At 41.9% G+C, this 266,369-nt stretch overlaps 1 protein-coding gene and 1 long non-coding RNA gene across 10 annotated transcripts; both read left to right on the top strand.

The window, feature by feature from the left end:
- The first annotated feature begins 30,885 nt into the window (after positions 1–30,885).
- On the top strand, positions 30,886–209,034 carry Akap7 (A-kinase anchoring protein 7). 8 transcript variants are annotated; one of them, XM_038338391.1, is made up of 10 exons: positions 31,799–31,929; positions 42,248–42,379; positions 48,651–48,790; positions 56,197–56,333; positions 59,862–60,022; positions 87,709–87,821; positions 112,098–112,245; positions 134,545–134,613; positions 208,526–208,596; positions 208,812–209,034. In XM_038338391.1, the coding sequence occupies exons 1-10, from the start codon at positions 31,800–31,802 to the stop codon at positions 208,896–208,898; spliced, it is 1,188 nt and encodes a 395-aa protein (XP_038194319.1). In that variant the 5' UTR covers position 31,799; the 3' UTR covers positions 208,899–209,034. The 8 variants fall into 8 exon arrangements, with proteins under 8 accessions (XP_038194323.1, XP_038194319.1, XP_038194317.1 ...); XM_038338395.2 differs by lacking the exons at positions 31,799–31,929; positions 208,526–208,596; positions 208,812–209,034 and adding exons at positions 30,886–30,998; positions 162,570–163,730; XM_038338389.2 differs by lacking the exons at positions 208,526–208,596; positions 208,812–209,034 and adding an exon at positions 162,570–163,730.
- LOC119820270 lies at positions 167,183–185,868 on the top strand. 2 transcript variants are annotated; one of them, XR_005286454.1, is made up of 4 exons: positions 167,183–176,479; positions 177,170–177,348; positions 181,900–182,010; positions 184,518–185,868. It is a non-coding gene; the product is annotated as an uncharacterized LOC119820270 (long non-coding RNA). The 2 variants fall into 2 exon arrangements; XR_005286455.1 differs by lacking the exon at positions 177,170–177,348.
- Positions 209,035–266,369: the final 57,335 nt, after the last annotated feature.

Genomic DNA, 266,369 nt, shown 5'->3' with positions numbered 1-266,369 from the left:
TATCAATGGGAAGTAATTTTGTCATCCTTTCTTTTTCATTTCCTTTATAGCCTTATACAAATGTCTATAATCCCATATTTGTTATGAGAGTATGTAAACATGCAAACCACTTTGAAGTTATGACTTCAAAAAGTTTTCAACATTGCAAGGTCTAACATAGAGACAAGATTTACTTTATCGTAAGTCCTATTCAATCAACAAAGAACTCCAATAATTTCCAAACTCTCAAAGCAAAATTATCTGAACATCTGGAATCTATTAAAGAACTAAGGAAGCGTTGCCACAGTTATGCTTGGAAAGGCATTTTTATTATAAATTCCCTCCAAGCAGATCTCTGGAAAGGAAAACTAAATTGCCATTACCATTTTACTCCAGTTTCTCTCACTAATGAAACACTGTAATCCAAATATAAGATTACTTTGGGGAGAACCTGGGCTTAGCGCTTATCTGGAAAAGTGGACACTTGGAGATTATGAGATATTGCATGTATAGTTGTTGACTTGGATACCATTTAGCGACGTTTTGGTTTGCATTTAATGTATTAAAGTATGATTGGCTTCCAAAGCAGTCGGAGCTTTCAGTTCTGCTTTGCAGGAAGGAGTTTAATTGAGGAGAGCCACCAGCTCAGAGCCCTGGTGTTCTTTCTGTAGCACAGAGATACCTTTACAGCGCAAAACAGGGACGCGAGAGACAAGCAGAGCATCACTCATCGGAACGCTTATAACCAAAAGGTGTTCCAGACTTGGGAGGTTTAAAAATTTGGGGACATTTGCACATATTAAGTGTATTCACCCTGTGTCTGTTGGTCAAAAATGTCCCAGGATAGCTGTGAATGCATCCCTACACACCTGCAGATGACATCATATTGTAATGCCCAGAGATTAGAACTTATGCATAATCAGTAGCTTTGAGATGGGATCAGAGGCCTAACATGAAATTCGCTGGTGTTGCATATATTCCTTATATAAGTAAAAGACAATGAAATTTTTTTCATTTGTTTATTTTCTTTGTGTTCATGTTACCACACACACACACACACACACACACACACACACACACACACACGGAGGGTAGAGGACAATCTGTGGGAGCCCCTACACTTTTTCTGCAATGCAAGCTCTGAAATATGAATTCAGGTCCTCAGATTTGGCAGTGAGTAGCTTTAGCAAATGAACCATCTCACTGCGCCTGGAGGTAACCTTACCTGGCATTCTTACTGTGTCTGTAACTCATCACACAAGATTACATGTGGAATTTTCCACAGTTCCTATTGTGTTTGTACAAAAAAAAAAAAAAACTTTCGGATTTCAGACCTTAATTTATTTACTTACTTACTATTTAATTTTGGTGTTAGAGATTAATCCAGGGCAATTCCCATACCAGTCATGTGCTCTACATTAAGCTGTGACACTAGACCTCTTTTACTTTGAGACAAAATCTCTCTAAGAAGCACAGACAAACCTGAAGCTTGATATCCTCCTGCCTCAGCCACCCAAGTAGCTGGGATTATGATTGATTGTTCAGATTAGAGCATCGAAAGCTTAATACCATGAAGTGACTAGCAGTGTCCAGTTATTATTATGCCCAATAAATGGTGCCTTCCTCCTTTATGTCCTCCTCCCCTTTAACACTGGTATCAACATGCTACGCTGGCCTTTCATTTTAGGGCCCATGCGGATGTCACTTGAGAGTCTGTGATAACTTCCTGTATACTTTCCCATCATTGCTGGTAGTGTGAAATGCTAGACATCCTCAAGAAGGCTATGTGTGCTGGGTGGTGGCAGCTCTCGCCTTTAATCCCAGCACTTGGGAGGCAGAGGCAGACCAATCTCTCTGAGTTCGAGGCCAGCCTGATCTACAAGAGCTAGTTCCAGGACATGTTCCAAAGCTACAGAGAAACCCTGTCTCGATAAACAAAAAGAAACAAACAAACAAAAAAAAAAAGAATAAGAAGGCGATGTGCACATTTCTGAGCCAGGACGCAGGAGGAAAACTGTCAATACACTTTGTTCACCTGCTGCTCAGAGACAAAGGAAGAGAATGCTTTGTCTTGAGCCCTGCTCTGAGTCATACATCAGGTTTAAAATATTCACTCATGTCTAACCTTACTGCTCAGGGATGCTGACTATAAAGCTCATATTCTTTTTTTTTAAATATTTACTTATTTATTATGTATACAATATTCTGTCTGTGTGTATGCCTGCAGGCCAGAAGAGGGCACCAGACCCCATTACAGATGGTTGTGAGCCACCATGTGGTTGCTGGGAATTGAACTCAGGACCTTTGGAAGAGCAGACAATGCTCTTAACCTCTGAGCCATCTCTCCAGCCCGCTCATATTCTTTTTTGTTCAAAACCTGTCGCTGGCTTCTGCCGTGCCCACAGCTGCGATAGTGGAAAAGTGCATACGTCAGAATTTTCAACTGTTGAGCTCAAAATGGATACGGAAAGCCAGGACAGATGTGGGTGGTGGTGGTAGCTATTTAAAAACAAAAAAACAAACAAAAAAAAATGAAAGGGAAGGACCTAGGCATATAAATAGATCGACAGCGGTGTCGCCTGAGAAACTGCTCACTGATCCCCTGAATGGTGGAGAAGAGATGGACACAATGGGTGAGAATCGGAGCAAGGCCGGCAGCCAAAGCGTACAAAACACACGGCGGCGAACTGGGTGAACTTTCGCTGAGCTGCAAGTGGAGGGTGCCCTGAAAGGAGGCTGAAAACGCATCAAAGACTAGCTTCCAGGATGAATAAAACCAGGTGACGCATGAGTTATACCCTCAGAATACAACCAACCTCCCCATATGTGGGCAGCTCCCTAGTATCCATTATTAGTCTGGCTGTACAAATTAGCCCAGAAAGAAGGCTCCCTCACAGCCCTCGTCAGCTCCCAGCCTGCTCACTTTCTGTAAGGGGTTGTCCTGCTCTAGGGAGGCATAGCTGCCTGTCGTTCCCACTTGGGTGCACAGCACGTTAGTTTAGCGAATGATGGGAGTGAGGCCAAAGGAGTAGTTTTCTTTCTCTTTCTTTCTTTTTTTTCTTTTCTTTTCTTTAAGGCTTCATTCTTTAGCTGTTACTGTCCTGCCACTCATTGTGTAGCCCAGACTTGCCTTGAATGTACATAAGTCAGTCCACCTGCCTCAGTCTCCAGACTGCTGAGACTATAGGCATGTACCACCCCTGACTGAAGGGATAGATTTTATTATTCTGTAGATGTACCTTTCTTTCTTATTTGGATTTGCCTTTACAATAGCCTAAAAACAAAGTTCAACTAAATTATTATATTTTGCATCTGTCTTGGAAAGCTTGTTATTAAGTAATGATAATTCAAGTTCTGGTCCCTGTTTGATTCTGACTAGCTAGGTTTGGAAATAAACCTTGGTTTCTCCTTTTATAAACACACGATGTGAATGTAAGTAAACCTAACTTGTCTGAGCTTAGATTTCCTCTTCTGAAAATGTAGGCATTACTGCTGTTATCTGTTAACTAGACAGAGACTGAGAAATTGAGAGAGCGTTGTTATTGAACATTACAGTCCAGCCAGATGACCTCAACACCTCACTCATAAGCTCCACAGACATTGGCCTACTGAGGACACTTACCCAACATTTCGAGGTATGTGTCCTTTCATCATCTTAACTGTGCTCTGGTCATGGCCTAAACTGCCACCATCTTTCACCTGGGTTATTGCAACAGCCTCCTAAGTAGTCCCAACAATTTTGAAGCCATCACAGTTCCATCAGCACTGTAAGCCAGCACGAGCTTTCAAGCAAGTGTCAAATCCTGACAAAGGGGAGTCGTGTGGCCCACGTGTGCTTCCTGTCTCCCGGAGCGATGTTCTCCCACCCTCTGTATTCCACCCACACTGCTCTTTCTTCTGGAGCACATGCACGATGAACTCAGCTGGATCCTTCCCATGTATAGAAGCCTCTGCTGCCTGGAGCATCCTTTTCCCTCAAACACGTCTAAGACTTGGTTTCTCTCCTCCTTCAGGTCTTTCTTAAAACATGTCCTTAGAGGAACCTTCCCTCGCCCTTCTAAGACGCTGCAACTCTCTCTCTCTCTCTCTCTCTCTCTCTCTCTCTCTCTCCCCCTCCCTCTCTCCCAATCCTCTCCTTTTCTCCCTCTCTCCTTATCTCATTCTCTCCCTTACTATTTTTCTTCACTTTTATTACCATCTAACATTCCTATATATTTTCATTCTTGATTGTTTAAACTGCCCCCACTAGTACGGGCTCTGTAACAGCAAGGATTCAAGTCTATTTTATACCTAACATATAATAAAGTATATGGCATTATATAGTAGTAACTGAATCAGTAACCCAGTCAATCTGTCTATCTAGCTTTAAATAAATGAATAAATGTTGAACCAGAAGAAGAACGATGAGGGAGGTATAAAGTGGCTCAGTTGTACATGTATCCATAGCGACATTCTACATCTGCACTGTCAGATGCATCATCTTGGATGATGTTTCTTCTTGATGGGAACTCATCCTGGTGGTCAACTGCGGCCAATAAGAAAACCCTGAAATGTAGACTTGGCTATTAGGGATAATGATTCCCCAAGGCCCAAGGAAGAAGAAAAGGAAAGAAGGAAAGAGAAACTCTTAGAAGTCCTCATTGAAATTGGAGGCTAAGGAGGAAAAGTAGGATCCCAAACTCCAGAACCACAACACACACACACACACACACACGACGGGGAAAGAAGAAGGTTGATATTGGTAGATGGAGCATAAAATGAAGAAGAGGAGAGTCTTAATGTCAGTTGAGCCAATTGTTGAGGGATGGAGATGAAGGGAATATGTCCATTAAAAAGCGTCTTCATGAGAGGATGCCCAAACTGGCCTTGCCCTATAATCAGACTGATGAATATCTTAAATGTCATGATTTATCCAGAAACTGATGGAAACAGAAGCAGAGACCTGCAGCGGAGCACCGGACTGAGCTCCCAGAGTCCAGTTGAAGAGTGGGAGGAGAATATGAGCAGAGAGAGTAGTCAAGACCACGATGGGGACACCCACTGAAACAGTTTACCTGAGCTAATGGTTGCTCACCAACTCCAGCTGGACAGGGAAGGAACTAGACCATCTGAATGTGGCTGACAGTTGTATGACTGGGGCAGACTTCGGGGCCACTGACAGTGGCGCCAGGATTTATCCCTGCTGCTTGTACTGGCTTTTTGGAATCCCATTCTCTTAGGATGGATACCTTGCTCAGCCTAGATATAGTAGGGAGGGCCTTGGACCTTCCCCAAAGCAATGTGCCTTGCCCTCTCTAAGGAGTGGATGGGGAGTGGGGTGGGAAGCCGGTGAGGGGAATGGAAGGTGAGGAGGGAGTGGGAACTGGGATTGGTATGTAAAATGAAAAAAGATAGTTTGTTTTCTTTTTTTAAAAAATCCTCTTCATTTTGAAGTGAGCTGCCTTTATGTGGAATAGGGCTATAGAAGGAAACTTGCTCATAGGTGAGCAGAAAGACTCTAGCGCATTGTGGAAATGCCTTTGTGAACCTCACTAGTTGGTTCACTAATTTCTGCTTTTCTAGTTTATTTATTCAACTCTAAAGGGTGAGGTCATAGAGTATTTGTCTTTTCTGTCTTGCTTAGTATAAGACTTCAAGGTTCATCTCTGTTGTCACATGTGTCAGAATTTCCTTCCTGGGAAAGCTGAGTCAAATTCCACTATCATACATATGTTTCGCTTTTATTTTTTCCTTCCATTGAACGATGGCTTCTTGGACTATGTCTATAGCTCAGCAACGTGAAGCACAGCTCGAGCACTTGTGTGAACTACACAGAGACAGGCTCAGGAGCTGATAGCATTTACACGCACAGAAAGCAGAGAGAACAGGAAGTGAGCAAGGGTGTAAACACTCAAAGCTTGCCCCCAGTGACAAGGATGTCCCTCCTAAAGGCATCATGAACTCCCCCAAAAGGGCACCACCAACTGGTCATCAAGTGTTCAAGCGCATGGGCCTCTGAGGGACATTTCTCATTCAAACCATCACATATAAAATAGCATTTACTTCTTAAAGTAGTTCAAAGACCTTTTTACAGTATGAGTGTGTGTGTGTGTGTGTGTGTGTGTGTGTGTTACTCATGCGTGTCTCCCATGTGGAAGTCAGATAAAAACTTGCAGGATTCATCTTTCTTCTTCCACCATTTGGATTTCAGGGATTGAACTCAGGTCAGCAGGTTTGACAGCAAGTACTTTACCCACTGAGCCATTTCAAGGTTCAAATATTTTCAAATTAACAGTCATTTGGCCTCTTAGCAAGTTTATTTCAAACTGCAGTTAAAGGCTGGAGAGATGGCTCAGTGGTGAGAGGGCCAGTTACTCTTCCAAAGGACCCGAGTTTGGTTCCAAGCACCCAGGTTAAGCATCTCCCAATTGCCTGTAACTCCAGTTCTAGAGGATCTGATACCCTCTTCTAGTCTCTGAGGGCTCACACACACACACATATGTGACCCATAGACACACATAAATAAAAGCAGATCTTTAAAAAAACAAACAAACCCGTGGTTAAAAGTATTTGGCAATTTGTTCTAAAATGTTTCTGTTTATCAAGTAGGAAACTGAGACTGGGCAGGAGGAAGTTAGCAAGAGGCTCACATGGAGAAGGAGCCTGAGCCTCTGGGGCTGCCCATTAGACAGTAAATCTCCCTGCATAAAACAACTCAATCAGAAGCTCAGTGGTAGACCACTTGCTTAGCATGCATGGGCCCCAGGGTTCCATCCCTGGCACAGAAAAACAAAACAAAACAAAACAAAACAGAAAAAGCACAACAACTCAATCAGTCTTTGGACGTGGGCCCAGACATTTTTTTTCCCCAAAACCTCCCTGGATGATTCTATTATGTAGCCTGGATTAAGAATCCCTGACTCAGGGGAATCTGGTGTCATCAGAAGTGCTAGTAAGTTAACTCCTTTGGAGCCCTTGGGGGACCAAGTGGGGGTGAGGGGTATTTTCCAGGTTCTACTACACATATGCTATTATTGTGGCTAATCTACAAATAACTCAGATCTCCTAAAGATATCCTAGAGGGAATAATTCCACGAAGTATGGCTACCAACATCAGCTATGGATCAAAGTACTAAAACACGCATAGTGGTCCCTGAGGCCAGGAGAATTGGGCCAAAGAGTGGGTGAACCATGTGCAGCGGTACACACCTGCAGTCTGACTGAGCACATGACAGGTGGTGGCAGAAGAATTAGGAGTCCAAGACCACATCGAGAGGAGAGATGGCTTAGTGGTTAAGAGTTCTGGGTGCCTTTGCAGAGGGCCCAAGTTAAATTCCCTGTAACTCCAGCTCCAGTGGACTCCCTCTTCTGGCCAGTGAGGGAACTGCATGCACACGATTCATACTTACAAAGGTGACACACTTGTATACATAAAGAAAAAATAAACAAATCTTAAGTTGTATCCTGTAGTTTTTTAAAAAATTAAAGAAACAAAAACAAAGGAAAACAATCACCAATAAAACAAAGAATAAAGCCAGGCGGTGGTGGCACATGCCTTTAATTCCAGCACTTGGGAGGCCCAGGCAGGCAGATCTCTGTGAGTTTGAGCCTGGTCTACAGAGAGAGTTTCAGGACTGTCAGGGGTACACAGACAAGCCCAGTCTCAAAAGAAGAAGAAGAAGAAGAAGAAGAAGAAGAAGAAGAAGAAGAAGAAGAAGAAGAAGAGGAGTTAAAGTCTCTCTCTCTCTCTCTCTCTCTCTCTCTCTCTCTTTCTCTCTCTCTCTCCTGCACATATCACCAAGAACAAGCAACATGCACTCTGGAAGCAGAGGCAGGCAGAACAACCACTCGTGCTAAATGGGAACACAGTGGGGAGATCCCCAGTTAAGCTGATCCCAGTGCAGGGAAAAATCCTTCTCAGGGTTCTCTCCTGACACACCCTAGTGTGGACCTTCTCAGTCACCACAAGTGAGCATTTAAATTTCTCCTGCTTAAGCCTCTCTGGCTCGCGGTATGACTGACAGTGCAGATTAGGATGCTCTGGGAACCTTAGTTTGCTTTCTATTGTTAAGACACCAGGACCAAAATCAACTTGGAGCAGCAAGTGTTTATTGCAGTTTATAGCTGTAGTCCATCACAAAGGGAACTCAGGCCAGTGAGACAAGGCAGGAGCCTGGAGGCAGGACCTAATTCAGAAGCTGGGGAGGAATGCTGCTCACTGCTTTGCTTCTTGTGACTTGATCAGCTTGCTTTTTAATGAAATTTAGGACCATCTGCCCAGGAGTGGCAATACCCACAGTGTACTGGACTCTCCCACATCCGTCAATCAAGAAAATGTATCCAAAGACTTTCCTACAGACCAATATGGTAGACTGATAGGGCTATTTTCTCAATTGAGAGTCCCTCTTCTCAGACGATTCAAACTTTTGTCAAGTTCACATACACACACACACACACACACACAAACTAACCAGCACAGTAACACACACACATACACACACATACACACACATACACACACATACACACACATACACACTAACTAACTAACTAACTAACTAACTAACTAACTAACCAGCACAGTACATATTTGGGAGACCAGGGACATAGCTCAGTTGATAGAGTGCTGTGTAGCATGCATAGCATCCTAATTCTATCTTCAACTCAGAGTAAACTATGCATGGGAATGCACACCTGTAGCCCCAGAACTGGGGCTGGAGAGACAGAAGGATCAAGAGTTCAGGGCCCTTCTTGGTTACAGAATGAGTTGGAAGTTAGGCTGAGATACATGACACCGAGAGGGGGGGAAGGAAAGGGAAATGAAGGAGGGAAGGAAGGAAGGAAATAAGGAAGGGAAAGGAAAGGGGAAAAGGGAGGAAGAAAGGAAGGAAGGAAGAAGGAAGAAGGAAGGGAAAGGAAAGGAAGGAAGGGATGAAGGAAGGAAAAGGAAAGGAAAGGAAGAAGGAAGGACAAGGAAGGAAGAAGGAAGGAAGGAAGGAAGGAGGAAGCAAGGGAAAGGAAGGAAGGGAGAAATGGAGGAAGGAAGGTAAGAGGGAAGGAAGAGAGGGAGGGAGGGAAGGAGGAAGGGAGGGAGGAAGGGAGGAGGGAGGGAGAAAGAAAGGAAGGAAAGATCTGTGTCCCCGACAGAGCTTTCCAAATCCTCAGAGTCTCTTGACAATTGGTAACACATAGTAAGCTCCAGGATAACGTTAGGATGGGACTGGTTGCCAGGGGAATGAACCACATGCCCAGATGCTTAGAACTGTCTGACCCATTCTGAGCTCTGGGGAAGAGAAGGGAGTTAGAAATCAAATTCAGTCATCAATGGCCAATGATGTAACTCAGCCATGCCTATATAAAGTAGGTGTGGTAGTTCATGTCTGTAATCTTAGCGCTAGGGCTGCTGAGGCAGGAGGATTGCCATGAGTTCAAGTTCAGCCTTGGCATCCATGATACCAGTTCCAAGAGATCCAGCTGGTGGGTATGTGCTACACATACATGCATGCAGGCAAAACATTCAGACACATTGAAAAATAAATAAATCTTAAAGAACAACCCCTGCGATGTTTAAAAAAAAATGCCTGTATAATGAGCCTTCATACAAAGTCCTAAATAACAACACTAGGTAAACACCCTCATGCCAGGAAACCAGTGCCATCTCAACTCGACAGGAACAGAAACTCCTGTGCAAGGGAAACTTCTAGGTCTTCCTCTGTGCATCTCTTCATCTGACTGTTTACACATATCTCCTATAATAAGCCAACTACTGAAGTGGGGAGAGTGTCTCTCTGGGTTCTGTAAGGCTTTCCCTGGGGAAGGGAGTAGGGGAGAGAACCTTGCCTGATAGTCTGCTGGTTGACTGGTCCTTTGTGTATGCAGTAACATGTAACCCGAAATGCAGCTACCACCATCTGAGATGAGGACTGTCTTTTGAGAGTGAGTGCTTTAACCCAATGAGTGTGACACTAGCATAGTGTGGGAACTGAACTAAATCATAGGATGCCAAGTTTGTGTCAAGGGAGTTGGAGAACTTCTTGGTGGTATAGATAACCCCACCCTAAAAATTTTGGTATCAAAAATATTAGGAGTAAAAGCTACTCAGAGTATTACATTTCACCTGAAAGCAAAGCCCAAGAAAAGCATGAAGGAGAGAAAGTGGATAAAATGATGTTTTCTTGCCATCACCTCCCAAGAGGGTTCAGAGTGTTCATTCCAAAGGCAGAATCTGGGGCTGGGATGTGTTGGCTAGAGGCTCAGAATTCAAGGTTATACTTGGGTGCCTCCTACGGCTATGTGAGACCCTGTCTTAAACCAAAACAAATGACTAGTTAAAACACAGCCCACCCCCAACTTCCCTCCCACCCCAGACACACACAAGAGAATGGCAGAAGAGAGCATTTGTCTCCTTGGCTCTTGTCCCAGGCAACCACAGGTACTCCACAGCCCAGTCAGTACCTTCACGCTTCCTGAAACATCTGGCGTGCCTTTGAATGTTAGATAGGACCCCGAAGATGTCCTATGTGTTCATTCAGGGAAGCCCATGGTTTAAAAGAGAGAGACCCAAACAATACACCGGAAGCAAAGGGCTCTGCGGTGACAGTTGCATGAAGTTGTGAGTTACAATGGCTAGAGTAAAGGATGCCGAGAGGGTGTGAGACAAGACGCTGGAAGTGTTCCGTGCAGGAAGTCGGTCGGTGGAGACTCTGCAGGTCTGTGAATCCCAGTCCCGACTCCAGCTCCAATCACAGCCCTCAATCCAAGACCCGTGCTCTGTTTCAAGCCTTTGGTGGTTAGAGTGGGCTGTGCTAAGAGAGCTGACAGCTCACAAGTCATTCACCTCTTGTCTCAGGCTGTCTGCAAGGGATACATTGTTTTAGAAAAGCAAGGTCAGTTATTTTCAAAACAAAACCGAAAAAAAAAAAATGTAACCAAGTACAGAAAGCTGTGCAGAAAGGAATTCGACTACTCCAATTCATCGTTTTATTGTTTTTGCCCTATGGCAGGGTTTCATGTAGCCTAGGCTGGACTGAAATTTGTCATGAAGCAATGCTCGCATTGTATTATTGGTCCACCTGTCTCCACCCCTTGAGTGCCAGGATTATAGGCATGCTCCACTGTGCCTGGCTTTGTTCAATTTTTTTCCATCTTTAAGCGGGTAGATAATTTGCACTCTTCTCTATTAGTAGCTGAAATTGCTCATCCAAGGAGCGCTAGGTTGGTTTCATCCAGAAATGGACCACAAATAAAGTAGAATAAAATAAAAAATACCATCCACACCATGTAAGGAGTTTAAGGCCAGGCTGGTGAGACTCTAGCTCAAAACTAGTAGCAATAAGAATGTATATGTGCTGGGTTGGAGAGATGGCTTAGTGGTTAAGAGCACTGACTGCTCTTTAGAAGAACCTGGGTTTAATTCCCAGCACCCACATGACAGCTCACAACTGTCTGTAACTCCAGTTCCAGAGGACCTGACACTCATGGCAAAACACCAATGCACATAAAATTTTTAAAAAATTAATTAATAAAAACCCCAAGAATTTACATGTGCTGAGTGGTGGTGGCACAAGTTTTTAATCCCAGCACTTGGGAGGCAGCGGAAGGTAGATCTCTGTGAGTTCGAGATCATCCCAGTCTACAGAGCAAGTTTGAGGACAGCCAGGAATACACAGAGAAACCCTGTCTTAAAAAACTTTTAAAAAATTACATATATCGCTAGAATCACTTTTTTTGCTAGGCCACTCACAATCTGTGATAGGAAATGTTTTTAGTAAGTTATTTTATTTTATCATAAATCTAGTATATCATGGTATGGGTTTAATATGTATTTATCAGATAAATGACTGACTCTGGTGTGTCAGGTATTGTATGACCTCAGACAGATGCCAAGGAAGAACACATTCGTTCTACTTCATGTTTGAATGGAGCTTAGTGACGCACTTAAAGAAGCCTGTCCGTGTTTGAGATGACATGCTTTCCCATGAAGAGTTTATGCAATGGGAAGGGGAGGGGCCCCTCTTGTAGAGACCATATCGTAATGAGCAATACATTCAGAAGGGAAGTCTCATATAGCTGCTAACATGAAGCAGAATTACCCTTGAATAATTCTCAAAAGATAAGTTTACTATTTAATAGAAACAATTATCCAGAGACACCTTATGATTTCTTGTGTTAGACGGCTCAGAACATCACAGCTAAACTCTTCAAAGGTTTTCCTGATCTTTGGTTTAATCCATATATAGTGGATATAGTGGATGGGCATGTTTTTATATCTCTCTCGGTGTGTGTGTGTGTGTCTGTGTGTGTGTGTCTGTGTGTGTGTGTGTGTGTGTGTGTGTGTAGTGAGGAGCTGGGGGCAGGCCTGTTTTTCATCCCGCCCGGCTCCCGGCCGCCTGGCTAGCTTATGTCCTGAAATAACAACACACAAACTGTATTCATTTAAACACTGCCTAGCCCATTAGTTTCAGCCTCTTATTAACTAATTCTCACATCTTGCTTTAACCCATATTTAGTGATCTGTGTAGCACCATGAGGGGTGGGTTACCAGGGAGAGATCTTAACCTGCATCCGTCTTGGAGAGGAGAGGCATGGCGACTGTCTGAGCCATCTGCCTCACTTCCTTCTTTCTGTTCTGTCTACTCCACCCACCTAAGGGCTGGCCTATCAAATGGGCCAAGGCAGTTTCTTTATTAACCAATGAAATCAACACAAACAGAAGACTCTCCCACATCATTTCCCCTTTTTCTGCTTAAACAAAAAAAAGGCTTTAACTTTAACATAGCAAAATTACATATAACAAAACAGTTATCAAGTAAGAATTACAGTTACAGCCGGGCAGTGGTGGTGCACGCCTTTAATCCCAGCACTTGGGAGGCAGAGGCAGGTGGATCTCTGTGAGTTCAAGGCCAGCCTGGTCTACAAGAGCTAGTTCCAGGACAGGCTCCAAAGCTACAGAGAAACCCTGTCTTGAAAAAACCAAAAAAAAAAAAAAAAGAATTATAGTTACAATATTTATATCTATCTTTTATCATAACAAAGGAAAACAACTATAACTATCTATCTATTCTTCAACTCTATCAAAGACTCCAGAAGGATATAGTATTACCTAAGTAAATGAAAAGTAAGCAACTTACAAAACTCTAGAAATCACAGAGACATCTCGCTGCCTGGACAGTCACCCAAAGTTCCTCTGTACCGTTGAAGCATCCATCTTCGGCCTACAGGCCCATAGTTTCCAGCAGACATTTCCATGAAGCAGGAAATTTCAAAGGCAATTCAGTCAGTATCTGCTGTGTCCTGCAGAATGTCTCGCAGACTCTTTCATGAATCAGGAATCCTGAAAGACCATCTCACCTTTAGGCAAGTTCAGCAGTCCTCTTTCTGCGGGTTCTTTGTGTCCAGTTTATGCCAACAGTCCAGACAAGATGTGTGTGTGTGTGTATGTGTGTGTGCGTGTGTGTGTGTGTGCACAAGTGTGTGTGTATATGTGTATGCGTGCATGCATGTGTGTGGTGTGTGTGGAACCTACAGAAGGTTGTCAGGCATCCTTCTCTATCGCTGTCCATCTTATTCCTTTGAGATGGTTGACAGGCAGCAAGTTGCACGTTCCTCTGCAGCACTGGGGTTATAGTGATGAGCATGGCCGCACCTGACTTTTTATGTGTGTCTTGGGGATTTGAACTCCAGTTCTTATGCTTGAGCACCACGCATTCCTACCTACTGAGCTGTCCCCAGCCCAGGGCCATCTGCTCCTGAACTATGAAAACAGTCAAATCATGTGCTTCCCTAACCTTTCTTTATTTACAGCACAAATTCTCAGTCTGGGGGATCTAGTTTTCTGACGGTTGTCTTCTACTAATAAATAAAATCCACCAGGAACTCCTTACTTCCTACAAAACAATGAACCTCGCACACGGCTCCTGTGTCCGGGCTGACTAATTCCCCTGCTCTTTGTCACTGTAATAACATATAGGGATCCATGGAATTTCATAGTGGCTCATTGCATTGGTGACATCATGGTGACTAGAGCAAGTGAAAGGAATGTATAAATATTCTTCATGTTTCTGTAGACATGTCATAGAAGGTGGAAAATAATATAATAAACTTCAAGCCTGCTAACATGGTAAAATGCCTAGGACACCTATGAGTCAAGCCATGCCAAGATGGGAGCTGAGGGAAAAGCTTCATTTCTGCAGCTTGCATCCCTTACCGTCAAGGAACAAACCCAAACTGGATCTTGTATAGACTCAGAAAATTACCTGTATTTTCAGTAAATCAGAAAATAATCTGATTTGTGATAATGAGTAGCACAACATTTGTTGACAACACCATTTTTCTGGGTGGTTCCCCCTGCCCCCCCCCCCAATATTCTCCCTTCAGGTCAGGGGTTGATAAATGAGAGATTTATTTCCCGTGTCCCTTACCAGCAGGGTTCTAAATAAAGTTTAGATTCTGCCCTGAAGTGTCACATGCTAGAATGTGAAAGCAGAGGAGAGGCCGAAGCAGGTCCTCTTTCTCTGCCCACAGTGGTATATCTGTGAACTCAAGAAGGGAACTTCTAGCTGCGTGTGATGGCATTGCTGTAACTCTAGGGCATAGAAGGCTGAGTAAGGAGAATCATGAGTTCAAGGCCATCCTGCATTACTCAGCAGGATCCTGTCAAAAGACAGGACACACCGAGGAGATGGCTCAATGGGTAAGATGTTTTGTGTGTAAGCGTGAGGATCAGAGTTCAGATTCCCGCAACCCACATACATGCCGGGCAGATGCGGCATCCCATCTGTAATCTCAGCAGTAGGGAAGTAGAGGGGAAGTGGAGACGGAAACTCCAGAACAAACTAGCTGGCTTGATTAGCCATAATGCCAAACTCTGAGTTTAAGTGAGAGACCCTGCCTTAATGTGTACGGTGGAGAGCAACGGAGGAAGACACTCAATGTCAGCTGCTAGGCTGGCTCTACATGCCTGTGCATACACATGCATGTGAACCTGTACACACACTCAAGTACACAATAAATACACAGAAGTAAAAAAAGAAAGAAAAGAGGGAGGGAGGAAGGAAGAGAGAGACAGGAAAGAAAGAAAGAAAGAAAGAAAGAAAGAAAGAAAGAAAGAAAGAAAGAAAGAAAGAAAGGAAGGAAGGAAGGAAGGAAGAAAGAAAGAGGGGGGGAAGGAGAGAGGAAGGGGAAAAAGGGAAAGAAACAAGGGCGGAAGGAAAAGAAGGGAGGGAGGGTGGAAGGAATGACCCCAGGGCTTTCAAGCTTATATTAATTTTAGTCTGTTGCATATTCCTGATTTCTACATGAAAACAAATGGTTCAAATTCTTTGGACTTCAATAAACATGAAAGCTGGATGCAGCTTCTATAAGGTCACTCTTAAAGATACTTCAAAAAGATTTTTTATTGTTTTGAGGTTTTTTGTTTTGTTTTGTTTTTCGAGACAGGGTTTCTCTGTGTAGTCTTGGCTATCCTGGAACCTGCTTTGTAGACCAGGCTGTCCTTGAACTCACAGAGATCTACCTGCTTCTGTCTCTTGAGTGCTGGGATTAAAAGTGTGTACCACCACTCACTGCTAGGTGACATTTCAAAAATTTTAAGTACTGTAAATTAAATGCTATTCTGGGCATGGGGGCACTTTTCTGTGATCCCAGCACTCAGGAAATGGAAGCAGGAAAATCAAGTTTTAAGGCAGCCTGAGCTAAATAACTTTCAATCCAGACTTGGCAACATAGTGAGAACCTGGCTCAAGAAATTTTTAAAAAATTAAGTGCTTTTATCGCTAAACATTTAAGTGGATCTCCATTTTCTATGTGCAGGAACAGGATCTAATTCATGTTTCATTTACAATAGTACACAGTAGGTATTTGTGAGTAGAATACAATCAGATGAGTAAATTTCTTATATACCGTATTGTAATCATTTTACTTGGCTCATGAAGCTCTTTTTGAATCATGATGTTTTTGTTTTATTGTTTACATTTTTCTTTCTCTTTTAAAATTACATTTATCATATAACATTTGATACATATGGCATTCCTTATAACGGTCCAGATAATTATGTGTAAGAAAACTAGTCTTCCTAAAGGATTAGGGCATGGCATTATCACTCCCTGCCATCTGGCTGTCTCGTATGAAGATATAAACAAGATATTAGTTGTAGCAAACAATCCCTGTGGTTTTAATATTACACACAATTTGATCCTATGTTCTTACAATGTAACCTCAAGAGACCAGATAAAAATAAAATGCTGTAAAATAATCACAAAGTGATTTTTTTTACGAAGTGATATTTTATATATTCACGATCTTTTTTTGGAAATTATTAGCTTATTGAGATATAATTCAATGCCATGAATTCACCCATACAGATCATATACAATTCTTCTGTTTTTCATACATCTATATGATTGTGTGGCTATTGTAAAAATCTAATTACAGAACATTTTTGTCATTCCAAAAAGAACCTACAGCTGTAAGCAGTCACATTCACCTAGGCAACTGCGTATTTACTTTTTGTTTGGGGGAATTAGCTTAGACTTATGTATGTATCTGTTTACTTAGGTTTAGTAATATGTCTATATCCCTATTATTTTACAACATATTGTTACATTTAAGACGAAAATCTAAGACAAAATACATTATCTATCTATCTATCTATCTATCTATCTATCTATCTATCTATTTATTTATTTAACTTTGTGTTTGGAGACAAAATCTTTCTGTGTACAGCAGATTTGCTTCTAACTCACTGGCTCCGTCTCCCTTAGCATCCAGAGTACCGGGATAACAGGCCTGATCTCCCACACCCAGTTCCCCAAGTAACAAAGGCTCACTCTTGGGCTTATTTTCTAAAGGTTTCATAAGCACTGTTGGTTTCATTAGAACCAATTGTACATTTATAAATTTAGTTTTTTAGTAATAATCAGTGTTACTAGCCAGTTCTCCAAATCCTCGACACTTTAACCAATGGTCTAATCCATCAGGACAGCGATTGCTGCTGAAGGTGCGGGTGTGCAGAGGGAGCCTAGAAGAAACACGAGCTAAAACTGACAATGGGACTGGGAGAGAGGAGAAAGGAGTGTCCCCACAAATGCAAAACTACTAGGGGACTCTAACCCCACTTTGCAAACTGGTCTTTCTTCAAGCAGCAATAAAACTAATCCAGAGCTAATCCTACAAGGAGGAGTCACAGGTGTGGCTCCAGAAAGGGCTATTAAGACACACCAGGTGTGGGATTCTTTCAGCCTGAGTCAGGGGACAAACCGGTGATGCTAATGGCAGCTTTAGAATGGCTTTGTTCTAACAAAATTTCCCCAAGAGAGTCCCCCAGGCAGGAGGATCAGAAGTTCAAGGTTGTCCTCAGCTACACAGAGACAAGGCTAGCACCGACTGCATGATTCACTGTCTCCCTCCCTCTCCCTTCCTTCCTTCCTTCCTTCCTTCCTTCCTTCCTTCCTTCTTTCCCTCCCTCACCTCCCTTCCTCCCCCTTTCTCAATCTCTTTCTTCCTTCCTTCCTTCTTTCCCTCCCTCACCTCCCTTCCTCCCCCTTTCTCAATCTCTTTCTTCCTTCCTTCCTCCCCTTTTTCCTTCCTCCCTCCCTCCCTCCCTCCCTCCCTCCCTCCCTCCCTCCCTTCCTTCCTTCCTTCCTTCCTCCCCTTTTTTCCTTCCTTCCTTCCTTCCTTCCTTCCTTCCTTCCTTCCTTTCTTCCTATTAACTCAGGATGAGACAAAGTCTTGCACTGTGGCTCAGACTAACCTGAAGCTTACCATGTAGCCCAGACTGGCCTCAAACTTGCAGCAATCCTCCTGCCTCAGCATTCAAGTGCTGGGGCTATAGGAATGAACTTGCTAGATGCCTGGCTTATAGTACTATTTTTTCCACCCTAAAAAATAAGGTATAAAAATGGAACTTTTCTCTTAACTTCATGAATGTCCTTTCGGTATTCTGTTATGCCAAAGTTACTGGTCCCCAAATAAATTCACAGAGCCGGGGTTTCCGATGCAAATTACATGAGGGTCTTTATTTTACAAACTGAAGTTTGGACCACACCTTTCCAGCACCCCAGCACAGTGGGTGCATAAGGTGTAACAGTGGGCTGGGGGAGGGGAGAACTTTTAAAGGGAAACACCGTAATCAGTGGGAGTTCGTGTCCTGTCGTTTTGGGACTGGGTAAGGAGGGCATAGAGTAAGGTAGTTTTTGAAACCATTGGTCAGTTTTGGGGGACAAAAACCCTAACATAAAGCCATTAATAACTGACAAGGTATCTTCAAGGACAGGATGCCTCCTAGGAACATCTGGACCTCGTTTAATTTTATGGCCCTGTTCCCTAGCTCCTTAATTGACTATTTTCAGGGTATCTGTTCACATGTTCCTATCACAGCACATTTCTGGAGCTGAGATCGGCCCCGCTCATTATTTGGCTTAAGATGAAGCCCCTTTTCTAAAATGGAGTTTGCACTGGGCGGTAGTGGCACATGTCTTTAATCCCAACACTTGGGAGGCAGAGGCAGGTGGATCCCTGTGAATTTAAGGCCAGCCTGCTCTACAAGAGCTAATTAAAGGACAGCTAGGGCTGTTACACAGAGAAACCTGCTGTGGGAACTCTCCAGCGACTAGGCTCCTTTCCTGGCTGTCGGTGTTCTGTAAGTTTTACCCCTAAAATAAATACCCCTTTGAATACAAACTGGTGTGGGATGGTATCACACATTAGAAACCTTGTCTTAAAATAATAATAATAAAGAAAATGGAGCTTGCAAAGTCAGGTCCCCACAGGACATATTTCAAGAAAGTGATACAAAGGATGCAGGAGAATCCAGGTTTGCAGAGGCATTCTACCAGAAAACTAGTCATCCTCACATCTTAATGATCTGGGGACCAGTTAAACAAATGATGGTGGCAAAATGTAACTTGGGAAACCTGAGGGTCTAGCTCAGTGGAAGAACAGTGGCAGAACACTTCCCTGGAGTGTTCAAGGCCCCCAGTTTTACTCCTAGCACTGAAAAGGAAGAAGAGGAGGAGGAGAAAACAAGGAGGAGGATGAGAAGAGCAAGTGACAAATAAAACCATTATAATTTAGTATTGTTATTCTTTTGGTCCCCGCCCCTTTCCACGCCCACTCCCAGCGACCTCTGGTCTCTTGGAGTCATCCTGAATCTCTTCTCTCTCTCTCTTCTCACTGCCCCCTTTTGCGTGTACACACGCGCCCTCCCTCTCTCTCTCTCTCTCCCCCTCCCTCCCTCTCTCTCTCTCTCTTTCTCTCTATCCCCTTCTCTTTTTCCTCCCTCCCTTGACCCGCACTGTGGAGCACCCCCTTCCCTTAATAAATAATCCTCCCACGCACGTGGTCGTGTCCTGGGTCTCCCTTCCTCCGGCTCCGCGATACACCCCACGCCAGAAAAGAAGAACATCAAGTATAACTAACACTACAGGTAAAAACAAAACAATTGAAACAACTACTTGAAAAACTGCTCAATGAAAGTGATGTAAATAGTATTCTGTATTATTTCTATATACAAGTGATGTCTTTGAAATCTGCTATGATGTGATAAAGATTGAAAGAGATCAAAAGATCTTGGGTAAATACGTTTTCTGAAGGGACTATTTCAGTTTGCTTACAATTATTTTGGTCCTTATTTCACAACTGATTAAAAGACAGTGAAAGAAAGCTTTTCTTCGATTTGAAACCCTGTCATACTTAGGAAAAAATAAAAATAAAGTAATTGTAAAATACTCAAGGTCTTTAAAAGAATCCATGATCTCTAAGGAAGCCTTTTCTAGTGAATAGACTCAAGTTTCCCCCCACCCCCAACTTTCCTTCTATCTGAATCTTCTACTCTTAAATATCCCCTTTCTTCCTCATTTCTTATACCTCCTAATTCTTAATATTCAAGGAAAATCTCAAGTATACTTGTCAATTATGCCCTGTGTAGAATGCAAATGGGATTCATCTTGCCAATCCTACATGACCTCTGTTTCAGCTATTGGTCACAAAAACAAACAAAACAAACAAACAAAAAACAAGGAATACCTATGCCAAATGTCCAGTGAGGTGACTAACTGGTGAAAGAAACAAAATGTGCCAACATGACACTAACCTTCTACTAGGAGGTTAATATATTTTTGAATAAAGAACTATCATAATCTTGAAAATGGGTAATGAGAGTTTAAACACCAAGTGCATCACTTTCTGGCTTGACTGATGAAAACTACACACTACACAGCCCCGGTGATCCAGAAACAGGTAGTTGATTAAGCTCTTCAACCCTGCCCTTTTAATGTCTATAATGTCTTAGCAAACAATAATTTAGAAAATCATAAAAGGAGAATGGTCTATTGGCAAGTAAGTTAATGATGTTAACAACACTAAAAATGGCCAGAAAACATAGCATTGGGCTAGGCAATCTTGTAAGATGAACTGTTGAATGAGGAGCTAATCCCCAGCATTAAGCGCATACAAGAAACCTACTTAGAGCTGCTAAGCCTAATCTGAGAACCTGGCATTTGTTCAGAATGTGGTCAAGAAAATGAAGTACTCCGGAGAATAAAAATAAAGACTGGAAATCAAGTCTCGTCCTGGAGGGCTCCCATCCTCAGTCTTGGGAGGCTGGAGCTGGATGATGCTGAAAGTTGAAGGCCAAGCTGGGCTGTGCAATGAGTCTGGGGCAGTTTAGTGAGACCCTGTCCCAAAACAGAAAGCAAAAAGAGGGCTACAGTTGACTGGTAGAACATTTGCCTAGCACGTGCAAAGCCATGGTTCAATTTCCTGTACCACAGACATGAAAGAATGTATGCCTGGATGGAAATAAAAATAAACATAAAAACTAAATAAATAAATAAACATAGATTATTTATGTATAATAAATAATATGCAGAACAAATAATAAAGAACAAATGATGTATATAATAATATATAAAGTAAAAGTAGTCTTATTACTTTAAAGAAGTAATATAACACATCATTATCTTCTGAGTAGCAAAGCCACTAACGTAAGAAAATGCCATCTTGCCCGACCAAGAGTCCTCCTTTAGTGTCTTCTTTCTTTACCATAAGATGAATTCACTACCAATTTCCATTAAGAAACCTGACAGTTCAGGCTTGGAGATGTAGTTCAGTTGGTAGAGTGATTGCCTGCCATGTCCAAAACCTTTGGTTCAAATCCCTACTATCACAGAACCTGGATGTGGGGAACATATCTGTAATCCCAGCATTTAGGAAGTAGAAGCAGGAGAGTCAGGAATTTAAGGTTATCCTTGACTATTTAGGGAGTCCAAAACAAGTCTTGGATCACCCTGTTTCAAACAAACAAACAAACAAACAAACAACAAAAAAATAACAAACCAAACCCACTGAAACTGACATCTCTAGCAAAAAGTCCTTAGCCAGAGGTCTGTGGCATAGGCGTGTAACTGCACCTACTCAGTGGTCCAAAGCGCAACAGGATAGTTGGTCACTCTGCTGTCTATGTGGCAAGAGTCCTAGGGGCAGGAAAGAAAGCAGTGCTTTCTGGTGGCTAGCTACTGTGGAAAATCACAAAGCAAAAAACAGCCACACCACCTTCAGGGATGGAAAAGAGGATGCAAACGCTCAGACCTGGTATTAGGCCTAGGGGTGAGACCATCAGGTAAGCCTCTAGCCAGAAACTGACCCTCTTTGGAAATTTCACTTAAGACAATTTTCCCCCTTCTTTTAAAAAATGAACTGAGATAATCAAGAAAGGAAAAAGAAAAAGAAATCCTCCAGATAGAGTCTTAATAAGGATAGAAGTGGGTGGAGAAAGCCCAACCTTAAGACCAAGGGGAAAATCTAGACAGGTAAACAGACTTTTCCTTGTGCTGTTGTTACCTTAGGAACAGGCAGAATCAGAGCCATTCACTACCAGGAAAAAGAAATAAAACCCAGAAGATAAAACCAATTTTTTGGTGTTTTTCTGATGCCAAGTTGAAATTAAAGATGAGTTATAAAGGTTTGGTAAAGCAGCAGCCAATGAAACAGTAGGAGAACCATACGAGAGTCTGGGATGTGCATCACAGTCACACCGTGTTGGGGATACCAGCCTTGCCAGTGACGGAAAGAATGGGATGGGTGAACTAATATGTGTAGCACATACATTAGTAGTTATGTTAAACACAGGAATGTTAAATGTAGAGACATGACAAAAGGAATGGAAGGATCCAGGAAATCTAATCATCCCGAGGTACTACGTATATTTGAGGACCTGTGGCCACACGTTTTAGGTAGTTTTTTGTGTGGGTGACAAAATATCTGAGAAAATCAACCTAAAGGAGAAACTATTTCTTTTGGTTCATGGTTTTTCGGCTTTCTGGTTATGGTCAACTGGCTTGGTTGCTTTAAGGCTTGTAATGAGGCAGAACATACAGCCTCATGGCCAGGAGTGTGTGGTGAAGGAAGGCTGATGATGCTGTAGAAGCTGGGAGACACACACACATACACAGAAGAAAAGAAGGAGAGGAAAAGAGAGGAAGAGGGAGGGAGAGAGGGAGGGAGGGAGGGAGGGAGGGAGGGAGGGAGGGGAGGTGGACTGAGGGAAAGGGGAGGAAGGGAGGAAGGGATGAGCGTTTCTTTCGTTCTTTCTTCTCTCTTTGTTTTCTCTTTTTCTTTCTGCCTTCCCTCTTGTCTTCTTTCATACTCTCGTCTCTTTCTCTCTTTTTGCTCATGCGAGAATGAATGGGTAATTTGGGGGGGACCCATGGACCCCTTCAAAAGGTACACTCAGTGACCTCTCACTTCCATCCAGCAGACAGTACCTCCCAAGGTTAGATCCGCGATCCCTTTAGCGTCTACGTTACTACCCTTGGCATAGAATACTTCTGTGTCCGTATGGACTTTGGGGATATTTAAGACCTGTTCTTGTGTGTTCCTGGTTGAGTTACTTGGCAACCTTTGCCATATGAAGTCTCCCTGGGGTCAAATCCCAATTCTGGGGTTGGGGTTGTTGCTCAATGGTAGGTACAGGAGCAATCTCAGCACTTGTGAGGTCAGGAGTTCAAGGTCCTTCTCTGCTTCACAGTGAGTGTGAGGCCAGCCTGGGATACATGTGAGCTACTCTAAAAACAAAATAAAACAAATCAAAACCCAACCAAAATAAACAATAAATATTACACCAGATAATTAGAAACACCCCTCAAAGGAGAAAGGAAGAGAACTGGGTGAAGAGGCAGGTTCAAAGAGGCAGTACATGATGTCGAGGGGTAAGGAAGAAAGGCTCAGAGAAAATTTCCTGTAGTGATGAACGCTTGGGTTCTCCATCATGATTTCAATTTAATATTTGTTGATTAATAAAGTCACCATTGGAGGGCTAAAGACAACCTGGCTCCTCTTTGGCGGATCTGGTTTTTAGATAAGTAGACCAGTGGAGGCGCTTCCTGATGCTTGCTGCTCCCCAGGGCCTTGCCGTTGAAGTTCAAAGTAGAACATTTTCTGAGACCCAGCAAAACAATATTCATATTCGTTAACAATCGAATAAATAAGAGCCAAAATAACTGTTTGCACTTTGTAGATGAAAATAAGGGAAGAACTTCAAAGTAGTAGAATTGAATGAACTTCCAAAAGCCTGTAATTTTGGTGGGGGATGGGCAGGATCTTGCTATGGAGTTCAGGGCTAGCTTTGGACTTACTATGTAGTCTGCCCTGGTCTGAACTTGTGGCAGTCATTTTGCCTTAGTGCCTTCAGGGCTGAGCTTAAAAGTGTGGGCCACTGTATTGAGCGAGCATATACATTTGTGTGAACATTTTGGTGGTTAATTTGACAATATGGTTCAAAAAGCTTATAAATAGTCATGATCGCCGGGCGGTGGTGGCGCACGCCTTTAATCCCAGCACTCGGGAGGCAGAGGCAGGTGGATCTCTGTGAGTTCAAGACCAGCCTGGTCTACAAGAGCTAGTTCCAGGACAGGCTCCAAAGCCACAGAGAAACCCTGTCTCGAAAAACCAAAAAATAAATAAATAAATAAATAAATAAATAAATAGTCATGATCTTTTGTCTATCAAGTCACTTTGTGGAATTTAAGAAAGAAAATACTGAAGAAAAAAAGAAAAAGAAAGAAAACACTGGGGCTGGAGAGATTTTAGAAGAGTTGAGAGCGTGTATAAAGGACCTGAATTCATTTTCCAGCATCTACGTTGACTCAGATCAACAGCCTGTGACTCCAGCTCCAGGAATCCGATACCCTCTACCAGCCTCGAAGGGAAACTGCATTCATATACACACATACACAGAAACATACACATAATTAAAAATAATAAAAAAGAACCTTTTAAGCAATAAAGTATTTTCAAAGAATGACAAAATTTATCATTGAAAGGACTGAGATGTGTTGCAAGGAAGTGGGCCACTTGTTCTTCCCAGCCCCCTGGCTAGCTTACATACAAAATAATCACACAGAAACTGTATTAATTAAATCACTGCTTGGCCCATTAGTTCTAAATTCTTATTGGCTAACTCTCACATCTTAATTTAACCCATCTCCATTAATCTGTGCATCACCATGAGGTCATGACCTACCAGCAAAGTTTCAGCACTTTTATCCCTGGCGGCAGCTCCATGGCATCTCTCTGACTCCACCTTCTTCCTCCCAGCATTCAGTTCCATTTTCCCCACCTACCAAAGTTCTACCCTATCAACAGGCCAAGGCAGTTTCTTTATTCATTAATAGTAATCAAAGCACACAGAGGAGACTCCCACATCAAAGATGAAATTGAATGAGACTGAATAATTAAGTCAATAGTAAATTGAATATATAATATATTATGTATCTTATATAAGGTTGATATTGTGATATAGACTACTAAATGACATGAGAAATTGTTTCTAATATGTTGTTCAATTAGAAGTCAGGCTACAGCCGGGCGGTGGTGGCGCACACCTTTAATCCCAGCACTCGGGAAGCAGAGGCAGGCGGATCTCTGAGTTCGAGGCCAGCCTGGTCTACAAGAGCTAGTTCCAGGACAGGCTCTAGAAACTACAGGAAACCCTGTCTCGAAAAACCAAAAAAAAAAAAAAAAAAAAAAGAAGAAGTCAGGCTACAATGATGTATATATCATTTTTATGAAATGTATGCAGTCATAGTACTTGTTCACATATGTTTCTACATCAGTGCATCAATAACACTCCTGAATACTTCTGATTTATATAATGTATTGTGGTATTGAGGACTGAGGACTGAACGCAGATCCTTGCAAATGCAGGCCAAATGTTCTCTACCTCAGAGCTTCATTTCTAGGGCAGGATTAATGTTTTATTTCATTACATAAATTCTCCTGCATTTAAAGATTTTTCTATAAAACAACACAAGTGACTCACGAGAACAGGAATTCTAGATTTGTAGTTAGAGATGTTGAAAATAGTTTTAAAAATTCAAATTCTAGTCAGGCGAAGGTGGAGCACACCATTAATCCCAGCACTTAGAAGGCAGAGGCAGGTGGATCTCTGTGAGTTTGAGGCCAGCCTGGTCTACAGAGCGAGTTCCAGGACAAGCTCCAAAGCTAAAGAGAAACCCTGTCTGGAACCCACCCCTCCCCCCAAAATTCAAATTCTAATAGTTAATATTATGAGATCGTAACTGCATGGCTACTGAAAAAATAGTATTAAACAGAGATAGGAACTGGTAGTGTAGTTCAGTAGTAGAGCAGGTGATTAGGCTATGACAAGTCCTGGGTTAAATTCTCAGCAACAAGACAAACGGGGAGGGGGTGATGGTTGGAGGCATCTTAAAATTGTTATGTTAAAAAAAGAACATGTTTTATGGTTCCCTTTGACATAATGGAATGTCATTCTGAGTCACCCTTGGTTACCAAGAGACTTAGTGTAGTGTTGATATTTGACTATGTCTTGTAAAACTGTATGACTTCACCCTCCGTTGAAAGCATTTGCATCTGTCATTTATATGGAGGACAAGCAAGTTTCTAGAATAAAAATCAGAAAATCTGTTCTGGTGGATGTTCACAGGGAAAGGATGATAGCCAAAAATAGAAGTGAGGGCCTTATCTAGAGAAAGGAGTCTGGTAGAATGAATGAGCCAATTATCACCAAGTTCCAAAGGTCAACGGTGGCTCTTGCTGCAGGAACCATGTAAGAATTTAAACCCAAACCCTTCTAGTGTAGCCATCTTGACAGTGTACACTCTCCTACAGAAAGAAAAAGGCTGGGTGTGTTCCAAGGAACTTACTATCTCAACAAGTTCTGTAACTCTCAGAGATTCTAAACACCTTTGTTTCTGCCATTGTAGAACACAATGTATCACGAAGAATTGGTCTGGTTTGCAAAGGACCATCCCATGAAGACCGAGAGAGTCCATAGAGGCCCTGGGAACCAGCATGTAACAGCTTTAGTGGGAGATGTCTTTTGGGGGGGGGGGGTGAGACAGGGTTTCTCTGTAGCTTTGGGGCCTGTCCCAGAACTAGCTTGTGTAGACCAGGCTGGCCTCGAACTCACAGAGATCCACCTGCCTCTGCCTCACAAGTGCTGGTATTAAAAGCATGGGTCACCACCGCCCAGTGGTGGGAGATGTCTTTATGGAGTCAGCTGGATCAGGAGCACACACTGGGGCAAGCTCTGGGAATAGTGACAGTCTGGATTAATTCATCAGCAACACCAGACACAGCTGGGGATGGCCAGGTATAATTGGAAAGACCCAAGAAACTTTGGTCGCAAATGCCAGTGGCAGCTAATCTTTAGCTTCAGACTGGAGAAGCTTAAAAAAAATTATGGCTGCCCATGATGTCCTTTCTTTTTCCTCCCTTCTTTCCTCCCGCCTTTCTTTCTTCCCTTGCCTTTTTCCTTTCTCCCTCCCTCCCTCCCTTTTCTCTTTCTTTCTGAAGATGACCAGTAAATGCATGGTAAATAAATGCATTAAGTAAAGTCTGTTATACTGGGAAATGCACTCTGCTTTCTGGTATGGGAAAACAATAGTACCAAAACAACCCAGGGTTCCCTTTGGAGTCTTAGTTTATTTAACAGAATAATGTAGAATTAGAGTTTGTTTGCAATGAAACACCATGACCAAAAAGCAAGTTGGGGAGGAAAGGGTTTATTTGGTTTACACTTCCACATCACTGTCCATCATCAAAGGAGGTCAGGACAGGAACTCCAACAGGGCAGGAACCTGGAGGCAGGAGCTGATGCAGAGCCATGGAGCGGTGCTGCTTACTGACTTGCTCAACCTGCTTTCTTATAGAACCCAGGACCACCAGCCTAGGGGTGTCCTCACCCACAATGAGCTGGGCCCTCTCCCATCGTCCAGGAATTAAGAAAATACCTTACAGCTGAATCTTATAGAGGCATTATCTCAAGGAGGTTCCTCCATTCAGATAACTCTAGTTTGTGTGGCAAGCTGCCGTAAGACTAGCCACCAGAGTCTGAGAAAAAAACAAACAGAGCAGGGAAGCTGTAGATCCTGGCTGATGTTGGGAAGAGCGAAGTTGAGAGAAATCATGCTTTTTAAATTTGGCATGGAGGTCAGAGAAACAGTGGGAAAGGCCAAAGAGTCAGAGAGCATGCTTCGACCTTGGCCAGTAACCGAAAAATAGATAAAAGGAAAAGGAAAAGCATGCTTAGTGCCTGCCCTTGAATCCGAGTTCACAGGGCATCCTAGTCCAGGCTCTTTTTGTTTTCGTTTTTTAAGTTCTTCTCTCATACAATATACCCCAACCACAGTTTCCCCTCCCTCCACTCCTCCCAGTTTCCTTCCCCCTCTCTTAGATAGGGTTTCTGTTGCTCTGAAGAGACACTATGATCACAACAACTCTCATAAGGAAACATTTAATTGAGGCTGGCTTACAGTTCAGAGGTTTAGTCCATTACCATCAGGACATGAAGCGTGGTGGCACACAGACAGACATGGTACTGGAGGGGTAGCTGAGAGTTCTACATCCAGATTGGCAGGCAGCAGGAAAAGAGTGAGATACTGGGCCTGGCTTGAGCATCTGAGGCCTCAAAGTCCACCCCTAGTGACATACTTCTTCCAACAAAGTCACACCAACTCCAACAAGGCCACACATCCTAATAGTACCATTCCCTATGGGCCTATGGGGTCCATTTTCATTCAACACCTCCCTTTCTTTCCCAGAAGTGTTACAGTTCTGATGGGAAAGGTATTTGGGCAGTCAGGAGCCAAGGAATACCACAGAATCACAACACACAACAAGCCTCACACAAGCGATTCATTGGGAAAGACACAAGAGGCTAGCAGCCTCTGCTTGGGAGAGAAACAGCAAAGAACTGAGCAGGAGGCAGGCTTTATAAAGGGTTTCTTTGGGGGGAATGGAGCTCTCTGGGTGACCTGTGATTGGTGGGATTCTGTGGCCTGATCTTGGGCTTTTTTTTCTGTAGAGTGAACCTGGCTGCCTGGGTCTTGAGGTGCTGGAACCAGCCATTAAGACTCTTAGAATAGCCTGGGAAAGAGCATGGCCACTCACAAGCCTTGAGGGGTTTACAGCCCCCTCCACCTCCTCTCTCCCAGATCCATTCCTCTCTTTCCCATCAGAAACGAGCATGCCTCCTAGGGCTACCAACCGAACATGGTAAAACAATAAGACTAGGCACAAACTCTCCTATCAGTGCCGGGAGAGGCAACCCAGGAGAAGGAAAAGGGTCCCAAGAACAGGTGAAAGAGTCAGAGACAACCCCACTCCCACTGTAAGGAGACCCACAAAAACACCAAGCTAACAACCATAACGTATTTGCAGAGGACCTAGGATAGACCAACACAGGCTCTGTGATTGCTGCTTTAGTCTTTGTGAGTCCTATGAACACTGCTCCCGGCTTAGTTGATTCTGTGGACCATATTTTCCTCGTGTACTCAACCACTCTGCCTTCAACAAGTCTTCTCCCCTCCTCCCTCTGCCTAAGGATTGACTGCGGGTCTCTGCATCAGCTCCCACGAGATGCTTGAGGAAGCCTCTCTGATGATGATTGGGTTAGGTACCAGATCTATGAATATAGCAGAATATTGTTAAGAATCTCCCCCCCCCCCTTTTTTTTCTATCCTAGATCTCTGGGATATCCAGTCCCCAATTCCTGGTCATCCAGACAGTTTCAGACATGGTCTCCCTTTCTTGGTATGGACCTCAAATTAGACCAGTTATTGTTAGTCATTCCCACAAATTCTGACCCTCCATTGTCCCAGCACATTTTGTAGGAAGGACAGATTACAATCTATATGGCTGGGTTGGTGTCCCAATCCCACTGTTAGAAGTTATGTCACAAGTCTAAGAATTGCATCACGGATACAGGGTTAGAAATAGAAACACTGGGAAATAAAAGGCGTGGGCTTGTGAGTCGAGAAAAGAAACCCCAAAGCATCAGACCATACATGAGGTGCAGCACCCACTTCTCCCAGGTTTGTATAGCATTTTTTTTCTGGATTATGTTGTTTGTTACACAAAGCCTTGTGGCGGAGTGAGGCGGGTGCTCTAGACTTTGCAGACTGGCTTCTGGCTTCTTTGGCATGTTAATTTTGATGTTTCAGTCGGTTGCCCCACTCTCCAGTCACATAGATATACCTCTAAAATGGAAAAAAAAAAGTCCTTCCTAAGAGGAATGTATGTTCTACTTCCAGGCAGAAGAGGGAAAGGCAAAGATTCGCTTTCCTATCTGTGGCTTCTAAATAGATTTCAGCTCCAAGTGATCCTTAGGGCATAGTAACCTACCCAGCCCAGGTGATCTTGAACTCCCCATGTAGTCTAGGCTGGACTTTGAATTCAAGATCCTCCTGCCTCAACCTCCTTTACTTATTTTTGGTTCTTTCTCTATGATTAGATAACCTGCTCCTTAAAAAAAAAAAAAAAAAAAAAAAAAAAAACCTATCTTAAATGCACAAAAAGGGGCTGGCCCCTTAAACATCCAGTAAAGAACTCTTTGCATTTCTTTACCAGCTTCTTGGTGCTGCTACAGGTATGGAAAACAGACAGTTAGAGGTCATAGTAACCCCCTTTCAGGTTTTCCAGAGTGTGGTCTTCATGTCAACTTTTAATTATTGTTTTTTTTTTAAGACAGGGTCTCACTATATAGGTCAAGCGGACCTGGAATTTGCTATGCACCCCCAGGTTGGTCTCAAACTCCAGCCACAGAATTCTGGAGTGTGGTGACGAAGGGTGTCCCACTAAGAGAACTTGTGTCAGTTGCTGTAGTTAGGTGGGGGCCTTCCTTGTTTCCTTGTCCATTCTAGAATACATTCATGGTAAGTAAAGTGTTCTACAAGTGAGCTGGATCAATCTGTTCTTGACACCACAGCATCTTGTTTTCTTGAATTAAAACATACAACTCCAGTTGTTGGGGAATATTATTTCCAGGTTTATTGCTTCTGTTTATGCTGCATTTGTTTAACTCTGTGACGCTGTGATTCTCTGCCTGTCTAAAACACCTGGTGGTCTCACAAAGAACTGACAGACCAATGGGGAGGCAGGAGCAAGGATGGGTGGGGTTGGCAGGCAGAGTATAAATAAAAGGAAAAACAAAAAGGGAGGAGCAAGAGAACAAGAGCAGGACATCAGGGGTCAGCTACACTGCAAGCCAGGGAGAAAGAAGTAAAGTAAGGTATACAGAAACGGAAAGATAAAAGCCCAGAGGCAAAAGGTAATTGGGATAATATAAGTTAGAAAAGCGGGCAAGAAATAAACCAAGCTAAGGCCGGGCATTCAGAACTAAGAATAAGCCTCTATGTGTAATTTATTTGGGAGCCAGGTAGTGGGTCCCTCAAAAACACAAGAGAGGAAAACATTACACAGAACCCTGTAACGAGCATAGTTAAAAAAAAGTCCTTTAGACATGGAAGTTCACCTGATAACCAAAGTCCAGTGATATCACTGACTCAAGACCTCAAGACAACCAGACACACGCCTAGAATGCCACACTGCCCACTGGATAGTATTTAAGCAGAGACCAAGAGCCATGCTCTGCTCTGCATATTTGGAGACACCCCACCTTGATTTGCCCTGCGGCTGGAGAGTCTTCCCCAGGATCCTGACCCACGAATCAGAGACATTCTGCTAGAGATTGGACCTGACCTTCCTTCAGCTAAGACCCACAGGTGGGCAGATTTGGGGAGATAAGTTTAGGACCGTAGTTAGGAATTTGGAGTATGAACCTTGCGTGATGCCCCTCAACATGATAAAATATAAATTTTGCTATATCAACTACACATAACTGCTTGCTTGCAAAAATGCCCAGCCCCAAACCAACCAACCTCCACCACCAAAACCAAACCCCAAAACGCCACCATTTGCCCCTAGCTGGGAAAAACCAGTTGTATTCTGTAAAAAGGCAAAAAGTATTCTATCTTACTTTTTTCTTTTTTAAAGTAAATTGCTTTCTCATCTATTTTACTCAGATACGGAGGAACCTGTTGTGCAAAACTCAGTAGATGATTTCCAATTATCGAGCTATTCCAAATTTGGCTCTCTCTCTCTCTCTCTCTCTCTCTCTCTCTCTCTCTCTCTCTCTCTCTCTCTCTCTCTCTCTCTCTCTCTCTCTCTCGGTAAAGCAAACTAAATAAAGCTTCTCATTATATCGGCGTACAAGACCTTGTACATTTCGCTCTTCCCACATATTTTGCAATCAGAACTGTGTTTTCAAAGCGCCAGGCTAAACCAAACACTAGGGTTCTCAAGAGACAACAGGCCAAGGAATGCTTTCAGCCGGTCCCAATCTCGCCCCTCGAAGCGTGGGACGGGAAGGGCCGCACCGCAGGAAATCACGGAGGGCTGCCAGAGGTCGGAGCCCAGCGCGGCCCCGGGGACGGCCCCGCCTCCGAGCCGGGGCCCCAATCCGGGTTCCCGCGCCCCGCCGGGTCGGCCCCTTCCGGCTCCTCCAGAAGAGGCGGGCGCCGGGGATGCTGCGCCTTGCGGGGCTCCGCGCCTCCGCAGGCCTGGCCGCCGCGGCCAGCGCCCCCGCCGCCCCGCGCCCCCCGGGCCTCCGCCTTCGTCTCCTCCGCGCCGCGACCATGGAGCGCCCCGCTGCGGGTGAGAGCGAGCACACCGCCCTGCGCGCCCTGGGCCGCCTCTGCGGTGGGGCGGGCTCGCCACCCTGCTCCGCCTCCCAGGCCTCCCGCCGCCCCACGCCCCTCGCGTTCCTCCCCCTCCTGCGTCCGACTCTGCCCTGACCCGGCAGCCCGGTGCACTCCCGTGGTCAGGGCGATGTGCTTGCCCGGATGCGTCTGGATGTACCTTTCCACACCGTGGTGGCGAGGGGTGTGATCCCACGAGTCGTAGTTTTTTTTTTTAAATCTCTTCGTATCTTGTGACCCACGGCCCAAAGTTTTTGCAACACACCCCTTCCTACTGGGTTGGGGCAGTAAACAAAACCAAGAAAAAAAAAAACCCAAATCTCCATTTTATTTTTTATGGCAAATAGATATGTCTGAACACCATCTTGTATCATTTAGGGTTTTATTCGAGGTTTGGAAATGAGCACTTTAAAGCTAGCATCAATCTACTGGCGCCCAGACTGGACTTCAGCTTGGCTCAGCTTTTGCTATGTGCTGAATTTGGGTAGGAATTAGGGACTGGACTTGGAAAGGAACTAAAAAGTAATTGGGGGGTGGGGGAAAGGTGCTCATCAAGATCGTTATATCCTAAACGTATACAAAGCATAAGAATATTAAAATATGTTGTACAAACATGCTAAATATGTAAGTATAAATTAGGTAAATAGTGTAAATGTGTTTATAACTTTCATGTGAGTGGAAAGATCCATATGTTGTGGGGAGATGCCAAAGTATCACGGCTTGAAGTGATTTTTTTTTTAAAATGAGGTTCAGGGGCGTGGTTAATAGGGCAGATACGGAAGGAGGGAGGACTCTTCCCGCCCATTTACACAGTGTGGCTTGGCAGTTTAGGATGCTGTTAGCACGGCTTATGTCTTTTCCATATAGTAACAAAGCTTAAAGTGCTTGTTGAAGTACCTTCCTGCACGTAGTGTTGCTTTGGCAATTTCTCCTTGATAATTTAGATTGTTCCCTTTTCGTGATGAGGAAGGGGAAGCTTGAAGTTTAAACATTTCTGGAGACGTGCTATGCTGCTGCTGTTAGCTACATCGAAGTAGCTAGACCACAGTGAAAGACAGGCCCTTTCCATAGCTATTTAGCTCGGGGATTAGAAGAGAGCCTTGCTTACTGGGGCTGTGTAGCATTGTTCAGATATGAAGCCTGTTTTGTATGACTTTATGTTTTCTGTCCTCCTGACTTTGATGATCCCATTGGCTGAAGTGGACCTATGAGTTGAATAATTGAGTGTAGGTGTATGGTTTTAGGAGACATGGTTTTTCTGATAAAAGAAATATTTAATTTAAAATTTTGTACAGCAGTTGGAAAGTGTTTAGCATTCAGAAGTATCTTTCAGTCATTGGTCTTCTTTTTTCTAACTGTAAATCTTGAGAGCATGCAGTTTTCCCTCTGCTTTTTAATTAATCTTATGTTTATTTTTGTAATGCTGGGCAGCAAACCTAGGGCTTTGTGCACACTAAGTCTACAAGAGCTAGACCCTTGACCACATATTTTTTGTTTGTTTTGTAAGATTTATTTATTTATACAGTGTTCTGCCTGCATGTAGCCTGCAGGCCAGATGAGGGTACCAGGTCTCATTATAGATGGTTGTGAGCCACCATGTGGTTGCTGGGAATTGAACTCAGGACCTTTGAAAGAGCCAGCTCTGCAGCCCCCACATATGTTTTTTTTTTTTGAGTCACCTTTCCCCTGTTGTTACACTTGTCCCTCATAACTGTTACTGTTCATCACCAGAGTCTCCAGAATGAGCATGCAGTGTTTCTCTCCTTGACATTTATGTTGCCCTCTCCCGCTGTTGTCTTTTTTCTTCAAGCAAGGTTGTCAGGAGTCTTGTTTGAGTGTATATGATGGAAACCCAGATTTTCAACCCTCTTCTTGCCCCTGATCTATTGGCACATTGCTTTCTGGAAGATCTGCCTCAGTTTACAGTGCTGCAGCCAGTATGTGGCAAGGGCACAGGGCATTGTTGATTCTGGAAATTGTGGGTCATGTGACAGAGTCACTTGATCCAGATGGCAGTCCCTGAATCTACTTGCTCATGGGCAAGTTACTAAACCATCTGGCTGGTGTAAGAATAGTCTTCCCTGATAGCATAGTTGTATAAATTGAGTTACTTCCCAAAGTGCTTCTAATTGAGTGTGCCTGGCCTAAAGCACCTGTTTGAATGTTGGTTGGTATTAGTAATGCTAGTTTCCAGGTTCGATTCATGTTTGTTATTAGTGTAACATTTACCCCTGTGGTTATTTGGATTTGTGCAAAAGATAAATTTTGTTTTAATTAATGACATATTAAAATTTAGGTGACTTTTTAAAATGTTTTGTGCCATTTAGCTCAGGCTAAGGACAGCCCATCCTCCTGCCTTTGCCCCCCAAATTCTGGGATTGCGTGTGTAACTCAACATTCCTGGCCTAGGTGACTTTATTTATTTATTTGCTTTGTAGAGTTGAATCTCAGCCTGGTACATGGCAAACAAGGACTGTCCCATGGTGGTATATCCCAAGCTTCATTAACTTTTAATTTGAGACAAAAATCTCACTAAGTTAGTTGTATAGAGTTCTTTTGAATTTAAAGTCCTGTCTCAGCCCCCCAAATACCTGGGGTGTATATATATATATATATATATATATATATATATATATATATATACATATATATATACACACACACATATACATATATATGTATACATACACACACACACACACACACACACACACACACACACATATATATATATACACATACCAGGCCCAGCATATTTAAGCAACATCATAGCAGTCAAAACAATGAATTTATTATTTACATGCTTAAGGACCAACTGTTTTAAGGCAGTTTTTTTTTTCAAAGTGAAGTCTTTGCATCTATGTAAGAGGAAGTGTAGTTGTCATAGATGTGTGTAATTATGTCCCTTAACCTTTGCCCAGAACCAAGCACTTACAGCCTGGCGCAAGGCCACCTGAAATTAGTTTGAGGAATATGGTTCTGTGGAGTGATCTACACTTCTTTCGAGATGCGTGCGACAGATGAGTGACACAGACACCAACACTTGGTAGCTAAGGTGTGATATTTTCCAGTCTGAGGCCAGCCTGGGTATATAGAAAGATGGTGCTCAAAGACAAACAAAAGCTAGGAGGTGGAAAAAGATGAACCCTTATTCACTGCCTGTGGCAAGGTGAACTTGTGTTAGACTGTGGAAATCAGCATAGAGGTTCCTCAGATATCTGAAAATATAACTACTGTCTGGCCCAGCTATACCACTCCTGGATATATACATTATACTGGGTATGTACTCAAAGGATGCTTAAGTCAGTTAGCTATGGGATACCTGCACATCTATGCTTACTTCTGCACTCTTCACAGTAGTCAGATACTGGCACTAGCCTAGATGCCCATCAGTAGATGAATGGGGAAAGAAAATGTGGTACATTTAGAGTTCACAGAATTCCATAAAATAGATTTTTTTGCAGTTGGTAAAGAAAAATAAGTCATGACAGTTGCAGAAATATAGATGCAACTAGAAATTTTAGTTATCTTAAGAGAAATAAATGAGACTCAGAAAAATACCTGTATGTTTTCTCTCATGTGTGGGAGATAAATTAAAATTATATATGTAGATATATGTATGCATTTATATGTATGTGCTTGTAGGTCATGGAACCAGGGAGGGGGTTGTGATGAGGAGGAAGGGATTCTAAAGGTGGTAGACAGTAAAGACTAATGAAACCTATGTAACAGGAAAGAGAAGGAGCTAACTTGAGGAAGATGGGGAAGCAGCTGGAGGTGGGCAGGTGAACCATTATGAACAAAGGACAACAATACTTATGGATGAAGATGCCATAGTAGAACCCAATAATTTGCTAACCCCAAAATTAAAGCAAAAATTCCAGTGTCATAAAGAAGAAAGAAAAGAAAAAAATCATAGGTGACATTCTCTTTTTGGGGTTGATGAGTCTTGTCTGCAATAATTCTATTCTCTAAAAATGGAAGATAGTTTGTATTTTAAGTTTCTGACTTTTGTCAGTTCCGATATAAGATTGCTTTTGAGTTTAATGTGTTTTGTTTTAAATGATGACAAGTATGTGGGTATTGTTGTGTACCACTGTAATTCCTAAGAGGCCGGGGTAGGGAAATTCAAGTTCAAGATCATCCTTAGCTACATGGTGAGTTTGAGGCCAGCTTAGCGTTTAGGAGACCTTGTCTTAAAAACTGCAAAACCAAAATCAAGAAAGCAAATGTACACACAGATAAAAGATGGAGAATGCTATAGAGTAAATCATATTATGTCTTCATTTTTTTTCTTGTATTGGTTATTCCTAGGTTTGATTTTGGTGTGTGGGATTGACCCCAGGGCCTGGCGTGTTAGCCAAGCACTCTGGCTAAGCTGCATCCTCACCCCCCCCCCCATTTTTTAGTGTTTATTTTTGTGCCCTTTATTTATTCTGTGAAGATGAGGGAACCTGCTGTGTTCAAAGGGTGCTGTTAAATAACATTGTTTTTGGTGGGTATCGAGACGGCTGCACTACAGTGAATTAGGAACCACTCCCAGGTGTGTACTTACTTTGTGCGGTCACTCAGTAAAAATTTGTAGGGGTACCTGCGGCGAGCTGGCTCCTTGCTAGGAGTGGAAGAATCAAAGGGACACTGAAGGAGCAGTGAGGACGGGACCATGTTTGCTGATAATTGTTGGAAGTTCCCACTTTTGCCAAGTGTCCTGATTAAAGCGGTAGGTTGTTTGGTCACTTTGGTTTAGAATCTCAAGGAGAGGACAGCCAAGTGAAGAGCAGTAGAGTCATGTCTTTCTTGTGTGGCCAAAGGGATCTCTAGGTTCCTGGAAGGAGACTGGATTGCTGGCACCCTTAGTGGCCTTTTCACTTTGTGATTGATCATACTTTTTATTGAAATCCATCATTTAGAGGAGGATCAAGGGATAGGAAAAGTGAGAGTTTTGGCAGTGGCTTTCTAACTTCCCTTGCACAGTAGAATCACCCGGAAGCTTTTAAAGAATTGTGGAGGCTGACTTGGTCTTCCCCACTGTAGACCTAGTCTGATTAGCTTGTGGTGGGATCCAGATCCTGATGGGTTTGGGGCTGCTGTGAGAGTCTTCCCTTGGCTTCATCAAGTGACTCCCTTAGCACTTGCTTTGCTTGCTTGGTGGGGATGCTTAATTGATCTTACGAGATACTAAAAATTAAACTCGATCAAGGACTTCTTAAAGAATGACTTAATTCACCATGCTATTTTAATTATTCTCTTCGCCTTCAGAATGTATGACAACCCAGAAGTCAGTTTCCTCTGTTTTGTTTATTGCCAAGAATCTGTGCTGTAAGTGTTCATTGTCAAGCGGCAAATACTGTAAGGGGAAAATAGGCCTTAAAATATACCTGGCCTGCTGAACATCATTGCTTAGCAACACAGTCCACTCTAGCGTATTGAGTCTTTTATCTCAAGATCATGGGGCTACCTGGAAGCTGGGACTCCTTACAGCATGGCAAGATGGGACGATACCTCATGTCCCTAGTCTGGGAAGAGTCAACACCCCAAATTTGAACATTTCTAATGAATGTTCACTGCTTTCCTGAATAGCTGTCAGGAAGGAGAGTTGAACAGAGAAAACAAGATTCTGACCACATCCCTCAGACTCTGTGGGTTCTGGAGATGGAACCCACCCCACACCCTGCCTCCCTGTCTCAGTGATCCTGAACCCATCCCATGTCTTACCTCCTTGTCTCTGAGAGCCTGAACCCACATCATTTCCTGCTTCCTTGTCTCTGAGATCCTGAATTCACCCCACACCCTGCCTCCTTGTCTCTGCAACCCTGAACCCACCCTACACACTGCCTCCTTGTCTCTGCAATCCTGAACCCACCCTACATCCTGCCTCCTTGCCTGAGATCTTGAACCCATCCTACGCTCTGCTTCCTTGGCTCTGAGATCCTGAACCAATCCCATGCTGAGATTCTGAAGTCACTTATGCTCTGCTTCCTTGACTCTGAGAGCCTATGCCTTGCCTTCTTATCTCTGAGATCCTAAACCTACTCCACACCCGGTCTCCTTGCTTGAGAGCCTGAACCCACCCCACGCCCTGCCTCCTTGGCTCTGAGAGCCTGAACCCACCCCACGCCCTGCCTCCTTGGCTCTGAGAGCCTGAACCCACCCCACACCCTGTCTCCTTGGCTCTGAGAGCCTGAACCCATTCCATGCCCTGCCTCCTTGGCTCTGAGAGCTGCCCTTCAGTTACAGTAGTAGGAATGATGGCCAACTTTTGCACCATCATGGGGTTGAAAGGTTGTACTTGAAGCCATCGTGAGTCAGGAACCTTCCACGTGACACATGGACTGAGGAAATAGTATTGATGTGCTAGGATCATACTGGGACTATGTCCTGTCACTGAATGCTTGGATTGAGAAAAAAATTAGGAGAGTTGTAGTCGGGTTTATGTACTTCTTTCATTTTAATTTCTGTGTAGTCTTCATATGTTATGGGTAGTAGTTTATAGGTGATATGTTTAATTGTATTCTGATTTCTATGCAGTCTTCATATATGTTATGGATAATAGTGTATAGATAATATGTTTAATTGTATAAGCACTTAAAAAATTCCTTTACTATTGATATAGTTATTTTGAGTTGCAGTCTTAGTCTGTAGCCCAGGCTGGCTTTGAACTCAGTGTTCTTCTGTGTGCTCGGAGGCATGTATGTGTGTACTCCGTGCCTGTTTACAAGTGCTGCTCTTTTGTTGAAAGTTGTGTGTGTGTGTGTGTGTGTGTGTGTGTGTGTGTAAGCAGCCTGGTGGGTGATGGTCCTTTACGTGGAGCTGCCTGTGAAGATTCAAGATCTGTATTGATCTCTTCAAACTTTTGTTTTAAGTCTATACTGCATTTGTGTTCTAAAATGCTACCCTATACACAGAAAGCTAACATTCGACTTAGTCTCATGAGTTTCAAGTACTCTGAGCTTGTGAGGAGACTTATAGTAACCTAAAATTTATTGAACACTCTGTCTTAGTTAATTTTCTGTTGCTGTAAGGAGCAACTTATAAAAGAGAACATTTAATTGTGGTTTCATGGGCTGAATAATCCATGACCATCATCTCAGGGAGCATGGCAGCAGGCAGGCGTGCATGGCAGCAGGCAGGCGTACATGGCACCATCATCTCAGGGAGCATGGCAGCATGCAGCCATGCATGGCACTGCCATCTCAGGGAGCATGGCAGCAGGCAGGCATGCATGGCACCGTCATCTCAGGGAGCATGGCAGCAGGCAGCCATGCATGGCACTGTCATCTCAGGGAGCATGGCAGCAGGCAGGCGTGCATGCATGGCACTGGAGCAGTAGCTGAGAATTTATATGTTCAGACAACAACCATGAGGCAGAGAGACATAGGGAGGGAGGGAGGAAGAGAAAGAAGAAGAGCAATAGAGTGAGAGAGAGACCCTCATTGGGAATGCCATGGCATGGTTTTTGGAACCTCAAAGCCACTCCTGGTGACGCATCTCCTCCAGAAAGGCCACACTTTTAATCTTTCCCAAATAGTTCTACCAAATGGGGATAAAGCATTCAAATATATGAGCCTGTGAGGGCCATTCTCATTCAAACCTCTACACACTCATACTTCCTAAAGTCTGAATTGTATAAATAGCATTATTAAGAAAAGACTTTTAGTGTCTTTATGATATTGAACATGACTGAGAAAGGTACTATCCTTTTTTTAGAATCCAGAAAACAGGTTGGGTGTGTGTGTTTGAATAACTTTAGAAATCACTCAAATTGTGATAAAATTTCGTATTTTAGTATGCATATTAACTGTGAACTATTATGAGAATTATTATTATATTGTAAAATATAACATATACTTCTTAAAGTACTGGGGCCTTACACTTTGCTAGGAAGGCACTGTGCCACTGATCTGTTTCCAGCCTTCTTTTTTAGTTCTTTTCTGTCTGGAGGAGGAGAAGGGAGAGGAGCTAGAGTTTATGATTTGTTTGTTTGTTTGCTTACTTTTAAAGTTTATGTTTTTAAAATCAAGACTAGTAACGTTCAGGTTGGCATTGAACTCAGGCTGTGGAAGGACTTGAAGTTGAGACCATCCTGTCTTCTAATCACGAGGATTACAGCCTGGACAGTCCCAGTTTGCAGGCCATATTCTTTTTTGGTTTTATTTATTTAGATTTTTGGGTTGACAGAGATTGAAACTAGGGCCTTGTTCATATGAGGTACTATACTTCTGAACTATTTCCCTGAGTAAGTAAGTCACTTTATATATGTTTATGTATATATTATCTATGTATATCACACACATATACATGCATATACATTATATACATTTATATTGTAAAAGATTTACTTATAATGTGTGCATGTGTGTGTATATGTGCATGTTTGTACATTCACGTGTCTATGTGCACAAGTGCTCCTGAATGTATGGATGGTGCAGTATCCAGGTGCCTAAGGAGGCTAGAAGAGAGTGTGAAATTTCCAGAACTGGAGTTAACAGGCAGTGGGCGAGTTTCCAGATGTGGATGCTTGGAGCTGGACACTGGAAAATGAACCCAGGTCCTCTGGAAGAGCAACAAGTGCTGTTAACCATTGAGACATCTCCCTAGTCCTGTAAGGAGCCACCTCCTCCTCCTTCAGATTTATTATTTTATTTTGTGCGTCTGCCTCATTTGCTGTGTACTAGAAGTTTGCAGTGCCTTTGGAAGTCAGGAGAAGGTGTTGGATCTTCTGGAACTGCAATTAACAGATTGCTCTGAGCCATGTGGGTACTGAGAACTGAACCAGATCTTCTGGAAGAGCAGCCAGTTCTCTTAACCCCTGAGCCATCTCTCTAGGCATGTAAGCCATATTCTTAATGAAATGAATGAATGTGTTTTGCAATTATTGCATTTGAAAATAGAGGATTACAGCAGAAGGAAATGCATGTTTTCTTTTATAGTCTTCAGGGCAGGTTGGTCTTCACTGATTACACTGGGTGAAAATTATGTAAGTATTCCTGGGTTTTCTTCAGTCCAAATAACATTTATGTCTGTTACTAGAGGTATGGTGAATAATAGTACCGGGGAGACCAATGATGGATAAACTTGGCATTAACTTTATCAGTTGCAGTCTTCCTTTCCTTAGCCCTCCACCCACAACATTGCGGGTGTTCCACTCGTAACAGGAAGACAAAGACCAAATGTGAAGTGTGACTTAGTACATGACATGGGAGAGCTGTTACAAAACACTGTGAGGACGATTTGAGTTTCATAGCTGAATTTCAAAACATGCATTTTTAGAACCATGAGTTGAACAATCTCTTGCATATGTGGGAGGATATGTGTGCTGTGACCTATGGATGGAGGTCAGGAAACAATCAATCTGTTTTCTCTACCTTTTCATGGTTCTGGGGATCCAGCTCAGGTGGCCAGCCATTCACGGCAGGAGCCTTTAACCACTAAGCCGTTTCAAGTATTTTTAACTAGATTTCCAGTGTTAATTCTAATGGTGGAGTGGGAGAATTTATGGAAAAAAATAAAAAGACTAGAGCTTATAGAGATTAGAACACAAAATGTGAGTTAGAAGAGTTGAGAGGGCAAAGTGTGTGTGTGTGCGCGTGTGTCTATGTGTGTGCGACCGTGATCAAATACACTATGTTCATGTATGTAAATGTCATAATGAAACCTGTAATGTGTATTTAATATATGCTAATAAAAACATTAAACGATACATTTCAAAGTCCCCTATATTTACTGAAAATTACTGAAAATGAACACAAGAAGACACAATAAACAAGTGAACACTTTGTTTGTTGCCAGAAGATGTGAAAAAAATGTGGCTTTTAAAGATGGAAGATTATAGATTTTCTCTGTTGTCATCTATGCTGAATTGAACACTGCGCTTCAGAAAAGGACTAAAGCTTTAGAAAACTTACTTTTTTTTAGTTAAAGATTTATTTATTAAGTACACAGTGTTCTGCTTGCATGTACACCTCTGCATGACAGAAGAGGGTACTAGATCTCAGTACAGATGGTGTGAGCCCCCATGTGGTTGCTGGGAACTGAACTCAGGACCTCTGGAAGAGCAGCCAGTGCTCTTAACCTCTTAGCCATCTCTCCAGCCCTGAAATCTTACTGTTTAATGTCAAAATGCACCTTTAAAAACAAGCCTGTGCTAAAAGAGCAAGTCATAACCTCTCTTCATGCAGGATGCTATGTATTGTTCGCTTAGCTGAGGTGTTTTGGTTTCTGGATAGGAGTTTAACAATTGGATAATCTTTGTCTCTTTCTCTGGTTTGTTATAGGAGAAGTAAATTCCCACGAATGTGAAAGTGTGTTAAGAGAAGACAAAGTCTCAGGGGAATTAGAAACCAGAACTGTGGACTCTCTGACGGACATGCCGTTTGCTACTGTAGATATTCAAGATGATTGTGGAAGTAAGTACTGTATTATTTAAACAAATATTTAGAAGCAGTGGACAGTACATTTAGTCATGCACTTCATCTTTCCTTCATTTTAAATACTGTCATGCCTTTGAGTGCTAACAGTTATCTGATTCTTTGTTGTCAAAACTGTCATAGATCACAAAATTTTGGGCCAGGTCATTTTGTGGTTTCTTCTGCCTGGATCTGGCAGATCCTTTCATGGTTTATAATGACTCTATTTCTTTGGAGCCACCTGCAAATTCTGCAATTTCAGAAGTACCTACCCATTCATGTAATTTTTGAGTATTAATGTAAGTTTTGAGTATTAATCTTCTTATTGTGTGACTTTGGTCATGTAGACTGTATGAGACTTGAACTGTAATATGCAGATTGTAGTTCCTTCTTGCTTGCCTCATGTTGATCCCGTACAGATCAAAAGACAAAATGTGTATAAAAAAGGAGCTAAACATACAGCAGTGCACAAATGTTTCTTTATAAAGCTTTTGGCTGGGTAGTGGTGGTGCATTACTTTAATGGGAGGCAGAGGCAGGTGGATCTCTGTGAGTTCAAGGCCAGCCTGTCTCAACAAACCAAAAAGAAAAAAAAGCCGTTCTTTTCGCTGTGTGTGTGTGTGTACAGTCGTGTGTCCTGGTACACATGTGTGTTTGTGGAGGCAAGAAATTGACATTGAGTGTCTTTTTTATAATTTTTAAAATAATTTATTCAACTTTATTTTATGTGCATTGGTGTGGAGGAGTCAGATCCCCTGGAACTGGAATTACAGACAGTTGTGAGCTGCCATGTGGGTGCTGGGAATCGGACCCCATCCTCTGGAAGGGAGTGCTTTTAACTGCTGAGCCATCTCTCCAGCCCCAGTGTTTCTACCGTAATATCTCTCTCCCTCTCTCTCTCTCTCCCTCTCTCTCTCTCTCTCTCTCTCTCTCTCTCTCTCTCTCTCTCTCTCTCTCTCTCTCTCTCTCATTGATTCTGCAGCTAGCACATTCAGCTGGGCTGGCTGGGCAGGAAGCCCTAGGCTTGTCCCTGCTTCCTAGCTCTGGGGTCATAGTTATGCCCTGCTGTGCCTGGCTTTGATGTGATGCCCAGGATTAAACACAGGTCCTTATGCTTCAGCAAGAAGCACTTTCCCCACAGAACCCGTACAAAACTTTGAAAACTAACTCCCAGTTATTTGACTGCCAGTCATCTTTTCCTCTGGTGTTTTAAGACAGGGTTTCTCTGTGTAACAGCTTTGATTGTCCTGGAACTTCCGTAGACACGGCTGTCCTCGAACTCACGAAGATCAGCCTGCCTCTGCTTCCCAAGAGTTGGGATTAAAGGTGTGTGGGCCCCCATCTCTCATCTTTAATAGTAGCCTCTCACCGCTTACAATATAAAGGAACAGGTAGAAAGTTTGTTAGCTAGAAACTATTAACTAGTTTTTTTTTGGTGAAGTTTTATATAAATATATAAGAACTAGGAGGGGTTTTGTTTGTTTGTTTATTTTGTAGATTTTTTTTTAGTTTTTTGAGACAGGGTTTCTATGTATAGTCCTAGCTTCCCTGAAACTCACTCTTTGATCAGGCTGACCTCGAGCAACCTCAGAGATTCACCTGCCTCCTCCAGAGTACTGGGATTAAAGGCATGCAACCACCGCCTGGCAGAACTAGGAGATCTTAAAAATTAAATTAAACATTTGAATTATGCATATGTATATAACTGAGTGAGGGTTTGGGCTTGTGTGTGTGGTCCCTGTGGAACCTGCAGTTGGCATCAGATTCATTGGAACTGGAGTTACAGGCAGTTGCCAACCCCCTGATGTCGGTGCTGGGAAGTGAACTTGGTCCTTACTTGGCTTTCGGCTGTGTTTATGACCCTGCAGAGTTATCAGTCTTCTGGTGCTGTGCAGACAGCAGCTTAAAACTCCAGGTGGCTGGGACAAGCTGGTGGTTCTTGGTTTTCTTGGTGTGTGGGAACTGAGAGGTTACTGCTAAGAGGTTCTTGCTGTGACAGCGACTCTGAGAGAACCAGGAGGAGAACAGTGCTAAGGAGAAGATCTGGGATGTGTACCCCTTGCCAGAGGAAACATTTCTCCTGATATTTTAGATGTTGATGTCTCCTTTTAGAGATGATGTCTCTCTCAGTGTGAATGAGGACATTTTTTATGGGTCTGGTTGACTGAAATGGGTTTTGAATTTTTTTTTTTTTAGGAAGAGTTGTTTTTATTCAAGAGGACATTTTGTTAGAAATATATAGGAATATTAAATGCTTTTGAGTATTGTGATCAAATATAACAATGCAAGATATCCTTAGGTCTTGCAATAGGAAGGCCGCTAGTTAGTTCCCAACTTCTTAGCCCCGAAATAATCAAACAAAAACTGTATTAATTAAATCACTGCTTGGCCCATTAGCTCTAACTTCTTATTGGCTTTTCTTATTTTTTTTAACTTTTTTTTAATTTTTCCATTCAATTATTTACACTTCCTCCCCTCCTGCCATTCCCCTCCTGCTCCCCCATACCTCCTCTTCCCTCTCCCACCCCACTATATCCAGGCCTAGGGAGCTGTGCATCCATATAAACTAGGGTTCCAAAAAGCCAGAACATGCCGGAAAAACAAGTCCCAGTGCCTTTATCAATGGCTTCTCAGTTAGCCCCCATTGTCAGCCACAATCAGAGAGTCCGGTTTGATCACATGCTCATTCAGACCCGGTCCAGCTGGATTTGGTGAGCTCCCATTAGAACAGGCACACTGCCTCAGTTGGTGGACCAACCCCTCACGGTCCTGACTTCTTTGCTCATCTTCTCCCTCCTTCTTCCTTTCAACCGGACCTTGGGAGCTCAATTCTTACAACTTAATTTAACCCTTCTCCATTAATCTGTGTATTACCACAAAGTCGTGGCCTACCAGCAAAGTTTTAGCATGTCTATCTCCAGTGGTGGCAGCTCCATGGTGTCTCTTACTCCACCCTTCTTCCTCCCAGCATTCAGTTCTGTCTTCCTTGACTACCTGAATTCCGCCCTATCAACAGGTCAAGGCAATTTCTTTATTCATTAACCAAGAAAAGCAACACACAGACAGAAGGACCGCCTACACCATTTTATGTCTTCAAAATTCATTTTGTTCATATGTGTGTATGTTTTGAGACCGTCTCCTGGACCTCAGAGCAGTTTCACAATCATTATGTAGTTAAGACTGGCTTGAACTTCTCTGATCCTCCTGCCCTCATAAGCATTGGAACATAAGCATGTATCACCATGCCAGGCTTCTTTACACAGTTCTAATATAACTATTGGTATATTAGAGGTAGAGGAAATGACCATTTTATTATCTATTAACTAGTTAAGGCATATCTTGAAAAATTTAAAATATAAAACAATTTTTTTGTATAGAAAAGATTTATCTTAGTGTATACAGATATCAGTGATTATGCTGTGTCAGTTAAAAAGAGATAAATTATGTTCTGTGTCCTTTATATAATTAGTTGGGAAGACAAATGCTGCATACAGTAATGTGTCCTGCATAATGAATGTCTATGCTCTGAAACTAGGCTATTTATTTTTTATAATGTGATTCTTTATTGATTCTTTGGAGTTTCGCATCATGCACCCCATTCCTGCTCACCTCCCAGTCTCTCCATACCCTCCCTTCATCCTGCAGCATCTTCCCCATTCCCAAATCAATTAAAAACAACACACATATGCAACACTACCTGACCCTCCATATTTCTAACACCTTTTCGCTCCTCCTAGTGGCACTGGGTGCTGTGGTATGCCACTCAGTAGACCCTTTTGTCCAGTCGGCCCCACCCACAAAATGTTCATTGCAGTGAGTCATTGGACTGGTTCAAGTCCTCTGGCATACCATCATCACTGGACCTCTCAGATATTCTATTGTTGCCCTGAGTCTTGGACATCATGTGGTTATCGTTCTACAGGACCAGCCCCTTCAAGCACTATAGATGGGGTAGATGTCAGGGTGGGCCGACCCATTAGGCTATTATTATTTGTTTGTCTGAACATAATAGAGAATGCTACCGACTCAGATGGTTGTGGTATCACTAGGTGACTGGGGTTTTTTTCTTCTCTTTTCTTTTTTCTTTTGTAAAGATAGTGACTCTATGTGTAGCCCCGGTTGGCCTTGAACTCAGTAGCTTCCCATCTTAGCCTTTCCAAGTTCTGGACTTGCAGATAAACAGAGTTACTCCCAACCTACTTGAAAGATTTTTATCTGCTTAAGTAACAAGAAAGGAAACATCAAAACAAACTCTAATTTATTCTCAGCATTTTAATTAAGAGCAAGTGTGGAAACAATCAACCCACAATAACAGATGGAGTACTTAATTAAATTAAATTAATTTCTCTTCTAATTCACTCCTTTGTAGTTTTTGAATGAATAAATAGAATTGAGGAGAAATTAGATAATTTACATAAGATGACACGTGGTTGCTTTGGTTAAAAAAAAATCTGCGGTTGAGAAAGTAATGGTCCTTGTCACTGACATCAAGTTTATCAGTGTACAATAAAAGGCTACTAAAGTCATTATGAAAATTAACAAGTATAATAAATTAAGTTTATGGGTTTGCAAGCTGTATTTCCACGGATGACTTTTTGCTAACCAGTAAAATTACTATAAATAATCTGGTGAAAGATCCAGGGCAGACGGCCAAAGTTTTTTGCACTTTGTGACCTCAAGTCACCGATTTTATTGGTGAACTAGATGATTATATAAATATTTGCTTTTTATCTTTTCATGTGAAAGCAAGCAAATGGAATAACAGCAAATTGTACTTCGGAACACAGACCATGTTTCCAAAGTTGGGAGGAAAATGAAGTCAGGGATTGAGAAAGCAGGGAGATGCTGTATTTTGGTTCTACAGATAAACTTGGTAAATACCAAGAAGATCCTATAAACAAGAGAAAACATAACAATGGCTCACAGGTGGATTGTGTCAACAGGGCACTGGATTAAAGGCAGAAAACTCAAAACACTATATGGGTATAAAATCGTACCATGTGCACATGAGTGATTATTTTTTAGAATAATGGTTCTCTGATTTCTCCAGAGGTAACTGAATTCTGGTTTTAATTTTTTCTTTTTAGAATCATTATGAAATGATGGGTTTGATCATATCTGGTAAAATTCACACTACCAATTTTTTATTCAATTTGATGCTCACATTGTCTCCTCTTTAGCTATGGAAAGATTTGTAAATTGACATTAGAGTCTGCCTGACATGATCCACTTGCTACAATTTGGATCATGAAATTGTGGCCTGAGTACTAGGTCACCAGTTTTGCTGGGAAGTGGTAGGACATTGTGCTAGGAGGAAGTGGGCTAGCAGAAGGAAGTTAGGTCACAGGGAATGGGTGAAATAAGCAAATATAAACCAACCAACAATCCACTTTCTTAGTGGTAGAAAAACCATTATGCCAGACATAGTGGCTCATGCTCATAGTCCTGAACTTGGTGGCCTAAGAAGGGATATTGTGTTGTGGGATTGGTGGGCCACTTCCCGCCACCTGGCTAGCTTTACCCAAAATAATTTCACGGAATCTGTATTCATTTAAGCACTGCCTGGCCCATTAGTTTTAGCCTCTTATTGGCTAATTCTCGCATCTTGTTTTAACCCATATTTAGTAATCTGTGTAGCACCACGAGGTGGTCACTTACCAGGAGAGATCTTAACCTGCATCCTTCTCGGAGTGGAGAGGCATGGCGACTGCCTGAGACGTCTGCCTGACTCTGCTTTCTTTCTCCCACAATTCTGTTCTGTCTACTCCGCCTATCTAATTTTCTGTCCTATTAAAGGGCCAAAGCAGTTTCTTTATTAACTAATGAAAGTAACACATAGACAGATGACCCTCCTCCATCAGTATTGGTTTACATAGCAAGACCCTTCCTCAAAAAACAAAACAAAAACAATGATGAAAAAAACAACAACCCTTTGGCATGTAGTAGAGAATGCTTGTTAGTGTTGCCCTATCTAAGGTATAAATCTGTCTGACCTCCTTTTGCAAATAAAGTTTTATTGGGACACAGCTATATCCTCTGATTTGTTTTGTCAGAGTTAGGTAGCTGCAAGACAGACCCTTGTGGTCTGCAAAGCTCAAACCATTTACAATTTTGTTCTTTATGGAAATTCTTGCCTACTCTTGCTTTACATTTGAAAATGACAGTTATACATGATTGCTGCTTATTGTATATACTGCATGACGTCTTCCTTTTTAAACTAGGTTATCTTTGTTTAAATGTGTGAGACACATTCTCACTTTGTTTTTCTCTAGTCACTGCCGTACCTCAGACAAATTTAAAGAGAAGCAAAGAAAATGAAGGCATCAAGAATGAGCATATAAAGAAGAGGAAAAAACCCTCAAACGATTATCAACCCAACTATTTCTTGTCTGTTCCAATCATCAACAAAAAGGTGAGAGTCTCTTAAGAACCTTTCACTATGAGGTTTTATTCTAAACTATCTTTAAAGTGTACTAAATCTTTGTCAGCCCTGTTGCTTTGAGATTCTAGCAATCTTTGATAACATTTTAGTAATGCATAATTCAAATGTTTAATTTAATTTTTTAAATCTCCTAGTTCTGCCAGGTGGTGGTTGTATGCCTTTTATCCCAGTGGGGAAATTTCTCATTTAAGTTATGGAAAGTTGTTTAGATAGTAGTTGTGATTATTTAAATATTTTTTTCCAATTTAATGATAACATGGCCAGACCCTTGGTGACCAAATGGTAGACAGAAGACAGTGACTTCCCTGAAGACATGATTTGTTTCCAGAAGAGAAACCAAGTTTTTTTTTAATCATTATTTGTTGCTTAGAGATCATTTCATTAAAGCCTCACAGTGTGTTTAGATACGAGGGAGATATGAGGGTAATTAGGTTATGATACCTGTAAGCCCACTGCTTGCCAGGTTTGACTTGGTTGATCTAAAAGCCATACTCACAGGTCCCTGTCAAGATCATTTCCAAAGTCTTGCTTAGTAGAGGAGGCCCTGAGAAGCAGAGAGCAGAGAGCATGCGGGAGGAGAGAACTCTGAAACCTTTGGAAAGATAGGAATCGGGGTATCTTCCTTCCCGGGCCTTCATGTGATGGGTATCTTTACAGTGTTGTTTCTTTAAACCTTCTTCGTTGCCGAGTAGGTTGAGTATCCCTTGCTCAAAATGCCAGAGACCAGGAATGTGACATGTTTTGGACTCGTCGGGTATTTGTATGCGCATAATGAATCTTGGGGTGAGATCCAAGTCTAAACAGGGAGCATCTGTTCCTCATACTTACCTTCTTCACATATCCTGAAGGTAATTTAATACATGGTTCCCAGTGCTTCTGGGTCTTGACTACAACCAGATGATATCAGATATAAAAATTTTCCCTTGCATTGTGTTTTGGATTTGAAGCATCGTAGATTTTTAAGCTTTTGGATCAGGAATACTCAGCCTGTACTAGCTTAAGATTGCGTGTCAAACTCAGTATAAATCTATTAAAATCTGAAAAATCAATGTTATATAAAAACAATGGAACCAGTCAATGATTTCACACTGAGATTTTGTGGTTTTTTGTTTTGTTTTGTTTTTTCTGTATAGCTTTTGAAGCCTGTCTTGTCGCTTGTTCTGTAGATCAGGCTGACCTTAAACTCATAGAGATCCTTCTGTTTCTGCCTCCCAAGTGCTTGGATTAAAGGCATGTGCCACCACCACCCAGCGAGATATTCTTAAGATAGAAAAAAAATACTGTATCTAACTGGAACTAATGCTGTGATGTGGGAATGAAAACACCTGGGAAGAATACTTCCTTTACAAGACTGACTGCCTTTACATTTTAGCCTAAGGTCACGGCCAGATCCGAATCTTACTCTGACTTCACATACTCTCTTTGACTAGGCCAGTGGTTCTCAACCTAGGGTTGCAACCTCTTTGGGTGTCGAATGGAATCACATTTCACAGGAATCACCTAAGACCATTGGAAAACACAGTTATTTACATTACTATTCATAACTAGCAAAATTACAGTTATGAAGTAGCAATGAGTATAATTTTATGGTTGGGGGTCGCCACAATGTGAGGAACGGTAGTAAAGGGTTGCAGCATTAGGAAGGTCGGGGACCACCGGCCTATGCAGTCTTAGTGTTGCTGAGGATTCAATCCAGGGCTGTATATTTGCTAGGTTCGTGCTCTACCACTAAGCTATAATCTGAGACCTGCAAAGAATTTTAAGTCAAATAAATAAACACCAGAGAAAAACCAGCTAAGTTTTGTTGGCTCATTCTAAGAAGTACCCCATCTTTGAGATAGAGTTTAACTAGAGAGATGACACCTTAAGGAAAGGAAAATGACCTCAGGGTCATGTGATGGGTTTTCTAGCAGTAAGGTAGTCCTCGGAAGTGTTTAGGTGACACCCGCTGAGAGTCTGAGCTGCTGCACGTCGTCTTTAGTTGCTTGTCTGATGTTTGCTTTGGTTTCCTCTTGCTTTAGGGCTGTGTACACATGGACAGTAGGCCAGAGCAGGAAGCTCTGTTGCTTTAGTGGGCAGATGGAAGCCAGGCCGCAGGAGGAAACCAAGTGGTAGACAGCTGGAGTGACTTCCCTGAAGACACATGACTTCTGGCTAGTGGAGAAGCCAGGTTTTGTTTGGATTCGTTGCCTAGTGATCATTTCACTACAGAGTCTCCCAGTGTGTTTAGATATGAGGGTAATCAGGTTGTGATACCTGTCAGCCCATTGATCACCAGGATCGATTTGATTGATCTAGATGGCTAGGCAGGTGCCTCTTCCTCCCTCACCACCCCTACTGCATCTCTTCCTAAGCTGTGTGGTTGGTGAAAAAGAAAGATCTTCCCTAATAGGTGAGGGCCGGTCTTTGTCAAGGCTATATGTGTGGCTGCACCCCTGCTAGAACCTTCAAGTAAGCTCTCAACGTGTTTGAGTGTTTGATTTGCACTTCTTTGCCTTTAACTAGGCAGTTGATTTTATTGGTTGATTGTACCTGTGGTTGCACCATGAGGGCCTCATAATGGCAGGGATGAGCTGTGCCACTTAAACTGCATCCCCAGCTCTCTTACTTTCCTGTTGAGAGAGGGCCTCACCTCATTGTCTGTGCTGACCTTGGACCTGTAACCTCCCTGCTTCAGCTTCCTGGGAAGCTGGGATTCCATGCCTGGGCCCAGGAGGTCATTGGACTTATATTTCTCCCTTCATGCTTCTCTGTTCTTTGCATCCATCCTCGGGTGTCTCCACTCCCTCGCTGTCAGTGCTTGACTCCTCTGCTTTTCCAGTGAGGATTGATAGGGGGATGGGTGGGATACAGCGCAGGGAGAAGGGGCCAAGCGGAATAAAGCAGAGGAACTCTTCCTGTCTTCCACAGGATGTGGTCCACAGGGCAGGAGGGAGGAAGGATGATGGAGTCCCGTGTGGCTTAGAGTTCACAGACCTGGTAACCTGCCACCACTCTTACAAACTCTTCTGGTTCAGGTGACTAGATTCTGAGTTTCAGCTTGGTCAGGGAATAGATCTAACCTCAAATGCTTATTTTTCCAGGCCCCATGCTGCACACCCCACCCACCTGCTTACTTCAGGCTTTCCCCACTGACACTGGGATAGAGATGTACTCTGAACCCCCTTTAAAGATGCTGTTCTCGTCTTCTCCACTTCAGTCCCTCTTTCTCTTGAGCCTCTCGTTTTCTTGACCAGGTCGCTTCCCCTCTTCTCATTCCATTCTTAGTTAGAGGTTGTTATAGTTTCTGATTGTCAGTTGTCATTCTTGCAGTTTAATTTTTTTCCTTACAAGATGTTTTATTGTGTTCTCAGTGCCTAGATGCGTGCTTTCCAGGAAGGAGTAGGTGCTGGCATTTACTGGCATTTACACACACAGCTTCCCTCCTACTGCATTTCAGGGACCTAAGAACATTTTCACCATACCAAGCTAAAATCAGAACATTCTCTCTCTCTCTCTCTCTCTCTCTCTCTCTCTCTCTCTCTCTCTCTCTCTCTCTCTCTCTCTCTCTCTCTCTCTCAGTGTGATACTAGGGTTTGAACTCAGGTCCTCACATATACTAGACAAATGTTTCAGTTCTAGCCCCCCAAGTCTTAAAAGTAATAAATACAAATGCTGATTTTGTAATGTAATATGAATAACAACTGATTTTACGGGGGTAGAGTACCTTATAGCCACGGGCAGTGCAGCTTAATTTAATGCTGCTGTCTTGGGAGACTTACTTTCTGGAGCGATAAGATTATCATGTACATGTGAATATGGGGAGAAGATGGAAGATCTGGACGAGAGGAGGACATATGTATCAATTCTTTTGCAGAGTTTTTCATTTGTCTGTTTTAAAGTATCTAATGTTCACTTTCTTTTTAAACGACTTAGGAGGCTGGGTAGGAAGGCCTGGGAAAGAAGGCCCGTTTGTCACATTGTTTCAATGGAAGAATGTATTCCAAGTTCCAGTTTAGTGACCTGCAAACAGGCTCTTGGGAGCCAGTACATTCACAATGAGTTGCTCTACTTTTGGCCTCAGTGTCTTGGCACCCAGTTTTAAAGAAAAAAAAAAAAGAGAAAGCATTCAGAATTACATGGCTCTTTGATTTCAAACATGTTATTTAGTAGTTTAGAATTCTTTGTTGTGGAAATTTTTCATTTCATGTTTTTAAGAAGTAGGATTGGTAAATACATTAGAATTGAAGTGAGGTAATATCCTAACTGGTAGTATAGGAGTGTGTGTTTTGCGGTTAACATGTACTTATATTTTAGTTTAAGAGAAGGAAAATGTTTGATGGCTTATGATAAAGCTTGTTCTTTAATGGCTATGGCTGTATAATTATTTATCTGGCTCTTGCCCATGTGTGGTTTTATGTGCTTTCATATGAGAGGTAATATGTTGTCTCCGTAACAAAGTAGCTGAGATTACCGATGCATAAAGAGAAAGGCTATTTTGGCTCCCAGGTTTGGAAGTTGCAGCCCTTGATGGATTGGCATTACTTTGGGGCCTAAGGCAAGATAACAGCATAGCTTGGAGCTTGTGGTGGAGTGAAACTTCTTTCTTGGCAAAAGGATTGAACTTGGGTACGGAAATCCCTTCAAGAATACTCCGCCAGTGACCCACTGACCTCTTTACTAGGCTCCTAAGGAGTCACATTTCAAAAGTGCCACCCTGGGAACTAAGGATGACACATGGGCCTTTGGGGGGCGGTTATGCTCAGAACTATCGCAAACAAATCAGCATTGAAAGGCCTGCAAGAACTCATCAGGAGCTGCTGAAATCAGGAGTATACAAATTTTAGAATGATTTTTTGTATGCTAATGGACAAATTTCCTTCAAGACTTTTAAAAGTATTTAATGTCATGTTCCTTCATTTTTATAATGTGAAAGTTGCTAGTCTTAATGAACTATGGGAGATTAATAAAATCAACTGCTTGGCTGCGGTTCAGTCTTAGGTTTCTCTGCAGGTCACCAAGCCCTCTGACAAACATCCATAAAAGTCATTTCAGTGCCAGTAAGAAATACTACTGCTTTGAGTCTGGTTAACTTTGGTGTGTGAAGTTTTTATTTATTTGTAAGATTTTCTTCTTTTGTCATAGCAAAGTTTATAGAATTAAAAAGAGAAACACTCAAGCTGTGTTTTTAATGAAGATGTTTAACGAGCAAGAGTTCTAATCTAGCACTGCGATCGGAGTGAGTCATCTGTTTGTTTTCCTGCTTACATGATTGAATAATAGACCACTCCATCTTCTGCGGGACAACAATGGGATAGCCCACGTAGGCCTTTCAGCTGTTTGTCAGGCCTAGAGGCACCTTTGGAAGAGCAGTCGGTATTTTACTCAGGCATATTCTACCTGCTGGAGCTATAATGGGCCTTCCTTAGTTTGGTGTCTCAATGTCCCTCAAGGTCCCAGGGGTCCTCCTTTGAGGTCTGCTTCTGCCACTAAACTCTTAGAGGAAAATCTTGGGCCCAATATCATTTCTTTTAAGTTTGAGTAAGGAACAGTTTGTGAATCGGGGACACCAGACTTAAAAGAGGTTTAGTCAGAGGCAGGTATTTATAGGAAAAATGTGGGGGTAAAATAAAGAATTTGATTGCGTGTACAGAGTTGCCTTTTATGGGTCACCTTGTCAGAACACCCCTATTCACATCATCGTCGTATGTTCGTTGGACGCTTATGATTGGCTGAGCTTAATTTGTGTTTCCAACAAAACCAGAAATGACTAGAAATGACTCGAGTCAATTTTTGCGGATTTTTTTCTTTTTCAGTTTAAGCAGAGTTGAGGCTATTTTTAATCTCCTTGGACAGTTTTCAAGTTTCAGTTTACCATGGTCTGTGGAGATGGGCATAGGAGCTAGGAGATAGGAAATGGCCTCATGGAGAGAGATGGACGTTGTTCTGACCACAGAAAGTACAGTGGGAATTTGTAACACGGAACAGGGATAAAATCAGTGGATAGAACATTGATTGCTAAGAAGAAACATGGCTTGACAGAACCACTGTCAAAGATAGGCCACAGGGAAGGTGGTCTGGATACCAAGGATTGGAGATTTTCTCCCAAAGTGACTTCACAAGATTCTTACTCAGAATGGGTTCTACAAGAACAAAGGAGAACTAGTGGGGCCCAATTAAGCAGTGGACTTGGAGCCTGGTTCAAGGAGAAAGTTTAGGTCCCAGGACAGTGTCTTATGATTTGCTCAGTACATTCCACAAACAATGGGACCATTGTTGAGGATAACACAGCAGCTCCAGAATCAGAACAGCCTGCTATGCTCGGGCCCCGAGCGCTCCTCACCCCTCCCTTTTCTGTTTTGTTTTACTGGATGCTGTCTCTATTGCCTGCCCAGTGTTTCCTTTTCTCTTAATAATTCTGCTGTCCCAAGGCTTTTATGAATTCTCTCAAGCCTCTCTCTGGGCTTGCTATTTTACTTTAGATTGCTCTCCAGTGCACTGACATTTACAGCTGGGCTAGCATCTGTGGCTCTAACAGGACATGGAGGAGGGAGATACATCCTGCTTCTTCCTGTTCCAGAGGAACCAGTACTGAGAGGGAAGACAGATGAGCAGCCTGGCCTGCGGACTTTCTCCTGGATGCATACTGTCATAGTTTGGGTTTCCTTCAGTTTTGTCTCCATGGTTATGCCCTACCCCTCTCAAGTCAGGAAAAAAATGCTAGCAGTCATTCTTACTGAATTCCTCCTATCCTAGAGAATCTTAAAAGCAGTGAGGAACAGGTCCAGCAATTCACTGTGGGACAAATAAATATTACTTCTAACAGAAATGGAATGTTGTCTGCTGATTTGGCCTTTCTCTGGAAGAATAAAGCTTTTTTTCTTAGGAATGGTCATGATTAGTGAGTCAGACACTTAGTACAAGGGCACATTTCTAAAAGGATGTGCTGCCATGGGGATTTTTCCCACTCAGTCTGCAAAACAAGAGTGTTGCACTCAGGGCCTGTCAGATGGACACACATTTTGTGATTGTCTAAATGTATATAGTGTTTCAGGCCATCCCGGTCAACTCTCTAGCAAGTGTGAGAGCAAGCAGAGGTTATGTGTTTAATTGTGGAATTTTGATGTCATTTTAATTTTGGTAGTTGCTTGCATATGTTTTGTTCTTTTTGTTTGTTTTTGTTTTTCAAGACAGGGTTTCTCTGTGTAACAGCCCTAGCTATCCTTGGAACTCGTTCTATAGACTAGGCTGGCCTCGAACTCACAGAGATCTGCCTGCCTCTGCCTCTCAAGTGCTGGGATTAAAGGCATGTGCCACCACCGCCCAGCTAATTTTCTTATTGATTTAAAATTTGCCTTATAAAATTTTTGCTTACTTATATCTTTTTTTGTAATTAGATTACAGCAGGAATTAAGGTCTTGCAAAATATGATACTACAACAGGATAAACGACTGGCCAAAGCCATGGTTAGTGATGGTTCCTTTCATATCACCTTGCTGGTGATGCAGTTATTGAATGAAGATGAAGTAAACACGTGAGTAATGTGTCTTTCTTGAATATTATTTTCCAAATTATTACTCTACTGTGAGTAAATATAGTCGAGCCCAAGGAGGCTTTGAGATTCTAAAGAAATATTCTTTGTCCTGATTATCCTGATTGATAGTTTTGTACATAGGTTGTGGGTTTTTTTTTTATGTAACATAGGCTAGCCTCAAACTTGATGTGTCAAGTGTGGTCTTGGACTTGTGATTCTCTGGCCTCAGCTGTCTCAGTGCTGACATTTCAGACACATTCCACTATAGTCTGTTTACATTTTTATTTTTTTCGAGACAAATGTAGCCTTGACTGCCCTGGAGCTTACCCTATAGACCAGGCTGGTCTCAAACTCTTTTTTTTTTTTTTTTTTTTTTTTTGAGACAGTGTTTCTCTGTAGCTTTGGAGCCTGTCCTGGAACTAGCTCTTGTAGTCCAGGCTGGTCTCGAACTCACAGAGATCCACCTGCCTCTGCCTTCCAAGTGCTGGGATTAAAGGCGTGCGCCACCACAGCCCAGCTTGGCCTCAAACTCTTAAGAGATTCACCTGCCGCTGGTCCCCGCCCCAGTGCTAGGGCTAAGGTGTGCACTACACTGCCCTGCTTGTATAAATATTCTTTTTTCTTTAATTTTTAATTTAATTTTTAAATTGTTTTTGTATAAATATTCTTAATTCAGATTTTTTTCACTTCATTGTTATCAGTGGTATTCCTTGGTTACACATATGCGTTGCCTCTGTTAATTATGCAAACTACTCTGTAGTCTGATTCTAGAGTTTAGATTGAGACTCTAGGTGATGATTCTGGAACTATGGCATAACCACCTTTTATTAGCAATCTGACTTAAAGTTGCTGTCCCAGTAAATAGTGCTAATGCCAAGCAAGAGCCCTTAGCTTGTTGCCGAGCATGTAATAGGCACTTATCCTTGGCTGTCTCTCATCAGAGTTGTCATTTTCCTGGGGCGAGGTGGACGATTTCCACTCCAGCTTGCCTTGGTCATTCCTAGTGCCATGGTATTCCATTCCATACCTCCTGTCCCTACCTCTCCCTACTCCCTAAAGGTTGACTAGAAGTTACTGATTACAAGTTCAGAATTCCTTGCTATCTCCTATGGAGTTTGTGGGGGCCTTAAATTCAAGCTTGGGCTCTTTATAAACAAAAGCAGGTTGGAACTGCAGATTATTTGTGTTTCTGCCTTGGCCCAGATGGCTCCTGGGGGAATGAAAAGCAAGGCTTGAGTTGGGAAGAGAGTGAGAAAAAGATAGATTAAGGAAGGGAAAACAAACAGCAGGCATTCGCAACTGGCCGCAGACGATGACTCTTGACCCTCCCACGGAAAGCCAGTGGGCTTCAAGGACAGAGGGGAACAGAGGTTTTATTTGTTTTATTTCAGTTTATCACTCTACCAATCATATAAAACAAATGCTTTCATGGTTTTCAGAGAAGACAAACCAGGGATGGGGTATAGGTAAGGAAGAGGAGTCTCAGCTTGTGTGATGAACCAGAGTCCTCTGAAAGCAGAACAGGTGGGGTGTGTCTTCTCTGTCCATGTAGTTGTATCTGTATATGTAGAGGTTTATTTACAGAATTGGCTATGGCCCTGAATGCAGTTAGGGGCATTGGACTTGGGATGTGGGTATGGAGGTACAGGGAGAAATGCTGGCATCTACAGAGTGCTTCTGCAGTTCTGCGTTGTCGTCAGAACATGACTGATCAGTTCAGAGCTATGTGAAGATTAATTTAGAAATATGAAAGCGCTACAAAAATCCATTTTTTCACCTATTTGATGGGGGAACAGGATAATTCAATGATAGTTTTGTTAGAATGAAGTTTGAAAATCCTCTCCATATGCCCATTCTCATTTCTTTCTCAAGTAACTGCTGCCCTCTAGTGAGTTTAAGTTTTTTTCCTAATAAGGTGTATCCACCAGAATGCTTTTCAAGATGTAATTGATCATAAATTTAAAACCAGGCAAAACTTGATAATGTCTAAGTCAAAATATAAAGAGAAATAAAGATTTGAAACAAAAAGTGGTCATAAGTGAACATAAGTTAAACAGTTATAACAAGCATTTAGTTTTAATTGGGAAGTACAATTAAATTTATACTTTATTGAGTCCAAGTACAATAAACCATGTTAATAAAGACATTGTATTTTAAGAGATAATGCCTGATTAAGTTTTTGTAGAACCTATTGGAAACAGTAAGTCCTATTTGAGTAAGAATTAGTACTTTTATTTTTAAAAATCCGAGACTTGGGCAGGGGACATGGTTTAGCTGGTAGAATGCTTACCTACTCTGTCATCCTAACACCTGGGAGGTGGTGGCAGGGTGGCCAGAGTTCAGAGTCATTCTTCTCCACACAAGAGCCTGCCTCAAAATGCTACCCCTAGAAACAAACCAAAACAAACACAGTTTTGAACACTCCACACAACCTAACAAAGCTCTTGTGTGTGGTAAATTGTTCTGGAATGTATCATTATTTAAAAAAAAAAGTAAAAATTAGAGTTTTTTTTTTTTTTAAGTTGTAGCCCTCTTTTTTCCTGATGTCCTGGAGGTTGAATCTAGGACCTCATACATAGCAGGCAAGTGAGTAGCCAGGTAAATTTTTTTTCGGTCAGCAATTTCTTTTTGTTTGTTTTAATTTTTATTTTTTGAGGCAAGGTCTTACAGTACTCTAGGTCTTATGTAGTCCAGGTTGGCTTCAAATTTGCAGTCCTCCAGTGAGTCTCCAAAGTGCTTTGTTTAAAGAAGTTTCTTGATGATTAATGATCATGAGCACAGCAACACTACCCCCCCCCCCCCCCCCCGACAGGATTTTTCTATAGCTTTGGTGCCTGTCCTGGAACTTGCTCTTGTAAACCAGGTTGGCCTTGAACTCACAGAGATCTGCTTGCCTCTGCCTCCAGAGTGCTGGGATTAAAAGGCATGTGCCACCACTGCCTGGCCTCACAGTAACACTTATAAAAGGAAAATATTTAATTGGGACTGACTTACAATTTTAGAGGTTTAGTCCACTATCATCATGGCAGGAAACATGTGGCATACAGGCAGAAATGGTGCTGGAAAAGGAGCTGAGAGTTACATCTGATCAGCAGGAAACAGGAAGTGGTCTGAGACACTGGGCATGGCTTGAGCATATGAGATCTCAAAGCCCACCTTCACAGTGACACACTCCAACAAAGCCACATTTACTCCAACAAGGCCACACTTCCTAATAGTGCCACTCCCTGTGGACCAAGCATTCACACATATGAGTCTGTGGGGGCCATTCCTATTCAGTCCACCACAAGTATCTGCTTTTATGTCTTTAATAGTAATTATAACTAGGAAAAGACTTAATTCACCTCTTTTATAGTTATTTAAAAATTAATATTGGTTTTAACCACAGGTTAAATATGAAAGATATTTTGAACTTTGAAATAATTAGTATATATATAAAATTTATCTTTTAAAAACTGGATTTGTTTCTTATTTGTTTTTGTCTATTTTATTACTTACCGTGTTGCTGAAAAATATTGTCTCTCATAGTGGTATTGATGCACTTTTGGAAATGAAGCCATTCATTGAGGAAATCCTTCAAGGGAGGAACCTGACTTTGCCCTTCCAAGGGGTTGACACTTTCCGAAGTCAGGTTGGCTTTGTGAAGTTAGCAGATGGAGATCATGTTAATACCCTTACGGAGATAGCAGGTAAGACAGACAGCGCTGTACTCAGGAAATGTCCTGTGTGTTTTTCTAGTGGTTGTCATAGAGATTTGGTGTCCTTGAATTTGGAGAGCCAGTATAACCTCACTTTGCACACAAACTGCTTTGGGTTGGTTATTTAAGTAGCGGCTAAAAATGGGGTAAGTTCTCTTGAGAACATTTTAATTCTTGAGCGTTCCAGAGAAGACACTAGACTGGCTTCAAGGATGAGCTGTAAGTCCAAAGGGTCCCTTTGCTTTTCATGAGATTTGAGATATAATTGATAAGTATTGAAATGGATAAATATTGAACAAATGAGTGACCACTACTGTGCTCCTATTCAGAGGCTTGTGGGAATTGTCATCTCTATTACAGAGCCAATCAATGGATCAGCTACATTTTCATTTTTGTAGCTCCGTTCTCCACTCTGGCTATTATTTGCTGAGGAGGCTATTATTTGACACCCCTGAGTGTCGAAGGCCTCACATTTATTGGAAGGTGGGTGAATTTTGAGTTTGATTCATAGATAATAGGTTGGTGTTAGCCTAGAAACTACAAACAGTGCCTGTGGTTTGACCTTGTGCTATCGTATCTAGGACCGCTCATCCTTGGTCCAAACACAGTTTCAGTGTTTGGTCTTTGCTTGGTTTACTTTTATCTTTGATTTTTTTTAAATATCCTTATGCTTTTCTTCTTCCCTCTTTTCGTTCCTCTCCCTCTTAACTGCTCTCCCTACTTTGTTCCCTCTCCTTTTAACTATCTATTTAAGAAATAATTTAGTAACGGAACATTTGGTGCCAAAATGAAAGCCCAGGTGTCAATGACCTGTTGTTTTTACAGTCTCTCCCTTGCTCTGCCTCCGTTTAATTTGGCTATCATCCTGAAGTTGGTGTCTATTATTTCCCTGCATTCTCTCTCTCTCTATGCATATTTATTTAGGTTGATTTTAGCATAATAAAAAGAATACCAAGTTGTCTGCGACCTTTTAGGATATTCTTTCATTCTTCATAGTATATGACCTCTGTGTCTTAATAGTTGCATGTTCAGAAGCGCACTGTTAGGGGTCGCATGTTCAGAAGCGCACTGTTAGCAGAAGGCGGGTGGGGTGGGAACCTGCTTTCACTGTTGGTTTTTCTGTTGTGTTTTGAAGTATTTGAGATTAGTATTCTGTGGCGGCCATGTTTTCAGAGCATTTCTCACCCTTCAGTTATCTGTTAAAGGAGAGAGGCGTTAGCTGCGCTGCCATTAGTACCGTCTAGTATAGCCTAAGTTCGTTTAGTGCTATCCGTTCAGGTGTCTTAAGCAAAGAGCTGTTTATTTTTCAGTAAAAGATTTCTATTATTTACCTGGAAAATATCTTACATAAGACAGTTTTATCGAAGTTATGAATATAAAATTTGCTATTGATGTTACTAGTCAAACAGCCACATTCATGTTAACTAAGGTTTTGATAAATTTATATTTTCTAAATTTATTTCTTTTGCATAATGTCAGGCTCAAGGAATTGTACTTTAGTGGGAACTTCAAGTACCAAGTATGTTCTTAGGATAGTAAATGGAAATGAAATTCTTGCTCTTCCGAGAAGCGGTCTTTTACAGGAACAAATGGATGAGCAGGTGTGATGGGACATAGTAATGTCTGTACCAAGAGGTGGGTGCAGTGTGCTGAGGGCACATAGGAGCAGCTTACGGAGTGAGGATGTTTTCACAGGAGCCGTGTAGCACCGAGCTCAGGTTTGAAGGTACGCAAAAGGCATTCTGGTTAAGGAAAATGGGGGAGGGCATTCCAGGCAGAGGAAGAATATGTGCAAAGAAATCAAGACATGTTTAGGGACTCTCAAGTAGTTAAGTTTTTATCTCTAAGTTTATTTATTGTTATTTTCTGTATGTGGGGCTTGTGTGTCTGTCTGTCTGTCTCTATCGGGGTGTGGGACTGCTTGTGCCACGCCACATGTGTGGAGGTCAAAGGACAGCTTTGTGGAGTTGCTTTTCTCCTCTCACTTTTACATGGGCTCTGGGAATTGAGTCAGGCCACCAGCAAGGGCCTTCCTGCCTAAGCCATTCCCCCAGCCTGTAGTTCAGTTTTATCTGAGTTTAAATTGCAAGCCTAGGACTATCGGTAGAAGGAGATTCATATAATAAGGGAACAAAGAAAGTGAAACAATATTTGTAGGAGGATGGTGCAAGCTTTAAATAGTGGTTAAGGGAAGGAGAGGGGACTTTGTGAAGCGGTGTGTGATGGGTGGCAGATGAGTGCAGGCGTCTTTAGGATGGCATTCCGGGGGCTCATAGTTTCTTACTATTCTGAGCATGGAATGCAGCGAGGAAGCTGAATTAACGTACGCTTGACCCTTACACGCAGGTATATTGAAGGACCAAGAGAGCTCTGACACTGGTGAGAGAGCTGGACACAGCTGATGGGGTGTTTCCTAATTTCTGAACGTATGAAATAAAGCGGGCCGGGCGGTGGTGGCGCACGCCTTTAATCCCAGCACTCGGGAGGCAGAGGCAGGCGGATCTCTGTGAGTTCGAGACCAGCCTGGTCTACAAGAGCTAGTTCCAGGACAGGCTCTACAAACTGCAGGGAAACCCTGTCTCGAAAAACAAAAAAACAAAACAAAACAAGAAATAAAGCGGGATGGGATTGGTGTGCGTGACGAGCAGCGTCTGATGCTGTGCGATCCGATTTCTGTTAGAGAGTGAAATACGGTGGGATGAGATTGATAGCGGAAGAAACGGGCAAGAGGGCTGAAGACTAGTGTTAAGCCTACGAGTGAGCGGATCTCCGTGAGTTCGAGGCCAGCCTGGTCTACAAGAGCTAGTTCCCGAAACCTTGTCTCCAAAAAACAAAACAAAACTGAAAGTGAAAACAAAAACCAACCAACCAAACAAACAAAAAAAGAAGCCTATAAATGAGAAAGCTGTAAGGGTTAGTGATGTCCAGATAACACTATATTGAATTTTGAGAATTCAGGGGAGTTGTTCTTAACAGAGGCTAATGGAATAGTCTTTCTTTACTTTAACAAAGAGGAGCAAGTGATATATAGAAATTCAAAGACAAAAAATGTTTAAAGCTCACTGTAGAGTTCAGTAAGGTTACGAGATAAAGTATCAGCATGAAAGTATGGTATATGATTAGGGTCAGTGAGATGGCCCTGTGGGAAAAGGCGTTGCCACCAAGCCTGAGTTGGAGCCTCTTAGCTCACGTGCTGGGGGAGAACCGATTCCTACAAGTTGTCCTGTGACCTCCATAATCACTGAGCATGTGGTTACATTAATGGTTACATTTAATTACCTAATTTTCTAGTGGGCCATCATTTATAAGCAACAAGATCATAGGAATGCAAACAGCCTACCCAAGGATGTGCTAGTCTTTTGTGGAGAGAATATTTTAACTGTATCTTTGCTAAGTGCATTTATCAAACGCTTTTCTCATTTTCTTTCCTTTTCCTTTTCATTTGTTATGAGAGAATCTCTTCCACTCCGTGAGAAATACATTCTAGACTAAGCCAGACCATCAGCAAATTGCCTGCTTGCGTACGTTAAACCGTGTTTCTGTGGAAGTCATGTGGCAACGTTGTTTTCAAATGTTTTGCCTTCTTTTTAAGACTTTGTAAGTTCATGATTTATAGAAAATTTATTTATGTATTTAAAAGTAAATCTTAAATAACCTAAAAGGCAAACTGTAAATTTTTTTTATTTTTATTTTTATCTATGTTCTTGTTTTAAGACAAAGTCTCATGTAGTCCAGACTGGCCTCGAACTTACTAAGTAGTTGAGAATGACCTTGAACAACTTATTATCTTGACTTTATATGCACTACTGTGCCTGGGGTATATAGATTGAATCTAGGGCTTTGTGTGTGCTAGTCAAATTCTCTACTAACAGAACTATAGCCCTGTCCCAATGAATTTTTTTTTTAAAATTTCAGTATCATAGCTGTTTTCTTTTAACATTTTTTTATTTTTAAAGAACAGTCTTTTTGATTTTTGCTTTTTGTATCTTTTTTAAATTCTTACTCCACATGCATTGGTGTTTTGCTTGCATGTATGTCTATGTGAGGATGTTGGATGCCCTGGAACCTGAAATATAGACCATTGTGAGCTGCCATGTGGGTGCTGGGAATTGAACCCTGGTCCTCCAGAAGAATAGTCAGTGATCTTAACTGCTGAGTCACCTCTCTGACCCCAACAGATTCTTTTGACGTGATGATATTGGACGGTTAATTTGTGCTTCCTGAGATAGAAAGGCTTTGCTGGCAGAAGGCTGAAGTGTTGATTTTATTCAGACTAGAGGACATGTCATTGTCTGTCTTGTTTTAGTCTTCCTTTGTCTCATTTTCCTTATTTTCTTATCATTTATCATGCTATCCAGTTCTTCGGTGTCATCTTTAGTCCCGTTCTGGGGTCAGGTAAATTGAAGTGCACATAAGCAGCCATTCAGACAATAACATTTAGAAGCCAAGTAGGATGGAAAAAACATTAGCTGGCCAAAGGGGAGGCAGCTTTCAGAGCTTGGAGGGCAGATCATTCCAGAATCGATGCCCACGGTTAACAAACCTAATCTATTTTTTTCTGACTACTCAAGAGAAAAATGCTAGACTTAAATCTTTTCTTTTGTAATATAAATATCACTGAAACATTTCTAATTAGTCATTCAGTCATTGTCCTTTTAAATAATTCAATGGGAGCTTGCAACATTAAGAATTCCATTCATTCTCTGCAAATCTTCTCACACAAATATTTTCCAGCATTGGTGAAAGCTCCATTGTGTGGTGAAGAATGTGGACTCTCACCAGCTTTAATGGGAACAGGAACCGATGGATAGTCTTTTGTCATTTTAGCAAAGGCCACTGCCCTGGTGTTTCCTTTCTTTCTTCCAGAAGCATTAGAGACTCCTGCTTAGAAACATTTATATTCTGAAAATTTCAGTGAAACATTACAAAAAATGAAAGATGTAGGGAAAATATCAGTGCGTGGTAAACTTACTTTTAACTTGTTATGTGAATATTGTATTGTTGCTTTTGTTTATAGTTTTCACATATACTTATAAGAAATCTAGATTTTTTTAATAGTCATGGGAGATTTTCATTTATCTACACACTAATCTACCTATTATCCCATTTAATTTTCCCTAATTATTTTGTGATCTCTGGGCCTACATAATTTCCACATTAACCCTCAACCCTATATGAGTAATAATCAACCCCGAAATGGTGTCCCTAACCCTAAGGAAAAACTTTGTTTGGAGAGGGAAATGTCATCTTCTGGAATTGCTTTTAGCTGTCATGAGGGTGATGTTCTTTCTATGGGATCCTGTAAAGGTAAAATGATGGTTAAGTTTCAAGATTGCTGTTTTGTATAATTTCAAATGGTCTCTGAGTAATCAATAGGGTTTTTTTGAAGTTCTTATTTAGAGTTCTGTCCAGAACATTGTAAAAAGGTGTACCATTTCTGAAGCTGGTACCCAAAACCCAGTCTCATAGTAGCACTGTCAGCATCATGGAATCATATCAACCAGGTGGATTCATTGTTGTGGGGCCCCATTTTCTTCCTAGAAGATTACTGCAGGAAAATCTACTATTCATTGTTGAAAACTTAAACATTATTTCATTATTTATATGGACATATATTCAATGAAAGATACAATATAGACAAAATGGGCATGGATAAAAGTTAAATATTTCATTAAAATCTATCTTCTTTCTGTCCCATACTAGATGGCTCCTGAAATTAAACAGAAATTCTGAATTTTTCTTTTAACAACATGCTTGGATTTAGAGAAGGATAGCCATCGTCCAACTCTAAAGCCAGCTCTGATTTTTAAGTAGAAATGTATACATGTCCAGATAATCAAATTTTACTATGCAGATAATACAACATTATAAGTCAGATTTCTCTTTGCTTGTTGGTTCTTTCTGCATAGCTAGATATCTTTTCACCTTTAGGCATCTAGATGTCCAAGGTCTCTCGACTCTTTGAAGATGAATATTTTTCTGCAAAGACAAGAACGGAACCTGCCCCAACCAACCCTTATGATGTTTTCTTACCACTTGTATGGTTTTCACCTCTGTGGATGAGCTGTCATTTCTCTTTCTCAAGAAGTTTCTCTTTTTCAAACCAAATCTTTATTAATTTTCATGGTATCAATAGTTTTCTTCTCGTGGAAACAAGAGAGAAACTCCTTCCCCAATGTAGCACATCTCCTGGTTTCCACTGTGAGGTCAGCACATCCTTGAAATACATCAGCTGATTTATTTATAAAAATCAGAAGACTTTTTCATTATCCAACATTTCTCTGCTGCTGTTGTTACTTTCTCATTAGCATTAAGAAAATTCAAGGTTAATAAAGCATTATGCAATCTATTTCTCGGGGTATTTTTCATCCCTTTCTGTTTGTTTAGCTTATCCTTTATAGTTCAGTTTGATCTTTCTATAACTGCCTGACCTGTAGGATTGTTTGGCATACCTGTAATATGCTTTAATTATAATAAGCAAAAAAAAACAGTTTCATTTTTTTAGATACATATGCTTGACCATTGTCTGTCTTCGTGTTGGTATATCTATGATGGCCATAACTGTTAATAAATGCATGATTACTGAATTGGCCTTTTCTGAGCTCAAGGCAGTTGCCCATTGAAAAGCTGAATAAGTGTGGTGTACATATTTTAATTTTCCAAATTCTGTAAAGTAGAACACATCCATCTGCCAGATCTCATTCCTTTGAGTACCCTTTTGTGTTACTCCCTGAAGGTAACGATGTTTGGTTATAGAAAGAGCAAGTAGGACATCTCTTTATAATTTCCTTAGCTTGTTGCCATGCAGTAGAAAACTCTTTCTTTAAGCATTTGCTGTTGACATGTTTCTTATGAAATTCTGAGGACTTCAGCACACTTCCAATCAATAATAGATCTATTTCTGTATTACCTTGTGCTAGAGGACCTGGGAGACCCATATGGGATTGGATGTATGTTATGTATATGGGGCAAAGCCTATTCTTGATTATGTCTTGAACCTGAATGAATAATTAAGTCAATTCCGTATCATCTGATATAAATTAAAAAGTTTCAGTATGTAAGACAACTCTTTCTGCATATTGCAAATCAGTAACTGTATTCAGAGATTGTAGAAATTAGCTTGATTTGGGAGATAGCCAGGCTAGGTAAAGGACAAAACAATTATATTTTTATTTAGTATAAGGGGAAAACTCAAAAAACAGGAATGACAAGTCCAAGCTCAGCTGTACCCCGCAGGAATCACAGAGAAAGAGAGAGAAAGAGAGAGAGAGAGAGAGAGAGAGAGAGAGAGAGAGAGAGAGAGAGAGAGAGAGAGAGAGCGCACCTGGGCTGTGCACCCATTTTACTCCCGGTCCCAGAAAGCCATGCCTTAATTTGGTCCCACCTCTTAAAGATAACTGGTTAACAAGGTTTCCCCATCAAGAGATTTTTTTTTTTAAAAAAATCCATTAGTACCATGAGAATAACATATAAGTCTGTCCTTTGGACAGAATTGTAAGGGCTTTGTTCCACCTTACTTAATTCTTCTGATTTGGAACCTGCCTTACCTGATTTATTTGCATCAGTACAAAATGTACAAGCTCCAATTATTGGTGTATCATGTATAATTCGGGGAAGAATCCAAGTAGTTCTCTTTATAAGGTTAATTCTATCACTTTTGGGATAATTGCTATTAATTTCTTCGAAAAAATTAGCACAAACTTTTTGCCATGGTTCATTGTCTTCCCATTTTTTTTTTTTAAATTTCATCAGCAGTAAAAGGAATGAGCTGTAATCTCTGCTGGGTCTATATCTACTAGTTGACAAAGTCTCAATTTTCCTTTTATAATTAATTCAAAGACTTTTTCCACATAAGTTTTTAATTTTTTACTTGGTTTATGTGGTAAAAAGATCCATCCTAAGATAATATCTTTCCTCTGTATTCAAATTCCTGTAGGGGAAATTCTAGAAGGCAATATGACTAGAATACAATTAAGATTTGAATTCATTTTTTTCTACATGTGCCTCCTATAATTTCTCTTCAACAACCTTCAATATTCCTCCACTTAAGATGTTAATTCTCTGGGACTATTTAAGTCTTTGTCACCATCTAAGGTTTTGTTTAAATGAACTATTAGATCAGGTATTATCCCAACAGTCAGTTGTAGACTGGAAATAATCTCCTAACAATCTTTGAAAGTCATTAAGAATCTGCAATCGGTATCTCCTAATTTGTGCCGTTTGTGTTCTAATTTTCTGTAAACCTATTTTGTAACCTAGGTAATTGACAGAATCTCCTCTTTGTATTTTTTCAGGAGCAATTTGTAATCCCCATTTAGGGAAAGCTTTCTTTAATTCTTCAAGCTTTCTAAAGTATAGGCATTTGAGTCAGATAGCAAAACGTCCTCAATGTAATGATATATTATAGATTTAGGAAATTGCTTGTGTATTATTTCCAAATGGTTGACTTACAAAGTATTGACACAGGGTGGGGCTATTGAGTATTCTATGTGGGAGGATGGTTCATTGGTATCTCCTAGTAGACTGAGAATTATTATAAGTAGGCATTGTGAAGGCAAATTTTTCTCTGTCCTTTTCTTGTAAGGGTATTATGAAGAAACAATCTTTTAAATCAATAACTATAAGAGGCCATCCTTTTGGTAATAGAGAAGGCAAAGGAATTCCAGATTGTAGAGGGCCATAGGTTGAATAACCTTGTTGACAGCTCTTAGATCTGTCACCATTCTCCATTTTCCAGATTTCTTTTTAACAACAAATACAGGAGAATTCCAAGGGCTGGTTGATTTTTCAATATTGTGATCATCTAGTTGCTCTTGTACCAACTGTTCTTAAGCCTGTAGTTTGACCTCTGTTAAAGGTTGTTGTTTAACCCATATGGGTTTATCAGTTAACCATTTTAAAGGCAAGGCTGTTAGTACCTCTGAAGGTTTGCTAGTTGCTTTGTGTTCTTGTGCAACCTGGATGACTGGTGACCTTTGTTTATAATATCTTATAATCTCCTTCCCAGAAATATGAGTTTTTGGACTGTAAGAATGTTAACCTGGGTATTCCATTGCTGCAATAGGTAATGACCCATGAATTCACTGCAATATTAGCTACATATGGCCTTAGCCTTCCTTTCTGTCCTTCTGTCCCTATGCATTCAACCCACCTCTTGCTTTGTTTCACTTGAGTTAGGGTTCCAATTCCTAGGAATTAAATATTTGTCTCTTGAAGAGGCCAATCTGGATGCCAAGATTCTGGAGTAATGATACTTATGTCTGCACCCATGTCAGGTAATCCCTCAATTACAATGTCATTTATACACACTCTTAGCTTTGGTCTTTGATCATACATAGAAGTCTGCCAAAATATATGTTTCCTATTTCCTTCCAGAGTTTTCGATTCATCTTCCATGTTTATTCCATCATCCAGAACAGTATGGTTTTTTACAGTAGGCACTGGATTGTTTAATTTTCCTGGTGAGTCATGTTCTCCACAGTGATTGGGAATGACTGGACCTTGTGCCTGTGAGAGTCCCCCCAGGGAGTTTCCCAGTGCTGTCGGGTTGCCTTGTCTGTATCTTGTCAACCTAGATTCATTAGTCCAATATTGGCTTTTGCCACACCTCCTACATATACCAGAAGGCTGAGTCCTCCTATTCTTGTCATACCTAGAGAAGACATTATTCCTAGGAATTACTTGTCTACAGTCCCTTCTTAGATGTCCTGTTCTACCACAATTAACACATTTGTCATTTCGGTTTCTTCTCATACCATTGGAAATCACTTCTCCTACCCAAACTTCAGTACTATAGTCAAATGTTTCAACATTCATTGTATGCACAATCCATTATCTATGGGTGCTGATCTGACCTTTAAAGGCCCAAGGATCCTCTTACATTCTAAGTTGGCATTTTCAATTCAGATCTTACCTGTGGTAAGGCAATGACAATGAATTAGGGAAGGTGTAATAATCTTTATCGGCCAGCAGCTGTTGTAGTTGCAGCCTCGTGATTGAGAGATGTGAACAGCATGTGTTGCTTACTTAGGTACTGAAAAATATGCTTTGTTTAACAAATTAAAAACAGTTATTAAGGTGATCAAATGATTCTAAGAGTTGGGGCCCAGGATAAAGAGAAAACCCAAAGTTTTCTGTCAGTGCGAGTTGCAGACTCTATGTGCCATAGGGATCGCAGGCAGCAGTGTGTGTGGGCTGGAGGGTAATGCCCCAAGAGGGCAGTGTATGGGTTATTTTGGCCAGATTACAACCCCCAGAGAGAGACCACAAGAGAGGCCCAGACTGTAATAAGCAAGGTTTAATCAGCATAATATAAACATGTTTGGAACCCCTGTCTCCAAATGACCCCGTTATAGTGAGGTAGAGAGGAGCTGTAGCTCCTCTGTAGGGTAAGCTTTTAAAGGTGTAACTACAAAGAGGCTTTAAAAAATTATTTATTTATTATACATACAAGTATTCTTTCTGCATGTATGCCTGCAGGCCGGAAGAGGGCACCAGATCTCATTACACCATGTGGTTGCTAGGAATTGAACTTTGAACCTTTGGAAGAACAGACAGTGCTCTTAACTGCTGAGCCATCTCTCTCTAGCCCACAAAGATGCTTTTTGAAGCTGCTTTTGGCAGCTCTCTCCTATCCTGCTTTGTTAGTGAGCAAGGCCACACTGTCCCTGAGTCAGGACATCCTTATCACCAGATGGTCCCATCCTGACTCTATGCTTTGTATTCTCCCGAGTCGGGAGGGGCCACTATCCTTCCTGGGAGTATGAAGCTAGCCTGAGGCTTCCAATTTTAAAGCATTTTTCTAAGAAATTTTTTCTCGCCCCTTTGAGAATAAGGGGTGAGGGTCCCACATGGGCCACAAGCCGGGGAGTGTTGAGCAGCAGCCTGCTGCATCTGAGAGCCGGCTAGAGCCGGAGGCGAGAGAGTCAGTGCCCAGTGCACTATGCAGCTGGTGAACCGATCCCAAAAAGTATGGACTATTCCCCATGTTCAGGTGCCAGATGATGGTGGAAGTTACAAACTAATCCCACACTAACTTATTTTTATTTTATGTCCATGGGTGTTTTGCCTACATGAATGTCTTTGTACCATGTGTGTGCCTGGTGTATATGGAGGTCAGAAGGAATCATCAGATCCCCTGGGACTGAAGTTACATATGGTTGGAGCTACCATGTGGGACTGGGAATTGCAACCAGGTCCTCTGGAAGAGCAGCCAGTGCTCTTAACCACTGAGCAGTCTCTCTATCTCCAAAAACATTTGTAACTAAGGACTGAATTTGATAAGCTGACAGGTCTCTGACCTCCTACCTGCCCTCTGAAGAAGTTTATGAACTCAGGAAGAGTTTCCTAACCATCCCTGGATGCAGGTTGTCTGGCTTATGTTTGAGAGGTTGCCCTCCTTGTACCTGGCGGGAAGCAATGTCTTCTTCTCTGAAGGTATGGGAGGAACACAGAACTTTGCCAGGTTCTCCCAGCCTGACACCATCAGTCACACTTTCCATCTGATTGTACTTCTCTGTAATTGTCCACTTAATTAAAACCACCTTAAAAGACACACAGATTGGGGGCCTGGAGAGATGACTCAGTGGTTAAGAGCATTCGCTGTTCTTTTAGGGGTCCTGAGTTCAATTCCCAGCAGCTACATGGTGGCTCACATAATGAGGTCTGATGCCCTCTTCTGTTACGTAGGCATGCAGGTAGATATACATAAGAAGCATGAAACTCCCCACTCCCAACAGAGGTTTACCTGTTTTTGGGGGGGTGTTGGGAAGAGTGCGGTCCTCAATTGCTTATGAAGGGGCTCAAGTCACATGAAACTTCTACGAAATAAAATTGTGTGTGTTTCTCGTTACTTTGTCTTTTGTTATAGAATTCTGAGCCCTCTCAGCATAACAAAGTAAACGATGGCCCCAGGTTCCTTTGCCCCTGCCTCCATCCCGAATTATGCAAGCAGATGTGCTGTTACTAATTCTTTCTGTTTTTCTGATCTGAGGGCTTGTTTTGTACTGGAGCAATGACGAGGCCGAGCCCATCTTTGTGTTCTCATAACTGTGGGTTGTAAAGGACTATTGGACAGACATCAGTTATTTGACCTATGGGGCGCTGATTCACGTCTTCTTACCTTGATTCTTAGAGTAAAACAACACCGGCTTTTTTTCTAACAGGATCCTGTATAGCCTGAGGGATTATGAAGATACAGGCAACTGAATTTATATGACATTTCTTTACATTTGCAATGAGGAAATTTCTCTAAAAAGCTTTTTGCATAGAAATGGATATAGAAGTTTGTTCATTTTTATAAGCTGAATGCGATTTTGTTAAGAAGGTTATTAGATTGAGAGATTGCTAAAACTTTAGCTGTTGGAATTGCAATGGTCTTTGCATATTTTTGTTCAAAATGAGAAAAGTGCTCTTGGTTAGCATGATAAATGATTCCAAGTACATTTTTCTCATAAAAGAGAAAATGAAAGGCTTTGGAATGCTCATTTGAGCATTATGCTCTCTCTTATTTTGACTGTCATTTTCCAAGATGGAGAAGAATTTGTAAGGGATTTGTTCCTTTCACAGCATTTCTGGGCCTGCCTATGCTGCTGTGTTACTGCATGAAGATTTGGTTCCAAATATAATCTGCTGGTGTCTCAGGAGCTTGCTGACCCTTCACCCTATGGCCTGGGTTAGGTTCTCTCTGGACACATCAGAACAACTTTGCCACACTTCCTTCACGAACCAGAGACCAGGCTGTCTGTGTTCCCTGCCCTGAGACAGCAGTTTCCTTTCTGCGTGTTTGCGTGCGTCATTCTCCATGCTTTCTTTCTTTTCTTATTTCTCTCTTGACTCTTTCCCCTGTCCCCTCTTCCATTTACTTGTTTTTCAGGCAGACATATAAATGAACTTGCTTTGTGGCTGTTTTTTTAATCATTTGACATTTTTTTTGCAAATATTTTAAAAAGATTTATTGTATTTTGCTTTGTGTTGTATGTGTGTACGCTTTGAATGTATGTATGTACGCTTTGAATGTATGTATGTATACCATATGTCCAAGTGTCTATGGAATTCAGAAGAGGGCACTGCATCCACTGTATCTGGAGTTAATCTCCAGATGAGGATGATGGAATCTGCACCCAGGCCCTCTGCAAGAGCAGTAAGAACTCTTAACCTAGCCCCTCCAGTCATCTCACAAAGATGAATTCATTTAGGTTCAGTACAGCTGTGTGGAGGGGCTCATCATTGCCCTTGCTTACTTGATAGAGAAAATAAGGTTAAGTAACTTGTTGGTTAAGTGGCAAAGCTGTCATATAAATCCGGGCAGTTTGACTCCAAAGTGTGTGCTGGGCAATCGTATGGTAATCTGTCAGTTTGTAAATTAGCTGTTGGGCTCCTTTGACATTTTCTGAGAATACCTCTTTGCCTTCTTGGCTTAGCTGAAAGTCAGCTTCTGTTGGGGATACTGCTCATTTCCCGAAATCCATCATACCCAAAGCTCAGAGATGTCACCCCAGGCTCCTGGTACTTTGAAGCAGGTCTTTCTTTGGACCACCAGCTCCTGAATAACTACATGGAGAATTTTATTAATTATGCAAGTGTGGCCTTATCTTAGGCTTGTTTCTAACTAGCTCTTAAAACTTAAATTAACCCATTTATAGTAATCTATGTTTTTCAGGGTAACTCCTTATCTCTCTGACTTCCTCTTTGTCTGGCTGGCAAATCTCCCACCTCAAAACACTTTTTTTTTGTCACAGGTTTTCTTTGTAGCTTTGGAGTCTGTCCTGGAACTAGCTCTCTAGACCAGGCTGGCCTCGAACTCACAGAGATCTGCCTGTCTCTGCCTCCCAAGTGCTGGGATTAAAGGCGTGCACCACCACCGCCCTGCACTTTTATTTCTTTTTAGGTGACTGAAGAGTGATTCTAAAATTTTATTCATTTTTTAAAATTATATGTGACATAATTGTATAGTAACTTACACTGATATTAGAAAGAATTTTCCAACTGAAAATCATGGAAAGAAATCACTTGGTGTTGTAAGACATATTACTGCATCACAGGTCAGTTTTTAAAAAGATGATGACCTCAGTTATCATTCTTGTTATAACCACAAAGTAAAACAGAGTGTTCCATAGGCCATCTATTTTATGTTTCACTTGTGCCTTTGGTTTAGATAATGTTCGTAGTTATTGATTCTGGATCTGAATGTCACCAAATGAAGAGAAAAAGGCATTAACATATATATAAAAATGAAAAAATAAATTTATTTACATTTGGACCAAACTGGCAAGATAAAAACTTTAATCGGCCTGTCTTGCCCACAGCTGTGTGTGACAGCCAGAGAGAAGTTGAGACGAAGTGTGGAATTTTGTGCGTGTGTAAATTTGGCTTAGGCTCCAATTATTTCCCCGAACAGAGAGGGAGGTGAGTGTCCTGAGCGAGAAGCTGGGAATTTTGAGGTTGACCATTTTTACTTCCAGCATGCTATTCCCGTGGATCCTTTGTTTTATCACCCCATTATAATTTCTCCTTATTTTGGGGCCATTCCTCAGTCAAATCAGTTGACGGATTTAAGGACCTGTGCCATCTGTCTGTCTATCTGCTCCTGATTTATGTGTGGGTCCTATCACTAGCACTTGAAGTGAGAAGGTAAAAATGTAACTTGTGGTTGTGGCTGAAGGAAATACTCTGAGAAGAAACTGGAGTCAAGGTTGGACTCTATCTGATAGCGCCTCTAGTGGAAGGGTGGGGAACATGCTTAAGAATTGCCCTTTTGTGACCCTGCTTTTGGTAGGCCATCCTGATATACCTGTCTCTGAATGAACGTGTGTGTGTGTGTGTGTGTGTGTGTGTGTGTGTGTGTGTGTATGTGTGTATATGTGCGCGCACACATGCACGTGTGCATGCACACGCTGCACAAGAATGTGCAGGGGCATGTAGAGGCCAGAGCAGGCTGTTAGTGTAATTAAATTTTAGGAAAATTAAAGCTTACTTCAGCATTTACCTGCTTTTAAATTCTTTTTTTAAAATTGATTTTTAATTTTTTAAAAATTCTTTTTGAGTAAAGTTTAATTTATAACTCAGATTAAATAAGATATTATTTTTAGAATATAAGTTTTACTGACCCAACTTTCATAAAAATGTTATGATTCTGGCAATCCTAAGTAGTGTCTGTTGTCTTAGCATATTCAAATAAGGAAAACTGGTTCCTGAGTTCTGAACTCTGTGTGCACGTAATTATAATAATTCTGTAATCGCCACTCATCTGTCACTCTCTGCCTTACTGCCATGACGCAAGTCTCACTGGAGCTCACCCTTTCAGTGAGATTGGCCAGCCATTGAACTGGACTCTGCCTGCCTCCCCCTGCTGGTGCTGGGGTTGCAGGCCCAGGCAGCCATGCTAGGCCTGTGCTTGATGCTGTCATTCACACCCTGGTCCTCACATTTGCTGAGGAAGAGTTTACTCACAGAGCCATCTCCCTAGCCTTGGATAAACTTTGTTCTTTGAAGTCATTGATCATTGGGTCCCTTGTGAGGGTTTGGTGTTGTTCCTGTAGACAGTCTGTTCTACATAGGAGGAAAAAACAGGCAGAAAAAAAGAGCCTCCACTACTCCATTATTATTATTATTATTATTATTATTATTATTATTATTATTTTCCCAAATTAGAACAACAAGATGTTCTTTCAAAAATTTCCATAGAAAGAGTGGTCCTTAAGTTAACCTGTAGTTCATTCTCCATTATTAAATTGATCATGAGTATCTTCATGTTTCTCTCTATCTCTCTCTTCCTCCTTCCTTCCTTCCTTCCTTCCTTCCTTTGTTTGTTTTTTGAGATGGGGTTTCTCTGTGTAGCCCTGGCTGTCCTAGACTAGGCTGGTCTGGAACTCAAGATCCCTTTGCTTCTCTGCATCCCAAGTGCTGGGACTAAAGGCATGTGCCACCAAGCATCTTGGAACAGATGTATTTTTGCACAATTTTGACAGTGCATAGTGACAACGTTGAAACCAGGTTATCTGTAAAACCTGTGTAGTTCTATCAGAAGTTCTCACCTAAGAGCCACTATTGGAGCAGCATCTAGGAAGAAAGCTCATGCTTACGGTTAACAAATTATAAAAACAAGTAGAAATACGGAAGGGGTTATCTAAAAAGTTCTAAGTTTAGCCTTTCCCTATAATTTAATCATACAGAATATGAGGAACTAAATTTTAATAATTAAGCTGCAGTTGCCCTTGTGTTTATATTGATGACATTTTTAGAATTCCTTAGTCACATGCCACAGGACTGTGGACTCTGAACACAGAATGGAAGAATTGTTTATTCATGAAGAGAACACATATCACAAAAAATTTAAAAAGACATGAAGCTTAGAGGGAGATGGGGTGGGGCCTTGAGGGAAAATTGGAGAGAGGAGATGGTAGATGGATAGGATCCATACGCACTGTATAAACAGATGTAACTTTCAAGAGTACAAAATATATTAAAAAGCATACATATTAAAACTACCACATTTTAAATATGTTTCGCAGTATAAGTTAGTTTTCAGTGCTTACAAATGAGAGTTGAGGAAATTTAAAAAAAATAGTTATTCTTATAAATCTTATTAAAATTATAATTTTAAACTTGAAATGAATAAAGCACGATTATTGACTTAACAGAGACATGACTCATGCTATTTTAAAATTATTATAACTGTGTGTATATATAGTGCTTAGTAACTCAGCAACCCAGTTTTAGTTATTTTCAGAGCCCATTAAGACAGTAATTAGACACTGTTATATTAGGAATGTTAGGATCTTAAAGATTTTATAAAAGTTATGTTAATAAAATATATACTCTAAAAATAGTAGCTATTTAGTCTGAGTTATAAAACTGCAGTTCATTCAAAAGACCTTATAAAGAGACAGATGCCTAAGTAAGCTCTGACTTTGTTCTTTAAATAAAGCTCTTCTGTAAATGTATTAAGAACAGCCAGTATTATTAAACATAAAAGTCTAGTCTGTGCTGCAGAGATGGCTCAGTGGCTGCAGAGGACCTGAGTTTGGCTCCCACAGCACACTGGGTGGTTCATAACTGCTTTTATGTCACCAGCTCCAAGGGATCTGATGTCCTTTTCCAGTCTTTACAGACACATGCACACACATGCATGAGCGCGCACACGCCCCCCCCACAGAAACATAAAATAATTTTTTTACTGACCAGTGTGCTCACATGTTTACTCCAGACAAACTGTGCCTGTTATTTATAGATACGGGACCTGCATGTTTGTGAGAAACAATGTGAAAAGCATGAGGTTTTACCTTACAAAGTTTTTCTGCAAAAACACTTAAAGATGGCATTTTTAAGAATTTAGGGCTCAGGATGTAGCTCCGTACAGGGTACTTGCCCAGCACTCACAGAGCCCTGGTCTAATCCCCAGTACTATGAAAGAATAATGTCTAAAAGTAGGGAAGCAGTGGCAGCTCACCTATTTCAGAAAAGCAGGCAAATCTCTGTAGTCTTTGCTAAAACCATTGTTGATGTGGGAGTCCCCTCTGTGTACTATGATTACCATTAATGAATAAAGAAACTGCCTTGGCCTGTTGATAGGGCAGAACTTAGGAAAGCAGGGAAGACAGAACTGAATGCTGGGAGAAAGAAGGGCGGAGTCAGAGAAGCCATGCTGGGAATTTTACCAGGTAAGCCACAGCCTTGTGGTGATACACAGATTAATGGAGATGGGCTAAATTAAGATGTAAGAGTTAGCCAATAAGAAGTTAGAGCTAATGGGCCAAGCAGTGTTTTAAATAATACAGTTTCTGTGTCGTTATTTTGGTTCTGGGGAGCCGGGATGAACAAGTGGCCTGCTCCTACAAATTGGCATCAATCATACTAACAGATCTGATTGATAGGCTAAGAAAGCTGCAGTTGCCAGTTCTATTTGGAGTAGTTTTTCTTTTTTCTTTCTTGGAGAGTCTTGCCATGTACGTCAAGATGACTTGACCCTCAGACTTTTCTGCTCCAGCATCCTAAGTGACAGGACTACATGTACCACTCTGCCCACTGAACTACTCTTTGAGTTGGAGTAGCCTTTGCAGCAAAACAGAGCTATCTATAAAAAACTCACTACAATTGATGATGGCTGTTTTATAGCTCATTTATCAAGTACAGTTGCCCTATGCAAATTATAAACACTAGTTTTTTAATGTAACATTAAAAAATAATTGTATCTTTTAGCTGGGCAGCAGTGGTATTTGCCTTTAATCCCAGCTCTCAAGAAGCAGAAGTGAGTGGATCTCAGTGAGTTCCAGGACAGACTGGTCTACGCAGAGAAACCCTGTCATGAAAAACAAAAACAAACAAACAAAAATTGTAATGTGTATGGGTGTTTTGCCTGCATGTATGTCTGTGTAGCATGTAGCCTGCTGCCTTCAGAGGACAGAAGAGGGCATCAGATCCTTTTGAACTGGAGCCATAGATGGTTGTTGACTGCTATGTGGATGGTGGTAATAATGGAAAATAATATCTATAATCATCTTAAGTCTTTATTGTTTGGTAGTGTTCCTTTGGAGGATATAAACTATAAACTCGTCTTCTGAATCTAGCGTTATTACCTGAGATCAAAACCAGATAGAGACACAACAAAAAAGAAAAATTTATAGACCAGTTGTTCTGTTGGACATGAACATAGAAGTTATCAATCAAATACTTTGCAAACTGAATTTAGGAGTGCACTAAGAAGATTATATACCATGAACAAGTTGGTTTCATTATGGGGATACAAGATGGTTGAACATAAGCAAATAAATTAATATAATATAGTACATTACTAGGCTTAGAGACAGAAATCACATGTTCATCTTAATGGATTCAGAAAATCTCAGAATGATAGAAGCCTTAAAATGGAATAAATGTGCTTCAGCATAATAAAGACTATATATGACAAGCCTATAGCCAGCATGGAGAAAATCTGAAAGCATTTTCTCTAAGGTCAGAAATGAGGCAGAGGTTCTAACTTTGATCTATTTAATATAGTCTGAAAGTCTTACCTGAAGCAACAAGACAGAGAGCAAAATAGAAAGGATAAGAGCAGGAGATAGTTAGGAAATAAAAATATCCCTAGTTGTAAATAACACAAACCTACAACCTAAATAATCCATATGCTGCTAAGAAATTTATAGATTAGAAAACTACTTTTAGCAATGTGCTAGGTGCAAATCAACATACAGAAATCAGTGGTTTTAGCGAGGCATAATAGCATATATCTGAAGCATGGTGGCATGCACCTGAGTCATAGTGGCAAATACCCGAGTCATGTTGGCATGTATCTGAGGCATGGTGGCAAGTACCTGAGGCATGGTGGCAAGTACCTAAGGCATGGTGGCATGTTCTGTAAGGCCAGCACTCCATGATCTTTCTGAAGACTTCCAGGCCAGCCTGATCTACACAATACTTGGTCACAACAGCAGTAATGGTTCTCTCTTCCAAATAAAACAAAACCATCAGAAGCTTTTTAGAAATGTATAATCTAATAATGAATTTGCAGAGAAAGAAATCAGGAAAAATAACCACATTCATAATAGCTTCACACAATCAAACAACAATGAAAACAAAATAAAACACACACACACACACACACACACACACACACACACACACACAAAACTAACTCCCAACCTAGGAGGAAACCTAATCGAGGAGTGAAGATACTAGACGATTCAAAGACTTCTTATGCTCATGGATCAGCAAAATTAATATTGTATGGCTTTTTAAAAATGAATGGTCAGCTGTAGATTCAGCACAATCCTCATCGAAATTCCAATGATATTCTTCACAGAACTAGGAAAAAAAACCCCTGAAATTCACAAAAACACGAAAGACCTCCTCCCACAGCCAAAGCAATCCTCAGCAGAAACAACACTGGTGGTGGCATTGCAATACTGATCTTAAAATCACTACAGAGTCATAGGAGCAAAAACAGCAAGATCCACACAGAATAGACTCATAGCTCAGTAGCATGGAATAGAGGATCAAGGAATCAAAACACACGTAGCTATAACCACCTAATCTTTGAAAAGGTGCCAAAAACATATATTTGGGGAAAAGAGTGCCTCTTAAATATCTGGTGTTGGAAAAACTAGATAGGCACACACGAAAGAGTACAGCTATATTCCTGATATGCTGTGTAAAATTAAAATGGATCAAAGGCCTTAGAGAAGACCTGGAATTCTGAAAGCCTAGAGGAAAATAAGGCAAAACATTTCAAGATCTATGCATAGATAAGGGCTTTCTGAAAAGCATTGCAGTAGCACAGAAAACAAAACCAAGAACTGACAAGTGGCATTGGGTGAAATTAAAAAGCTTTTGTAGCTGGGTGGTGGTGGCACACACCTTTAATCCCAGCACTCGGGAGGTAGAGGCAGGCAGATCTCTGTGTGAGGCTAGCCTGATCTACATGAGCTAGTTCCAGGAAAGGCTCCAAAGCTACAGAGTAACCCTGTCTTGAAAAACTCCAAAAAAGAAAAAAAAAGCTTTTGTATAACAGGAACAGAAGTGAGTAATTGCACTTAGTAGGAATCTTATAGAAGACAGAGTTTATTTGGACACATGGTTCTGGAGGGATGAGAGACCTTCCTGGCAAGGAGAAATGGCAGCAGCTGGCATGGTTGCTAAAGCAGGAAGCTGCGTGCTCATGTTTTCAATGGCAAACATGTAGCAGAGGGAGAACTGGAAAGGGCCAAGTCTTTAAACTCTCAGCATGCACTCTGGCAACACACTCTTTCCATGGAGGCTGTATCTCCTGAACCTCCCCGAACAGTGGCACCAGCTAAGGACTAATGAGCCTGTGGGGGACATGCTCATTCAGACTACCACAGGAATAGAATTTGTGTGACTTGAAAGCAGAAGGAGAGATGCCTCGTGGGAATGAAGGGGAGCAGCCTGAGGGAAGGAGGAAGGTGGGGAAGGGAAATGGTAAAAAGTAAGCGCAGAGTACAGTAAGTACTGAGGAAGAAAATGTCACAATGAAGCCATTATTCTGTAATCTGACATGAATACATTAGGAAGTTTATTCCCTGTAAATTTTATTCCTCTGAAATAGTCGTTCTCTAACTGGGAGACACCATCAGATAATATCCTATGTGCTTTGTGTATGTGTGTATTTTTATTAGACCTGTGGCTGTAAAGCTTGGCTTTAGGCTCCAAGCAGGCCTATAGTAATAGGAAGAGGCATTGTGTGTACATGTCTGCATATATACACATACCTGTATGTATACCTACACACAGATGCACCTATTTAAGCATATGTGTATAAAATTGAGTGTATTTGCAATTTTGCACAAAATTGGGGAGAGGAATTCTTTACCTGTCTTAGCTGCCTCCTCGCAGAAGTGTTGTAACATATAGGAAAGGTGGAAAAGGGCTAGGAAGTGAGTGCCCGTCAGGGATACTGAGAGTTAGGCTTCCTCTAAGGGATGCTCGGACTATTGGGCTGGACCGCTTTCATTCTTAGTGTGGTGTTTCTGTCGGGCACTCTAATTCCTACGGTTCCAGTTACACTGTTGTCATAAAAACAGCTTTAGGAAATATTCAAAGAGGAGAAAGGGAAATATGTGGTTTGCAAAAAAAAAAAGGTATATAATTCAAAATATAGGATTCTGTTAAAATCAGTTTAATAGTTTCCTTTGAAACAATGTTTATTGGCTGGAGAGATAGCTCAGAGGATAAGAGCAATGACTGCTCTCCCAAAGGTCCTGAGTTCAATTCCCAGCAACCACTTGCTTGCTCATAGTCGTCTATAGGGAGATCTGGTACCCTCTTTTGGCCAGCAGGCAGAACACGGTATGCATAAGAAATAAACAAATCTTAAAAAAAAATAATGTTTAGTGACTTCCTTATTTTTAAGTATGAGTTTATTGCTGCCAAACTTTTAAAGAATTCATTTTAATAAAACCTATATGAAGATACATATGTAAAATCTAAAAAAATGAAGCTCTTTTTCTTAAGTTCATCAAAGTGTTTATTAAATTGTTCTAATTTTAGCAAGGGCTTCTAGTCTCTTAAAAATGTATTTAAACATTTGATTGCATTTGTTTTTGTGCATCTGTGTCTTAGACAACCTGCAGGAGTCTGTTGTCGCCTTCCACCACATGTTTGGACTCTGGTTGTCAACACTTTGCACAAACGCCTTCAGGTCCACTGAGACATCTTACTGCCCCACAAAACATATTTCAAACAAATTGTTCTTAGGCAACTCTTTTCACCTTTATCTCTGAGATAAATTATATTATTTAGGAAGCACCCAGAGTTGACGTTTGAAGGATGCCTGATGTATTTGTTGTGTGATTTTCAATTTAGTGCTTGAGGGAATTTCTGTGTTCCATAGGAGGAATTGACAGCCTCTTTAATTATTCATGAGCTCCCCTCCAGAGTAAAAGTTAACACAGATGAAAAATGACATGCAATTTTTACATTAGTGGAAACTTTTATCTCAAAAGTGATGTATGTATAATCACTACCCAAAACTCAGGCTAAGCAATAGATTATGCTGTTATTAGAAACAAAATCAATACCCCTCAGAAAGAAGACATTGCTTTCCCCGTTTCTATAACCCTAGAAAATGTACTATGCAGAGAAAACACTAATGAAGTTAAATGTTCTCTGTGACAAATATTTAAGAGTATTGTGAATAAATGTCACCAATGGTTTTAGGTCAAGAGAGTAATCAGAGAAGTTATGTCAAAATCAGATGTAACTAAAACCAGTAAATTTAAACATGTTTCTTTAGACACACTTGATTGTTATTCAAATAATGTAATATGTAAAACTCTAATGCAGGTAGATGCTCAGATGCCTCCTGCCTCTGTGTGGACTGTTAGAATCCTTTTTTCCACTGTAGTACCTGGTAATTCACAGAACCAGGAGTTCTGTGTATTGGACACTTGCCCTCAGAAGCTACTGTGCCTATGCGCTGGGGGTATGTGCTCAGTAAATAAAACCAGCAAATGGCATAGTGTGTCCACATCTTTCTGCTGGATCTGTTCCCTGGGTGATAATTTTTCTAAGTGATAATTTTTTACTATTTAAAGATTGAGATCGAAATCTTCAAATTATACCTTAATCCCGTGGGTCAAACCTTAGGAATTTAGTATATTAGCCCACCCAGGTAGGGTTAAGCCATTGAACTTTGTCAATGTTCAAGTAGTTTTGATTTAAGAAAATAACACGTTATGTATTCAGCCTAATAATTCATCTCTGATTAGTCTTCTAACATCCAAGAGTGTGTCAGTGTAGAAATGACTAAAGTGAAATTGCAGTAGAGGATACTGTTGTGGTGAATATAGATTGCTTGCTTCATGACGTGCTCTTGCTGGATTCTGGGATTTGTGTTTGGCTGCCGTTTGTATGGTTCCTCTAAACCCCATGCCTGGTCAGATGCCGTCTGGCTTTGGTGGGCCAGCTGTGGCACCCCGTGGTCAGGAGAAGAGACTTTGACTATCTTGGGCTCCATAGACCTTGGAGCATCTTCTTGACTTCATAGCCTTCCACTTTCCCTGGCCTCTCCGAAGTTCTTACGTGAACTCCTTCCCTGCTTAGCCAGCCAAGGTTGCAGCCTCTGCTTTCAGCTATCAGGCACTGATTTCCCAGCCGTTTAGTGTTTTGTTGTATACTCTTTACTTCTGTAGAAGATGGAAGAAAAGCCATGTAATGGCAATAACTAGCAGAAGGATTTTTATACATGTCTCAAATTCACATAACACTGATGGAGGACTCTCATTGGTTAATAAAGAAACTGCCTTGGCTTTTTGATAGGGCAGGATTTAGATAGGTGGAGTGGCCAGAACAGAATGCTGGGAAGAAGGGAAGTTAGTCAGATGCCATGCCTCTCCTCTCTGAGACAGTTGCCATGAAGCCAGCCACCAGGTCAGACATGCTGAATCTTTCCCGTAAGCCACCACCTTGTGGTGCTACACAGATTATGAGAAATGGGTTAAGCAAGATGTGAGAGTTAGCCAGTAAGAGGCTAGAGCTGGGCCAAGCAGTGTTCAAATGAACACAATTTTTGTGTTGTTATTTCGGGTGTAAAGCTAACCATGCGAGAACCGGGCGGGATGAAAAGCAGGCCTGCTCGCCTCTTCACTACATAACATAATCAGAATATGTGTCACAGCATACACCGACATTTAGAAAGTGTTTGAAAAGCAAACGACCACAATAAGGGTGTCAGTACACAGCGGGACAGCATGAGGTAGTGACTGAAGCTCCTCCTCCTGTCTCCTCTTGCTAGCCCCCCTCCACCGTGCTTCCCCCAGTGATCCAAATGAGAAACAGAGAAAGAGTAGAGATAGAGATAGTGGTTTTAACAGCAATGCACAGTAATCAGTTTTTTTCTGTGCCTCATGTTAAGAGAAGATACAGTTGTAGATGTAGTTAGAGGCCAAGCAAAGGTGTGACTTCTCCCTGCCATCCTCTTGTGACCAAACGTCAGAAAACCACGGAGGCCAGAGCCTCTGATCCCTGGAGAGATGCACTAAGGCAGAAGTCAGATTTTCCTGTACTTCCAGCTGTCAATGGAGAGGAAATGAAGGTATGATCACATATCCTGTTCCAGGTGGCCCCATAGTGAGTGTTCACAGTGCTTCTTCCCTGTGCTCAAGAGTTGCAGGAAGGCAGTGAAGGACCTCAGACAGTCTTGTTGCTGTTCTCTATGCTGGGCGGGGAAGGACAGACACTGTAGAAAGTCCTTGTGTACGGGAATAAGGGAGGACCTAGTGTTGTGGAATGTTACACCCTGTAGAGATGTGTTACATTTGTTTATGCTGCATTTGCTTACAATGTAAAGATGCATTGTTTTGCCTAACTAAGGCACCTGGTTGGTCTAGTAAAGAGCTGAATGGCCAATAGGCCATTGGTGGGATTGGTGGGGCTTGTGGGCTGAGAGAATAAGTAGGAGGGAGAATCTAGGCTCAAGAGGAGAGAAGAGAGAATGAGGGAGAAGGAGAGGGAAACACCTGGGCCCAGGCAGCCACCACCCAAATACTAAGTAGGGCATACAGAATGAAAGGTAAAAATCTCTAAGGCAAAACGCAGAGATGAAGAAAAACAGGTTAAAATAAGTTATAAGAGCTAGTGGGACAAGCATAAGATAAGGCCGAGCATTCAGAACTATTAAGTCTCGGCGTCATAATTTGATAGCTGGTTGGTGGCACAAAAGAAAGCTGGTTACAGCCTAGCTTCAGAAATCAGACATGGTGCAGGTCTCTGTGGATCCCACATGGAGACTAAAGAGCCAGAAACTTTCTGCCCAACCCCCACCCAACATATTATGACAGTCTGTGAGTGGCTGTTTTCAACAGAAATACAGTCTAGGGAAGAAGAGCTCTTAGAATTGTCTGGAATTTTAGAATGCTTACTCTAGTCAAAATATAGATGAGTGAAGACAGTTATTGTCACATAGAAATTTTTCTTGCTGGGCCTCCACCCCTAATTTCCTCATTATGCTTAGAATAAAATCTAAAGACTTTAGGTCCCAGCACTTGGGATGTGGCATTAGTAAACATGTCTGTGTGGTTTTGTAGTGAGGTGATTATTCAGGTGTTTTCTGTTCTGAAACTCTGCTATTTGCTCTGAATTATAGCCATAGTCTTTCACATGGACCTATTACTACCGTGAAGTCCTTTATTTTCTTAGCAAGATGATATGTATCTGTTTTATTTTAAGTTCTCTGGCCAAAAAACTGAACTCTTACACTAACATCCAGGAGGGTATTTCTATGTCAGACTCTGTTTTTAATCCAAATAATTTTGCTTCTATCCATCATTCATGATTTCTGGTCTCCAACCAAAACCGGGGTCTACAACTTATGCATACAATTGGCTCCAGTATTGCATAGAAAAATCCTTCATTTTTTGGTATTTATTTGTGTGTGTTTATATGTGTGTGTGTCTACATGTGCTTGTCATAGCACACACGTGAAGGACAGAGGACAACTTGCAGCAGTCAGTTCTCTCCAAGCTTGGTGACATCTTGCTGGCCCAACACTTTTAATTTTTAAGGAGTTCTGTCTCAGGACTGTGGAGGGAAACATGACCAGCCTAGAAGTTAGGCTGATTCCACCCCCACTTCCTTCTCCACTGCTATAAAAGAAAGGCTGTCTTGAGCACGGACTCATGAGGGAGCTGTGCATGTGTGTGCATGCCAATGCATGTGCCTGTGTGCCCACATGGAGATGGGTGACTTACCCGTCACTCTCCACCTTGGACTCTCTTGAACCTGGAACTTGCTATTTTAAGGCTCAGCTGACTGTCTACCTTTTCTAGTTGACCTTCTTGCTTCTGCCCCCACCCCATAGCAGAAGGTGGAAGCCTTGCTGGACTCCTGTGGGTGCTGGGGATCCAAGCTTGGGTCTTTATGCTTGGGAGTCAAGTGCTCTTACCCACTGAACCATCTCCTCTGCACTGCTTTTTGGAGTTCAGCTTTATTCTTTGAATTTACTTAATTGTATCAACCCTCCCTCAAGCCACTTTTGGATAAAGATAAACTGAAAAGGTGTTTATGAACAGTCCTTCAAGAGTATGAGTTTTTCACACATGTGGCAAGGAATTGCAGGTTCCTGTTTGCATTTTAGCATGTGACTTGTGTACTGACCGGCAGCAGTATTAAACTGCCAAGAGGTCAGTGTGGGAAACGCTAATTAATTTTTTGTTAGCTGTGTAATAGTCTTTCCAGTATGGTTGTATGGTAATTTATCAGCCATATCTTTATTGGTGGAGATGATATCCAGTCTGTGCTCATTCAGGATACTGTTTCAGTATTTTCTATGTAGAATTTTATGTACCAATATTTTCTGTTTTCCTTTGTATTCTTAAAGTGGAATTTCTAGTTCAGGATGCTATGTAGTTCATGTCTTCATAGTCACTGGACAGATCAGTGTTGTGGTACTCCCACCACCTCTGCCCTTCTCATCCCTCCTCTTGGTAGTTGACCCCTTCCCTCTGAGTCTCCCTTCTGCTTTCAAGATACATCCATTTCGTTACTATCTTCTTTGTCCCCTTACAGTCCCCTTTCTGCTTTCATGTCTGATGAGCCCCTCCTTAAGGATAGCCCATCAGACTAATGGAAGAGGAAGCATTTCTGACTCTTGCAAACACTGACGCTGCTCCCCCCAGTGCTCAGGGATGCATGCCTCCCAGTGCCAGGCATTTTCCTGGCACAAATGTCCGGTCAGCTTTAGACTGAGTACTCCGGGGAATGCTCTGCAGGTCCCCAGAGTGTGGCCTTGATGTGGGTCTCACGCCCAAGTGCTCTGCTCTCCGAACTCAGCTGTCTTGATCTCTCCTTGTGGTTCTTTTTGCTCACCCTGGAAAGCTGATGGGCCGGCTTCATCTGGGGCTCTCCTCCTGTATACCCAAGGTTTTAAACTGAAACAATCAAAAGGCTTAGCCCACAGTGTTTGTTCTTTATTTTATAGTGTGTGTGTGTGTGTGTGTGTGTGTGCGTGTGTGTAGTGTATTCATGTGAGTATGTGGTTGCACACAGGTGAGGCCAGAGCAGGATGTTCGATGTCTTTCTCTATTACCTTCCATTTTATTGCTCTGCAACATGGTCTCTCACTGAAGCGTATTTTAGCTGGAGTAGCTGGCTGGCAGCTTCTCAGCCCTTCAATAACTAACAATAACTATGCGTTACAGGAGCATCTCTGCTCTTATTTTCTTCAGAGACTGCACAAAGAATATTTCAAGAAAAAGGCATCCTGGCAGGAGAAAGCAGAAGTTTTAAGCCTCACTTGACCTTTATGAAACTGTCAAAAGCACCAGTGCTCAGGAAGCAGGTGAGTGCACATTTGTATCGTTGGGCTTATTTTCCAGGGCACCCAGGCTTTAGCATGGTTGGGAGGTGTGACGTTTTGTATTTTTTGGCACCCTAACCTCCTTGTTCCTGGGACTTCAGGTCAATTCATTTCCAATCCAAGGGTGCTAAAGATCTCAGTGTTCTTAGGAGACTATGACAGCCCTGCCTGATTTGCTGCACGGCTGTGGTTTGCACACTGATGCCTCTGACGGCTGCTGCTTCTTTTGCGATTCCTCCCAGGAGGAGCCTGTAGATGGCGCCAGAGGTCAGTTGTTCTGCTTTCTTGCTTCTGCCTCCTTCAGCTCCCAGGGTTTCCTGCACTAGCCTCTATTCACTTGCTGCTCATTGCAGTCCTCCGTTCTAGCCCGCGTTGAGGGATGCTTTGGGGCTCTACTTTTTTGTAGGTTTTTCAGGGATTCCAAAAGACAGTTTTGCGCTTCCAATAGTCGCTTCCACTCAGGGCCTGGAACAAGGATACCAAAGACTGGACATTAAAGTATCTGTGGGACACCCCTACCCCACCCCTGAGTACTTTTCCATAAGGTTGGGTAACAGTGACAAGCTAAGACTAGTGTCTTTTAACTTCTTTTAGCTATGGTGATTTTACCCCTGCACGCACGCACGCACGCACACACGCACGCACGCACACACGCACGCACGCACGCACGCACGTTTTCTTGTCAGCCCAGGGGTTTCTTAGGCGCTGGCCTCTGCTACACCAGGCTGTCTGAGATAAGCATGCAGATCAGTGTCCACTCCCTGCTCCTCATTCTCTCTGCTCCTTTAAGGCTCATTTGCAGCTCTATAAACGAAGGCGTGCTTGTTAGTAAGTATAACCTGCTCCCTGCCAGTTTAGCACGTTCTGTTCTCAGAATTCTTTTTGTTCTTTAAAACGTGTTTGGCTGATCCATCCTGTGCTTGCGAGCTTTCTACACACCATTGTTAAAGATGCCCTCAAAGAGATATCTTGTATATGTTTGGTAGCTATTTAAAAAAAGTCACCAGTATCTACATGAGGCCTGGTTGTAAGATATGCTAGGGGAAATGATTATTGCGCGTGACGGTGTTTGAAGCCTGTAGACTGTGTAGACTGACTGTTCACTTCTTCACTCACTGTCTCTCTCGTTCTGCTTGCAATGGATTACCTTCTCCCAAGTGGCTTCCCATTTAATCCCCGAGTGGCAAATCAGTGGTAAAGGTAATTCCCCTATTTCACAATGTTACTTTGCCTTGACAATATTAACTTATGATGGGAGCACCCAGTGACACTTACCAAAGGGATGCGAAAATGTTCCAGGATCTCGATTTCAACCTTCCAGACTGTTCTTATGTGCTTTCTGGGCACTTCGCTCCACAGAACTGAGTTCCTCCCACTATAGGACAGGGACTTGAGACTCAGAAGGTTTAACTGACTTCAGGGAGGTCACATCCTTGAGTTTCAAAGTCGCGACTCTGTGTCTAAGAACCTATCTTATTCTCAGTCTCCTGTTCGTCCTGCCCACCAGCCAACTTCCATTCACTCACATTCATTTCTATATATGAGGAGCATCTGTTACAGATTATGATTCCATAAATATTTATTTGGTATCTGTTGCATGCCAGGGACTGGCTGCTTAAGTCTAAATTGGTAATCAAAATGGAAAATTCCTGCTGGAATGGTGTATAGACTTGAAATCAAATTGCATTCTGTAGAGATTAGAAGATTTAATCTATTGAAAGATTTTTATTAAATCTATTTATCTAAAAAAATCACAATAGATTCTGTTTTCTCCACGCAGGAAATATAACAAGGTCCCCAGTAAATGCATGAAGCCACAGATAATACTAATCATGCTATATGTGTGTTTATTCACTTAAAGGATAAGTGTACTACGGTTTATCTTTGGCCTAGCAAATGCCAACAATGCTATGCACCTTGGGGCCATTATTATGTAAAGGTACGAATTAAATGTGAGCCTTGTGCTGTGCGGTCTGATAGCTGATGTGGTTACCAGTGGCTAACAGGAGGGTCCTGTGATCCGAGAGCTGATATGGTTACTGAGTGGCTAATGGGAGGGTCCTGTATGCAGTGTGGCTATGCTGGCAAAGGGATGATTCCCATCCTGGGGGGGGGGGGGGCAGGGTAGCACAGAGTCTCTTGGTGCTCAGAAGGGTGTACAACTTAAGTGTGTGTGCATTATCTCCCTGGAATATTTGTCTCCCCCCCCCCCCCCCCAGCTCTAGCACCAGTCCTCCCCTTTTTATTTTGAGGCAGGGCCTCACTAAGTTGCCCAGGTTGGCCTTGAATTCATGGCCCTCCTCCTTTAACCTCCCAGCTATTAGAATTACAGGTCTATACCACCAGGGAGGCTCTTCCTCATATTTTCTATTTAATACTTTTAAACTGTGGTTGACAGCAGAGAACTGAAAACCTATATAAAAGGTGAGACTTCTGATTGTCTGTCTGGTGTCCGTCTATACATCCCATCTATTCCATGCTGACTTGCATGCTACTTTTCTCTGGAAACTCCTTCCTATACAACAGTGGGATGATGTCAGCAGCTTCTGAGGTGTCCTGTAATCCAATTAAGTAGAACCTAAACTGAACTCTCCTTGGCTTTAATTGCATATGCAGATGAGAAAGTAAAAGAGGGAGAAGCAGTTAATAGTTGCCTTTCCTACTTGCATATGGGATGCAATGCACTTCAAGCACTTTATTATTTTTATTTTAAAAGTTATTTTAATTGTAAAGTAATTGTATACTATAAACAGTTCAATCTATATAATGCTACAGAATGAAGGTAATGAAACTTTGTTCATCTTTGTTCAAATGTGTAGCCCAGGCTGGCGTCAAACTCCAGGTCTTCTTGCCTGAGTTTCCTGATTGAACTATGTAACCTCACTTAGCTGTTATGCCAAGATTTCCGGGTGCCCCCCAAAACACCACGGGGTTCACACTCATATATAAAAGCGAAGAGCCTTTATTCAAGCTTAATCATGGACTTTCCCCATCTGTCCAATGCAGCGGTTGAAAGCAGAGAGTGCCCAGCCCAGTCAGGGTCAGGGTAGGTTTTTTTTTTTTTTAATCATAGTAAAGTTTGGGTTGAGGGGGAGTCCCAGGGTTTAGCACCCTGATTGGCGAAGTTTGTTAGGGGAACAGGTGAGTCCTGGGCTCAGGGACATCTGGTGGTCTTATCTAATCTTATCTAATGGTTGGAATGTCAGATACTTACCTTTAGATGCTGGCTCTCCCTGGGTGGTGTCAGCTTATGGCTTTTCCTGGAACCCAGTGCTACCTGCCATGGCAGCTCTGGGGCCTGGGCCCCATCTGTGGCCAGGCTGCCCTAAGCCCCACACTGGCCAGAAATAAAACTTCATATTCTAGTTCTATTTATGGTGAGTTGATTGGGTTCCATTTCTCTGGGAGCTTGCCATCATCTTAGAGAACTAAGTTTTTGAGTTAGAATTCTGAGGTCTGATGCTCTCAAAATCACCCAGGTTGCCTTTTAGAACAATGGAGTCAGTCTCTACTGCCAATCACAGTATTTGAGAACAGTATTTGTTAGGTCAGTTCTTGGTGTAAGGACAGCAAAGATTTTTAAAACTGGCACATAAAATCGGAATAGCCTTTGAAGTTGTCAACAATGTAGCCAGCACTGAAAAACATTTTAAAAAGTTTATTCTTGAGACTGGAGTGATAGTTCAGCAGTGAGAACATTTGTTACTCTTGCAGAGGACTCTGGTTCAGTTTCTAGTACAGGGGATGACTCACAACCATCTGTAACTTGAGTCCTAGGATCTAATATCCTCTTCTGACCTCCATGGACACCACACACACACACACACACATACACACACACACACACACACACACACACACACACACACGGCACACATACTGTTGGGTCCCACATTGGGACAACGTCTGTCAGGGTCCAGCCTCAATGGGTTCATGCCTTCCAGGATAGGGGCACGCGGATTAGAAATGTTAGGCAGATAAAACAGATACAAAAGCAAAAGATAGAGACACAGAATAGAATTGGAGGGCAACCTAGTGAACACTGAATCTGCCTGTGTTTATTTCTCATGATCTTTAAATACCCGAACCCAAAAGGGGGGGAAGGAGGCAAGACTTCTTTACCGTGGTACAAACAAGGAACAAACTAAGTAATTACCATCTTAATACCTAAAATACCAAGTAACCATACCCTAGGTCCTGTTAGTAGTCATACCTTAAGCCAAGCCTCTTGTCAGTTACCTTGAAGGAGCAAGTAGAGTCCTGAACTCTGACCTTTAGTCAGGGTGGAACAGATGCACTTCAGTGGGCTCCAACAACATATATACATACAGACAAAACACCTATACACATAAAATGGAATACAGAAATCAAAACAATTTAAATGTGTGTTCTTTAACCAAGATGCCTTTGCTGCTGCTACTATTATCATATTAAAATAGGAATAATTTTACACAAATCTTAAAATAATCTTAAAATGCAAGTTTTTTGTGCATAAAGATATTTATGGAAACATTAGTAATACTATAAAAAGGTTCCTGTCTCAAAAAATATAAAAATGAAAAAGGAAAGAAAGAAATAACATCTACAATAGAGGAATGTTAAGGCAGTTATGATAATGCATATGAATGCTTTAAGCATATGTTAAAGTATATAACAATAAGGACTTTATAACAGCATAAGAAAGTAAATGAGATTTAGAATGTATGTTATAGTTAGAGATCTGTGTAATGGTTTAAGTAAAAGGCTGCAGGTTCCCAAGTGGCTGCAGTAGGCAGTGGGCCATGAGACTATGCCGCAGGTCCCCAACATGGTGGCAGACAGTGAGCTGTGGATCCTGAGAGCAGCCAGTTCCAGGCAGAGACTGCGCAGTTCCCCAAGTGGCTGCAAGGGGCCATGAGTCCCAGGCAGGGAGCCACATGGTGGGTGAGAGACCTCGATGGGGCAGCCAGTCCCATGAGGAGAGACAGACGAATGGGCATGCCACAAGACCATGCCACAGGTCTCTGAAAGCAGCTGGTCCTGGGCAGGGAGCCATATAGCAGGCGAGAGACAGAGACATGGATAGGCACGCAATGCAGAGTGAAGTTGGATATTTATTTAATGGGTTATGGAAGGGAAAGGGGAGAAGGGGAGATATGGAATGGGGAGAGAAGGGGGAAGGGAAAAGTGGGGAGAAGGGAGAGACTGAAGCTGCCTCTTTGATGAAGATCAGCTTTCCTTGGTGGACAGCAGGTGGTCTAGGAGGGAGTGGGTGTGGCTTGTTTCTTAAAGGGACAGAGCAGATCATTACAATGGGTACTATAGTTTGGGTGGTTACTTTGCACAATACTTAATGTGTCTTTTAATGCATTTCAGAGGTAAAGATTGAGATTCCGATGTTCTTTTAGCCAGTGGTTTTTCTGAAAGATTTCTGAATAGAGCTGATGTTAATATCTCTAGGATGGAGTGAACTTTCCTTGACATATCAAGGATTTTTACTCAGCTGGTTAGGATTTTGCTGGATTCCAGTGAAAGCTAGCCTTGGTGAGCTGAATTTAGTAAGAAGTGGTGATGAGCATGTCAGATGCCCATGGCAAGTCAGGAGTCAGTGGAAGGCACTGGCTTCTGAGGCCCTGAAGCTTTCCGTGACTTTGGAGGGTGCTTATTTAGTGTCTAGGAGAAACCTAGTAAGGTGTTATTTAAAATTGTTTTTATTATGCATATTTATATATACATATACACACATGTAAATACACAGACATCACGGTGCACATATATGGAGGTCGGAGGACAATTTATAGGAGTGCATCATCTCCTTCTACCTGTGGGTTCCAGGTATCAAACTCAGGTCATCAGGTGGCAGCAAGTGGCCCTGAGTTATCTCACCAACGCCTATCTTTTATATTTTCGCTTGACATGCTAGAAGGACATCTGCAAATAATTTTGGATGTGATATAGAAATATTCCCAGGATACTGGTAGTGCTATTGTTGGGACTGGTGACTATTGGTTTAAAAAAAGCCATGCGCTAGGCAGAGAACAGGTGTAGATCAGCAGAGGCAAGCATCTAAGACTACAGGATGGATAGACAGTCCACCTGCTGCTGACCAGAGGAGATGCGGTCATAGAGGTTAGCGTTTCCTCCTTTCATCTAGTCACCAGCATCTTTAACAACCCAAAAAACTATTATCCATGTTAAACTAAAAGAAAAATTCAAAGTTGGAACTGTAACAATTTGTTTAGGAAGTTAAATATCTCATTAAGATCATGGGCAGAGCCTGGTGCTGGCCCTGAGTGCTCCGGGGGTGCCCCAGGGTGCTCCAGGGTGCTTCAGGGTGCTCCAGTGTGCTCCAGGGTGCCCCTCAAGAGCGCACATGAAGATTCTCAGTGGCGGTCAGTGTGGGATAGAGAAGTCCCTAGGGCTCTGGGGTCCTGTTCCCAGAAGGATACGTGTTTATAGGTTGCATGCACTAAAAGTCACCAACACCAAATGGGGAGCCGGAAGTTCTGTGTGTTAGGTTTGGAAGTTTGGAAATACAGAAACTCTCCCTTGAATCTCCTGGTGTGGAGATTCCCCTGCACCAGCAGAGCTGAGTGAGGTGAAGGACAGATCTGGGAAGCCGGAGGCTTTCCCTGGACATTGCACACTTTACTAACAAGAGGAGAAATTTATTCACTGTACATGTGAGTTTTGCTTATTTTTTATTTCACGATACTGTACCGGGTATATTGATACTATTAAAATGAACTATTCTGATGGTCACTGTGCTGTGTAATTAAAAAAAAATCAAACAAATTTGGCCTCAGAAAATCCGAGTAAATTACTCTGTGACTTCGTAAGTGCAGGGTGCTGTGTTTTCCCCGCTGCTGTTTGGCATGCTTAGACTGTAGTATGTGCATCTCCCTGCTTTTCATAAGGAGTCCTGTTGGATTTAAATTTCTCATAAATGACCTCCTGCTTCTGTGATTTAAACTGAGAAACCTGCAGGGTTAGACATGTATGCTAACACTTGGTGGCAGAAGAAGATCACTTTCAATCACACAGGGTCTCAGTGCACATCTGGATTCCTCGAGGCATAAATGTGATCTCCTCTTGCAAGGATCCTTTGTTTTTAAATACACTTTCTTTTCTGAGCTCCAAAGTTCCTGGATTTATGGTTTTTCTAATTTACTAATATAGCATTTACTCTAATGCAGGGTTGGCTTATTTAACTGGTACTGAGGAAGGTACCTACCAGATGTTTGACTAAAAACCACAGATTCCTCTTTAGTCTCACATTCTATCTAAAGCAGAAGGCCTGAAATCTGACCCTTCTTGCAAGTCGGCCAGTCTCCTTTGCTGTGTTTAAGGGCACAGAAGTAAATTAATATTTTCTCTTGAGTCACCATGAGTTTTTGCAGAGCCTTCATGGCCTAAGGCCAAGGGCTCTTATCCATGACAGCCAGGCCCTCACCCACAAGTGGCAGAAGTAAACATCTCAGGACAACTACCTTGTCCCCTCAAATAGTAAGGGCCACTTTGTAGAACTTGAGCTGGGACAGTAACTTTGACGAAGACTGCTTGATTATGCATACCCCTTACCTCCTGCCCCAAATGCTTTATTTATTTAAAACTAAAGCACACGTCAGTACTCCAAGAAAGACCTTGGATTAGTGGATGCCTTTATCTGTTCCTCTTCCCCTGGTGACCATATTGAAGAAAGCTCTCCGGTCTTCAACATTACTTGTCTATTAATTACACCCCATGGGTCTTTGCCCTAAAAACTAATTACAGCACCTTCCTGCAGCAGCTTTTCACAGAATCAGAGAGTGTCTGACATTAGAATAAAAGCATGAAAGAAACAGCCTTCCTGTGGTTGCTCTCGGTCAGAGTTGCTCTGTGCACAGGAACGGGTGAGGCGCATGGGGGTGACGATCGGGAGGAGAGCAGTGAAGATGTGGGACGGCTATAGGTACCCGTCAGTGAGCAGCGGAAGTGCAGATGAGTAAAAGTGGAAATGCTGTTTGAAGTGGACGGGATGGAGAAACCCCAGTCCTTGGAGTCTTTGGTGATCCTCGATACTGGACCAGGATTGGATTAAAAATGTTGTATAGCATACTGGCTGAACCAGACAGACACTTCCTCTCCATGCCTCCCTCCCTGCAACCGCCTACACCATCTTGCTTCTCCTTCTACCCTTTCTGACCCCTGTACTTATCTCTCTATCTTTGTAACAATCATATTTTTGTATCTTTCTATGTTATCGGTCTATCTGATTGCACATTTTCTCAGAATTTTGTAGTTTGTCCGGTGTGATTTGATTGCTGTTTGTGTGTGTGTGGGTGTGGCAGGGTTATGTAGCCTGCTTGGCTTTTCACAGAGCTGAGGATGATCTTGAACTTCTGAGCATTTTGCCATGGCCCTGAGTGTTGGGACTATAGGTCTCTACCAGCCTTCCTGAGCTGTAGTGTCAGGGCTAGAACCCAGGGCCTTGTGTATGCTGGGAAAGCAGTCCAAACAAGCTTCAGCCCTGCCCAGTGGTGGCTGTCCGTAACTGTTTATAAGACACCAAAACTACTACTCTTTGAGGGGAAATCTCTGTAATAAATTTGAAGGAGCAACGAATTATCTTGTTTTATCTCTGTCATATAGCCCCAGAAAAATCACATTGTCTTTTCTGTGTTTAGTCATAGGGGAAAGTGAGTCTTTGCTCTTGTTCTGAAATATCTACTTGGTAAGCATTTTTGCAAATGGTCTGATTTCATTTTATAGAGAATGGTTTTTGTTTTGGTTTGAACCTCCAGCTGGCTTCCTTGTATGTATAGAAGGAGAGAGACAAGGAAATGCCTTCAAGTTCTAGGAAGGTAGAGGTGATTTAGAAACCTCCCGACAACACACATAACAATGGGGACCATGGGGAAGTAGCACACACAATGACACAGAATCTCTTTGGTATTCCTGGCTGGCTGAGAACTCACTGTGTAGACCAGGCTGGCTTCGAACTTGTAAGGACCTCCCATCTCTGCCTTCTCAGTGTTGGAGTTACAGGCATATGCTGCCATGGCCACTGTATGTATACACTGCATTGTTACTGAAACTAAGAGGTGGAGAATTAGTATAGATTCCAGATCACGTGCATGTCTGCTGAGAAGCAGCGAGGACCAGCAGGATCTGTGTGTGAAGCCTCCTTTGGGTGGGGAAGCAACCCTGATGGTGGAAGATGAGGGTCACTACAAATTCCCACTGCAGAGGAAGAAGGCATGAAGCGTGTAGGAGGAGCCCAGAAGCCTCCTAGAGCCATCACCTCCAGAAAGGGAGGAAGCCCCTCCAGCCACAGTTGCAGGACTCGTGGACAGGGTGGATTTTCTGATATGGGGAACAGGATGGGTAAGCTTCCCAGATCTGTAGCAGAGGAGGAGGAAGTTCTCCATCAGAAAACCTAGAGACAGCACAACTACAGCTCCACCCAGTTCCTGAAAGTCCAGACATAAACTGTCTGATAACTGTCCACAAAACAAGATGGAATAGCCCACTTTGGTTTTTTTTTTTTCTTTTTGGGTGGTCTACAGATTAACTTGGTTAAGCTTTTCTGCAAGCATCCACTCCAGACAAACTCAAGACTCTGAATCCTTGAAGCCAATGCTAATGGCTTACTTATGTACCATTCTCAGTTGTTTTTGAGCCATTTTTACATCACTAAGTAGGCTAAAAAGAAATCTTGATGACCTTTTAACTCTAAACGTCCAATGAAGTCTAATGTCATGTGGAATCATAATTTCTCGTGATGTGCTCTGCATGCCGTGTGTCAGAATGTCCCTGACCGCACCAAGTGCATTGCTGTGTTCTCTGCTTCACTTGTGTTTCTAATGCAGTTTTACATACTGGGCTGCCTTGTTGTCTGTTTCCATATAAATGTCTAATGATTGGAAGTGGTATCTGAAAAGGTAAACCTACCAGCATGCAAACTTTGACCCTCTCTGTACTTTTATCTTTAGGAATCATGAAACTATTGAGAGTTTTCTGGACCAGAATCAGCCAGAAAAACTTGTGTCTTTCTACAATGTCAAAATTCACTGAATAGCAATAAATTCACAGGCTTTGCAGGTTTCATTGGCTGCAGTTTGTCACATGATCTCAATTTCCCTTGTCAGTTAGTTGTTGGAAAACAGGTTTTTAGTCCAGTCTTAATTACTGATATTAACACTTAATTCACACATATCAAATTCTATTTGTGTATTGTAGAATAATGTTTTTATACACTGTAAATATTTGTCACTAGGATTGGTTTAATAAAAAGCTGAATGGCCACCAGGTGGTAGTGGCTCACACCTTTAATCCCAGTACTTGGGAGGCAGAGGCAGGAAGATCTCTGTGAGTTTGAAGCCAGCCTAGTTTACAAGAGCTAGCTCTGGGACAGGTTCCAAAGCTACAGAGAAACCCTGTCTCAAAAAACAAACAAACAAACAAACAAACAGAACCCCAAACAAACAAGCAAAAAGAAAAGAAAAGAATGGCCAATAGCTAGGCAGAGTGGACATAGGGATGAAGAAGGGCACAGATGCGGAGAGTTGCCAACCAGATATGGAGAAAGCAGGAAAGCAGCATGGGCTGTACAGAGTAAAGGTAACAAAGCCACGAAGCAGAAAGTAAATTAATAGAAATGGGTTAACTTAAGTTGTAATAGCTAATTAGAAATAAGCCTAAGCTATTGGCTGAGCTTTTATAATTAATAATAAGTCTTCATACTGTGGCTTGGGAGCTGGCAGGAGGGACAGAAAAATCCACAAGTCTGTCTGTCTGTCTATCTGTCTATCTGTCTATCTATCTATCTATCTATCTATCTATCTATCTATCTATCTAGGTTGTAAATACAAGAGAGTTAAAGAGGACATATCAGTAGAGTTCAAGGAGAGGCCTTGGGGGTGGGGTGAGGGGGAGGGAGAAGCAGGGAGCTGATACAGAGGCAGATGATACAGGTCTCTTTAGATTAGGTTGATGAACCCAATTGAATTGTTGTTGGAAACTCAGCCAGAGTGTAGAGTCATGCTGGAACTGGGTGTCAGAGTCGAGTTGAACTGCAAAGGTGAGATGTAGGACTGGGGAGGCTACAGAGATGAAGGACAGGATGGGAGAATGGGTGGGATGAGCAACTGTGTCAGTAGTGGGGTTGAACTGAGTTGTAGCCTGGAGGACAGTTGGAAGCTCTTTGCCTGTTGGTCCCTTGACATGCCCCAGGTGGTCACATGACATCTCAGCCTTAGATCTTTTCATGGAGTCTAGGTGAGGGTCTGCTGTTTGATAAGTTTTGTTAGGATTATGCTGACCTTCCCTGTCACCTGACAGGATAAACCCAGACAGTAGCCTGTCCCTTTAAGAGACAAGCTCCACCCACTCTCAATCTCTCCCTTTCCTTCCAGACAAGGCTTTTCTCTCTCTCTGCCAGTGTTCTGAAGAGGCAGCTCTGTCTCTCTCCTCCCTTTCCTCCTCTCCCCTTCCTCCTCTCCCTTTTTCTCCCTTTCTTTCCTCTAGACACCATTTTAATAAAACTTCACACCCTGTTTCCCTCCGCATGACATGTTCTGTTTCCCGTGCATGGTCCCCCACTCACAGTGGGACCTGCCAGGGTCACTTGAGCCAAATCTTTCAAATTTCTCTCCTATTTTTCTGATATGGTTTAATATGTCCATTTGCTCATAGGGCCTCAATCTACTAAGCTGTAGGTGATGGCTTCTTACTTTTAGGACTATGTGGACTATGTGGACTTTGTTTTATGTCAGTGAGTGCCTCATGGGTGGTACTGGATAGGTGTTTGTTGGTGTCTAGAAAATGCTGCTTGTCAAATGCAGTTGCCCTGGGCGTGATACAGCTTGAAAACGAGTGTTTCACACAATGTGGACTAAGTTAAAGCAGGGCATAGCCTGATCGCCACGGAAACATGGGGGATGGTAGACGGAAAGCTAACTCATTTTAAGGAAGGATTCTAAGAATTGGCTAATCAGTACCAGGATTGAGTGACTCCTTGTTGGTCCTGATTGGCTTAGAGAGAAATAACACAATTAATCTAATATTAAATCTTGGGAGTGGACTCTCCACTCCACTCTGCAAAACAAGTGTTTTCATAGTATTTTTCTGGAAAATTTCCCTCAGGATGTCTTCTGGTTTTGAAGAATTTTGTGATAGAGCAGATGTCAACAATGATGTGTTAAATAAAGTAAATCTGACTCTTAGGAGCTTGCCGTTAAGCCATTTATTGAATGTCACGTGTTTGCAACAGATTCATTAGCATGTCGTGGGTTAACATGGCTGTGCTCATTGTCTTTACATAGCACCTTGACTGAGCTCCCTTCAGGGGGGACTTTGTTGTCTTGTGGAGAAAGAAGAAAACTGAAGGATTCTTAACCTCTGAGCGATTCTTAAACCTCTAAGTGCAAGTGTCATACCTGGTCATGTTTTATTGTCCCAAGCAAATCTCGTGATGTTTCGTGAGTTCACAGAGCTTGATGCCTCACCTTGCAGGGAATATTTTAAGCAACTGTATAGTCATTTTCAAATTATTCCTCAAATCTGTTTGACCATCAAGTCCTGTTTTCTCTGATCATTTTATAGCTCTAGTGTTTGGTAGAATGTCATTTAAGAATTTAAAGAGTATGGTGTTTATGTGTGCATGTGTGTGCATGTAATTTAGTTGCTTTTATGTTAAACAAGGCAGCTTAGTTTCTGTGGTTTCATTTGGCTTACAGTTGCAGAGTAAGAGTCCATGACTGTCACAGAGGGGAGCGTAGCAGCAGGTATGAAGCAAGCATGATGAAGCAGGGTGCCGAGGTAGTAGCTGAAAGCTTATATCTCGATCTACAAGCACAAGGCAGAGAGAAGAGGTAGCTGGGAATAGTGCCAGCTTTTGAAACCTCAAAGCCCGCCTTTCCCCAGGGATATAACTCTTCCAACAAGGCCACACCTCCTACTGTTTCTCAAATAGTTACACCAACTTGGGACCGAACATTTAAATATATGAGCCTATTGGGGCCATTCTCACTGACAGCACTATCACTTATGTGCATGTATGTTTATGTGTGTATGTGGGGGGAGCATGCACATCTGTGTACGTGCATATGGAGGCCGGAGTATAGGCTTGGGTGTTATCTTTAGAAATGCCATCCACCTCCCTTGAGACAGAGTCTCTCATTGGTCTGGAATTTACCATTAGGTTAGACTGACTGGCCTAACCCAACTGAAAAAACAATTCAAGCGCAGACATAATGTAACTTGGGATGGAAGTTAGTATAAATCCGAATTTTAGGAGAAATTAGTTACCATGAATTCTAGAGTCCAGCATAGTTTCCATGCAGTCCTGAAGGGAGGAGGCTTCCTGCCACAAAACGTGGGCTCTCTACAGCAAAGGGCATACACAGCATTAGGGAAGAAATCAATGTCAAAAAGTATTTTTTTTCCTAGAATTTTGCCATGATTCAGTGAGTCTTTGGCAGTGATTAGTTTTAGATTTTTTTCTAATAGGCTGAGACTTTCTGGAAGTCTCTGAACTCAAACATCATAGAATAGCAGAGAGCTGTGCCCATAGGGATAAATGCCAGAGAAACTTGCTGGCCTGGTCCTGCAAGAGGAAGTAAGGCAGTGAGCAGGGTACATTTGTGCTGGGGGATCAGCAGTCCAGCTTTCTCTGGCTTGGGGTTTGCTTTGGCATCTCCAGCTCGTGTTCACCAACAGCATCCCTCTGAGGCCAGGCTGCTGGTGATGTCCACAATGCTTTGGGTCAAGGGTCTAAATGTGCTTTGAACTTCTTGTGCCTGGAGCTCCCGTGCCTTCCCTGGTGTCCTCTGGAGTCACCTTCCCAACTGTGGGTTAGCAGCCTGTGGCCCCTCAGGATTCTCTGCGCATGGCTAGTGCCGTACTGAAGGATGCTCTATCTGTGTCATGTGTCACAGAGCAGAGGAATGCTCCAAACCCAAGCATCCCCAGGAGTGCCACCACTCAGCATGTCAATTTAAGGCAGGTCACCTGCTCAGTCTGAGAGGCAAGAGTCACGGTAGGTTAGGCTTACCTGAGATGGTGTTTCTGAATGATTTACTCAGTAATATTTGAAACCATAGACAGTTCTAGTTAAAATCTAATTTTTAAAATAGAATTTTAGAATTTGTATTAAAAAGATACAATAACAAAGTATTCAAGCTAATTAGAATTGCCTATGTTTGCTTTAACGTTATTAAATATAAATGTTCTGTTTCAAATTTTACCATGTGTGACAGGAAACATTTTTTTTCCATGAAAAGCCATTTTCAGGGATTTTGGAATGTGCATCATCTGGGAGTTAATTCCATTTTCCTAATTAAGGATAAAAGACAAAATGGAATCTTATAATCTTGTAGGGAACTGGCAAGCCTCTACAGTGGGTGAATGGTAGGTGGAGAAAGAAGAACATTTATGGCCAGAAAGCTAATAGAAGTCCCATGCAAGCAAAGCAGCTGAGGTTATTTGTGTGGTAGTCAGTTTTATCACTGGGGTGATTGGGCACGCTTATCAGCCAAACAACTGCTGTTGATTATAATTATCCACACAATGAAAGAAACACTGCTTTTCTTGAGAGCCCCCTCCCGATAGGAGCAGAAATGAAGGTTGAAATGCGGAAGTATAATTAGTTTACCTTGGAATTATATTTCCGTTCCTAAATAGATGGGCCATCTATTTAGTTGTCATGATTCACTGGAGTCTCATTCTTATGAAAAGTGACACTTTAAAAACAGAACAATAGGTCCTGGGAGACGGCTCAGTCAGTCACGTGATTGTGCAAGTGTGGGGACCAGGTTAGGTCCCCAGCACTGTGTAAGTCACGTGACTGTGCAAGTGTGGGAACCAGGTTAGGTCCCCAGCACTGCGTAAGTCACGTGATTGTGCAAGTGTAAGGACCGAGTTAGGTACCCAGCACTGTGTAAGAAGGCCTGGCCTGGCACAGCTGTAATCCTGGCACTAGATAACAACTCTTGGCTACCAGGGTCCTAGTTTTGTTCTTGAAACCAACCTGACAACAGCACTTTTAACTGTTGGTAAAAATCTATGGCACCATGTTGAAGGTCTGAGCATAACGTAATTTTCACAGTCCTCAGGCTGATGGCCAGAGCATAAACTGTCGTCTCTCCTCCCAGCTGATTTTCATTGTCATGATTGGTTCCATAACTTCATTTAGAGCAGAGCTTTTCTCTTCTCCATAGTAACAGGTTGAGGCTCCAGCGCCTGTCCAAGAGACTGTTCTGTTGATTCCCCCTGGTACTCACACTTTTAGTATTCACTTCTCCCTGTGTTACATGCACTTCGCACCTATGGCTTCTTCACTTGCTCTGACATTCAGGAAACCAAGAACCAAATTAAGTCAGGGCTGGGAAGTGGCCACCTGGAAAGAATCGGGATGGATGGGGGTATCCTGCACACCTCACCATGCAGAAGCTTCCTGGCAGGTGCCTGCTGTGTACAGAGTGAGAAGGCAGACATAGGCACCATGGGTCAGGCGCGGCTAGACTAGTCTTCTGCAAGGCCATGCTCATGTGCTCACATGATGTCACAGACTGGGTACAGACAGTTTATGGAATTTCTTCAGCTCTAACCTCCTATGATGGTAATTCCTTCTATCTGAGTTTTTCTTTTCTTACTAAGCACATTTTACAGTGCCCTGTAGGTAAAATGAAATGATTCTTTATTTTTATAATCTTTAATGGAAAAGTGAATGTGGAAATTATTGATGGGCCCTCATAACATTTTTATTGTGCTTTTAAAAAAGCAATATGTAATCTGATTTTCAAAGATACACAGCAACACCGAGTACCTCAGAACACATATGTAACGTGGGTAATTATGTCTGGAGTGGAGAAGGGGACAATTAACAATTAGACATTTAAATTTAGAACGTGGATGAAAGGAAGGTTACGAATGCACGTTGAAAATAAGCTAATCTTAAATAGCAGTCTGGGTCATGTTAAAAGGAAAGTCTTTGGATACATTTCTTGTTTGAACTAGAGAAAAATATTTATTTTTAAGTTGGTTTCAGGACTTTACCCAATTTCATATGTTTAATGGCTGTTCCATATTTAACTACTGTTTCCTTCCCATACCAAACTTCATTTTGTTTAATGTGTGTAGTGAGGAGGTGAGCGGGCAGGCCTGCTTTTCGTCCCGCATAGCTCCCGCACGACTAGCTTTACACCCGAAATAACAACACACAAATTGTATTCTTTTAAACACTGCTTGGCCCATTAGCTCTAGCCTCTTATTGGCTAATTCTCACATCTTGATTAACCCATTTCTATTAATGTGTGTAGCGCCACGAGGTGGTGGCTTACCAGGAAGATTCTAACCATCTTGGGCCGGAGCTTCATGACGACTGACTCACTGCCTTCTGCCTCCCAGCATTCTGTTCTGTCTACTCCGCCTACCTATGTTTTGACCTATCAGGCCAAGCAGTTTTCTTTATTAATTAAGCAATGAAACAACAGATAGACAGATGACCCTCCTCCATCAAATGTGCTATTCAGGGAATATTTCCAACCAAATATGATTAAAAAGCCCAAGGCATCAAGTGCTTTCGCTCCCGGCTCTTAGGACAGGCAGTGTACGTCTGCCTGCCACCAGTTGTCACCCAGATCTTGGAGAGCTAGGCTGCTGGAGCCCTTCCTCTGTCAGTCTGGGGCTTCTGACCTAAATGCACAGAGAGAATTCTCCTGCAGAGTTAGAGCAGGATGTGTTAGCTGAAGTAAGATGTTCTGCTGAGACGGATGCTGATGAAGGGAGTGATAGGGGAGGAGAAGAATGGTGATGGGTGTGAGTCTGGGAAACTGATAGTTCCTAAGAGGGGAAGAGGGAGGAGAGAGCACTGAGTACACAGAATAGGATGTGCTGCGATTTGTTTCTGATCTTTCTTGCCTAATTACACGGTATCAAGAGTGATGTCTGAGATGCTTTTGAGTTATTTGTCAGTGTGCACTGCTTTCTGTGTACACTCTGGATACTCCCCAGAGTTTGAACTGTGTCTGTGCTAAAGTTAGGCCTGTGCTCTGGTTTCCGTCTATAGGAATCTAATTTGAATGAATGGTTCTGTACTCTGAACTTCTGACCTATAAATACAGAATGCATTTTGTCACCATATAGCTATATTGCAATATGTAGGCCACTGTCACAGTACCAAGAAAATATGATGTGTTGGGATTTTTTGCGTTACCTATTTCTAGTCTTCTGTAGATCACTTAACTGTTCAGGTCCTGGACATTTTTTAAGTTAATGTTGGAAATGTTGGAAAGCGCAGATTAGCAGGGAATGCTATCATACTGGAAGAGGGACACATTAGATCAGGTTATAAGTCTACAGAGAGTCCATGCGGAGGACTTTTGATGGAGGCATATTATTTTTAGCATTTAGAAATGAATGGGTAAGTTGGTCACTCCAGAACACGCACCAAAGAGCAAACAAAGCCTTAGGGAGACGAATATGAGGTAGGCGTTAAGAAAAATCTTAATTCGAGCTGCTCCACTGACACAAAGAACTCCAATTAAACTAGATTAGACTAAATTAAATGCCCATGTTTAATAAAAGGCACACTCCTGGGTGGCCAGGAGCATGGCAAGGGGAAGACAGAGGGAGCACACTCACAAACCCCAAACCACGTGTTCCTTTTTCCAGCACAAGCCTAAATACCATGTGGGACTGGTCCTGACCCTCCCCGGGGAGGGGTCAGTGCTTGGCAATCTGGGAGTTGGAGTCCAAGCACTTCGCCGGCTGGGAATTGGAGTCCAAGCGCTTGGCAGGCTGGGGTGACACTTCCTACTCAATATTACAGTAGGGAAGACGCTGCAGCATGCTTCCATCCAGGCGACCACAGGGCTGCTCCAATCCAAGAAAACAGCTGGAAGTTCATCCTGGGACGTGGAGATTCCAGCTGTCCTATGGCAGTAGTTCTTGGATGCCTACATTATAGGGCCTCTGCTTTGTTTCTTGGTTTACAAAGCCATGTAAAAGCATAATCCCCAGTGATCTGGCCCAATGGCATATGGTCTGTCTTGCTAGGGGAAACTGAGTTCAGCTAAGAGGATGAAGCATGAGCATGCATGAGAACAAAATGTGCAGGAGTTGAGGGCACCTTAGTGCTCCGTCATGGATTGCGTCATGCCTGCAATGGTGAGAATGTGCACCCCAGTGACCTGTTAGCCCCGTGACTAACATGGTCAGGCCCATATAAAAGAGCCTCAGTTACTATAAATGTGAGTGACAGCCAAGCACCTCTCTTCTGATCGATGCCGGGACCAGGAAGCATGGTGCTTTTTTCCTAGTGATTTTGTAGTGGCTTTTCCCATTAGGATTTGTATAACCTTCCCTTAGAGACTGTTTTCCTTGACACTGGATGCCGCCAAGGAGCATTGGGCTCCCCTCAGGGTGTTAGGACAGAGAACAGGAGATGCCAATAGTGGGTCAAGATACTACCTCTAAGCAGCTGTTTCTGTCGTTACTTCCCGAATGTGTGATTTTGTATATAATATAGGTAGAGAAGGTCTGTGTCTCTTTCCTTAAAGAGCTGAGGTCAAACAAGCAGGAGTGCTAAAAGCAAGTTGATAAATAGAGGGATCGTGGAGAAGGCATACCTGAAATACCCCCAACTATGTAAATACCCAGGCTTAAAATAAAATAAGCAATTGAGAACTATTATGTGTTCAAGAAACCATTACTCTCAACTCTGGCAGTCTCTGCTGGCATTTTACTTATTTCAATATTTACAACAAGGAAGGGGTTCTCTTAAGGGACTCGATCATTTGCATACTTTTCTATGCTTAAACAACATCTGAGTTCTTTTAAAAATATGTATTTTTATAATTTTTTACTTACGTGTGTGTACATGCATGTGTGCATACGTGTGTGTGTGTCCATGTGAATAAATACGAATGTATGTGACTGCCTACAGCAGCCAGAAAAGGGGGACAAGTCCCTTGGAATGGTAGTTATAAGAGGTCAAGAGTCATCAACATGGGTGCTGGGAACCAAACTAGGTCCTCTGGAAGGAGGAGCAAGTGGTCTTAAGCGCTGATCTATCTCGCCAGCCTCTAGAAGTTCTTTCACTCTCTTGTTCCTATTTATAGTGAATGATATTATTATATATAATATATATATCATATATATATACTGCATGCATATAGTTATCACTTGATTTACTAATATCAATGCAGCGGATTAAAGGCTGCCATTTTAGAATGCTAGAGCCTCCCAAACTAATTTTGACATTGTCTTGATTGCATACAGCTATTTCTCAAGAATGATTAACAGTCTTAGGATTTTAATATCTTGAATAAATAGCATAGAGCTCAGGTATCATTCTGTTCTTTTTAGTTTGTCTGTGTTTTTCACTTGTCCTGATGGCTGACTCTGTGTCCCTCGTAAGCAATTAGTTCTCTGTGACGTAGCTTCCTTATCTGGGATAATAATTGTTCTAATCTCAAAGGCTACTTTTTCTTTATTTGTTTATTGTGTAGTTTTAAACTTTCATTTTTATTTTTTTGTGTCTTTCACACCATGTATCACAATCCCCCATCTCCTGTCCCCTTGCATCTGCCCTGTGCCCTGCAACGCCTCCCACCCCCAATAAAATTTAAGATATAAAAGGAAAAAAGAAAAAAAGGAAAATCTCATCACAGAAGCTGCAGTGTGACACAATGAGTCACAAAGCAAATCCCTTTATCTATACATCTTTACATGCAGGTGTTCGTCTTGAAGAGTCATTGGTTTGGTTCAAGACCCCTGGTCTCTACCACACTGTCAACACTGGGCCCTCACTGGGACTCTTCCTGGACATCCTGTTGTTGCCATGTGTTGGGGAGATCCTATAGTGCTGAGTCCACAGGACTGTACTTTTCCTGCAACCTGTGTTCTAGCAGATCACAGATGGGGTGGCTCCTGGGCTGGGCCACATATAACCCTGGCTCTGGGCCTATGTAGTTGCAGGTGAGCTCTCCAGCATTGTCCTGGCTAGTTTACCCCTTGTAGCCATGAGTAAGGGGTGGAGTCAGTTCTGCCCCTTTCACACCCTCAGGGTGAGCTCTCCCACACCTTAGGGCCAGCTCTACTGTGTTGCCCAGTCAAGGCGTAGGGGCCACTCTTCTGAGTACAGCAACTCATGGCAGTCACAAGCTAGGGTGAACCTGAACTTGCTCGGTTGTTCTGAATGGAAGAAGCTGAGGAGGTACCAGGGACCAGCAAGTGGTTGCTCTCAAGGTGCAGATGCAACAAAGGGGGTAAACATCAGAAACTGTAGCTATAGTAAGGTGTGGGGTGATGGGGAATTTTAAACCGAGGTTTCTTCAAATCCTTATGGCAATTTCAATGTCTTTATAATTTGGAGTGATATATATATATATATATATATATATATATATATATATATATATATATATATATATATATATATAAACAATCCAGCCTTCTTCTCCCACTCCTGAGAAGTATAGCTGCTATGGTTGCCTTTTAGCCAGCCGATGCCAAAAGATTAGACTAGTTTCATTTGAACTCTTAATTTGCATTCTTAGCTTTGGTTTGTGTCATTCTTAACAGGAATTTTTTTAATTGTCACATGTATTTCTATGAAAGCTCATTGTATCCAGGAATAAACTGTTGAAAAACATAACAGAGATCCTGAAGGTTAAGCTTGTTGTCAGTAGGACAAAGCCCTCCTTTGTTTTATCTGCAGACTGTTTGTGTAAATTGTGATTATTATAACAAAGAACAATAAGAAGTTACCATCTGTTACAAACAATCTCTTAACCTTCCTAATAAAATGACTGTTTAGTTGTTCTGAACACAGTCACTTTGTCACAGATTGTGAGCTGATGTGAATCTTCACATTCCACGTCCCTAACTGCATTAAAGACAGATCTAGACACCCAGTAAGCTCAGTAATCTGAGTCTGAACACCCTGTGGCACATTTAAATTATGCATATCATTGAGTTGATGTAAATGATGTTGTGCATGCTTCCAGAGTAAATAATCTCCATTATTTATCTTCAGATTCAGCCATCAGATAATTCTAAATGCACTTGCCAGGCTCTCTTGGCATCTCTGAGGAGCTGGCTGTTTGGGTGCCAAGCTGCAGTCCAGTGAAATGGCTCACAGCTTCACGGCAGGCTGCACCAAAGGCCAACAAATGGCTTTGGCCATCTCTGATCATCTCCAACTGTGGCTCAAGGAGGCTAAAGGAAAGCAAATTTGAGTCATCTCTGATAATTAAGATAGCCTTGAAAATCTTTGGTTTGATATCTATTTCCACTAGGTAACTGCTTCAAAATATAATATCCGGCATGTACTTTTAATAGAATATTTTTTTTATTTTGACAACTTCATACATGTAAACAATGCATGTTGATCATATCTACCTCAAAACATCTGTATTTAACTTCAGTTATTCCTTTCAGTATTATAGTGCATAACCAATGTGGTGCTTATACTGAGCACAATTGCATATCTGAAGTACTTAAGACATACACCGTCCCTGTTAATTTCTAGGAAAACAGCCTTATCATGAAGTATTAGACTATCATTCAGCCCTTTTAAAATACCAAGTTCACAGCACTCTTAGCATGGAATTGTTAGAGATAGCCTCATAGAGACTTTCTGCATTTGAAGCAATCTCCACTCAGATTTTTATCATAGGCTGCGTTTTCCTAGATTAGCAATTTGAGGCTTTTCTTCGAGCTTTCCTGACATGTTCACACCTTCTTCTACCTTAGACACCAGGGCACCGTGGGGAGGGTGGGATTGGCCTGTGACAGTGAATGCTGAGTTAGTTGGCGGTCCTGAGCCTGCACAGAATGCCGTCACACCTGTCACTTGAAGCTGCAGCCTTGAATGGAGGTGCCTCTGAGACTATTTTGGAAATCCTATAGGTTCCTTACAAAAATAGGATCCTTCTTACCTCGAGTGATGCCTGATTTTGATATAGTCACCAAGTTCCTCAGAATGATGACTTTCCTTCACTTACTTATTTAGTTTTTGAGATAGGGTCTTCTTATACGGCACAGACCAGTCCATTGATTATAAAAGAAAAACATCATTTGCTTGCGCTAGATGGTGAGATGAATTCCGTGTTTATTAGAAAAGAGAGGCCACCCAGCACAGTCTCTGGAGAGCAAAGATTATGCTAATGTTCTCATATATATAAGATTAAGCATATTCTCATCTCTTTCTAGATTCTTTATTAAATTTTTTATTTTCATAGAGATAGAGCTTCAAGCTCTCCCAATGCATCATGCATTTTGAACTGTACTTTCTGTGTAAGTTATGAGTTATGGAATTAATTCCATGTTACTTGCTAATAAAACCCAACACCTTAGAATGTATATCAGAAGTCAGCTGTGAATAATTTTTTGCAAAATAATTGCTGCTTGTCACTTGTAAAATTGATTAGCCAGGGAAATTAGTTCATGGGCACTTTTCTATGTAATGAGATGATTCAGTGGCTAAAGGTGCTTTCAGAAACTTGAGTTCAGTTCCCAGACCCACATGGGGAAGGAGCAGACAAACTCCTCAGAGCTGCCCTCTGACCTCCAAATGTACACTGGGGTGTGCCCCCTCCAAATAAATGAATAAATGTAAATAAAATAATAAAATGACACTTTATAAAAATGAAAATGAGAACCTAACAGTTGTTCGATGATGACATTGTGGTCCTGGGGCTGAAGAACCTGTGCTAAGCTGTCATTGTCTGCTGTTGTCTAAAAAGGAACCATTGCCCCTCCCTTTTCACCTTCCTAAATACCCATGCACATGCACAAACAAACACACACACACACACACACACACGCACGCACACACACATGCAAACACATACACACATGAATGCATACACACACACACACACACACACACACACACACATACAAAACGCATTTAGGACATAGAATTGGTTTCATTTACTCAGAACTTTTTTAGAAATAGGGACACCCGATTTTACTTATAAACAAACAAAACCACTTTTAGCTTTAAAGCCACACATTATCCCAATGCAGTGATAGTGAGTAACTTCAATACCTGACTCTAACCTTTACATAGGTCAACTGGAAAAAAAATCTAACCAGAGAAGGTTTAGAGTTAAATCACATCATAAACCAGATGGACTTAATACATATCAACAGAGTGTTCCACCAAAACTAAGGGTATTGGATTTTATCAAGGATATCCCCCAAAGCTTTCAGCCTGTCCAGGTAGAGAAGAATTACCAAACTGAGTTGGGAAGAGCCGTTACTGTGTGTATGGGGGAGCGGTTAAGAACAGGAGGCCTGTGTAGACACAGAACTCAAGCATGTTTTGAATATTATGGGCAGCAGCCTATTGGGTAAATATCATGATGCAGTGGAGTACAGAGGCAAAAGCATTTTGCAAATCTGTGTGTTATTTTTGGCTTGGCATACTTGCTGAAACAATGGAACTGGTTTTCAAGAAGTACTGAGGATAAAACCATATTCAGGTGACAAGTAAAATGTCATTTTCATTTGCATGCAAAAAATGAAACAGAACAAAAATCGCATGATTTCCTGTCCTGACTTAAAATTTTCTATAATTTTTTTTATTAGCAAACGAAACGGGGAAATTTTTATTAGTTAAAAAGCAAAAACTAGTGAAAAAGTAAAACTCGTAAACTGTCTTGGGTGTCAGGCTGGGGTCTCAGACACTGCATGATGATGGGGAGGGGCTCTTATTTCCTGCTGGGAGACTACGGTCGTTCCCAGAGCCCCTCCTACAGTTCAGCATCCAGCTGCCTCTGCTGTATTGACAAGGAAAGGCAGGTGGAGGAAGATGCAGAAAAGCTTCTGGCTTCACTGTCCCAGCTCAAATCAGGTTTGTTGTCAGGTGGTTTTTATGTAAGGGCTCAAATAATACGAGTTAGCGTTATTAGAGCTTCATCCTTGCCAGAAATTCCAAGACCCGCATCATTCTAAGACCGTTCACTCACATCCCTGTCGTTGCAGATGATCGCTCTGGGGACCGAATCATCACACACGTTCTTAGTTCTGAAACTTAAAGATGTGTGAGGTCCCAAGTGCTGCCACATCCGATTAAACTCTTAATTGATGGCTCTGAATCATCCCACCCCAGGCGTGGAGACTTTAGAAACAACTTGTCAGAAATTCTGGGGCATCTATTTTCAGGTGCCAGAGGGCAATCCTGAATCCAAAATGTAATCTCGGGTTCTGAGAGACTGATAGAAATATGAACTGGCTGCCCCGGCGAGATGATTGATTGACGTGATCTTGTTTTGTCATTTCAAGGGAGTGAAAAAAATAGAGCGCGAATTGTATGAACAATTCATCAACCACAGATTTGGAGAAGAAATTCTGTACCGGGTAGATCTGTGTTCCATGCTGAAGAAAAAGCAAAGTAATGGTTATTACCACTGCGAGGCTTCCATTGTGGTTGGTAAGTGCTGTTGAAAACACCGTTCAACATCTTTAGTTTTGATTTCTTAACGTCACTTTTTAAAATAACTATTTCAGGTTGTTCGTTTTCCAGAATTCTATGCTTTTCCCATTTATTGTAGTGGCGCAGTAGAAAATGTGTAGAGAATTGTCCTCTCTCAGCTTCTATACTTCTGTGCTTTAAACATGATCATAATGAGGTCTTGGAATGTTGGCTGAAAATTTGTTTGAGTTTAATTTTATTTTATGAACACAAGGAAAGCACTTTCTTTAGGGAGGGCCTCATGGCCACACTGCTCCCCAGTGCCACTGTCGTGATATCTGGCTACCGTCATGGGTAGTGACCCGACTCTGGCAGCTTCACTATAGGAAGGCGAAGTGTGGGTGGCCTGTGATGTTCAAGACTTTGGTTCTTCTGTAAAGAAAACATGCTTGGAGAGAAAACAGAGGCCCACACTCACATAGCTCTGTGCTCGTGTGTGAATGCTGTCATCTTAACCAGTCAGGCCATCTCCCACCTTCTGGAAGGGGGATGCGTTTCACAGGAGCCTGCTCTGTTGGACTCAAAAGTACTATTCCCAGTGAGACACCGTTGCAAAGAACTGAACTTGAAGACAACCCGGTTTACATGTTTTTAAAGTAGCATGGAAGCGAGAAGATAAATGTTTGTAAATATTTCAAGTTCTTCAGCCAAAGTAATTTCTCGCCACATCAGTTTGGGGGAAAAGAAACCTGTATTGGACCTACCTACATCCTGAAAGAATCCTTATGTACTGAAGCTTTTTGAAAGATTTAAAAAATGGTCAAGAGGCAATTTTATTTGGAAATCCCCATTAACGATCTTTAGGGGAGTCATCATTTACCTACCGAAGATCATTTGGAGCAGCAGGTTCAGATGTAGTTTGAGTTCTGTATTCTGAAACACTTCAGTCCTGTTTTGGGGAGGATTTTCATGCTTCTGTCAGGTTTTGTTGAGGTCCAAACGCTTGCCCACAGGGGAAATGCAGATTCTTCTGTGTAGTGTGGATTTTGTCCAGCGCTCCCAGTCTCCTGTGTAACTGCTAGACCAGCCTCGAATGGGGGAACAGTGCTTCATTCCCTTCCCTGCTCCATTAAGAAAAATGAGATGTAGATTTTACTGAAGATCCTGTGAGATTTGCATTATAAAACTAGTCGTGTGCATCAGCTCAGGTGCCAGTAGGGGGCGCTGTTTCACCAGCCCTACTTCAACTGGCTCCAGCAGGTTTCTGCTTTCCTGGTCTTGGCTGGCTGGTCACCGACTTCCCCTGCTGTAGGGAATGTTCATCCAGCCTTCCCCACATAGCCCAGCCCATCATCATCTGATGCAGAGTAACTATTTCATTCTGTCCCAACAAATTTTGAATTCTTGTACTTTATTTATTTATTTACTTATTTATTTATTTATTTACCCCCCCCCCCCTTTCTTTCTTTCTCTATGTAACAGCCCTGGCTGTCCTGGAACTCTTGTAGACCAGGCTGGCCTCGAACTCACGGAGATCCGCCTGCCTTTAGCTCCCCAGTGCTGGTATTAAAGGCTTGCACCACTACCGCCCCGCCTTAAAGTTTTCTTTGCTTATTACAAACACTTTAATTTTCCCATCACCTTTAGTGATGCCAGCATGAATTTTAAAAACGATACCTGTCTCTAATGTCGTTTATTATAATTGAGTCTAATATAAATGAGTTTTTTTTCTTTTTCCTTTGAGTATGTGCGTGCATGGAGGCCTGACATCAGGGCTGGGTTTCTCCCTCTGTTGCTCTCCACCTTACTCTTTTGAGGCAGGGTTTCTCACTGAGGCTGGCGCTCACTGATTGGCTAGAGTGGCTGGTATGTCCTCCGGTTTGCCTTTCCCCCTGGAGCTGCAAACACTCTCCACCATGCCTGGCTTTCCCGTGGGTGCTGCAGATTGAGACTCAGGTCCTCATCCTTGCGCCCTGAGTACCGTCAGCCTCTTCCCAGCTTACATCTGAGCTGGTCATCCTCACGCCGTTATCATTATTCAGGTGAAGGAGATTAACGCGGAAATCTGGTGACTCAAAGTTGTGAAGCAGGGATTCGGTTTTAGGAATATGTTATTGCTTTAAAGATCTTTGAATATTCCTCCAGCTTGGTGAGGTATATACTAGAAAGCACACATTGGCAGCCCTTCATGCTATATTTGATTGGCAAGGAGTTTTTGTTTGCTTCATAATTTGAACCACTTGTTGTTATGATTTGAATATAAAATATCTCTCAGAGGTGTGTGTGTGTGTGTGTGTGTGTGTGTTTGAACACTTCATCCCCTGCTGATGGCACTGTCTGGGGAGAGTATGCAGCCTTTAGGAGGTGGGGCTTAGCTAGAGAAGGTAGGTTACCAGGGGTGGAATTTGAGGCTCTCTGTTTCCTGAATTGTAAGAATGTGAACAGGCTCCCTCCCATTCCCACAGTCCCGTCCAAGCTGCTGTCTCGCTGTGGACAGACTGTAGCCCCAACTGTGAGCTAAAGCAAGCTTTCCACCTCCTGTGCTGTCCTTCTTATCCAGACATGACAAAAGCAGCTGAAACACTTGCCAACGTTGGGGGGGGGGGTTGTATTAAAAACTTTAGCTTTCTGCTTTCTTGTTAGCTTTTCAAATGTGGCTGCATTGTTCTGGTGTCCTTCAGAGTGCTACCGCTTCCTGCAGGGAGTAGCAAGCAGGGCTCAGTGACTTTGAATGTAGCTGCTTTTATATCCGTGCTCATTCTCCTCTCCCATAAATCTGCTTAACTCCCCCACTCCCTGCGTGGCTCTGGAGTGCATCTGGATATTCATCCTGTCCACTGTACATCGCCACCGCCGCCACCGCAGGCCAATTCTTCGTCTTCTTCTTTGTACCTTCCAGGGAGTAAATGTTACGGGAATTTGAACAGATGTGTTATAGTCCCGCCCAGGCCAGTGAGGCTCGGTCTCCCAGGATGGAAGGAAATGTCAAAGATCTGTGTGCGGTTAAGCATTTGAACTTGAGAGTAGCGTAAACAAAGCACATTTTATTTTTATTATTAATGCAAGCAAACATGAGGTGACTTCTCTAGTTCACTTAAGCAAATATAAGCCCAGTAAGGAACGCACCTGGTGCTGTGTGTACTATCTTTGTCATGTGAAAAGAGCCAAGGTCTTTGTCTTCTTTTACAGAGATAATCTGTGGGCATGCCAGACCATTTCCTATATGTCTTTGTTTTTAGGCGTCTTCACTTAGCATAGTTTATGAGATTCTTTCTAGAAGGCCTTTCTGTGGGAAGAACAGGCTGCACTCTGTCCCATTCATAGCTCACAGGAGATTTACAGCTTGCTTTCGCAGGCTCCCTCCTGTGCGTGTGCAGGCGGTGCTCGCCAATGTTAGAAAAGATACATTTTAGTTGTCTCACAAGTACAGCTTTGCATGATAATATGCCTATTTATCATTGAGCGCCTTGCAAACCTAACTTCAGTTCCCAGCTAAAATTTAAGGCGAGAAAAAGTAAGAAACCTAGTTTTCCTCATGTAGGCAGGAATGAAATTCAGCCCACGAACCCTAGGGCTGTGTGGGCGTGTTAATAATGTTCAGGCAGCAAGGGTGAGTGCTGCATTTACATTTTCTCAGGGAGGGCAACTGACCCCTTTGTAAGACCGGTGAGCAGTTTAGGGCTTTCAAAGACTAGTTTACTTTCCGCGCCAGACATACTTTATGGGTAGCAGTGGCGAAACTGGAAAGATCTAGAAGTTTTATTTCTAGACAGTGTATTTATGTATGACTTCTCTAAGCAGAGATAAAAACAATAATTTTGGGGTGATTCCACATTTTTTTTGCTTAATAATTTATTAAGCACTAATTTGGTGAACTAGTACACTGTGTTTACTCTTCTCTTGGATGTCAGGATAGAAAGAAGAATAAGACCCAGCCCCGGAGAATGATACAGTGTTACTGGCAGCTAAGACAACTTCTGAGAAAGGGAGAGGAAAAAGAGTAGAGGAAGAGAGCGTGTGCCTGACAACAGGGGCTTTGGTATGGCAGGGGCAGGTGACTTGAGCGAAAGGGATGGCTGGTGGAGTCAGGGGCTTGGAGAGCAGTCGGAGGAAAGCGCCGGTGGGAGGCCCTGTGACTGCCGGAAACACCTTGAGTGTCACCAACAGTGTTAGTATCGCTGAAGCTGCGGGCTTGGAGCTTTCTGGGCGTCCATGTCTGAGCTAGTCGGCGAGTGGATGCGTAGGACTATCCATGCTGAGGCGGTGGATGGATTCTGCAGGGAACGGAGAAAATAGTTGAGGGAGTACATTGAGTTTAATACTCCACGTCATGCAGATGCCTCTCATTTTGTGATGGGGTTGCAGCCTGATAAACTCATGGTAAGCTGAAAATATTGGAAGTAGAAAATGCATTTATAGACATAATCTAACGAACATCATAGCTTAGGCTGGCCTCCCTTGGCGTGCAGGTTAACCTATAATTGGGTAAAATCATCCAACACAAAGGCTTGTGTGTATGTGTGTACTTGTGTTTGTGTGAAGGTCATTGGCCAACCTTGGCTATCATTTTCAAGAGTGGTTCACCTTCTTTTCAGACAGGGCTTTTTTACTGACCTGGAACTCAGTGAGTAGGCTGAGCTGATTGGCCAGCAAACCTAGGGATCAGCCTGACTGTCTCCCCAGAGATGTTTTTAGTCTTACTTTTTAAAAAAGTTTTTTAATATAATGTATTTTGATCACACTTTTCCTCTTCCCCAACTCTCCCAGCCCCTTCGTACCTTCCTATCCACCCAATTCCATGCCCTTTCTTCTTTCCCTCTTTCTTTAAAAACAAGCAAACAAACCCCCAAGAAACACCCCCCTCACACACACATGCACAATCAGAAACCAAAGTATAGAAGCAAAGTAATATGAGACCCTGAAGGATGGCTGTCTTACCCACCGAGACTCGTTGGAGAGACAATTTTTGCTTTCTAACTGTTCACCAGATTTTTATGTGGGCTCTGGTGACTGAGTTCAGGTTCTCAGGCTTACTCTGTTCAGTAGGCACTTTACCAACTGAGCTATCTGTCCAGCCTCCCACCCCACCGACTCTGAGACAGTCTCTGAAGTCACTAAATAGCTAAGATGACCCTGAACTTCTGATCCTCTTACCTTCTGCTCCCAAGGGTTGAGATCTACTAATAAAATTTTGAGTGTCTCATGTAATGTATTAAATATGTGTATCCGAAAGGCACTGGCCTCCCCCCAGCAGTGTGTGTAGGGTGCTGATTGTTTGTGCTTATGGTTCATGTGACCTCCAGACAGCTGCAGCTCCAACTAGTGTCTGGAGACAAGTCATACTGCGCATTGCTAGCTCAGGAAGGGATCATAATTCGGATATAAAGTATATTTTCTGCTGAGTGCCTATTGCTTTTGCTCCATTGTTAAATTGAGACTTGGAGTTAAACCATCGTTGTAAAGCAGGGTACACTATGTTGAGTCTGGTTGGTGCTTGTGGACCAGGTCCAGACTGTAGGCTTGAACACCTAAGAGGATTCTATGTGAGTCAATGAATTAATGCAGAGATGCTGCTGGTTGAGAATCTCCTCCCGGAGACCTGCTTGTTCACTGTTAGTAACAGTTTACAGTTACTGTTAGTAGCCTGGCTCTTGTTTGTCTGAAGGGCTGGCTGTGTTCTACCTGGGCTTTTTTAGTACTTGAACCAGGTGACGGGTCAGCTAAAGGGAAGGGCTTTTGTTTTGCATGTGGAGTTGGACCTTTCTTTTTTTTTTTTTGTTTTTTTTTTGTTTTGTTTTGTTTTGTTTTGTTTTGTTTTGTTTTTCGAGACAGGGTTTCCCTGTAGTTTCTAGAGCCTGTCCTGGAGCTAGCTCTTGTAGACCAGGCTGGCCTCGAACTCAGAGATCCGCCTGCCTCTGCCTCCCGAGTGCTGGGATTAAAGGCGTGCGCCACCATCGCCTGGCCTGGAATTGGACCTTTCTGACTGAGGACCCTTCGCTCTGACTCAAGTGTCCTCCTCTTCAGCACTGTTTGGCCTGGGGGCCAGGATAGAACCCTGAAGATGGCAGCTGCCCTGTTGGGCTTGTGTCCAGTTACAGAATGCTGGGAGGAAGTGCACTCCTTCTCGAAAGGTGTACTGCCAGGGGTGGAGAGATGGCTCAGCAGTTAAGAGCGTTTGCTGTTCTTCCAGACCTGACTTCAGTTCCCATACCCAAGGGGGCTCAAGACTATGGAAACTCCAGTTCTCCTTTAGGGGATTTGGTGCCCTCTTCTGTCTGCACTCTCCCTCTTCTCCCCTCTCCTCCCCGTACCATCTACCCCATCCCTGCAAATGATCTTAAAAAATATAAAAATAAATCTTCAAAAAAAAAAAAAGCCTGTCATGCTGCCAGTGTGACTCACCACTGGTTTGTACTTCGGGAAGAAGGAGAAGAAGAGGATCAGTCGGTTTTGTTTAGCCCCATTGGGTGAAAAAACATAGAGGAAATCTATGGAAGCTTTCTAGAACTCTTGAGGCTAGACCGCTGTTTGATAAACAACACATTTAGCACGTTTAGCTTGTCGGTGTTTGTATGACTCATATCCATATGCCTGCTGACGGTCTACTCAGTGGAGAGAGTTCCTTGATAGATACTACCTTAGCGGGCTCTCTCTTCATTTTCTTTCTGCAGAAAATACACTTCTTTGTGTTTATCTTATGGATGAGTCACTGTTTTAATAACTTGCCAAGCTAAATACCTTTGTGGGTTTTAAATTCTTTAGAAAAATATTTTCGGTTTACCAGCTCTTCACAGTTGGTCTCTTAGATATTTAAAGGTGTCCTTGCAGGCAAAGTTATTTCATATAAAAATGTAAGACACTGTTTCCCCTTCTCACTGGGTCAATAGTTACACTGGTTATGCTAAAGCTGTGGTGGGCAAGACTGCAGTGACTAGGAGGAACCAGGATAGCGGAGTTCAAACACTTTAAAATTATTAGGTTTTGAAAATCAATCTCTCTCTCTCTCTCTCTCTCTCTCTCTCTCTCTCTCTCTCTCTCTCTGTGTGTGTGTGTGTGTGTGTGTGTGTGTGTGTCCATGTCTGCGTGTGAGATGCAAGGATGTGGTACATGCACTGAGTGTTCTAGCACATACGCATGCATGCAGAGACCAGGGCAGGACACCCAGCATCCTCTGCTGTTCTTTGCCGTGTTACCTCGAGGAAGGTCTCACTGAGCTAGAAGCTCACTACGTTGGCCAGGCTTGAAGCCTTTCAGGACCTGCCCATCTCTGCCCACAGCACTGAGTTATATTCATACTCACTCATGCCCAGCTTTTCATAACAGTGTTGGGCGTCTGATTCAGGTTCTCATGCTTGCAGAGGAAGAATTTTTATCCACTGAAACTTCTGTCCAGCCACCCCAAGTCCATGTTTTTAAAAAGGCATGTTCATATAAGAATACTCTTGCTGAGTAGTTAAAAATTAATACTTCATCTTAATCTTTGTTATTTTAATACTTCATGTAACAAAAATCCAAGTTCACATGAAGCATTTCTGATGAGTATTGAATCAGATCGGCTTGAAGAGAATTTCTTGAGTGATTGCAGATGTTACAATCTGCAGAAGCCATTTTCCTCCCAAGTGCTTGTTTTGAACAATTGACAAACCGTGGTATTGACAGATGCTTTCTTGAAAATAAAGAAGCAGACTTGTCACAATGTACAACAATTGGCATTACTTACTATGGATGATAAAACTCAGACTTTGACGCAGAATTTGGGAAACTAGCTCTGGTGAGGTGACTCAGTGAGTCAGGGTGCTTGTTGCCACGCCCGATGTCCTGAGTTCCATCCCTGGATCCATCTCCTGACTTCACAGATGCCATGCTGTGGCACACTCGTCTTCCGGTATAAGAAGAATATTGGAAATCTCACCTGTATTGCCATGAGCTTCCTGGCATCCTAAAACTTAATAGATTCCCCCAATTTTTATTACAGGAAATTGTGCACAAGGTTGAGATGGTAGCGTATGATAATGAGCTCCATTTCCCCAGTTTGTTTTTATCTACCACATCATATATAACTTAGAAAACTGTGTTTCTTGATGTGTAATGTGAAGCCCACACATTCTAGGAATGTAGCCGAGGAGGTCTTACCCGTAGATTCCCTGTGAAAGGACCATCACCATCAACATACAGAACAGTTTTGCGTCCTGCCCCTTGCCAGTCCACACTTAGAGCCTTTCTAGCAAGTTGGGTGTGGGTTTTGATGTCATACATGAAGTTGTGTTGAAACCTAGAAGGTGTCCAAACTCAGTGGATCAGTATTCTCAAATGACCAGCTGCTCACACAGGGAGCAAAGATCCCCTGGAGGACTGAGACGGACGAGAGGATCTGAATGGTGAGGCGAAGTCCACTGAGGCACAACTTGAAGAAATCACTTGTCAGGTTTGGGTACAGCATGAAGGGCTCTTTACGACTGTCTGGATCCAGTAAATGTTTATACATACAGCCCTGTATAAAAGCTCTTTGGAAGGAGGGACTGTCAAACGTGTTTGACAATTATTGCCCAAGACTCCTTAGGGCAAAGCATTTTAAAGGCCCTGCAGCGGTGCATGGGTCTAAAAGCCTTGAAGACTGTAATCTTTAGAAAACTGTCAGAATTTTGGTCAGTGTTTCCAGCATAAATAAATTAATTTTATTGGCTATTTGCTACTCTGTATCAAAATATAAACTACTTTGGTTTTCTGTCTTTTTTTTTTTTTTGTAGCTGGAATTCTTTTCTTTATCTGGTCCAGCTGGCCTGGTTTCTCTCCTGCTTGCCAGTCCCTGCAGCTGCTTAGAAATAATCATTCGGAGGCTTAATAGTAATTATAATTGTTTGGCCGATGGCTCTGGCTTCTCACTGGCTAGCTCTACATATAAATTAACCCATTTCTAATAATCTGTATATCGCCACGTACCCCATGGCTTACTGGTAGTGCTGTGGTGTCGTATTCCTCCAGCGGCTTCTGGTGTCCCCTCGACTCTGCCTTTTTTCCTCCCTGTATCTGTTTGGTCTTCCTGCCTAGCTATATTCTGCCCTGCCATAGGCCAGAGCAGCTTCTTTATTAACCAATGGTAAGAGAACATATTCACAGCATATAGAGGGGGAATCCTACAGCACCTTTTTCTCTTCTCCATTTAATTCCCATCTGAAAGCTCTGAGGTAAAAAATGTCACACCTGCAAAATACAGCATACTCTCAGAGACCAATCTCTAGGAGATAAGTATTTTGTGAGATTTATAGTCTGTAATCTAAGAATGTCTGTTTTGTGATTTTTGCAGAGGCCGATAGGGCAGTGGCTAAGAGCATTCTACATCTTCTTAGACTGAATAAGATGACTCCGTCTTAAGCGTGTTAGAAGAGAGAAGAGTTTGTTGTCTAAGGGAGCCGTAGTCCATTTTTTGTATGATAACTTTAGTTAACTGGATATTTTCTTTGTTTAAAATTATCAAATATTTAATGACAACAATACAAGATACTTATTTCCTTTGTAATATAAATTGATTGGTCATATAGTTTAGCATCTGCATGGTATATTGTGTGAATGAAAAAGAAAATCTTTTACTATTATACTGTGATAAGAGAAGAAAACCAAGACTCTCCTGGCTTGGCTGGGACTCACATCACCTTATTTTTAGCAAGTACAATGTTGTTGAAAAAGCCAACCTTTTGACATGTTAAACACTACCATTCCTTTTTATAGCCCAATTGTCCTCATATACTTTTTGGTGAAATATGTTTCCTTTCTTTCTTCCTTCCTTTCTTTTTTACTTTCCTTGGGGGGTGGGGTTTGAGACAAGGTCTCTCTGTAGCTTTGTAGCCTGTTCTGGAACTAGCTCTTGTAGATCAAGCTGACTTCAAACTCACAGATATCTGCCTGCTTCTGCCTCCTAAATGCTGGGATTAAAGGTGTGCACCACCACCACCCAGCTGAACCATGTTTTCTAAGAAGAAAAATTTGAGATTCCATTGTTAAATGCCCTACATCCAGATGAAAAGCATCTGAAAGTTGGAATTCTTGGTTCATTTCTTTTTATTTGTACAAGTAAGACAAAGGTTCAAGACAAGTGACTGAAAAGATTAATCCTAGTGAGGCTCCTGGTATTTTAACTGGTGTGTCAGGTGTTAATCTGGATGCTGGCACCAAGTGGCAGCTGTGGTCCAGGCTCTTCTGAAAATCCATTCATCTGTTATCTGGAGTCAAACCTTATGGTTTATTGGGTATCTTGGGAGGCCTATATTAAAAAGCCAGTGCTAAGTGGGAATTCTCTTCTGACAAAGTAAGCACCATAACTGGAAGGATGCAGTAATAAATTACCTTGTGAGTTATTTGTAGAGTCTTCTATTTTAAGTATGTTTTCAAACAGTTAAATATTGAAGTCCCAGTTTAAAAAAAAATAAACTGTGTGAATAGCATTCTGGTCGAGGGGAGTAAGTTTTCTTTGTGTGGTCACGGGTAGGCTGACCACACTCCATGGGATGGCTGTGTGTCCAAGGGCATATGGGCAGCGCAAACTGGAGCTGGCGGACTTGAAAACAAAACGAGGACACAATTTGGGTGGCTTGGGAAAGGGGTGGGCGTAGTTGGTAAATGTGATCATTTCTGTATGCAAGACATATATATGTGAAACTGTAAAAGTATTTAAAAATATAAAAAGTACATAAAAATTAGTATTTCTACCAGTTAGTGTGAGCTAGCCCATCGTATCACCATGGTGCCCATGAATAAAATTTTTACTATCCTAACTACTGTTTGTTAATATTTTCTAAATGCTTGGCATATAGTTTCTGACATCTGGTATTAAAAAGATGATGCTGTCATAGTGGATTGCTTACTGCAAACATATTCTTAGTTTTCTAATAACAGAGCACCTTATTCAAGACCTGCATTATTCCTGAGCTCACTTAGATTGGTTCATGATCACCCTGCATTGCAGGAGCAAAGATGTACACATGGTTTCTGTGTAGTTTTGGATGTTGTCTATATGTATTAGTTACCTTTTTCACTGCGCTCTAACTAAAAGCCTAGCAAGAAGCAACGTGGGGAAGGATTTAGTTTGGACCACAGTTTGAGGATGTATACATCTCCATGGCTGGGAAGGCATGGTGGCAGGCATGGCAGCTGTGGTGGTAGAAACAGAGAAAGTCTGGGCTATCTGGCTTTCTATTTTTCTTCTAAGGAAAACCCAAACAACTAATTTTATTGTGTGTTCATGCATGCAGAGGCCAAAAGACTGATGTTAGGGTCTTCTGTAGTCACTCACTCAATATTTTGAGACAGTCTTTTGCTAAACCCTGATCTTGCAGATTTAAGTACATCAACTGGCCGACAAGCCCCAAGAATCTTTCTGTTTCTGTTTCCTCACTGCTGCGATTACACTTGTGTGCCTCTGCACCCTGCTTTTTTACATGGGGGCTGGGGATCAAATTCAGGTCTTTATGTTTGTGTAGCAAGCACTTTCCAAGAACACTGTCTCCCTAAGCCTCCTTTCTTCCCCTCTCATTCAATCAAGGGCCCCCCTAGCCTATGGGATGGTACTCTTTCAGGGTGGGTCTTCCTTCCTCGGTTGATCCTCTCTGGAATCACCCATCAGAGATACCCAGAGGCACATCTCCTAGGAATTTGTGAACCCAGTTAAGCTGACAAAGACGGGTAACCATCATGATGCATGTGTGTATACACACACACATGGAGGAAGAGTGTTTTTGAACCATGATACAGCTGACGAATTTATATATTGTTGAAAATAATCTGACGATGGGATGAAATCACAGGAGACACGGTTGTGAAGCTAAACCTCAGTCCTTGTCCACCTCAGTGAGGTGTGCTAGAACAGAAGAGCAGAGGGACAGCTAGGGAGCCAGTGAAGTGCAGAGGAGAGGACGCAGTGAGGGTTTCGAGACTCAGACCTGTTCTACAAAACCCAGCTTTATGCACATTGCTTACGGACTCCAAACCATCTATAGGATTAGGAGAGTAGTGTGACCTCCCGAGTCTCCTGTAAGGTCATGGAGATGCTGTTAGCACCTGACCTGACCACACTGTGCTTGCTGACTGGTGCTGATGGCTGTTGCTTTGTGACAAGTGTGTGTGGCTTTCCTAAGCCCAGAGATGACTTGAGGAAAGGGTTAGTGAGAGAAAAAGAAGCCTGGGTTCTTCTATTGGGAGGACACGCAACAGGGATGACATCAGATGTGGAGAGGAGGGTCAGGGCACTGAAAGAGTGCATTGAGGGATTTGTAAAATGTCTTTGCTAACCATCTTTTCCGACGGGAGGGAGCACCATTGGTGTTGAAGCTGAGGTCTGAATCACCCTATCAAGTTTCTTCTATGATTAGGATCTAAACTTCAGTTGTTCTGTGCAAAACTGCAGCTTTTGTTACCGCTAGCCTTTGGTTATTACCGCATGTCTCATTAAATGCTAGCGAAATAAAATTCTCATTCTCCAGCTCTGGGTGAAAAATCCAGTTTCCAGTCTTTTTTCTTGTATTGCTATCCTTAAAACAGGAGTGGGGCGAGGCATGATGTTAGGGAGTAAATGGCTCTGGCTGCCACACTAGTAGACTGTGTTCTGTACTCATTGATTCTGCTTGCATTAATGGTTCATTCGTAGCTCCCTGGAGGCAGCTGAAACACTGCAAACTATTGTGTATATAAAGACTCCTTCAATTTAGAACATCTTCAGTCCGGTTTGGATTGTTATAACTTCTCATTCAGCTTATTAAGCAGATAAATTGGAACGTGTTGTGTGCCAGGCATTACGTTGTGTATTGAATATCAAAGATGGGCCAACAGGAGCTGTGTTCTCAAGTCGCCTTCCTAGTGGGAAGTCAGGCAGACAGTTACGGTTTTAAGTGGCAGTGGCTGTAATGGAGTTCATGGGAACTAAGCAAGGGAACATCTTCTTGGGCCTTTTCTAAGAGTAAGTACTAGCCTACAGATTGAGAATACTTGATGCTTTTTCTTTCTTTTTAAAGAAAGTGTTAACACCCAACCATTTTGCCTGCCCTTGAGTAAGTAACATATCTTGCAATTGCATTGTTAAGACTCGCAAAGGACAGACTGCAGACGGCATGACTGGACAGTATTTGTAGATGACCGATACTGCGCTTTGTTCAGTCACTGCTGGCCAGGCTTCGTCCCTTGGGGATTCTGGGTTTCCCTTTGCTCTTCTGTGTCTATGGCTGAAAGCATAGGACTCACCCACCTTTGGACCCGGCTTTCTCACTTGCTCTGGTTGAGCTTCTTGGTTTCAAAGTTGATTTCACGCTGAGTGCCTTTGTGCCCCTCGCATTAGCACACAGAATGTGTTCAGTGTGTGGCGCTGTTGACTGCCTGCTGGAAATGCTGAGCGTTGCAGGCCTGCTGTGACTGTCAGTCGCCTTCTGCTTCCTTACTCCACTGCTCCATGCTGTCCGTCCACTGAGCCGGGAAGTAAATTTCCCCATGTAATTTATTTCTCAACAAAGAAAAAGACTTTGGCCACAGGTGTTGGCTGAAGTTGGGCATCACTTGCAGAAAAGAACAGACTGCTGGTAACCACGGAGGAGACATTTGAAAATTGACACCAAGCAGAACTTCATTAGCTGAGATTTGGAAACCTGTTGTGGATTGATTAGAAAAGAATGAGCTGGCTGTGGTGCTCATGCCTACAATCCAGTCACTTGGTAGATTAAAGCAGGAGAATTGCTGGGAGTTTAAGGCTGGTCTGCACTTCAGATTGAGACTTTGTATCAAAAGCTCAAACCAAAAGCCAAATAAAGGGTTTTATTTTATAGCCTTAGTTTTCTGCTTCTCTCCCTTTCCATAATGCACATATGCTCTGCATGGTATGTTCTATTTTCCTTCCCTGTGCTTTATAGAAAAAAATCCCTTTTTAATTACTGCTAAAATTACACAGTGAATGGTAGTTACTGCTACACATTTCTATCTCTTTTAGCTTTCGAGAAGGAGAGTGCTGCGGGGCGGGGGTGCTGGGTCACACCCATGGGAGTTATGACCAGACAGTGAGTCCCAGACATTAGCTTCGGTCAGACCTGTACAGAGACCCTGAAAGAAGCTCCTGGAACATTTAGAGCTTTTCCGTTCCGCTAGAGACAGATCCAGAGAAGGACAGTGTTATAGTGTTTGCATATCAGTTTTCAGTGATGTTGATTCAGAACCTTTGTTTGGTGTCAAAATGGCTGCAAAGATGCAGAAGTGGCATCTTTTTTCCTTGTGAGGTTTTTTTTTTTTCCCCATGAACTTAGAGAAATCAAGCTCTGGATGTAGTTCAGTTGGTAGAATGCTTGCCTAGCATGAACAAAGATTTGGGTTTCATTCCCAGTACCATATAAACCAGGAGTCATGGCACGTACCCATGGTCAAAGCCTTAGGGAGGTGGAGGCAGGAGGATCAAAAGCTCAGCATCATGGTTAGCTCTGTAGCTATTTGGAGACAGGCTTGGCCTAGTGATCCTGTCTCTAAACAAGCAAACACAAAGAAATAAAATACAATATTGAATATAGTTACCCAATATTCTTCAGGCCCAATAACTTGTCTTTTGAGATCTTAGTGTTTGTGATTTATTTCAATAAATTATTAAGCATTTATGTGTGTGTGTGTGTGTGTGTGTACATGTTTGTATATATGCATGCGTTCGTACATGGGCACATATGGTGTGTGTGTGTTTGTGTGTGTGTGTATGTGTGTGTGTATGTGTGTGTTTGTGTGTAGACTAGAGGTCAAGGTAGGATGTCATCCTCATTTTTTGAGGCAAGGTCTGCCACAGAGCTACAGCTTACCAATTTGGCCAGGCTGACCAGCAGTGGGCCCTAGGGGACATGCCTTTCTCTGCCTTGCCACACCGGGACTGCAGGCACATGCCACATGACACTAGGGATCTGAGCTCAGGTCTCTTGCTTGCATAGCAAGCACTTTGCTAACTGAACCATCGCCCAGCCCTCCAAGCCTCCTGGCTTACATTTCTGTTGAAACTGGCAATTTTGTCTTAATGGTTTCCTTGCATGCTACCTGCTGTGTCTTCCTGAAGTGTCCCTTGTTTTAAGGCATGCATGCTTCTCAAGGCTCTGCTTTTGTTTTCTCAGAATTTAGATGGATAAAGCAGGCCTTCTTTCTCTTTATGCTTTGTGGTCTAATTAATATCTTTTTCCTCCCCACTATTTTGAATAAAAGACACTTCTTACTTTCTTTTTTGCATGTTTCCATAAGTTATTAAACTCACATTTCCTTTAACCAATGGATTAGCAAAAAGGCTGAGAATAATAAATAATAATAAAATAATGATGATAATAATAACAATAATTTGCCTAGCCTTATAATCATATTATTAATTAAAGTTTGGTTCTATGAAACAGGGTCCCTCTCTGTAGCCCAGGCTGGCCTGGAACTTGCAGCCCTTCACCCTCAACCTCCTGAATGCTGAGATTGCACGTGCTCACCAGTGACTCTGGCTTTAGGGTCAGAATCTTACAGAAACGTTTTCCTCTTTATTTTGAGTAGAACTTTCCTTGCCCTGAAATCCAATCACACACACACACATACACACACACACACACACACACACACACAGTTGTTGATGGAAAAGATGGTCAACGACTGACGCAGAGCATAGTTCCGTCATAGTTAGGCATTATATTTTTCTATTAGAGATAGTAACTGGACCCAATTGTAGTGTTGAGTGCGGCAGGTTGCGTTCCTGTCTGGCTCCTGCATGGCTATCTTTACACCCGAAATAATTACATGGAAACTGTATTTATTTAAACACTGCCTGGCCCATTAGCTCTAGCCTCCTATTTGCTAGCTCTCAGATCTTGATTAACCCATTTCTAATAATCTGTGTAGTATGACAAGGTGGTGGCTTATCGGGAGGAAAGACTAAGCATGTCTGACCTGGCTTCTGGCTCCATGGTGTCTGTCTCACTGCCTTCTTCCTCCCAGAATGCTGTTCTGTCTTCCCCGCCTACCTGTGTTCTGACCTATCAGGCCAAGCAGTTTTTTTTTTTTTTATTAATTAACCAATGAAAGTAACACATAGAAAGATGACCCTCCTCCATCATTCACTGTCTGGCCCATTAGTTTTAGCCTCTTATTGGCTAATTCTCACATCTTGCTTTAACCCATATTTAGTAATCTGTGTTGCACCACGAGGTGGTGGCTTACCAGGAAAGATCTTAACCTGCGTCCATCTTAGAGAGGAGAAGCATAGCAACTGCCTGAGGTGTCTGCCTGACTCTGCTTTCTTTCTCCCACAATTTTGTTCTGTCTACTTCACCTACCTAATTTTCTGTCCTATTAAAGGACCAAGGCAGTTTCTTTATTAACCAATGAAAGTAACGCATAGACAGATGACCCACCTCCACCATCCAATACTTCAGATTACATGTAGATGAGGCAGTTGCCACCTCCTATATGTTTTGGTTTTATTCCTGCCATTTTAACAGTTACAGGCAAAATGCAAAACTGTACAGCAGCTATCAAGTGTCCTAACTGTCATTTGCTTGTGCAAGCCAGGCTCCCGAGAAAGCAAGCAGGGAAGGTTAAGGCTTTGAGGTTATGCCAACCATCTCGTGATATATGTGCCAGGTATGTCCTCATTGAGGTCAGCCTTTTCCAGCTTTATTTTTTAGAATGGCCTTTACCTTATAGTCCAGACTGGTTTTCAGCCTCCTCAGTATGAAGTTAACCTTTGAAAAATCTTCTGGTCATAGTGCATCTCCATATCTTGCTAACGTGAGTATGTTATTCCTTCATAAAACACAGTGGGGTGGCTCAGGAATGGCATAGGTGGTTGTTTCTCCTGCAGGTTAGCACCTTTCTGGGATGTTCTTGCTCTTGACTGAATCATCTTCTCATGAGTGGGAGGCAACATTTCTAGACTTTGTCTCCAAAGGGATCTTTTGTTAAGCCCTCTATCTTGAAATGGGATTATATCATGGTAGCAGTGCTAATAAAGGCATTTGGTGGCAAAACTTAAGGAACGAAGTTAAGATTTTAAGTGTGCTACCGTGAAGACCAGTTTTATGCAGTGTAATTTCATACATTTTGATTAAGAGCCAGACAAATTGAAATCATGCGCCACTCTAAATACTTCCAGATTTCCCCCCGACTTACCATTCTGAACTTAAGTTGGAGAGTGTGTTAGCTCTTGCTTTCCAGAGCTTTTTTGAGGATTAACTGGATGAGTAAAATATTTTACAAAGGACTTTGCAAGTACCTGCCATGTAGTAGTACCAGCAGGGGTTAGATCTTTAAATCCCTACTTTCAATTTCTCCATTGTTTTCTATCTTTTCATTGTGGTTTGATGCCCTTTTTGTGTTTATTTGGGATGGGGTCCACCTGTGTTGCTTAGATTTGCTTTAAATTCAAGATCCTCTTGCCTCTGCCTCTGAAGTACGGGATCACAGGCCTGTGTCACCACAGTCAAGGAGCTTAGCGTACACTGGGGGTGTGTGGAGAAGTCTGTAGCATCATGTAGCACTCCTTAGAATATCCTTATGAATACTGACACTTAGCTATGGACACATTTTTATACTTTATGCATAATTTCATGTTTTTGGAAGCAGCAGCAGTGGGGGGGTACTTAAAAATGTTGAGCTGATACTATCCATCACAAGGCTATCCCCCACTGGATACTGTGAGTCAGGGGCCTTTTATTTGGAGCTCTGGCTCAACCTGGCACACTGGCAGGGTGGAAAGCTGCCAGAGGTGTAGGCAGGATTGCTAGCTGGGGCTAAAATATTTGAGGTGCATATAGATACAGACATTCTGTTTTCTCCTTCCTTATTCCCAAGTACTTTGTACTCTACAATGATGTTCTAGAACTTTATAATGAATTGACCAGTGAAGGTATTCAGATTCTCACAGGTTAATCTTCCATAGCTGTGAACACCTGACAGATCTTGGATCCAAACTTACAGTTTTATAATTCTAAAGGTCAAGTCAGGTCAGCTGGTAAAGTACTTGCCACTCAACAGGAGGACATGAGTTCATATCCCTAGAACTCACTTTATTTGCTTGCTAGTCTTAAGAGGGTCATATATACTATCATTTTATGAGTATTTTATAGTCACACAACAAAATCTTATTTTGTAGTTTAAAGTGTTAGCCTCATGTATTGGTGAATTTGAAAGGAACTAGAGGAATAGTACAAATAGACTGATAAGCTGTGCAGTCACAAACTGGTTCTGACAATGAAATTTGACTTAAACAATGGCCATGTTCATTTTATAATTGACAGAGTACTCCCTTAAAATATGCAAAAACTAAGCATTCTATTTACAGTTAAAATACTCCAAAAAGGAAAATCAATCCAATTAAGTATATGTAATGTTTCAAATATTAGTTTTAACTATATAGACAGATGTGGGAATTTCATTTTGTCAAATGTTTGCTTTTATTACAATACCATTACAGTGTTTAGAATCTTGAGAAACTGAAGTACTTATTAATGTACCCCACGAGCCACGGAAATAGCTTACATCACTTGATGCATGCTAAAGTGTTCTCAAGATGCTTGTGAAACCCTTAAGTATCAGAATTCTAATATATATGTCGCGGTTCACACCTCCAGTCCCAGCCTCAGCTCCTAGAGTGGCTGAAGCAGGAGGATAACAAGTGTTGCCTGGGCTACAAAGTGTGTTCAAGGCCGGCCTGTCTAATAGGGAGCCTGTTTCTCTCTTATGGGGGTGGTGACTCGGGATGTGGCGTCGTGGTGTATAAACTACACAAGCTAGCACGCCTAAGGCTCTAGGTTCAGTCACAAGTGCCATCAAAGTTCTTTGGGAGAAGGCTGTTGAAATTGTATTCTACTGCAGGTGAGCCATTTTTTTTTTAAATGTAACACCTAGAATTTTTAAGATTAATGAATTTATTTTTTAAACTGTACCCTCTCCTGGTTTGTGTGGCTATGAAGGTAGTTGTGCTGTGTTCAGATCCACTGGGAATTTTCACCGAGTTTCCCTCTCCTTGGAAGGTCGGCAGATTGATGTATATGTCTAGCCAGGTCATGTAGAAGCGAAGGAAGAAGCTGCCCAGAGACCCTGGCACTAAGAGTCTTTCATTCCTGCCCTGTCAACACACATGGCCACACCCTGAAGGAGACAACAGTTTTTAGATAGCTACAGGAAGTCTATTATTACCTTATAAATCTCATTGATATCGTGCCTTTTGAAATTAGTAGTTTTGCTGCCCTTGAATTTGGCAGTCACCTTGTGGCTTCTTTCAGAATGATGCCCTTATTTGTTCCGGATCTGTTTCTCAGTCGTACATCAAGATTTGTGGTTATTTTCTGGGCTACAATTTCCGATTTCATTCATATTGGCCAGTGCTTTAGTAGGAGAATAAGTGAGTGTTTCGACAAACAGATATGGAACTTTAAAGGTACACGTTAAGTGCGAATAACAGTTGATTCCCACCTCTCCCACCCGTCTCTATTGTTTATACAGTTTGTTAGGTATTTAATGGTACTTGAGACAAGTGGAATTTCCAGTGTTCTGCTGTGCTGGGTTTCTCTGTACACAGATGACAAACAAAAGTCTCTTGGGCATTAAAGAAAGCTCTTCCTCTTTAAATAGCAGACAGAAACGATGGTTTAGTTTTTTTTTCCCTTAAATCCCGGTTTGAATTGCATGTGTAATTGCTGTATTGATCTGTGTGAATAAGGACTCGTCTTTCTCCTTTACCTTTTTAAAGACACATGCTGACAACCTGGCTTTCACATGTGTCCTCATCTCCGGGTACTGGGAAAATTAGGCGAGCATATGGCCACTTCGCTCGCCAGTGCGTCCCAGAGCAGTCGCTGGAGCTGGAGGGCCGGGAGGAGGAGCCTTTTTGCAAGGCAGAGTTCCCTTCCTTTTCTCTCTGCGGAGGTGCTGAGCGCCGGCTCTCACTCAGCACTCCCGAGCTCCAGCTGCAGGCTGCCGCCAAACAGACTCGGATTAGCCGCAGCCTTCCGGTGGGGTGTCCTCCAGGAAAGCCGGGACCATGGGCCAGCTTTGCTGCTTCCCCTTCGCCAGAGACGAGGGCAAAATCTGTAAGTACCGCTTGCGCCTCGCTGAAGCCGTGGTGCTCGCCTATAATGTGGAGGTAGCCTTAGGGTTAGCTTTGGGCTTTTCCCGTGGGAATCAGCAGGAAAATGAGCTGTGGGTCTCAAATGTGTATATAATGCAGTTGCGAAAGTACAGTGCTAGGCTAACACTGGAAACTCATGCCTGATTGTCCTCTGCTGATATTCTCACAGCCCTGTTTCATGGCACTATCTAGCCAGAGTTTAGTTTTGAGTTTCTTTAAATCACTGCATTCGGTTTGTACATTATACAAGTCAGACTCTCTTCCTGGGGGCTGAAACTGGCCAGCTTTGGGAGCACCATTCAGTCATAGCATACCGGGGTGCTGTTGGTTCCAAAATGACGAGGACTGGACATTTGCAGATACTTTCACGTGTCCTCTGCTTTGTTCTTGCGGGAGGGTTCAGGTGTAACCGGAAAGCCATATCAAAGGAGGGTGCTGCTTTGCCCCTCGCTAAAATCTGGTTGAAAAATATACGCTAAATATTGTATAATACATTTTAGCAAATGTCAGATTCTGTATCTGCTTCTGGCCTATGAGGAATTCAGGTAGTGGTGTGTGCATCTAAAGACACCCCACCCCCCCAGCCTTGCATGCATTCACTTACGTTCTAGCTAGTGTGTAGGCTGCTGGCTTCAGAATTAGTGTGAACGAGCTGTCTTATGCTACTTACCCCGAAATAGGGAATTTTACTTCCCTTCGAATGAAGTCTTTCCAGTCATACCTCTGAATTTGCACCAGTGTGAATCTCAAGTAGGTTCACAGAATTTCCTATCTAGCTCAGCTATTCTGAAGATCCCCATCTGGTTTGTGTTTCCTGCCATTCGTTCCTTAGAAAACCAAGCAAGGGCAGGTTTAAGAAGTTCATAGACATTCCATGCCCATTATTCCCATGGGAGTCCAGTCAGTTTTCCTAGGAAATCCTTTGGGAGGACTTTGGAATAAACGTTGAGAGACTTTGGAGCATTCAGCTTTTAACAAGGGCCAATAAATGTCTCTGAATTTACTTATGAAAGTGACGCTGTGCAGTGTCACGGACCTGCTTTTATAACCCAAGACACACAAGCCACTTTCTGAGAGTACGCATAAGCACTGACTGGACAGTGGACACTCTCCAGTGTGTCAGAATGGCTCATCTGTAGTTCTGGAGGTCTGAATGCATGGAGTCACTTTCTGGAGGCCATCCCTGTCTAAAAAGCCTTGGTGTGGACAGATACAAGGACAGGAGTTGCTGTCTGATCCTCTCTCTGTGCCTCCTGTTTCTTTGTGTGGGCTTTCTGTCTGCATGGATTTGCTTTTGCTTCTGTCTGTGAACAGTCTTCTTGATCTCAGTGCAGTGTGTGTGTCCCTTGCCGTTCTTATCTGGAACTGCCCGCGTGGTTTTGTGTTTTTAGACACAGTACTTCTAATACTGATTAATAGGAAGTTCTCTTTAATGCTTTTTGGGTTCCCTTTCTCAAGTTCCAACCTTCCTAAAGGAAAATGGAAATAACACCGTGTCTGAAGAACTTGAAGCCCAGTGTGTTCACACCCTGCTTCCTCTCCACTCTCACCCAAGCTGACCCCTGGTCTTGCACATCCTTCCACACCATTCTTTCTACTTCCTATCTTTGGTTTTTGTCTTGACTTCATTGGTTTTTTTCCCCCCACAGTCATTTACACATCCCATGCACAATGCATGTGTATTGTAGACCAGCTTCTGAAGCTGTATTTCATTTCTACAGGGTGGTCTAAAGAGAAAGCATGTTGGGCATGGCTATGCTGTCAGTAATATATGCCTAATGGGATTTACCAAGTAGGGGGTGGGTGTTAAAATGTGGAAGAGATTTCATTGTCCAGTGCATCTCAAGAAGGATATAAGTCAGCTCTGATTGGACATATCCAGTCTGTAAGTTGTATTGGTAATGCATGGGAAAAAAATCTACAAAAGGCATTGGCGATGGCCCAGAGTCATTTTGCTCTTGTAACTGGGTTGTACTCACATCTGAAGGCAAGGTCTTGCTGTGTTCCCAAATACTGAGTAGCTTTGGCAGCCTGCTCCAAGGCAGCTGTTCTTTGAGCATCTACTAGGGGCAGAGCACAACAGTGCTCATGTCCATGTCCCTCTTCTACTTCTGTCATAAAGGTCTTGACCCTGCACTACTTTTCCAGAGGGTAGCTCAAATTAGAGATCAGTGGGACTTTGGTGAAAACTTCAATTTTTGGGTATCATTCTCAAAACACAGGTGAGTTGGGAAGCCCATCCTCCGCAGTCCTCCAGAGATACAGCGAGGATAGACCCAACGGGCCAAGTGGTAAGAGTCACGTGGCACCTCTCTCCTCTTCCTGTTTTACCTTGCTCTGGTCCTTTGGTGGTGGTGCTGGTGGAGGAAAGGAATTCTAATTTAATTGATTCAGTAGTGCTACCATTTTAATCAATTAATAGCAAGCAAAATGATTCTCTAATCAACCAGCTGTACAAGGGCTCAAGTTCACGCTGAAAGTTATCTGTTCATACTTGGAACTCCTATAAATGGAGTCTGAGCAGAAGTCATCATGGTTTGTGTACCAGGTGGTCAACTACAAGCAGCAACACCATTTTTGTCTGAATCCCAGTGGTTGAACATACACACACACATACACACACATACACACACACATATTATTTTGGATCACAGTAAATAGAATATATTGAAAAACTAGTTGATGATTCTTAGAAAATTCTATTTATATATTCTATATAGGAATATTCCTGACATTAAAATCATTGCAGATGTGGTAGCAATAACAAATGTTTTAGCTATTTTTCAACATAGCTTTTTTCATAATTCAAAAAATTTCATAGAATTTTTTTCTAGGGCCCTTTTCCCCCTTAAATTACCCAGTTGTCAGTAGTCTGAGAAGTAGTCACTTTTGCCTGAACAAAAGTGGCATGGCTTAGGTGTACCTACTACCACTTAATTCCTCATTTAGGAAACCTCAATGGAAATGTGACAATTAGACACCTCTCTAAGTAATCAGGCACCTCAATGTAGTGAGGGGCTGCGGGCGGTTTCCCACCACCCTGCTCTCGGCCACCGGCTAGCTTAAAACCCGAAATAACAACACACAAATTGTATTCTTTTAAACACTGCCTGGCCCATTATTTTCAGCCTCTTTCTCACATCTTGACTAACCCATATCTAATAATCTGTGTAGCACCACAAAGTGGTGTCTTACCGGGAAAGATTCAGCATGTCTGAACGGCTGGCTCCATCGCATCTCTCTCCCTGAGCAGAGGCATGGCAGTCTGTCTCACTTAGGAGAGGTGTAACATCTGACTGAGCCATCTACCTCACTTCCTTCTTCCTGTTCTGTCTACTCCACCCACCTAAGGGCTGGCCAATCAAATGGGCCAGGCAGTTTCTTTATTAGCAAATGAGAGTCCTCCATCACCTCGATGACTTGTTGCTCAGCGTTTTCATTGTTATTTTCCTGCTGCACATTCTTCTGTTTTGAAGCACTCTGCCTTTGTGTAGAATTAGTAGGTGAATGGCCATAGATGGCGTGAACTGCGAATCGAGGCAGGTAGTCTCTTACTGCAAGTGTGCAAGTGTAAGGGGGCAAACCACTCATTACTAGGAATTTTACAAGGGCAAGTCAGCCAACGGCCAACGAAGCAATAGGCCGACAACTCGGTTACTCTCCGCATTGGGGTTCTGTGATGTTGTTCTTCTGTTTTCTACTTTACATGGCTTCATGGCTACATTTCACATGTCTGCTCCATCTTAGCACATGGGTTTCCAGCACCTCACTCTCGGGACATTTTATGTGTTCCTGTGGTTGCGCCAGACTCTGAAAATGTCTTACCCCGAGGAGCCATACTGTGAGTGCTTGTTGATGAAGAGGATGGTACGGATTTCCCGTTAGGCTACAGGTGTGGGAGAACCTGGGATGCCTATGTTTAAAAACTATGCATGGTTGTTGTGGCAGTAGAAATGAATTAATAGTTAAGAGCACATGCTGTTCTTTTTTATTTTACTTTTATTTAAAACAGATCTTTCCCTACACAGTATATTCTGATTATCGTTTCCCTTCCCCAATTCCTCCCAGTCCCTCATCACTTCCACACTCTTCCTGTCTCTCCTCAGAAAGCAAACAGTTATCTAAGGACTAATGATGAAATAAAATAAGATAAACCCCAAACAATTCAGAATAGGACAAACAATAAAAAAAGAAAAAAGAGCCAAAGAAAAAGCACAAGGAACGCGTATAGATGCAGAGACATAATGTGTTCTCACACAAGGAATCCTATAAAAGCACAAAACTGGAAGCCATAATATATACGCAGAGAACCTGTAAGGTTAAAAAAAATGGCCTGACACAACATTGTGAGACAAAGATCCAAAGATGCCATCGAGTTCGTTTTGTGTTGGCACCTACTGCTGGGCATGTGGCCCGCCCTTAAGAGTGGTTTGTTTCCCCAGTGAGAATCTCTTGGTGAAAACTAGGTTTTAATTCACAAGTGGTTATCAATTGGAGATAGCCTCTGGGTTGGGGTCGGGAGCGTGTGTCCACTTCTCTCAGCCCTGGGACCCCATCTGGTGCAGACCCGTGCACCCTACCTCAATCTCTGTGAGCTCATGTACAAGCACATACTGTTCCTTCAGAGGACCCCAGTTTGGACCCCAGGACCCACATGGGGAGATTGGTAACTGCCTGTGACCCCGGGTCCAGGCGACTCTGATAGCTGTGGCCCCTGAAAGCGCTTGTCCTCATGTCCACACACCCAGGCCTCTCTCACACAACTAAAATAAATCATAAATAACAACAATAAAACCCACAATACCCCAAACCCTAAAACATAATGATGACAAGATACTAGTTTTTTAACCAATCAATCAAACCAACAATCAAAAACTACTATGGAGCTGGAGAGATGGCTCAGCAGTTAAAATCACTAGCTGCTTTTCTAGAGGATCAGAGTTCAAATCCTATTACCAAGCTCACAACTGCCTGTAACTCCAGCTCCAAGGAGTTCAATACCCCCAGTTGACCTCAATAGGCACAAATACACTTGTGGCATGCATTCATGCAGACACAAAAACATAAAAATCGTTTTTAAAAGTATTAGGATTTTGAAAGTTTATTCATTCCCCAATTTGCTTCTTAGGGCTAAAAGGCTAGGGACTACAGGACTCACGCAGATACAGCTTTTTAAAAATCTCTCTCCTTTCTCTTTCTCTTTTCTACCTCCACTTTGTTTTTTTTTTATTGGCTATCATCTGCCAGGTACTGTGCCAGGATTATTTTCAAAATGTTCATGAGCTACAATTATTAGATATATGCTTCCCGGCTGCCTTGTTTCCGAGGGAAAGTTATTGGCAGCCAGAGAAGTGGGGAATTTCTCAGTTATAGTCCTCTGGGATATTGGGACTAACGCTGGCAGAAAGCCTGGATCCCAGGCTGCTCAGTATCTATTACCCCTCTGACGCAGAGAAACCAGTGTATGGTGTAATCCGAGACTGCACCGTGCATAAAATCTCTTTGGGTACTGTGGTGGTGGCTGCCGTCATGTCATACATAGTAAAACATTTAGCCATAGTCAATACTGATTAGATTTCCCCCTTGCTAAGTGATGTCCACCCAGGAGGTTTGTTTCTAAACTTGAGTATGGGAACGTGAGAGCAAAGGCCAGCAGTTACTGCTCTTGTTCCACCTCCCCGCTTGTGTTAGTTCTGCAGGCTGCGGCGGCACTGGATTTCCTTTTCTTGGTCTCAGGACTTTTGAACATTGCAGAAAATGCTGGATAATTTTCCTTGGGAGAACCTGGGTTGTAGGATTATTCCCAGTCTTCGGGGCAGCCATCAGCTGCTGTTAGCTACACACAGATGTCCCATTCTCCAGCAATGTGCTGTGACCTGTCCTTTGGTTCCCTTTCCTGGGGGGCACAACAGAAAGGAGTCAGGGCTTCTGATGGATCGCATTCTCCGACAGTGTGCTATGACCTCATAGTCTCAGAGGAGCTTCAGGTGCTAGTCTAAAACTCACACACCTTTGAAGGCTGTGGGATAGCGTTTCCCATAGATTGTTTAGTTGTGGCTGTTTTACCCACAGCAAAGAGACTCGGAAGAACTTCCAAGTGTTTAGTGTCATGTGGTAGGCCATGCAGGTGTTTGGAAACAGACTGACAATTTTGTTCTGATATTTACTGCTTAATTTCTTTACTTTGTACCCTGATATTAAGTAGTATATACCTGTCATGAAAATTAAATAACCAAGATTTGGCGAATATTTATAACATGCCTGTCTGCTAGCTGTCCTCCTTTAGTATGCTTGGTGAATGTGGGTTTTCTAAAATAAATAAAGACTATGTTAATTGCAACTCAGTTTGACACAATAGTGCCTTTATTTTTCCTTTACCACAGACAGGGAATTAGGATTTAGAATTTCAACTTCATGCAATGTTCTTTCTTTGGAAAATTCCCTACCTGTGTTGCCTAGGTCCTGCCTATCATAATGTCTTGTTTCCTGGCCTGGGAGAAAGATGTGGTCCGTACATTGTCAACCCAGTTTTCTTAAGATTCCATAGAAAGCCATTTTAAAACAAACTCTCAAAGATAATAGAAGAGCCAGGGAGAAGAAAGGCCACATCTCTTCATAAAGAGTCCCTTCTCCACTCTCTTCATAAAGCAGTATATACTTGCCCATTCTTTGTTGAACTTAGTTCATTAAACTTTTATCACCTGCAGCCACAGACTTCGGACATATTCTAGTGGATTTCCATGTGTGCAGTAGGTATGACTCCCGAGTTCTGCCATGCTGACTTAAAATATAGCTGTGATTATACAATTAACACATTCTCTTTGTTGCCAAGAAGTTATATTTACCAAGTTTATTATGTGCCAAACTCCAGTGTGTATTCTGGTAGAAAGATCATTAACCCCAGTAAGCAACGACAACTCCCTGATTACTCCCTCTCCCCCTCCCCGCCCCCAGACAGGGTTTCTCTGTGTAGCTCTGACTGTCCTGGAACTTACTCTGTAGACCAAGCTGGCCTCAAACTGACAGAATCCACCTGCCTGTGCCTCTGGAGTGCTGGGATTAAAGGCAGACACCACCACTGCCTGGCCACTCCCTGACTTCTTATAATCGTCCGTTCTGCATTTGGCTGCAGTGAGATCTGACCTTTTGTGAGAGGCGTTCAGCAGAACGTGTCCTGTTTCAGCTCACATGGATGAGCATTCCCCATCTGGAGCGCTCTGACCAGGTGTTCAGAGGACCCGGGGATGAGTGATGCAAGTTATGTTTGTTGGAGGTTTCTTTTTAAACTTACATGACTTTTTAAAGCCAAAAGCTGATGGATTTATTTTATTTTATTGTCCTCTCAGTAGTACAAGGCTCTTCTGTCTAGCAGGTGATGCCACGCCCTTCCTAGGCCAGGAAGGTTGCAGAACCAAGTCAGCCAAGGCCAGGCAGAGCAGATTTATTGTCACAGAGACTGGCAGTTGCTTTAAGCTGTTCTTATAGGTGTCTTTTACAACCTGACACGAGCAAACACAGCTTCTACAAAACACATTTTAGGAAATTAATTGCCCCGTGACGAACATTCATAATGTCAGAGTTAGAAGTTAACAGACCTTGGAACTATTAAAATAAATCTTTCAGTTGGGAAACAGTCATAGACAAAACCTGAAAAAAAGAGTAAGTGTAACTTGCATTTCAATGCTGTAGTAACTGGGGTGCAAATGCCAGTTTCCTTATAAGTCAAATAAAATATATTTGAAACATATTTTTTTGTTTCCATATAGTGTTTCTCAACTTATTAATTTAGCTAAGGATGTTTATAAACATATGATACATGTATGAAAAACCAGGGAAGAAGTAATATGCGAACAAGATGCTTGGGATAGAGGGAAGTAAGGATTTTTTATTCCCCAGACATTAAATGATGGAGTTCACCGGTGGTGCTGCTGGAGAAGGAAGAAGGACCCTGTGGAATATTATGGTCCACACTCGCTTTCCTGCCTCATAGCCTTCACCCCCTGTGACTTTGTGGTCAGAGAGCTGTCGTTGGCATTTGCCATGTGAATGACATCAAGCTTCAGTTGTATGTCTAACATATGTCAGTTAGAGCAGAAATAAAAACTCACACTTGCTAAGCATTTTAAAAGCATTTAAAGCATTTTAATTTAGAGTCAAAGTTAGCTATAAAGTCAGCATTTTCAGAACTTTGAATGCTATAATTTATGGTTGCATATAAACCGGCAAATGGATGGCTTGTTAACCTAATGCTTTTTGTCTAACTTTATTGTATCAAGCCTTCCTTAAAGTCTTGTCAAACTGGAATCCTAAGGGAGACCAGGATGGGGAGGAGACTGCGAACAGACCCCAGGAGGCTAGCCGATTCCAACTCCAGGCTGGAATGAGAGAAGGCAGGATTATCTGTTTTAGAGTGTGTGAAAGTTGGAAATGCAGAAATATCCTTTATGGTTCTTTTGAGACAGACTTAGAAATGGTGGCTGTTTTAGCAAATCCATAGACTTATGGCCTTAGACATCAGGTGGTTGGCTGCTGAGATGGCTCAGTCAGTACCCGTGCTTACTGCCAAGTCTAATGACTTCATTTTATCCTACATGGTAGAAGGTGAGACCTAATCCTACAAATTATCCTCTGACTTCCACATATGTGCTATGGTATGTACATAAATACACACACATACACATGTACACACACATGCACACATAAACACACAAATAAATGAAACAAAGTCAAATGGTAATGACAAATTAAGTCCAGAAACATTCTAGTTATGTTTACAGTAAGTTTTATATTAAACAATAAAAATATGTAAATGGTTGTCAATAGAGACATCCAAGTAGAGTTTGTATTAATAACTTATACTATATTGTGTGGTAGAAGGTTTTAAAGGCAGAATTTCCAAACTGTTTTGTCACCAAATGTTAAGTAGAAGACCAGAATTTTTATGACTGTATGTACTTTTAAATTAGTTTCTAGTGACTATCGAGTGGCGTTCCAATTAATGTCTTTGAGATCAGCAAACTTGTTTTAAAATAGAGGCTAATAACAGTTTGGCAGTCATTGTAGGCACGTCATTATTTAATCTGTGTTGTGTTATAAACGTAGGTTATGAACTCACTGATTATAAGCAAGTCCTAGTGCCAGCAAGGCTGTGTGTACTGCCTGCTGTGTGATTGTCTTTATAATGAAGTTGTTTTGAAATGTTAGATTTATTCTGAGATACTTTTCAAATTGGCATATTAAATCCAAGCTAAGAATTCACTGAGTAGTAGTATATATTCACTACTGTATATAATAGGCTACTTAACTTCTAATGCAAAATTAGACCTGTTTTTTTTTTTTCACAGAACCTAAAATGTGTACAACTGCATGAAGTTTGATGTTAAAAGACTATAATAGATTAATTTATGAGGAAGTTTGGCTCATGAAATATCCAGTTGTAGCTGCTTTAGCTTTGCAACTCTCTTTGCCTTTGTATCTTTTGCTTCCGTACATGTTTGAGTCATCTAAGGATACAAAATCGAGTGAGGGGAAGTTAAAAAGAATAGCAGATATGAGTTATGGCACAGCTAAGAAAACAGGGACTATACCAGGTATTTCAACAGAGAGAATTAAGACTAGTTGAATGGATTTTGGAGTAATGAGTGTAAACATATAGTAACTTTCAGCCTTGGGCTTGTGGAAAGGAGGGGGTACTGTATAGCTGAGAGTTTTGAGGAGGGGTTGTTGTCTCTAGGGAGGGGTCTCTGGGACTTGAAAGAGGGGCCACTAAAGCTGGGGTTTTGGCCCATGTGAATAAGACATCAGTCAGCTTTGCTGGCACTTTTGTGGGAATCATAGAGGCCAACCTCAGGAGTAAAGAGAAAAAATGAAGACTGGAACCAGCTGCTTCTGGAACCTGTTGCCACCTCTGGAGGGGAGCAGTGACAGGTGGTTGGAGCAGCAGGGACGGGGACAGTGAGGAAAAGGCAAAGGGATAGTTGCCCCCTTAGCACAGTTTCCATTTAACCTCTAGCCATCCTCCTAGGAGAACCTAGTGAATACATCTGGCCAAGGGATGACTTTGTCAGTCTCAGCATAGTGCCATCAGTCTCCGAAAGGACGGTGGGGTTGAAGCTCAGAGACCCATAGATGTTGGATCTTTCTTAATAATACCTATATTTTCCATTGCTCCAAGATAAACTTTTAGTTTGTGCCAATTTGTAATATTTATTTATTTATTTATTTATTTATTTATGGTTTTTTTGAGACAAGGTTTCTCTGTAACTTTGGAACCTGTCTTGGAACTAGCTTTTGTAGACCAGGCTGGTCTCGAACTCACAGAGATCCGCCTGCCTCTGCCTCTCAAGTGCTGGGATTAAAGGTGTGTGCCACCACTGCCCAGCTATGTAGTTCTTATTTCTTTAGTGACAAAAGTATCAACCATATTTAACGAGGATGTAGCTTTTTAAAAATTATAACATTTATAGTTTAGACCAAAAAATTAACTCTATAAAATGTCTGTTTCAAAATAGACATCATATATGATAATTCAAATTAGTTAATATTTTTAAGGAAAATCCTTACATAAAATTAACAAACTAAAGATGGCCAGATTATTGTTTACTTTTTAGTTGGTATACTGAATTCTGGGTTTAGTCGCTCATGGTCACCCCATTACTCTCTCTTGCCCCGTTCATCCCTCTCTGGTCATCTCATCTGGTCACTTTTCTCCCACTACGTATTTCTCCCATGTTCACGAAAGAGAACAAAATTATTTAAAAACTAATTTTCAGCAGTTTTTGAATATTATTTCTAAATGCCTTATTTTGTTAGATACATGTTCTGCATTGTTGTTTATGCTGTTTGTAGGGAATAGTGGTTGTCCTTTATTCTGTGTTGAGGATACTCACGGCCAGTCCCTGTTGTGGGGACAGCCCACTGACTAGGTGGGGAGTTAGGCCTGCAGCCAGTGCAGATCAGCACTGAGAGTAAAAGATGTTTTTTCCCATCATCAGAGTTAAAAGGAACCAAAGGCTCAAGTCAGGGCCTAAGGCAGCAGAAAGTCTGAGGAATTCTGAGAAGTATCTGGGGATTGATCACAGTAAAAATAGAAAGGACAATAAAATGTATTGAGGCAGTGACAGGAATCAGTATATCAAGACAGAGTCTTAATGAAAAGGGAGGATCTGGGAGAGGATGCATTGGCTCCTGCGTGCAGACAAGACAGCCTGCCTGCACACTCTCAGCCCTCCACCTCTCTACTCCTTACCTCAGTCATGAACACACTCGTGTCCATGTGTGTGCACACACGTGTGTGTGGGGGAGGCTTTTATTTGTTTGTTTGTTTAGAGACAGAATTCCTGGCCTGGCTCTTACTCGGTTTGGCTAGGCTGTCAGTCCAGCCAGCCCCAGCGATCCTGACTGTCTGTTTCTGCCTCCCCAGTGCTGAGATCATGAAAATGTGTCACTGCCTTGGTATTTTTGTGTGGCTTCTGGGGGTTGAACTCAGCTCCTTGGGCTTGCGTGGCAACCTCTTACAGTAGAATGGGCTCCTCCCCAACGCTCTTTTCAGCTTTTGTGATCCAGGCTTCTCAGCTTCTGCTGGGTGGTGGAGCGAGTGGCTTTGAACAGCTTCTGTTGTACTGGCCTCACTTGGTTGTGGAGGTAGGACTTCCTTCAGCTCCAGGAAACAATGAGTTTCTCTCCTTCCCACATGTGAAATCAGGAACTGCACTGAATAGCCTGTGTGCCACTGCTCCCTCACTGTACAGGGCTCCCGGAGAGCCATTGAGCTGGGCTGCAAAGGTCCACAGGGTAACCTAGGTGAAATTTTAAACAGCTCTGCAGGAGCCGCAGGGGAAGTGGGGGAAGCTGGGACACCCAGGGAAAAGTGAGTGAGTGGTCTGTTAGTCTTGTTTGCTTGGGGAAAAGATGGAAGGGGAGGGGGATGTGGGATAGATGTGGCCCTAAGGCCTGTGTAGCAATAAGCAGGCTGGTCCAGAGGGATCTTTGGGCTCCTGACACGGAGAATCACCATGCTGCTACTTTCCCCTCAGGTTTAGGACATTGGGAGTCCAGTAGCTCTATGATCCACCCCTCTGTGACCTGGGGTCTTGACTTGCTTATTAAAATTACTGTTCATTGGTCCTGTTTTATTTTTCTCCTAGCTTAACTCTGCTGCTATGTTTTTAAGCTAATAACTGTGTCAGCCCTTTTAGGACTTTAGCAAAAAGGAATGAATGACTGGAAGGAAGCCCTGTGGTGGAAGGTTTGTCATGTTACCAGGAAGATGAGAGCAGCAAAGTTGAGACTGTGACATCTATCACAGATGCGTGACACGCGCTCTGTAGTAGGTGTGTTCGTGGAGGGGTTGCATACAAATGGAACTTGAGTTTTACAGTGCCACACATTTCAACTGAGTGCATCTAGAAACCCATGACCATCTGTATCATGCTATTTCTGGTGCAGTCTGTTTATATATCTGAAGGACATCTTTTGCAAGATTAATTAACATACAGTAGTTTTTCTCTACATCAGAATGGTACATCATGTGATTGTAAAAGTAGTTTATGCTGTACAGAACAATATATGACCTTGCTAGAAGGCAGCTCCACTTCCCTCTACACCACCTGCACATGCAATATAAACTCCTTGTTTGAAATCATGTCCACACTGTTTCAAGAAATGGTGGTGGTGCTGGAGAGATGCTCAGGACGCTGGGTAAGAGGGAGTACTGCTCTTGTGCAGGACCCAGGTTCAGCTCCTAGTACTCAGACTAGAGAGCTCACAGTCAGCTTCTGTGGATCCGACACTGTCTTCTGGACTCTGTAGGCACCTGCACACACACACACACACACACACACACACACACACACACACACACACACACACGCATGTACCTACAGTTGGGAGACTGCTTGTTCTTTCCCGGCCACCCAGACCCAAAATAATCACACAGAAACTACATTAATTACACTGCTTTGCCAATAGCTTAGGCTTCTTATTAAGTAATTCTTACATCTTAAATTAACCCATTTCTATTAATCTGTGTATCGCCATGTGGCTGTGGCCTACCAGTAAGGTTCTGTCCAGCATCTGTCTGTCTCCTTTGGTGGCTACATGTGTCTCTCTTGACTCTACCTTTTTTCTTCCAGCAGTCAGTTTAGTTTTCCCGCCTAGCTCTATTCTGCCCTGCCACAAGCCAAAGCAGCTTTTTTATTAACCAATGATAATAAAACATATTCACAGCATACAGAGAGGAAGCCCTCATCACGTAGCCTGTCCCTTCACAAATATGTACAATTAGAACTGAATATCTTTAAAAAGAAAGGAAAAAAGTGCTTACTGTTAAGTCAACTGCTTTGGTCAGAGCTTTGTATTGTCTTAATTTTTACAACAGCCCTGGACTGTACAATTGCTGTTATCTGTATTTTATAAATAAAAATAGTGAGACACAGGAAGGCTGATTTCTACAGGGACACAGGTATGACATTCTGACTCTGTAACTTGAGAGGAGGCAGTAAAATATTTTATGATTGTAAGTCTCATTGTAAAGAGAGATTAGCATTGTGGTATAGTGTCAAAAGTGTGATGTGTTATTTGAGTTATAATTTTGGCAGGTTGTAGTCAAGTGGACCTATTCAAGTCTCCTTTCCATACCCTCAATTTGACATATTTAGATATTGAATTGAGCTTTGGACTAACATGTGTGGGAGAAGGTCCACACTACAGGGGCTTAATGTGAGGCAGGTTTATTAATATTAATAGATTCCTAAATAGTTACTAGGAGCAGGTGGTTGGAAAACTGCAGAAGTGGGGACTCGGTGTGTAGGACAGTAGGTCCTACAGCATGTGGTGATGAACTTGACTCCTCACACTTAGCACTCCAAGAAAGTCTCCAAGCCAGCAGTTCTCAACCTGTGGGTCGCCACCCACAGTGGGATCACATATCAGATATCCTGCACATAAGATATTTACATTTTGATTCAAAACAGAATCCAAAGGATAGTTATGAAGTAGCAATGAAATAACTTTATGGTTGGGGGTCACCAAAACATGAGGAATTGTATTAAAGGGTTGCAGCATTAGGATGGGTGAGAGCCACTGCTAAGCAGCTGTAGGGTGGCCTCATTCTGACCCTTCAAGAATGGGGAGCTATAAGATTAGTTCAGGTCGTCTCTGGTCTCCTTCTACCCATGTTTCCTGCATCCCTTTCCCTGCGGGAACCAAGCTCATGGCCTGCAGAGGAAGCCCAGCATAGCAGTGACTGTCCCTTGCCCATCTGGTACCAGTTATGCTTGTCTCTTTCTGTCACTTGGCTGGTGGCAGTTCTTCTGTGCACGGAGCTCAAGTACTGCTGATGAACCATGTGCATGTCCATTTACACACCACCTATGCAGTGTTCAACAAATATACATTCTAGCTCAATTTTCTGTGGAAGGTTTCAGACAAAAGTTTCTAGTTAAACTGGTAGTCATAGACATTGAGAAAAGAAAACGTCACCCTACATTACTTTCTTCAGTTATTTTTTTTTATCTAATGTTAAACACATAAAGAGGTCACTAGGCTTCAGTTTGTCTAGGAAGGTGGTGCTGTGTTTCCTTATTCATTTTTACTGTATATGCCTAGAAAAGGTGGCTAAGGATGGCGCTTGTCTTGACTTTGTTTTGCTGATTGGTCACCTTATTTTTCATGCTAACTATCTCACCCATCGTTACTGCTTTTTAGATGTGGACTTTGTCCACAGTTAGCCAGGGTTCACAAGCAAGTGTGCTGACCAAACACTTTTGTTTACCTTGGTTCTCATGTTCAGATTTAAAAGGGGTTTACTAGCCATCAAAGCAAAACAGGGGCATGTGACCTATTTTATGTGTTTATACCTGAGAAACTAGAAAAGTTTGTAGTCAGAATCCCATTCTTCTCACCCACCAGATATTTAGTTTAGGGTTAGGTGGTTGAGTTAAAGACAGATAAAATTGAATAACTTAAAATATTTCATCTTTTGTTTAAATATGTATTTTCAGGTTCAGGGTGTAGATAGTTGGTAGAATGCTTTCCTAGAATGCATGAAACTCTGGGGTTGATACCCAGTGTTGTATAAGCTGAACGTGATTGGCACATGCATGCTGTCCTAGTACTCCTGAGGTGAGGTATGGAAAATCATTCCAAGCTTTTCTGCAGATACATAGGGAGTTTAAGGTCAACTGTTGTACTAGAGACTCTATTTAAAAAACAGAAACACACACATATGCATACACACACACGTGAAATATTCATGATGTTCTCAGCTACTTTGTAGCTATCCTAGTAGTTTAGTTCTCTTCTAACAAGGTGACTGCTTATTCACAACAAAATGAAGACAAATGAAATCACTTAGTCAATAGCAAATGTAGAATTTTTTTTATTAAGTAATAGGACTGTGTGACCCAAACCAAACAGAACACACATTGCAGTGTTCTGAGATTGATGTTATGCCTTAGTAGCTGGCGCAAGTCACCGTTCCTTGCAGAAAAGCCTTACATGTTTGAGCATATCTTAGAATATGGAAGTTTAGTTTGGTCCTGTAAGGGAATGTACACTGACACCCTCCTCAGCATGGTCTCGAGCTTCCAAGCCTTGCCACTCTCCTTCTCACTTCATCTGCCACCAGGCACTAGAGCAAGATGCCATTAGCCTCACAGGCCACGCTCGTGGTGTGCCAGGCCATGTTATGGCATTCCAAGCTCTTCTGCTTGGTCCACGTGAGAAACATTGACTCAAGTGTCACCCCCTTCCTTCTCCATGAGGACATAAGGTGTGGAGTCTTTGTCTTTGATTTGACCAGTTTTCTCTTTATTTTATTTTATTTTTAAGATAAGGTACTGGGCCTGGAATTTGGATATCTGTGTAGCCCAGACCTTGAACTTACTGATCTCTGTGCTCCTGCCTCTTAATTGCTAGCTAGGATTAGATGCATGCCCCAGGACTTGCAGTTTATGACCAGGGCTTTGGGCATATTAGACAAGCATTCCACCAGCTGAGCACACCCCAGCCCTTGTCTATAGTCTTTCAAATTTTTGTGTTTATTTAACATGTACAGGTGTTTTCTCTACATCTGTGTCGGTACCCCATGTAGATGCCTGGTATCTACAGAGGTATGGGAGGGTATCAGATGCCCTGAGGTTGGAGCTACAGATGGTTGTGAACTGCCGTGTAGGTGGTGGGAACTGAACCTTGGTTCTGTGGATGAGAAGCCTGTGTTCACCTGCTGAGTCACCTCCCCAGCCTGCCAGTTTTTATTTGTGTATCCATTCCGTATTGTTCCTCTTTTCTGCAGAGCATTTTATTTTTTTACTGTCATGCGTTTCTATTGAATTGCAGGTTTTCTGAAGGTAGGGCTAGGTTGGGTTCAGTTCTGCATTCATAATGCAGCTGCTGATCACAGAGGGAGGGTGTGTAGTGGATGTTTCTGGAAGGAAAGAATGAAGTATGGAGGAGAGAAGGTAGAGAGAGGAGGGAGGGAAGAGACAAAGACAGAAGGAGGGACAAAAGAAGGAAGGGAGGAAGACATGCAAGGGGAGGACAGAAGGAAGGAACGGAAGGAGGAACTATGCGTACACGGGCCTGAAAATTTACAGTGAAGAATGATGTACTGGAAGTGAAACCTAATTTTCCATTCTCCAGTCAATCATCTGGCCATTGGCATTTCTCACAGTTACCCGCTTTGTCCTAGGATGAAAGTTCTACAGTCTACCTATCTGGGGTAGGTACCTACCTGTTCTGGGCGGGCTAAGTTTTGTTTCGTAGTCAGAGAACTCCAGGTTTCTATTTCTGTGACTGTGGAATCCTACACAGGTTTTGTAAACTTGTGGTGTTGTTCTTTATTTAACTCTTATGAGAAGCTGGTGAAAACCAAGTGGGACAATGTTTCTGACCATGCTTTGCAAAGCAGGAATTCCTCTAGGTGGATAGAGGAAGCTGTTCCTGTTATTGGTGTTGTGACTTATTGTCCTCCGTTGGTATTTCGTCTGACCTGGGTGTGGCCGTATTGCTTATAAAGAGCCAAAGAGGAATATGGCATATGTTACCTGATTAGATTGTTTGGCATCATTTTCTCGGCTGACCGACCTTGGTGAGCATAGCATTTAGTAATGGGAAAGTACCCTTTGTTTCTGCTCCAACTGAGCCCTAGTTTAGAATATAAGCTTAGAAAGAAAGGTGTGTGTTATCAGAAATAACCAAAAAATCAAAAGCTGGCTCTTATGTCTAGCTCTCTTGAAATAGATGGCTAATCAGATAGATGTGTGCAGTAGTTAAGATTTTAAGCATAGTGTCATCTTCAGGCTCCATGTTTTCTGCTGGCCAAGAGACAATTACATGAAGATTTATACTTATGTTTCTTTGTCCTAAAAATAATTTTTTCAGTGGCATTCATCCTTTTTCTGATACTCCTGTGGACCTGGATTTGTATTGATAATACCTTACCTAGTTTTTTAGATTCAGAATTGTCCATCTCAGTCTGTTTTGGATTGGGTGACTCAGAGTGGCCTTAGTGACCAGTCAGGGACCTTGAAAACCCCCACATTCCAACTGGAAAAAAATGCAGGGACTGCTATTCAGGGAAGAAACTCTGTGTTTTCTGTATGATAGTAATTTGTAATGTGGATTCATGGGTAGATTCTGCAAATAACACGGAGCAAATCCCAAGGAAGACCAACTGCAGAGAGTCCTGCTCCCTCCTGAAGCAGATTCCAACAACAGATCGTGATCACCTGCCACTCTTACACAGGGAGCTGGTTCTGTTTTCAGTCTTGAGCAGATTGCAGTAGATGATACGCCTGATACACAGAAGGGAAGAAGAAAAACAATTTAGTTCCCATTTACAGTCACAAGTCACTCCAGTCAATTTTACGGAAAATATTTTGATATTGAACACCACAGCAAACTGTGACTCACAAGGAAAGCAGCCGAGAAGCAGGCCTGCAGCTGTGAGGTGTGTCTTAAAATATGAGGAGTCAGGAAGTCCTCCTCAGGGGCAGCCACAGGCTAATGTCAGAGTGACAAGCGTGAGACTGGTCAGCGAGCCCTGTTTGACCCCACAGAGGCTAAACTGGGTGCTCATCATTGGGAAGAAGCTGTTCCCAATCGCATTGTGAAAAGTGAAGTCTGTTTTACATTTGGTAAATCTGCTCTTGCTCATGTTTACTTCTGTGAGTTTTAATGAACGTAAGACTCATAGTAACCACCGCAAGTGAGAGCATAGGCAGCTCCACCACCCTCCGAAATGGTTCCCGTTCCTTCCTGTTGATGTCCTAGCTTCTGAGAACCGCTGGTCTGTTTCCCATCCAGCTTTGCCTTTTCCGCAATATCAAATATGAAACCACATAGTATGTGACCTCTTCAGTTTGATTTCTCTCACGTAATGCATTTTAGAGTTCTCTGTGTTGCCGCATGTGCCAGCATTTCATTCCTCTGTACTAGTCTTTCACTGCATGATTGTACCACAGCCTTGCGGCTCAGTTCATCAATGAAGGGTAGTTAGATAGTTTCTGCTTTAGGGCACATTTGAAGCGAGCAGCTGTGGACCCTGGTGTAAGTGATTTGGTGGGACACACTTTCGTCTCACCTGTTCTCAGGTCAGGCTAGAGGTGAGATTGCTGGAGGGTGTGGTAAGAGATAGTAAACTTTTATAAGAATTACCCCAAACTTCCCAAAATGGGATTTTGTGTTTATTTATTTAACGTGCACAGGTGTACTAGTGATAGTAGCTCTGCTTGCTTGCTTCATGGCCGTAGCAATCCTTCATGTTGTGTGTGCTTTTAACTAAGTCCTTAGTGGGTGAGTAGCATCATCTTATTGTGACCATAATTTGCCTTTCGCTGGTGACTATTGATGTTGACTGTCTTTTGCCCCACTTCTTGGCCATCCATACATTTTTGTTGTTGTTTTGTTTTTGAGACAGGGTCACTCTATATAGCTCTGACTGTCGTACAGCTCACGATATAGACCAGGCTGGCCTTGATCTCGGAGATCTTCCTGCCTCTGCATCCTAAGTGTGGGGATTAAAGGCATGTACCATCACATCAGCCTCCATGCATACATCTTCAACTTTGGGGATAACTTTTATATTTGCTTGTTTTCTTATTCCATTTAAAATTACTTTTGGGGGGGGGGTTCAAGACAGTGTCTGTCTGTGTAGCTCTGGCCGTCCTAGAACTCACTCTGTAGTCCAGGCTGGCCCTTGAACTCACAGGCTTACTTGTGCCTCCTGAGTGCTGGGATCAAAGGTGTGCACCTCCACCGCCCAGTTGCCGTTTGGCTTTATGTCAAATTCTTTAAAGGCTTTGCTTTGCAGATACCTTTTCCTCACTCTGTGGTTTACATTTTATTTTATTATTTTCTTAGTGGTATTGTGAGGGGAATGAAAGTTTTATATTTTGATGAAGCCAGGAGTATCTTTTTCTTCTTTTTTGTAGTTTATACTTTTGATGTCCTTGTTAAGAAACTCATGGCCACTAAGAAGTTCTTGGGCAATCTCATCTACATTCTTCGTGTTTGAGCCCATACAGTCACCTGTGCTCCTACTTGAGTTAATTTGTATGTGTGGTCTGCAATGCAGGATAAGAGGTGTGTTTGCTTGTTTATTTGGCATGAGTATCTAGTGATTCTAGTACCGCTTTCTAAGATCACCCTAGTATATTTAATTGCCTCCGCACCTGTGTTGACAATCACTTGGCTTCCAGGGCCTTGGATCTGGCTTTTATTTTGAGACTTACTTTGAAATTACAGCAGCAAATGTGGTATGGTATCGTATGAAGGTAGACACATGCATCAATGAAAATAAAGAGGCATTTCAAAGATAGGTAGAAATCTGTAAGATCGCCCTGGCAAATCAATTATAGTAAGGAGTATTGGTCTGTAAAGGTTTTGTTTCCTTTTCACAGTCTGGTCTGGCTAATCGGGATGGGTGTGTGTTTGTTTGCACAAAACTGAATCGCTATGGTTTCTTCTTAAAATGTTTGGTAGTTTCTTTTTTCTGCAGTGTAGCCAGCTTTCTGGTGGTCTCTTTCCCTCATTTTCAATGATGGCTTCTTCACAGGTGCAGACCGTTCAACTCATCAGTTTTCTTTCCCCCTCTGAAATACTGGGGGCAGTTTGTGTCTTTCAGGTACATGCTTGTTCATGGTGTCACTGGGATGGAATTGCTCATAGTATTTAAATATTGATCTCAACGTTCGTGTAGTTGATAATTATGTGCTCCATCTCATTTCTGATATTAATGAATACTTACCAATTTTTGTTCCTGAAGAAGATCTATACAAGCTTTATCAGTTCCACTGATTTCTGTTCCCCAAACCAGCTCCCCATTTAGTGTTACTGATTTTTTATGGAGTCACCCAAGCTAAAGGCTGGTCCTTGGAGCGTGGAATCAAACCTAGCTCAGCATCCTTCCTGTAGCTGGCCTTGGGGTTAAATAGCTCTTTCTCTGTGTTCTTAATATGGCAGCTCTTTTAGTGGATCTTTATGTCTTCTCATTTTTTACCAAAATTCTTAGTAGTGTAACCTTTGTTATAAATTGGGGTAGGTTTCATTTTTGTTTTTTACATACACTCTCCTCTTTAGATCATCTATTCATATCTATCTCTATCTATCTCTATCCTTAATGCTGAGGACTGAACCCAAGACCTAACTTACATTTGCTAGAAGCCCCCTACCATAAGCTAAGTCCTCAACCCTGCTAAAATCTTTGGAGTATATGAGTTATTTTGAGTATCTTCATTTCTTGAGTTATTTTGAGGGGTGCTGTTTTACTTCTACATTATTGAAGGATTCTTGAGATATCTGTTATGAATTTCTTATTTGATTCTATTGTAACTTGAGACTGTGGGTTGGGTATAGTCATTATTTCTTCATTTTTCAACTTATTTTATGACTGAGAAGATGATCTGTCTTTGGTAAAGGTTTTCTGTGCACTAAATATAATTTTTATTCTTCTGTTGTGGATTGGGGTCTCATATAATTTTTATTAAGGTGGATTTATTTGTTAGTGCGGTTCACATAATCTGTATTCTCATGAAATTTGTTCATGTTTATTTCTGTTCTTGAGAGTGGTGTTGAAATTCAAAACTGCAGGAGAGACTTCCTGTTAACTTCTTAATTCTGTCAGTTTGCCACAGGTCTGTCAGTGCTGTAGTTTGAGGAGGCTCCTCCAGCTCAGGTGTTGCCAGTGTGAGGGATGGAGAGGTGAGGTGTTCAGCCATGGCAGGAGATGAGGTCCTTCATAAAGGGGCCTCACGGAGGGCCTCGGTGCCTGTGTGCTTTCTTGCCCTTTACCATGTCAGGACATAGGAGGGGCCCCTCAGAAGTGCAAATCCAGAGCCTTCATTTTGGAACTCCCTCCAGAGATGTGAGAAATTGAATTCTGTTACTTGTGGGTTACTCAGTATTCTATCTTGAATTGATTCCTGTATGTTATATGATCATTCTCTCTCTCTCTCTCTCTCTCTCTCTCTCTCTCTCTCTCTCTCTCTCTCTCTCTCTCTCTCTCTCTCTCTCTCTCTCTCTCTCTCTCCTCCCCCCCCCCGGGATGTGCATTGTCTGGTATGGATTATCTGGCCTTCTTTTGGTTATAGTCACTGGCTGTGGTGAATCTTCCATCCTTTACCTTTGTTTTTTTTTTTTGTGTGTGTGTGTGTTTATATTTGATGTGAATCATTTTGGTAGACATTATAGTTAACTCTTGGTTTTACCCAAATTAAAAATCTCTGACCTTCAGTTGGTGAGTTTGAGCCATTTGTAGAGGCTGCAAAAGAGAAACATCTCTTAGGAAAATGGAGTCAAGAGACTCCTTAGAGAGACTGGCTTACAAATACAGCTTTGTCTTCCCCCATCTTTGATATGACTACGTGAACCATCGTCTATAAGGCCCAGGTGATAGGAGTCATCCTAAGTCATGTGACTCGGGAGCTCTTATGAGGATGTGTGGTTTGGGGACCTGGCTCCATACTGCAATTCAGGAATAATGGGACGAAGTGCAGGCACAGGCAGGCTAATAAGTGTGGATGATACGTCCCTTCTCCCTCCATAAAGAAACCCGAAGGGCTCCAAGCTTTGCCCTTATTGACAGCTTTGGCTGTGGTTGCCTGGGCCGCTGCCACAGCCCCTCAGACTGCAGGCTATGTGCTTTGAGACCTCATCTGCTCCTTACTTCTCTGAAGATGACAGTTGATACTCAGTTTAGTTGCTTTCCAGTCCCCTATCACAGTTTAAAATTGACAAGGGTGTGGTGAATGGAGGGACATACATGTGGCCCCTACCCTTGGGTGCTCTTTTGTACCCGAATCACAATGCCTTTCCCACATAAACCTTTTTACAGAATCTGAAATCAGGCGTACCTGTATGAACCTGTGTTCTAAGGGGTTTAGCGTTTTGTTTGTGTGTTGTGGGGAAAGCCTGGGCGCTGACTAAGAACAGCTTTGTTTACATGAATGGTTTCCTAGGATGTAGAGCCAAATCCTTCCACAGACAAGCGTCCAAGGACAGTGTCAGTTTAACGTTGAGAATGTGGAGAGAGGAGCCTTGCCTGTCTTAGCACACTTCATTGTAGGGAACGTGTAGGGTTGTTGTGAGTGCTGGGATAGCTTTGTGAGTAGCCCACAGGCCTGTAGTTAGTGCTTCGTGTAACTCGGTAGATGCAAGACAAGATGGCCACGTTCAGAACAGAAGTCCTCTTCCAAGGAGGACATAATTAGGATGCTAGAGCAGCAGTGTAAAAATTTGCTAGTGGGAGCCGGGCGGTGGTGGCGCACGCCTTTAATTCCAGCACTCAGGAGGCAGAGGCAGGTGGATCTCTGTGAGTTCGAGACCAGCCTGGTCTACAAGAGCTAGTTCCAGGACAGGCTCCAAAGCTACAGAGAAACCCTGTCTCGAAAAACCAAAAAAAAAAAAAAAAAAAATTGCTAGTGGGAACATGTCGAGGTAACCTTCTCTCAGACCCAACTGAAGTTGTGTTTTTCTTTCATTTCCTCCATTTTTTTCATCCCCTAGTCCTTACTGTGTAACCCACACATCACCTAACTTTTAGCCCTCCAACCTTCATCTTCCTCGTTCTGTGATTCCGGCATGGGACAGCGAAGCCTGGCTGAAGACCTGTGAGGCCATCTGGGAGAGTTCAGAAGCAGCGCAAAGGTGGCTTTCCCACTGCTTTACAGTCATTAGTGGCTCTGAGCAGTTGTGTGTGGGGAGCTGTTGTCACGCCTTACAAGCTACACACACACAGGCACACACCCAGACACACAGGCGCACACACAGGTGCACACACAGGCGCACACAAACACACACACACACACCGGTCACTCTCAGGTTCGTTGGCCACCTGGCACATTTTCCTTGCACAGTCTTGTCTCCTCGTGTCCCAAGGCCTACCTTGCTCACACTTGCCCCACTGACTTCACCTTTGTTGGAAACTCGCAGGAGTTTTTCCTAGTGGAGGGGAGGGAGTCTTTTCACTCTAAGTGTTGGTGAGCCACAGGTGACTTCAGTTTAGTGTGAGATACAGGCTTATGGGAGCATAAAGCCCATTCGGCTACTGAGTCTCTTCCTTGTGGGGTTTCTCCCCAGATCTTTCCAGAAAAGCTTCCATCAATAACAACTTCTCCCACACCTTCCTTTTCTCCAGTGCTGTTTCAGTAATTGGTTCTGTGTTGTTTTCGTTTGTTTTGAATTTTGAGACAATATGTCTTGTAGCCAAGGCTTGTCTTGAACTTACTGTACAGCCAGTGGTGACAACCTCCGGTCTCTGTCCTCCACGTACTAGGATTATGGGCATGGTCGCCATAGTATCAGTGGCTTTTAATACTTATATTTCTCCCTGGGTGCAGCGTTTCAGTTGAGAGACTTCCTTCCCATTTTCTGACTTTCCTTTTTTGCTATTATTATTTTAATCACATTGGAGAGCCCCTTAGGTCAGGTGCTGCTTCCTGGGGAACCTTGTCTTCTTCTCTTGCTGCACGTCTTTCCATGCATTCTTTTGTAGGTTTTCAGCATGGCATGGTGTGATAGAGCCCAGACTTCCTACCAGCTTCCCTTTTGTGTGTATGCTTTTGAACACTCATAAACCTCTCAGCTTTTCTTTTGTGTTTTGTCATGATAATGCAAACAGTATCCATAGGGCTTATGGTATAGTACAATATGTTCCTTTTGTGGCATGGTGACAGCCACAGAGCTGCTGTAGGGGGTCAGAGGAGCTTTGCTCTCCTAAATAAGGCTTTTGACGCTTGGTGTGTAGTGACAGCTGCTAGTGTTCTCGGTGTGAATGCTCTCATTTTGATGTCTCCTCACTGTGTGGGTGAGTGTGTGTGTATGTGTGTGTGTGTGTGTTTCCCCCTCCCTTCATCCTCCATCTCTCTCACTCCCTCTTCGATTCGTATGGTTTATTTTCTGCTTTTTAAAAAATCAAATCGCTATCTATTGATTTATTCCTGTCAGTACAAATAGGCACTTAGATGTTGTCAGTAGGCAGTGGAAATCTCTAGAGCCTTTCATTTGACATCAACCCAGCTTTTGTTGGGTCAGCTCAGCTAGCATGTTAAGATCAATGGAGCTACAGTAAGACTCACTTTAAATTATCCCAGAAGTTCTAAAATTTTCTTTCCACCCCGAGGAGCTATTTTCTTTTTATGATCACAAAAAATAACCCTTTTCACTGGCTTGTATTGATACCAAAGCTCTCAGGTAAATACAAACAGAGCCAGAGCAATGGGTGCAGACCACGAATAAATGGTGCCACACTCTTATTGACTTGCTTACTCCTAATTACTCTCGTGGAGTTTGCTGAAAAATATCCTAACTTTGTGCCTTTCGGGACATACTGTGTTGAATGGACTTATTCTCCTCGAGTTAATGATATGTTTGGATACGTTCATTTCCTAGTCCAGAGTGGTCCAAACTCGCTATAAAATATAGACTAGACTTCGGTTTATTCTCTGGTCATGGTCTCCCATTTGCTGGGATTATTGGCATGAGCCACCACCTTTGATGGTGTATTGTTGTTTTAAAAGATTTTTCATTACTTTTATATTACTTAGGATTTCCACGGAAATAATGCAGCTGAGTGTAGTGGGTTATGCCTGTAATTCCTGCATTTCGAAAGTTGAGACGGGGATTGTTGTCTTTTCTAGCCATTCTAGGCTATGTGATGAGTTCCCTGTCTCAAACACTACCACTAAACATATGTCCAGGAGATTTTACAAATGCAGTATCAAAGGCAAACGTTTATCTGTTAAGTAGGTATGAGAGTCAGTAAACCAAGAAAGGGTATTTGATCATGATTTTGATGCTTTTGTTAGGAATATTGTTTTAAGTATCTTGCTGGAATTAAAAGAGAGTTGTGTATGTTGCCATCCTGTGGTGAGCTGCCATTGTTAAGGAGGCATCCGGGAATGACCTATATCTGGGAGGTTAGGGTGAGATACTATTGTCCTTCTGCAAATATTAAGCAGAGGAAAAAAATATAGCATAACTTTAATCTGAAAATGTCTCTTAACGTTGAATTAGCTATATGTTCTCCCTGGAATGAAGATTCTGGCTTCTTGGACAAGTGCGTTCTTATAGAGCTCTGCCTTCCCAGGACACACATGTGTATGTGTGCATACATGTGTAAAAACGTTTACAGAGTGCATGTATCCTATTCTGACCCTAAACTCCCTATGTATCACAGGATGGGCTTGTATTTCTCATCCTCCTGCTTGACCCTCCCCAAGTGCTAAGATTATCGTCATGTGCACCGTGCCCAGTTTGTTGTGAGACAATATTAATAGCCTGAGTGGGTTTGTAGAAAGTATGTGGGGAAGCTTGAGTCCAGGTCTGATTTGGAAGATTTGCTGATTTGCTAATTTGGGGTTGGTTAATGAAATAATTTGTTATTGTGAATTGTTAATCTTTGATCATCATTTGGAGAAATATTTTGTCTTACTGATCAAGTTCATCAGGTAAAACTAATGCAGATTTTTCACATAGATATTTGAATTATTCTGGAATTCTCTGCTCTTGTTTAGATTTAATTTTGCATTTAAATTTCTAGCCATGTAAATTCCTGGCCATGGTGTGCTATTTATATAGGGCGATAATAATATTCAAAACTGTTGCTACTGCTTTCAAGGATTTCAATAAAAATTCACTAGGCAGAACCCCAAAAACATTTATTGAGCTCTTATTGTGATGGATAAACTGTGCCATCTGTTAGCATAGAGGAAGGGAACAGACTTACCACATTTTCTGTCCCCAAGCCTGTGTATGTGTGTGGGGTACATGTACATGTAGGTGGATGCATGTGTACATGCAGGTGTACATGCATATGTGAATGCATGCATGAGAGGCCAGAGATAGATGTCAGCTGTTTCCTTGGCCATACTGCAGTCTTATGTTGAGACAAGGTTTCTCAGTGAATCTGGAGTTTACCAATGGGTAGAATAGTTGGCCAGTGAGCTCCTGGCTCCTCCTTTCTCTGTTTCCCCAGTGCTAGGGTTACAAATGGGTACTACTGTGCCCAGTTTCTTATGTGGGTGCCTACCATCCAAACTCAGGTCCCGTGCTTGCATGCAGGCATGTTCCTGATTGGACCATCTTCCCAGGCATCAGACTATCCCTTTGCAAATGAATTCATAAAGAATGCTCATAATTTATAAAATAATTTAAAAAAAAGCCAATAGGATCTTATTTTGTTTTGTTCTCTGTTGTATTTCTATAGGCTGAGAAAATGTAGGCTATATTTCATAGGCATATAGTAGAAACTTTAGGCATATTTGTTGAATAAATGACCAAATAGCCAAATGACGATCCACTGCATACACAGAGTTCCTGGACTCTAGTAGCAGTTTGCCATCCAGCTAGCAAGGCAAGGAACATTTCATGGAATAAGTAAAATTTTAATTAGAAGGAAGAGGGTAGGGTCATCTGGTAGTAGAGAATGATCTGGAAGCTTCTACAGGTGTTGGAATTCTATCACAGAACTGAGGCAATAGCAGCTGTTTAGGCAAATTTTGGGAAATCTTGAAGTGCCAGCTTGTTTCCCTAGTAAATGGAGACTGAAAGGGATATTTTATCTTATTTTTCATTAACAAATTAGCTTCTTTTTTTTTTTTTTTTTTTTTTTGAGACAGGGTCTCACTTTGTCTTGATCTGTAGATCAGGTTGGCCTCAAATTCACCGAGATCCTCCTGCCTCTGCCTCCTAAGCACTGGGATAAAAAGGTGTGTGCTACCACCCCCAGTCTGAAAGGGAAGTTTTAGAAAAGTTAATCTAGAGGCATTTTGCCTTGTAGGCAGGAGAGATTGTGAAGCACATATTGACAGTGTTCTGCAATTAAGTGTGCTCATGAAGGGCAGGAAAGTCAGAGATAATCATGTTTTAAGTTTGATTGACTTGGATAATAGTAAAAACATGAACAAAAATAGGAGAGCCAGAAGGGAAATTAGCATTCTATTTCAAACTTCTCTCTTCAGGAAAGGTGTTGAGGCAGGGTCCCCTCTGTAAACCATGGTAGCCTTGAATTTTTGTCCTGAGTATGGGAATACAAGTCTGTACCACAAACTCAGACTACTTCAAATAATCTGAACATTTAAAGCCACAGAGACACTTCACTGACAGAAATAACAAGTTTCATAATATTAGACCCGAGAGGGATTTTGGAGAATGAGTTATTGATTAATTAAATCCAATCTTGTTATCTTACCAGTGAGAAAGCTGACAAGGGTTCTGGATTGGTCCACAAAAATACAGTCACTGGCCTGGGTGAGAGAGATTTAGAAAGTCCTTTCCAGGGCTTTGGCAGGCACTTAAATAGCATCTCTTCATTTGCATCTCATTTTCTGTTTTAAATTTGAAGAGCCGCTATACAAATAGTTGCATGTAATGGTGTGTAGAAATATCATCTGCACAGGGTAAATGCTGTGCTTTAAGATTGAGAGCAAATAATTTAAATATTAGGCAACATTTCCTTGTGATCTTACTAGTAAAATCTGAACTTTTGCCAAAAGTTGTATTAGTAATGATTGCTTTCTTCTTTTCACAATATCATGATGTATCTGGTTAGTAGATTCTCTGTAATTATCACCAAATCAAAGCTCACTCAGTTCTGAACATGTTTTGCACTGTACATGTGCTTAAACTTCTGCTCTGATGCCATGTTGCCAGATTTGAGGGGGAAGCAGTTGTTAAGGCATTTGTCTAGGTTGATCCTAACCCATCCTTGCTTTCCTTTGTGCTGTCTGTCCCTCGGCATTGGGGGTGGCTATTCAGCAGTCCCACATGCGTGTTGTAGACAAATGACAGGACTCTGAAGTCCATCTGGGGCCAGGCTTTACCTTTGGCACCTCTTCTTTTGTTCTCCAAGCCCTGTTATATATGAGGATGGAAAATAACATCTGTCTTCCTGCTTACACTCATGGCATCCTCCTGCCCCAGACCCCAGCATGCAGGTGTAGCACTGGCTTTGTCGTCATGAGCCCTTGGGTGGTTGTCCCACACTGAGCTTGTCTTACTGTGGGCAGTGTGATGACTTTCCCAACACCATCCATCTGCTTTCCAACCTACATCAAAGGAGGGAGGGAGTGCACTTAGCGAAAGCGCCTTTGCTTTTCCCCAATAAAGGGAGGATTTGGATGGGTGGCAGGGTGATGTGTAGCATGAGGACATGGGAGAAGTAACCCTTTTACACAACAGTAAAGTGAATATTTACTTACACCTGGATCATCACTAGCGGGATAGCAGAATGATCAGAAGACGGTGACATCTAGGAAGTTACCGTAAGGGTCTTAACTCTTCTTTGGAGAATTTCCTGCCTCTTGAGTTACTGTGAGAGCAATGAGATTCTAAACACAGAATGCTGGTCTTGCAGTCCTATTTTAAACCACGGCTACTGGCACTGGTTACTGCATTTGCCTTGGTGTGAGTGCTGGGAGCTTATCGACAGCCAATCCCCATGCCAAACATTTTAGAATGAGTGATCCCAAGTCATGAGATAAGAGGGGACTCTTGATTCCCTGGTAATTAGAATTGGCGAGGGAGCAGCAGATCCAGATCTTCTTGGTGAATTCATGTGCCTGAGACCTCAGGTGCGGGCCAGAAGTAGCTGAACAGCAGCCATTAATTAGCCTTGGGTGAGAGAGGAGCACAAAAGCCTTGTAGAAATGGGAAGGCCACAGGCAAGGGCATGTCTAATGGACTGTCTTTAGCAATAGGCAGGCTCATACTTGGACAAATGTCATAGGAAAAGGCAACCCACTCTTGTTGGATTTATAGATCCCATTTGCCAGAGTGAAGGACACTTGCTCTTTTAACTAGCTGAACTAGCTGGGCCCCAGTGGCCTTGTTGCTATGGCAATATGAGCTCAGTGACCTCTCTTCTCTTGTGGAATGTAGGTGAGCAGGACCGAGGGGAGCCTGAGGATGCTGAACTGGTCAGGCTCAGTAAGAGGCTGGTGGAGAACGCCGTGCTCAAGGCTGTCCAGCAGTATTTGGAAGAAACGCAGAACAAAAAGCAGCTGGGGGAGGGGAACTCCACCAAAGCTGAAGAGGCCAATCAGAATGGCAAAGGCAGTGATAATAACAGGAAGTGAGAGTGGAACCTGTTCCCGCTGCTCTGTGAAAAGCATCCCTGCCCCTCTGCTAGGTCGCAGACTGACTTACGATGTGCTATCTAAGTGTCTTGTTCAAGCCCCGGAGATCGCCTAACTTGTTTATGATTGTTGAGTTGGCGTTGCTGCGACACAACAGAAGAGAATGGGGCGCTGGGGCCGGCAGAAGAAATTAATTCACAGAAGAGCAATCCCAAGTTCATGTTATCATCAAGCGTGCACAAGGGAGAGTGGGCACTTTGGGAAGGCGTGCCAGGCTGAGGGAGAGGACTGGCCACTGCTGGAATACTGCCGTTTGTTTACATCGCTTAGAGCATTTGACTACTTCATCTGAGGCCAGAACTTGCACACAGCTGTCCAGTACTGAGTTCAGTTTGTCGCTGTTGAGACGATCATGAGTGTACTGAGTTCACAATGTATTACTAAATTTTTTACGTTTGTCCCCAGTGTGTTGTTACCATGCCGTGATCTTTATTTACAGTAAATTAAGTTTCATGTAAATTATATATTTTTGGCAAAATGCAATCTTTTCTACGAAACATGGGTAACATTTTAAAGGTTTTTTCAGCCTTATTTTGATAACTCAGTGTGCCATATTTAATGTATTTCATTGATATTTGTACTTTAAATGTGTCATATAATCTTTTCCCCCATAGGCAAGAAGCCAGTTGGGATCCAAGACTTAATTAATGAAGCTTTGCACCGAGAAAGGATGAAGCTGAAGTCCAAAGTGAAACAGATCAAGGAACTTTTGCTAAAGCCTGAGACTCAGGCCATGATTAGGAAGGAGCTTTTTGAAGGAAGAGTTCTTAATGACGGTAATCACACAAGCGATGCTGATTCCAGCATGACTTTGCTGTAGCTCTCCGCTGTGCTTCCGGCAGTGGAAAGTTTCTGACTCTCAGCCCAGTCCATAGATAGCCCTTTGGTAAATAACCAAAGTGTTCTTACAGTGTCTACACAGCCCACGAACCAACATTTGGTAAGGAATTAACAACTTCTTGCCAAAGAAAACATATTTTTGCCTTATCACCATCATCAGCTAAAGTTGAGTTTTTGAATGTTTGTTTGGGTGTTGTTGACTCATTTTATAGAAATAACTTCTTAATTAGCTGTTGTGAGATGTTCCATGGGTCCTCGCAGATAAAAAACAAAAAACATTGACTATGAAAGATCCTTTATAGTCAAAACCAAAATGAAACCAACAACAGTATTCTAAGGGTCGCCTGCCTCCTGTTGACATGGCCCTTTTCTTACTAGCGTTGTCCTGGCTTGTCCAGTCTCACATCACGTTCGATGACAATTTGAATGCTTATTGAGTATCAGTACTTGAATGAACATTTGTAAATGTAATCATTGCAGTTGCTGGTTAAGAATTTTTTTAAAAATAATATCCACATGTATTATTTTTCACTGATGAAAATGTAGTTTACATTTTCATTTCTTAGTTAGCAAATGTTCAGTGTTTTTATTTTCTCCTTCTGTGAAGATGAGCCCCGAGTCTCACTGCGGTCTTCACAGTTTGGATAGTTTGCACTGGTTCATTTTCAAAAGAGCATTCTTAAAATGCTTCTCCCCATGCGGTGTTTATTTGTGACAGCTTTTCCAGTCATCACTTAAAAACTGCTGCTACTATAGATGATGGGGGAAGGAAATGATTAGAGATCAAATGTGTAATCATCTCACGTATACAGTACAGTTTGCTCATGGATTTTTGGCTATTTTTTCACTGGGTAAATGATACTACATTAATTCATAATGTAATACTTTATGAGTTCCTGCATTTTCATGCCTCTTAATAAATGTACTGCTTCCTCTGTTGCTTTTCCTTTTCTTTCCTCTGGAAATCACTGGGTCCTTGTTGGTGTCCCAAAGTCATGAGCAGGGTCCCTGCAGTTTGACTGCTTCCTGTCTTTGTGCTAAGGAAGCAAGCACACTGTCACATCATAACCGACTGTTTCATGGTTTCAAATCAGTCAATTTCATACACAAGTAACCACAGAACAGAAAATTCAAAGACAGGCTAAGTGACATCTTCAAAATAACTAATCCCCTGCCACTAGAGTCTTCATCACAATGATGAAGAGAGCAAGTTCATCTAAATATATAGATCTGCTACCTGCTGGCTGTGAACCCCTTCCCAGAAGCCAGCCATGAACCCTGTGAGAGGGGCTCCATGAACCCCCCTTAGTAGCTGCCAGTGAACCCCCTTGAGCAGTTGGCCATGAACCCCCCCAACAGCTGGTCATGAACACCCAGTGGCTGATTGTGAAGCACTGCAGCAGTTGGCCATGAACCCCTTCTGAGGGACTCATCATGAATCCCCTCCGCTGCCTACTGGGAACCGTCACTTAGCAGTGAAGGTCATTACAGATCTCCTTAAGTAACCCTAAAGGAAGGAAGCAAAGATGCTTAGGCCTTTCCTTGTTTTCCTAATGAGGACACAGAGTCCGAACAGAGTTCCGAGGTTGGGCTCCCTAGCCAAAGCCACAAGGATGTTAGGAATTTGGACCTGAGCCACAACCCGGTAGCCCCACTGTCTCATTGCTGCTTTGGTGAAATCCCATAATACACACGAACAATTTCAGATTGGCATTTCTCAGCATTTTCTATATCTTTTCCTCAAGGAGTTATCCCCAGTCTATCTGAGTAGAGAAGTATTGTTTTCAGCCCCGATTCCATGTCTTTCTGTTAGCTTTAGTTGCCCGTCTATTTCCATTGTTAAATACCCATGAAGACCTGGGCTATGTGCCAGGTGATTTGGGTACATGGTTAAATTCCTTCCCTTAAGTGAACCTAATAGGAAGTAATTAGTACTTTCTAGATTAGGAAAACTGGAGACCTATATGCTAAAATGGCCCAAGGACATAAAACGAACAAAAGGTAGGGCTAAATTTAAACTCAAATCTGTTCTGCTTCAAAGGTGACACTTTCTATAGTGGAGTATTTCCTCCCTTTACCAAATATTTCAAAAGTTAAAGACGAGTGACAAAGACCCTGAAATACACACACACACACACACACACACACACACACACACACACTCTGGAATCTCCATGTGAACTTATTCACAAAAACACTGGACCAGGCAACAACTGTTGCTGCTCGACTTGGATTCAACACTGATGCACACAATGTGTTCTTAAGCAAGCCCGTTCACATTCTAAGCCTCATTCCCAGGCCAGGTGGTTTCTAGGAGCCTAGGGCTATTTGCTTTGGGACTTGCCTTGATGCTGCCAGTCCGCTAACTGCTGAACTGGATCACATCATTCTACCTTGTGACGTTAATGCTTGACTTCCTGGAGAATGTCCCCTTCCATTTTACACGTTGGTTTTCAGTTTCATGAAGGGAACCCCTAGGGGGAATATTCTCAATTAGAACCACATTCCGAAGTTTTAAGAGTTAGTCACTAGAAAAATAGGTCCCCTGAGAGTAAAAAGACATCAAAAGTAAAACTTTAAACGGAAGGACAATATTTTGTCAGCTTTGAACTTGTAGAATCTTAGGTTTTATCAACCCTCTTCTCAGCGTCCTTTGTCCTGTGGGCACTCAGGATATATGGAATTTCTGATTGTAGATTTTTTTCAGATTTTGAAATATTTGTGACATTTTAGGTATGGGTCCCATGTCTGAACATGTTATACTTCGGCCTCAAGGATATTTTTTGTAGTTTTTAGTATGCCTGCATTTTCAATGCAGTTCATCCCATGAGGCCAGTGAAGAATTTTCCGATGTTATATTAGCATTCCAAACATTTTGAATTTTGGAGCCTTTAGATTTCCTCTACATGTCCTAGGTTTGCATCTAGAATATAGCTAGAATTCAAATGATTCTTTACAAAACCACAAACATGTCAGTTCCCGGAAATCTCCTGTTCTAATAAGGAAGTAGTGACTACAGTTAGACTTTGTGTCATTTCAGGCATTCAACCAGACATGTTTTCTCTTCTGTGTACCTACTCACACATGGAGAAACTAGCCATCACCTTACAGAGCACATTAACAGTTTCATGCCATTGTCAAAACCAACACAGATATAACTTCTTCAAGTGTAACTTGGTGAATAGATAACCTATTGTCAGTTATCGTTCTGATCTTTTTTTTTCAAGTTTTTGAGATTATTTTTGGTTTTGAACCTAGCCTTTTTAGGAGCTGCGTCATCTCTCCAACCCAGGCTTTTGAGATTATGATTGCATCATTCCATTCCCTTTCTTCCTTCTAAATCCTTCCATGTTACCCTGCTTCCTTTGTTATCTTTCAAATTCATGCCCTCTTTTTCTTTAATTGTGATTAATGCATATATGTGATAAATCTCATTCACACACATATACATTCATATCTATACATATATATGTATATTTCTAAGTACATAATGTATCCTGTTCAGTCTGTATGTTACTTGTATGTATACATTTTCAGGGCTGATCACTTGCTATTGATAGCTAATTGAAATGTTCTTCCCTAGGAAAGACTGTTTCTCCTGTTCTCAGCATTTCTTAATTGCCTGTATCTCTTTTTTTATTGAGCTATACATTTATCTCCCCTCCCCTCCCTTCCTCCTCCTCCCCTTCTACTCTTTCCCATGATCCCCATGTTCCCAATTTATGCAGGGGATCTTGTCTTTTTCTCCTTCCTATAGAACCATGTATATCTTTCTTAAGGTTCTCTTCGTTGTCTAGGTTGTCTGGGGTTGTGAATTGCAAGCTGGCTTTTCTTTGCTTTGTGTCTAAAAGTCACTTATGAGTGAGTAATACAATTATTTGTCTTTGTGGGTCTGGGTTACCTCACTCAATATGTTTTTTTCTAGATCCATCCATTTGCCTGCAAATTTCAAGATGTCGTTATTTTTTACTGCTGTGTAGTACTCTATTGTGTAAATGTAACACATTTTCTTTATCCATTTTTCAGTTGAGTGGTATCTAGACTGTTTCCAGGCTCTTGCTATTACAAATAATGCTGTTATGAACATAGTTGAGCAAATGTCCTTGTGGTATTATTGAACATCCTTTGGGTGTATATACCCCGAAGTGGTATTGCAGGGTCTTGAGGAAGGTTGTTTCCTAATTTTCTGAGAAATTGCCATACTGATATCCAAAGGAGCTGTACCAGTTTGCACTCCCACCAGCAATGCATGAGTGTTCCCTTTACCCCACATCCTCTCCAGTGTAAGTTTTCATCAGTGTTTTTGATCGTGGCCATTCTGACATGTGTAAGAAGGAATCCCAGAGTTGTTTTGATTAGCATTTCTCTGATGGCTAATGATGTTGAGAATTTCCTTAAGTGTCTTTCAGCCATTTTAGATTCTTCTGTTGAGAGTTCTCTGTTTAGGTCTGTACCCCGGTTTTATTGGATTATTTGTTCTTTTGATGTCAAGTTTCTTGAGTTCTTTGTCTGAGGTTGAGGCTGCCTGAGCTTTCCCCCTTCTGTGTTAGCATGTCTGCTGGTGTCATCCTTGTTTAGGTCATGTTTAGATGGCCATGTTGATGAGATTTCATGGGTACAGCTTCTGACATTCATAGGAAACACAATCTCATAGCACTGTCTTCCTCTGGCTTTCAATCTTTTTGTTCCTTCTTCTATGATCCCCGAGTCTTAGATGTGGGAGTTGTGATGTAGATGCATCAGGTACATCTGGGCTCACAACCCTGCATCTTAACTGGTTGTGGTTTACTTCGATGGCCTCTGTTTCTGTGGTGAGGAGTGAGGAGTACCGTGTGTGTAGGACAAATATTTAGAATCTCTTCCCAGCATTTTTGAACATCATCTGTAATTTTATCTTTAAAAATGTTACAGATGCATTCACAAATTCTAGATTTTCCAGATAGATTTAAAAAAATCTGAAAAACAAAAAGCAAACTCAGAATATATTCCAAACATTTCCCAGTCCTACATTCATTTGATAGTTGCGCACACGCTAACAATATAACCCTAGATAGTTTCCTTCACAGTTAAAATGAGGATTGGAGCCATTATTTTGGAGTCAGTGAATTTAAAATCATGATGGTAATCCACAGCTACTCTTCCCTGGATCACTGTATTTGGGATGGTGAGGCTCATTTAGAAGGTAGTTTGAGAACTTCTGAAGGCAGGCACTCCTATTTTCTACAGTGTAATATACTCTAAACCACTAATTGGTGTTTATTTAAATGCAGCTGATCAATTCAGGTGATGGTTTTAAAATGGAAACTGTACCATCTAGACCTCTGTAAATCTCATTATTAGGCATGTGTTGGAAGACCATGAAATTTTCTTGTAGCAGGAGAGCTAGGGATAATACACTAGAGACCGGACAGCAGAACGGAGAAAGTCATTTGAGGGTCCCTGGAGACCTATGCTGCTTTCCCTCTAATGATCCAAATTACTAAAATGCTGCTGTCATATGGTAGTACCCCATATCATATGTGTTACTTTCTTTGACTCCTGCTGGAAAAGTTTCAGAGTCCTTTTTGGGCTCCTGCCAGCACAAGTAGTTATGCGTTATCCACTGCTCATACTCTTTAATAACTGTATTGTAGACTGGTACAGCAGTCCAGCATGTCTCCCTACAGGGTCTCCATGGTGTCTTTGTACTAACGGAAGCTGTAATTTCTTCACTGATTTTTTCCCCTAGCATTTATTTCACCTCACCTATAACTTCAGAAAATATTTTTATATATGCTTATGTGAGATATAAAAAGTTGTGGGAGGTGAGAGGACAAAGACACAGGACTCCTACAGCCAGGCGGAAATTATAGTGCTGGGAGAAACAAAAATACCACATGTGCACTAATGCAAACATATGATATGGTATTGGAAGTGGAGGAAATCGCATGAATTTGAACTAGTGGGGAGAGGCTATGTTTATCCTTCTGAGATCCTGGAGGACAAATTTGGAAGCTGTTCTTGCTGCCTTCAGGGAAAGACTTGAAATGAGGGCTTTCAGTGACTTGGTGGACATTTGTCCCAGTGACTGCTCAGCAGTTTTAGAATACCTTTCCTATGTCTATTAAGCGTCTATCTGTAAGCCCTGTTTTCCCAGGGGAGAGGCTACAAGGAGAATCCTGGAATTGAGCATCTCATTGGTGCACTGAGATTCCCATGTGGGATCTGCGCTTCACCAAGAAAGAGGGAGATCCCGAACTGAGTCAGCTCAGTCTGGATGTAGATAGTGGCTGAAAGCAGCAGCACCGAGGACTAAGAGAGTGGCTCAGTCGGTAAAGTTCCCACCATGCAAGCATGAGGACTTGAGTTCAAATCTCTAGCACCCACATTAACTCTGGAGGCATTCATCTGTAATCCCAGTGTTGGGGTGGGTTGTAGAGATAAGTAGATCTTTGCAGTTCACTGACTAGCCAGTCCTGTCAATCAGCAGAGTCCCAGGTCCATTGTGAGACTCTTTCTCACAATGTAAGGTGGAGAGCTATTGGGGAAAACAGCTGACAGCACCAGTCATCCTCATGCACATGCATACACACACATGTGTCTCTGCATGTGCGTATGAACACAAGAACATGAATATGTATCACTCCCACATACATCCATAGCTTGGGTAGGCCTGATTAACAGTGGGTAGTGACATAGTGTTGCTCAGAGTAGCTGGCAATGTCATGGGCATTGCTCTTTCTCTTTGCTTCCCAGCCTGATTTTATGTGTCTTATGGTTAGTCTGCAGCTACTGAGTTCTGGTTCTGCTTTAAAGTGGCCAAGGTTGGACTGGGGAGATAGCTCAGCAGTTAATAGCCCTTGTTGCTCTTGCAGAGGACCTGGTTTTAGTTTCCCAGAACCCACATGTTGCCTCATGATCATCTCTAACTCCAATTCCAGGGGTACAGCATTTGCAACCCCATTTCTTGGCCTCTTTGGGAACCAGTCACACATATGGCACACATGCATACATGCAGCCCAGACATTCATACACATGAAATAAATGAATTAAAGAAAAAAAAGAAAACTGGCTAAAGCTGGTTTTAGTATTTGCAATTAAATATTCAAGCTAGCACAGTTTTCCTCCAGCACTTCATTACAGCGTCTAGTGTATCTGATACTTCTGTGCATTATAGGAGTGGTGTTTACATTACAGGAAGCCTCTATTCCTGATCTGTAGGCACTAAATGCCAGCAGCAGACTCCAAGTATTTTGACAATTAAACAGCCCCATACATTTCCCAGATCCACTCAAATGAAGGTCACCTGTGCCCCAGTTGAGGACATACTATTAAATCGCTCCCCAAACAGCACAAGAGACATCTGTCTTTGTTTCCATCCTATCAAGAAGTAATTTAGCGTCCAAGAGCACAAGCTCACCGGGACACTCTACACATTAGCAGGTACCTAGATGGGAATGGGAAATAAAACCACTTGCATATTTTGTGTGACAAAGTCTTGGGGGCCTCTGAGTACCAGCCTCAGTGTCCCCTCAGGGTTCAGAAGAGAACTCACAGCAGCACAGAACTTATAAGGATCTGAGGGCCAAACTCCCCACTACATGCTTTTCTGCATCAGTTTCTTGATTCTTCTTCATCAACTCTCTTCTCTGGTCTGTGAAGTTTTCAGTTTATACACATACACAAAACAAAGGCAATTCTCTGAGCTTTGGATGTCCCATTATCTTCGAAAGTCCCAAATGTGATCTGTATGAAAGACGTTTTTCCTGACTGCATGTCCTGCCAATTGGAAGACAGTTGCAGGGAGGTGACTCCTAATGTATCTCAGGGAACAGAACAAAGATATGGCTGTGGGAACCAAGGTTTCTGGCTATGTGACTAAATTTTCTCATTGGACGTCTCATAGGGTAGGGGAAGCCATCTGTTAAGCAAAAGAAGAAGGGAGCCTTTTAAATGTCCACAGTCCTTGTGGGACAAACAGATCCATTATGAAGCTTGTCTCAGTACATATTCTATATATCAGAACCATATAGCTAAATGAAAAGTCATCTACCTGATCACCCACAGATACATATGCCCATAAGATTGAGATGCAGTCATGAGATTACATATACACATCACACGAGATTACCCACTACAATGTCTACAATGCAGATTTTGGGGAGACACCAGGCTGTTTCAGCAAAAGCGAACAACAGCTTTCAGAGTCCGTGGTGCTGCAGACCCTGTCTGGATAGGATTAAACCTCCATCAGATAAGCATGCCTCTGGTGTGTTGACATCTGAACACTAGTTGCCACCTGCTTCTCATGACCCATGACAAAAAGACCAAAACACTTAAATTATTGCACTTAAAAATGATTGAATAAATCAATTATGATAATTATTATAAAGTCATCATTGCATCCATTTCTTAGTTTACGTGATTGGGGAGCAGACTTACATACTGAGAGAAGAGGCAATCTCCAAATTCTAGCACTGTGTGGTCTGCTGAATGTACTATTATTATGTAATTATAACAACAGGACTACTTCTTGTTCAACTTCATTAAAACACTTAAAATATGTGCCAAATGAAAAAAGTCTAATTTTCCAATAACGATAGAGCTGTGTAAGAAATATGAGTATTTTAATATAATAAAAATTTTAATTTTTCTCTGAGTGGCAGAGTAGAAAGATTTTATATAAAAAATGAGAAAGAACTCTTCTGTAGGTATTCCTTAAACTTGAAGGGCGTCTCCTGGATTAAATGACATATGGAGAGGCAGAGGTGAGGCAAGCGGAGAGTGAGAAGTTTGATGGAGCGTTCAGATGTTCAGATCAAAGGCATGGAACAGAACAAAGAGTACGTGTGCATCGCCGTGAGCTGATTGTGGGGACTTTAGATTTTAAAATAGAAATCGGCAGTTTTCAGTGCGTTTGGAATGTTATACTTTTAAAAAAAATCCGTATAGTTTGTTTCTTCCCATAATGGATTATTTTAAGATGTCAGTGAATATCTGACACTTACCAAAAGGAAACAGTTTGAGTGGGGATGCTGGTCTTGGGGCAGCCTAATCCTTTTTTCAGTTCTTCATCTCTCCAAATGCTCATTTTCTTGTGACTTCCCATGGATGGCCTTTTCTATGTAATTTCATAATAAATTCCTCTGTCCTGTTGATAATGTGGTGTGACCATGTGACTTATCTTGAACAATGGGATGTTAGTAGATGAGGAACAAGTCAAGGCTTAAACTCTGGAGATACATGAGACAGACTGAACCAAACCTCTATCCTGGGAAAGACCTATTGCCTAAGGATGTGACTAGTGGCCCTTTCCCTGAATGCATAGGATTGAAGAAGACAAAGGTGGTTCAATTGCTGTGCAGCGTTATTCTGGCAAAGACCAATGCTGTGGAACCTGTAAGTCAAACTGAAACACAGAAGCAAGCTTGTGAATGTAAAAGAATCCCACAGTATGGCTTAACCATTTTGGAAGTAACTAAATCTCTTCTGATTGGATTGAGAGCCTGTAACACAAGGAGTAACCCATGCTTGGTACTTTAAACTGTGTCCAAAAGCCATGGCTAGGGCTGGAGAGATGGATGGCTCAGTAGTGCAGACCACTTATTCTTGCAGAGGATCAGGAGTTGATTCCCAGCCCCCACAGGGCAACTTACAACCATCCATACCTCCAGTTTCAGGGGATGTGGTGTTCTCTTTTGACCTCCGTGGGCACCAGGGATACACGTGCCGTAGGGGCATACTTGCATGCGAAATACTCATACACATAAAAATAAAAAATCTAAAAAAGATTAAAGAAAAACAATCCTGTGGCTGTGGAGGTCATAGGCCCTAGTGGGGAACTTACTATTATTGTTGAGATAACAGTGTCAGACTTTCTTCTAAATATCTTCGTATGTATCCATCGACAAATGCTACTCTCACTCTTAGTCAGAGAAGACTCTTGGTAGTGAAGGGCAGAGACTCACGGCTGCCCAAGGTGCTAAGAACAAGTGAAGGCTGAGGGCTCAGCCCTAAACAAGATAATCCTACCACCCTTCTAAGGCTCAGGGAGCATCATGGAGGAGGGAATGGGAAGAGTGGTAGCAGCAGCTGATGTGGAGATCTTGGAAATGCCTTCTGGGTGTTTGCAAACACGAACACGCAGCAGCTGTCTTTCCCTGTGCTGAGCCTGCACAAGACTGGTCCCAGATGGAGGGGATGGTCATACAAGGGACCCAACCTCCCTCCTGCTGAATTATTAGTTATGGTATAGATTCCGGGAGAGGGCTAGTCCTTGTGACACAGTCAGCCCTAGCTAAACTCAGTAGTCACAAAACAAAAAGATAAGAGTGTGGGAAAGGGATCTGTAGGGAAGAGGGGAATTATCACTGGGTGAAAGTTATCAGAATGTATTATTTATGAATTATAAAATTATCAAAACAAAATTGAACTAATAAAAAAGAGCTCTCTCTAGGGCAGTAGTTCCTAACCGTCCTAATGGGGTGTGACCCTTTAATATAGTTCCTTATGTTGTGGTAACCCCCAACCATAAAATTATTTCTGTTGCTACTTCAAAACTAATTTTGCAGCTATTATGAATCATAATGTAAATATCTTAGATGCAACCCCGGTGAAGTGACTGTTCAACCCCAAAGGAGTTGTGTCCCACAGGTTCAGAACTGCTGCTCTCGGGCATCTTTACTACTGAAGATAGTGACATTTCTTTGTTCCTAAAATGAACAAAACTCATAACATTCAGTGTGGCTATATCAATGAAGTGTTATATAATTTAATTTGACATTTAAGATTTTTAAGTAATATATTTTAACATGCAAAACCAAAGTATTAACAGCCATGATTTTGCAGTGATTTTATTAAAGGTATGTTTACTTCTTAGTTTATATAATTGGGAATTTTAAAAATGTAATACAAAGTATTGTTATAAACCAATTCATAAATGCTTCTTTAAAATAAAGAGCACGTAGTCATATAATAGATAATGCATTTCATTTCAGACACGGATGCATGCTGCGCGAAGACCACATACTCTGCTCTTTCCTACACTTATGCATTTATCGAACTTTTGTAGGGCCAGGTGTGGCCCTGGGTACTTACTATGCCAAAGAGCCATCTGTTGGGATGAGGCAATGAGTATTGATATGGGTATATTTTATTCCTTTCTCTGTAATCTCTTTGTTTCTCCATCACTCATTTTATTTAGAGTAATATTCTGTCTTCAGTGAGAGGCTCCAAACAGATGAGAAATGAAGGAGGCCAATTTTTACAGATTTGATATGATCACCCAGTGCCCCAATTATTAGTGTGGACAGTGTGATGGGATGTTGTCTGCTGCTGTGACCACAGATGCTTCAGAGACTCCGGTACAGACTCTAGGTACAGAATATGTGTGTGTGAGAGACAGTTCTTGCCCATAGTTGCATGAGCAGAGAGAGTGCCACCCAAGAACACAAGAAGGGCCACAGAACTTTGTGAAGACGAGGTAGGTATGTAGAGCAAGCTGTGTTTTTACTTTGTCTTCTGTATCATGGGGATCACCTACTGAGAATGACAAAACCCTTAAAAGGATTCATCTAAGCCCTCTGCATCATGTGACCCAACAAACTCTTCTCTAGACTTCTAGAAGCTGAAGCCTGTGTCCTTATGATGCCATGGTCACTCTTTGGGTTCCTGTCTGGGAAAGGACAGATCTGCTAAAAGAATGACTATTTGTTCCATCCAACAACTGGCCATGGGCCATTGCCTTTTATTGGAGCATTCACTAAAAATAAGTAAATAAATGAATATTAAATAAACCTTATGAGAACTTCATTTACCCCTTTGTGTGTGTACTCATACAACGTTAGAGTGTTTTCCTCAAAGGTCTGGAAGCATTCTTTTGAAATATGGCATCAGAATGGTAGAATGTTTATCTGTGTTCTCTCTGGGAGAGTAGGAATCTATATCCTAGGTGTCGATGAGCAGGACAGAGATGGTGGCCTACATGTTTTCTTTGGAAAATCTTCTTTCTTAAATATTTGTTTTGCCAGTCCTGGGATTGACTTTATGATTTCGGGCCTGCTATCTAAATGCTCTGCCACTTAATTATGTTCCAAGTCTTTTTTACTTTGGAAGACACGCTCTTTTTAAGTTGCCCATGCTGGCCTTGAACTCTCTTCATAGCCTTGGCAGGTTTTATATTTGTGAACTTGTTTCAGCCTCCTAAATCGCTGAGATTACAGGTCTGCTGCCACCGAGCCTGGCCAGCTGGAAAATTGTCTCCCTCTTGAACTCTAAGCCAAAATAAGCACTTCATCTTTAAATAGCTTTATGTCAGGTATCTGGTCACAAGGACAAGAAAATAGCCAGTACAGCTATGTTCAGGGGTGGGTACATAAGACACGGCATGACAGGAGAAAGGTGCACAGGTTCATTTAATATGTTTTGTGTGACTGATTCTGTGCCAGGACTTGCTGCCCATCACACATAGAAACCAATGCTGTGTCAAGAGTGTTTGCAAAAAGAAGCAAGCTTAATGAAGGTCTACAGACACGGAGACCGGAAGTAGCCTTAAGTAGCCTTTCTGATTGGCCAATGATCATTTCAAGGTCTTTGAGGATAGTTAGTGCTTCTGATGTTTTGATCTCAATTGAGCAGAGTTGCGTTTTGCGGTTTTAATGTGAATTCAAGGTCAGCTCCCTGAACTCTTCAGCCCGTGAAACTTCCAGTTTTTAATCTATGATTTTGTTGGTCCTGGCCTTTTAATCCCACCGAGCTCTAGATCACTCTTAGGTTGTTTAAGGTGTCTGGCAGCAACTGCTCTATAACACATCTTATGAACAGTTAGAAATGCAGGAATTTTAAAATATCATTGACTGCAGAGAGAGGGGGTAGCTCCAAGGTAATTTGGGGGTTCAAATGAGGGCAGGATACGGGGACTCAGTAGCGTGAGAGAAGACAGAAGAGCAGAGCTGGTTACTGTAAACGACAGAGATAAACCCAGCTGTGTTTGCTGACTTGGAAGTAGGGAAGTTAGGATTCCGTTGTCCCAGAATTCTGAATACAGAGGCTTTATTCATCGGATGTTTATGTTCTTAGGAACCGTTCTTCGGGTCCCGAGGGACAATTCTGGGTCACAAGAGATAGACTCACAATTTTAAATGAACCTTTTTTTAGTGAGTGCCAGCTGACAGTCCTGGCCTGTTGAGGAAGGATTCAGTTAGACAAAGGGACAGACTTTCTAATGATCTTAACTGAAGGCACGCAGGCTTTGCATCCAGATTCTTCTCTGATCTCCGAGACTTCGGAGACTGCCACGCCCCCTCCTCTGTGTGTCTCAGCGCATCTCTCAGGTGAGAACCTTATGATCGTCACCTGAAGGAAGGTCAAAGCCTTCACCTGTGGCTTGCTTCAGGGGACAGGAGTGCCAGAAGACCATGGTATGTTCCTGCTTTTGTGGTTTTTTTGATCTATTAGTGTCTTGGCCCACAGCATCTGTTTATTCTCTCTTTAACTGACACCCAGAGGATGACACTTTGTTCATCCTCTCTGCCCCCTTCAGCTCAAGCTTGTCTTGGTGGAAGCTTCCTGAGGACCACATGGACAGCCTGATATCTAATTCCAGTAGTTAGGATACAGCAGAATAAAGAAGGTTGATGCCCGAGGCTTCAGAAATAGAGCTGACCACAGAGGGAACTGAACTGTCCCCTGAGTGACCTGGAGGAAGGTAAACTTTAGATTAGCCCCAGGATGGTAGAGTTGGTGGGGACCTGTCTGCAGCCCCAGGTTCACAGCTGCTCCCCATGGGGTGGAAGCTAATCCAGGCTTTCAGTGGGATGCAAAGGGTTGCCATGGCCGGAAGAGGCGGAGCGCTGGAAGGGATATATGGCCACTATTTGGAGCAGAGTTCCATTCTTCAGGGTAAGACGGAAGCTTGTAGGAACCCACAGCTGGGGGACACTCCAGTTTCTTCTTTTTCCTTCTCCTTCTCCTCTCCTTCTCCTCCTCATTTTTCTTCTTTTCTTGTTATTATTATTCTCTTATTCCTCCTCCTTCCTCTTCTGATCCTCTCTTCCTCCTCTTTTCCTTCTCTTCTTCATCCTCTTTCCTCTCATCCTCCTTCTCTTCCTCCTCCCCCCTCCTTCCTCTTTCTCTTCTCCTTTCCCTTCTTTCTTCTTCTTCTTCCTCTTCCCCCTTCTTCTCCTGCACAATCTTGACTATGTAACATCTAAAAGTATGCCCAGTCACAGTCCTGTGTGTCTCTTCCTGCTAAAAGGGTGAAGACTGGAGGAGGGATAGAGATAACAGGGTTGAGAGGCCAGACTTCCTTCTCCACTCTGCACCCTCAGCTGCAGTACCCCAAGTGTGGGGCAGGGAAAACACTGGGCACTGAGCAGCATGTATTTAACTATTGCAGGACCAGGTACCATAAGGATGGAAACGTGATGGCTGTGTTACAGAAGGTAGCTGCAGGAACCTATAACTGAAAAGAGGAACCCCAAATCTAAAGGACTGTAAGAATTTAGTCCTGGCACAGATTACCAATGCAGAATGAAGTATAATGGAGCAGAGAAACAAAAGCAAAGCTGTGTTTGGGTAATATCTCAAGTCCTGTTTATTCAACAAACTGGTCACAGCAAGATGGCTTGGCTGAATTAGACTCCTGTTGTCTCTGCCCAGGGCAGAGAAAAGGCTCACTCAGAAGGGAGGGTAGAGAAGGGAGTGGAGAGTGGACTCGGGCTTTGGGCTGTGGCTGCCAAGCAGGGTGGGCTGCTATTTTCAGTGCTTTCTTGGGTGTGCCCTAGGCAGTTGCTTAGGAGTGTTCAGGGACCCTCTAGTTCTTTAAGTTTAGTAAGTACGGCCGTAGAGAGGTCTCTGCTTTGTTTCTTGTGGAAGTGCTAAGTATGGCCACTCTAGAAGAGAAGGGGCCTGCGCTGTTTTCCTGGAGGTCAGCACCATGAGTAAAAATGGTGAATGATGTGAAAGAGGCAGAGGAGGCCCATGGGCCCCTGCCCTTGCGGTTGGTGGAGTCCCTGAGGCCCAAGTACCAACATCTCACTCAATTCTAATCATTTTTAGATCACTCATTAATACAGCTTCTCCACCCTTATCTAGGGGCATATATATTATCTATGGTCCTCAGTGGAACCTTAAAGTTACGGCAACTACACAGTCTTATATATACATTTTCCCTGTATAGCCTATGGACAAATTTTATTTTTTTAACTGTGCACAGCAATACACTAACAATCCTTAACAAAATGGAGTAACTACGATAGAACAACAACATTAATATGTTCAAATGTGTGAGTTACTGTGGGTAGCTGGAATCTCGGGAGTAGGGTGGTAACAAATGAAGCTGGGCTGATCAAGGGATACTAACGCTAGAAAGTCAGACAGATTGAAGTGAAATAACTCACGAGACCTGTGGAAGAAGAGTTGAGCATTGAGGGCTTGGGGGCAGCTGTGAGGATGCAGAACGCTCATATCCTTTAGGTAGGAATAGAAATTGATGGCACATTTTGGTAGCCCGATTTGGTGAACTCTATGGCAATAAAGGAACTGACAGTGTCAACCTTGAAATTAGCCCCACTTCGCTGTTGTTCCACAGTTATATTTGTATGACTCTACAAAATGATGAGTACAAAGGTGTTCACTATAGTTTATGACGGCAACACTGGTAAAGCTAGGAGAACCCAAATGTTTCTTTAGGAAGTTAGTATCAGTATACCACTAAGAAGAATAAAATGATTGGGTATCCAGGTTCATGTCTGTGATCTTGCCCTTGGCAGATGGAGGCAGGGAATAGAAGAGTTCAAGGGCATCTTCAGCTACGTGACTAGTTTGAGGTCATCCTGGACTACATGAGACCCTATCTTAAAAATCCAAACCCAGGGTCTGGAGACATGGCTCAGCAGTTTAGATCACTTGTTATTCTTGCAGAGGACCTGTGTTTATGGTGGCTTACAGCCATCATTAATTCCAGTTCTAGGGGATCTGATGTCCTCTTTTGACTTCTGAGGGTACTAGGTACACACGTGGTACACATATATGCACATAGGCAAAACATTTATACACTTACACAATCAATAAATCTAAAAATGAAACAACAAAGGCATAAGGTGGACACAATTATTTTGAAATATGAAGTTCAGTAAATATGCTAAACAATATGTACCATACAGGGCAATATGAATAAAATGCTTCTATTAATAAGTAATATTTTCAAAATGTGATTAGTGCATTTATATGCAAAGAACATTCTAGAAGGATTACCCTCCCTCAATCACTGAACATGTTTCCTTTGGAAAGTGTGACTGAGAACACAGGGGATAGATAAGGTTCATTTTCCACAAGTGCATGCTGGGAATGAAACAAAGCCTGCAGACATATCTTTTTAGTTACAAATTTAAAAAATAGTGGCCCCAATGCTAGAGAGATGAAGTGGAAGCTGAGAAGATGGAAAGTCAGAGCTTCACGAGAACAGCAGATTACTTAAGCTTGGGCTGTGTTACTCCCGACATGAGGCACTGAGAACATAGCTGGCCCTGAAGTAACACTGTTGCAATGATGGCAGATATAGGCCGGGATGACAGGCACATGATGCTGCCGTAGCAATGGCACAGTGGTGCTGATGGAGGCTGGGGTTAGATGCGTGGCATCATCATCTTCATCACGAGGGGAATCGTTCTGACGCACTGGCACAGAAATAGGCACCTAATATTTAAATCAATTTAAAGTTTTTCTTTACAGTAAAATTGTTTGGGGAGGCTGTATAAATTCTGATTATTACACCTGCGTAGATTCTTGTCCCCACCCTGTGCAGCCAAGAAACAGCAATGTTAATGTCCTAATTCGTTCAAACCGCCTGTGCATCCACAACCTTTCTTCTTAACCCTAGGAAATCTCTTATCCATCCCTATCCCTGTTTTTTTTTTTTTTTTTTTTTTTTTTTTTTTTTTTTTTTTTTTTTTTTTTTAGGTTTTTTGCCTTTTTAAAAATGGTATAAAAATGGAATTTACTATTTTTATATTTTAGAATACAAGATTAAAGAGTGAGATCAGAAAAGACCCAGTGACTGCAGATGTCCCAGGCATCCAATAAGAAATGGAGGAGTCAATAAGTCTCCTTCATGTGACAAAAGCTCCATCGAGTTATGACATATACATTCCAGCTTGCCTTTTCTATTTGGGGCATATTCTGATTCAGGTCCTCTAGAGACATTATGGAAAAAACTCCCTTCCCTGTAGGCTTTCCCTCTCTTAGATATGGAAGTATTATTATTTGGCTTATAATTAAATTTGTTAGCTGGGCACTGAGCATCTATCTATCATCAGTGAGGTGATCCTCACAGCACATCCCCTTGTTCCTAGAAAACTGCTGGCCGTCTTGGCTGTCACACGGTTATCCATCATGAGCTGTGTGGCATGGGCACAGTTGTGCACACTGCAAAATTGAGCCGGAAATCTCTACGAGACAAGAAGAAGCACGACTCCCTTCTCACTGCCCTAGGGACTACTTCTGACTTCCATTTTGAGTAACACGTTCTCTTTGCTGATGAGTTCTGCTCTTTCATTACTGGAAACCAGTATTTAGGGAAGGGATTAGCTTTGGAATGCCTATCAAGGTAAGCATATTGAGCAGACAGATCAATACTTGCCGAGTAAATAAAAGAGCAATCTCCATTTCCAGCTTTCCTCTCTCCTTCACACACACACACACACACACACACACACACACACACACACACCGTTGTTTTGGGGATGGTGGTTTGCAATTTTGGATGAGGTGGCTAGGGACCTATTTGCAAACTAGTGCACTGTTAGTGTTTTCCACTGTGTGCTTCCACGATGCAGCAGATGTGTTGTGGGATGAAGATGGGACACTCAGCTCAGATAACAGCTGTGTTACAACCTGTTTGATTTATTCAAAGGACTAATATCAGGTTATTTTAATGGATCAAGTTTGCCAGCGGGATCAATTCTGTGCTCCCTGGTGTTTTTCTATAAAATATACTAGAATTACAAATGGCTTTGCTTTCAGTTTTAATTTTCTATCACATTTCCTTTGAGGTTGACCATGTTCTCTATTTGTGATTAAAAACTTGATGTCTGTAAATATGAGAAACTCATATTCTGGAAGAAGAGCAGTGGGGTGACGGGACAGGGTAGTGGGGTGATGGGATAGAGCAGTTGGGGGCTCAGTGTCCAGTGCTACCCAGAGAGGACACAACAAATTGCTGTAACAGCAGTAGCATCCAATGTTATAAGGCATAGAAATTCCCTTAAGACTTATTAATACCTACTAATTACCACCAATGATAATAAAACTAAGACGCAACCCTATTATAGATCGTGATATGAGCTTTTAAGTTATTTAGGGTGACTATGGAAATAATAAATGGATGGGCTAAAGGAAGGAGGCAGGCAATGAGAAGTCAGGAGGATTGGGGTTAAATAAATGAAAGGAAAATGAAGAGGAGCAGAGAAAGTGCCATCCATTCAGCATTAGACTGTGAGATGTAACCAGTGCAATGGAAAAATAGAAACTGAGAAGATTGTTGGTGGAAAAGGTAATTCGAGTGGGTTTTGTTCACAAATGGCATGTTGATATACATAGACATTTCTGTAGACTGCTAGAAAGCCTATAGAATCAGCAAGAATTTAGCAAGATCATAGGAAACAAGGTCAGGGTATAAAATACATTGTTTCTTTAAAGGCTCACCAATGACAGACAATTGGGTCAAAACTTTAAGAACTATTTGCAATAGCACCTCAACACATGGTCAATTTAGAAAAGATGTAAAAAAACGTATAAGATTTACAGAATAATCATTATAAAATGTTCCTGGAAGAAATCAAAAAAGTCCTAAACAAATTGAGATAAATCAAGGTTATGAGAGAAGGGTCGATGTTCTCTAGATATCAGTTTTCTTCAAAATGACTTATGGGTTCAGCGCATCCCTGTAGATGGAGTTTGCATTCTCGTTAGGGAGGAGACCATCTGCCTTGGACATGTTCAGCCTTCCAGTCTGTGAGCTGGGATGTAAGCATTGAGCTCATGGTCCTGAGTTTATACTGCATGCAGGATGTGACATTTTTATGTCTTCTCCCATTAAATTCAATATTTTGAAATGTGTTTATCTAGGTGGAATGTTTTCTTTGATGGAGAAGGTGATGATCCTTAAAATGAAATACTGTAAGATTTGGCTTCAAATCAAAGTTCCATTAGCAACCATCAAAGACCATAAAATGATGGGTGAGTGGACAGTAAGCATTCAAGCTGAGGTGTTTCAAGTTTGTAATGGCATTTCATTTGTATTTTAATAAATAAAGCTTGCCTGAGGATCAGAAAAGTAAAATAGCCATACTGATCAGCCTTATAGACCAGATAGCAATAACACACACCTTTAATCCCAGTAGCCACACTAGCTTGCCATAGAAACCAGGGGATAGTGGTGCACGCCCTTAATCTCAGAACCTAGAGAGGATTGTCAATGAGAGGAGACAGCTCTTAGTCACAGTCTCATTCTGAGATTCCTGGTGGCAGGATCACCATTTCAGACTGAGGTAGAGGTAAGAGCCAGTGGCTGGCTGTTTGCTTTCCTGACCTTCAGATTGAACCCCAAGACCTGTCTCTGAGTTTTTATTAATCGTGCTTCGCAGGTTATTTTGGGTTGCTATTAAACTTACATTTATTCTTCTTTTTTAATAAAATATATCCAAAAACAGGATTCATGGTCACATTGACAGTAACCCAGTGCTCCAGATATAGTATTGGGAATGGAGTTGATAATATTAATTTTCTTCTCTGTGCTCTTATTTCCAGACAGCTGTCCATGCCCCAGGGCAATGGACAGCTCTCAGACACCTATTAGAAGTAGACAACTCAAACCCCACATTGCCTGTATTCGATGATGATTCACAGGGCATTCTTGTGGGTTTTTTAAATTTAGAAAGGTTCCATGTTGATTTTTTACATGAAGTCCCCAGCCGATCTTGCTGGGCAGATCCTGTTCTAGGAAAGAAATAGCAAAAATAGCAGAAGCATAACACCTGGACTACTTTCTTCTGGAAAAGAACACATCAAATTGTCAATAATTCTGATTCTCTACTTTCCCCTGACAAGATTTAGAAGCAAAAGAATTTTTCTCAATGCACATATTCTAGAAATTTTACAAACTTTACATTTTGGAGCAATATCAAATACCAAATATAAGCTTATAAATGTTCATATAAATTATATGTGATTTCAGGAAGATTGCACATATAATTGGGCTATAGAGAAGGAAAATACTTTTATGATGTGCCTTCTAATTTAGTACAAACCATTCAAAATATTTTGCATATTAGATTCGCTCATGCCCCCCCCTTCCCCTTTAACCATAATTTTCTTATGTTCCATTTCACCCCAGTTAATTCATTACTGATAGGTCACATTACCAAGCTGGTTCATCCCCAGGCACTGGGTGGGGACTTGTCCAAGATTAATCAGCTCAATAAGTCATTTCCCCTTCATCTTTTTTAAAAAAAGGTTTCCTCCCTTGTGAATCTCACTATTTCCTGCAGCTCCTTGGAATACAAATGGAATTTTATCCTGAAGTCTAAATTGTTTTCCCCCCTTCTCATTTGTTTCATAAGTTTGGTAGAGACCAGACAACTTGTACATCACCAAATACAGACTTTCCTTTACTAAGAGCCTACCATGTATTGGGTACTGCATCAAATGTGAGTTGTGGACACAGTTCTCGCTTTTGGAAAGGTTTACAGCCTGGAAGAAATGCCTCAAAGCATCAGGGACTATGATAGAGCGATGTCAGGCTCCAGAACTGAGAAATTTTGCCTTGTTGAGAGCATGTTCAGCAGGGGCTCAACAGAGCAGATAGATCTTGGGTTGACCATCAAATGATGCTTGGGAAGGGTCAAATACAAAGGGAAGGTGATGACAATTTTTAAAAACCCATGTGTTGCTTAAGTCTATTTATGCAAAATAATGTGTGAGTGTGTAGGTCTGTGTGATGAGCTTTGCAGATATAGATACAGTTATGGAAGAACAGCCACCAAAATGTAAGTGGTGCTGTATCAGGGTGGCTGAGATTCCAAGTGTGGGGGAGGAATAAGTCCAGAAGGAAAACATTTGTCATTAGAGCAGTCAAATCTAAAAATCTCTCTCTCCTTTCCTTAGTGAATAATACTAGTATACCCTGTAAATAGGGCATCTCAAGAATATGTCTTATTTCCTGATTCTCATGCCAACCTTACAAGTTTGGGAGTATATATACTATTACCATTATTTTACAGATAGCGAAATACAGACTCATAGACTAATGTCTTGTACAAGGCCTCCTGGATAGTGCATAAAAGCTGATGCACACACTTCCTAATACTCAATGTCTGCAGTAGTGTATGACACTTTTGGGAGCTGACCTTAATACCCCGTGGTAAATTAGCATATGGCATAGAATAATGTTTCTGTATCCTTGTTAGAATTTAAAGATTTCATTGCAACAGATCTGCGGAACACAGTATTTTATCATTATCTGTGTTTCACAGAAGAAACTGAGGCTGTGAAGTTAAGTGACTGGCATAAAAGATACAGAGAGAGTTGGAGACTCCCTGTTAGTTTCTTATGTTCCATTTCACCCCAGTTAATTCATTACGGTTAGGTACATTACCAACCTGGTCCAATCCTCAGACACAGGATGGGGACTTTTCCAAGATTAATAATCAACTCAGTAAGTCATTTCCCCTTCATTTTTTTTTAAGGATTTCCTCTCTTGTGAATCTCACTATTTCCTGAAGCTCTTTGGAATGCAAACTGAGATTTATCCTGAAGTCCTGACAAGTGCAAATTGCTTTTCCCCTTCTTATCTGTTTCATAAGTTTGGGGAAGACTAGACAGCTTGTACCACACGGTATCCTCCATAGCACCCCACACAGCGCCCTGCAGATACAGAAAGCCTCCCAAGAGGACTGCTGAGTGAGCAAACGGGTGGACTACTGGAGTGGGTGAAAGCCGTGGCCTTATATCTGGCATCATTTGAAGAGACCGTCGTGAAAGCAAAAGCACGGCTAGAGTCAGAGACCTGGAGACCTGGAGACAACACAGTGCTGCTTAGTTTTGTGGCAAAATCCTGAGATACAAATTTTCATCAAATAGTATTGAAGAGCCACATTTAGACCTCTTGTCTGAGTTTCTCTTTATAGATGACACCTGGCAGACGCCACACGCAGAATTCCAATCTTCGGTTCAGCAGCTGGGAGAAGAGACAGACTGCAATTGTGAGATCAGAGCCGGAACCAAACCCCAGCGCTCCATCACATTGGATCAGTTTACGCTGGAGCCAGCCCCTCGTGGGCACTTGCTTTCCGGCTCCACTTCTGCAAACCAGTGCCTGTACACGCAGTTGTAATCCAGTAATCCAATTTCCTGTCAATGTTCTCAACTGTTGACTGAATTGTTTGAGACATAGGTGTATTTGATGGCATGTAAGATTTGTTTGTATTCTTTCCATTTTTACTTTTTGATTAGTTTACAAAGTATCAGGCTTCTTATGACACTTTTATGTGGACCCACTCCACTTTCTCCCCATCTCACTGCAGTGTTATCCCCACCCACCTTCTCCCATTCCCTGAATTCTGTTTTCCACTTTCATAACCATGGGGGCCCAAAAATATGAGCCTATTTCCACCTTGTCTGAAGGTCATAGGGTTTCAACTTACCCAAAGTTGTTATAACACGAATGTGGCTACACTCCCTGACTTAGGGTGTGGTTGCTTTGTGTCTTGGATGTCAAGATGGCTCATTCAGGTAAATCCACTCCACTCTGACCAAAGGTCAGAGAATTCAAACATGCTTCTGCTCCTTCGTTAGAATTAAGAAATTTGAGCTAGGGAGTGGCTACCTTCAAGGATACTTGGTCTAGGGTGGGTTCACTGCCTAAACAACAGAATGTTTTCCTCAATAATTAATGACTTGATGTCTGAAATATTGAAGCAAGCAACTATTCTGGTTGTCCTTTGTATCATGTTAAAGCGGTCTTTTGCCTTCTTCCCCATTTTGTATTGGGGTATAAAAGTGTATGGGAAATTAAATAAGGGCAAATTTCAGCATTCACTAGCACTCCCTCCTGGTGCTGCCCTATATTCTGTTTTATTATTTTTCACTCTCATCTTCGTTCTCTTTACTAATTTCTCTAATCCCCAGGCCCCTACCCTGGTAAGTACTATACTTGTCGAAGATGGTCTCCGACACATATCAAATGTCTTACTTTCCCCAGCTCTCTCTCTTCAAGTCCCTTTCTCCTTCCCCCATGGGCCTGCGTCCCATTTCATGCACTGCCACATAAACGTACACATATCAAAGTTAGGAGCTAGGACCCACATGGGAAAGGGAATGTACAGTACTTGTCTTTCTGAGCCTGGTTTGCCTGATTCACAAAGATGACTTCCACATCCTTCCATTGTCCTTCAAATCTCACATATTCCTACTATCAAATAGTAGTCTGTTGGGTTATATACCACATTTTCCTTATCTGTTCATCCGCTGATGGACATCCAGGCTGGTTCTATTTCCTTACTGTTGTGAGCAGAGCAGCAATGAACATGGATGTGGAAGAACCTCTGTGCTAAGATACAGCATGCCTTAGGTGTCTATGTGAAATTACCTGGCGCGAGTGAGAAGGAAACACAGAACGCAACAAATTTGCTTAGGGGTTTATTAGAGGGCGCGTGTACAGGCCTAGGGAAGTCAGTGTGCAGACAGAAAGAGAAAGGGAGAGAGAAGCAGTGTATTATGCAGATGACAGAGGCTCACGCATGTGCTCAAGGGCTTAGCTAAGTCATACGTGGATGATGCAACCATGCATGCATGCATGCAAGGATTTAGCTGAGTTATGATGTAATCCACACTGCATGTGGGTCTCAGGGCCTGCTTTTCGTCCCGCCCTGCTCCCGCATGGTTAGATTTACACCTGAAATAACAACACACAAATTGTATTTATTTAAACACTGCCTGGTCCATTAGTTTCTAGCTTCCTTACTGGCTAACTCTCATATTTTGATTAACCCATTTCTAATAATCTGTGTAGCACCACGAGGTGGTGTCTTACCGGGAAGGATTCAGCATGTCTGACCTGGTGGCTGGCTTCATGGCATCTGTCCCAGAGAGGAGAGGCATGGCGATTGCCTGAAGCATCCGCCTCACTTCCCTCTTCCCAGCATTCTGTTCTGTCTACTCCACCCACCTAAGGGCTGGCCAATCAAATGGGCCAAGGCAGTTTCTTTATTAACCAATGAAATCAACTCAAACAGAAGACTCTCCCACATCACAGGGGCCCTTTAACATCCCAGGGGGCCATTAGGCACTTCTGCCTGAGGGCTTGTCTGTACATGCATGGCCCCCAGAACTGGGAAGTATCAGCCTTATTGTGGCTGAAATCATTGCACTATGTCTAGGAGTAATTTAGGTAGCTTATCTGCTAGTTCTATTTTTACATTCTGGGCACCCTCCAATTCCCACATTATTGCACCATCAACTGCTGCACCGTATTTATCCTCAGCAAAGGTAAATAAGAATTCTTCTTTCCTACATTTGTTTTCTTTATGGCAGCCATTCTGACTCTGTGAGATGGAATCTTGAAGTAGTTTTAATTTGCATTTCTAGGCAGTTAAGGATGGGTAAACATATTTTAAAGTGTTTATTGGCTGGCATGTAGAGATTTCTTAGCTTTAGTATTTTGGGTCTTATTCTACTATATATAGGAACCATTATATTTTGAATTGCTCATAGATCATTTCTTGTTCAGATTTTATATGTAATTCCACTAGTGTTTTTTTACAGAGAGAAAAACTGTGAGCAAGGAGACCCAGGCACATATGACTGCTACTAAAAAGTGTTATACCTTAGAATATTTATTCAACAAGTCTATGTGGAATTCCCCAATGTGCTAAGCCCTAGGATGGAGGATGAACAGAAGTTATTAAATTATAAAAATTAGTGATAAGTCCTTTGGAAGTGGACATAGGTCAAGGAAGAATAACAAGTCTAAAGTCTAGAACTGGGGAAGCTGAAAGAAGTGAGTTTATACAGAGAGAGGATGAGTCATAATATGGGACATCACAGCTTCAAGGACAAGTAGGGTATCATCTGAGAACTGGTGGGGTTCAGCAGCATTGCTGAGGCCACTTTGGTGGAGTGGGTGGAAGATTATCCTGACAATGAAGTCACAGATATGGAGAGTACTGGTACCATACACTGAAATCCTTACCCCAGTGTGATGATAAATGGGGTGGAATCTTTGGGGATCATGGTAGTGCTAGCATCATCCCATTGCTCATACAATGGATCCCACAGTCTCTCCCAACCTCTGTTTTGAGACAGGGTCTTGCTCTGTAGCTCAAGCCAGTCTGGAACTCACTATGAAGTCAAGGCTGATCTCAAATTCATAGTAATCCTCCTGCCTTGAGCCTCTTCCACCACCATACACAGCATCTTATGAAAACAAGGATCATCACCAAGAGCTTGAATTTGCTGGCACCCTGAACCCAATTTCCAGAACCATAAGAAATAATATTTGTTGTTTAAACCTCCATATTCACAGTGTTTTATTTATCAGCTAATACTAAGACAGAAATGAAATTATTTGTTTTTTTTTTCATTTCTGCTTTTAGTAGGAAAAAGAGGTAGATTGGAGAAGTTAAAGACACAGGGAGAGAGAGAGAGAGAGAGAGAGAGAGAGAGAGAGAGAGAGAGAGAGAGAGAGAGAGAGAGAGAGAGAGAGAGATTCTGAAAATTCTTATCCATCCACCACCCACCCATATATCCATCCATCCATCCATCCATCCATTCATACATACATTCTAGCACTGGGAGACAGAACGGTGGGTCTCACACATGCCAGGCCAGTGATCTGTCTTGGCTTAGCTGCTGTCCATATTAATTTTGATATAGGCTTGCCCAGGTTTGCTTTGAGGTCATTCTGTAGTGTAGGCAGGGCTTGACTTGTAATCCTCAGGCCTTAGCCTCTTGACTAGCTGAGTTTGGAACCTGAACCATGAGACCTGGAAAGCCATGTTAAAATGTAAATATAATCATTCAGAAACAAAACACAGAGGATTTTTTATTTTTTAAAAATATTTATTTATTTAGCGTGTGTGCGTGTGTGTGTGTGTGTGTGTGTGTGTGTGTGTGTGTGTGTGTGTACAAGCCAGTGTGCACATGTGGAAGTCAGAGGACAACCTGCAGGAGTCTGTTCTACATTACTGCATGTATTTCCTTCAATAGCACTCTGAAATTCTGAAATTTCTGGTCCATGATATGAGAGGTGAAGCTGACTTATGGAAAGACACATTAGAAAGGAAGATGCAGCAGTATGTTTAGATGATCTCATCACACCCAGTCACAAACAGTTACAGAGAGATGATGCAAAAGACACAAGAGGAGAATTCTAGGAATTAGATCAAAGATCAGTGAAGTAACAGGATACATAATAATCATGCCCCAAATAAACTCATGTGCCAGAAAGGCAGCTAAGCATAGTGACAAAGAAATGATACAATTGTAACAGTTACTTAAACTATCCAGGAGAAGCTGCAAGGATAAAGATCAAGTAGGAGGTTCATAGGATATTCCCAAGGAAGTAATTTAGAGGTACAGGTGGCCCAGTGATGAGCCTTGGAGGGACGAGATGGTTTGGAGTATGCAATATCCTCAACACACATATAAGAGGTAGAAAATAAAAGTGCTTTTCTACGGATTACTTTGAATATTTATCAAGAGATTGCAGCGTTATAATCGTGCTTAAGTAACATTTGGCAAAAGCTGTCTAGCTGTCTAATATTATATATGCATATGCCTGTATATATGCATATATTTATATATACACATACACATCTGACATACATACATATATATATATATATATATACACACACACACACATATGTAATTGCATACATCTCATGTGTTTCGGATTCACGGTTATTTATTGAACTTGGTTTAAGTACAAGTTCAATAGGCTGGAAAGGATACAGAACTGGCATGGGGCCGGTGACTGTGGGGGTTAGAGGGTTTGCATATGAAAGTCTGTTAAGACTATTCTGTTTATTCTTAGGCGTGTTTGAAATTCTGTGTAATAAAAGGTTAAGCAAACAATACCAAAACAGCAGTTCTTAAGATAAGTTTAGCCAACCCATGGATGGATTTTAGTGTCCAATAACCAGCCTAGATCATAAGCTGTTGTATGTGTGAGCACATGCACATTTTCTTTAAGGGGGGGACACCCAAAACTCTAATTAGAATCTTAGTAGTCTATTTTGCTGAAGTGTTAAGAACAATTGAAGCAAATAGTCTGCTTAACCTTTAGCCAACCTTCTTTGAGGATTATTTCTTGCAACTGATGTTTATAATGGAAATTGGAAAACAGACATTTTTAAGCCCATAATCTTTTGTAAAGACCCTGAAATACAAAGGGGACTCGCCAAACCTTTTTGCATGAGGGTTCTTGAAATTATTGCAGCATAATAACCAGAGATAAAAAATTTAAGACTTTTTAGAGAACACATTGTTGGGAGGATTGAAAGTTGCAAGAGAAACTGTGAGAACTACCTCAATATGCTGTAAGTTTATTAAAACAACATAATTGGGCAAAACATCAAATAAAGGAAGTGAGAGGGACATGGTCAATGGTAATTATGAGCCTCAAACAGCTAATTTCCATTTAGTTTCTGGAGAAACTTACTCATGGGCTCCTATTGAGCTCTGTTCAAATCCATTTGTTTTGCTGCTCATAATAAGCACTCTAAAAGGCTCTCTCCCATCACACCTCCTGCTTATTGGCATGCCTCAGTCTTGGCTCAAGTGGTCAAGATCTTTAAAATTTTGTCACTGGAAGGTGTTGATTTCCACCTCCAAGCCCTAGAGACAAAGAGAAGGGAAAGATTTCTTCACAAATGTTTCTCTGCCCTCTGTAAGAAAAGACTCGAGTTTGTGATTACTTTTCTCAACATCCAACAGCACAGATGACTGCATTAAAAATGGCTAGAGATATGTTGCAGTTTGTAGAGTGTGGAATGCGAAGTCCTGGGTGTGGTTCCTAGCACCACATAAAATTAAGTATGGTGGCACATGGATACATGTGATCTCAGAACTCCGGAGGTGGAGGTAGAAGGATCTGGAGTTCAACTCTCTGCTGTATAATGATTTGGTGGCCAAGCTAAGATCCTTGAGACCTGGTCTCAAAAGCAATAACGAAACACAGAAGAATGGCTTTAATTAATAATCAAAAGATCTCAAAATATAGCTAGGAGGTATTGATGATGACCACTAGTGATTGCTGTAAACACTCTCTGTGTGCCTTGCATGTGTTAATTCATGCAATTTATACAGCACTCAGAACAATTATCTGAACCTTGTAAACAGAAAAAAAGAGACAGGCATCTTTCAAAGATACTGCAGCATCGATTTTTCATGGCCTTGGCAATTTTCCAACTCTGTTGGTGCAGAAAAGTTAACTGGGAGATTTGGGTTAAGACACTGGCAATACTTATAATGTGGAGAGTTGGTGGTGTGTGTTTTTGTGCACGTGTGTTGATAATCCTAAAAGTTGTGGTTCATTGCCTTCTTGGACATTAACCAATTTTGCTTCTAGCCCAGTGTAGAAGGAGTGGCGGGCTGCTTCCCACCACCCGGCTAGCTTTACACCTGAAATAATTACATGAAAACTATATTCTTTTAAACACTGCGTGGTCCATTAGTTTCAGCCTCTTATTGGCTAATTCTCTCATCTTGCTTTAATCCATATTTAGTAATCTGTGTAGCATCACGAGGGGTGGCTTACCAGGAGAGATCTTAACCTGCATCTGTCTCGGAGAGGAGAGGCATGGTGTCTGCCTGAGGCTTCTGCCTGACTCTGCTTTCTTTCTCCCACAATTCCCTTCTGTCTTCCCCGCCTACCTAATTTTCTGTCCTATCAAAAGGCCAAGGGGCCAAGGCAGTTTTTTTTATTAACCAATGAAAAGTAACACATAGACAGATGACTCTCCTCCATCAGCCCAGTAATCTTATCCTAATATTCTTTTATTAAATTGTCTGTTAAATGCTGGTTTCTCAAATGCTCTTTGAACCAGTTGAAACATCTTACTATTCTCTCATTAATTTATGAGTTAACTATAACATTTGACACATGTTCTTTTTTTTCCTATTTTTGAAAATTAGTTTTTTAGTTAGTGTATAAAATAATGGCTTTCAGTATATTTTACATTGCTTTTTCTTTTAACATTTTGAAATTTATACTCTATCACTAGATAGGATGCTTACAACTGTGTGTGTGTGTGAGCTCAAGGGAGTTAGCTATTTAGCTCAGTGGGGGCTGATGAGTAAGTTTCTCCAGAGCAGAAACTAAACGGAAACTAGTTGTATGAGGCTCATGATTACCCATTGAACACATCCCTCTCACTTCCTTTATTTAATGTTTTGTCCAGTTATGTTGTTTTAGTAAACTTACAGCATATTATAACAGTTCTCACAGCTTGTCTTGCAACCTTCAATCCCCCCAACTCTGTTTTCTCTGGTTATTTTGCTGCAATAATTTTACATCTAGCTATTTGCCTTCTTAGTATTGGGATTATAAGAACTAGCTAACTGTGTCTGTTTTTGTTTTCATTTTTTCATAGGTTCTGGGGACCAAATTGGGACCTGCATGCTTACATAGGAAGCACTTTACTGACTGTGTTATGCCCCAGACACACAAAATGTTATGGTAGCCTTGGAGATCATTGAGGATGTCTGGGCTCTGTTGAGACCAGTTATGAAACAGCTATTTCTCTATCAAAAGAATGGAATTTACCTCTGGCTCTGAGTGGAGACACTAATCAATTCTAGAGCTCTTGTTTAGACAAAAGGGGAAGGTGATAGGGAAGCCTTGTTAACCAATTATCTTTAAGAGATGTGACCAAGTTGGGGTGTGGCTTTCTGGGACCCAGAGAAAAAATGGGGGCACAGCCCAGGTGTGCTCTCTCTCTGTGTCTCTGTCTCTGTCTCTGTCTCTCTCTCTCTCTCTCTCTCTCTCTCTCTCTCTCTCTCTCTCTCTCTCTCTCTCTCTCTCTCTCTCTCTCTGTGGTTCCCTCACAGCACAGCTGAGCTTGGACTTCTCATTCTGGTTTTATGAGTTTTACCTTATAAAAATAAAAATATAATTGTTTATTTTTTTAGCTAGCCTGGTTATTTTCCAAATCGAGTTAACTTCTACAGTCTGGGTCTGACATGCTCCTAAGATTAGAACATCATATACCATTGTTTCATTTCTCAAGAGTTAGTCCAGTTTGTCCTGCCAGCCACCTGGCTAAGCTACAACCCCTCAGGAGAGCTGATTCACCTAAAGCCAAGTTAAGGAATGGGAGGAATAGTTATCACTCTTCCCAGAAATCTTTCCTTTCTGTAGACACTTACTTACAGAACTTCCATCATGTGGCACTGGAGCCTGTCCACTCTCCTCAGTGACCTGGAAAATGTCCTTGTCTTTCTTCTTTCCCATTTTTTCTTTGTTATACTTGCCAAGACCTGGGCATGTTTTCCTGGGTGCTGTAGGCTTTTTGCTCTTTGCTCTTTCTTTGAAGCTACCCTCTATTTGCTTCCACCATATAGCTGATTACAAATGACATAATTTTCTCTTCTCTATATTCCTTCTCTGGGCAGATGTCAAGATTTACAGCTGGCCTGTCCTGACGTTTTTCTCTTAAACGTGAATAGATTGTCATCGAGCTTTCTTCTCTGCCTGCTTCTAAATTATTTTCTTTTTAAAGATTTAAAATTGTTTCATGTGTGTGTTTGGGGGAGGTATGCTTAAGTGTATGTGCACACACTACATGCATGAAGGTGCTTGTGAAGGCCAGAAGAGGGAGCCATCCTCTGGAACTGGGATCACAGGCAGTTGTGAACTGTCAGATGTGGGTGCTGGTCACCAACCCCAGTTCCTCTGCCAGAACAGCAAATTCTCTTAACCAGCGAACCTTCTCTAAATTCTCTTATTAACAAGACTAAATACTTGAAGAGGGAACTCCAATTTCCCTGGCAACAATGCAACTTTTCAGTGAGTGTTTACTACTGTATTTTGGGACCTCTCAGAAATTTGTTCTATTTATACCAACATAGTAGGATGCTGAGCTTGCTTTCAATATTTTCCTTTTAAGAAATGACATATTAAATGTTTTATGGATAAATATTTCATTATCTCAAGTTAGGACAGCACAAATGGAATTTCTGAGTCAAAACTACTCACTTTTTAACAACTTCATTTAGATTTTGCTTCAGAGAGTTTGGGCCAGTTTATATTCTAGCAGAATCACAGAACATCCACTTTACTTGTTTTGTTTGGATTATTTTCAATAAGAGTAATTAGTATGTGGTAAAGGGAGGAATTGATGAGAATACTTACCTACTGTTTTGAAGACAGGTCTTATAGCTGGGAACAGCTGGCCGATTTACAGTGTAAGGGTGATGTGGTGATCTGAGAATCAGACAAGTAAGGCTGGCTATACAGAGCCCGAAGGAAACCTACCCAGCATGCCGGGCACCTGCTCACTCCTGCTGTGTATAAGGAAGGGCCATGGGTTTTTCTCAGACAGAGCACAGTTCTCTTCCTTCCTTTTTCCTTCTTTTTCCCTGGCCTGAAAACAAAACTGAAGCTTTCCAAGATGGAAGCTTGTGATATCATAGAACATGGTTGCATTGATTTCAGTTTGGAAAATTTCATAATACTTGGGATGACTACCTATGACGTTGCACAAATAAAAATATGAAATTATAGTTAATGCTATTTCCTTTATATACTCACTTTCTACCTTAGCAAATATGAAAAATTTCCCCAAACTAACTTTTAAAAAATAAAGAAATGAATGCATTTGGGGAGATTTTTATTAAGTTTGTGTGTGTGTGTGCATATATATATATATATATATATATATATATATATATATATATGGCACTGCAATTTCTTTTACCTTATTCACATAGATTTAATTCACTTTTCAGGCCTCAAAATGTAGTCTTTAAACTTGCAATTTCCTAAGGTCAGCCAAACAGCTAGCATGGTATCCCTGCTGCTAGCTGCCTTATACGCATCAAGTACCTTACTAGCTTTTATTTTACTTATTTATTGCAAATAAAGACTTCAATGTGGAAAAACATTGTGACTATAGCATAAAGGTTCTTTGTGTAGTAACAAAGAATTGCTTCCACGTAGGAGTTCCTTCTGTTTGTGTGTTGCTTTCATTGGGTAATGAATAAAGAAACTTCCCTGGCCTAGTTGATAGGACAGAACTTAAGTAGGTGGAGTAGACAGAACTGAATGCTGGGAAGAAGGGCAGAGTGGCAGATGCCATGGATCTCCTGCCTGAGACAGACACTGTTTAGAATCTTGCCGGTAAGCCACATTCATAGATTAATAGAAATGGATTCAATTACGATATAAGAATTAGCCAATAAGAAGTTAGAGCTAATGGGCCAGGCAGTGTTTAAATGAATATAGCTTCTCTGTGATTATTTTGGGTGGAAGATAGCCGGGCGGCAGGGATGACAAGCAGCCCGCTCCTCCTGTTACACTTCCACTTATAATTTTAACAGTTTTCTAGGATGCTTCAATAAATTTATTGTATACACTACCCCAGCTATCCTGCAGGAAAAACAGCAAACAAACTTTATTCAGTTTTGTGAAAGAGCCCATGTTAAACCAAAAGAGTGTGCATGGTGTATTAAACAAAAACAATATGATTCAAAACCGCAATTCTGCTATCATGGTAAACAGCAGTTTGCAGAGGAAACTGAACCTTGAATGATCAGTTGTTTTTTTTCTTTTAAAAATTAATTTATTTAACTTTTATGTGCATTGATGTGACAGTGTCAGATCCTCTAGAACTAGAGCTACAGACAGTTATGAACTGTCATGTGGGAGCTGGGAATTGAACCTGGGTCCTCTGGAAGAGTAGCCAGTTCTTGTAGCTGCTGAGCTATCTCTCCAGCCCCCATAGTATTATTCCTTATTTTATTGAACTATACATTTTTCTCTGCTACCCTCCCTTCCTCTTTCCTCCCCTTCAACCCGCTCCCAATTTACTCAGGAGATCTTGTCTTTTTCTACTTCCCATGTACATTAGATCCATGTATGTCTCTCTTATGGTCATCATTGTTGTCTAGGTTCTCTGGGATTGTGATTTGTAGGCCTCTTTTTGCTTTATGTTTAAAAACCACTTATGAATGAGTACATATGATAATTGTCTTTCTGGGTCTGGGTTACCTCACTCAATATGATGTTTCCTAGATCCATCCATTTGCCTGTAAATTTCAAGATGTCGTTAATTTTTTCTGCTGTGTAGTCCTCCATTGTGTAAATGTACCACATTTCCCTTATCCATTCTTCAGTTGAGGGGCATTTAGGTTGTTTCCAGGTTCTGGCTATGACAAACCATGGTGCTATGAACATGGTGAGCACATGTCCTTGTGGTATGATTTAGCATTCTTTGGGTATTTACCCAATAGTGGTATTGCTGGGTTTTGAGGAAGGTTGTTTCCTAATTTTCTGAGAAATCGCCATACTGATATCCAAAGGAGCTATACCAGATTGCACTTCCTGATCAGTTGTTTTTACAACTAAAATCAATCTTTTGGTTTTGCTTTAATATCTAAAAGATGACATCAGACAAAGGTCGAGTAACTGGTAATTTGTTTCTGGACTAAAAGACCTGAGGAGAGGGTCAGGGTCAGGACAGGAAGGGACAGATGCATGGTGCTGCCTCCAGAAATACATCCAGTCCATTTCCTTCTCGCAATAGAAAGCATTCTAAGATGCCCAAAGCATTCATAACTGGTGTTCGCCTTCTCACACTTTCCCATTTTAGACTCGGAGTGATCTCAAGGTGGGAAGGAGATATATGAATCAGCTGATATGAACTCACAATTAAATAAACAAACATAAATAAGCCCATTCGGAGACATGAAAAATAAGATTCCAGAGTAACTTGGTGATAACTCTGGTCCATCTCTAGAATCCTTGAGGAAGATAAGAAGAGGACAAAGGAAGTGGTGATGGTCACTGAGGAATCCAGAGAGCAGGCTCTCATCACCCCTCACCTTTCACTTTCCCTAACTTCTCTGCTGACGACAGAAACGACAGACTTCTGTTTGAAACAGAAACAGCTTCCTGATGTAGTCCTGCAAGCCGCAAGTTACCCTTTTGTGTCCCTGTGGAAGCTCTGCTAATGGTATTTTCCAGTCCTTAAACATGTCACAGACTTTGAAAACCACTAAGGTGAACAACAACAAAAGGGTCGTCAAAGTCAGTAACCACAGTGGGTGCTCCAACATCCGGGGTTGGTTGTTCACCAGAGACACATAGGAATGACTCAGATGGCTTCGGCACAAGATGTGGGTGTCCTCCAAGAAGTGTTCTTGGAGATCAGTCCTTGAATGCCCACTTTGGCAATAATTCCAGACTTGAAGCAAAAGTGAAGCATTGAAGGGTTCTTTCTAATTGAAGCACTTGAAGACATAAAGGAAGGTTTGATCAGAAGTTAAAAGTCGAGATCAGAGTAAGATTTAAATGGCATAGAGAGTTGGAAGGACTGAGTTCTCTGCCTTTTATAACACAGAGCTTGGGAACATTCCAGTTCAGTTTTTGGTTTTTTTTTTTGAAGTGGGTTGAACAGCATGAGGCAGTGAACAAATGTTCTGAACTTTAAATTCATAGTTTTCCCCAATAACTTAATTGCAAGTCATTTGCTCCCCAGTTCCTATGAAAATCACTTCTCCCAGAAGGCTGTTTTCTTTGAGGAGATATAAGAAGGGGTTGTGGGGGGAGTCCCTCAGAGTTGGCACAGGACACACCCAGATACCAAGTTCTCAGCACAAAGGAAATTTATTACCCTGGAGGAGCAAGCAGTGGGGTGGTGCCTCTGGATTGGAAAGGCAGACAGTAGGCAGCAGATTTTGTTGTTGTTGTTGTTGTTTTGGGAGTGGGTTTTAAGGAGAAAGGAGGGGTGAGGGAGTCTGTGCTAGGGTGAGTTGGTAAGTCCTGATTGGACAGGTTAGCCCAGTGTAGCCAAATAGTGAATTTATAGTTGGACTTTGATGGTCAGTCTCAGGAATGAGTCAGTGGTTAAATAAGGGAATGGACCTTGGGGGCTCGCTTTAAGAATGTAATCTAATGGTTTAGCAAGGGAGAGGGAAGGAGGAACAGCAAGACTTGTCTGAAATGCTTGGGCTTGTTAGAGAGCCCCCCCAACAGCCTTTCCACCAAGCTCAGTGTTCACAGAACTCTGCCTCATGTATTCCACGTCTCCACTCTCAGGGAGCAGCCAGCATTGCAGTTGGGATACTTTTCCTGGGGACAATCTCAAGTAAGATTGGCCTCAGCCTCCCAGAATTACCCGGAATTGGTTGGGTGGTAGAGGTGGCCGTGCTGAAGTGGTGATATGAAGCGAAACTGTAGGGGGTGACGGGTGACAAAGCTTTTCCTGGGGGACGCAACACACGCATCTACTCACCCCAGATAGGGATCCCGCAGCAGATGAAAGCACAGAGACCACCAAAATTCTACTTGGTGAAGCATGAATTTTATTGGGGTTACTTATAGGAATATTGGTGAGAGGCTGCTTACTGGAGCAGAAGTGACTCAGAGACAGCTACATTACCCAATCATACCCCAGTGTGGGTGACAGCTCACAAACCTGGGAACCTGGAACATAGTGCACAACAGGTTTCTACTTTGTCCAGACAACGGGTATGGTCTCAGACTCTTCTTTGCAGCTTGGCTTGATTGACAGTCTTTGCAGCTCAGCCTTCCAGCTCCTCTGAGAGGAACTCTCAGCTTTTACTGCTTTCTCTGGCGGTGTGTGTGTGTGTGTGTGTGTGTGTGTGTGTGTGTGTGTGTGTGTGTGTAGTGAATCTGTTCAGTTTCAGGGGCTTCCAGAAGTTAGTTGGAGTTATTTACCTTCCTGCTTAAGGAGCTTTCCTGCAGAATGGAATGTTTCAATCTCTGAGGAAACAGTTGCACAACAGAGGTGAGGCATAGCAGGAAGAGACTGAGGGAAGGCAGGATTAACAGACTCCTGAAGGTTTGCTCAAAATGAGGTTAGATAGAATGAATTTGTTGATTGGAGAAGTTGTAATAGACATCTATTTGTCTAATGATGAACTTAGAGTGGAATTTGCCTCCAGGAGGGAAGCCATGAAAGATGAGATGGGAGCTGGACAGGTGGTTCAGCAGTTACCAGTACTTGTTGCTCTTGTAGAGAACCTGAGTCTGGTTCTTAACTCACAACTACCTGTAGCTCCAACCCCAGGATATCTGACATCCTCTTCTGATCGCCACAGGTACCCCCACCATTAGAACAAACAATACTAAACATTTATAAATTGAGATTACTCACCTCATGTGTTTCTGGAAATGTTATCTTTTAGACAGATATTAGACTTTTCTTTAGACAGTTGGACAACTGCTTAAGTTCATCGGCTTGTGCAATAATGCCTTTATTATTGAATAGAGAACAAGGGGGAACCAATGGTGCCCTTGTCATTGCAGTGATGGAGCTGAGAACGGGCTGAGAGGGTAGGGAATGGAATTTTCAGGGACACAGAAATGCCTTGGTCAGTGTCTTTGAGGGTGAAGCAAGGGAAACCTCTGGACATTGTCCTGTGGAGGCAGCAAAGGATCCTGGGTAGCACAAGCAGGCGATCTCTCATCTCCAGGCCTTTCCCTGACCCTTTAGGCTCCAAGGAGACGAGCAGAAGAAAACATCAGGGATGGGTTCATCTGAGTGATGGCTGTGAACCCGAGGGCACAGAGGGAGCCCTTAGAAAGCTCCAGTCATACAAAGGTCTGAGACCCTTTGTGTCAAAATCACATTATTTCAGATACTGCAAGTTGTGGTTCTGAGATAACAGGGTGCAGGCTATGCATGACTTTCCAAATAGAAGTTCACTGCCTTTGGAAAAGCTCTTAACCAAACCTGATTTGATTTTTGTACATGCACCGTGTGTTCTTTTCATTTCCCAGAAAGCAATTTCAGAGGTAAACAGTTATCTGTCAGATCCACTAGATTTAACAAATGTAGCATAATTCTATAATTCTTTGCGATTTCCCAATTACTCTTCAGCCCCTCCCTGCTTCAAATCACCGAAGGAGCATATTTACTCATGACTTTAACTTGTTGGTCTACATCCTAGGCAACTTAGCTTCCAAATAAATTGACATTTATAATCATTTAGTGCAATATTGCAAGTGTAAGGCAAATATTTATTCTGAGAATAAGTACTTCCAGCTCATGGGTTTATTCTAATTTCCTGTCTTCTTGTTGCTTTGGGGTTATTTTCTTCTGTTGCTTTCCACATTCTTACATAACCCGTAGGGAAACTCTTTGTAAACTTAAACATTTTTTCTTATGAAAATTTCTAATATTCAGATATGTCAGGTAATGAAATATATAGATTTATGCCCAATTTTTGGTATTAATGTAAATATAAAAACCAATTAGTGTGTGCATGTGGTGTGTGTGTGTGTGTGTGTGTGTGTGTGTGATAGAGAGAAAGAGGGGTGTCAGCAATTCAATCCTGACTCTAATAAGGTTAATTTTTAAGAGTGTATATTACCAACTTAACCTTCTAAGGCATAAAAAAAGATTGTTGAAATTTCTTGTTGGATTGCTACATAATAATAATAGTTTCATAGTTCAAGAGATAAAATAAGTATTTTGCATATATTGTTATCAGATTCTTTTCTCCCCATTATGACACAGTTATAGAAATGGAGTCTTATAGTTCAAAACTTTATCTAGTTCACATAGTGTATGAGGCAGACTCATAATCTGAATCCAGGATTTTTTTAAACCAAATGCTACATTGACAGAGAGTCTCCTTAGAGCAGATTTATAATAATAATATAAACATAGTCATATGTCTTCTCAAGATTTATTGATAATAATTTACATTCAGATCTTTCTGGATTCCTTGTGCAAAATTCCATCTACACGAAATACCATACTATTATGATGTTTAGTATGTAAGACATAGATTGATAGATTATACATGTGCTCACCTTGATAACCATGGCTTTAAAATTAATTCATTAGTTTTTGGTGGGTTTAAAAATCACTTTATGTGTGTCTGCTTCCTTGTCTTTGCGACGTCTCTCAGTTTTAATTTGTAGTTATGAAGCTAGGATTACAGTTGTGTATGTACCTCATCTAATTATTTTAATTCCCAGGCCTTCTTTTTGGCTGTGTACTGGTTTGCCTTGCATTTGACTTTCCACATAGGTAAAGCGATAGGAGTGAGGAACTTTTAATACATTTTTAGTCAGCTCTGCTTCCAAGCCCATGGGACCTTGGTGGGTTATTTACTGAATGGTGTTCCCAAATGACTTTCCGAAGCATGCCTCCTAGGTCTCCTGTCTCTTAGCTACATGGTCAGCATAAGCTGGGGTTGATAAAATTAACTTCTTCCTCTTCTACCTCATTGTATCATCTCATCCTGATATCTATCTGTCTTCTAGGATATTGTTCAAGGGTTTATTAGCAGCCATTTGGATTCTGAATGATCTCATTTGCAATGAGTCAAGACCTTAGCTAGCTAATGAGAAGGTTCCAGATTCCAGTTAGATAGTTTTTATTTTTAATTTTGGTCCAGAGATATAATTTCATGCATATGATATCTTAGCCCATGTTCATTGTATGGCACACACACACATGCAGACACACACACATGCACACACATACACACACACACACACTACACACTCCTTAGTATGATTTCTGAGATTATAACCTTTATTTTCAAGTCCCTTCCAGATATTTCCACTATGATTGAATCAAATCACTGTTGAACAAATTCAAAAGAAGATTCTTTCAATTTTTAAGTTTATTTCATGCTATTGTCTTGAAATAAAATATACTTGAGAGAAAAACTAGTATAGAAAATAAAACCCACAGTGGAGTCTGTAAGAAGTGAGTCTTATGTTCTTTGCAACTTCCTCAAGCACATTTTAAAGCTGCAAATGTCTCATGATGAAGTAACCTGCTTTGTATAACATCTTTTCTTTGGTCACAGTGGGGCAATAGTAGCTGGAAAGGGTATGGTGCCTTTTCTAACTCGGCCTCTGTAATGTGAAGCTGATGTGGAAGCAATGGCAAGATTGTCAGCAGAGGAGAAGTAAATGAGTTCCCAGGATGACATCTGTTTCCCAAATGAGGAAGGACAAAAGCCCTTCCTGACTGGCCTTCTCGGAAGCAATGCTCAACTGTTCTGCCTTTGATCTGCTGGGGTGCCTAAATTCTCTGAGAAGAATGTTAACAGGAAGAACCTGATAGAGAGGGGAAAATATAACTAGCAATATTAGTTCATGCCTTGAGCATGGCATGTATAAGTCAGGGGAGGGTGAGTGGGAATCAGGAATGAGTTAGATCAATTGCAAGTATCCCTGAAATTACCAAAAATGTAAACGGCATTGACACCCTGCACACTTGCAAGGGTGATTCCTGGGTGCTTGCTACGGAGGGTTTTACCTGGTCATGTCAAGCGAGGACGAAAAAGGGCTAGGCGACGACAAGTTGGTTCTTCTTGCTGTCGCTGACCTCACTTCTAGATCTTTCCTCCACAGTGTTCTTGTGCTTTGGTTCACTGGGGTGACATGGAAGGGAGAATATGGTGGTGGTACATAGAATCATTTTCTGTAGCACAGCCGGCGCTCTGCCTAAGAGAAAGGGCTACTGAATGGTTGAAGAAAGTATTAAAGTCCTCTGTTTGTCTGTCTGTTTCTTTCTTCCAGGGCAGGGTTTTATTGTGTAGCTCTGTCTGACTAGGACCTTGCTATGTAGATGAAATTGTTATGCAAAACTGGCTTCAGACTTACAGAGATCCACCTGCCATTGTCTCCTGAGTGCAGGGATTAAAAGGATGTCTCAATATGCCCATCCTTTTTTAAATTGACTTTTATTGAGCTCTACATTTTTCACTGCTCTCCTCCCTGCCTTTCCCTAAAGATTTATTTTGTCACTTTTAAATTATGTGCACATATGTCTGAGTCTGTCTATGCACTTGAGTGCAGGTCCTTGAGAAGGCCAGAGGTATAGGATCCCCTAGAATGGAGTTACATGAGCTTGTAAACTACCTGTTGTGGGTGTTGGGAACTGAACCTGGGTTCTATGCAAAAACAGTATACAGCTAAAAAAATATATTCATTATTTTTAATATATGTACTTGTGTGTACATCTGTGTGAATGAATGCTCTGTGTGTGGTAGCCCATGGAGTGAGAAGAGGGTAACAGATCCCTGGGAGCTAGAGTTAAAGGTGGTTGTGAGCTCGCCAACATGGGTGCTGGGGACTGCACTCGCTCAGGTCCTCGGGAGGAGCAAGTGTGCATCATTGTTGAGTTCAGGTCCTCGTGAGGAGCAGCGGTTCTCGTCATTGTTGAGCCAACTCTCTAGCCCTTGTGTCATTCTTGTAGAAGATTAATTTTCATCTGGAATAGGTTGTGCGGGTGGGCTGTACAGTAAACTTCTTGTGCAAGATGGAGCAATTGGAATAATGCCATCTACAGAGAAATAACTCGATTCCATTGGTTGTTACTGTCTAATGGGTCACCCAAGATGTTTATTTACCACATCACCAAATTAGTGACTTAAAATAATAGTATGTATACACATATGATACATATCACTATAATATATATGTACATACATATATTTTGTCATTCTTAGTTTCTGTGGGTCAGAAATTCAGAAATGGTTTAGTTCAAGATCTCTCACAGCTGGAGAGGCTTAGGGCAGTGAAAACCCTGGAATATCTGGGAACTGAGGGTCTCTTTCTTTACCCTTATGTAATTTATGCACATACACACATAATTCTGTATCTACATACATGTCTATATGTGCATATAAATATACCCACATATAATATATGCACCTATATGCAAGCATACATGTATACATATATGCTTATACACATATATGAACATACATAAAAAATATGTGTGTATATACCTTGACCTGTACTGAAATATGTACACATTTATATATCTGTGTATATATATATATATATATATATATACACACATATATGTAATCTGTGGGGTGTGTGGTGTGTGAGTGTGTGTACGTGAAATCTCCATTAAACTTCCTAACAGTTTGATGGTCTTAGACTAACATAACTGCTTCCCCAGCAGTGGAAGACTTCAATGCCAATAAAGTTGGAGGTGCACCATAGTTTTTTCAAACCTAGGTTTTGGAAAACAACAGAAGCACATCTGGAGCATCCAGTTGTTTATGACTGACTCACAAATCTGCCTAGACTCAGGAAAAGAGGAAGCAGATTCCACTTCTTAGTGAGAGAGTAACATGGTTCTAGAAAATGCATTGTATGAAAGATATGGCTGTGAGAATCTCTGAGGAATACAATTTATAATAGCAGCTTCATAAGGAGGTATTTCAAGGCCATGGTCATGATGTGTGATACCGCTCTAATTTTTGTGTATGTGGGTGCACATGTATGCACACATACATGGATAGGTGAGTATGCATAAGTATGAAAGCCAGAGATCAACTTCAGGTACTGTTTCTCAGGACCTGTTCACCTGATTTTTTTTGTTTGATTTGGTTTGGTTTTTCTAGACAGTAACAGCACTGGCTGTCCTGAAACTCACCCAGAACTCACAGAGATCTGCCTGCCTCTGCCTTATGAGTACTGGAATTAAAGGTATGTGCCACCACCAGCCAGCTGCCCAACTTTTTTTTTGAGACAGCGTCTCTCATTGGCCTGGAGCTCCCCAAGTAGGCTAGGCTGGCTGTCGGGTGAGCCTTAGAGATCTGTCTGTCTCCTTCTCCCTGCACTGGGGTTACAAGTTTGTGCTACTAAACCTGCCTTTTCCTATGACTTGTGAGACTCAAGGACTGCAAGACTCAGGACCTCAGGCTTTCATGGCAAGAACTCTACCCATGAAGTCAGCTCCCTCGCCTGTGCTGTGGTATTTTAATGAGAAGCTGTAGGTATATGTTCAGGACATAACGAGTAACAGGCTCTTGTGCTGTGGGTTTGCTGTCCCTGATTTCTGCACTTTCTTCTTTCTAGAACTTCTGAGAACTGAAGGTGACCTAGTAATACTTCTCAGGTTAGTTTCCCCTTTGGCAATACAAAGGAAAACTGCCAAACCAAACAACATAAAAACCCAGACCAACAACGATAACAAACACCTCCACCACCCCTAAGTGATCCAGGGAGTGTTTATGGGTGGATCACAGGAAGCCAATGTGAGGAAGTGTGCAGAAAAGGATTCTGGGAAAGGTAGTTTATTGTGGAATATTATTTTAACTAAGCAAAGATGCGTTACATTTGATTATGCTGCAGAATGTTACTTTAACTGTGTAAAGGTGTGTTACATTTGTTTCTGCTGCCTATGTTCACAATGTAAGGATGTGTTACATTTGCTTCTGCTGCCTATGTTAACCATGTAAGGATGTGTTACATTTGTTTCTGCTGTGTTTGTTTAATTATAAAAAGATGTGTTACTGTTGCACCTTGCCTGCCTAAGGCCCCTGATTGGTCTAATAAAGAGCTGAACAGCCTATAGCTAGGCAGAGAGAGGGATAAGCAAGACTGGCAGACAGAAAAAATAAATAGAAGGAGAACTCTAGTCTCAAAAAAGAATGAGAGGAAGAAGGAGGAGAGAATAAGGGAGAAAAAGAGGGATTGGTCTGGGGCCAGAAGATAGGCAATCACCAGCCAGACATGGAGACGGAAGGAGAGTAAGATACACAGAAAGAAAGGTAAAAAGCCCTGAGGAAAAACACAAAGAGAAACATTAAAATAAGAACTAAGCTAAGTCCAAATATTCAAAACTAATAATAAGTCTCTGTGTTGTGATCTGGTTGTTGATTGGTGGTCTAACAGAAATCCTGGTATAGTAGTTGAAGACTGGCCATGAAGGACATTATAGGAAACTGCACTCATAAGAACTATAGAATGTAGTATCTTTGGGGTGGAGATTATAGGGACTAAAGTTATTACGTAGGAGAAATGATGCCATATATGATTCTACACAGAATTTTTTTAACTCAAAAATTAAAAGTTTCAGGATGACAAAAGAAAAAAAAAAGGAGACAAACAAGGAAATAGGCAGGGAGAAATGTCTGTAATATCCCTAACAAAGGATTGTATTTCAAAGAGCTCTGTTCCATGTGCAGACAGGCAAATTATACACATGAACAATGAGCTAAGGACATCAGTAGACAGCCACAGGGAAGAGAAAATTTTGGCAGGGGGAGAAAAAGTAGTGTCCTTCCATTGTTCACCTATGGTTTATGTCCCCATAACCCTAGATGGGCATAACACATTTACCTAAACAAAATATTAAATGACACAGAAGTTTAAAAACATGAAGACTCAAAGACTCAGGGAAAAATGTATTTTTCTGTGAAGACTGATGAACGAAGTGGGGGTTTCCGGCAGCCATGTTGGTATCCGTGGTCCTCTTCCCCAGGTAGTGTTGAAGCCCAAGGTTCGTGTGCACATTTGTGGTCAGAGCTGCCGCTGGAGGCCACATTAATGTCCAAGGCCATTGCTATTGTCTGAGGCCAGGTGGACTTCCATAACATGGATTATGAACCATGGTCTGGAGCTGATTGAGGCCATGTTGATACTAATGGCCTGTACTGCCCCGTGGGCAGTGTTGGTGTTAGTGTTGGGGTTCACGGTCCTGCTGCAGCAGGGTCTCTGCTACCACCAAAGGCCATATGGATGTCTGTGGTCTGTGCTTCTACCTGAAGCCACGTTGATGTCTGTGGGCCACGTGGCCATCAGGGGTGGGGTAGGATAGTGGGGTGGGGGTGGAGTGGGGATTGAGGGCTTGTTGACTGGGCTGGGCTGCCTCCAGAGACCATACAGGTGTTTATGACCAGTGTAGTCCTGGAGGCCATGGTAATGTCCTTGCCTTGTTCTGCCACTGAGGGCCACTGTGGGCAGCACTGCGGCAGAGGGTTGTGTTGATGTCCTTGGTCTGTACTGCCTCGGGGATCATGCCGAGGTCCGTGGCACTTGTTGACACTGGAGACCATGTGGATGGCCGTGGTCTGTGCTGTTGCCAGAAACCACATGGAAGTCCATGATCCATCTTCTCTTGTAGAAGGAGCTGTGGGCTGCATTCCAGCCGCCCAGCTCCCGACCGCATGGCTAGCTTATGCCGCGAAATAATTACACGGAAACTGTATTCTTTTAAACACTGCCTGGCCCATTAGTTTCAGCCTCTTATTAGCTAATTCTCACATCTTGCTTTAACCCATATTTAATAATGTGTGTAGCACCACAAGGTGGTGGCTTACCGGGAAAGATTCAGCATGTCTGACCTGGTGGCTGGCTCCATGGCATCTGTCTCAGAGAGGAGAGGCATGGCAATTGCGTGAAGCATCTTGCCTCACTCCCAGCATCCTGTTCTGTCTACTCCACCCACCTATGTTCTGACCTATCAGGCCAAGCAGTTTTCTTTATTAATTAATGAAATCATCAGATAGATAGAAGACACACCTACATCATTCTCTCTCACTGTGAGGGTCAAGGAAGCTGCTTTTGCTGTGGTATTGATGACTGCGGACTCACAATTGAGAAAGGACATAGACGGCTTCTGTGACAACCTACCCTACCCCTACCCTACCTACTCCCTTGCAAAAAAACGTAACAGCCTCGATAGGAAACCATTGAAGAGAACTCTTAAAAATTGTGGTAAGGATGCTGAAGCGTGGTTCTCCACAGCTAAGGACTTCCTGTGGGCTGTTTAGGTGGGGGAGGGCTCAATCTTCTTGAAGGGACTGACTACTGGAAGTTTGATCATGTGCCAGTGAGTATATGGGCAACAGAAATTGGACTTGGGTTGTTTTTATTGTTTTTTTTTTTCTTCTTCTTCTTCTTTGTGGAGCAGGGCACAAGGGTTGGGGGGGGGGCTTCCCTGGGGGAACTGGGAAGTGACTGTGATCAGAGTGCCTGATGTGAAATCTACAAATAATTGATAAAAATATCATGTTAGAAAAAAAATTCACTTAAAAAAAAAAAAAGAAGTGGGGGTTTGGGAGAAACATTACTGAAAAAAGGCTTGTGATTGACTGCGACCCATAAACAAAGAAATGCGGCCCTGTTCACTCAGGTCTCTTGTGTCTGTAGGGCACCCCGTCTCCCAATGCACTCGGGTCTCCTGTGTCTGTAGGGTACCCTGTCTCCCAGTGCTCAGTCCCACGGGGATTTTCAGAGAGAAAGGAGGGAGCTGGAAGGTAACCTGCTAGGTAGTATGGATTTGTTCCAGGGAGGAGACTTCTGGTTTCTGTGGCCTGCTTGGGGTGGGGGGAGGATTCTAGCTTTTACAAGCCACTTCAGGGTAGGTAAACAGGGTAGGTAAGGGACACAGTGTTCTGCCTCCCTTAGCTCAAAATCGTCAGTCCGCCAAGGAGGCATTATACTTCGGGTATCACGTTCTGAGTCCCTGCAAGGCCAATGAACCTTCTTAGTCATCTGGGAAATAAAAATGGAAATGCATTATCACCTTCAACAAGTATTATATTTAAAATTTAGACTTGGAATAATGTGGAAGGGAAACACACTATGGAACCTCAAATACACCACTTTTCAAGATTACTTTGAGCTAAGTGGAATTGAGGAAAAGCAACGATAAGGACATTATCTGCCCTCTACTCATTTGCCTAAAAGCTGGACATAAACTTGGCCAGGTGTTCTCCTCTTGTGTTCTTCCAGGAAGGATGGAAAGTCATTATGGGAGACAGACGACCCAAGACCCTTCTCCGGCCATCAGAAGAATGGATGTGGTAAAATTTACAACCCAGCCTCCACCCGCCGTTAGCTTAAGCCCTAGAAACCCAGCCCTTTTCTTTTGCCAGGCATTCTCAAAATGTTTGTTTTCTTTGGCTGAGACTCTCCACAGGCCTCTCCACGTTCCTCCTGCCTGGTGGTCCCCATGTGTATGCACCAGAGCAGCACAATTTACTTTTATGATTCTGTTTTTTTCTTACTTGAACTGCAGGGTCCTCGTTGGACAGCCTTGAAGACTTCCCCTCCTGCAAAATCAACTACTGGTCTGGGTGTGAGGAGCTCACCTGGATTGTTATGAATGGCCTTATCTGGAATTAAAATAATAAGTGGAGAGCCAGTGAAATGGCTTAGCGGTTCAAGGTGCCTGCTGCTAAGCTGGGCAACCTGCATTCCATCCCTAGGACCCACATGGTCGAAGGTGAAAGGAGTCTTCAGAGACAATAAATAAAAAATAAATGTAATGCCTGAAGTGTAAATATAAATGTAATAAAAATTAAAATATAAATGAATATGTCTTTAACAAAGCAATTATATTTTTGAGTATCTATTTAACAGGATATACTTTCATAGAGGTGTATATGTTGAAGAACACTCATTGTGATAATTTTATTATTTACAAAAATCAGAGGGAAGGAAGATTTCTTTTCAGTAAGTCAATGGTTGATTCTTTTTAATTATGAAATTTTAGATCATGGACTACTTTAAGTTTAAGTAAAATGAGGAGGTATAGCTCATATGTTGTCTTAGACATAGCTCAATATGCCTAATGTCATAAGGTGAACAAAGTTATAACAGGTAATGTATTTAAAACATAGTATTAAAGAAGATGAAAAATATATGTTCAAATGATTATTTAAGTAAAGGAAGAAGCATAATCAGATTAATCTGAAATTGACAGATTAATAAAGATGGATTAGCTTCCATTCGAGGTGTGGTTGGAGAGAAAACATTTTACAAACATTTCTTGTCCTCAGAAATGTTTCTGTATATATTACTGGGGTTTAAATCAAAAGGCTAAAGAAAAGAAATGGCTAGTAGATGTATAAAACTAGCCCAGTTTTAGGTATAAATGCATACCCATTTAATAAATATATGAGCTTTGTGGGCCTATTGTCATACTTCCTAGATGTCCTTGTAAAGAGGAATCCTGGGATTTCTACAGCGAATCCCATTTTAAGAAATCATAGGTATGTTAGTCATCATGACACCTGCATCCCCCCCACCCCATGGCACATACCTTTAACTACAGCACCCAGGAGCGGGAGGCAGATGAATCTCTGAGTTAGAGGCCAGCCTGAACTCCTTATTGTGACCCTGTCTCAAAGAAGAAGAAAAGTACGTCACAGATATAACTGAGTATGGAGGGCCATGCCTCTCTTTCCAAAACTAGGGAGGTAGAAGTGATCATGAGTCAGATGGTCGGGACTACATAACCGCCGCCCTGTTCTCAAACAACACGACAACAACAAAACTCAAATCGTAGAAGATTCTTGAGAAAGCTTGTTTAGTAAATCCATACTGACAAATCAATCCTGTGTAGAATCCATTGCTCAAATAATCTTGTCAAAAGCAATGGCAGCGACTGGGAACAGGTCTGCCGGTGCTTTATTTAGCTGGAGGAGCAAAGATTTGCTGCCCAGATTTCCATCTTGATCTGGTTCTCTGCCTAAATGGAAATGAAAGTTCTCATTTCATGCAATTATAGGTCTTTATTGCCTTTCATTATAGAATGTTTTCCTTAAGAAACACATTTTTTTGAGAAAGAGTAATTTTCTAGAGTGATTTAAAAAATTGTAGCACCCTATTCTTTCAAAATTGGATTTGAAAAAAATCCAAGAACGATTTCAAATTCAGCTCCTGTTCTGGAAGACGTTCAGTGTAGATCTGTCTGTTCCTACAAAGCAACAGGTAAGGGGCTAAATTTTGACTCATTATGTTGTTTTCATCAACTGATTTCAGTAATGGCTTAATTTTTAGATTAAAATTTCTTGTTCTTCCAACCTGTATAATCTTTATTCCAACCTGGGTGAGCACTCAACGCACCTATTTCCAAGGAAGCATGAAAGGGCCTTCTTCAGTGTCGCTGCTTCTGCTGCAGGTGACCCTAGTTTGTGCCTTCCTTCTCCCCATGCAACAAATGGGAGCCGCAGCAGCTTTGCACAAACCACATGAATGCCTTAGCCTCTGTATACAGTACAGGCCACACGTCTGGACCAGTGCCTCCTTCCTGGGCTGCTCTGCAGAGGCATCTTGTACACTAAGTGAAGATCTTCCCATGAACTTCTGTGTTTCCGGCTCCTGTGCACCTGTCACCATCTGGGTGGCCTGCAGAGAGCCATGCCCTTCAAGAAGGGACTTGAAACTTCCCCCTTGCCTGCAGACAGGTTGGGAAGAATATGCAGGTCGGAGTAGTGGACTGTATATGATGCAGTTGAGAAAACCCCAGGTGACGCAGAAACAGGAAATAAGAAATGCAAAGGCTTTGGGGTATAAAGAGGATTTTCCCAGAAGAGACCATCCAGTTTGTGTCTTCTCACATACTAAAATAAGCATGCAGTCCCCTGTGATGACAGCAACAGGCAACCTGCAGGATCCTCAGTCCAGGGCACATGAAAACTATACATTTATCTCTGGGGACAGACATTTCTCCGAGTTTGGGACTCAAGCTACATTACTACTGTGTGATTAGGGCATGAGATAGAACAGAGAAGCCCAAATGATGCAATGATCCACATGACCTCAGTGTGTAAGACCAAGACGAGAATGAGGAAATGACGGTTCCCATGGAGACCAGTCTGGTATAGAGGAGCAGGGCACAATGAAGGCTCTGGACAGAGAAAAAAAATCAAAAGTAGACCTAGAAAAACAGAGACTCTCTCTAATCATATCTGATTAATGATTTTTATCAATTCCCAGCAAGGAGGCCTTGAAAGTTAATAGGAAAACAATCCACAGGATATACAGCTTGTGGTTTTAATCCGTGTGTGTGTGTGTGTGTGTGTGTGTGTGTGTGTGCATTTAAATTGCATTTAAAATGCATCTATCCTTGAAGGACTTGAATTGCCTCATGTAACTCTCCCTTCTTTATGTGTTCTTGTCACCCTTCTCAAGCACATATCAAATGGAGGACATTTCAGTCTGCAGAGTCCTGAAGGCATGATCCCCACGATCCCACTATAGAGAAATTATTGAGTAAGCTATCCTGATGTGTCCTTCCAACCCTGGACTCCTGGCTGCTCTCTTTGTAATGAGGGGCTATGTGACTCCCTGCCCTAGTCTCTGCCTTGGTCCTGGGTAATAGAATAAAGGGAAGTGATGTGTTTACTACTCTAGCTCATCCATTACAGAACTAATTAAAGAAGTTCAACTATAAACACATTTGAGATATGTCCTCTCCACACTGCTGGCCAATGGAAAGGATGAAATGCTGTATACAGCCTGGGTGAGACTCTGGTAACGTCGAAAAAGCAAATCCCAAAAGCTCACCCAGCCTGTGATTCCATTTACACCCCACTCTTGAAGTGACAAAATTACAGAGATTTGCATTGTGGTGTTTGGGGTTTTGCAATGGAGAGGGCAGAGGGCAAGGAAATATGACTGTGTGAGAGCAGATGAAAGATCTCAGGGGACAGAACAGTGCTGTACCAGCCTGTCGGGGTGAGTGCTCAGGCTATGACTTTGGTCTATAAGTTTTCAGGGTGTTACCTGGAGGAGGAGGGTGCTTATGATTGCACAGGATCTCTATATTATGCACATCTATGATAACTTCAAAATGTTTCCTCTTAGAAAGGTTCCTTCTCCAAGACAAGGTTTGGAAACTCCTTTTTAAATTACAAATTCCTACTGAGCTGTCTGTCTGAAGTGGGGCTGGGGAGTCTGCTTTTCCAGTTAGAATTCAGGAGAAGGTAGTTGCAGGTAACCTTTTGTGTAGCATTTCAGGGAAGCTCACCACTGCAGAAAAGTGCAGCATTGCAGGCAAAGCAACCACTGCAGGAAAGGGCAGCATTGCAGGGAAGCTCACAACTGCAGGAAAGGGCAGCACTGCTTAGGAAAAAGAAACTGTCTTATAGAACGGTCGGCAAAATACACTGAAAAGGAAGAAGGCATGGACTTCTGGATATAGCAGGAATCTTCAGGCCCTTGGGATTCCTGTCTCTTTATGGGGACATCCTGTGCTAGACACACCTGTGACTCTAAACAATATGTTCATCCCTCCCAATATATTTACAACAGAAAAAAAGTGGTTTTAAAGTCAATTTTAAGAAATTTCAGAGATTGTTTTTTCCTGATATGGAGTCTCATGAAGGTCTGGAGCTCATTATGTAGCTGAGGATGATCTAAAACGGTACCTCTACAGATGGTGGTGTGACAGGTATGTGCCATCATACCTGGTTTATAACAAACCAGGGGATCAAACATAGGGCTATGTGTGATAGGCAAGCACTCTGTCAGCTGAACCACACCCCTAACCCATGCAATTTCCCTGAAGAGACCATTAAAGGATTCAAGACAGGAACCCCTGTGAAGTCAATTGAACCCTGTGTCTGTGGCTGGTGATTTTATGTTGGCTTTCCCACAAGGACAACTCTGATCCAACTCAGAGGTGGCTCTGCAGTTTTCCCACCTTGTTCTTAACATATTTTTTGGCAAAGTGACCTTTTGATGGTTATTCTAGCTGGCCTGGGTTAGTGAAATCTCAATGAGCATCTGACTCTCCCCTCTAGTGGTTGGCTAGCAGGCAAAGGTTAGACTAAGTGTTCTCTTCTCTTTTCTCATTGATAAACCTTCTAAGAAGCGTTGAGGAACAAGAGAGCTAAAAAGTGGGGGTGGAAGATACAGTTGTCTGTAGAACATGAGAATGTTCTCGATTCTGACGTTGACAGTCTAAATATTCTTCATAAATTCCTTCTCCCCCTACCTCATAGCCACAGGAGGCAAACTTCGTACATTATGACCTGAAAGATACATGCTCTATCAATATGCTGTATCATCATTCGGATTCACGGTGCCTCAGTCTACCTGTTTATAGTCACTTGTCTTGTTTTAGGTGAAGAGGGTGTGTAGTAGCTACAGATTTCTGTTCTACCTCTTCTTTTTCGTGTCAACATTCATTTGTGCTTAGGTTACTGTGGTCAGCACTTCAGGTCTGGGATAATTGACAGTAAAGAGAGGAGAGTAACTAAAGAATGTTCTTTGGGGCACTATGGAGTCTTCAGTTAAAAACAAAACATGACATAACAGTAAGTTTTATGGTGTAATGTGTGTGAGATTAGAGTATGTCACCTGCTCTGGGCATCAATTTGCTCACCTGTGCATCTTCTCCCATTAAAGACTACGGCTGCAGTATTTAGCAAATGAAAACCATGTTTTTAATATAAGTTCTGTCCCATGTAATATTTAGGAGCTACTAATACTAAAACATCTGTTGTTTATCTGAAATTCACATTTAACCAATGTTCTGTATTTTGTGTGATGTCTCCAGGAATAATGTGTGGTAAGGCATTCATTTTCTGTAGTGGTCACCTAGACACAGAGGAAGCAAGATAAGAATTCCTCACTGATAAAAACTACCAAGTCATGTGACTAACATAGACAAGGATTATGGGTTAATTTAAGATGTAAGAGTTAATAAGAAGCCTAGGCCAACCAGTTTATAGTTAGTGTATGTGTATTCCTTTGGGATTGAACGGCTGTGGGACTGGATGGGACAGAAGCCTCTGTCAATAAAGTATGATAAGAATTTCATTCATTCATGCATGTGTACCTTCTAGACTCCATTCTAAGCACCTTCCAAGCAACTCATTTAATTCTCAGCTACCCAATAAGGGATCTAAACAATGTCTATTCTTCTGTTAAGGTTCCAAGGACAAATGAACATTAAATTCCACAGAAGTTCCCCTGTGAAATGAATGTGTTTATTGGGCTTACATACAGATCATGAATGAGGGGTTCTTAATGGGAATATTTGTGACTCCAAAACAGCTGTACTGGAAAGCCTTTACCCCATACAGATGACAGCTTTCCCATAGCCACACAAATGGAGCCTTCTCCCATACTCCTTACTCTAGCCTCTCCCTGACATCCCAAGGTCGCTTGCAGTTGTGCAAAACTGCAGACAACTGATTGGGCAGAGTAGCTCAATGCTAGGTGAGGGTCTCGTAAGCCTCACCTCTCCTGCAGCCAGCAAGCCCAGCTGGGGTGATCTTTCGCAAGCAGGTACAGCTCAACTCCTGAAGATGGCCATTCTCCAGTTCAGAGGCTAGAGCTGTACAGTGTCCTCCAAGGAGACTTTGCAGGTGTAACTAAGCATAAAGACTGTAGAATAGGGGTTTATTCTGTTGGAAGTGATTTACTCTAAGCACAGGAGACTTAGAGACAAGGTTCTCACAGATAGAGAAGAAGAGAAGTAGTGGGAGGTGAAGGCAGGGATGGAAGCAGTAAGTCAGGGGAGGCTCCATGGGCTCAATGGTTTGAAGATGCAGGCTTTGCAAGTAGCCTCTAGTTGCTGGGGTTGGGTAGGGTGGAATTGGGAATGCTGTGTGAGACAAGCAATCTGATTAAAGCAACACCTTTGACAACTGGAGGCAGTTTCTTCTCCTGATGAGAACATGGTCTCCACCTCCAGAGTCAAAAAAGCTCATGTGAAATTCTGGCCCATGCAATGTGGGGTCATATGTTTGTATTGTTTTGAGCTATTCAGTGTGCACTGATTTTTATAGTAACAGTGAAAAACGAATGTGGGTTATGTCATTTTGGATTTTAAGATGGCAGCTATAGGATTCTTTGTAGGAAGAGTTTTCCTGCCCTACCAATCAGTTCCCAAATAACCACACAGAAACTTAATGTTGATTATAAATGCTTGACTTTTTATTAACAAAGAGAACAACAGGTCTTCACAGTGTACCAAAGGATTATTCCATAGCAATCCTTATTTAAGTGACACATTTCTGCTCTAATTGAGTTGTTCTATACAGTTGAGGGGCTCAATATATCATCCTTCGAATATCAAACCCCACCTAATTCTGTAATTCAGTTTCTTCTCCATTAATTTAGCTGGGAGGGGAATCTAGTTTTGAGATATAATGTACATTATATTGCTAAACTGTCCTGTGCTACTGAAGTTAATTGAAAGTGGACTCTAGAGTGTGAAACGCTCTCTTGTCCCAGACTCCATCATGCTGAATTCCAGTGTTCTCATGATGTCTTGTCTGGATGGGTTGTCCCCAATCCTGTAACATGGAGAAGGAAGAACAATAAAATACTCCAGGAGAACAACTAAAAGATAAATTATTCCAACGAGGTTAGTATTTTTTTCCATAATATAAAAGTGCCTGTAGCAGGTAAGAGAAGAAAGACACTTGTCCACGCAAAGGACAGAGGACCCTCTGTCCCGACCTTGTCCTTGGTGTGGAACTCCAGCAACTGCAGTCAGTTTCTGCTGGGCAACTCAGAGTGCCTGATTGATGATGTCACCTTCCTACTGTTGTTTGTTCTTTTACTTGGAAGCTTCGCCCAAGGGGACACTCTGCTCTGCCTAGGACTCTGGAACTACAACTGGTTGCCTCACAAGGCCTTCCCTGGTCCATCTTCTGGATGCTAATGTCCCTGGTTTTATGATGCTACCTTCTATTTGCTCTCTCAATTGGGCTATTCCCGTCATTTCTATGGGATGTTTTGAGCACCTGATTTGTCTGCTGTTTCTATCTGCAACTTGGTAGTCATTCGTTTATTTGTTTTTACTTTTGCTTACCATACAATTGGTAAATCCATTCAGTCCAAATGGAAAGCACTGCTGTTAGAAGTCATTGTCCGGACTTTACAGAATAGGGGGGCACTATAGAATAGAAGAGGGAGGCTCACGAGCCATTTCTGGGGCTGCTTCTGTAATCCACAGTGCTTGCTCCTTTGTTTTCCAGTTGTATCTACAGCTATAAAGCTATCCTTCTCCATTGCATAAGGACAGAGGTCACAGAGAGAGCGGTGCGGGCTGCAGACTTGCGAGAAAGATGGAGGTCAGGTTGGGGTAGGTCAGCTGCTTGCACATCCTCATCTGGAGAGGGCATGCGTGTGCACAGGCGGATGAGCGGTGATGCGAAGCTGAGGAGAAAGCTGGAAAGGGGACCACACTGCAGCAACCCCAGGCATAGGGTCAAATGCTGGAGACGGCTTTGTCCTGTGATGAGCCTGTTAGGAATATTAAAGTCGATGCAAAATACTAAATATAATTGGAAGGTACCTATCACTGACGATGGCCCAAATTCTTATTTTAATATAGTTTTTATATAACGAGTGACCTTGAGTTTCCAATGAGGCGTAGTTCTTTTCTTCTATTCAGTGTCTCTACATCTTAAACTCTCATTTAAAAAGTCTTATGCGTGAGCCAAGAACAGCCTTGCCTTTTGTGGTTTCCAGGGAGCCCATTGAAAATAATAAATAACCATTATGGAACTAATTGTTTCGTTCGGCATGCGTGAGAAAGTCATCGATTCAAATTTAATTTGAAAAGCATAATGAATTCAAGGGCCTATTCCCAGCATAGTTGTGTAGATAAGATTAAAAAGTCATAGTCTGTAAATTTGATGTTTTAAGGGTATATTGTACTGTTAGTTAGAACATGTCCCTGAAACGGCCTGACCCTGATAATAAATTTCCAGAAATTGCTTTTGGAAAAAAAAAAAATCACACTTGCAGAAGAAATTTAGAAATGGGGCTTCTGTTCGAAGATAAGTCTGGGTTGAGGGGGTGGCAGTAAGGATTTGCCCGAGGGCTCAGAAAACCCAGCAGTATCTGCAGTTCGATTTTAGAGGTCTTATCTTCAATCACAGGCTGCTTAGTTCTTATGAGTTGTATTTGTAAAGCTCATGGTTCATCTACTCTGCGAGATGGATGGTAAGATTATTTTTGCCTTCTTAGCGATGTGATGCTGGACTGTGATCCAATGAAGTGTTTCGCTGTGGCAGAATGCCTTCTCTTTGCAACTGTAAAAGGGGAAAAAAATCCTATTAAATGGCAAGTTAAAAAAAATCTCAGAATGGCTCCCAGCTGAAATATTGTGTTTGTATTCTCCACGATAGATTCTCCCTTTGAAGTCATTGCTATTTCAAAGGAGATTGTAGGCACTTAAAAAAAAAAATCTAGGTCATTCCTCACAAATTCCAGAAAGGAAACTGTGATAGGCAAAGGCCGGAGGACCCATCTGGAGCTATGTGGGAACTGATGAGATTGTAAATAAAACCAGTGGGGAGTCCAGTGCAGCCTCACACTCTGACCCCAGTGCCAAGAGGACCGCATGCTCAGAGCTGCAAGTGGAAAATAAAGCTGAGAATCTGAATCTCTATGTGAGTTCCTAATTAGAACACCAATTGTATTCACTTAATAATGAGGATTTTAACATTGAGGGAGGGTGACAAGCTCAGCAAATAATGATTTGCTGACAATCGTCCATTCTTAGCAGCAAGAGTCATATTAGTTTTTTTTAAAGACTTATTAGCTTTTAGGACAAAAGGTTATATTGATTGGTAAATGAAATATTTGAATGGCAGCAAGTGGAAGGTTTTTCTCTGAGTTTTCTGATATCACACATGCATATGCACACAGAATTGGATGCTTTTTAGATAGTGTCTGTGTGTGTCTGTGTGTGTATGTATGTGTGTTCAGACGTGAACTTGTGTGTGTGCCATTAGACCTGCACATGTGTGCATGGGCCAGAAGTCAGCATTGGGTGTCTTCTTGCTTTCTCCTTCATGTTATTTTTTTCGGGTAAGATCTCTCATTGAACCCAGGGCTCACAAATTCATCTACACTCTCTGTCTAGCAAGGTCCAGGAATCCTCCTGTTTCTACCTCCCCAGTGCTGGGATTGCAGGTGAGGGCTGAGATCTGGCATTGGATGAGTGCTGGGCATCTGGGCTCACCTTCTTGTCATTGTGTGGCTCAATCTTTACTGAGGCCTATTCTCAGCATCTCTTCTTCCACTTTCCTCTGCTTTTTCTATTTTGTCCTTTTTCTCCCCCACCTTTTTTTCTATAGCCCAAGCTGGCCTTGAACTAGAGATGTAGCTGAAAATGACTTTGAACTTCTGATCCTCCTAGCTCCACCTCCTGGGTGCTAAGATTACAGGCATGGGCACCGCCTCTGGTTTATGTGCTACTGGGGATAAAACTCAGGGCTTCCCACATGTTCAGTGTGTACTCTACCAACTGAGCTACCTCGTTAGCCCCCATTCTTTCGTATATTTAAAGGATTTGTAGTAATCACAATGGGTGGTGAGTACAGAGTAAAGGGTAGGAGTACAGATGCTGGACCGACATCGAGTTTCAGTCTTGACTGTGATGGCTGTGTGGTCTTGAGAGAACTGCTTCCCTCTCTGTCTCTCTGTTCAATGGCTAAGGATCTTTATGGAAAAGCATAAGTAGAGTGCTATCACCCTCATATCAACAATGGGCATTTAATACTGATAGGGTTATGTATCTCAAAGAAGTTACCATAGCCAAGTGTCCAGCATGTTACCAGCTGCTGCATCATTGACTTTTGCTTACTGGTGCTTTAGTACTATCTGATAATTGTGATTATCTGTGAAAGAGCACACTGGATTCATTTTTTCTTTATTATTATTATTATTATTACTACAGATTTTCACCTCCTCCCCTCCTCCCATTTCCCTCCCACTCCCCTCATTCCCCCTCCTCCTCCCTCTCCAATCCAAAGAGCAGTCAGGGTTCCCTGACCTGTGGGAAGTCCAAGGTCCTCCCACCTCCATCCCGGTTTAGGAAGTTGAGGATCCAAACAGATTAGGTTCCCACACAGCCAGTATATGGAGTAGAAGCATAACCCAGTGCCTTTGTCCTTCATGCTTACTGGGTCCTGATGTATTTGACACTTGAATCTTAGGGAAGATCAGGGTGCCATTAACAAAAGAAAAGAAAGGATGTAGGTGTTCAAAACCAGGGGGTGCCACACAATGCCCTTGATGGCTAATGGATGTGCAGGGTGAAGCCTCCTGCTCCAAATGAGTAAGGGCTTCAGGCCCAGTGCTTGGAGCGCATTATTTGGTACAGGACACTTCTCTGGAAATGCTTTCCCCATAGCTTCTGTCACCTCAGTTACCTAGTCTTCCTCCAGCCTCACTGATCCCTTTTTTCATTCCTCTTCATTGCCTTTTCTATTTAAATGTGAAGTGTTTTCTGCCCTGAGCTTTTATCTTTTCCTTATGAAAATTCTGAAATGAGTGATCCAGGCAGTCTTAATCCCCAAATTACAATGAAATAGTAATGATAATGGCAATAGGGACAGCAAACATTCTTCTAACATTCGGTCCAAGTTAGACTTTAAGTACTCTATTATGTAGGAAATGAGTTAACATATCACAGCCCTGATGAAGTAGGCAGTAATATCACCATGGATAGATGAGGAGGCTCAGCTACTTGTCTGAAGTCACATATGAGAAGAGCTGGATTCAAGGACACACAGTCCAGATTTCATGGTTCTAAAGGTTGGGGCAGACATTGCCAGTGACACCTCTATATTCTTTTTACATTTCAGCCAACATTGGCTGACTCCATCAGCTGGTATATGCATCTCTGAGTCTGGGCATGGATACCTACTCTGCCTGAACATGCGGCAGGCTAGGATGGTGTCTTTTCTACTGAGTCTTTCTTTGTCCCACCTGCAAGCTCCCAGATAACCACATGGAGACTTCTTATTAATTATAAAAATTTGGCTGATAGCTTAGGTTTGTTTCTAACTGGCTCTTATTGCTTAAATTAACCCATACCTTTTAGTCTATGTTCTTTTACATGGCTTGGTTACCTTTACTTTGTGATGCCCATGCTGCTTGCTCTGCATCTCTTAGAGACCTGTCCTTCTTTTTCCCAGTGTCCTCTGGGCCTGGAAATCCTGCCTAGCTTTTGACCATTCAGCTTTTTATTAAATCAATCAGTGACACATCTTCACAATGTACAGAAAAGGTTATTCCACAACAGTCTTTGACTAACGACCTTAGGAAGTCACTAGTCATGGTGGTGGGGCCATTCTGGACATTGCATTTGGTACCTTCTCTCTGTTTGGCCTGGTTTCTACCTACTTTGGTAACTGGCATAATTACATACCATCAATTGGATGACTCCCTTGTTTAAATCTCTTCCTCCATTCTCTGTGCATTCCCACACTTTTCAAGCAATCCGCTGGTACCCAAATCCTCATCTCAGGGTCAGTTCCCATGAGAACTCAAGCGAAGATGAGTAGAAGTTGTGGTGGTTCCCATACTGATCTCTCCTAGTAAAGTGTCTTGTACATATGTCCAAGTATCCAATGGCCTCTACTGTGTGGTACGGACATGATTATTTTATCTCCTATTGAGTTAGTAGCCCCTTAATCACTACGTAATGACTATTTATAAGAACAGGTTTTGATTTAAAAAAACCATTTTCTTATACTATTTTCTCACATAAACATAACTACCTCTGCACTCTCTTGGCTGTGTTATATCAGGAATATCTTTTTTATCTACATTAGTTATTTGAGGTAAATAGAAGAAATTGCCTTAAACTAAGTACCTTATAAATAACACAATTTATGCCTTAGTTCATGAAGCTAACATTTAAGATTGAGATTCTGGTAGGGAGCCTCTTCTGTGTTGCAGACTTCCAGTTTCTTGAGGTTCTTTCACATAGCAGAAGGGAAGAAAGCTCCCTTGGGACTCTTAGAAAGATTGTAATCTAAAAAAGAGGACCCCATTCTCAGGAACACATCTAATCTAGATTTTCTTCTAAAGATGTTGCCTCTTAACTGCATTACATCAGCAGCCAGGATTTTAATACCTAATTGGTGGAGAGAGGGATACAAGTGCTCAGGGCCTAACATCTTTCCTTCACTTTCAACTTACATGTGGTTATAATTCTGAGATGAGTCAATTGTTGATGGTTCATAATTAGATCTTGTCTTCAAAGTCCATTTAGCTATTTTGTGTCTTTGATTGGAGAATTTAATCCATTTTCCTTTAATTATTGATAAGCAAAGACTTATTACTGCTATTGAATTGTCTTCTGCCTGTTTTATGGCTTCTTTGTCTTTTGCTCTGTCCATCTGCCTTTGTGCTTTGTTAAATTTTTGTGGTGATAAGCTTATCTCCCCCTTTTATGGGTAATTTTCTCTGGCTACTATGAGTCTTATAGAAAACACATAATAATTATGACAGCATATTTTTCAACCAACAACTTGATGGCATACAACACTGTACACATTTATTTCCCCTCAACCTTTTATGTTCTTGATATCATGCCTTTCATATGTTTATATTGTTTGTCTATTAATGGAATGTACATATTTGGGATGTTTTACTTTATTCTAGAAGGAAAGTGATTTGTATATAATTCACATTGTTATAATCTCTACTTGTGCACAGCTGCTTCAATCAGATATACTTTTATGTTTTCATGTGCCTATGGCACATTTAGTATCCTTTCCTTTCTGGATAATTCCACTTAGCATGTCATATAAGGCAGGCCCTTCAGCTCCTGTTTTTCTGAAGAAATCATTATCTCTTCACTGTATCTGAAGGGCAGTGGTGCTCGGTTTAGAATTCTTTGAGGGCAGTGTCTTTGCTTTACGTATAATTTAAGTATACACTCTCATGTATGGCCTGCCAAGCTTCTGGTGAGAATTACTGAAATCTTTATTCAATTCCAGTGCATGAGAAGATACTTTTGATTTTTTTATGTTTCCAAAATTTTGGTTTTTGTCTTTTGAAAATATAATTATAATGCCCCTCCTTGTTTACTTTGAGAATTCCTTAGAATCCTTTGATTGTCAATTTCCCTCTCTAGACTTGGGATGTACTCACTCATAATCGGTTTCTAGCCATAATGAAAGGACATCGAGCCTATAATTCGGGATCCTTGAGAAGATAATAAGAAGGTGAACCCCCCCAAAAAAGATATAGTAATCCTCCTGGATATTGGAAGTAGACACGATCGCCAGGCAAAAATTGGGAACTTGAGGGTGGGGCGAGACGGGGCCAAGGGAAGATGGGGAGAGAAAAGCATGAAGGGGAGAATGGGGGGAGCTCGGAGGAATGGGATGCTTGGGATACAGGAAGGGTGGATATGGGAGCAGGGAAGCATATATCTTAATTTAGGGAGCCATCTGAGAGTTGTCAAGAGACTTGACCCTAGAGGGGTTCCCAGGTTTCCAGGGAGACGCCCCCAGCTAGTTCCTTGGGCAGCTGAGGAGAGGGAGCCTGAAAAGGCCAGTTCCTATAGCCATACTGATGAATTTCTTGCATATCACTATAGAACCTCCACCTGGCGATAGATGAAGAAAATGACTGAGCCCCACATTGAAGCACCGGACTGAGCTCCCAAGGTCCTGATGAGGAGCAGAAGGAGAGAGAACATGAGAAAGAAAGTCAGGACCGTGAGGGGTGCGTTCACCCATGGAGACGGTGGGACAGAACTAACGGGAGATCACCAGTTGGATTGGGACTGATGGAACATGAGACCAAACCAGACTCTCTGAATGTGGCAGACGGTGGAGGCTGACTGAGAAGCCAAGGACAAAGGCGCTGATCTTTGACTATTCTGCATGGACAGGCTCTGTGGGAGCCTTCTCAGCTTGGTTGATCACCTTCCTGGACCTGGGGACAGTTGGGAAGACCTTGGTCTTAACATAGAGTAGGGAACCCCGATGGCTCCTTGGCCTGAAGAGGGTGGGAGGGGGGGTATGGGTGGAGGGGAGGGGAGGGAAGGGGGAGGAAGAGGGGAGGAGATGGAAATTTTTAAATATAAAAAAATAAACCAAAAAAAATCACCAAGCAAAACAGCAAAAATAGAGTGTGGATTCATATATACATACATATATATATATATATGAATCCACACTCATATATATATATATATATGAATCCACACTCTATTTATTTATTTATTTATTTATTTATTTATTTTTGCTGTTTTGCTTGGTGATTTTTAAAAGTTTTTCAAGTATTTGTTTTTTCTTCTCTAAGCAACTCCTGTCTTTGAATTACTGATTCTTTTTTTTAAAAAAAATACTTATTGTACTTATTGTTTATAATATTAATAGTGTGTGTGTGTGTGTATGTGTGTGTGCATGTGTGTGTGTGTGAATGCCATGTATGTGTAGCTGCCTGCCGAGAACAGAAGAAGGTTTCAGAGCTCCTAGAGCTGGTGTTACAAGTGGTCAGGAGCAAGCAGATGAGGAAACTGGGAACCAACTTGGGTCCTTTGGAAGAACAGCCAGTGCTCTAAGCTACTGAGCCATCCCGCTAGCTGCAGAATGTTGATTTGTTCTTCTACTTGGTAAATACTACTTTAATGTCTTCTATGAAAATTTCAGTTTATCTCTTATAGTCCTAAGCTCTAAGACTTTGGTTTGAGTTAGTTATATTATTCAAGCTCCAAAATTTCTGTTTGGCTTTTTGTAACAGTGTCTACCCCTTCATTAATTAGTCGGTCTTTGTCTTGCCCCTCTTTCTTCCTAGCTCACTGACTTAAGACAATTATTTTATATTATTTGCCAGGCAAATCACAGAGCTTGGTTTGTGTGGAAGAGGTTGGATTTGAGACTCACTTTTGTCTTTTACGTCACTTTCCTTGATTCTGTGTTGTACATTGATCTCTGTACCTTGAGCTCTTTATGGACTGGAATCAGCAGAGAAGACTCACCAGTTCATGCTGGGTAGAGATTTTGGGAGGCTTTCGGTCAGTATGGATGCATCTTTTCTAGACTTGTGAAGACATATTTCTAATTAAAGGACTTTAACTGTTTCTTTGTTTCACAAGCCTGTTATTTGATTCTTCTTTTGGTGTCTGATTTGTGTGTTGTGAGCGAAAGTGATGGAGAAGTCCTTTCCCTGAAGGAAACCTAGGGGATTAGATGCCTACTTCCAACATCATAGAGTCATATTGGGCTTAGCAAGTCTCCCATCTTTTGCTACATTCTTAACGGCCCCATAGGCTTCAAAACTGTCTGTTCTATTTTCTTCCTGTCAAACAAGATAGAAACTGCCTTTTCCTACATCACACTCAAAGACCAGGGACATTGAGTACATGCTCCATTTTCCTCTGGCTTTTGAGTGAGACGTGTGCTTATACAGAATCCCTTGCTAGTATGGGGAAGGGGACAGCATTAATGAAATAGAATTCTCCCCTCCCTGATCCCGGAGCAGCCTCTCTGCAGAGTGCTCCTTTAATTCCTGCACGAGCTATCCTCCTGACAAAAAGATGACTGTGGTCACACTGGTGTTAGATCAATGTTCCTTTATGGAATGAGGGCTAAGACATCTTGTTCTTCATCTTGATGACTAAACCCTCAGCTTATTTCAGTAGTTGTATGAATCCCTAAGGAATTTCAAACTGCGAATGGCAATTATTTTCAGTCACAAGATGTATTATTGAAGATCACAGTTCCTTCCTTCCTTAATTGTATCACTTAAGATGCCACTGAGCACATAGGACATGTATATGACATCATTTATGTCTCTCTGTAGCTTTGTTCCTAATAATAACTTTGAGTTTGCTGCTTTTAGAACACACAGTGGCTTCTAAACTGGAAACATTTTAGAAGATAATGTGGAAATAGTCTGAAATAATCATTATTTGTTCCTAACCATTAAATTAGAAACTAACTTGGGCTATTTAATAAACATCAGGGCAAAATTGTTCCTGAAGCCTCCTTTCTTCACCGGGGTGAAGGAATACTGCAGCTGGACACAGGCTCCTGGGACAAACCTGCACAGATAGGGGGTGGATCTCACTATGGGGAAAATCATTTGCTGTGCTTTTTTCTTCTGGCAAGAATGGGGGAAACCAGTAAAAAGTGAAGAGGAAAAGAGAGAGAGAGAGTTAAAAGATGGGGTAGGTTCAGATAGGTTAGACAGTCAAGTCCATCAATACGGCGGGAGAGAAGCAACACCTGAAGATATTTGGAGGCTAGACCTGGTGGTCCAGGCCTGTAGATCAGACAGTCAGGAGCTGAGGCAGTAAGATTGTAGGATCCAGGTTAGCCTGGGTCACATAGTAAGTCTGTTCTTTGCTCAGCCATCATCAGAGAACTTCCTCCTGCAGCAGATGGGAACAAATACAGAGATCCACAGCCAGATAATGTACAGAGAGTGAAAGAGCTTGGAACACCTATCCCTAAGAGGGATATATCCATCAAATTCCTCCCTTTAAGGGCTCAGGGAACTCTGTAGAAGAATAGGAAAGATTTTGAGAGCCAGAGGGGTTGGAGGACACTAAGGAATAGAGGCCTTCTAGACCCAAGGGGACTGGTACACATATGAACGCACAGAGACTGTGTCAGCATGCACAAGGCCCACAAGGGTCTGCACCAGTTGAGGTCCTAAACCTTAAAGAAATGGACACAGCCCCATCCCTAACTGTGGAGCTATTTCCAATTGATAGCCACTTGCAAATGAAAGATCAGATTTCGTCAAGGGAGTATCACTGGGAAAACAAGCTCTTAAGGGTGAGTCCCATACCAGAAGTAGATGGCCAATACAACACAGAACAAGCTCAATGACACCTTTGGAGGCTCCTTGTTTCATAAAGTTTATCAGAATGAACATTTCTTTTAATTTTAGTTTTCTTTTGTTTTTCTACCTTACATATCCTTTGCATACTTATTATGCCTTCCACTTTTGTTATTTTGGGGGAATTTCTGAGTGTGAAGAAGTGAATTTCTGCATCTCTGTGTTTCTTGTGCTTTTTCTTTGACTCCTTTTCTTGTTTATTTTAGCATATCCCAATTAGTCTTTGTTTTGAAGTTACCTCATTTTATTTTATTATTATCCCTTAGGTGATTGTTCTTGCTTCCTAAGGAGAGACAGAAAAGGTCTGGATCCAGATGGGAGAGGAGATGGGGAAGAATTGGGAGGAGTTAGGGGAAAGGAAACCATAATCAGAATGTATTGTATGGGAAAAATCTATTTTCAATGAAAGAAAAAATAGCAGCCTAACAAATTTACACATTAATGATTTTCACCTAAGGTCCTCATATGTAATAGCACAGAAATAATTTTTGCATTTAGAAACATTTTCACAAATGTGACTATTAAATTCTCAATTTCCCCGCATGAGTAATGTGCTCAAAATTGATGCTAACTAAGGGAGTAAGAGAGAGTTTTTATGAATTTTATTGAGCTATACATTTTTCTTTGCTTCCCTCCCCTCACCTTCACCCCTCTCCCATGGTCCCCATGCTCCCAATTTACTCAGTGGATCTTGTCTTTTTCTACTTCCCATGTACATTAGATCCATGTACATCTCTCTTATGGTCCTCACTGTTGTCTAGGCTCTCTGGGATTGTGAAATTGTAGGCTGATTTTTCTTTGCTTTATGTCTAAAAGCCACTTATAGGTGAGTACATATGATATTTGTCTTTCTGGGTCTGGGTTACCTCACTCAATATGATGTTTTCTAGATCCATCCATTTGCTTGCAAATTTCAAGATGTCATTTTTTTCTGCTGTGTAGTACTCCATTGCATAAATGTACCTCATTTCCCTTATCCATTCTTCAGTAGAGGGGCATTTAGGTTGTTTTCTGTTTCTGGCTATGACAAACAATGCTGTTATGAACTTAGTTGAACACATGTCCTTGTGGTATGATTGAGCATCCTTTGGGTATATACCCAAAAGTAGTGTTGCTAGGTCTTGAGAAAGGTTGTTTCCTAATTTCCCTTTGGATCTTTCTCTAGCATCCACGGTGGAAGAGAAGACGACCCAACTCTCCCAAACCGTCCATTGATTTCCACACATTCACTGTTGTCTGTGCATGTCTGAACAGTCCCCAATGCAACAACAACAACAACATACTAAAAGTAATTTTATTTTAAAAATATTGAATATGGCCAACTGAAGCATTATGAATGGTGTAGAACCAAAAGTTTTGAGGACCGAGTTTCAAGTGTTATTTCTGCATATGAAATAACCTAATAGGACATAATAACATAAATAGGATTTATGTGGGAAGCAGGGACAATGAGAATGTCACTATGATTCATAAATTTAATGGTGATTTTCCAAGATTAGTTCATTGCTTTTGTTTGAAAGATGAAAAAAAGAAAAGAAAACTAAGTCAAGTAAGAATAGGAGATTTCTGCAAAAATCACAGAAAGAACAGATCTTCCAACTGAATTTGAAAAATGTAAGATAACACACAAAATCCTAAAGAAACCAAAATCGGCCTCCATTAAAGAGTTTCCCAAGATGTGGGGAGGGGACTTCCCAATGACTATCCCCTAGCTGTGACTATCTCAGCAGGTTCTGAGCCTGGGTGGCCCTCAGTCACCAAGAAGATCCTTATCGATGCCGTAGACTATGCTTACATCCTAGGTGTCAGGTACAAGCTTGTCACGTGTATTAAATGTTTATGGGAGCAAACATCAATTTTTAAAATTGGCCTAGGATATAGTCAGGATACTTTTAAATGGTATAAACTTAAACTATAATAAAATGAAGAAATGGGAAGAACGTATTGATTTGTAACTGGCAGGGGCCGTGGAAACCGCCTTTAGGTTTCCATGTTGGTGTCCGAGGGCTGTGCCACTGTCAGGACCATGCTGATCTGAGTGGCCTGTGATCTCTCACCCGGGCCATGGTGCCCTCTGGGCCAGGATTGCTGCTGAGGACCATGCTTGGGTCCATGACCCTATATCAGCCAGGGTCTGTGTTGATGTCTGTGACTCCTGTTACCACCGATGGCCGTGCAGATGACCAGGGTCTTGTCAGCCACCTGAGGCGATCTTAGTGTCCATTCAGAGTCATCTGTAACTCCAGTTCTGGGAGATGTGATACTCTCTTCTGGCCCCAGTGGACACTCAAGTGGTACACAGACGTACATGTAACCAAACACCTGTACCTCTAACACAACACTAAAAAATGGTGGTTTTGTGGCACTCCACCCTCTGTGCTTGGACTCAACCTTTACGTCTTCGCTTGTCTCTGCGTGGCTTTGTTTGTCAGCAGGTGTTCCCAGGTGCTCGGTAGCATGGCCAGAGACACCAAACGCTCACTGTCTACTGTTTAGGCCTCACATGGGATGTTTCCCTAGAACGCTGTAGCAGAAAAGCCTTTGGCAAGACTTTTATTCCTAAGGGTGTGTCACAGAATCCGACTCTTTGGAGAATTAGCCTTTCCTATCCGCATAGATTCTTCTTTCTGAAGAGTGTCCTCTTGACAAAAGAGGGCCCAGGGAAGAGAAGGAGTCTGATCGGTATCCAGTGGAGATGTGCCAACTAGCTTAGTGTGAACCATGTAGCAGGGCTGAGAAATACAGGAAGGGATGGCAAACACTAGAAAATATGGAAAATGACATATATGAGGGCAATGTTAGATTCTGCTTAAAATAATAGACTAAATAAGGCCTAATTATAAAGTGGATCTTATTTTAAAACAACCCATCCTCTGCTAAACAGAGATTCATTTTTTTAAAAATGGCATTTGCTTTTAGTGGTAATTGAATGACTAGGGCAGTCCAACTTGCAGCTATTAGGAATGAGATAATCCTTTCTGAACAGACACTTGGACCGAAGTCTACAGGGCAAAGTTTCAATAGTGAAATCCCTTTAGATTAGAAGCTAATCATAATCATTCATATGCAGCTAATGGACGCTTTAATTAGGCAGCACAATTCCTGCAAACAAAGAAGGAAGAAGCCCTGCAGATCTCAGCAACACCTGTATGTTGACAACGAGTCTTCTCATTTTCGGTGTGATGTGTGCACAACGTAGCCCAGCAGTGATTCCCCCTGATGTCTGCCTCTGTACTTCTGTACTGTTGCACATTAACTTGATTGATCGTTGCTGTGCTCCCACAAAGCAGGCATTGTTTCCGTACTCCTCTGCATCTGCTGGATAAGAAGACTGAGGTCACGAAGCTAATGAAAGGAGAACTTTAACCCTCCTGCCAGCTACACATACACACACACACACACACACACACACACACACACACACCATCACATTTTTTGTTTTGTTTTGTTTTGCTTTTAGAGTCAGGGTTTCTCTGTAGCTTTGGTGCCTGTCCTGGAACTAGCTTTTGTAAACCAGGCTGGCCTTGAACTCACAGAGATCCGCCTGCCTCTGCCTCCCAAGTGCCAGGATTAAAGGCGTGCGCCACCACCACCCGGTCCCCAGTCACATTTTAAACTCATCTTTACCAGGATGTAAACATGTGACGGCCATGCTCAGTATTAGTTACTTTCATATTGTTATGACACAGTCCCGGACATGAGTGACTTGCGTTGACTCTGAACCCAAAGTGACGCAGACCAGCACGGTGCACGTGGCAGAGGCTATCCACCCCATGACACACAGGAAGCAGCGAGAGAAATACAGGAAGAAGAAAGCTATACTACCTCCTGTGACCTACTTCCTCTACCTTGGTCCTTTCCCCTAATTTTTGTCACTTCTCAGTAAGGCCATCATGTGGATCCATTTGAGATTATTATGTTGATAAGATCAGGGTCCTTAGGATCCAATCATTTTCTAAAGGTCTCTCAGTTGACAGCTCACCTTATGTGCATCCAGGGGGCATTACATAGTAAGCCATAAGACACTTTGCAAGCTATCTCTTATTGCAGGTCCTCTTAAGAGCCATATTTTGTCACTCTGGATGTCATCAAACATAGCCTTCAGGTGAGAGTGATGGCAAAGAAGGAGGACCAAAGCCCTTTCTCTGGTTTGGCAGAATTGAGAAATTCCCACTTACAGGGCGGGAGGTGGGATGTGGGGTGAGGAGCAGGGCAGGGCATAGCCTGCCCCTTGTAGCTTGAGGGACATCAATTCAAAGGCAAGGGATGAGTCAACATCAGGATTCTGCTTCTTCTCCTGCTCAGACACCAGCCGGAAGTCCACCTTCAGGTGGATCCAGCCCTTGCTGAATAGTCAACAAAAAGCCTTGGAGCTAGATCTCCGTGAGTTCCACGCCAGCCTGGTCTACAGAGTGAGTTCCAGGATAGCCAGGACTGTTTCACAAAGAAACCCTGTCTCAACCAAAGCAAAGCAAAACAAAACAAAACAAATGAAAAGGCCTGGTACACAGCACAACTTGCAGAGAGAAGGCCCCGACTTTTCTCCCCAAGCCCCTTGGCTGCTGCTGATGGCGAGGTGAATGAGGCTTGTCAGGGCATGGACTAAGGTCTCATTACCTAAAGGCATCTGGTAAACAGAAGGGCCTGGAAGATCCCAGAGATCCCAGTCAGAGGCTTAGTTTTGGAGATCTATAAGTCTAATTGACTGCTTGTACCCCTCACTGTGACCATACATTTGGGTTTTATTAAGAAAATTAACAATTGATATTTCTTTTCGTACAAATTCATTTTGCATCTATTGTCTTGTCACTCTCAAATCAAATTATTCGATAATGTTGTTCTGAGGCATTAACTAAGTATGGGATAAATATTAGGTTATAAGCAACAGAAGAACAATTTCTTTGATTTACATATTCATTTATGTTTTTATTTTTAAATATCATTTCTATTGCTTTTATTTTTATGTGTGCGTGTGTAGGTGAAAGTCACTGTAGTTGGGCGTGGAGCTGGAGTTACAGGTGGTTCTGCGCCAACCACTGTGGGTGCTGGGAACCGAACTGTGGTCCTCCGGAAGATAACCAGTGCTCTTAACCGCTGAGCGATCTCATCAGACCGCGAGAGCACAGTCTCTTCTCAACGAACTTTAATTTCCTGTGAAAGAAAAACAAATCTCAACCGCGATCCATCAGCAGCAGACTTGAACTCTCATGTAAACAAATGCTCAAAAGTAACATTTTAAATGTGCATTTCTTGTCAGATTTCACAGGAAGCAAAGAAGATCTCTTTTGTCTGGACGCTGCAGTTCACAGAGGCAAAACACTCCCCTTTGGCCCAACTATCATCAAAGACACGGTGAAACCGCTAAACAGGACCACTCCTTGCAACAATATTGAACTGCTGTGGCTACCAGGAGCGAGAGAAAAGCAGAAGGTGGGCAGAGCATTTCCAGCTTTAGTGGGGGTGTGTTTGTTGTGGGAGGAAGCAGGCAGACAGGAACAGCAGGGAAGTTAGAGCAGCAGAGGGTAGAGTTGGTGAAGGCTAGAGGGCTTTGGGCACTAGCCTGGAAACTTAGATGTGTATCACAGGTATGTGTTGATAGGGACTAGGCTGGTGTAGGGGCAGCTAAGGGAAGTAATGGCTCTTCCTGACAAGCAGCAACCCACTTCACACTTTTCTGAGCAATGCTCATTTCAGGTTTCTGTTTATCGGCTAACAATCCTTCTGGTCACCCAAGTGCTGAGCCCAGGCTGTCATTTATGACATTGTCATTGGTACAGCCATTTGGGAGGTTGGGAACCCACTCTGGACTTGACAACTACCCATTTGTGTGCGTAGTTTCTCAACTTTTGTGTCATGGTCCCTTGATGCTAGGCAATTCTTGTTCACTGGAGCTGGTAATAGAACCCTTGACCCGAACTCATTAGATGTCAGGAGCAAGGGTCAAGATTGCTCCATACCCTATCACATGTAGCTTCGATGGGGTGAGTAAAATCGCTCCACTGTGAATCACCGATGGTCAGTAACTTGGCGATGCTCTTGGCCTATGTAAATCAGGCCTAATGGAGTACTAATATGATTTATGTATGATTTAAGGAAAAACACGGGTGCCCTTCTAGACACTAAGCTACTTTGTAACTGCGCGAGTTAACCTGTAATAAAAGCAATTATCAAACCCTACCTTTTACGAAAGCACTTGCCGTCATTTCTGTGGGGCCCAGGACTTCACAGGCACATCTGCCCACAGGTTACCCTCCGCCCAGTCGGGGTTCAGTCAGAGATACAGGAGAGCTTAGCTGGGGGGCAACGGTGAACATGGGGGCCTGTGAGGTCAAGAGTGAGGCTGAGGGCAAAGTCTGTGTAGGCGACATTCTCTGGAGAACTCATTAATCATCAGTACTATTACCGAGACAATCAAGGACCTTTTTAAAATAAATTTCCACAGTTAGCCCTTTAAAAAACTATCTATCTCATGTTTATTTATTTCACTGTGTGATGCAAAGAATATTATTTATTTCATTGCTTTATTTATTTATTTTGGTTTTTTTTTCGAGACAGGGTTTCCCTGTGTAACAGTCCTAGTTGTCCTGGAACCAGCTCTTGTAGACCAGGCTGGCCTTGAACTCAGAAATTCCTTGCTTGCCTCTGCCTCTTGAGTGCTGGGATTAAAAGCGTGCGCCACCACTGCCCTGCTTATTACATTGTTTTATTGACAAGTAAAAATGTACACCTGTAAAGATTATGGAATGATTTCACCAAATGAATCATCATCATATATATATATTTTTCAGATCTTATTTTTGTGTGTGTCATGAAAGCCCTGAACTCAAGGGCTGGCGAGATGGCTCAGCAGTTAAGAGCACTGGTTGCTCTCTCAGAGGATTCCAGCACCTATATTTTGGCTCAGAAGCATCTGTAACTCCAGTTCCAGGCGATCTGATGCCTTCTTCTGACCTCTGCAGGCACTGCATATATGTAGTGCAGACATGCCGTGTGGGTAAAATATTCCATACATAGTATATAAAACAAGTCTAGAATCTATTCTTCTTGCAATCTTAAAAGTAGAAGTGACACTGTTGTTAACTATAGTCACTGTGAAGTGTCTGAAATTATTACTCCAGTCTAAATGAAATATTGTATCCTTTGACCAAAATCTTCCTCATTTTCCCTGTTCTTGCCCAGCCCCAGTCAAGATGACCACTGAGAACAGGAGCCGTGACATTAAGTATGAGCAGTGAGACAGCTATTTGGAGGGCCTTTCTTGGCATTCAGGGAGTGAAGACAATGCTTATTTAAAATCAAGGTAATGACTTTTATGAGCAAAACGTTATGTCTGGGAAGGTGTATTGTAGTGTTTGAACACGGAATTTTACTTTCGATTTCTGTTAATGGCCCAGAGACCAAACTGAGAACATGGTGGCATCATGAGCAAAGAGCTGTCCCCTCAGAGGATTCTGTAATCCTTTCTAACAGACCCCCTTGCTCACTCAGAGCAACCAAATGACCTCCTCCTATTCCCTCTCCAGCTGACTGGAGGGCATCATTGTGTCCCCAGTAAAGTCTGAGAAGATGGGGCCTCTTACTCAGCAGTGCCGTTTTGATTATTTGAACTGAATTTCCCCATCAATTCCCTTGGCTGGATGCACCTGTAGCCTTCTTATTTTTCTGAAAATCAGTGTGTTCGGTTCAATTAGTATATTTGTTTATTTTTTTTTAAAAAGAGAGAACCGAAACAGCTGGATTTATGGAAGATGAGTCTTCTTTACTTCTACTTGGAATAAAGTTTTCGGCAGCCCGCCTTTCAGCAGTTGAAGGCCAACATAAACTCAGCCAGCAGGTTGCTGACCTAAGAAGCCATGGCTTCCTGGAGTTTCCGCGAGCGAAGCATTCCCTGGGAGTTGGCAGGAGACTGGCAAAGTGCCAGGTTCACGCCCAAAAGAGGACTCCTGCCTTCGGAGAAGATGGGACCAGCTCACATATCGCCCAGCAGGGGGATTCTGAGGACATGCTCAGAGATTGTCAGCGGACATTCTCTAGGACACCCCTCTCCCCCGCCCCGCTCCGAGCACCTCGTGGTTTCTTTTCATTGCACATCTCCTGCTTGGGCAATAGCATGGATCTTATTTGCCAACTAGAGTGAGAATGACGGCATGCTGGGAAAACGCCTGCCGACTGTGGAAAAGCGGTGTTTGTCCCTGCGTCTCAGCTGTTGCTCAGGTTAATCACTTTCTCAGTGGGAACAAGGCTGCCCCGATAACCAAAGGGTTTTTGTTTTCGTTTTATTTTCTCAATCTAATTCTCGTATGATCATGGCTGTATCTATGGATACCACCCAATACAGTGAGATGAACGAGGTGGGGATTACACTTCTCAGATCATTCAACAACAAATCTACCTATTGAATATAGATTAGGCTATTCGTTACGGAAAGTCAAAATAGGCCTGGTCTCCACCCCCACTGGGCTCAATGATCTTAATCAGAAAAATCACTCAAATGGCATTTGAAATACAAGATGAAAAGGACAGGTAGAGGAAATTATGGGAGCCCTTTTGCCAGAGACATGGGCCAGCCAGAAAGTCAGGGAAAGCCCCTGAAGAGAGTGAGGGCTGAAGAGTGGGCTGTGGAGTGGGAGGAGGGGGAAGATCTACAGGGAAATACTTAGTTGAGTTAATGCCCCCCCCCCCTTTTGTAGGGGTTACATGCCCCCTTTGGAGAACAAGGTAAATGTAGCTGGGCACAGAGAGCCAGTGAAGATGCTATCGAAAGACCATGCAGCTCAATGGTTAGTGTAGGCCTTTATCCTACAGCAGTGAGCATGTATTATCAATGGGTTTGATCAAGCATCTAGCGGAATCGAATTTGCCTTACATCATGCAAGTGACAAAAAAAAAACCTATTTATTTCAAAATTAGTTATAGACACGTTTTGGCTCCGTCTGTAGAGGATGAGTTAAAACAAGTTGCACAGCATTAACCAATAGGAATGTCTTTATGAAGGGAACTTATGTTGATGTAAGTCACATTAGAGAACAATAACAAGCGAAACAAGCAAGGTCATGTCTCTGTATCAGAAGGAGGCAAGACTGGACACAGTGGACATCCAGGACTGGAGGGCGTCCAGGGACTCACATAAAGTTTGCAGAACTCCAGCGGGAAGGCCTGGTCTAGAACACCGAGTACTGAGGCTCTCAATGAGCTTGAACAAGATCTAAGGCCAAGATGAAGAGACGCTGCTCATGTAAATGGACCAAAGGGCAAAGGCGAAGCACCTACCCACGGGGCCATAGCAGCCTAGAGATTTTACCTTGTGATGTTGGGATCGTATTATTTTTCTAGACCATATTAAACACCGGTACAGTTTGAACATGCCTGTCTTCACAGAGCAAAATCCCACTGGCTACGTGCAGTTTTAGTTCATACTTTGGGGTTTAGACCCTGAGAGCACTTCTGAAAGCTGACATACACACAAAATGCTAAATAATCATTCCTTTAGGCCCAGGACATTCTCTAATAACTATTCTGCTCTATCTGAATTGCGTCTTTTTCATTTTTTCTGGTTTCCCGATTACAGCTTTACATCCTTTTCTGTCCATTTTGCTAATTGTTTTTTCCTCCGGATGGGCAGGTGCCTTAAAGGCAAGCTATAGGAGAGACTGGCCATTGTCCCCCCAGTCAACTTTCGGACCCACAGGAAATCAGCTAGCATGCTGAACCAGTGTGGGTGCTCAGAATCCCACAGTGATTCCTGAACCAGATGTGAGAGACTGGCTGAGCTTCACCGGAGGGAAAACTTTTCTACTGGCCGGGGAATGGGCACAGGGAAGGATGTTTTATTTCACTGTGTGTTATTTAAATGGTTTACAATTTTTGCGTTCATGACTTTTATTTCCTGCCCCCACTAATGCTAGGCAAATAGCAGATATGCCCTTTAAATACAGACATCTGTCAGGTGACCCAGATCCTTGCCGTTTCTTCATACAGGATCATTTCAAAGCGTTTGTATGCATTGACTTGTATGGCTCTTAAAGCAATTTCACATTGTAAATGCTCTTGTCTTTGTTTCACAGACGAGGAACTGGTGTAGGAGGTCCTTCTGTATTTGTGTTGCTTTCATTGGTTATTAAAGAAACTGCCTTGGCCTAGTTGATAAGGCAGATCTCAGGCAGATGGGGAAGACAGAACAGAATTCTGGGAAGAAGGGCAGAGTGGCAGACACCATGAATCTCTGGCCTGAGGCAGATGTAGGTTAGAATCTTGCTGGTAAGCCACAGTCATGTGGTGATACACAGATTTAATAGAAATGGATTAATCAAGAAGTGAGAGTTGGCCAAGAAGAGGCTTTTATAATGGGCCAGGCAGTAATTTAATTAATACAATTTCTGTGTGGTTATTTCGGGGGTTAAGCTAGCCAGGCCGTGGGACGCAGCCTGCTCCTCCTTGCAAGAAGGAACCAGGCAAGGCACAGAGATGTTGGATAACTTGTTTAGGGCTGCAAGGCTATGGGGGCAGTCCCAGTCTCTGAGCTCATCAAGACAGCAGCTGAAGCACATAGCTACCACCCACTGCCTCATCCGGGACTGCTCTGGTTGTTATTTGGCATCTGGTCTTGGCTACCTTGATTTGGTTCCTGAGAATATCTATGCCACCCTGTTAGAATGAGGTCCCTGGGAGTAGGTTTTTACCTGAGGAACCAAAAGTTCTCTTGTGCAATCACAAGTAGGTAGAGGAAAAAGCCAAGCGTGGATACAGGTTTGCCTGGTGTCTGTCCTGGGACTGTCTTCCAGGCTAGTCTTTATAACATTGTGGATGACTTATATGGTAGATGGTTGTAGTGTAGTGCATGTCTGGAATAAATACAACAGAAAAAGAAGCCATGTTTCTCACGAGAGGCTAAGGAGAAACTTACTCCATGTAGGAATCTCCTTGCTTGGCGCTGATCCTGCTTGGTTTGACTTGGATGTGGTAGATGTGCTAGTTTTCTGCCACTCTAACAAAATGCCCAAGGCAAACTTAGACAGAGAAAGGGTTTATTTTGGCTCAGTGTTTTGGAGGTTTCAATCCACAGTCAGTTGGTTTTGTGGTGAGGTACCAAACAATGGCAGAATATGTCACGGAGCAAAATAAACCACTAACTTCATGGCTAGGAAGCAAGTAATGAAGAGAGCAGAGGGTCAGGGTTGCACTGTCCCCAGCCACAAACATGCCGTCCAGGACATAAAGACCTCCCTCTGGACCCTACCTCTTAAAAGCCCTTGATGGAGGTGGGTCTTCTATCAATCTGTTGATTGCATTGGTTAATTAATAAAGAAAACTGCTTGGCCTAATAGGTTAGAACATAGGTGGGTGGAGTAGACAGAACAGGAAGAAGGAAGTGAGGTAGATGGCTCAGACAATTGCCCTGCCTCTACAACCAGACAGCGATGAAGCTCCAGCCCAAGATGGACATACGCTAGAATCTTTCCGGTAAGACACCACTCTGTGGTGTTACACAGATTATTAGAAATGGGTTAAAGCAAGATGTGAGTAAGATGCTGAAAATAATGGGCCAGGCAGTGTTTAAAAGAATACAGTTTCTGTGTAATTATTTTGGGTAAAGCTAGCTGGTGGCTGAGAGCCGGGCAGGACGAAAAGCAGGCCTGCCCGCAGCTCCTCACTACAAGCCCTGCCATCTTCCGATAGAGCCTTTGGGAGACATGCAGGATAAAATCTCTAGGGGAAGGTGACAGAAGTGGGGCTACCATCAACAGAGTTCAACCTTCCAGTTAACGGTGAGTGACAGGATCCATCCTTACCACTATGTGAAATGGGCCACAGGAAGCAGCGGGTCCCAGGGCTGAGAGAAGGGACTTGGGAGACATATGGAGTGAGCTCAGAAATTCCTGCAAACACTTCAAAGGAATTTCTGTGATACTTGAAATGACTTAAAAAATAAACTGGAAGAAAAAAATAAAAATAAACTGGAAGCAACTGGAGAAACACTCTTGATACTGTTTAGTTTGATGCTGGGTACCAGCTATTTGATGACTCTTTAAGGAATAAATTGAAGCAGAAGTTGGGGACAAACTGTATCTTATTCTGCTGTCCAAATTCCCCTCCTTTGCATAGATGTGTGCTTAAATATGGTCCCCTGTAAAAATCTCATGCCTCCTTTTGCTCACCTGCCACTTTATGCTGTGTTTGGCTTTTCTTGACAACACAGTCTGTATTCACTGTTGCAAAAACTGATTTTTTTCTGTATTTCTGAAAATTACCAGAATGTAGGGGCAACAAAACCTTTGTTAGACCCTGTCCCTAGAACAGAACAGTAGCTTGATGTACATGTTTTTTCTATTGAATGATACTGATCCATGGTTCCTCACCATGGCTCATCCTCTGAGTGGAGAGCATTAGAGCCATACATAATAAGGCTACCACACTTAGCAAATAAAGATTCAGGATGACCACCCCATTTGATGATCTAATAAACAACAAGTGGTATTATTACATAGCTATGTCATGTGGAATATGGAAAGTACAATCTCACTGAAAATAACATTGTTTATATGAAATTCAATTGAGTCTTTCAGGGAATCATATTTAGGTGATTTGTTTTTCAAATGCAGTTTATTTTCTTAGAGATCCTGAAAGTTTTTACATTAAAAGTCACACTGCATTTCAAACTAAGAGTAATACTGTATTTCACCTTGGTTGTAACTAGACAGAATTGTCTCCCATCTTTCAAATGTGGAAAATGATTGATAGCCCTTATTTTGTAAATAAGGAAAACACAAGGACCAAGAAAAGGACAATCACACCAGCATGAGGCACTTCAATCATCCTCTAAGTATGCTCTGTTGGGTGTGTTTCCTGTGCTTGTCACTATGAGGGACTAACACCAGGTAACCATTACACTGATATTGTTGGACAAAGGAAATAGGCAGCTATAGCATACAGGAAATCCTCAACATCTAAAATCTTGGTGTTGAACAAATCCATCTATTGTCTGGAGGCTCTCAGGAAGGAACACTACCAGATTCAGCAGGCTGTTGTCCAAGGTCAGCTCCATGCTGCTTTGGGCCTGAGATCCCTGCTTCTTCTCTGGCTTTTAGTGGGAAGCAGGGCATTGTTTCAGCTTCTAAAGTTAGCCTGCCTTGCATGGCTCTCCCATATCTGTCTGTCTGCCTTCATGGTGCTCAGTGGTGGCTCAAGTGTTTCTTGTGCTTTGCATCTCTGACTTGCTCTTCTGTGTCCCACTTCTTTTGCTATTGCTGAAGGAAGTAGTTGCTTGATCCCACTCCTATAATCAAAGATAACTTCCATTTCTTTGGTTCCATAACTAAGGCTATCCATTCAGCTACAGCTATCTTGCCATGTATTGTAGCATATTCACAGATAAAATGTCAAGGACAAAAATCATGGGGACTCAAATCCTGCTTACCACAGCTACCTCTGACTTTAGGAAAACGAAAACACCACATGCATATGCACACGCGCGCGCACACACAGACACACACACACACACACACACACACACTCCACACACCACATACACGCGTGTGCGCACACACACACACACACACACACTCCACACACCACATACACGCGTGTGTGCACACACACACACACCACATACACGCGTGTGTGCACACACACACACACACCACATACACTATTCATGATTGATGGTGGCTGGGGCTAGAAACGGAGCGTTGCCTGAGATGACCCAGAGCAAAGCATTTGCTACCATGTTTATTTTAAATAAGGCAAATGTATGGTCTAGTTTAAAAATAAGTGAATGTCAACCAAAAATTAAAAAGTGTATTAACATAACTTTTGTATAATTTAACTATGCCGTGGGCGCTCAGCTTGGATGTTATTTCTGGCGGAGTATGTGAGGGTGCTTGCCAACAGATGATGCTGGAATCGGATCTATTGATGCAGTGAAGTAGACTGTTCAAGTGGGCAGACATCACTCAGCCTATGGAAGGACTATGCAGAGTAGTGGAAGAAGGACTTTAGCCAGTTTTCCTCCCCACCTGTCTGATTGACGTATATCTTCTCCGTATCTGCGCCTGCAGTTCCCAGGCCTTTAAAGTCAGCCTAGCTTCACCCCTCCAACATTCCTGAGTTTCCAGCTCACAGACACTGGCCCCCACTCAACACCATTGATGATATGACCCAGTTGTTTATAATCTGTCTCACCTTCCCAACTTCCCTCCTTACCTTGCTGATTTTACTTCTCTGGAGAACACTGATTTAACACAAACGATCCAGCAGTTCTGTTTCAGGAAATATGTACATGGGATTAAAAGCAGGGTCTTAAGGTGATCACTTGCATGTTCATGTCTGTAACAGTGCTACTCACATTAGTCAAGGGGGCAGAAGTAGCTCGGATGTACATTGTTGGGTGAATGAAGAAGAAAAATGTGCTATAAACATAGAATGCACTATTATCCAGACCTAGAAAGGAAATTATGATACATGCTACAACACGATCCTATTCTAAGTAAAATTGTATGGGCTATATAAAGTAGTTAATTTCCTAGCCCCTAGAATAGGGGTACTATGATCCCATAGTTAAATCAAAGCTCTCTTTGTCAGTAGCTTCGCTAACATAAATGCTCCAAGACTACATTCATGGGATGGGGACTGACTCATCTCATCCCCAGGCATATGTTTCAGACCGGATCCTCATGGATCTTCAGTCTCTACATTGCTTTTCTGGATTTCATTTCTGTTCCTGGAAATAATCACTTGCTCAGATGATTGGCAGTGGGAATGTCCAACTCCTTCATCTGTATCCCCATCCTTAATCCAAAGCCAGTTATCTTTGCTCAGTTCCCTCAATGGAAAAATGCTACTGAATACAATGCGTTTAACAATACATTTTGATCATGAATGCACCAGCATTTATAGAATGAGAATATCAATCATCTTTCTTTTCATCTAGGTTGTAATACTAAGAATCTGGTCAATTTGGCTTGTATTTTTGCTTCATTTTCTGATCGCTTTTTCTCTTATCACCTACAAAATATATAAAAGAATGCTACATATCTCTCAAATATCTTATCAAAAATATTATCAAATGTTCTATGTATGTACTTATCTATCTATCATCTCTCCTTCTCTCCTTGCTCCATCTGAGGCTGTTATGGACTGAGTTCTGCCCCCTCTCATTTGTGTCCTGGTATATAATACCCAGTACTCCAGTAAACAGCTCTATTTAGATCTAGAATTGCAACAAAGTTAATTAAGCTTAAACAACTTCGCTATAATGGGTCTTCATCCAATATTCTTAAAAAACGGGGGAATTAGACACAGAATGGGGACCATGGGAACACACCAAGAGAAGACGGTTATCTGCAAGCCACAGAGAGAAAGGCCTCCGAAGAAATCAGCCTGCCAGCATCTTGATCCTGGATCTCTAGTCCCAACAAGACCTGTGAAACAATACACTTCTGTTGTTCAGCCCCATCAGTCGGGGGTCCTTTGCTGTGGAAGCCCTGGCAAAGTAAAGTTTGGGCTAACAGCTTCATTTCCTAGGAACAGGCAGGCACCCTCCACAGAGTAAACACACATATTTCTAGAGGAGCCAAAACCCAAAGATGCAGAGCATTGGCTGTGGCCACACGGACATATTTACCTTACCAGAATGAACTGTTACAGACTACAACATCTGTTTTAGTTTGTGTGTGCGTGTGCGTGTGCGTGTGCGTGTGCGTGTGTGTGTGTGTGTGTGTGTGTGCGTACGTGCTTAACCTATCTCCAAATTCTGAAGTTGTACAGAGAGGCTATGCTGCTAATGGCTATAAAATAATATGCTCTAGGCACACAGGTCAAAAGCAATAGCCAGCTGCCTCTCCAGCAAAGCAGAACATCCCTGGGTGATGAGAAGGCACAGAAACCAGACCATGCTGCAAGCCCTGCTCTGATTCGAATGACATTTGGCCCCTCAAAGATTCAAGTCTGGGAGGATTTGGTTTACAAGGTAGTAGCGGTGCTGGGAGGCTGAGTAAAGATGCTGAGAGCTTCAGGATGGATTAGTGATTTTCTAATTATTTATTTTTTTGTGGGTGCTTTGTCCACAAGCTAAACCATCTTTACATATTACTCAGTATGACGTTATGTGGTGTTACGTGTCAAGTGTGAGCAATGCACAGCGGGCAACAGGCGCCTTTCACTTTAAAATGTCAGCTTCTCCATGTCTCCGTGGGAAGAGTCACTCTGCTTTGTTCTTGTTAGCATGTAGGAGGAAGGAGCTAGGAAGGTGACAGGCTAGGGATGCTGGAGACATTCTGGGTTGCGGTGCTTTATTGGCGTGAGTTATGTGCCCTAGCTCTGTGCAGTGGTCTGTAGACTATGATGGTGGGCTGCCATAGTGGACAGAATTGCAAACCTGACTGCCTTCCTGAAGTTTGGGCCGTATGAAGGGCTTCTCCTTCCGGGGCGTGGACCAGGGGTTGAGGGGGAGGGCTGCAGCAGCCTGCACCTATTGGTATTCTTCCCTGCTTGCTTATGTGCCACCGAGGTGACGTGAGTGATGAGATGCAAGCCACCCTAATGGTTTCTTTATAAGCATGTTTAGTCCCAGATAAAAGGCTGAATACTAAATGCAGGATAAAATGGCTGATTTCCGTTCTAGCTCTTTCTGCTTTTTGCTACAGCTGAGTTGGAAGGAGAGGGAGCATGAAGCCTGGGGGTTTATTTCTGAAAACACACACACACACACACACACACACACACACACACACCACACACCACACCCTGCAGTTCTGATTTATTTATAAACATGCAGACGTTACGGCATATCTCTGAAAAAGACTTGAGCCTTCTCGCAAGCTCCGAGTCTAAACACTTGACTGTTTTGTTTTCCACAGGAAAGCCACTTTAACTATGACTTCATTGATCTAAAACCTAAACTGTTTTCTAAACCCTGATTAATGATGAAACCGACAGGGAAAAGTGTCCAAAATTACTGTAGGTTTGAAAAATATAAATATAAATAAAATATATCGCTTTACACACACACACACACACACACACACACACACACACACACACACACTCGATGGATATATCATGGATGGAAGTGGAGACCGTAAACCGTCAAAGTGTATGAGATGTGCTGGGAAAGAGAATGGCTGCGTATTCAGACAGGTAAAAATCCCACAGGCTGGGACTGAAAAGGGCGTGCTTCCTGCCCACAAAAAAACACCATCAGTAAAAACAAACTCGTCATTTGTTTAGTCAGCTTGGGTCTGGGAAGATTTTGCCTATTTATACAGATGCATTCAGGGCTCTGAAGATGGTATTCTAAACACAGATCTGTTGACCACAATAAATCACCCCCGAATGGTGGAATGTGCAGCTGGTCCAAGTCAGTGTACAAAAGCAGTCAGACCTGGCAGTGGCATGCAGGCTGTGCTTAGGGTAGACAGAGAGTGACACTGTAGCTGGGATGTTACAGAGCACCATGGAGCTGGGTTGCTTGTCACGTGAGTGAGCCAGAAACGCCAGTCCCCGTGAGACCAAGAACTCACGTGCTACAGTGGGAAAATTAAACCCTCTCTGTGTTTCCTAAACTATGATGCACAATAATAGTATTCTGTAGGATAGAATAAAAAGGATTATAAGGGACTGGATGTATCTCGGAATAATAAAAATCTAGAGACAGATACTGGGGTTCAACCTGAAGACCAGAAAAGCAAAGCATCCAGCCACTGGCTCTTACCTCTACCTCGGTCTGAAATGGTGATTTTGCCTCCAGTAATCTCAGAACGAGATTGTGAGTGAGAGCCGTCCCCTCCCGTTTTATATTTCTCTTTAGTGCTGGGATTAAAGGTGTGCACCATTACTGCCTGGTTTCTACGGCAAGCTAGTGTGGCTCCTGAGACTAAAGGTGTGTGCCACCAATGCCTGGTCTGTATGGCTGATTAGTGTGGCTGTTTTACTCTCTGATTGTCAGGCAAGCTTTAATTATTAAAACACAAATGAAATATCACTACAGCTGGAGAAATGGCTCACGGGTAAGAGCATTTATTACTCCTGGCTGAAAACTCATGTTCAGTTAGCAGCATCTACATGGTGGCTCCCAAACACCTGTAACACCAGTTCTAAGGGATCTGATGCCCAATTCTGACCCTGAGAGAACCACGCATGCATGTGGTGCACATACATACATGCAACCAGAACACTCACATATATAATACACCTTTAAAAACAAAGATTCTAGCTATATTTAGAAAAGTCACAGTTAATAAATAAAATAAGATTTCTGGACATCACCTAGGTTTAATATAATAATACTGACTCCCCTAAGTGGGAAGAGGATAAAGTATATTTGCCAAAGGTTCTGGAATGCAGAGAGGATCCTTCGAGAATTGCTGAGCAAGCAGGAGTGATATGACAAGATTCTAGGAGAGAACCAGGTCACAGGATGCAGGAGAAGGTGAGGAGAGATTTCTGGGTCCGAGTTCTAGTCCCTCCTCTATGATCACCAGGGAGGAAGAAGCTGCAAAGGCCCCTTGGCTGTTCAACCTGGGTCGGAAACAGAACCCACAGCAGTTTCGTGTGGAAGAAATTGATTAAGAGGATATTAAGAAGGAAATTGAAGCATTATCTGTTGGCAGAGGTGATATCACATGCTTGGTCTCTTAGGGAAACTTGGGCCCAGCTACCCTACCATCTGCCATCTTTACCCTGAGTAAAGAGGTACCAGGGTATCAACAGGCTCAGGGATGCTGATTGTCCCATCCCCAATCCAGAGCAAGGCAGAACTTTCCAGACAAGGAGAGTTTGGTAGAGCTGAGGGCACTCTAGGGATGAAGGGTGGTGTGAATCCTCTGTGTATAATAGAAATTATATTGGTAAATTGTCGTGTGCTGTTTGCATTTATTGACAGCTGACTCTGAGATGGACTGACTGTCTTGTTCTAGACTCCAGCATGTTTGACTCAACTGTCTGCATAACTCTCTAGCAGGCTGGCTCTCTGACTTGGTGACAGGGAGAACAGAAACCAGCAAACAGCAAAGATTTTTTAAAAAACAAACAAACAAACAAACAAACAAACCAACAAACCAACAAACCACTGCACCCCTGAGAGCAGCAAGGGGATTTGTTCCCAGCAGAGGTTATTATTGTATTATTATTATTATTATTTCCTAGTATAGAAATGATGGGAACAAGATGCCAGAAGCTCATCCACAATGAAACTCCTCTGCTTTGCCTAAAAATCTCCCACCCAGGAACATCAGGCTGCTTCATCAAGGCTCCCCCAGTTATTTTTGCTGGATGCCGCAAGCCCTTGACCTGATGGTGGTTTGGCATTTATCTGATGCTTCTATCTCTTGTTATTCATTCTTTTACTTTGATTTGCTACACGCTTAACAATGTCATTTGTTCAAGACCAAAAGCACAGCTCTCCTGATCTTCATACAAAAATATCCATGGTTCACATGCTCAGTGACCACATGAAACAAGGGTACATGTGGCAGGGTGCTGCCTGGACTCACGCCACATCCATTCAGAACTGGTGCTTTTGGACTGGCAAAATTTCAAGTAAATTCCAGGTTAAATGGTTTATGAAATCCCACACTTTCTTCCTTCTGTTGGAGCCTTGAGAGTTGATTCAAGGAAGAAATTCTTCTCTAGTGAGACATTGTTAACCTCGCTCTAAGCCTTGTTCTCAGTTCTAGTTATTAGTAAGAATTGAAGGAATTGCCCCGTTCTCTTGTCTGTCTGAATTGTTGTCTCTTTGTAGTGAAAGGATTTTTCAGAGGCCATCTGACATGCCCACATCCTATTGAGCAATGCTCACACTTTAAAATGGGGGAAAAGGTCAAGTGTGCTGTTATCTTTGGAAAAGAGGAAGCTGGTTCCGTGGCTTTCATATTTCTCATAAATCTGCCCAAAAAAAAAAAGAAAAAAAAAGTGCAGGAAACTTTCTGCCTTTCAGCTCTTTACCATAAAGGAATTCTAGATCTATTTCAAGTAGACTTTAAAGGAATCCTTTGTAGTTTTTAGAGTATGAATAGAATAATATGCTTCCGGTAGGTGATTAAATTAATTTGCTTCATGGTCTTCGTGGTTATTATTTAGCTATAAAGTCTTTATGATCTTGAGCCCTGAAAACTGTACATTTACTTTCTAAAGAGTCTCCAGTTGGTCTGAAGAGATGACCCAGCAGTTAATAGCACTGCTGTTCTTCCAGAGGACCAGAGTTTGGTTCTCAGCTTTCACAATTCTGAGTAACTCCAGTTCCAGGAGATCTGATATCCTCTTCTGGTCCCTGTGGGTGCTGCATGCACATGGTACATAGATATATATGTTGGCAATGCACATAAAATAAAAACAAATAAATCTAAAAGCCTCCAGTTCCCTTTTCTTTACATTTAAGATGGTTGTGAGGTGGTTCTGTTTGATGCTTTCCCTTACTCTGATGACATGTAGCAACCTTATTTGGAGAATCTCAATGCCCTGCCTAATCTATAAAGTGTGGTTCTTGTGGTGGTTTGAATGCAAACAGCCCCCATAGGCTCATGTATTTGAATGCTTGGCCATCAAGGAGTGGCACTACTTGAGAAGGATTAGGAGGTGTGGTCTTGGTGGAGGAAGTGTGCTTTCACTAAGTGGATTTTGAAGTTTCTAAATCTCAAGCCAGGCCCAGTATCACTTTCTTCTGCTGCTTGTGAATCCAGATGTGGAACTCTTAGCTACTTCTCCAGCACCATGTCTGCCATGCTCACTCTTATGATGATAATGGTTGTTAAACTGATGATAAGCTGTTGAAGCACAGAGCCAGTCCCAATTAAGTGCTATCTTTTAATAAGAGTTGCCATGGTGTCTCTTCAAAGCAATAGAATACTGACCAAGTCAGTTATAGAAGAAGCTCAAAGTTTTGGAAATTTCTTGAAGATTCTATCAGGAAATATTCTCTGGCATTCCAAGAGCTAAGAATCAGCAGTCTCAGAGAGAGAGAGAGAGAGAGAGAGAGAGAGAGAGAGAGAGAGAGAGAGAGAGAGAGAGAGAGAGAGAGAAAGACAAATGGCATATTCCCAGGGCTACCCACCATCCTTGCTAGATCCCAGAGACTTTTCTGAAGGGAAATTCTCTTTTATGCCCCTAAAGCATAAAAGTTACTTAAAGCAAAATTCAAAATTCCTCAGAACCCTGCCTGCTGGTAAGTCTATATTCCTTTTGATGTATATGGGATGCCATGTGCCTGAAACCATTTTCTATCTCCTCCTCCTCTGTGGCTTATTTCTGAACTCAGGTTTTTAATTTTCCAGGGTTTGGCTCTACATTCAGATTAAAGCCCTCAGAATTCCAAAAATAATAGTTACCACTCAAAAAAGAATCTATTTTGTCTCTTTAAAAAGTTTGGCTTATATAAATAAAATGTTCTAGATCTACTAAGTAGCTTGGTCTGCTATGGATTTACAAAGTTAATTCAGCAATTCATCTGACTCCAACCTCCCCAGGAGACAGATCAGCGTGCATCTACCTGCTGTAATGAAGCCAAAGTTTAGCTGTCATGGTGACTTTCCACATAGGAGGACAGGAAAACAGCAGCCTTCATATCCCAACATGACCACAGCATCTCAGGATGGGTTTGTAAAGCTAAAGGTTTCCCGTGACTATGGCAAATGTTCCCTGCAGGTAATGAGAAGAGAAAGCCATCCCCACTTGCTGCCCATCCAGCTCCAGGGAAGATACCTGGTCCTCACAAAATGAACTCTCCTCAGTGGTGGAGAGACATCCTCAGATGTAATCACCAGCAATTTTCTTCTTTAGCTCCTAGTTCTAAATTTATCTAGTTAGAGCCTCCTCCCACCCCACCTCCTCAATTCAAAAGACAAACAGCTCCTACTTCTGTCTAATGCCAATTCTGGAAAGTGTCTACTCACCTCACAGAAACAAGCTCAATGCGCCTTGCGTGTTTTCTCCAGATGCCAGCGTCTGTCCCATCTGTGGTCCTACTTCTGTGCTCCTGCATCTTCATGTTCTCCTTTGTGCTATATTTTCCTAGACACCCCATCCCATGATGCCGTGAGCAGCTCGAGCATAAAGACTTTGCCTATTTGTGTATTCTTGCCAGGATGTTCATAGTGCTTGCCTATAATTAGGTGTGGTTGGTTGGATTGTGGGGCATGAGTGGGATGGGTCGTGTTTCTCCAGGAAATGAAGGTGCCAGAAGAGTGGCATTGGGGAAACCTCTAAGAAAGCTATGATAGCAGTCCACTCAATAGGTAAAGAGCGCCATAGATGGCCAAGTGTGGCAGACACAAAGAAAGAGAGTTCAGAGGTCACCTCAGCAGGCTGTGGAAATGACCGTGGTGCAGACTGGCAAGAAAGGAATGGAACCAGAAAGCATTCTAGGTTTCAGAGCCTTTTATTTTTTTAAATTTTATTTTGTGTTTGTGTAGTCTATGTACATGTTCACATGGGTGTGTGATGAGGGTGCACATGTACATATGTGAGCATGTGTGTGGAGGCTAAAGGTCAATTTTAGGGGTTGAGGATTCAAGAAATTAAGATTTAGGTGGTGGGGAATTGTTTGCACATGCACTGGTGGACATATAGCATTTGCTCTTTGGAGAGTACTCAGATATTTAGAAAAAATATTTGGTAGTCATTATGCAAAGGGAATAGTTGTTCTGTCAACCTACAGGTGATGCATTCAGGAAGAATCGAGAAGTTTGCAAGATCTTTTAAAACAGTTCTCAACTTGTGGGTTGCAACCCCTTTAGGGCTCAAATGACTCTTTCACTAGGTTTGTCTAAGACTATCAGAAAACAGATATTTACATTATGACTGATAACACCAAAATGAGTTATGAAGTAGTTATGAAAACAATTTTGTGTTTGGGGGTGACTGCAACATGAGGAACTATATTAATGGGTCCAGCATTAGGAAGGTTGAGAACCACTGTTGTAAAGAGTTTGAAACATAATAAAATCCCCTAAAACATTTGAGCAAAATAGTGGCTATTGCTTTCTCTGGTGGCTATAGACTAATGGATATTGATGGTAGGAGCTGAGAAAGTCACTGTGGTTAGCCCCGAAGAAGAGTACTACATATGCTTAGCCGTTCTTGAGTTGTGGGGTTTGCTATGCTCAGTCAATTCTGAACAGAACGATTGAGCTCACCTACAGTCATGCTTTAAAACATAGGGCATGGTTTGCTCCTCCCCCACCCCACCCCTGTGTCTACTTACACACATATTCAAATGCTTTCCTCCTTTCAGTTGGCCACTGAACAAGCACATGAGCAGGTCTGCTCTGATTATTAGTGTCACTAAAATGAAGAAGGGAGGAATAGACAATAGGCTGATTGAAGGATGCGTATCATGTTCTGAAGAAAGATGGCAAAGCCAGAGATTAAATTGAGGCATGAATAATGATCAAAAACAGGCCATAGAGTTAAAGGATCAAAACCAAGGAGAGCTAGACAACACTTAAATGTACTGGAAAGTCAAAGGACAGGGATATATATATATATATATATATATATATATATATATATATATATCTTGTAAAAACTTTTGTTTTGTTCTTGTTTGAGACAGGTTCTCACTACATATCTCTGATGGCCTGGAACTTGCTTTGTAGAGCAGTGTGGTGTTGGACACACAGAGATCTGTCTGTTTGTATTTCTCATGATCTGAGAGTAAAGGTGTGAGCCACCACAATTGACTTCAAATTTTTTTAAATACATTTTAATTAATGTGTATGTATGCCTATGTATGTGCATACCAAAGCATACATGAGGAGGTCAGAGGAGAACTTGTGGGAGTTCCAAAAACAGCCGATGACCTTACCAAAGAAGATATCCAGTGGGGAAACAAGCAAATAGAAAGGTATAATAAAAATAAACTTGACTATGGGCGCCAATTAGAAAATAGCAAATGTCAAAAGCACCACGCCTCTTCGAACAGCTTAAATATAAAACATGACAGCGTTTCAGAGAAAAATCCTGTATTGTTAAAGAGTGGTTACAGCCAACCAACCAACCAGCCAAAAATATATTAAAACTGGAAATAATCAAACCGTCTGCACACAAAATTCATAGCTCAATACTTTGAGGTATCCTCAGGCCAAAAAAAATATCACAGAGAGATTGAAACAAATAATAGTCTTAAGAAATAATAGAATTCAATTGCAGCAGCGAAACTGGAGTAAAAAGTGAACTATAGACCAGTACACATAGTGTATATAGCGATGTTTACAAAGCAAAGGTAAATCTGCTGTTTAGGGATGGGTTCAAGGTCAAAATGTCACTTTTAAAAACCTACAGGGAAGATGCGCTCACTGCTGAGTAGTGGGTTCTTCAGGGTAAGAGGGTGGAAGAAAGAGAGGGCCCCACAGGTGGACTTTATCATTGTGTAGCCAAGTCTCAGTTCTTTTTTTTTTATTTAAAAAATTTCCATCTCCTCCCCTCTTACTCCCCCTTCCCTCCCCTCCCCTCCCTCCATACCCTCCCTCCCTCCCTTTTCAGGCCAAGGAGCCATCGGGATTCCCTACTCTATGTTAAAACCAAGGTCCTCCCAACTCCCCCCTGGTCCAGGAAGGTGATCAACCAAGCTGAGAAGGCTCCCACAGAGCCTGTCTGTAGGTGTGTCTTCTATCTATCTGATGATTTCATTGGATAATTAATAAAGAAACTGCCTGGCCCATCTGATAGACCGGCCCTTAGGTGGGTGGAGTAGACAGAACAGGAAGAAGGAAGTGAGGTAGATGGCTCAGTCAGATGCCACGCCTCTCTTAAGTTAGGCAGACCGCCGTGCCTCTCCTCAGAGAGATGCCAGATGCGATGAAGCTCCAGCCCAAGATGGACACACGCTAGAATCTACCTGGTAAGGCACCACTTTGTGGTGCTACACAGATTATTAGATATGGGTTAGTCAAGATGTGAGTAAGAGGCTGAAAATAATGGGCCAGGCAGTGTTTAAAAGAATACAATTTGTGTGTTGTTATTTCGGAGTATAAGCTAGCCGGTGGCCGGGAGCAGGGTGGCAGGAACGCAGCCTGCAGCCCCTTCACTACACCTGTCAATGCAGAATAGTCAAAGATCAGCGCCTTTGTCCTTGGCTTCTCCGTCAGCCTCCACTGTCGGCCACATTCAGAGAGTCTGGTTTGGTCTCATGTTCCATCAGTCCTTGGGCAGCTGAGGAGAGGGAGCCTGAAAAAGCCAGTTCCTATAGCCATACTGATGAATTTCTTGCATATCACCATAGAACCTCCACCTGGCGATGGATGCAGAAAATGACTGAGCCCCACATTGGAGCACCGGACTGAGCTCCCAAGGTCCTGATGAGGAGCAGAAGGAGAGAGAACATGAGAAAGAAAGTCAGGACCGTGAGGGGTGCGTTCACCCATGGAGACGGTGGGACAGAACTAACGGGAGATCACCAACTCAAGTCCCAGTTCTTAAGTCAGGATGTGTGGTGATATTTTGTTTGTGCTGTAACAAATAAGGCTTGCCAGAAGAACAGAGTACAGAGCTAGCCACACTAGAAACCAGGTGGTGGTGGCACACACCTTTAATCCCAGCACTCAGGAGGCAGAGGCAGGCGCACCTGTGAGTTCAAGGACACCCTGGGCTATGCCAGATTGGTTCAGTCTCAAAGAGAAACAGCCAGGCGGAGGTGGCTCACACCTTTAAACTCAGCACTTGGGAGCCTTTAATCCCAGCACTAGGGAGGTGGAGACAGGAGTGATATGGCTGGGCAGAGAGAGGAATATAAGGTGGCAGGAGACAGGAGCTAAAGGCATTCAGTCCGAGGACTTGTAGAGACAGGATACCCCATTCAGTCTGAGAATTTTGTAGACGTAAGAACTAGTGTCTGGCTGCTCTGCTTCTTTGATCTTTCTGCTTTCACCCCTAATATCTGACTCTGGGCTTTTATTATTAAGACCAATTAGAATTTGTGCTACAGGAGTGAGTTCATTTTCAAAAATATGTTTGGGGCTTGTAAGGGAACCTGCTGTCAAGCCTGACAACCCGAGTTCGACTCTCAAGACATACACGGTGGGAGGAGAAGGAGAGAATAGACTTTCGAAAGTTGCTCTCTGACCTTCGCAAAGACACACCATGGTGTGTATACTTCCCCACCTCACATATAAATAAAACAAATGCAATAAAAATTTAAAGCTACATTTATACTTTATGTCTTACTTAAAATTTTTATATATTTGTTTACATGTAGCAGATCTAACTTAAACAATGTTTAAAAGGGGTGTCCATGTAATGCTGGTGAAAATTATTTTCTCCAAGAAAAGATCAGTGTCAGGGTTAAAAAGTCTCTCATGTCATTAAAACACATTCTTAATACAGCACTTTCAGAGGCTTAAAACGTAGTTCATACTGCTTCTAACTGGATACTTTTTATACTTGCAAAATGTGATTTTGCTAAGCAGAATGAGTTGTAGTCTCAAGTAAAATATAAAAATCACTTATTTTCCACAAATTATAACTTCTGCTTTGGCAGTGTTCATTTTTCCTTGCATCAGCAGTATAAATAGAAGGCAGGCAGGCTCCGTGAAGACGGTTACTGTTGTGTGATGTTGATCAAGTTCCTTCACTTGCAGGAATGCTCACGGTCTCATTCCTGACACAGGAAGCTCACCCAAACGTCCCCGGAAATCCTCTGTGTCCAGGGGCTCAGGGTGCACCTCTCCCTACCTCATAAACATTGTCATCGCACCAAATGCAGGCTGTCCCCAGACTCTGACACTCTTACCTTGTCCTTAGCCAGTCTTTCTTACTACTGCAATTAATATCAGCCTAAGAAGTCCACATTTGTAATTTATCAGGAACATATTTGATAAAAACATTTTGTGGAATAACCAATAAGTGGCTGTTTAAAATGGGACAGAATAGATTAACTTTCTTATTTTTGAAAAAGAGTACAGATTATCGGCATCCAAGCAAATGACACTATCAGGATGTATTCTGGTAAGTGGAAGATGTAGTGTATCTGGAAAGTTCCAGAGACAGGCAACACTTCTTAGGTGCTTAAGTTTCCCAGAATTTTCCATCCTACCCTGGGAAAATTTAGTAGTCAGAAGTAAATATCAGAGTTTTAAAACTCAGTATTTTGTGAGATTTAAAAATGGGCCTATGTCAATACCAGGCTGTTTTCAGTACTGTAGCTCTGAAAACAGTAGAGTTTGAAGTCAGGGATGGTGATGCCTCCAGAAGTTCCTTTATTTTATAGGATTGTTTTGACTAGCCTGGATTTTTTGCTTTTCCATATAAAGTTGAGTATGGTTCTTTCCAGGTCTGTGAAGAATTTTTCTGGGATTTTGAAGGGCATTTTATTGAATCTATAGATTGAATTTGGTAAGATTGCCATTTTTACTATGTTAATTCTACAGAAACAAGAGCATGGGTGATTGTTCCCATTTTCTGTTGTCATGCAGGTCTTCCACTTGTTTGGTTAGAGTTACTCCAAGGTATTTTATGTTATTTGTGGCTATCATGAAGGATGATGTTTCTCCGATTTCTTTCTCAGCTCATTTATCGTCTGTATAAAGGAGGGCTAATGATTTTTTTTTGTTAATCTTGTATCCTGCTACATTACTTGTATTTATGAGTTGTAGAAGTTCCTTCATAGAATTTTTGGGGTCACTTATGGAAACTATCATATCATCAGTGAACAGTGACAGTTTTACTTCTTCTTTTCTGATTTGTATCCCCAATGAAACCAAATAGAAGGCCTGAATATCCATCCACACACCTCCAAACACCTGATTTTTGACGAAGAAGCAAAAAATATAAAATGAAAAAAAGATGTAGTTATCCTCCTGGATATTGGAAGTAGACACGATTTCCAGGCAAAAATGGAGGGCTTGGGGTGGGGGTAGGATGGGGGTAAGGGGAGATGGGGAGAGAGAAGTGAGAAGGGGAGGATGGGGAGAACTTGGGGGAATGAGTTGGGATGGAGGAGGAGTGGATATGGGACTAGGGAAGTATATATCTTAATTAAGGGAGCCATTTGACCGTTGGCAAGAGACTGGACTCTAGAGGGGTTCCCAGGTGTCCAAGGAGATGTCCCCAGCTTGTTCCTTGGGCAGCTGAGGAGAGGGTACTTGAACTGGCCATATACTATAGCCACTCTGATGAATATCTTGTATACTACCATAGAACCTTCATTTGGCGATGGATGGAGATAGAGACAGAGATCCACATTGGAGCACTGGACTCAGCTCCCAAGGCCCAAATGACGAGCAGAAGAAGAGAGAACATGAGCAATGAAGTCAGAGCCACGAGGGGTGTGCCCACCTATTGTGACGGTGGGGCTGATCTAATGGGAACTCACCAAGGCCAGCTGGACTGGGTCTGATAGAGCATGTAATCAAACTGGACTCTCTGAAAGTGGCTTACATGGAGGGCTGACTGAGAGGCCAAGGACAATGGCACTGGATTTTAATTCTACTCTATGTACTGGCTTTGTGGGAACCTAGTCTGTTTGGATGCTCACCTTCCTAGACCTAGATGGAGAGGGGAGGACCTTGGTCTTCCCACAGGGCAGGGAACCCTGACTGCTCTTTAGACTGGAGAGGAAGGGGAAGGGGGAATGAAGAGAGGGGGAAGGAAATGGGAAGAGGTGAAAATTTGTAATAATAATAATAGTAATAATAATAATAATAATAATAATAATAATAGAAAAATAAAGAAAAAGAAAGCATATTTAACAAATGGTGCTAGAATAACTGAATATCAACACGTAGAAAAATAAAAATAGATTCATATCTATCACCATGCACAAAACTCAAGTCCAAATGGATCAAAGACCTCAACATAAAGCCAATCACACTGAACCTCACAGAAGAGAAAGTAGGAAGTACATTTGAATGCATTAGCACAGGAGACCACTTTCTAAATACATCCCCAGTAGCACAGACACTGAGAGAAACAATTAATAGATGGGACTTCCTAAAATTGAGAGGTTTCTGTAAAACAAAGGACATGGTCAACAAGACAAAATGGCAACCTACAGAATCGGAAAAGATCTTCACTAACCCCACATGGGACAGAGGGCTGATCTCTAAAATATACAAAAAACTCAAGAAATTGGTAATCAAAATAACAAATAATTCAATAAAAATGGGGTACACAACTAAACAAAGAAATCTCAACAGATTAATCTAAAATGGTAGAAGGATACTTAAGGAAATATTCAACATTCTTAGCCATCAGAGATAAGAAAATCAAAACAACTCTGAGATTCCATCCTATTACTTTAAGAATGGCCAAGATCATAAACACTGATGACAGCTTATTCTGGAGGTAATGTGGAGTGAAAGGAAAACTCCTGCATTGCTGATGGGAGTGCAAATTGGTACATTCCCTTTGGATGTCAGTATGGCAATTTCTCAGAAAATTAGGAAACAACCTTCCTCAAGACCTAGCAGTACCACTTTTGGATATATATCCAAAGGATGCTCAATCCTACCACAAGGACATGTGCTCAACTATGTTCATAACAGCATTATTTGTCATATACAGAACCTGGAAACAACCTAAATGCCCCTTGACTGAAGAATGGCTAAGGAAAATGTAGTACATTTACACAATGGAGTACTACACAGAAGAAAAAATAATGAGATCTTGAAATTTGTGGGCAAATGGATGGATCTAGAAAACATCATACTGAGTGAAGTAACCCAGTCCCCAAAAGACAAACATCATATGTACTTACTCATAAGTGGATTTTAGAGATAAAGCAAAGAAAAACTAGTCTACAATTCACAATCCCAGAGAACCTAGATAACAAACAGTACCCTAAGGGAGACATGCATAGATCTAATCTACATTGGAAGTAGAAAAAGACAAGATCTCCTGAGTAAATTGGGAGCATGGGGATCATGGGAGAGGGCAGAAGGGGAGAGGAGAGGAAGGAAGGAGAGGAGAGAAAAATATATAGCTAAATAAAAATAATTTTAAAAATTTACACTACAACCTGGTGTGGGACAATTTTGTATTCTGTCAATTATGTTTTAAATAAATGCTGATTGGCCAGTAGCCAGGCAGGAAGTATAGGTGGGACAACCATATAGGAAGTAGAGGCAGAGCAAGGAGAACAGGAGAATTCTTGGAAGGAAGAAGCCCATTCCTCCCTAGTCCCATCCAGACACTGGAGAAGCAGGATGTGATCTATCCCACTGAAAAATGTATTGAGCCATGTGGCTAATATAGATAAGAATAATGAGCTAATATAAGTTACAAGAGTTAATAAGATGCCTGAGCTAATGGGCTAATGAGTTTATAATTTATGTAGACATCTGTGTGATTTTCTTTGGGGCTAAATGGCTGTGGAACCTGGTGGGAGGACAGAAATACCAACAAGCAGGCCCTCCATGTTACAACAACCAAAGGAGCAATGAGGACGTAAATACTTTCTTCTTGATGCTGGATCTAATCTTTCTTCTAAGCTCCATGCAACTGGGAAATTATAAATTGGACATATTAGTAAATATAGTATAATTCAATGACTTAAGGAGTCTCTGCAGATGGCTCAGACTGTGGGTGATTTTGTATTTAGATTAGTTGCCTCCTTGATGCTCTTTAGAATGGTGTCTGGAAATTTCCAGGATTTAACAGTTCAGTGTCCAGACATACATTGTTGTAACAAATATTGACCATGGCTTGAGGTCTGTTCTTTTGTAATTTAATAGTCTTATAACCTGATTACTGACATTCCTTCCTTTGCCCTTGGTCAAGGTTCATATCCCTAAAGTTTAGCAATGTTTATATTATTCTGGTATATTCTCCAGCTACAGAGTCTCTTTACCTTAAGGACAGTGACCCTTCACCAAATATCCATTGCTCAACAATACTTTTCGGGAGTCTTCAGTGGTCTCTTAGATCCTATGCACTCCACAGAGAAACTGACAATGACTGGGAAGGCTCAAACCTAGGTCCATGGCCTGCCTATCTTAAAAGATGACAAGGACTACCTGTGAGTTGCCTTCTTCCCATTTTCTAAATGGAATGTGGGCAATGGATGATGCCCTTTCTGTCTCCTTATTCCATGATTTCAGCTAAAATGACACAATGTCTCAGATCCTCAAGGACTTGCTTCTCCTTCTTTTCATGATTTCATTTGCACCCAGAATCTTATGAGATGGGTGTTGTAGGAAGTCGCTTGTTTTGTTCCTGTCTGCTCAGCCCTGAAATAATAACACAGAAGCTACATTATTTGCAATATTGTTTGGCTAATAGCTTAAGCATATTTCTGGCTAACTCATATCTTAAATTAACCCATCTTCATTAATCTGTGTATCATCATGAGGCTGTGGCTTATCGGGTAAAGTTCTGGCATTTGTCTCCAGTGGGGGTACATGGCTCCACCTTCTTTCTCCCAGCATTCAGTATAGTTTTCCCTGCCCAGTTCTACTCTGCCCTACCAACAGACAAGGCAGTTTCTTTATTAACCAATTGTATTCACAGAGAGGAACCCCACATCACCTCCCCTTTTCTGTTTAGATAAAAGGGAAGTTTTAGCTTTAACTTAGTAAAATTATATAAAATAATTATCAAGAAAAATTATAGTTGCAATATTTATATCCATTTTATCTTTTATAACAACTAAGAAAAACTACAACTATAACTATTTGTCAACTCCATCAAAGACTCCAGAAGGATATAATATTACCTAAGTAAACAGGAAGTGCATTGTAAGCAACTTCCAAAACTCTAGAATTGACAGAGACATCTTGCTGCCTGGATAGTCATCCAAAGTTCTTCTGTACCATTGGGGCATCCATCTTCAGCCCACAGGCCCACGGTATCCAGCAGACTTTTCCATGAAGCAGGAAATTTAAAGATCTGTTATGCCTTGTAATGGCAATTTGTCAGTCACCTCTTTCTGTGTCCTGCAGAATGTCTAGCAGACTCTTTCATGAAGCATTGTCTCACCTTTAGGCGAGTTCAGCAGTCATTTCTTTGTGTGACCTGCATGTCCAGTTCATACAGCATAGATTCAAGCAGTCCAGGCAAGAACAGTTTCTTGCCCAAATGGCTAAGGAACTCAATAAGGTGCCTCTTCAATGTACATCTTCTTCTTGAAGTAGACTGGTGCTGCCAGGAGATAGGTGTCTCACTATCATGAACTCTTAAGCTCTTAAAACATTTTAAATGCCATATTCTGAAGGTCTTTGAAAGATCTGAAGAATAATTATCTAACTGAAATTTATCTCTATGTATCTAGAAAATGTAACGTGACTACACACTTGACTATTATAGATGATTACCTATTAACCTGTATTTTATAGTTATACATTACATTTTTAAATAAGCTGTACAAACATAATACCTTAATCAAGAATAGAAATATACATATAACAAAATTGACTTTAAATTTGTATCAAGAGAGCAAGATCCATACCAATGCAAATCTCTATAGCATATCCCCTTTTAAATGTAAAAATTTATAAACAATATTTAGAGAATTTGGGCATAGTTCTCTCTAAATTGCTTCCTGCTTTTTGTTGGGCACAGTAGTTTTGGGGTGCTCACAGTGATCTTTCAGAGGATCTTGGTCCATCAAACCACAGTTGGAATTAATCCACAGGTTCTCATTCTCTGTGGAAATAAAAGAACCTCATTTTTAAAGCAACAAATCTTTAGACCCAAATTTTGAAGTAAAGATACCTTTATGTTGGTTTATCATAGCAGCCCATACAATGAAATGTCTCTCTGTACTTAGCTCCTTCACATACAAAAAATTCAAAGAAAACACAATAATATAGATTCTCTGTGTATATTCCATCTTTACATGGTGAAGGGGAAGCCCAGCCAATCACCTTGTTTGTAAGGCATGTCCCCCTTAGGCTAATATTTACTTATAAAATCTTGCAGGTGTGTGGTCGGCACTCTCTTTGTTTCCTTTGTTTGCTTTGTTGGAACTCTGGCTTTGTAAGTTTTTCCCTTTTATTAAAGCTGAGTATTTTATAATAAAGCTAGTTTGGTTAATTTCAATTGCCGACTGACCACGCCCCTTCAACATGGCTTATTTTTCTTACTCTATTACTTTTCCTACAGGTTTAATATTTATTTACTCCTTTAATCTATGACTTCTGTACTCTTTTATATTACATTTAGTGTCTCTTTACTCTTTTTCTTCTCTCTCTCAAGCCTATGTACATTTTTCAAACACACTGTGACCCATTCAGAGGCCTTTCTTATGTGAATCTGTCTTTATTGTGTATCTGTAATTATTTTCTGACCATAAGCGCCCTTTTTTAATGCTAAGTGGGCTTGGCTAGAGTCAACACAGCCCTGCCTGCTTGCTCCACCCAGCCCAGCATGGCAGAGCTGTTAGCTGCATCTGGGAGCCACGTACATTACACCATTGTTAGGCACACAGTATGTTATGTTGCCATTAAGCAAGTTGTAGCATTCTGCTCACAGAACCCATTTAAATGCTTGGTCTCCTGAAATGCCCAAGTTCACACTGGCAGCATGGCCCAGGAAGCTGCTGTTTCAAAACCGTGAAGCTTTTTTTTTTTCTGCTACTGCTAAATCAGGAAAACTTCTCTTAAAGGAGCCACAGCATTAAGCTGTGCTTAACTCAGTTTTTTTTCCCTAAAATTCCTTCCCAAACTCCCTCAGGTTTTAAGTGGATTCTAGTTGACTACATTGGTGCCAATTTGTTGTAGGAGGCTGCTTGTTTTGTTCCTGGCTTCTCAGCCCAGTAATAATCACACAGAAACCATATTATTTACAATACTGTTTGGCCAATTTTTGGCATATTTCTGAATAACTCATATCTTAAATTATCCCATCTCCATTAATTTGTGTATTACCACATGGCTGTGGCTTACCAGGTGAAGTTCTGACCCTGGTGTCTGTCTCAAGTGGGACTACATAGCATCTCTGACTCTGTCTTCCTTCTCCCAGCATTCAGTTTAGTTTTCCCCACTCTGTTCTTCCCTATCATACAGGCTAAGCCAGCTTCTTTATTCATTAACCAATGAAAGCAACACATAGACAAAAGGACCTCCCACATCAGATGGGCTTTACCCATTTCATCTTAACATCTTTCTACATCTGTGATCCTCCTTTCAGAGGTCATTTTTCCCTCTGAGTCTTTGGCAGGTAATAATACAAGGAGATATCTGGGATTGGAAAGTGGCTACCAGAATAGATTTTCATATCCAGAGAGCACATTTTCCAACTCCGTAGAAGAGTATTCTCTGTTCCATGCCTTCAAAGCTCTGTAGATCATTCTCTATTTGTTGTTCAGATGTGAAGTACAGCTATGCTCCTCTTTAGCCCGACCCTGAGAACCCTTGTTACAGTAAACACAACCCAAAAGACTATGAGCTAAACTTCTTCATGCTTGACAAAAATACTTGCTTTGCTGAGTGTGTCAGTTCAGGATAGAGGTTTTGCCAGTCAATTCTTGAGATGGCTTGACCCCTGCAAATTACTGGCTTCAGCTTCTTTCCTGAAGAAAGATAAAAGATTCAACATGATATAAGGTCCCTTGCAGGGACTCTGTTTTGTATTACAGTCAAAGCTGAATCTAGGGAAAGTGGGGAAGGGAGAACTATTTTTTAATACTCATTTTTGTTTCCTTGCAATGGGCTCTGTAAAATGCCTTATTGATTTTCCCCTAACTTCAAAGAACTTTAAACACTTTTCTTGCTTTTTGTTCATTCTTGTCTGATCACATTAAGTGAGTAATTTAACTTCCTTCTTCTATATAAAACAATCGTGATTGTAGTGCACACTTCAGAACATTATTGTGAGGATTTGATCCAAAACAGAAAAGACTTCATACCTTACCAAGTGTTGTAGGCTCCACTGGGTACAGTTTTGGTCAAGGAGTCACACCTGAACTTCAAGCTGGATATTCTAAACATTTTGTATCACTTTTTTCCCCATAGCCTTCATAGATCAGGAGGTCAAGGGCAATATATAACAAGCTTAAAATGCAAAGGCCTTGAGAAATCTGTCAAGGTAGTTTGAGTCGGGATGTCACTAGTTGGGATGTTCTAAATGACCTTAGCAAAGACATTTGGTCTCTCTGAGTCATATTATTTTGCAAAGTAAAGACAGTAAACTTCTTTCTCATTTGAAAGCACACAGATACTTTTCAGAAAAAAACTTTAATATTGAATTAAAAATGCGAAGACAATTGAATGCATAAATAAGTAGACAAATACACAGTAAGATAGCAGCATATGCTCTGGACAGGCAGGATTTAGTTTGTATAATATGAAATAGTGTCCAAATTTAGGAAGACAGGAATTTAAGACTGCCAGAAATAGTATCATTGATATAATTCTCACAGAAAAAAATTATTTAGGTTGAGTAAATTTTATAAATATATACATATGTTAAATATATAAATTATATACACATATGTATATAAGTATATACATATATATGTTAAAGATGTTTAAATGTAGTTCTCTATAATGGGGGTACACTGCCTCCCCCAGACATTGTTGGTTATCAGATAAAGAACCCAGAGCTAGGAGTAGGTGTCCTCTTTTCTAATAGCTTGTCAGTGAGGTCACATAAACTGCCAAAATATTATTAACTTAGCTTTTGGTTACCCTCTAGAACTTGATAGCAAAACCCTATTGCCAAAGACACAGACACCATATACTTCAGTCAGTGAATATGAAAAATCAAGCTGGTATTAACCTAGAAGCTTCATCCTTAGTGGCTCATTTCCATGGTTACAGAAAGTGCTTATCCACCATAATGGGAGAAAAACATCATCAACAATCTAATCCAGCTGTGAATCCTATGAGGTACAAACATGGTCTGGCAGGATGTGCCCATTGGTGCAATAGTGGCACAAATGTTATGGGAGTAGCAAACCACTATCTGATTTGACTTAAATTCCACTCCACAAGATGGAGCCCATGCCTGCTACCATTAATTTGGCCAAAAACTTGTGGCTGACTAGTCATAGACCCTAAAGGAGAACCTAATGCTATTATTCTATTAAATAGAATAATAATAATCATGAAAAACTGTTCCCCTAAGTTCTTAACTTTATACCCATAGATTACTGCATCTCTCAACCCTTATCAAAAAAAACCTTCCTTTTATAATAGAGAGCGGTTAAAGCAAACACCCATAACTGGTGAGGATGAGTGTTCAGCCTTACATAGGTCATAAACATCACCTTCCTTCCCCCAAAGACTCAAGGATCAACTCAAAAGTGGGGACAGAAAGATTTTAATATCCAGGGATAGTAGACATCTGCAGGGCAATAGTATCGCTAGAAAAGACTACAGCAAGCCGGGCAGTGGTGGCACACGCCTTTAATCCCAGCACTCGGGAGGCAGAGGCAGGCGGATCTCTGAGTTCAAGGCCAGCCTGGTCTACAAGAGCTAGTTCTAGGACAGACTCTAGAAACTACAGGGAAACCCTGTCTCGAAATAATAAAAAAGACAACAGCATACATAAACTCATAGCAGCTGGGGCTGCATATATGAGACTTGCTGAAGATCAAGCCAGCTAAAATCCCAGCACAGATGGGAAAGGAGCTCAAAAAGTCTCACTGCTATCTGATGAGCTATTGATAATGATGGATTCTGGGGAAGGAAGGGTCAGCTTCCTTCAGGGACACTGGTCCCAAGAAGCTACCCATGTTCTAGCAGGGGGTCTCATGCCCACATTCTTACAGGCAGTACCAAATGGGCTCCGTGAGTATTTTTAGAGAGAGAAAGAAAACACATAAAGTTGAAATGGAAAAGTGGTAAAAAGAGAGGATTTTCTCTAAACCTTCACATACATATATAAATATTAAATATAATATAAAAGATAAAGCCATTTAATTAAATTTTCTCTTTAATTAAAAACTTTTCTGCTGGACAGTGGTGGCTCATGCATTTAATCTCAGCACAAAAACAGGCAGGTCTCTGAGTTCAAGTCCAGTCTGGTCTACAAAGGGAGTTCCAAGACAACCAGGATTGTTACACGGAGAAATCCTGTCTTGAAAGAAACCCTGTCTTGAAAAACAACAAACAAAAAATTTTTAAACAAACAAAAACCACTCAAACTCTTTTGAAAAATAAAAAATTTACAACTTAATGATTCTACTTTCTCATGAGCATTCTTAGGGCACAAGGAAATATGTGCGAGGAGAGTTAACTGCATATTTCTCAAATCAGCAAAAAACTGAGACTTAAGTTTTTGTCTTTTGTATATGTGTATATTCATGTGTGTGTGTGTGTGTGTGTGTGTGTGTGTGTACATGGATATGCATGTGGTCTGCTTCACATGTCATACCTCAAGAGGCATCTACTTTGCTTCTAGAGACAAAATCTCACACTGGCCTGGAACTTGCCAAGCCAGAGAGGCTAGTTGGCAGGAATCCCTGGGATCCTCGTGGTTTTACCTCCCCAGTGGCTGGGACTGTGAGCACGTGCCACCATGCCTGGCTTTTCTATATGGTTCTGGGATTGATATTTGGCAAACCCTTTAATGACTAAGCTAGCTCCCCAACCTTCAAAATACAAATCAAAATGGGATAATTGTAATGTTTATATACCCAAATACTGCATGAGTTGAAAACTAATGAAAAAGATAGTTTTATGTCAATTTGACACAAGCTAGAGACATCTGAAAGGAAGGAAACTCAATCAAGAAAATGCTCCATAAGATCTGGCTGTGGGGCATTTTCTTATTTAGTGATAGGGGGAAGACCCAGCACATTGTGGTGGTGTCATCCCTGGTCTAGTGGTCCTGTATTCTATATGAAAGCAGGCTGAGCAAACCATGGTGAGCAAACTAGTAAGCAGCATTCCTCCATGGCCTCTGCATCAGCTCTTGCCTCCAGGTTCCTGCCCTGCCTAAGTTCCTGCCCTTAATACTTTCTGATGATAAGCTGTTATATGGAGCTGTGAGTGAAATAAACCCTTTCCTCTGCAAGCTGCTTTTGGTCATGGTTTTATTATTTACATTATTTCTCTTTATATCATTACTGTGATGGCAAAAGTAACCCTAACTAAGACAGATAACATATACCTATAACAGGCTGAGTTTTGACCTGGATAGATATGCTAACCAAATCCTCACTGTTAATATATGCACAAATCAAGTGTTCAGATTGCCTCTGATGAAAGAAGAAAATCACACTGGAAATGGGAATAAATCATACTGTTCTTTTATTCTTTTGAAATAATACTGTTGTTCCTTTATTCCTTTGAAAGAAAGGAAAAGAAATGCAAGCAAATTCTAACAGTTCTTTATTTTATTTTATTTTATTTTTCTCATTTTTTTTATTAAAGATTTCCATCTCCTCCCCTCCTCCTCCCCCTTCCCTCCCCTCCCTTCCACCCATACCCCCACTCCACCCCTCTCCAAGACAAAGAGCCATCAGGGTTCCCTTCACTATGTTAAGTTCAAGGTCCTCCCAGCTCCCCCTAAGTCCAGGAAGGTGAGCAACCAAACTGACAAGGCTCACAGTGAGCCCGTCCATGCTGTAGAGTTCATGCTCATTGCCGTTGTCCTTGGTTTCTCAGACCTCCTCCACCATCAGCCACATTCAGAGAGTCCGGTTTGGTCCCCTGGTTCCATCAGTCCCATTCCAACTGGACTTGGTGGTCTCCCGTTAGATCTGTCCCACCGTCTCAATGGGTGAACGCACCCCTCACGGTCCTGACTTCCTTGCTCATGATCTCCCTCCTTTTGCTCCTCATCAGGACCTTGGGAGCTCATTCCGGTGCTCCTATGTGGGGCTCTGTCATTTTCTCCATCCAATGCCAGGTGAAGGTTCTCACTCAGGATGGTGTTTTCTATTTCCCTCCATTTGCATGCAAAATTCAAGATGTCATTGTTTTTTACCGCCGAGTAGTACTCTAATATGTATATATTTCACACTTTCTTCATCCATTCTTCCACTGAAGGGCATCTAGGTTGTTTCCAGGTTCTGGCTATTACAAATAATGCTGCTATAAACATAGTTGAACAAATGCTTTTGTAATATGATTGGGCATCTCTTGGGTAAATTCCCAAGAGTGGGATTGCTACCCCAGGACCTAACAGTTCTTAATTCTGTGCTTAAGTATATTTTTAATTTATTTCAAGATTATCACTTATTTTCAACTCACACTTTTCGTTACCATTAGTACTACTACAAACAACTAGTGAATTAAAGAAAAGTTAAGAATTGATTCAAATGAGGCCCACATTTACTTAATGGGTCATAAGAGTGACAAATTTAATGTCTATGGCATCCTGTGGCCAGATTTTGGGCAAAAGGAAAACATGGTGAAAGGCTGTTATGCTCCTGGTGGACCGTAGTGTCAGCAGTGTGAGCCTTAAGGAGGATGAGCAGAAGCTTGTCCAAGGCACAGATTCTGTCTAGTGATGCACAAGCTCCGAGGTTCTGATGTAGCATGTGGAGGCTGGCCATAGCCTGAAATAATTGCAATGTTTGCTTGAAAATAGATCAAGTGTTTTTGACATGCACACTCAATAATAACTATGTGTGGTTACAGAGATGCTAATTAACTGTTTATGATAATCATTTCATGGTGAATATACCATTAAGTCGTCAAGTTTAACCTCTTTTACAGGTTTTACTTATCCTATTTACACAATGAAAGTAGGGATGAGAGGAAGAAGAGAAGATAAACCTTTCCTGGTTTATCTTTTGAGGCTCAAGACTGCTTGCTTTGTTTCTTTTTAATGTCTTCCCTGTCTTTCTCTTGGATTACTCCCTTAGATATTCATTTTAAGCCAAATCCATCTATATTAAAGCATCAAAGTTGGAAATGATGGCTCAAAGATTTTTCATGGATACAGGTTGAGAAGTTCTACCTGAAGGAACACTAGCCCTCTCGAGCATATACCTCTGGCAGACTTTGCCCTTCTCTCCCTGTTCCCTCTGCTGTGCTGAAAACCCTTAGATTACATTCCTCAAGCTAGTCACCAAGGTCTCTTTCTTTGTTTGATAGCCTGCTCTTGAGGCTATTAAGGTCCTGCTATCAAAATATTGAAATCTAGCAATCAAAAACCTCCTTTGGCTCACCTAATTAAGATGTCCAATTAAAACTACACACCTCACCCTCACACAGGGTTTCCCCCTTTGCCTTTCTAAACCACCATTTGCCTGAGTGCTATGTCTGTCTCCTCTCTATCCAGAGGCAGTCCCTTGTCCCCATCCTCCCCACCCCTAGGACAAATGCCCCTGCCTCCTCTCTCTTGCCCCCTTCCCCTCTAGCCCATACTAACACAGACTTCCCCTTTTATTCCCTTTAATTCTTCT

The sequence above is a fragment of the Arvicola amphibius genome, chromosome 8 (assembly GCF_903992535.2).
Source record: "Arvicola amphibius chromosome 8, mArvAmp1.2, whole genome shotgun sequence".
NCBI classification, from domain to species: domain Eukaryota; kingdom Metazoa; phylum Chordata; class Mammalia; order Rodentia; family Cricetidae; genus Arvicola; species Arvicola amphibius.
The sequence above is the reverse complement of the archived record's forward strand: the minus strand, read 5'-3'. Positions and strand labels throughout refer to the sequence as shown.

Excerpts from the sequence above, each read along its gene's own strand:
- Akap7 (XM_038338389.2), top strand. The coding sequence starts at position 31,800 with ATGCTGCGCCTTGCGGGGCTCCGCGCCTCCGCAGGCCTGGCCGCCGCG. Across the intron at positions 60,023-87,708 it reads TACCCTTACGGAGATAGCAG|AGACTGCACAAAGAATATTT; the intron begins GTAAGACAGACA and ends TATTTTCTTCAG. Across the intron at positions 87,822-112,097 it reads CACCAGTGCTCAGGAAGCAG|GGAGTGAAAAAAATAGAGCG; the intron begins GTGAGTGCACAT and ends TGTCATTTCAAG.